This window comes from Natrix helvetica, assembly GCF_964273705.1.
Source record: "Natrix helvetica genome assembly, chromosome: 1".
In the NCBI taxonomy this organism is placed as follows: Eukaryota; Metazoa; Chordata; class Lepidosauria; order Squamata; family Natricidae; genus Natrix; species Natrix helvetica.
The window spans coordinates 334,208,101-334,496,458 of NC_138548.1; the positions used below are offsets into that span (position 1 = coordinate 334,208,101).

The 288,358-nt window shown below is 40.8% G+C and overlaps 2 protein-coding genes across 4 annotated transcripts; both read right to left on the reverse strand.

Moving 5' to 3' along the window:
• Positions 1-31,034: 31,034 nt before the first annotated feature.
• Positions 31,035-40,459, reverse strand: SNTN (sentan, cilia apical structure protein). The gene is made up of 4 exons (XM_081939963.1): positions 40,269-40,459; positions 36,263-36,297; positions 33,305-33,444; positions 31,035-31,910 (listed from the first exon to the last, which is right to left on the reverse strand). The coding sequence occupies exons 1-4, from the start codon at positions 40,364-40,366 to the stop codon at positions 31,752-31,754; spliced, it is 432 nt and encodes a 143-aa protein (XP_081796089.1). The 5' UTR covers positions 40,367-40,459; the 3' UTR covers positions 31,035-31,751.
• Positions 40,460-53,788: 13,329 nt separating this feature from the next.
• SYNPR (synaptoporin) lies at positions 53,789-235,712 on the reverse strand. Of its 3 annotated transcripts, none has more exons than XM_081939931.1 (7): positions 235,292-235,712; positions 235,061-235,126; positions 88,670-88,794; positions 68,243-68,438; positions 59,805-59,996; positions 58,795-58,960; positions 53,789-53,997 (listed from the first exon to the last, which is right to left on the reverse strand). In XM_081939931.1, the coding sequence occupies exons 1-7, from the start codon at positions 235,307-235,309 to the stop codon at positions 53,993-53,995; spliced, it is 768 nt and encodes a 255-aa protein (XP_081796057.1). In that variant the 5' UTR covers positions 235,310-235,712; the 3' UTR covers positions 53,789-53,992. The 3 variants fall into 3 exon arrangements, with proteins under 3 accessions (XP_081796057.1, XP_081796055.1, XP_081796056.1); XM_081939929.1 differs by having other exon boundaries at positions 53,789-54,594; positions 58,336-58,960; positions 235,292-235,679; XM_081939930.1 differs by lacking the exons at positions 235,061-235,126; positions 235,292-235,712 and adding an exon at positions 127,173-127,256 and having other exon boundaries at positions 53,789-54,594; positions 58,336-58,960.
• Between the last annotated feature and the right edge of the window lie 52,646 nt (positions 235,713-288,358).

Sequence of the window (288,358 nt, forward strand, 5' to 3'; positions counted from 1 at the left end):
GGGTAAGGATACTGTAAATTCTCCATTCCTTCCTCACTCCAGGGTAAGGATACTGTAAAATCTCCATTCCTTCCTCACTCCAGGGTAAGGATACTGTAAAATCTCCATTCCTTCCTCACTCCAGGGTAAGGATACTGTAAAATCTCCATTCCTTCCTCACTCCAGGGTAAGGATACTGTAAAATCTCCTTTGCCTCCCCACTTCAGGGGAAGGTTACTGCAAAATCCCCATCCCCTCCTCACTCCAGGGTAAGGATACTGTAAAATCTTCATTCCTTCCCCACTCCAGGGGAAGGTTACTGCAAATTCCTCATTCTCTCCCCACTTCAGGGTAAGGATACTTAAAATCTCCATTCCTGCCCTACTCCAGGGTAAGGATACTGTAAATTCTCTATTCCTTCCTCACTCCAGGGTAAGGATACTGTAAAATCTTCATTCCTTCCCCACTCCAGGGTAAGGATACTGTAAATTCTCCATTCCTTCCTCACTCCAGGGTAAGGATACTGTAAATTCTCCATTCCTTCCTCACTCCAAGGTAAGGATACTGTAAATTCTCCATTCCTTCCTCACTCCAGGGTAAGGATACTGTAAAATCTCCATTCCTTCCTCACTCCAGGGTAAGGATACTGTAAATTCTCCATTCCTTCCTCACTCCAGGGTAAGGATACTGTAAAATCTCCATTCCTTCCTCACTCCAGGGTAAGGATACTGTAAAATCTCCATTCCTTCCTCACTCCAGGGTAAGGATACTGTAAATTCTCCATTCCTTCCTCACTCCAGGGTAAGGATACTGTAAAATCTCCATTCCTTCCTCACTCCAGGGTAAGGATACTGTAAAATCTCCTTTGCCTCCCCACTTCAGGGGAAGGTTACTGCAAAATCCCCATCCCCTCCTCACTCCAGGGTAAGGATACTGTAAAATCTTCATTCCTTCCCCACTCCAGGGGAAGGTTACTGCAAATTCCTCATTCTCTCCCCACTTCAGGGTAAGGATACTTAAAATCTCCATTCCTGCCCTACTCCAGGGTAAGGATACTGTAAATTCTCTATTCCTTCCTCACTCCAGGGTAAGGATACTGTAAAATCTTCATTCCTTCCCCACTCCAGGGTAAGGATACTGTAAATTCTCCATTCCTTCCTCACTCCAGGGTAAGGATACTGTAAAATCTTCATTCCTTCCCCACTCCAGGGTAAGGATACTGTAAATTCTCCATTCCTTCCTCACTCCAGGGTAAGGATACTGTAAAATCTTCATTCCTTCCCCACTCCAGGGTAAGGATACTGTAAATTCTCCATTCCTTCCTCACTCCAGGGTAAGGATACTATAAAATCTCCTTTGCCTCCCCACTTCAGGGGAAGGTTACTGCAAAATCCCCATCCCCTCCTCACTCCAGGGTAAGGATACTGTAAAATCTTCATTCCTTCCCCACTCCAGGGGAAGGTTACTGCAAAATCCCCATTCCCACCCCACTCCAGGAAAAGGATACTGTAAAATCTCCATTCCTTCCTCACTCCAGGGGAAGGTTACTGCAAATTCCTCATTCTCTCCCCACTTCAGGGTAAGGATACTTAAAATCTCCATTCCTGCCCTACTCCAGGGTAAGGATACTGTAAATTCTCTATTCCTTCCTCACTCCAGGGTAAGGATACTGTAAAATCTTCATTCCTTCCCCACTCCAGGGTAAGGATACTGTAAATTCTCCATTCCTTCCTCACTCCAGGGTAAGGATACTGTAAAATCTTCATTCCTTCCCCACTCCAGGGTAAGGATACTGTAAATTCTCCATTCCTTCCTCACTCCAGGGTAAGGATACTGTAAAATCTTCATTCCTTCCCCACTCCAGGGTAAGGATACTGTAAATTCTCCATTCCTTCCTCACTCCAGGGTAAGGATACTGTAAAATCTCCTTTGCCTCCCCACTTCAGGGGAAGGTTACTGCAAAATCCCCATCCCCTCCTCACTCCAGGGTAAGGATACTGTAAAATCTTCATTCCTTCCCCACTCCAGGGGAAGGTTACTGCAAAATCCCCATTCCCACCCCACTCCAGGAAAAGGATACTGTAAAATCTCCATTCCTTCCTCACTCCAGAGTAAGGATACTGTAAAATCTCCTTTGCCTCCCACTCTAGGGGAAGGTTACTGCAAAATCCCCATTCCCACCCCACTCCAGGAAAAGGATACTGTAAAATCTCCATTCCTTCCTCACTCCAGAGTAAGGATACTGTAAAATCTCCTTTGCCTCCTACTCTAGGGGAAGGTTACTGCAAAATCCCCATTCCCACCCCACTCCAGAAAAAGGATACTGTAAAATCTCCATTCCTTCCTCACTCCAGGGGAAGGTTACTGCAAAATACCCATTTCCTCCTGATCAGCTGGGACTTGGGAGGCAGAGAATAGATGAGGGTGAGGCCAGTCAGAGGTGGCATTTACTGGTTCTCTGAACTACTCAAAATTTCTGCTACTGGTTCTCCAGTACTGAATACCACCCTTGGTCCCCACCTCCCTTGAATAGGCAATGTGATTTACATAAGAATGCCTCTGCGGACTGCTCAAAAAGTGCAGTTGGTGCAGGATGCAGCATCCTTCATTCTGTGCAGGTGATAGTCAGCAGTCTCACATAATGCTAGCATTAGCTTTTAATAGGTTTCCAAGAATAATTCTAAGTGTTGGTGTCAGTCTAAAAAGCTGGAACAAAAATTGACAGCTAGGTCTGTAGTTAAAAAGAAGAGCCCCCTTCCACCTACAACTCACTTTGTACAAAGTACAGAATATGGAGATTTGATAGAGGAGGATTACTTTTTTTATAATCAAATAAATTGAATGCGATCCTTTGGCACTATGTCTGTCATAGCATGTTTCTGTATATTATTGATATGTGAAGTCTACTCAGAAAAGGGAAGATGTCCTTCTAGATTTCCTGTTCCGGTTTTCAAGGAAATAAAATGCAAAATAAAAATGAAAACTGAAGCCTCTGAAGTTCCTTCCCCAGAACTGTCTATTGGCAAGCATTCATTATACTTCTCATTTCATGTCTAAACTCATACATTGTTCTTCTTAAGAGCAACTTGAGACGCATCTCAAGAGGACTGTAAGAGAAATGGAACTGTGGGTTGGCATCTGTGGGGATTGTGAAAACAATGTGTAAATTATACCAAGCTACATTATCAGCCAAATAAAGCAAACCAAAGGTGAGATTTTTGATTCTCTTTTTGAGATGACTTTTAGACAAATACATTAATTAATTGATTGATTGATTGATGATATTTGCATACTTTTCAACAGTGGTGGGATTCTAAAATGTTAGCAACTGGTTCTCTGCCTGGTTGCTGGGTGGGCGTGGCCATGGTGGGTGTGGCCTATTTAGCCTCCTGCACCATGGCGGAGGGGGGAGTGTTTTCACCCTCCCCAAGCTCTGAAGGTTTCCCAGAGCCTCAGGAGGGCAAAAACGGCCTTCCCCGGACTCCAGAGGCCTTCTGAAAGCCCAAAACAGGCCCGGTTCCAGACATCTGGTACTTCTGGTAGGCCTGTTTTTGCCTTCCAGAGGCATCCCCAAGCCTCCAGGAGGGCAAAAACGGTCTCCCCTGAGCTCTGAAAGCTGGAAACAGGCCCATTTCCAGACTTCCAGAGGCCCAATTTTTGCCCTCCACGTGGCTCCTGTACTTACCTGGCATCCAAAACAGGCTTTGTGGAGATTCCTGGGAGGGGAGGGGCAGGATGGGAGGGGTGGGGCAGGGTGGGCAGGGCCAGTAGGTTCTTCCAACTACTGGTTTGCTCGAACCGGTGCAAACCAGCTGAATCCCACCACTGCCTTTCAACCTTTCAACCTTTCAACTTTCAATATAGCTGAGCAGCTCCCACCAAAAGTTAAAAAAACATAGGAAATTATATTAAAACTATAAAAGTAAACAGATGAAAACACCAAAAATAACAAAGACCTGGAGCCAAATTAACTTCCTATGTGCAATTATCTAATCTTATCCCAGTGCTTGGAAGAAAACCCAGATCTTCAAAGCTTGGAGTTAGGAGGCCTGCTGAATTTAAAGGGCCAGAGTATTCTATAGGGCACCATGGAAAAGACAGGCTTCCTAGCTCCCATCAAATGGCAATATTTAAAGGAAGAAACTAGGACCATGCCCAACCTATCTGACTTGATAGATGGATAGATGTTCCTAAGGAAAGGCAGTCCCACAGATAGCCTGGACCTGTGCCATGTAGGGCTTTAGTAGTAATGACCACCACCATTGAAAAATCAAGAGACTCAAAAGTCCCTTCATTGCACAATCCCAAGAAAAGTTCAAATTTCAAAATCACAGAAACCTATAAAAATCCATGTGCTCATCAAACCAATTTGTCAACTGTCCCAGAAGCAGAGGTGGTATTCAGCAGGTTCTGACCAGTTCTGGAGAACTGATAGTGGAAATGTTGAGTAGTTTGGAGAACAGGTAAATATACCATTGGCCCCACCCCCACCTATTCTCTGACTCCCAAGTCCCAGCTGATCGGGAGGGAATGGGGATTTTGCAGTATCTGTTAGATCTGGGCAACGAGAGACAGACTGCGGACACGTAGTGACTTAACAGCTCTTTATTAGTAGTAGTAGTGATCCAGCTTGCTCTGTGGTCGGAGGGTTCTCCTTTTATAGGGATCGGGTACGCCCCTCGACCAATCAGAACGATACCTGTTTCCCGCTGTAGCAGCGGACCAGAGGGGAGACTTACTGCGATATATGCTAATATCTAACACCCCTCCCCTCCTAGATGGAACGTTGCGGTAGGTAACATAGTCTTTTAGGTATGTGGGTGTTTGTCTTGCTCGGGAGGAGCGTCGTAGTTCGGGCTGGTTAGAAGTGGTTGCAGGATCGGGTGCTTTTCCTGTTTCACGTTCGGGAGGTTTTGTGCCTTCGTTGCTAAGGCGTTCTGGAGTCTGCTCGGTTGCGTTGTCTGGGGTTTGCTCTGCTTCGTGCGTGTTTCCTTGTTCCAAGCTTGGTTCGCAGGTGTCGTAGTTTTCTATGATGGGGCTCTCGCGTGGCTGACTTTCTGTAGGCAGGGAAATCTCGTCTTTGTTTCGAAGGTCTGAATGTGCTAGGCGACCCCGAAGTTGATCGATGTGCCTTTTCCAGTTTCGCCCATCTTCTAGTTCTAGCAAATACGATCGTGGACCCGTGATGCCAATGACCTTTGCCGGCATCCACAATGTTCCCCCTGCATAGTTGTGGGCGTATACGGAATCCCCTATGCTAAAAGACCGAATTTTGCTTGTGGAGTCTGGGGGAGCTGTGGCAGAGTAATTAGGGTGAAGACGGTCCAGGTGAGACCGTAGACGGCGGCCCATGAGTAGTTCAACGGGACTCCTACCCGTCGTTGCGCTTGGGGTAATATGCTGAATTAAGAGGTAATGGTCAATGCGTGTTTGCCAATCACCTGGACCCATCCTAGCGAGGGCCTCTTTTGCGAATCGCACCATTCTCTCCGCCTGTCCGTTTGATGCCGGATGGAATGGCGCGACGAGGGCATGCCGAATTCCCTGACCTGCTAAAAATGTTTCGAAATGCATGGCCGTGAATTGGGGCCCGTTATCGGAGACTAGGAGGTCGGGCAGGCCATGAGTGGCGAAAAGTCGCCGTAGAACCTTAATGACTGCCTCTGCCGTGGTTGAAGTCATTAGGACTACATCTAGCCATTTTGAGTATGCATCCACAACTATAAGGAAAGTCTGACCTTGGAATGGCCCTGCGAAATCGATGTGTATTCGCGACCAGGGTGCTTTAGGTTTCTCCCATTCTGTTGCGGGCGCTTCCGGGGGTGCTGGTCTCGATTCCTGGCATGGGTCGCAAGTGGCCACCCACTCCTCTATTTCTTTGTCCATGTTTGGCCACCAAACGTAACTTCTTGCTAACGCCTTCATTCTAACAATCCCCGGATGACCCACATGTAAAGCCTCTAATACATTCCTACGTAAAACATACGGAATAACAACTCGATCCCCCCACAATAAACAACCTTGTAACACTGAGAGTTCGTCCCGTTTTGACCAAAACATTTTGAATTCCGGGCCCACATTTCCTTTTGGCCACCCCCTCCAAACCCAAGTTTGAACTTGCTTTATTACATTGTCTTTAGAGGAGAACCTTGCAACGTCGTATGAAGAAACCGGTCCCGAGTCCAAACAGTCAATGAGTAATACCGGTACTTCTGGAGTGGGGTCTGGCAGAATGTCAGGTAATGGGCAACGGCTGAGTGCGTCTGCGTGTCCGAGAGTGGAGCCCGGTCGATGAATCAATTTGTATGAATACGCAGCTAGGAAAACAGTCCACCTGGTCATGCGTGGAGAAAGGGAGACCGGGGTGGGGCGGTTTCCCGCCAAAAGTCCCAACAACGGTTTGTGATCTGTAATTAGTTCAAAATCGCGGCCGTAGAGGTATTCGTGGAAACGCTTTACTCCAGCTACAGCAGCCAGTGCTTCCCGGTCCATTTGGCTGTAATTCCTTTCGGCCGATGAAAGAGTTCTGGAGTAGAAGGCGATGGGTGCTTCTTTTCCGTCGGGCATCCTGTGGCTGAGGACTGCTCCAACTCCGAAGGGTGATGCGTCGCAGGTCAATACCAGCGGTAGGGTCTGGCTGTATTGGACAAGCAGTGAGTCAGTGGTGAGCAGGCGCTTTACCCCGGCAAAAGCTGCAGCTTCGGCTCGTCCCCATTTCCATGGTGCGTTCCTCTGGAGTAGACGGTGTAGTGGCTCAGCAACGGTCGCCTTTTGCCTCAGAAAAACGCTGTAGAAATTAAGTAATCCGAGGAAAGCCTGCAACTCGGTCTGATTTCGTGGTGTGGGGGCGTCCTGGATCGCCTTAATTTTCTTTGAAGTGGGGTGTATTCCCTGACCATCGATTCTATAACCCAGGAATTCTACGCTAGGCACGTTGATTTGGCATTTTTCCTTTTTAAGGCGGAGACCCTTTTCTCTGATTCTGGCCAAAACAGTTCTGACTCTTTTATTTAATTGCTCCTCGTTTGCAGCGGACACCAAGATGTCGTCAAAATAGGGGACGACTCCCGGTATCCCTTGCAAAAGTCGTTCCATGACGCTCTGGAACAATCCTGGGGCAATGCTCACGCCGAATTGTAGCCGGTTGCATTTGAATGCTCCTCTATGCGTCACTATAGTTTGGGCCTCCGCTGTGGCGCTATCAACTGGCAGTTGCTGGTAAGCTTGTGCCATGTCTAACTTAGCAAATACCTTTCCTGGCCCCAACGAGTGCAATAAGTGCTGTACTACAGGCACAGGATATGCGCTCTGTTGTAGCGCGACATTAATTGTGCATTTATAGTCCGCGCAGATGCGGACTGATCCGTCTGGTTTGACTGGGGTCACGATGGGTGTTTCCCAACGCGCGTGATCCACCGGCTCAAGGATTCCTTGCTCTACTAACTTATCTATTTCCTTATCTATTTTTGGGCGGAGTGCAAAAGGCACTCGTCTCGGTTTAAGTCGGATCGGCGCCACTTTGGGGTCTAAATTGAATGATATTGGTTTACCCACATACTTACCAAGACCGGGGCTGAACACGTCCTCGAACTCCTTAAAAATCTGATCAGCGCTGCTGTTTCTCACGGCGTTGATTCCGGTGACTTCTAACCCCAAGGCTTCAAACCAATCAAGCCCCAGAAGGTTCTGTAATGGTGCGCTGGCGATGGTCACGGGCAGCTGTGCTTCGATGTCCTTGAAACGGATGTGGAATGTGCCTTGGCCCACGATGGGGACTTGGTTCCCCTGGTAGTCGCGCAGTAGGACGTCTGGAGCGCGGAGTTGGCTCTTTCTGAGGCTAGGGATAGCCTGTTTCATGGATGCCCATGAAATAATCGTCAGGGTTGATCCAGTGTCAACTTCTAGCTCGCAGGGTGAGCCCTCCAAGAGGACTGTGACTCTCAGCCTTTTTGGTCGCTTAGGGCGGACCTGATGTATTGTGGTGAGATACGTTCGCAACTCCTCTCTCTGGGTCAACTCTATCTCATCGTCTACATCCTGAAAATACTCTCGTTGAGCGTCTTGATAGAACGCTCTTTCAGCTCTTTGTGTGTATTCTCTCTGGGGATACGCTCGCTCAGCTCCTTGTGAGTAATCTCTCTGGGGATACGCTCGCTCAGCTCTTTGGGAATTTTCTCTCTGGGTATACACTTGTGGATTTCTCTCTGGGCGCCCTTTCTGATTCCGCCAAGCCCCTGGGTTGGGCTTCTGTTGGCGGTACATAGATGGCTGCCATGAGGCAGGGACTCCGCTCCAGCACACTCGTGCGATGTGCCCAAGTTTGTTGCAGTGCGAACAAACAACGTTCCTGAACCTACAAGTAGACCTGGGGTGATTCCCTCCGCAACTTGCGCAGGGCAGCAAATGGGATCCGGGTCTCCCCCCAGGCCTCATGTGACTGCTCCGCATCCTGTGACTGTCCTCGAACTCGGGATTCTCGTAGTCGGGGCTTGTGTCCTCGTAGTGTACTCTGGTTTGCCTCGGTGCTGGCTGGTTTACGTTGGCCCCTCGTTGTATGGTCACCGATGAGTTCTCTGCTGACTCTGACGCTCTTGCTTCGTTCAGCGCTATCTGTAGGGTTAAATTCGGGTTTGCCAACAGCTTCTTTTGTAGAGAAATGTCTCTTAACCCACAGATGAGCTGCGCTAAGATGTGCTCGTCCAGATCCCTGTACTCGCAGTGAGTTGCTGCCTTTCGTAGGGCTGCAACGTATTGATTGATGGATTCTCCTGCCTTCTGGTTCCTCATGTTGAATTCCTTGCGGCAGACATGGCGGGAAGGTTTTGGCGCGTAATGAGTTTGCAGGGCCTGTTGCAACGCCGTCCACGATACTGCCTGTATTGGAGTAGGCGCGGTGAGGTCTCTGGCCGTATTGAAAACTTCCTTTCCACAGTAGCCGAGGAAGATGTTTTTCTTCCTCGCGTCGGTGATCCCCGTGTATTCGTTCGCTTCGAGGAAACACTCGAAACGAATCATGAAGGCTTCCCATTCGTCGTTTGCTGGGTCGAAAGGAGCGGGGGGAGCATGCATCGCCATCTTCTCTGTTTGAATTTGCCGCGCTGCGGTGATCTGAGATGGCTGCCGGAATTTCTGCCGAATTCCTGGGCTGGATCAAATCCGGAGATTCTGGAGGTAGCGTTCTTCGTCCTATCTGCCCCTCGATCCCACCTTCGTCGCCAATGTTAGATCTGGGCAACGAGAGACAGACTGCGGACACGTAGTGACTTAACAGCTCTTTATTAGTAGTAGTAGTGATCCAGCTTGCTCTGTGGTCGGAGGGTTCTCCTTTTATAGGGATCGGGTACGCCCCTCGACCAATCAGAACGATACCTGTTTCCCGCTGTAGCAGCGGACCAGAGGGGAGACTTACTGCGATATATGCTAATATCTAACAGTATCCTTCCCCTGGAATGGGGTAGGAATGGAAGTTTTACAGTATCCTTCCCCTGGAGTGGGGAGGGAATAGGGATTTTACAGTAACCTTCCCCTGGAGTGGGGAAGGAATGGAAATTTTACAATATCCTTCCCGTGCCACACCCACTAAGCCACTCCAGGCCCACCAAGCCACACCCACAGAACCAGTAGTAAAAAAAATTGAATCCCACCACTGCCCAGAACTCCATGTTGTTAGTGGTTCTGCTCATCAATAAACAGAGTCCTTCTTTCCAATCATCCTCCACTTCCAGTACCTTTCTCCCGAATTGGAACCGGACTGGATTTTTCTTCCAACAATGGGGTATCCTAGGACCCCCAATTCATGCGGACTAGTTTTATTTTCTGGGTGGTCTTCAAAGGCAGCCCCATGCAGAGTGGATTGGACTGCAGTATTCTTCTCTGTTTTGAAGTTGGGGGGGGGAACCCTCCGTAAACTTTAGAAAGTGGCAAGTGGCAAGCTCTCTTTTAAATCATTCCAGGACAACTCTCGAGAAAGCCTTGCCACTAAGTGAAAGAGAGTGATATGTAACTGATGCCCCTTTTGTTATTACACAGTCAGCAACTTCTACAGCATGCGGCTTCGTCACAGTTTATTTCCTGATACCAAGCTATTTTCAGCCTAATGTATAATGTTTGCTTTCAAACTATGCTCTTTCTGCTCCCTGCTTCTTGAAATAATCCCCATGGGTGGGTGCGATTGTTGTGTTTCGATCCCAAGCAACTCTTCTCTCTTACTGAGCCAAAAAAAAAAGGGGGGGGGAAGAGTGTTCAGAATCACTCAACCTCCTGGCTGTTAGCCAGAGTCAGGGCTTTGTTCATCAGATCCAAAGGGGAGCCAGTAGCAAAACGACTTGAATATAATGCAAAAGGAAGGGAACACTCTTGCAATTGAGTGGCAGTGGCAGTGGGCCAGCCAGCTCTCATTAAAGGACAGCCTTGAATACCTCTGTTTATTTGCTTGTTAACTTGAGCATAAAATTGGACAAACATATTGCTTAATTGGGCAAAAAGAAGAAAGTTCCAATCTGGGGAAAGATTATCAGTAAAAGTGCCCTAATTGGATTTTAACTTTTGGAGGTTTCAGCCGTTTGCATGGCAATCAACAACGTTCTCTGAGCTGCACTAAAAGGCACATTTTTTTAAAAAAGGGACGCGATGGCTCAGTGGCTAGGATGCTGAGGTTGTCAATCAGAAAGGACAGCAGTTCGAATCCCTAGCGCCGCGTAATGGAGTGAGCTCACATTACTTGCCCCAGCTTCTGCCAACCTAGCAGTTTGAAAGCATGTAAAAATGCAAGAGGAAAAAATTGGGACCCCTTTGGTTGGAAGGTAACAGCGTTCCATGTGCCTTCAGCATTTAGTCATGCCGGCCACATGACCACGGAGACGTCTTCGGACAGCGCTGGCTCTTCGGCTTTGAAACGGAGATGAGCACCGCCCCCTAGAGTCAGGAACGACTAGCACATAAGTGCCAGGGGAACCTTTACCTTTACCTTATGCCTTTTATAAGATAAGATAAGATAAGATAAGATAACCTTTGTTGTCATTCTGGCACACATTAAAAAGGAAACTCTGTTGCCTGCTCTTAAAAGTGTACACCTACACAACACACAGACACACATAGGTATATACCTATACATACCTATGTATATACCTACACCCTAACATATAAATCAGTGACGTGCGGTGAGGTTTATGGCTGGTGAGGCTGGTGACATCATTGGGAAGGCGGGGAATGGGACCACATGTGCTGGAGGCTGAGGCTGCCTCATCCTCCAGCACACGTGATCCCATTCCCCACCTTCCTGAGCGCGCTCTGCTGGCTCGCGCTCCGCAATCCCCAACAGCAGCTGCTTTTCAGTGCTTTTCTGTGCATCTGGCGTTTAGGACATCCGGCTATCTATCTAAACGCCAGACGCACAGAAAAGCACTGAAAAGCACTTCGCCTCCAAGCCACTTCGTCTTGATGATGTTGCCGACGTCGCTGCTGGGCGCGGCCGGACGGAGGTAACCAGAGTGGCGGCAAGGGGTCTGGGCGGACGAAAGAGCGAGCGAGCGATGGAGGATCAGGCAGCCTGATCCTCGGTTGCTCGTCCGCCGGACTGCCTCGGCGCCACTCTGGCTACCTCCGTCCATCCTTGCATGGCAGCTGCGGCGACGTCATCAAGCCCCTGCCACTTCTGGACATCTATTGCAGTTGCGAGGAGCGCGCAAAGTACAGCAGAGGCAGGAAGGTTATTGGCGCTTCCGAGAACCCTCCTGCCTCCGCCGGTTGCCCACCTGGCACAGCCCCGCGTGCGCTCCTCCTCCTCCCTCCTCTCCCTCTTATATATATGAAACTCCCTCGTGGATATTATTATTATATATTATTATTTCATGATGAGAGGTGAGGCTCTGCCTCCCCTGCCTCCTCTGACCCCACATCCCTGATATAAATACATATAAATATTATATATGTATATATAAAATTTCCTTAGACAAGAGGACTAAGATGCATTTAATCATATGTTTTCCTTAATCTGGTTGATCATGATGCTCTTGAATTATAGGGTGGAGGAGAGCAAAGTTAATTACTATAAAAGTTCTAATACCTATTTTATCATCGGGGATTTCATATGTTAGAGTGACCTGTTCATATACTGAGCTGTGGTTTAGCATAATGGGCATATTATGAGTTGGCATTAGCTCAAATAAAATTTGAGCCCCCATATTTCTTCCTGCAGTTGGGAACTAGAGAGGAAAGCCTGCGCTTTCCATTTCCCCTTAAAGGAAACTTCTTGTTGCATCTGAACATGGGCTGCTGAATTATTGGTTAATTGTGAATCAAACCAGTTTAATCATTCATCTTTCATTGGGACTTAGTTTGTTTTTAAATTTATCATAATGGGAGGGAAGAATCTAATCTAAATTTAGACTCAGTGAGAATCTGAAATTCAAGAAGTCTGACAACAATCAATTTGGAAAGTTCTCCTAGCCATGAAGCAAAGAGAGGGGAGGACAAGAGGGGAGGGAGGGGAGATGGAAAGCTGATCATTAGTGAGAGGGATAAAGCCAGTCAATTTGGTCTTATTCCTGATGAAACAGATTGAATAAAACTCCGGTTTTGCACAATCTGCAAACATCACCACTACCTGCAGGTATCGTATCACACTTCCTTAAATGTTTAATAGGATTCATGGTATGATTTTATTTACATTTACTTCATTTCTTGATTTGTGATATATCTTCTCTCCCTCCCTCCCTCCCCCTCCCCCTCTCTCCCTCCTCTCCTCTCTTCTCCTCTCACACAGACACATACCAAACAGTGGCAATTTAGTTGATTGGATTGGTAGCATCTGGAAATATCTGATTTGGAAATATGCCAGTGGGAAGGTATTCTGCTTGAAAGAGCTGGTCCAAGCCTCAAGGGAAACAGAAGGTTAAGTGTGTATTAATAAATCTGATTTCAGCATATTAAAGAAGAATTTGAAGACAGAAATTGGCAGCAATTGGTTCCAGGCACAGGACCAAAGTTAATTCATTTGCACACTTCCCATTACTGTTGAAGGCTCAGTGCTAGGTGGGTGAATGCAGGTAAATCCTTGGGTGGGTGGACACAACTCAAAATGGCAACTGCAATCATCGGATTGAAGCCCCAGTTTTGTGTTGTGTATCATACATGCAAAAAAAGTTCAGGTTTCAATTTTGGGGTCACCATTTTGATTGTTTTAACCCCCCCTCCCCTGCAGCTGCCTCTGTATAGGTGGAGAAGATACTTCTAGTCATCTAATTCAATTCCCTTGTAGGAAGTTATCACCCAGCCCTCTCCCAGAAAAATGAAATATCCTAGGAAATATTGAAAAGGCAGAATATTATATTTTCCTGAATGTGAAAAAGGGAGAAACACATTTTAAACACAAAGTAAATTCCTGCAGCTTCCGGCCCATCCCCACTTTGTCAATGGGCCATTAGGAAGGCCAAGCTAGTCCACTTTACATAATAAAGAGTTCTCCTCTTCAGCTCCAGAGTGATGGGATTAAGGCAGGATAATATTGCCTTTTACTCAACTGACCACATGGCATCTGAGAACTCAACCAAACCTGGATTCAAAACTCAGCCTAAAGGGTTGCCCTTGCCCGGGCCCATCGGAGTCTGGCAACCAATCGGAATACATTTCTTACACAGGAACAGGAAACAGATAGGTGGGGCAGAACAGATTATAAAAAGCCCTGCAAGCCCTTCTTCACTCTTCTCTGCTCTTCTCTTCCCTTCTCTTCTTCTCCACCAACACTGAAGCATGTGATCACCTTTTCTGTTCAGGACTCAAGCCATGCGGTCCCGTCCACCATTAAAACCATCTTTCCAAGCAGCCTCCATGTCTCCAGTGTCTTTTTCCCTACTTGGAGCCAAACCCAGAAGGACATTTCTTCCAACACCCTGATTGACATAAGATCCACTAGAGCATTTATGAAGATGATCATCATGTGTCTCTTTGAAAACTCATCACCTCTTGTTCAGCCAGCTGACAGCTTCTAGTCAGAAATTTCCTTTTGGTATACATTCAGAACTTGCTTCCATTGGTACAAAAGAGTGTTGGAATAAATGTCCTTCTGGGTTCAGCTCCAAGTGGGGGAAAAGACACTGGAAACATGGAGGCTGCTTGGAAAGATGGTTTTAATGGTGGACAGGATCACATGCTTCCAGATGTTGGGTGAAGAAGAAGAAAAATACCAAGATGCTGAAAGTTCCTGGTTTTATGCCCTCTTTGGCCTTTGGTCTTGAGCTTGTATTCTGATTGGTGGCAAACTCCCATGGGGCCATGCAGGGGAAATTCTGCAGGCTGCGAGTCCATTTTTGGTTGAGCATTGCTTTTTCCCAGGTGCCCTGTGGTGAGATGGGTAAAGGGCTAATATTATCATGCCTTAATCCCATCAGCCTGGAGCTGAAGAGGGGAGATCTTTGTTATGTAAGAATAGCCTGGCCCAGGCTTTTTAATGGTCCATTGAAAAAGGTGGGGGCTATTAAGAGTGAATCTGCTTCCTGCTTAAAAACATGTTTCTCCAATTCTGATCCAGGGAAATATAATATTCTGCCTTTTCAATATTTCCCAGGACATTTCATTTTTCTAGGAGCGGGGTGGGTTTTAACTTCCTACAAGAGAATAGACCCACCCCTTCTTTTGCGGAGCAACCTTTCAGATATTTGTTTTTTTTCTGAAGGCTAAACATACCCAGATCCTTCAACTATTACATTTCAAACCTTTTACTACTCTTTTAGTCCTTTTCAAAACTTTACACTGTCCATTTTGAATTCTAGTGGTGCCTAGAAGTGGGCACAGTAATTCAAAACGGGGTCTCGCCAGGGCATACTAAAATGCAACAATGGCTTTTTGTGATCTGGAGTTTGCATTGTTGCTAATGCGTCTTTAGATAAGTCCCTCCCCCCGCCCTCTAGTTAGACTAGCTATTTACTTCCTGACCCAATTGAAGGTGCCGGCACTAATAGCTTTAAACGCTGAATGATTTTAGAAGATCCCTAAAGACTATTCTCTTAGTAGTCTGCACTGGATAATTTTATAGAACTGCTTGTTTTGAATTTTTCTGGGTGGTCTAATAACATAAATGTTTTAAACATATTTTTCACAATTTGTGTTGTTGTTGTGGTGTGGATGACATGCCACTTTGCAAGATAAGAGACCCCGAAAGCACGCAATCTAATAAAACAAATACAATAAAAATCCTGAAGGATGGTGCTCAAGAGAAAACAGACTGAACAATTTTCCTCCATTTTTCTATTTGTGTGTCTGTAACTCTTTGGGGCATAAAGTGTGTTGAATAGGCAATTGCTATTTACACAGAACAATGTTTGAGTCCCTGTTCACCTAATATTGTAATTGAATGGTAAATTGTCCCCGTTTAATTTTAACATGTTACTGGTTAATCTTTGGGCCTTTGATATCCTCATGTAGAAAAATTAGCACATATGATTAATGAGTAAGTACACCACTTACTTACACAGATGTTGAGCTTGTCGATCAGAAAGGTCGGCAGTTCAGAGGTTCGAATCCTTAGCGCTGCATAACGGAGTGAACTCCCGTTACTTGTCCCAGCTTCTGCCAGCCTAGCAGTTCGAAAGCATGTAAAAATGCAAGTAGAAAAATAGGAACCACCTTTGGTGGGAAGGTAACAGTGTTCCGTGTGCCTTCAGCATTTAGTCATGCCGGCCACATGACTATGGAGATGTTTTCGGACAGCGTTGGCTCTTCGGCTTTGAAACGGAGATGAGAGTCCTGTCCCCTAGAGTTGGGAATGACTAGCACATAGGTGCGAGAGGAACCTTTATCTTTTTACACCACTTTGCCATTTCAAACCTCAACCTCTGGATTTCAAATATACTGCAAAAGAGAAACCTCACCTGTTCAATAAAGAGTCTTCTTCTGAATGTTTAGTAAACACCAGCCAAGTGATCTGATGCCTGCAATAAACCAACCTACACACCACACTTTCTTTGGAAGGTAGGAAAATGCATATTTTGAAACAGAAGGTTTTTTTTTAAGGGGGAGAAACGTTGGTATCACCTTGCACCAGTAATTATGCAGTGATTCACTTCTTTCCTTCAGTGCACAACTCTGAGCTCCTTCTGTGAAGATTGCAACACAACCCACACTTTGTTTTGGAGACATAGGCAATAATGCTCAACACAATATCATTGTTCTTGCTGCTTTCCTCCCTCTTCATGGGGTTTCTTTATGAACATCAAGCATAGTTAGGAACAGGGACGTGGGAAGCCTAGCAGGATGCAATGGGAAGAAATATGGAACTCGCAACTATATATTCAGTAATGTAAAATCTTTCTCCTTGAAAACAGCATGACAGTTTGATTTCCTAAAGAGTCATAGTTTCTCCAATCATTAAATCCGAAAACATCATAACTGTGTTCCCCCACCCCCACCCCAAGAATCCTTAGATAGAAAATAAAATCAGCTAGTTTCGGGACGAACATTTGATAATAGATGAAGTTTTTGAAAGCTGCTAAGCCTTCCATGGTAACAGATGATGTGGTATAATTATATTGTCTTGCTTTCTTAAATAGCATTCTATAAAGTACAGCAGGAGGAGAAAACTCACACAATGTCCTATCATGTTTGTATTATTAGAATATTCTTAGACTGTTAGATATAAAAGTCATCATGATGAAGGACGATGCAATCAGTATCCTGGGCTGGATGACCTTAGGTGTTAGGACATTTCTTCTAATGTTTCTCTTGGTTCCAGGAGTGTTGAAAACAATATCAAAACAGAAACAAAAACCAATTGTAATGCGGGTGGTTTTATGGCATAATTGATGAGAAGGACTGGGATAGAAATATCTGATGTCCTTCTGTTCGGTGCATGATATATAGAACTTTATATTCCTATGTAATGGTTAAATATGTAATTCAAAATTAAGCAAGCATTTATTTTGGTTGATCAAGGATTATATTTTAGTGTACTTTGTTTTTTCCTGCCCTTTATGGAACACCTGTGTAGCATGGAATGATCTTTCTCATTATCAACTTGGGGACTAGATATATTTTTTTTAAATGATCTTATTGCCAGCTGACAGAGAGGCTCCTCATCCTTGCTTCTTTATTATTATATTTTAACATTTATTGTTGTATGATTGGTCCTTCTTGATAATCATGGTCAGAACTATATCCCATCTTTACAATATTTTGAACCAATTTTCTTTCAGATTGTGGTTTTCTGTAAATTTTATTTCTTTTCCCCCCTCCACACTTATTCTTTGAAGTTATGCATTCATTTATAAATCAGTTTTTTGACTTTGATTTTTCCATGCCATGCTTTAGTAAGAATTTACAGATTCATACTAATAAATGATCTTGGTTTCAAATTCTGTCATTTTTCTCTAGAGATTGCTTTTGATTTTTCCAGTTATTTGCAGATAGATTAACTAGGGTAGATTCCTATCTTTATTAAGCAATTTGTGCTTTAGTCTATTTCTTGGGCCCAAATGTATCATGTTGGCATATGGGATTGGATCTCTTTTATTATCATTGTTCTCAAAAAGAGAAGCATTTATGAGTGATGTTAGTGGTGAAATTGATGGACTTCTACCTTTCAAGGGATTCCAAATTTTTAATAAACCTTTTCTTATACCTTCACATACTTCAGATTCTTGTCTTCTTTTGTTTATACTATAAAAATGTATAAAATCCACTGGCTAAACCTGCTCCTTCTGTAATTGATATTCTGCTATTAGGAAATTTTATCCATTCTATTTGATATACAGTTTGCTTTTTGCAAATGTCTAATATTAGGAAAAGCCTAAAAGCATTAATCCACTTCTCTCTTTTGAGTCTTGCAAAATTTTGAACATATTTTTTTCCGGATCCCTATAAATCTCTTAATAACACTTTGCCAATTGGGAAGATCTTTGTCTAATTTTGAATTGGTGCTATTTAAAATAGGAAATTTATATTGGAAAATATATTTATATTAATCATCTAGATATAGAATGTAGAAGGTTTTCTATCAGGGTTTGGATTCTAGCAGTACGTCATTCAGCAAAATGAATATGACTAAATATATTTTTCAATTATTGTTTTTGCCTTGTTCTAGATGTGAGGGCACTGCAAATATAGGGACAAGTGATTAAGATGCTAGCAACTGAACCGAAATAGACATTTGGTTTTCACCTTTTTACATCATTTCTGGCATTTTAATATGTCTTACGTACACCTCTAAATTTGAAGAGAACAACCTTGCTGAATTATTGCTCCTTGGGAAAAAACAATGCCTTCATTATCGAAGGAGATGTAGAAATTTGCAATACCTTTGTGTTTTCTGTAGAAATCAATAATTGCAAATGATTGTTTTGTGACTATTTACTAATTACTTTTTAAAATTTGGACAGGCTATTAATTGAAATGCCAATATTTGACAGATCCAGTATCAGCCTTACTTTGAAATTATTTCGGTAATTAAAAGTTGGCATGAGCATCTTGCCTTAAACTGCGACCAAAATACATCACAGTGCAATTAGGCTTTTGCACATGAGCTACAATATTGGATGCAAGTATGGTGACCTTCCCCCTCACAAAAATATTAAAATCAGAGTAAAGAAAGGTCTCTTTTATTTCATTTCTTTCCTGAACAAGGGAGAATGATTGAAAAGAAGAAGCTGGGTGCCCAATTTTGTGTGTGTGTGTGTGTGTGTGTGTGTGTGTGTGTGATGGCAAAGGACTTGGAATGCCCAAATATGGGAGGGAGCATACTGCCAGGTGCTTTGTCATAACACTTCATTATTTCCTTGGCTCAGCTGATAAGGGAAGAGAGCTTGTGGCTTAGTGGCTAATACAACTGCCTAACATGTAAAAACAGCCCAGGTTCGAATCCCAGTAAGGGTATGGCTAGCTGATGAGAGCTAAATAGCTTGAAATAGATCTATACTAGTTTCCCTTTATTTATTTATTTATCAGTACAAATGCACACACATACATACATATACATATACACACACACAAATTTTTGTCTCATTTTATAACAATAATTTCTCTAATCAAGTGTATTGGTTCCATGAAAATCTGTTTCCCCTCAATCAGAGGAATTCCAGGTGGCATCAAACAGTGTTAAAAACTGATTGTTATACATGCCTGGAGGCGTGGTGGCTTAAAAGATTCCAGAGAAAATCTATACTCCAGCAATTTGAGTCCTATGAATGTGTGAGGGAGTCAGCTCCTGTCACTCGCTCTGGCTCCTGCCAACCTATCAGTTTGAAAGCATGCAAATGCAAGTAGATAAATAGGTACCACTTTGGTGGGAAGGTAACATCATTCCATGTTTTTTTTTTGCACTGCAGTTTGATGTCATGCTGGCCATAGGTCCACAGAAATGTCTTCAGACAGTGCTTGCTCAATAGTTTAAAGAAACAGAGATGAGTAAAACCTGCAGGAATTGCTTTACCTATACATACCTGAGATGTTTGAAATTGTTGTTTTTCACTGAAAGAAACAATATGTACAAAGGGTAGGAAAAATGACAAATTCAGTATGATTTTAGAAATATTGTAGTATATTGTTCAATATTCTTAAGAATTATAAACCTAGCCATAGGGTGCTTTTCCCCCCAAGGTTTTCTTGAAACAAAAGGATCTTTGGACCACTGTCTTTTTATATCTATTCTTTGCTAAGATGCTTGTGAAAAACCTCCATCATTTTTACATGTATTTCAAGGGGGACCCAATGGTGCTATGCAAATATAGATGTACATTAATTACAAAAATCTACATATTGGTTCATTATTTCAAATACTGATTATCAAGTGACCTTAATGCAAGTTGAAAATGAATTTGAACTGCCACATGATTTATGGACCAAGTTTATAGGCAAGCAATGAAACGGAGTCACTTGACAGTGAGATGGGTGGCATCTAAATTTAATTAATAAATACATTGTCAACAGATCAATGGGTTTTCCATTCTACCTCCATGGCTTCTGAGGATAATATTGTTCAATGCCTGTGGAAAACCTCAGATTAGGGGCAGCACAATCATTCTTGTTCAGTTCACTACTCTACGTGTTCAGATTTGTTGCTAACTAGAATTCTTGGATAAATTAGGTCAAACTCAATTGAATGAAAGGACTTATAATCTAACTTCATTGGCATCCTTTGGCATTCATGCAAACCTCTGGAGACATACAGTACTACAGTTCGAATAAGTCTATAACTAATCAGGCTTATTGTCAATGCATGGCCAGGTATAGGAGGCTGAAAAGAATTATAGTTTTTAATAGAATCTGGCCACTAGGTGGAGCATCCTTTACACCTAGTTGCAATCTGTTACCACTTACATATCTGCTTCTCTTTTTATGACCCTATAATCTGCTTATATATCTGAAAAGAAAAAATCCAAATAATTATTCTCTGTCAATGGCTGTGAACTTCTGGATGCACATAGTTGGCTATTGTGACATGGACAACACTGAAAAAAATAAGTGTTTGGACCTCCTGATGTTCTTATGGAGAGAATGTAGAATAAAGCCTTTTGTAATGTGTCTAACCATTCTGGCCAATTGAGAATTTAGATCACAACGTTGATTAAAATAAGAACCACTAAAGTGTGAGATTCTCTGCCATAATTTGAATGCCTCTTTTGGATTGTCATATGTTCAGTGTGGTGGAAGAAAAAGCCAATGGATGTCATAAGAATCAACCCAAAGTAGCATTACAACTTGGTATTTTCTCTTAGACTGATGTAAGACTTCCCTTTCCGCCCTCACAGTGCAATTTATTGCTTTTTTAAAAAAGAGATAATTCAGTAACATTATTTCGGTTCCTAATCTTCTTGGTTTTGGACCATGAAGAGAAGTGACTGTCTGTAGAAGCTTTCCTAGCGCAGTTGTTTGATAGGCGAATGAACAGAGTTCATGAATAATTAGTGTCCTCAGAAACGTTCTCTACAATGCAGGATGGCTTCCATTATGTCGAAGCATTATGTCGTGCCTCAGAGGCAGGAACTGGTCTTCAGCCTGAGATGATCCTTATGATATTCCAAGCTGGAGTTCAACCTTAACCTCTTTCCCCCTCATTTGTCAACCACACTGAGAATCCACAGGGCAGAAACGGTGACAGATGAAATACGGTATTGATGAGCTGGGTAATGCATGCATGGAAGCAAGGGAGAGAGGCAATGATCTATTGGAGGCTGAGATTGGCAGACACAATGGAATGGATGCTACCCTGTTGTGCGATAAAGCTGTCTGCTCCTTAATGCTATACGGCCCTAACAAATGATGTGTGCATAATAGCTTTCAAAGGAGTCTTCGGTGACATGCTAGATTTGTGCATGATAACACCAAGTTTGGCAGATTTTTTTTAAATACATCCCCTGGTAAGTTGGCTCCTTTTCAATCCCCACCCCCTCCATTAAATTTCAATGTTATACTCCCAAAGAGACACTTGCCAGTCCCCTTAGTTACGCTGTTGTGTATGCAGGCCATCTTTCCTCAAATGTGACTGCTTCTTCCTAGCATGTCGCTAGAGGACGACAAGGCTTTTTATATCATTTAAAAATATAATTGAAAGCTCCATCCAAGTTGTAGTTCATACCCCATTTTCCCGAAAATAAGACCTCCCCAGAGAATAAGCCGAATTGGGCTTTTGAGTGCATGTGCTAAAATAAGCCCTCCCCCAAAAATAAGCCCTCCATGAAAATATTACAACACAGCATCAGCCATGAGGTGACCATGCTCACTGCCTCCTACACCTCAAAAATAATAAGACCTCCCCAAAAATAAGGTCAAGTGCTTATTTTGGGAGTCAAAAGAAAATAAGACCCTGTCTTATTGTCGGGAAAACACAGTAGTAACCTAATTATCAACATAAAGAGTCCAGGTATTTTGCATAATTAGACAGAAGATCTAAGTTTTAGAATTTTTTGGATATTATTTTCTTATATCACACACAGCTTACTGACAACCTCCATACTCTTGAATGTGAACTGCCTACAGGTATCTGTAAAGGCCAAGAAAGAATAAAAGAGGTGTTACATATTGACAGACAGTATGGAAGGTTCCACCAAGGTCCTCCGAGCTGGCGGGAAAATACTCAAAGATGATCGGCCGAACCATTTGACAGCTCCCTATAAAAGGGCTGCTGTCAAACAGAGCGGCGCTGGATTGTATATAGTTGAAACCAATAAAGAGCTGTTGTTTGCTGTTAAGCCTGAGTCCGCCTCATCCATTCACCTGAACAGGATGGTTCTGTGAAACATGTTTTGGAGATACTATCCATCTGTACTGGATTGCTTAGCTATTTCGCAATCAAATCACAGCCATTGATGTTGAGGGAAGCCATCCCTCCTAGAGGAATGAAATATTTAAAAAGGCAGAATATTATATTTTCCAAAGTAGAAACATGTTTTTAAAGACAGAAAGCAGCTCCCTGCCCCAGCAGATATTTGGTGCCCATTAAGAAAGACTGGGCCATCCTATCTACAAAACAAAAGACCACCAGCCTCAGGGTGATGGGATTAGCCCTCACTCAGAATCCAAACCAGGACAAAACCATTAAGACACACTAGTCTCTTCATTACATCATCATCCTCCAAGCTTCAACCAAACCTGGGAGCTCAGACAAACATGACCCTACATGGCCCCATAGAAATCTGACAACAGCCAATAGAATGCATCTTCTTGCACAGGAACAGGAAGCTCAAGTTCAAAGCCCAAGAGAAGGTATAAAAGTCCCCCAATTTCAACTCCATGTGGCCAGCTGCACCAGGACCATGTGCTTGGTGGTTCTGTTCATCATTAAACCCTCTTTCCAATCAGCCTCCATGTTTCCAGTGTCTTTCTCCCAGCTTGGAACTGAACCAGATGGATATTTCTTCCAACAGTGCCTTACATTTTTTTTATTTTTTTAATAATAGTTTTTATTGTTTTTGTCTTTTCATCACATAATACAATCTTTATATCAACAGTTTGTACAATGTTACATTGTCGTATCTATCTATGTTTTCCTCTCTTTACCATATATTACGTCATTATGTCATCTTATCTATACATTTTTATGATATTTTACATATTTACCTACTTTTATATACAGTTCTATATTTATTTATGTATATTGTTTTCGGCTTAATTATTTTTCTTATTTTCCAACCATTCATACCACTTATTCCAAATTTCATAGTGTTCCGATTCTTCTTTGTCCTTTAATTTTAGGGTTAATTTGTCCATCTCTGCACAATCCAAGGTTTTTTTTATCACTAATTCGTCCGGCGGTACATTATTTTGCTTCCAGCATTGAGCAAAAGGTATTCTAGCTGTGGTTAATATATGTGTTAGTAGATATTTAATTTTTTTTTTGTATAGTTCCCTTTGATTATTCCTAGTAAGAAGGTTTCGGGTTTATACTTTATTTGTTCCCCCGTAATTTCTTGTGCCCACTTCCAAATTCTTTTCCAATATTTTTGCGATTCCCGGCAGGTCCACCACATGTGATAGAAGGTCCCTTCTTCTTTTTTACATTTCCAACAGGTCGGTTTCAGAGTGTCTTACATTTTTGTGTTCCTCTCTTTCTCTTCCATTTACAGTGCTTGGATCAATATCAGGCTCTACTTCTCAGCCCTGTTTAAGATACAAAGGGAGATTATAAAAAACAAGGACTTATCCATCATTTTCCTATGGTCCAATATTCTTTTTTGTGAGGCCTACTATGTTACCTCACTGCCCTCTGTTTTATGATAAAAAAAGATCTCTAAACCAGTTTTTCTCAACCTTGGTAACTTTTAAGATGGGTGGATTTCAATTCCCAGAATACCCCAGGCAGCATGTTTTAACAGTTTTTTTTAAAATCGTGTTTCTTGTTTGGGAAAGTACAATAATTAGAGGCACCTTGCACAAGAAAGATTCAAGATCGGGGTTCAGTGAAATTAGTTTCCTACGTATTTTGTGAACTACAGGTTCAACAAATCCTTGCTACTTGGTTGGGTTGAAAGGAGTTTTTGTTCCAAGAATCCGAAGGCAGTCATGAGGCTGTCAGCACCTCTTCCAGATCCAATTCCTGGCACCTCCAAGAATCATTGGGAAAGACTCTAATCTGATATATTTGAATGATTGCCAATTAGTAAACTTTTTCCAGTTGCATGTTTGATGTGTGATGATTCTCTTGGATGTTGTGTAAACTTGTGTTTTGTTTTGCATTTTGTACATTCCTTTGTTATGTACAGTTATGTTGCTTTACTATCTTTACTATTTGGACTACAATCTGTTAATTTGACTAGAAAGAACAGTTTGCCACCTACAGCGAAATTTTTTTGCATTTATATCTAGAGCATTCATCACGGTTGCATATTGGATGCTAATCGTCTTATTTCTATTATATAGAAAGTATTTCCCCCCCACATACACAGTGTTTCTTTCTTGTCATTTGGTACCAGTTGTGATTTGGGATGACTGTGCTTATGATCTTACTTCAGTTTCTTTTGCTTACCGCCTGTAAAGAGTATAAATGCGAGGATTGGACACAAAGTTAATTTTTTCATCACCCTCGTAACTGCAAACAGTCGTTGTATGAGGTAGTCGCTAAATGAGGCCCATCTGTACATAAGAAAATATGCTTGTCCACTCTAACAATCTTTTGAACAGCCCTTTTGGATAAACATCTATCAATGGCATCGCTATGCAGTCTCTCGCTACCTTTATGACACATTTATTTTTAAAATTCTGTTGGGATCTTCTTCAACCCACCTGTTCTGGAAACTCTACATCATCTCACTGCTATGCAGGAAGCTAATTAGCCTTAGGGGGGAAATCTGCATGCTTTGTAGATGGCTCTTTGTAGACTTATTATGTCTTCTCATTTGTTTTCCCTTGCTCTGCACAATTATGTATGCAGAGTCAATCCTACATTGTGCTTCTGTGCACACAGCTCAGTAAAATTCCAAATGTTGCTAAGTCAGAGCCTGCACAGTTGTGAAAATGGGCACCACCTCCATGATGAATCAAGCTTTTCTCTCGGGATACACAAGATACAATCTACTGTATGTTCCATTGGATCGTTGTTTCAGATATATTTCCTTACCTAAACAGAATTATCATGGGTGGGCAATAAAACAGGGGGTGGGTGAGTGACTTTCCTTACAGGACGTTAGCAGGGAGCATCAGAAGCCTTGCCTTGCCTTGCCGCCCCCTCCCCTTCCTGTAGGAAAGGGGCTATTTCTAGGTGGAAGATGGAACAAGGCACTGCGAGACTGGCTGGGAAACTGTCACAGAACATTGAATACAAAGATACACGACCATAGCAGCAGCCTAGCAATATAGCGGCAGCCAGTAACCCTGAAGCAGACACAACTTTCTCAAATTTCATTCCCTCAGGAGTTGTGGGTTGCAGATTTTGGATACATTCCGCAAATTAGCCTATTTGGTTCAAAGACTGTAGCCCTGTGATGCATCATTTTGCTCAGCCAAAGGTTAAAGAGAGTTTGAGTAGTATACAGATATTCTGGAGCTGTCAAGAAGTGTATAAATAGCCATGAAATTTCCATTAATGTCCAAACATCTGAAATTGCTGAAAAATATAGACATTAATATCCTTTCAAACGATGTGCTGATCTTGCATATTTTAGTCTGCTGGGATGAACTCTGGAGCTTTTCTTGAAGGTTATCATGTAACCGAACCCTCTTCCACTGCCGTGATGCTTGTATTCGAAGGGGAAGTTGCAGACAACCCTGCCCTATCCTGATCTGTCGCATATTATGCCCCTCATGGACACATATTATGCCCCTCACCTTTAACAGCTGGTGGCAGGCCTGAATGCTGTAAACTTTTGGATGTGAAGTACTGATATTGATTTGTTGAGTGCAGGATATAAATCCCACAAACAGCCCAGGTATCTGGGAAGGTACAAAGTACCAGCAGTCACATAAACTGGACACAGAGTCTTCTCATTCTTTGGCCAGTTGGAGCAGCAAGAATATTCTTTGCCAATCCTGACTTTCTAAAAGTAGCAAAATGTTCTTCTAAAAGTGAAAGGCTCTGTTCATAAGTCACTGTTCTCACCTGAGCGCGTTTCTAAGTGCTAATCTGTACCAGAGGTGGGTTTCAAAATTTTTTAGAACCTCTTCTGTAGGTGTGGCCTGCTTTGTGGGAGTGGCTTGTCAGCCATGTGACCAGGTGGGAGTGGCTTGCTAGCCATGTGACTGAGTAGGAGTGGCTTGCCAGCCATGTGACCAGGTGGGAGTGGCCAACTTGTAAAATGTGGTGAAACTCACTTAATAACGCTCTTGCTTAGCAACCAAAATGTTGGCTCAGAAACTCTGGCATTTGACGCACGCAAGTCTTAAAGCTGTCAAGTTACAAGATCCTTGCACCCCTAAACCTTTAGGAAAAAAAAAAAACCCAGGGGTGTTCGAACTTGACAGCTTTAAGACTTGTGGACTTCAACTCCCAGAATTCCTCCTCTCGCTCTTCATCTTGATGATGTGCGGACGGGCGGGGGGAGGGAGCTGGAACCGGTTCTAAACGGCACTGTAGATATGTGGAACCTCTTCTATAGAAGAGGTTACAACTGGCAGGAACCCACCCCTGATCTGTACTCATCCTAGCCTCTTTGCTCTCTTGTTTTAAGGGATGTTTTTTTAAAAAGCTAATTAAACAGTATGGGTAAATGACTCTGGGCAGTTGCTGCTCGCTCTTCTTGCCAGATTCCTTGCAAGCTCTGTGACATCCATTGATAATTGCCTGGAGAAGCTGTGCTGCAAACAGGTAGTTCTAAAGGCAAGGTTTTGCAATGCAGATTGTTTACTGTGACACTTGTTCATGATGGATTGAGATTGAGGACGGCAGGTGGCCAGCTTCTCCTCCTTTCATGTCACCTGCTTTTCTGAGACAACTTCAGGTTCTGTGCCAGGAAAAAAAAAACCTCAAGCAAAAAGCAAACATTTAAGTACTGTACATGCCTGAACTTGTAGTTGTTTTGTGGCAGAAATATTCGCCATCCATATGTGGAACAAAAGAAGTCAACTTATTCTGATCCTGTACAATTCAGCCATGAGAGAGCAGCAGTGGTGGGTTCCAGATTCTATTCCAACCGGCCCCGGAGTCACCCACATGCTCGCGTGCAGCGTGTGCGCACATACACGCTGTGTGCGCATTCATTGTAGCATCAAATGATGCTTCTGCAAGCCTCCGTGATACTCCAGCTGCTCGGTGGAGCGTCACGCAGGCGTCATACACACCATGCACATGCACAGAAGTGCCACTTCATAAAAGGCCAGATTGTGCCCAGGTTTTTTTTATTTAATTTGCACCATTAAATAAATCTTCAGTTTGTATTACTAGATGAATGAAATCGACAGCAAACCTAATAGGCTTCTTGGCAACAGTCTGGGGACCCATAGTTGCTTCTAGCTATCACGCCTCTTTCCTTATATTTTTTTATTAGAGTTTATTATGGTATAAAGTGCAAATGGAAATAAAGAACAGGAAGGAAAGGGGGAAAGCAATGCAAGGTAAAAAGAAAAAGAAGGAAAAGCAGGGACTTTGAACTTTTTTTGATGTAGAATACAATATGCAATTGCACTTCAATTTTTCTTTACATTTCTAATAGATACAATGCATTTCTTTTACAACAAACTTAATCCAGTAACCAAAACTTAAAATCGAATTTGCATTTTTTTTCCTGTTAAAAGCAGAAGCAGTTTCCGAGTAGAAACAAAATTGGATAAATTCTTCTCTTTAATTAAAATAGTTTTGCCATCATGGCCTCCATCTTTCCTGATTATTAAGAAACTTCATAGCTGCTGAGTTAAAAATTGTTCATGGCGGTACAAATAATTACCGTATTTCTCAATTTGTATGAAACGTCACACAGTCATTGGGATCTGATAGTAAGGAAGGCAGCAGGTTGTGGTTAAATCTGGCCATTACATGCAGTCTTCCATGCAATTGTCTCTACCAGGCATGAAATCCTGGTATCTTCACTACCGGTTCGGAACTGGGAGTGCGCACGCTTGCTTCGCTCATCCGTGGTGCTTCTGCACAGGAGCACAACCTTCTGTGTAGGCGCAGAGTGTCCATGATGACATCTGGGCAGGTGGCCAGAGCCTCCCGCCACCGCCACTACCAGTTCGCCCACAGAATACCACCTCTGGTCTCTACTACAGGTAGGCAAAAGGTTGAAATGTTGTAACCACAGAAAGTTCCATTCTGTTTGGAACAGATGTTTTGAAGTTGGGATGTTTTGTGTACCATTTTGTATTTTGTCTGTATTTGTCTGTATTCTGTCCCTATGACAATAAGGCAATGCTAAGAGTATGTTCTCATAATGATTATAGTTTCCATTTTTTCCTGATTGCTCAGGGATTTGGGTTATAGCAATAGCACTTGGACTTACTGTATATTCATAGTGCTCCACAGTTCTCTCTAAGCGGTTTACAGAGTCAGTCTATTGGCCCCAGCAATCCGGGTCCCCATTTTACCCACCTCAGAAGGATGGAAGGCTGAGTCAACCTTGAGCCTGGTGAGATTCGGTCTGCCAAATTGCAGGCAGCTAGTAGTCAGCAGAAGTAGAATGCAGTCCTGCACTCTAACCACTGTGCCACCACAGCTCTAATCTGATGGTTGCAAGTCAGTGGCTTTCAATTGACAGGTTGGGAAAAGAATAGCTAGATGCCAAGGTATGTGTGGTGGTATCCATTATCCAGGAATTTTTGGAGACAGGTTGGGAAAATATGAAAGGTAATGCCTTGGATCGACACATTTTTCACCCCAGGAAGAGATGGCTATTAGACTCCCAATGTGCAGCATAAATGAGAACGACAGGTTGCTGCAGCACAACGATTCTCATGTCAAAGAGCTAAATCTTTCCCTTAAACGTATCTATTTTCCTCCTTCATTAGCACCAAAGGTCACTGGGGAACCGGCTAATTTTCTTCTATTCGCCTTTCTTCTTTCTCAAAGAAAATAAATGTGTTCCAAGGCTAAAGGACCACCCATCCGCCCCCTCTTCTCAAGCAAGAGAGGGAAAATGAAGGGATTGGAAGCCCTGATACCTTCACAAATGTTAGGAACATGTTTGCAATTAAGTATTAGAAATATTTTTCTTTTAAAATATAGCAGTTGCAAAACATTTTTTAGCTTCATACCTGCTCTTTAGGAGCTACGTGAATCAGAGGTGGGCTCCTACCGGTTCAGCCAAGTAGGTAGTAACTCGGCCTGCCACGCCCCAGAACTGGTTCTATCGGACAACGGCTGCTCAGTGCAGGTCTGCATAGTTTTGTGCATTGTTCTCACCTACCCTCCAGAATAATGAAACGTTTTGGGAAATATTAAAAAGGCAGAATATTATATTTCCCTAAAGGAGAAATGGAGAAACATACTCTTAAAGACAGAAAGCAGACTCAGTCTTTCTTAATAGCCTCCAGCAGATATTTTGTGCCCATTCAGAAAGATTGGGCCAGCCTATTCAGAAACCAGCCCCAGTGTTTCCCTGCCCCAAGCAGAAACTGAGGAGGCCACTTTCACAAATACAGATTTGGTAATCTGTTAGAATGGGTAATGAAAGGCACAAAAGGCTAAGATAACAGCAGCTCTTTATTTGGTCAAGTACAGGCATCCACTGAGTGAGAGGTCTGGCAGCTCCCATTTTAAAGGGGAGCTCTCCAGCGCTTCAGCCAATCAGGTCTCTCTCTGTTTCCACCTGAAAAGAGAGGACCTGACTGGAAACTACTATTGTCCTTGCAACAACTAGAGGGGGGAGTATCTAACATAATCCATTCAGAAAGACTGGGTCAAGACAGAAACTCAGATAAGCAACAAACAAAAAGTTGACAAAATTACCTCAGACAAGCACCTAGGACTTGCATTTCCTTTTTTGCCTATAGAGCCCACTATGACATCTACATAACCCCTACATGACTCCCATGGGAATCTGACAACATTCAATAGAATATTAAAGGACATATTTTTGCACAGGAACAGGAAGCTCAAATACAAAACCCAAAGAAGGCATAAACCCCATTCCACTCTCAACTCAATTATGTCAGCTACACCAGAACCATAAGCATTGGTGGTTCTGTTCATCATTAAACCATCTTTCCAATCAGACTTCATGTTTCCTATGTCTTTCTCCCAGTTGGGAACTGAACCAGATGGATTTTTCTTACAATAGCTTGCTAGAGCTTAATTCAGAGTAAATGTACTTTGGAATGTCATGGCTAAAAGCAAAGCGACCATAAACTTCCTTTGGAGTTGAACATTTGATCTTTGATTAAAATTGATACAGAATTGAAATATGCATCTTTTATCTATGCTCGCTTGCTCAAAAAGGAATCAATCAAGAAGAATCAAGTTCATTAAGATAGAATTTCTCAGGTTTTTTTTAAAAAAGAAATAGTTTTATTATTTTATTGATGTTTTAATTACAATAGATTAATGGAGCTTGTGATATTCAAATCAAAGTCACTAGGAATAAATAGTATAAGCTTCCTTTAAATTTAGACATATAAGCCAGTGTTGAATATCAGCCTCCCAATCCTGAAAGTTTCCTAAAGTTAGTTAAAATTACTGTAGGTAAAATTCCTTAACAAGCCAGTGTGAAATTCATTCAGCATAGCTATCAAGGGTATTGAACAATTATACTTCACTAGCATGAATTTAGGCCTTTCCAGGTTGAAATTCCTGGCTTGATCTATAAGTTAAGGCAAAATAATCATGCACTTCATCAGGTATCTTCTCTATAGTTATTTCTTGTAGTCACTGGGTGTGGATCAGTGGTGGGATTCAATTTTTTTTACTACCGTTTCTGTGGGCATGGCTTGGTGGGCATGGCAGGGGAAGGATACTGCAAAATCTCCAATCCCACCACACTCGAGGGGAAGGTTACTGCAAAATCCCCATTCCCTCCCAATCAGCTGGGACTCAGGAGGCAGAGAATAGATGGGGGCAGGTCCAATCAGAGGTGGTATTTACCAGTTCTCCGAACTACTCAAAATTTCCGCTACTGGTTCTTCAGAACTGGTCAGAACCTGCTGAAAACCACCTCTGATGTGGACAACTAACCTATTTTTGTACCTTTGTTGTCTAAAGAGCTCCTTGGTCTATAACAGTGATGGTGAACCTTTTCGGCACCAAGTATCCAAACTGGAACATGCATGTCCCTGTGCGTGCGCCGGAGTGGTGGAAACTCAAAGTCCAGCTGGCCAGCATGCACAGCTGGTCTTTGGGTTTGCGGGATGTGCATACATGCCAGCCAGCTGGCCTTCGTGTGCACCGGAGCACTGGAAACCCAAAGAACATCTGGCTGGTGCGCGCATAACAGTTTTTTGGCTGTTTTGGGAGGTGTTTTCAGGGTGGTTTTGGGGGGCATTTTCAGGGTGGTTTTGGGCTGAAAATGGACCATTTTGGCACTGGTGTTTGGGCCATTTCCCAGGCCATTTTCAGCCTGAAAAACAGCCAAGAAACAATCAATGAACAACTGGGAAAACAGCCTGGTTATTGACAATTTTCAGGCTGTTTTCAGGCCATTTATTGGGCTGTTTTCCAGCACTCCAGTGCCCGCAAAGACCAGCATGCATGCTGAAAAACAGAAGAGCAACTGGTGACAGCATACGTACCCACAGTGAGGGCTCTGCGTGCCACCTCTGGTGCGCATGCCATAGGTTTGCCATCATGGGTCTATAATGTTGATTTATTGATAGATATTAATAATGTCCCAAATAATTCCACCTGGAATAGCAATGTTCCCTAAAGCACTTGCTTTAAACATTTAACTTCCCCCTTTCCCAACCCAGTTTGTTTACTTGTTCGTTCTTAATCATTTAGATTTCTGTGCATTTTGAATCTCTTGCCGCAGATCAGACATCAAGGTGAGGCTAATCACGTGAACCATAAAATCTTCAAAATCGATTTTGTCATTCTTGTTCTCATCAAGAGCAGACATCATTTCCTGGTACTTTGGTTTGGTTTCTTGACCCTGTGAAGGGAAGTGAATAGTTTTTTTTTTAAATAGCAAAATATGGACATGACTTTCATCATTCTTATTAATGAAAGGAATCCACCCACAAAATGTGTTTTTAAGGATAACACTGAGTGGTGGCTTAGTGGCTAAGACACTGAGCTTGTCGAACAGAAGGTCAGCAGTTCAGCAGTTCGAATCCCTAGTGCCGCGTAATGGAGTGAGCTCCCATTATTTGTCCAAGCTTCTGCCAACCTAGCAGTTCGAAAGCATGTAAAATTGCAAGTAGAAAAATTGGGACCACGTTTGGTGGGAAGGTAACAGCGTTCCGTGCACCTTCGGCATTTAGTCATGCCGGCCACATGACCACGGAGACGTCTTCGGACAGCGGTGGCTGTTTGGCTTTGAAATGGAGATGACCACCGCCCCCTAGAGTCGGGAACGACTAGCAGGCATGTGCGGGGGAACCTTTACCTTTTACTTTTACAAAAATTAAGATTCTGGTTGGAGGAGCTTGGCCATATTTCCTCATAGCTCACTAAACAAGATAAAAGTAAACAATTGCACACTCAGAGAAAACCTTTGCATGCCATAATGAAACCTCAAAGCCATTAATTTAACATTATTTCATCAGAACTCCCAGGTTCAGAAAAAGAAAGAACCTCATATCAAATTTTAGTTTCCAAACTAAAAATTCCTGAGTCATTGTTAGTTTCCAAACTGAAAATTCCTGAGTTATTGTTAGTTTCCAAACTGAAAATTCCTGAGTCATTGTTAGTTTCCAAACTGAAAATTCCTGAGTTATTGTTAGTTTCCAAACTGAAAATTCCTGAGTCATTGTTAGTTTCCAAACTGAAAATTCCTGAGTTATTGTTAGTTTCCAAACTGAAAATTCCTGAGTTATTGTTAGTTTCCAAACTGAAAATTCCTGAGTTATTGTTAGTTTCCAAACTGAAAATTCCTGAGTCATTGTTAGTTTCCCAATTGAAAATTCCTGATTTGAAGAAAAGGGGACACGTAATTATATTTTCTGATTTGTTTGTAGACAATGTGAGACAAAAGCTGCTCGGCTAAATGTGAGTCCTTCTCCTGACTGGGACAGTTGCTCTCCAGCATCAATTTCTAGAAGGTCCCCTCTCTTTGAGGAAGGAGAAGAAAGAGAAGTTCTTGGCTTGTGGTTAAGACAGATAATCATCTGCTTAGCTCCCCTCACTTCGCTTTCTCTGACCTGAATAGTCCCACATCCTCACTGGACTTGCAGGTATGTATGAAATCTCTCTTCTTCTGTGATGCTTAAAAGGATGTTTTATACAGGATCTCTACTCATCTGAAGGTTCTATAAAATTTCGGAGAGTGATCCTTTCCACACATCATTGTTAGAAGTTGTAATGGAATAAGGGCTCTAGTCTTACCTGTATAAAATTCATAAACTGAATTAGGAGCAGCTTCTTAGCTTCACATTTGCTGAGTTTGCCCTCAGCATCTGCTGCATTATCATAAACCAAGGCTGCTGTAGCCACAGCTTTTTCTAGATCGGAGCTTTTTCCTAGACCTGAGAAACAAAAATATATGGAAGATGACAAATCAATAGAAGTCTACAGCAGTGAATACAGCACTGATACGGTGACAGGGAGGAAGAAGTTAAGAGAGAGCAGATTCCAGCAACAATGACTTGTTGTAGTGATATCTTGTAATTTCATGATATAATAATTGTTTAATTTTGTGAACATTTCTAAACTCTGGGAGTTTACATATACATAAAACTAGATTTTAGACTTCACCGTTTTGAATTGCCTCATTATTGGTGAATATCACTCACTGACACTGGCAAATTATAGTGATAAATCTTATCCTCCCTTCTAGTCCATGTATAAGTAGGGTATTCTCCAAGTTGGAAGATGAGATTGGATGCTAAGATCAGGGAAATTTGAAGAGAAGTTAGTGAGTTAGTGGAATTACAGAAGGGTGTAAACAGAAGTGGTATTCTGCTGGTTCTGACCGGTTTGCCCAAACTGGTAACAGAAATCTCAGGTAGCCATGGCCACCCACCCTGGGTCTACGGCATCCCATTTAGGCCTTTTTTAAAGGTAAAATGCATGCACAGAAGGCACGCATGGTCACATTTGCGAACCGGTAGGCAAGGTAAGTGAATACCACCCCAGGGTCTAACGATTACGGATAAGACCTGGCTACTGAAAAGAATGCAAGTGCCTGGCTCCATCTGAAGCCCTAGAGATTGCTAAAGAAAGGCTCACAGCATTGGGTACCAAGCTAAGGAGATACACTAGAGAAGCAGAAGCCAAGAAGGCAAATGTCCTGTTCCCCAAGCAACCATCAAAGGTGTACTCCCAATTGCAATGCAACATTAGAGTAACAGCAAAGCCACCAAGATTAGAAACTGAACAGTGCTGGAAGAACATATGGGAGAAAGAGAAGACACATAATACCAGTGGAAAGTAACTGCAACACCCGAGGGCAGACCACAGCAATCTCTAAAACAAGAATCAATCACCATCACAGTAGCAAACATCCAAAAGCAGAACATGAAATGTTGGACAACACCTTATCCAGGCACAATCCACATCTACAGGCTAAAGAAACCAGCAGCAGTGCAAGAATGCCTTGCCACATATTTGAACCAGCTGGTAGCAGCAGGTTCCCACCCAAACTGGCTAACATAAGTGTTGATCATGAAGGATTCTCACAAGGAACAGCGCTGTCCAACCACTGGCCAATATCCTGTCTCCCCACAACATGGAAAGTCCCGTCAAGCATCACAGCTGCCAAGATGTAGGATCATATGGGCCACTACATGAACACAACTCTGAAGGGCATTGGAAATAACGCCAGAGGCTCAAGACACCCATAGTACAACAGTCACCCAAGACTCAAAGTCTAAAGTCTAGATAAACAGATCTGGGCACCGTTTGAATTGACTACAGGAAAGCCTAGGATTCAATACCGAAAACATGGAACAGTGAATGGCGCTTTATAAAATCAACTAAGGATCTTCCTCAAGAACTCAATGGGACTGTGGAAGACAACTCAACTCAAGGCAACTCACTCAAGGGGCCATCAAGTGCAGCATATACCAAGGTAATGCACAGTCCCTAATGTTGTTTTCCATACGCTTGAACCCCCACTCTCAGATAATTACAAGAACTGGATATGGATACAAGTTCAAAAATGGAACTACCATAGTCACCACCTCTGCATGGATGACATCAATCTGTATGTTAAGAGTGAATGAGGCATTGACTTGCTGATTTACAGTGTGAGAACATTGGGATGTCATTCAGACTGTAGAAGTCTGACCAGATGGTAGTCAACAAAGGGAAGGTAGTTATGACTGATGTGATGCAGCACCAGAGAACCACACAGCAGACATACAGACCAGTTGACGTTTGTCCATCACGTTCGAAGAGGACTTTGACATCTAACAGGTTGTGGGCTGCCCACAATGTGTCCACAGGTGGCTGGTAAGGCCTATATGGGCATGAACTGTTCTGCCACATGTCAGGCAGACATGTGTGGGCACCATTGTTGCAGCATTTGCAGCTCTGGCTTTGCAGAATGCTTGCTTCTCTTGTGCTATGGTTATTCGTCTGTCCTCAGATGTCTGGCAGCCTTGTAACAGACCAGTTACAAGTACCTTGGCATCCCAGAGTCACATGGGAATCACAATGAGGAGGCAAGGAAGACAGCAACATCCAAATATCACCAAAGGATAAGAGCCAGCTCAATGGGAAGAACAAGATCCATGCTATAAACAGATATGCCCTGCCAATCATCAGATATTCTGCCATTATAGTGAGCTGACCAGAGCAGGATTTGGAAACTACTAATGTGAAGACCCAGAAGCTCCTCACAATATATAGAGGTTTCCACCCCAATATCCAGAAAATGTACATCACACAGAAAGAGAGCAGCAAAAGTCTGGTAAGTGTCAAAGTGATTCTTCTGGATAAAACCCAAAGCATCCAGGAGTACATCAGTATGGTGGCACCCAAAGTTGAGCTGCTGAGGAAGCAACAGACATGGGGGAAAGTCTAAGAGAGGAAGTGCTATGACAAGACAAGACTAATAACAGTGACATACGGCTTGGCAATGAAGTTCTTATAGTAAGCTAATTGCACTCCTGCCATGGATTTCGGGAGAAGCTGTTCTCAGTAGTGACTGCATTGCTCAGCATTATACAGGAAAAAGTTTGCAGGAAGAAATAAAATCCCCACAATAATTGATGGAACCTTTCATTCTGGAAGAGCAACGATGTACGCTTTGCATAGAGGGTGACCAATGTAATTCCTAGGTTTAATGGTGTCACCTAACCAAAGATGGACAGAGGAGAAAAATAGCATAGATCACCTTACCTTTTATAGAAGCCAACTGCTTGGAAATTGGAATGCTGAAAATTAAGCAGAGAGAGCTTGATTCACATATCTCACCATTAAATTTTGTTACAATTTGTTTTTTAAATTACTTTCTTTCACGAGGCATGAACATCATATTAATTACAGTAGGTTTTCAAAATTTCTTATAAATAAAAAAAGTGCCTTGAATCTTTGGTGGGGAGAAATGATAATAAACAAATCCAAAATACTAGTTCAGGAAATTTCATTCCATTGCATTGAAAAATGCAAGTTTCCCCACTTACTTTACAATGCAAGCATCTGTTTTGGTAATTTGTGAGTTTTATCTAGCATTCCGGCTTCAGCAAAGGCAGGGGTGTCAAACTCGCAGCCCGTGGGCCAGAAGCATCACGCACTGGCCACACCCATCCTCGGTTTAATGAAGGAGGAAAAAGTCACGATACATCATGTGACGACAATGTGATGCCGCGTGTTTGACACCTCTGAGTTAAGGCCTGAATGATTTATTTGGGCAGGTTCTTTTTCTCAACCAAACGTATTTCTGACAACAATTTCACAAATTCTCTGTGCATGTGGAGAAAATCTCTGTGTAGTGTTTTGCTGAGTATTGTGGAATTTTGCAATAAATAGCAGTTCATGAAAATGGACCTGGTCTCCTTCTCCAGGACAGCTGGGAGAATTTTGGAAACCTTTGCCTCTACTTAAGATATCATGGCTTAGTGCAGGGGTGTCAAACTCTTGTTGTCATGGCGGCATCATGTGACATATCAGGACTTTCCCCTCCTTCGCCAAACTGGGCGTGGCCAGTGCATGACACACCTGGCCTGCGGGCTGGGAGTTTGACAGACCTGGTTTAGTGGGATAGCCAGTTCCAGGCAACCTATCATTAGGGCTAATCCTACAATTAACAGAACCAAGTGCTGAATAGAGAGCAACTTAACTTTCTCCTGAGCCACAGGTCAGATTGACCTGCAATTTCAGTGTCTCTTTTGAAGAGCTCATCAAAGATGCTCTGGCTACCTGGTTTTTTGTTTTTGTTTTTTACTGTAAATCAAAGTATTCTATGGAGCAGCTGCTCCCTCTGATGCCTTCCAGGGTGACTACCATTGCAGTAAGACTATGACGGGCTCTTGAGAACATGTTTGTATGCTCTTGGGAACATGTATGTATGAGCTGCGGTGGCACAGTGGTTAGAATGCAGTACTGCAGGCTACTTCTGCTGACTGCCAGCTGCCAGCATTTCGGCAGTTTGAATCTCACTCAGGCTCAAGGTTGACTCAGCCTTCCATCCTTCCGAGGTGGGTAAAATGAGGACCCAGATTGTTGGGGGCAATAGGCTGACTCTGTAAACTGCTTAGAGAGGGCTGTAAAAGCATTGTGAAGCAGTATATAAATGTAAGTGCTATTGCTATTTATCAGATACAGAGTTTTGTTCTGAAGACCCCATAGAATCACAGGGCCAGGCCTATTTGCCAGGGTGGGAGATAGTAGTACAACACAAATTAAATATAAGGAGGGGAAAATGACCAAGAAACATAGAAACCTGGTAGGCAAGCAAACCTATCTTCTTCTGGTTGAATGAAACAAATGCCTCATAAAGTATGAAAGTAGGTTTTTAAAACTAACCATAGTTAGGGTTAACCATTGTTTTGGATTCAGAGTTAAAGCTAAATTGAGATTCGTCGAAATCAAATTAGAAGCTTCTAGTTCAGGGGTGTCAAACCCACAGCATCACATTGTCATCACGTGACATATCCTGACTTTCCCCCACTTTGCTAAACTGGGGGTGGGGGTGGCCAGCCCTTGAAGCATCTGGTCCTTGGGCTGCGAGTTTCACACCCTTGTTCCAGTTCCTTCTTGTCAGCATGCCCGAGGACAAAGACCAAGTGAAGGTTCAATCTTGTATTGATGGATCACACTTATCTTTTCACTTTCTGATTGGTATTTGTTCTTTACTATGAAAAAAGGAAAAATTGTCCTTTGATTGCCACATCATACATTGTCTACAACTGCAATATGGTTTGAAGGTAGGACCGAACTTCCATAATCCCATTTTTGCAGCCCCTGGATCTCCTAAGTTCATATTCCAAAATTCATCAATCAATCATTTAGATTTTCATTTCTTGATTTAAAGAAAAAAAAATACAAACTCAGTCAGGAACTGGGTATGTTTAGCTTAAGAGAAAGAAGGACTAGGGGAGACATGATAGCAGTGTTCCAATATCTCAGGGGTTGCCACAAAGAAGAGGGAGTCAAACTATTTTCCAAAGCACCTGAGGGCAGTACAAGCAATGGGTGGAAACTAATCAAGGAGAGAAGCAACCTAGAACTGAGGAGAAATTTCCTGACACTTAGAACAATTAATCAGTGGAACAATTTGCCTCCAGAAGTTGTGAATGGTCCAATACTGGACATTTTAAAGAAGATGTTGGATAACCATTTGTCTGAAGTGGTGTAGGGTTTCCTGCCTAAGCAGGGGGTTGGACTAGAAGACCTTCAAGATCCCTTCCAGCTCTGTTGTTCTATAGGTGCCTTAAACCTCTGCTACAGTTAACATCCCAATTGTGTATTCAAAACTCTTCCCTCCCCTAAAAGCCCTAAAAAGAATGTGGAAAATTTCAGCCCAACCCTTCTACTTGATGGCATTGTATTATCATCAGATAGAAGTTTATCCCTTGGAGACATAAACAAATTAGTTACATAGGTGAGAGGAGTGATACATGTTTTGGACAAGACCCAGTTTGAGTGAATGCAGCCAACAAAATGCTTCCTCTTTTATGTCTCCTTGGGAATTTCCCCCCCAACTTATCTTCTTTAACAGTGAATAAAAATGATCTGGTTGATCATCAGGTAGCTGTGTGGTTCTAGTCTGCAGTTCAGCAAGACCACACATACTAGATCAGCTCAAATTTCAAATTTCAAAAGCGAGTAAGGGTTACAAACGTTAAAAAAATGTTTTAAAAAGCTGAAGGATATTTAATTTCTTTTTAAAAAGCTGACAGGTATTTAAAGTATAATTAGTTGGGACAAATTCTTAATAACCAGAGCAGGTTTGCAGTAGGGCCAACTATTTAAAGTGTTGGTGAGCTCTCCTTTGTTGGGTGTGTTCAAACAGAAGCTGAAATCTCCCTGCTGGAGTTACTTAAATATGGAATTTCTTTACTGCACAGGGAGTAGAACCCCTAAGGGGGAGGAAGCAGAGGTCGGTTGCTCCCAGTTCAGCCCAGATTGGGCGAACTGGTAGTAGCGGTGGTGGGAGGCTCCGCCCATCTACCCGGACGCATATGCACATGCACAGAAGCTTCTGTGCATGCACAAAAGCATTGCGCGCACCCAAAACGTTAGTAAAAAAATTGGCAACCCACCACTGGGAGGAAACTTCCAACTTCTTTTCTTTTCGATTTTTATCCCAGGCAGTGGTGGGTTACTAACCGGTTTACTTCCAGTTCACTGAGAGAAGGCATTTTGTGTGCGCACAAAAATTTTGCTTCGCTTGCGCCTGCCACACATTGCATGTGCAATTTATTGAAAACTGTTCTGCACATGCTCTGAAACATGCCAGCGACGGGAGAAGAGACAAGGGAACCGGTTCAGGGGTGTGGCAGGCCTGCGTCACTGCCAGTTCCAGCAACCCAGGCTGGAAAACCACTACCGGTTCTACCGAAATGGTCTGAACTGGGAGCAACCCATCTCTGATCCCAGGTGTATTACTTTAGAAGTCACTCAAGACAGAGAATGTACTTAATATTCTCCCCCACCTCCTATTTTCTCCACAATAACAACCCTGTGAGGTGGGTCACCCAGCAATTGGGGCTCATGCCTACTTTTACGATAATAAATACTTTTAGGCTAAATTACTAGAAACTCGTAAACATCCATCCACACATTCTGAAAGCTTGGTTCTTTTCTCTCCTTCAAAAAAACACACAATGAACTTACAAATCAAATGGAGGAAGCACACGAAGTTCCCAGAGAGGGGGGAAAATCGCACTTGATTCTCACTTACCGTTTGAGTGGTTTCTTGGAACCTTTGGTTGAAGAAACATCATTTGAATGGTCTAGAGAATAGGAGGTCGTCTTAGTGCTGGAGCTGCAGCCACACATCCTTTCCAGTGGCTTGGCTACTACTGCTTACGATCTCTAGGCAACTGAAGGACTGGCAAACTGGCAAACAGAAACCTTTGTGCTGGGAAGGCAGCACAGTCACGGAAATGTTTCCTGCTCATTGGGTTTCTGTAATTAAATCAGCCAGTAAATAAATCTGTGTAACACCCAAGACTTAAGATGTTTATACGTCATGCACAAAGTGCCTTTTCAAACACGCTTTTTGCATGGCGCAGGCATATTTCTGAATATTCATTCAGGATTTTAAGTGCAGGAGGAAATGGAATCCACTGCATGACACACAATATAACTAATGCATCTGCATTGCATTTCCTATCTGGAAATTCATTATATCCTAAAGACGCTTGCCCGGCAAGAAGTCCATTAACTTTAAGAACTTTTGTTTGTTGGTGCTTCAAGTCAGTTTTGACTTCGGGCACATAGCTACAAGACCATGTAGTTTTCTTAGCAACATTTTCAGAAGTGGTTTCCCTTTGCCAAGAGATTGGACTGCCATTTGTCAGAAATGGTGTAAGGTCTCCTTCCTAGTGGCAGGTTGGATTAGATGACCTACAAGGTCCCTTCCAACTCTGTTAATCTGTAATCTGCCTTCTTTCTGAGAGAGAGTGGTTGGCCCAATGTTACCCAGCTTTCTACTCTGGTACCTTAAGATACATACATACATACATACATACATACATACATACATACATACATACATACATACATACATACATACATATCCATACACACAGACAGGCGAATGATAACTTTCTTTTCACTATTGTATGCCTAGCTAAAATATCGGCTACATTGATGGCTTTCACTGCCATTCATTGGATGGCTGCAAATCGCACAGTTAGAACGCACATTGTGCAAAGAAGTAATTTCTACTATAGATCTGAATCTCCTTGCATTTAGTTTTACTGGCAATCTTGAATTTGAACATTAAACACAAATTAAAAATGGCCTCTGGTTTCATTTTCCACATCATAAGTAGGTTGTATAAACAGTGTGTATTTATTTATAATAGATTTATATGGCTGCTCATGTCAAATAGGTACTCTAACCAGCTAATTAGGCAGGCAGCAGGCAAGCAGGCAGGCAGACAGACAGGTAGGCAGAGACAGACAGACAGGCAGGAGGCAAGCAGAGACAGGTAGACAGAAATATAAGACATACACGCAAATACCAAATAAAAAGATAGCCGTCAATAATCACAATTTTTTTGCCTATATACTGCTTTCATCTCCCTTTATTCCTGCTGCTGAATTTTGTTAATAAAATTGGAGAGGAACATTGTTGTTTTTTTTGCAGAAGATGGACAATTTTGCTTGGTTCTGTTTGGGGTTGATATTACTGAGATCTGAGTATCTATCAGGTTTTATTTGTCAGCTTAGTTTGCAACTTCATTTTTTTTTGTTTAAAAAATATGTCAACTGCAACAATTTAGCTTTAACTGACTAGTTCACTGAAGCATCGCAGTCGGTGATCTCAGTATCTTGGACAAAACTTGACTGCAAAAAAAGCCTAATTGAGAATTACCATCTTTCAAGCAACAGAAGAGATTATTAATGATATGGAGAATTATTTGCATTTAATTAAGCTTAATGTTTGCCCAGCTCACTTCTTTATCCTGCATCTGCTTAGTTTGTGGAGTGCGATGCTGGGCATGACATTTGAAATCATATGATAATTTTGTCTGGTAAGGCCAGTAAACACTCAGTTCCATCCAGTCGCCCTGACTGTAGCCCAATTTAAGGGATAACGGTCCTAAGAAGGGAAGCTTTTATCAGAGACATATTAAAGTTTGTAGACATTTAGCATATCTCACTTGTTTCATTTACTTTGGTTAAATTAACCATTTAGTTGTGTCCAGCTCTTGGCAACTTTATAGGCAAGTGCTTTCCATGCTGTCCTGTCAAGCAGAGAATCCTTTCAATTGTTATAAATATCAATTATATTTAGCATCTTTCTTTCTCTCTTCTTTCCTCCCAGAATTACTGGGATTCAGGTGGCATATAAATTTGTTATTTATAAAATTATATTATTTATAAAACTATTATTATACACCATGTGATATTATATGATAATATAATTATACATGCATATGTATGTATGTATGTATGTATGTATGTATGTATGTATGTATGTATGTATATAGTACATATAGCAATAGCACTTAGACTTACATACTGCTTCACAGTGCTTTACAACCCTCTCTAAGTGGTTTGCACAGTCAGCCTATTGCCCCAACAATTTGGGTTCTCATTTTACCCACCTGGGAAGGATGGAAGGCTGAGTCAACCTTGAGTCTGGTGAGATTCGATCTGCCAAATTGCAGGCAGCTGGCAAACAGCTGAAGTAGCATGTAGTACTGCACTCTTAACAACTGCTCCACCATGGCTCTTGCATGTGTGTGTGAGTAGATGGATGGATGGATGGATGGATGGATGGATGGATGGATGGATAGATAGATAGATAGAACACTATACTATATAACAGTGATGGTGAAACTTGGGTGCCAAAAGCACACATACATGCACCATTGTGCGTGCTCACATGGCCACCCCCATAATTTAATGCCCACTGCTCCATGCCCACTGTGCATGCATGTGTGGACCCCCCCAGATTTCTTGAGCCTGGGGAGGGTGAAAACAGCTTCCCCCACCCCCCGGAGGCCCTCTGGAGGCCGAAAATGGTACGCTTTTCAATTTTGGGTGGGTCAAGGAAGCCTCCGGAGGGCGAAAAATGGCTGAAAACCAAGGCCGAAAATCAGCTGACAGAGCAACGCCTTGCGTGCCCTCAGAAATGGCTCCAAGTGCCACCTGTGGCACACTTGCCATGGGTTTGCCACCACGGCTATATAATAGATGCTATATTTATAAAATTAGAGCCACCTTTGGCAAGGTGGACAGCATACAGGTTTGACAAACAAACAAACAAACAAATAAGAAGATATCTACGAATCTATCATCTTTATTTAACATTGCTGAAAGTTGGGTCACTCTCAGGACTGGGTCTGCAAGTTGCTCCAGATGTCAGAGCAGATACAAATGTTGACAACTTTCATTTCCCCCCAATTTTCTTGGACTATTTATTTTTTTGCAGATTCTAGGAAATTATGGTGCCCCCCCCTTCATTTTAGTGCTGATCTTTCTACACATCACCTCCCATGCTGTAATTGTTCTTAGATTTCTGGTGCCTTCTTTAGGGAAAGCCTATGGAAAAAAAGATAGCGTATAATTGCAGTGTCACTGCCAACACGCTTGTAGTCCGTGTTCATTACCCCTTCAATTAATACCCAGAAATTATATAGAAATGGAGCTGCTCTCAGCTTGAAAACAAGAGAAGGTTTTGTCATTAAGGGTGAGAGGTGGATTTCCCCTCCCCATTTGAATCCTATAACAAAGCACACAGAGCTTTATATCTGAGTTGGAGTTATATGACATGCGACTAAGGAGGCTGAGTCATTCTCAAAATCCAAGTTATACTCTCAGCTGAGAAATGACCTCTCAGTGTTGCATGGCAATTCAGAATAACAGAAAAACAGAGCTGGAAGGGATCTTGGAGATCTTCCAGTCCAACCCCCTGCTCAGGCAGAAAATCCTATATCATTTCAGACAAACGGTTGTCCAATCTCTTCTTAAAAACCCACGACTTCTGGAGGCAAGTTGTTCCACTGAGTAATTGTTCTAATTGTCATGGATTTTCTCCTTATTTCTAGGTTGGTTCTCTCCTTGAGTAGTTTCCATCCATTGCTTCTTGTCTTGCCTTCTGGTGCTTTGGAGAATAGCTTGACTCCTTCTTTTTCGTGGCAACCTCTTAGATATTGGAACACTGTTGTCGTGCCACCCCCAGTCCTTCTTTTCATTAAACAAGACATACCCAATTCCTGCAACCGTTCTTCATGTGTTTTAGCCTCCAGTCCCCTAATCATCTTTGTTGCTCTTCTCTGCACTCTTTCTAGAGTCCCAACATCTTTTTTATATTGTGGCAACCAAAACTGGATGCCGTATTCCAAGTGTGGCCTTACCAAGGCATTACAGGTAGTCTGCACCTTGCAACAGTTCATTTGGTGATTGTTAAAAGTTATAATGGAACTGAAAAAGGTGGCTTATGACTGTTTGTTACATGCCCATTGCACATCCCCATGGTCACTTGATCAAAATTCAGATGCTTGGGAACTGTTCATAGTAATGATGGTTGAAGTCCCAGAGTAATCCCCTTTTGTGACCTTCTGACAGGCAAAGTCAATGGGGAAGCCAAATTCACTTAACAACTGGGTTACTAAGTTAACAACTGCAGTGTTTCACTTAAGAACTGTCATAGGAAAAGCCATAAAATGTGGCAAAATTCACTTAACAAATGTCTCATTTAGCAAAAATGAGCTGTAAGTTATGGCTGTAAGTTGAGGACTTTCTGTAAAGTGGTCCTTATACTTCATGTGATCTTGTTTCTATCCCTCTGTTTCTATACAGCCTAGGGCTGCACTGACTTTTTTTGGCAGCGGCAGCACACTGAAGGCTCTTGAATCCACTCTTGAAACTTATGAGACTAAGAGCTGTCATTTGTGATATAATATAGTCAGAGCAAATGCCAACCAAACTGGTTAAATATTTGCAAAAGGTATAGCAAAGCTATGTGAACCCAATCCAAGTAGATCAAATTAGAAAACCAAAGCTAGCAGGTCAAATTGTACAGTCCCTTCCCCCCCTTTGTCTCCATAAGGATTAGGGAAGGTTGTCTGTGATGTTTTCTCAGGTTACAATTCTGCCCTGGACTCGGGTTTCTTTTTTCTGACCATTGTCTTGGTAGTAGCTCTTCCTCCTGTCCCTCAAGATCATACTTCCTTCTTGTTACATTAGCTTATTTGCTAATGGTGTATCTTGCCATTCTTGTATTCAGAAACTGTGAGACAACTCCCTGTGCACATGTTAGTTATGGGGAGGCCATGTGGTTGTGTTCGATGGGCAAATGTAGGTTTATGGAAGGGTGATGGCGAACCTTTTTGGCACTAAGTGCCCTAACCATAATGTGTGTGCATATGCGTGCACCGGAGTGCCGGAAACCCGAAGATCAGCTGCCTGGCATGCACATGCCTGTTTTTGGCCATTTGTTGGCCATTTCAGGCCATTTGCAGGCCATTTTTGGGCAACTTTTGGCCTGAAAATAGCCCGAAAACAGACTCTGGTTTTTGGCTATTTTTCAAGTCATTTTTCAGGCTGTTTTCAGGTGGTTTTCTGGGTGCTCCGGCACCCGCAAAGACCAGCACTGGAAACCAGAAGAGCAGCTGGTCTGCATGCCACCTCTGGCATATGTGCCATAGGTTCACCATCATGAGAATTGACCGCCTGGCCATTGTTTTTAATGGAAAAATAATGAAGCCTTCAATGGCATCTACTGTATGTCTTTTGGGCCCAACTTTGTAAAGAGAAATCATGTTGTAAGTAGGCTTTAAAAAGAGAAGAAAAATACTTAAAACATGATTTGAAAATAGTGGGGATAGCAATCTGAGACAGCTCTCTGAATCCCGATTACTGTCTTGCTTTGGGTTTCAGTCACACAAACAGACATGGTCTCCTAGGAGATTATCAGTTTTACTTCAAGAGTTAGTAATGAAGCAAAGGAATGTAAACAAGAGAAGCAGGGTTAGCTTTGAGCTAAGAAGAAGCAGAAGAAGCATCCAAAGCCAGTCCAGGATTCCCAGACCAGACTTGCCAGCCAGTCCAGAGGTTCAATGTTTCTTCACAAACAGGAACATCACCTCAAAAGCATATTGTTTCCAGTAAAGAGAGCACAGTCAGAGGTGCTTTCAAATAAGGCTATCATTAATCGGGATATTTACTCCCTTGTTTGATGAGAAGCCTAATAGGCCTTGCTTTCATGAGCTGCAGTGGCACAGTGGTTAGAGTGCAGTACTGCAGGCTACTTCTGCTGACTGCCGGGTGCCTGCAATTTGGCAGTTCAAATCTCACCAGGCTGAAGGTTGACTCAGCCTTCCATGATCCTTCCGAGGTGGGTAAAATGAGGAACCAAATTGTTGGGGGCAATATGCTGATTCTATAACCTGCTTAGAGAGGGTTGTAAAGCAATATGAAGCAGTATATAAGTCTAAGTGTTATTGCTGTTCTAGTATCTTGTCTACTTGTTGGAATTACTGGAGTTCCTTGGGAATTTAGTTAAAAGGCCTTACATGGGCCTTTTACATTCTGCGGGCCAAGCAAAGAAACATACATTTTTAATAATATGTTTATGCAGTTGTGGCTGCTCAGTTGATTTTCTTGATCCACCTCTGCAGAAACCCCTGTTGTTTGAGAGTGGAAGTTTAATCGAGAGAAGTTGAATAAAAGAACCAATTTTTACTAACAACACATGGAAAAAATTATTGTATGAGATTATTTTCTTGCACCACGTTCAGCAACACTTTTAATGTTTTCTAATAAATAGCACCACATTCTTCCGTGACATTTTAAAGGTTAAAATAGTTGAGGTATGAATGGCTTCAAAAGAAATTACTTGCTTTGAAAAGGAGAATGATTTCCTCCTGTAACAAATTAGCGAGGTATTTTATTTTGATTTTCTTTAGCAGGTGATTGGATTTAAACAAGCAGCTTTATTAAAATATTTTCTCTTTGCCTAGAGGCATTTTGTAGGAAAATAAATGAACATATAAAGTATTCAAAATATCCAATAAAGAAGTAGTGAAAAATCAGTCTATTAGGTGGAAAGGAGAAGTTGAAGATATAAAAGTATATCACAAATGAGGGAAAATATTTACTTAAAATGCCAAATACCAAATATAGATGTAGAAAGATGGGACAATCACTTGCCAACTTTAGAAATTGTGCAGCAAGCACAGGGTGATAAGAAAAGGAATACCAAGTTCTTTGTTGAAAAAGGAGTGATTGTAAATTATGGGACCTATGTTAGGATCAGAAGGAAAACAACAATTTACTGTAGGGCAAACTAAGTTAGCATAAAAATTGTTTAAGGTATTGAGAGAATATTGTATGGAAATTATGAATAGGGACATTTAATTGCTTTTCAGCAATACTTACTTGTTTTATTTATTTTCAACATTTCTACTGAAAAGTCACGTTTCAAACATTTTTCAAAAACTGATCTTGCAGGAGCTGGCTAGATCAAAGGTTGCAGGGGAGAAGATATATTCCAGAAGGTCAAGGCATCAATAGAGAACCTTGTTCAACATGGTCTTCCATTTGATGGAATTGAGATTACCTAACAGATGATGTAAATAGAAACTATTGTAATTCCTTGGGAATTTAGTTCAAAGCAACAGGTGATAAGGGTCCCTACAAAACTGACCACAAAGAAGAACATGAGCTGTGGTGATTTTTTTTTTTTTTTTAGCGTATGGCACGTGTTAGCCAGGGATCACCGGAGCGGCTTCCTCTGTGAAAAGGCGGTGTTATCTTACCTGTGGGATGCTTGAATGCCAGTAGGCCAGGGGTGTCCAAACTTGGGAACTTTAAGACTTGTGGACTTCAACTCCCAGAATTCTGGGAGTTGAAGTCCACAAGTCTTAAAGTTCCCAAGTTTGGACACCCCTGCAGTAGGCAATAGGGGGAGGCTCCTTTCCTGTCCCTATGTGGTTTATTCACTCCAGAGAATCGAGCCACCAATCTCAGCATAGTGCAGGCTCAGCATCTTACTGTGTGAGCCACCGAGGCCCCCTATGGGATACTTCTGAGATGCTTTTTCATATTCCCACTTCTTCTGTAGGCCAAGATATCCCTTATCTGACTATTGCCTTGGTTGCAGCTCTTTTTTCTCCCAGAATACACCCACAGATCATTAGAGGAGGGCAGGGCTTTCTGTTTTACTGTCTATATTTAAAATTCTTTGTCTTAATGTTAATTTAGCTTGATCCAATCCTAACGGACTCAAACCTTCTCTTTGGCCCATTCCCAACCCATCGTGTGTCTGTTCTTGCCAAATTCTATTATTACACTGTAATCCCTTCTCTTAGCAGTTGCCAAATAGAGCTTTTACTGCTTCCCATAGCTCAGAGCAATGCTTTTCAAACTTGGCAACTTTAAGTGTGCTGGCTGGGGAATTCTGGGAATTGAAGTCCACGCAGCTAAAAATTGCCAAGGTTGAGAAATACTGGCTTGGAGCCTTGCCATATCTAAACATGATCCTGCATTGCAACTTTAGTTAATTGGAGTGTTTGGAGTTTAAAGGATAATAGACATATCTGCAATTACAATTATATTGATTCCAAAATTGACACCATGGAGTAAAGCTAGACCTTAAAACTGATTTTTTTTTATAAAAAAACCTGTTGTATGAAGGATTAATGGGATGATAAAATGAGTTTTTATGTTTTATCTTAATAATTTCTTTTTTGCCACCCACTGGCTGTATTTACAATTACAGCATCTGCTGACATTTTGATTTGGAACAGATGCTTTAGAAACATCTAATTAGTATAAGTGGTCACTAAAACCTATGAGACTAAAAAGCCCGCCCTTAGTTTTTATAAATACTCACAATAAATAAATCAGCTTGACATGTAACTTTTAAAGAAAGTATAGAGCAAAGAATTGGAGCTCTCTTTTTCTTAAACAATAATGAATTGTCTTAACATTTGTATCAAAAATTCCAAAAGATCCTTGACTACAGCTTTTTAAAAAAACACTATTTTGGACTTATTGAACTATTTTTATTCCTTTATTCAGTTTCTTGGCCAGACTGCAGTATAGATATGGGAGGGCAATGAATATTTCATTTCTCTTGGGGAAATTCATTCTCGGACTTGTTTGTTTGATCTATAACCCACTTTTTCTCCAGAAACTGAATGCAGCTTACATAGGGGTGAAATCCAGCAAGTTCTGACAGGTTCTGGAGAACTGGTAGCAGAAATTTTGAGTAGTTCAGAGAACCGGCAAATGCCACCTCTGGCTGGCCCCATAGTGGGGTGGGAATGGAGATTTTGCAGTATCCTTCCCCTGGAGTGGGGTGGGAATGGAGATTTTGCAGTATCCTTCCCCTGGAGTGGGGTGGGAATGGAGATTTTGCAGTATCTTTCCCATGCCTCAACCACCAAGCCACACCCACAGAACCAGTAATAAAAAAATTGAATTTTACCCCTGCATAGGGCTTGTCTTTTACTTTGTCCCCCACACTACACACCTGTGAGACAAGTTGGGCTGAGCAATAACTTAGGACGTATTACATAATAAAATCCCATAGATGAGATTATGTAGGCCTTTGAACACATTTCAAGGTAAATGTGAACCAGAACGAATGAAGGGAGGTTCGAGAATAGTAATTTTACAACTGCTGTGCCTTGATTATGAGACTTGGACAAGTTTAGCTTTATTTATTCATTGGCATATAAGCTACTTTTCTCCCAAAGCAACTCTCTTTCATGTGATCTTCACAAAATACACCCTGGGATTGCACTGGTAGTGACTAGTTCAAAGTCACTCAGTGAGGTTCTGAGGACAGATTTGAACTTGATAGTTTTCAAGTCTGGCCTGATATCAGAATCCCTTGTGTCCAGCAGAGGTGGGTTCCTATCAGTTCAGACTGGTTCGGCCGAGTAGGTAGTAACTCGGCTGCCCACGGACCTGAACCGGTTCTGTTGTTGGCAGTGCCATCTTGATTTTTGGTTCTGAGCAGGCGCAGAAAAATTTCCATTGCAGAAATTTAATTTTTTTACATTTTCTAACATTCTGCACATGCGCAGACCTTTTTAGGTGTAAATGCGCATGTGTGAGGAGTGCACATTTGGTGTGTGTGAGCAAAATGAGCACGCACAAGCAAAGAAATTTGCGCACCGAACCAGCAGTAATGCCGGTAGCAACTCTGGTGTCCAGGCTGACTCTCTATATACTAATGTGTTCTGACCCCCCCCCCCCGCTCTGGTATACCAAGACACTCCGACACAAAGTCTCTTCGAGATGTTTATTGACATACAGGTTCAACCTTGGCAGCAATCCAGCCTGCCAAGGTCAAGATAGCACTCTGGGCAGCAATCCAGCTACAGCGACACCCCTTGGCAGCAATCCAGCTACCAAGCTCCAGATAATCACCTTAGCAGCACTCCTGCCTGCCAAGGTCCAGGGAACAGATTGGCAGCAATCCAGGTAAAACCCTTTGGCAGCAATCTAGCCTGCCAAAGTACGACACAGATCTGAGCTTCTCCAACTCCAATGATCAGTTGATTCCTACAAAGGGTGTGTCCACAAGCAGTCCCTTTATAGTCTGGAGAGGAGTCTAATGATCAGCAGCTGACAGCAATTACCTCCTGTAATTGCTCAATTGCTCCTTACGCCAGGTAGCACGCCGGTAACGAGCATCTAATAGCTCACTGCTGATGTCTGACTGACTGTCCTGTGACTCCTCCCCACTGCTCCAAGGCATGACATCAGGAGCCCCCTTCCTTTGGCTTTCACCACTGCTCCATGCCTCAGGCGCCTCCTGGTGGCCAACCAGCCTCTCTGCGCCCTGCTCAGAGTCGGAACCCTGTCCAGGGTCCTCCACATCCTCCTGAGCCGACTCAGAGGGACCCTCGCTGTCGGAGTCTGGTGGCAACTCCAACAGCTCCTGCTGGGCCACAACACTAATGTGAATCTATGTATACTAGGATAGTAGCCACATTGACTCCATTGGTCTGACTCTGAAGGGCTTTCCCATGACCTTCTAATGCCCTGAATGAAAAATGATGTTTTCCTCCCCTCTCCAATAATATGCTATTTTTTACCTCGGGAAACAGCAACCTGGGATATTCGGATGTTTTAGACAACAACTCCATAAACCCCGACCAACAGAGATTATGGCTATTGTTATCAAAAGCATCTCGAAAATAACCAGTTATAAGAGAGGCAGTTTGATCTAGTGTTTCAGGCAGCGTGCTACAAACTGGGAGACCATGAGTTCTAGTCCCACTTAGGCATGACTTTGGATCAGTCACTCTCTCTCAGCCCAAGACACCTCACAGTGTTGTTGTTGTAGGGAAAACAGGAGAAGGAGGAGGGTGTGTTGGATATGTTCACCACCTTGAGTTATTTGTAAAAATCACAATGTAAATAAATAAGTAAGTAAATAAATAAATACTCCTGCTAGAAGAAAAAACTTTTTGAACCAACTGTAGTGATACCCACTTTATATATACAAAGGATGGATATGTGTGTGTGTGTGTGTGTGTGTGTTTTATTTGTGTTGATAAATAAATAAAGGGAGACTAGTATAGATCTATTTCAAGCTATTTAGCTCTCATCAGCTAGCCATACCCTTACTGGGATTCGAACCTGGGCTGTATTACATATTAGGCAGATGTATTAGCCACTAAGCCACAGGCTCTCCTCCTTATCAGCTGAGCCAGGGAAATAGGTATGCATTTGTGTTACAACCCCTAGCATGCCCAAATAAAAGATCTATACTAGTCTCCCTTTACTTATTTATCAGCACAAATACAACACAAATATAAAAAGGCAACATTAAAAATATGGTTTTCTGCCTGGATGGTCTCCTGCAGTGAGCCGATAGATAGAAAGGGGGAGTAGTGAGTTCCCTCCCATATTTGGGCATACCAGGGGTTGTAACACAAATACATACATACATACATACATACATACATACATACATACATACATACATGTGTGTGTGTGTGTGTGTTGTATTTGTGCTGATAAATAAATAAAGAGAGACTAGTATAGATCTATTTCAAGCTATTTAGCTCTCATCAGCTAGCCATACCATTACTGGGATTTGAACCTGGGCTGTATTACATATTAGGCAGATGTGTTAGCCACTAAGCCATAGGCTCTCCTCCTTATCAGCTGAGCCAGGGAAATAGGTATGTATTTATATATATCTTGTGTCACAACCCTTGGTATGCCCAAATATGGGAGGGAGCATACTGCTTCCTTTTTCTCTCTATCGGCTTACCCTAGGAGCCACCCAGGCAGAAAGCCATTTTTTTATGTTGCCTTGTTACATTTGTGTTGCATTTGTGCTGATAAATAAATAAAGGGAGACTAGTATAGATCTATTTCAAGCTATTTAGCTCTCATCAGTTAGCCCTTCCTGGGAATTGAACCTGGGCTGTATTACATATTAGGCAGATGTATTAACCACTAAGCCACACACTCTCCTCCTTTATCAGCTAAGCCACCTAATTCCCTGGCTTAGGTAATAAAGGAGGAGAGCCTATGGCTTAGTGGCTAATGCACTAAGGGTACTGTTAGACGTAAAGGTACGGCTAACTGATGAGAGCTAAATAGCTTGAAATAGATCTATACTAGTTTCCCTTTATTTATTTATCAGCACAAATGCATTCTGAATCTCCCATCTTGCCTAAGTGGATCCAACAGAAGATACTGATTTACCACTAATTTTTAGTAAGGCCTATTTTTTTTAAAAAAAATGTGCTTGCCAGTTTTGAGGCCCTTTTTTATCTGCTGACTGAAACAGGATACATTCACCAACTTTCTCTGAGTAGAGGTAGAAGGTTGCTTTAGTTTAGAATTCTGTAACAACACCATAATGCTTCAAACTATTTTTGTATGCAACACACTTTATTTATTGAGATCAAATAATTATTCCACAATATTAATTTATTCACGGAGCAGCCGTACATTGGTTACAACAATCATATAACTGACTACGTTGCTTTATGCTAAATGATGCTTTGAACATGTACAGGTTATACAATTATATTATAGACAGAAACACTTTTGTTTAGAAATGCAGATGTTCCGGTTTTATAGTATATTCTCCTGTAGGCTGCAAATAGAGTAAGAAAAAACGAGCCTTGTTTATGTACAGACTCTAGCGTGTATGCAAAATTGGCAGTTCTTAATTGTTTCTTACTCCAGGTATGAGCTGCTCAGTCTGATAAATGTATGGCAAGGTAGAGATCCCCTTATTCCTTACAACAGATGCCACTATCACTGAACAGAGATACACATCGAAACTGTAGAATCCTTAATGCTCTCTGAGATTGGTTGTTTCCTTGCAGACGTTTCATTACCCAGCTAGGTAACATCACCAGTGCTAGAAGGAAGTGGAGTTTGCTTTCACTTTATATACGAGTGACATCTAGACTGGTTGGCTAACAAATGTTTTGTTCAATTTGTAAGATAGCTTCCTTCAAAAAACAGTCAAGGACCTATCTCACAACAATAAAGGCAAAGTTCAGTCTGCTTTATGACAGATGTATTTTTAGCACTGGAACTCCATGTTACTTATCTGGGATCTGTCTGTAGCTGGAATACAGAGAAGATAAAGCTTAGCGAGACTTAGCAAAAGTTTGATTCTCTTCTCTTGCCATTGATTCTGATCTCTTTCATTCAATTGTTGGAAATAATGTTTTCCCTTGTAATTTTTATATATAGTTTGAGACCAACTGGATCGCTAAGTTAATCATGCTCCCTGCTTAGACATGTCTTTTTCATTGTTAAAATTCTACTTCTGACACTGTTTTTTTTATTTAGAGGTAGCACCAAATTCAACAGTCAGCAGAATGTCTGATCTGAATAGAAGTCGAGAAATAAAAAAAATTCCTCAACAGTGATGACAAGATAGGACAAACTTTTCTGTAATGTTTTGCAATAGCTGTATTGTGTAGTTGTGTCAGTATCTGCACCTCTGTTATTCTAATAAAATAAATAAATACTTTTGTAAAGATGTAAGCACAGTTACTTGGTCCTTATATTATATCCATATGGAATCACACAACTTCAACATAAATATGGCTCTAGGAACAAATACTGAACTTAATAGGCAGAAAACAGTCGAACAGTTATATATTTCAAAATTTCCTTTCAAGGAAAAATATTTTTGTTAGATACACAATTCAGATTTGGGGTAATTGATCCAACTTTACAGAATAAATAAATTAGTCATATATACATTATCTAAAATGTTATATTAGCAAAACAATTAAATACGAATGGAGAAAAGTTCCATGTTCACAGTCATAATATTCAGTGGTTTAAAGTAGGTGATTTCATGCAGCTAGATGCCCGACTAACATTCTAATGAAGAAGAATATCAAATAAATATTTTAATCCGTAAAAAATATTGAATGGTATAAACTAGCAGTCAGATAGCAATGGAGAAAATATAGGAGATATAATGCATGCTTTGTGCTACATAGATTAATCTTCAGAAATCATAGGAAACTTATCTTGCCTCATCAAAATGCAGAAGAAAAGCTAATGTTAATTCAATTAGATTATGCATACTTTAACCTAATATGCATACTTTAATCCCCACCTAGGACTTATGGCCTTCTACCATCAGTATCCAGGCCCTGGCTCCCTATATCCCTCTGCATTTCCCTTTCCTCCTGGACTCAGTGCTGTATGCAGCACCTATTTTAACATCTTTGTAAAGTAATTTTAATATCTGTAGCACCCTCAATTCGATCTGAGGCCCTGCTAAACCATGGTTTATTTTTACTCTAGGGTAGACCTGATTTTATTGCGGGAGTCCCCCCTCTCGCAAATATGGCCCTCTGCCCTTTCAAGGGCCCACCTTGATGACGGATGTATTAATCCAGAGAGGTGGAAGAAGAGGAGGCTCCGGGGGTTTTTGTGTAAATGTTTTTTAAAGGTTTTAAAGGGATCCAGGGCGGGGGGTGGGTCTAGCCAGACCAGGAATAGGAGTAGAGCCAGACGAACAGGTGGGGCTGAGGAGGAAGGGAGCGGAGCGGGGGAGGGGAGTCAGTATAACGTTCCTTTAGAGGGTTCCTATATTCCAACGGTCGCAGGAAGGGGTAGATGCGAGGACAGAAGAAGATCCTGCAGTCGGTTGGGAGACAGGGGGCGTTGGTTACGCCCGGTCGTTTGTACCAACCCCCGCATCCTAGGTGGTCAGGGTTTACAGAGCCGTGGCATGAGACTGATGTTATGTAACGCAAGGTCCGTTGTTAATAAGGCCCCCCTCATCCATGATCTGGTTTCTGAGGGGGAGCCGGACCTTGCAGGGATCACGGAAACCTGGTTGGGCCACGAGGGGGGTGTGCCCCTCGTGGAAATTTGCCCATCAGGATACCGTGTATTCCATCAGCCTCATGCCCGGGGTAGGGGTGGTGGGGTAGCGGTCATTATACGGGAAGCCTTGACACCGAGAGAATTCATCGTACCTCAGATATCCAGATGTGAGACTCTAGGTGTGAGATGGGGCCCAGGGAGTCAGATGGGCCTGCTGATTGCATACTTGGCTCCTCGCTATGCTTCAGCGGCCCTGCCTGAGCTCCTCGAGGTGATTGCGGAGGTGGCAGTTGAGACCCCTAGACTATTAGTCATGGGGGACTTCAACTTGCCATCGACGGGTGAATCATCCGAGGTCGCTCAGGAGTTCATGGCTTCCATGACAGCCTTGGACCTGACCCAAATAATTCAGGGCCCCACACACGAAGGAGGACACATGCTGGACCTTGTTTTTATCTCTGGTCGATGGAAGAGTGATCTGGGAATAGGGGATCAGGTGATCACTCCCCTGTCATGGTCAGATCACTCGCTTCTCCGGCTGGACTTCCCTGACGCCACCCCCCATCGCGGGGAGGCGGAACCAGAGGATCTTAGATGGTTCCGCCCCAGGCGACTGATGGAACCAGATAGGTTCCAGACGGAGCTTGGGCCACCTCCTGTTGCCCTGACCCGCTCCCGGACGGAGGACCTGGCGGCTGCATGGAACAGTGCGGCGGCCGGGGCCTTGGACCGGGTAGCGCCCTTGCGGCCTCTCCGGTCGCAGCGAACCACCCTGGCCCCTTGGTTTTCCGAGGAGCTGAGGGTGATGAAGCGCCACAAGAGACGCCTAGAGAGCAGATGGAGATCCTCTCAGGCCGAATCTGACTGAACACAGGTAAGAGCCCATTTACGGACCTACCTTGTGGCACTAAGGGTGGCTAAACGTCGATATTATGCCACCCTTATTGCGTCTGCAGAAAACCGCCCTGCCGCCCTGTTTCGGGTGACCCGCTCCCTCCTATCACAGAGGTCGTGGGAAGCCCCTTTACAGGGGAGGGCAGAGGAATTTGGGGAATATCTGCAGGACAAAATCGCCCAGATCCGGAGTGAATGGGTCCCCTTCAGTGATCGTGAGGAGACACCGGAGGCGAGTCTTGAGGTACCTATCTGGGAGGAGTTTGACTCTGTTGCCGCCGAGGATATGGACAGGCTACGTGGGCGACTGCGGGCCACCACATGTTTATTGGACCCGTGTCCCTCCTGGCTTGTACTGGCAACCTGGGAGGTTACACGTGACTGGCTCCTGGGTCTGGTGAACGCCTCGCTGGAGGAGGGGTTCCTGCCAGCCTCCTTGAAGGAGGCGGTGGTGAGGCCCCTACTTAAGAGGCCTTCCCTAGACCCAGTTGAGTTAGCCAATTATCGTCCTGTCTCCAACCTTCCCTTCTTAGCGAAGGTTGTCGAGAGTGTGGTGGCGCAGCAGTTCCCTCGACACCTGGAGGAAATTACTTATCTAGACCCGCGCCAGTCCGGTTTCCACAGCACAGAGACGGCTTTGGTCGCGTTGGTGGATGATCTCTGGAGGGCGAAAGATGGGGGCTGTTCCTCCATCTTAGTCCTGTTAGACCTCTCAGCGGCCTTCAATACCATCGACCATGGTATCCTGTTGCGTCGGCTGGAGGGGATGGGGGTGAGGGGCACCGTTTTGCGGTGGTTCTCCTCCTTCCTCTCCGGTCAGACGCAATGTGTGTTGGTGGGAGAGCAGAGATCGACCCTGAGGCCGCTCACGTGTGGAGTGCCACAGGGGTCGGTCCTCTCCCCTCTCCTGTTCAACACATACATGAAACCGCTGGGTGAGATCATTCGAGGATTCGGGGTTGAGTGCCATCTGTATGCAGATGACACTCAGTTATACATTTCTACCCCGAACCACCCCGATGAAGCCGTCGAGGTGATGTCCCGGTGTCTGGAAGCCGTGGGGTCTGGATGGGCGACAACAGACTCAGACTCAACCCTTCCAAGACGGAGTGGCTGTGGCTACCGGCGCCCCGCTTTAGCCAATGTGTTCCATCTCTGGCCATTGGGGGGGTACAACTGCCCCCGGTGGATAGGGTACGCAATTTGGGCATCCTCCTAGATTCCCGGCTGTCGCTAGATGATCATGTGACGGCCGTGGCTAGGGGGGCGTTCCATCAGGTTCGCCTGATGCGCCAATTGCGTCCCTTACTGGAGCGGGACGCCCTTTGCACAGTCACTCATGCCCTAGTGACTTCTCGCCTTGATTACTGTAACGCTCTCTACATGGGGCTCCCCTTGAGATGCACCCGAAGGCTCCAGCTGGTCCAGAATGCAGCCGCGCGGGTTATTATGGGGAGTACTAAGTACTCCCATGTAACACCTCTCCTGCGCGAGCTGCACTGGCTACCTGTGGCCTTTCGGGTGCGTTTCAAGGTGTTGATTGTCATCTTCAAAGCGCTCCATGGCTCGGGACCTAGTTATTTGCGGGATCGCATTCTACCCCATACATCCCTGCGACCAATCCGCTCTCACAGAGAGGGCCTCCTCCGGGTACCATCCGCTAAACAGTGCGGGTGGGCGGTGCCTAGGAGTAGGGCCTTCTCTGTGATGGGCCCAACCCTCTGGAACGACCTCCCCCCCGATATTAGAACCACCTCTGATCTCCGCTCCTTCCGCAAGAAACTCAAGACCCACCTGTTTCGAGTAGCAGGTCTGGCTTAATTACAACCATAATCGTAACTGCATTTAACATCTATTCAAACCTTCCTGGATGGCTTTTTAAATTTTATATTGGGGTTTTAACGGGTTTTTAAATTGTTCTTAATATTTAATTGGTTTTGGGATTTTATAACAGACCGTGTGTGTGAGTTGTTTATGTTTCATGTCTTATGTCTTTTGTCATTTTTATTGTTTTGATTACGAATGGTCTGTACACCGCCCCGAGTCCCTACAGGGAGAGGGGGCGGTCTATAAATTAAATAAACTATAAACTATAACTATAACCTACAGACTGAAGGCTACAAAACATTCTAACCATACATGTACAAAACTACTGTAAGGGTATTTATACCATACGTATAACAATTAGTTACTTCATTTCACCACTGTGATGAACGCATCCCCCTCCTCACTGTCGTCACCATCATCATCACCTACTGGGGGGGGAACTTCATCATTCACAAACAAACAAGAGCCACAACCCACCTCCAGCAGTTCATATTCATAGACCTTGGATTAGTTGAAACTCATCATCACGTTAATCTACAAACACTCAGAAATGTGCTATCATCACCATGTTTGAGCTTTCTACAAATGATCAGCGTTAAGGGCTCTCCGAACTCTGCAGTGGCTACATTTGATTAGTAAATGAAGTTGGGACACTCTGTTGTTGCTGGCCAAATTCATCAACTTGGCCATAATTAGTTTGTTGCCCAAAATTGCCTTCCTGTTGGTTATACCCACCACTCGACCCATAGCTATCTTGATTGTAGCCACCTTGGTTATAGCTGCTGGACTGTTTCTCGAGGGTGTCTTGAGGATATCTTGAACCCGAAGAATGCCAACCAGTCTCCTTAAAAACAAACCAGATATTTCCTGCCCAGAGAACAAAGTTCAAGAATCCAAAGACCTAAACAAAAAGCAAGCAAGACATTAAATTTCATTTAGGTTTCTCTCTCTCTCTCTCTCTCTCTCTTTCTCTCTCTCTCTCTCTCTCCCTCCCTCCCTCTCCCTCCCTCCCTCCCTCCCTCTTGATTATTCACATGATTGTGATTCTTCTTTAAAAAAAATGTCTAAAGCCAACTTATTAATTCAAGGTATTTTTGCCCAGAGAACCTTCCAAAGATGTGGTTAAAGCAAATATTAATCTGTCACTCCTGTAGTAAGGTAGAGATAGAAAATATAAATGAACAATAATAAATGGAAAACAGTTTACAGCTTTCATTTAGTAAGCAAGCTACAAAAAACTAATTGAAAGAAGAGTTTCATTCTTTGATGTTGGATCTGTGGCTTCACGATGTTGTTACCGGAGGCAGTCAATCATTTATTTTTTCCCCTAAAGTAATGTTTTTTGGAGTGCCATAATATTAGCTATTTATGGATTCATATGATTAAAAGGCCTTTTTTCTCCAAATTCTCCGTAATATCTGAAGAAATTTATTTCATATTCATACAACTAGGATAAATACACTTTGATTGTTAAATACAGCCAGAATGCTCAATTATTATCTTTTTAAATGCTCCTAATTGCTTACACTATGTGTATTTAAAGAATCAGTGGCACATGCCATCATTATCTTACACTCATGCTGTTATTATTTTATTATCCTTTGAAGAATCAATGAATTAGGTTAAATATGGTGGATTCCAACTGAAGTATGAGAAAAGATAAATGCTGAGTGATTCTGTAGGGCACGTATCGTTTTATTTTAGACCCCTCATTTTTTTTTTTACGAAATAAAAGGAATACTCACAACTGAAGTATTAAGACTTGACATAACAGGGCTGTACACAGGCAAGCATTTGTTGGATTGTTGTTTGCAAGCTGACATCAGTAAGAGGACTTCATCTGGGTCAGTGGCAACCTTGACATCAGACAGACCTTTAGCCCAAGCAGAAGAACCCACAAGCCACATGAAGGAGAACACCACTGTCACAACGAAATCCTACAAAACCCAAATCGAACATTGCAAGTTCATGTTTGACAGGCAGAGAAAAACATGGAAAGACATTGGCGCAATATGAATGAATGCAAAAGGTCAGAAGGTTAGAATAATCTCAGAATGCATTTGTATTTTCCTACTTATAAAAAGTTGTACATGATGTGGAAGCACAATAGTTCAATTCTCAGCTCAATAATCTTCAGGAAAAAAAGGGTGTTATTTGCCAGATGGTTATAAACGATCTCATAGTCTCATAGAAGATCAGTCAAGAGAAGTGATGGGTGAAACAATCTCTCCCACTCAAAAGAGATGGACTTCTATCCTTAACATGACATGGATGGGGTAAAGAGATACAAGAATTTTAATTTCAATATGACTATAAATAGGCCTTGCATGTGATACCAAGCAGACTTCTTTGTCTTTCTTCCTCTTTTACCACTTCCGGTGTTGAGGGAGGTACAAGTTTTGGTTCTTGCATTTCCGGCAGCCTCAACCATTGTTATTTGATGCTTCCTATAGTAGTAGTATGTCTTTGATGTTGTCTCTCTGTCTTCTTCTGGGCCTGCCTCATGCTCCTGGGCAGCCTTCTTTTTTTCTATATGCCTTGCATGGTACAGAACAGCGGTTCTCAACCTGTGGGTCGCGACACCTTTGGGGGATTGAATGACCTTTTCACAGGGGTCGCTAAGACCATCAGAACTCTAAACTTTAAACTCTACTTCACGCTCCTCGAAACCCCCCGTGGATGGGCTCCGGAGTCATCGCCAGCCGCACAGAGTGTCGCCGTGGTTCCACGCTGTGGAAAACATAGGTGCGCAGGCACACCCCATACAATTACAACCTCGGAAACTTCATAATGGTGGGGAAGTGTTCTCACTCTGACAAAGCGCTGCCTTGTTTTTCACAGCCACCTTGTTTCCAATTGGGGGGAGGGAGAAATCCTCTGCATGGATCGCCCCAATTGGAAACGAGGTGGCTGTGAAAGATGTGTGGGGTCTGGAGCCCATCCGTGCTGCTGAGGACAGGCACTAGACGGGATGCCGGGGGTGCTGGGAGCCGGGCTGCACATGGAGGAGCTGATCGCCGGGGCACCCTGAAGCAGCACCAGCCAGCATGTCTGGCAAGAAGAGCCCCAGAGGCAAAGGCGGCAGCGCCGCACCCTCCTCCACCCTGCCCATCGCCCAGCAAAGCGCTGCCACTGCTGCTTCGTCGGGCAGGCCGGGCAGGGGGTAGGCGCGGCCTCATTTCTAATTGGGGGGGGGAGAAATCCTCTGCATGGATCCCCCCAATTGGAAACGAGATGGCTGTGAAAGATGTGTGGGGTCCGGAGCCCATCCATGGGGAAGGGGTCCCCCTCGCGTTCCTCCTCTTCCCAGATGGGCTCGGGAGTCATCCCCAGCCACGCAGAGCCTTGCCGTGGCTCCACGCCATTGAATACATAGGCGGGTGGCATGTGTACACCCTGTAAATTACAGCCTCAGAGACTTTCCCCCAGGGAAAAACACTGCTGCCAGGTACTTTTAACCTGTGATTAAAGGTTACCACAGTATGTGTGTCTGTGTATGTGAGAGAGACAGACACACACATGCACACAGAGTGACAGAGATGGGGGGGAGGGGAGAGACAGAGAGACACACAGACAGAGAGAGAGGCACAGAGAGAGACAGAAAGAGAAAGACACACACACACAGAGTGAGTGATTAAGTGAGTGAGTGAGTGAGTGAGTGAGTGAGAGACAGACAGACAGACAGACACACACACACACACACACACAGAGTGAGAGAGATGGGGGAGGGAGTGGAGAGACAGAAACACAGACAGACAGAGAGAGGCACAGAGAGAGAGAGACAGACACACACACACATTCACAGACAGAAAGACAGACAAGACACACACACAGATGGAGAGGGAGAAACAGACAGAGAGAGACAAAGAGAGAGAGAGAGAGAGAGATGCAGAGTGAATGATTAAGTGAGTGAGTGAGAGACAGACAGGCAGACAGACAGACACACACACACTCACCAGAGTGACAGAGATGGGGGAGGGAGGAGAGAGGCAGAGAGATACAGAGGGGGAGGGAGGGAGAGAGAGACAAAGAGCCACACAGAGAGAGACAGACAGACAGACAGAGAGACAGAAAGAGAGAGAGAAAGAGAAAGATATATTCTCTTAATATATAGAAATATTAAGAAATATTTCACAATATATAATTACATATTGTTTTTGTGATTAATCACTATGCTTTAATTATGTTCAATTTGTAAAAATGAAAATACATCCTGCATATCAGTTATTTTACACTATGATTCATAACAGCAGCAAAGTTACAGTTATAGAGTAGCAATGAAAATTATTTATGGTTGGGGGTCACCACGACATGAGGAACTGTATTAAAGGGTCACGGCATTAAGAAGGTTGAGAATCACTGGTATAGAACCTAAAGCAATCGAGAGCTGCCTCTCAAAGTCCAGTCCCATGTCCACATCAAAAGAGGTGGTAACAGGACAAGGTAAGGGACTCTTAAGATTGGGCGAAGCATGGCCTTTTGCCACAGGACCGCTATGGCAGCCATGAAGGCCATCCTGAGTCACCTTGAAACGGCCTGGCTAAAGGGCCTCTGGTGAAGTTGTGACAGGCCCAGAAAGCTGCAAATGGAGAACATATTGCTACAGAAATTACAAGGAAACACACAGCAGACACTGGATTCTTTTTTCATCATGGCTTATTTAGCTTGTCTACAATAAATTTACTGATCAGAAGCTTTCTACCCTTGAATTTCTTGTATCCAGTCCAGCTTGCCAGGAGAAGCCTGATTCCTCCTTAAGTTTGGGTGGTGATTCCCTTAGGATAGTATGTGGAGCACCTTCTCTAATCTGGTGCTAGAACTGATAAGGGTACAACTCTTGACATTCCTAAGAGTCTTTGGTCAAGACCTCTGGAGAGTCATAACTTGACAAACACTTCTATGGCCAAAATGGGAGATGTGAACCTCCACCTGCGTTTACCAAGAGAAAGAAATATTGGAAGTTGCCTTATCCGGAGACTGAGCTTTGGTTCCATCTAAAGAACATAGGACATACTGATTGGTAAGCTGCTTTCCACTCAGTGACATCAAAGTATTTCCCTCCCAACCCTATATGGAAAATAGGTTTGGAACATCTGGATAGCAGCTATAAGATTAGACTTCAATGGAGGAGGGCAGTGGTGGCGAACCCTTTTGGCACCGAGTGCCCAAAGTGCACCCCAAAACCCACTTATTTATCTCAAAGTGCCAACAATTTAACCTGAATAATGAAGTTTTACTACCTAAAATAATGATAAACTAGGCAGATTTCAGCTAATTGTTCTAAGAAAAATGTGACTCCCCCCCCTTTTCCCCCCTGTTTTTGAAATATTACGTTTAGTAACAACAAAAAATGTAACAACAAAAGTAGTAACAACAAAAAATGTTTGCAATGGCATTTTTCTTTTCCCCCTTTCACCATCCCTACCTCCCTCCTTCCCTCTTTCTCTTCCCCTCCCTCTATCTGTTTCTCTTCCCACCTCTCTCTCCTTCTCTCACTTTATCACCCTCCGTTTATCTTTCCCTCCCTTCTCTCTTTCTCTTCCCCCTCTTTCTCTCTTCTCCTGCTTCCTCCTTTCTCTCTCTTTCCTTTCCACCTCTCTCTCTCTCTCTCTCTCTTTCTCTTCCCTCCTTTCTCTCTCTTCCCCCTCCTCTCTTTTTCCCTCCCTCCTTCTCTCTCTCTCTCTCTGTTTCACCCTCTTTTTCTCTTTCCCTCCCACCCCCTCTCTTTCTATTTCTCCCCTGCATAGTCTCAGCTCACTCTTGCCTCCTGGATGCCATCCGAGAGGCGAAAGCCAGCTGAGAAGCCTCCGTTCTTCCTCCTTACCTTATCCCTTCCCACACTTATCCCCCCCCCCACACCAATCCTTTCCCAGTTGCTTTGTCCTGCTCATTTCAGGAGGAGCACGTGTGGCGACAAAGAAGCGTGATTTAAAGAGACAGGCGAGCCGGTGAGGGGGAAGGAAATGGCAAAGAAGAGGTGGCAGCAACAGCGGCGGCAAGAGCCCCGGCACACACCTCTCCTCACCTGCCACAGCTGCCAGGGTTTCTCCTTTGTCATGGGCTCCAGGAGGAGGAGGAACGGCCCCGTCCTCTCCCATGGGGAAGCTAAATTTCACTGTGCTCCTGTTCAAGGCAGCAACATCAAATGTACCACGACAAGGAGGAAGGCTGTTTCACGTGGCTTTTTAGTCCCACAAATGACAGCTAGAAACACGCTGGAGTTGGGCTGGGGGCGATGGCATGCGTGCTCAGAGAGAGGGCTCTACGCGTCACCTCTGGCACACATGCCATAGATTCACCATCACGGGAGTAGGAGGACAAAGATGCCAGTGGGATCCTTTTTCCTACTTTAATGCTGTGCAAAATCTAGCATATTTGATCGCTTTCAATGGTAAATTTTAATGGATTTTTCTTTTCTCATGGTCCAGCTGCATCCAGGCTACTTTGAAATTTTACCTTTATTTTTTATTTTTGCCAGCCACACTAAATCAAGTCCCACTAAATTTGCTTCTATGCCATTTTCAGGGAATCATCCTGTTCTTGACCAGATGGCAGAGAGACAGAGTTCTGAGCCTCTTTACCTGATTTCATTCTGAGATTCCATTAAGTTGCCAAAAAAAAGAGAAATTCTTGGAAAACTACCATGGATAATGAGTTTGCACCCCATATACTCCCTGTTAATCCCTATATCTAGATTAGAGCAAAGACAGACACCACTCAGTTCAATTAGCAAGAAAAATGTAGCTTGATTTTTAATGATTGCACATCAAAAATAGTTAACTGTCTAATAAAGAATAAAAATTGGACAAAACAAAAGGACACAGAACTTTCCAATGCCACAGGAAATAATACTGTGGATAATTGACAGGGTTGCACCCAAAGGGAGTGACTTTTGCTAATTTCTGCTGTAACCATATAATGTTCATAATAAATGACAGCCAGCCACACAGGGCTGGAAAGTAGGACATCAGGCGATACCTCTACTCTAACCATGAAAGAAGCAATTTGTTGGTCTGGGATGAAGTATCCAACGAACATCCTAAGTGTTGTCACCCAAGACACCAACTTACTTGTTTAGTAAGGGATTTCTCAACCTTGGTAATTTTAAGACATGTGGACCTCAACTCCCAGAATTCCCCAGTCTGGTTGGGAAATTCTGGGAGTTGAGGTCCACATGTCTTAAACTTGCCAAGGTTCAGAAACACTGCACCAACTCTCAAAGGTCAGTGCTGTGTAGCAGAGGTGGGTTGGGCCAGTTCGGTCAAACCGATAGTGGTATTTTTGCCTGGATTGCAGAACCAGCAGCAACCAAGGTTTGCCATGTTTCCTCCCCGCCGCTGATGTTGCCGCCATGTTGTTTTTTAGTGATTGCGCATGCGCAGTTCACTGTAAATTGTTTTGTGCATGCATGAGGAACAATTTACAGTGAACAGCATGTTTGTGCCTGTTGCACGCATGTTACGAACCGATAGTAAAACCGGCAGCAACCCATCACTGTTGTCTAGTCCAACGGTGCAATATATATTATATTATATTGCATTCAATTTTGAATTTTATCCTAGATTCAATTTAGTCAATGTTTCCATATTTTGACAAAGACAAAAACACCCCCCCCCCCAAAAAAAAATAATCTGGCACATTAATTTTTTTCCCTAAGAAAAATCCCTAAGGGTGGCCGGAAGTGTAATGCTAATGCTTATGGAAGATGTGGAATCAAAACTGTAGAGGCATTTTTGCATTTTAGAGTGGAGCATGAAGGCTAATTAAGTGCATTTGCATTTAGGCTTTCTTTCATTCAAGAAAGCATTCAGATGAAAAATCACCTTGTTGCAATCAGTAGTATTATATTTCTGTATGTGCCGGTAAAGTGGAGGGCAAATGTTGTTTTGGGGTTTTGGATGCCAAAAAATGTGGCCCTGATTTGAGAGGTGAAGGACAGCCTCAGTTGAAGCCCAAAGACTAGATTTCTTTTGGGTGGGGGACAGTGGTGGGATTTGAAATGTTTTACTAATGGTTCTGTGGACGTGGCTTGGTGGGCGTGGTGTGGCTTGGTGGGCATGGCTTGGTGGGAGTAGCAAGGGAAGATTACTGCAAAATCCCCATATCCTCCCTCCCCACAGCTGGGACTTGGGAGGCAGAGAATTAATGGGAGCAGGGCCAGACAGAGGTGGTATTTACTGGTTCTCTGAACTACTCGAAATTTCCGTTACCAGTTCAACAGAACTGGACAGAACCTGCTGAATATCACTTCTGATGGGGGAGTTGAGTACATGTTCCCATTTATGACATGACTTACTCTTGAGTTTCTTAGAGCTGGGTGAACTGCCTAAATAACCTCCCATTTATAGCATGATTAGCAGTGCAGACTTCCCTCAGAGACTACAAAAACATAAAGGTGATTTTTTTTACAAGGCAGGATAACTCATCCAATTATTTGTGCAGATTGCAGGCAATGAAAATGTCACCATTACAGCTTTTATAGTTTACTGCAACTGTATATTTCCTATTTGTGGATTAGAAATGATGACAGAAGGATAAAAATGCAGTGATGTTAAAATTCTCTCACAACAGAATTATTTCTCCTGATTGGAATGGAATCACAGCAACGGAAAAGAGCAGAAGAACATTGGTTTGAGGTTAGTTGCCATGCATGATATAGAAATGCCTTTCACATATTAAATAGTAGAAGATTCAAATAAACTTGCAACAATTACTTGTAAAGCTAAAGATCCTGGAGTTGGTAGGAGAGGTTCGGTTCCTACCGGTTCAGACCGGTTTGGCTGAGTAGGTAATAACTCGGCCTGCCATGCCCCTGAACCGGTTCTCTCGGCAGCGCCATAAGCGCCGCCATCTTATTTTTGCATCTGCACATGCACAGAAGCATTTTTAGTACTGCAGATGTGCACCTTGCACGCATGCGCATGCATCCTTGACTGAACTGGCAGTAGCAGCAGTCGGAACCCACCCATGGTTGGTAGCTACAGAGCTTCTTGGAATGAAGTTTTTATACACAGTTATAGATACTCATTGCCCTTTTTAGATAATAATTGGAGAGCCAATGTACATCTGCACACCCAATAATACAATACCAGACAAACAGACAAAACTTCAGATTAATTTTAAGATATTTGAGCTATCTCATTCGTAGTTGTCTTTGTGTGTTTATAACGCTGTTGGTCAAAGTTATATACAATTATTCTTTGTTGCCTAAACCAAAATGTCAGCACACATTTTCGATTCTATAACCCTTATAAATGCATTTGAGATAAGGCAATTCTGTAACAATAAATACAATCGTGTCCGTTTTGACCATGTCCCTTCAGCTGTTTTCTTTCAGATTTCCGTAATGAGGTCTGTTATTAAGCCTTGCTTTTAAACAAAACTTAGTCAGCAAACTTTAAAGCTTTCATATTTCTTTATACCATTCTGGCTGATCCCTATGAAAAGGTTACCCAGTTGTGCATTTTGTTTTTCAATGGAACAACCTAAAAAAAAATTACTTCCTTTTTAAAAGCTAAAGATATTTAACATACACAGTATATTTTTATGAGGACTAATTCTCAGATTTGGGACAAAGCAGATTATAATCTAAGAAAATCAGTAGCACATTTTTTTTTAAAAAAAATCAGTAAATCTTAAAAAAAACATTCCAAATATATAGAAAAAATTATGTCTCTTCAGGATCTATGGATGAAGATTTAAAGAAGATAAGATGTTGTATCACCCCCTTAAAGTCTCCCATAGTATTTGTAATATCTGTAGAAAGGGATAAATAGCAGTATTTACTCTTCTTGAATGTTCATAACTAAGGTCCAAAAAATCAGTGTATCTACATGAACTGATGTCAGCATAGACACAATAATCACTAATGACAGTTCTGATTTTTTTTTTGTCAACAATAATGTCTACTTGGTTTATCTTGTCAACATCATTGGGCAAACTTTGTTTGCCTTCAAACTATTTCTGTAGGATTCTCAATAACAGTCTCCAAATAACACCAATCAACACCAAATAACCCTCTAAATAACACTATTCAATAAGTGTAAAATCTAAGTAGGAAATAGAAAAACCTGTATATATCAGATAACAATAGAATTCAAATGAATCCAATGGGAGAGATAACTTAGACAGATGCATCAATTACGAGGACAAAGGTGTTAGCATTGGTTGAACACATACTTACAATCAAAGGACCCCTGTTGTTTTCACGGTATTTGTTCTGGAAGAAAATGTAAACTACTGTGGCTGCCAAGGAATAGAGGAAGGCAAAGACAGCAATAGTCACAAAGAATTCCGCAGAAGAGGAAAAGTCGCCTATTAGTGAAAGTTTTTCTCGTCTGCCTTCACAGGTGGGAGCATCAAAATTAACCTGGTACAACCTAACATGGAGAACAAGAAGAAAGTGAATTGGAATCAGAAAACAGTTCAATCCTCTGGAAATCAATCAATCAGAATAGAACTGGAAGGGATCTTGGAGGTCTTCTAGTCTTCTGATCAAGCAGGAGACCCTATACCATTTCAGACAAGTGGCTGTCCACTAGTCTCTTCTTAAAAACCTCCAGTGATGGAGCAACCACAACTTCTGTGTCACTGCGTTTATTTGGTTTGCCAGCTGTACCTGCATTCTGAGTTATACGGTAGAATGAACTGTTTCTTATCAGAAATGATTTACTGCGCAGGTCATTACATCACATAACTTCTTCTTTAACCCATAAAAGCCTACCCCTGGTAGTGCCTCCTAACCTCTTTGGCCACCATGGACTGGTTCCGTGGAGAGTTTTTCCACGGACCAGAGAGGGCATGGTTTCACATTCTGCCTATATTTCATGGATAGGGCTTCGCTTGTTTGCACAGCCCAGTTTCTGGCATTCGGTGGCCCATTACTGGTCAACGAACCAATTGGCATGCCAATTAGACAGTTTGGGGTGAAATGTTTTCTGACAATATCTATTTAGATATCATCCTTGGACTAAACCAGATAGGTGTAGAAGACGTCAACTGGTGCCTAAACATTATAACTGGTGCTTACATTTATATGATATTAGATTACATTATTTATATTTAGTTTCATTTTTGTGTTGACAACCTCAAAGTAGTCAGGATTGGGCTAGGTTACATATTTTGTAAAATGGACACAAACAAATAGGTACCTACATAGGTGATACTTAAACCCTGGGTAACTTGTTCTCCTGTCAAGCTACTATGGCTGCTTTTTCAAACATTGCATGGGAGACTGCTTTTCTGTAATTTGAATCCATCTTATCACATCTTGCACTCTGAAATGATAGATTATGGTATCTGTGTGATAGTCTCAAAGGCTTCTGAGCCAAAGATATTTTTCTCTATAACAATAGCACTAAGACTTATATACCGCCTTACAATGCTTTACCGCCCTCTGTAAGTGGTTTACAGAGTCAGCATATTGCTCCCAACAATCTGGGTCCTCATTTTACCGACCTAGGAAGGATTGAATGCTGAGACAACCTTGAGCTGGTAAGAATCGAACTGTCAAACTGCTGGCAGCTGGCAGTCATCAGTAGCAGCCTGCATACTGCATTCTAACCACTGCACCACCATGGCTATGTTGCATTTGTGTTCTGTCTTGCACTTATGCGCTTGCATTAGACAATATACCGAAATATGCGATTGGCGCATGTTGCTATGCATGGCATCATTGCCATTGGTTAGGGATATCAATCACCAGATGTGCTACAAGCTTTAGGGATTTTTTTGGGAGAGAATTTAGGATTGTTTACATTTTTAAAGAACCATCCCACTCTTTTCTACAGTAAGTGCAAGCAAGCAAAAGAGTGTTACCGCTGATACTTTATTAAGACCTAGATTCAAAGACACCATCTACTTCAGAGATGGTATTCAGCCGGTTCTCTCTGGTTTGGATGAACCAGTAGCGACGGCTGTGGGAGGCTACACCTACCTGCCCTGACGTAATGTGCAGCCTTCTGTGTGCATGCTTACACTTGCGAACCGGTAGGGAAGGTATATCCCCACTGTAAATCAGTGAACCCCCACCGATCTACATACTACTAAAACCCTTGTGTTTGCAACCTTCAACTGTGCAAAAGAGTACACTGCAGGGCAGTGATGGCTAACCTTTTTGTCGAGGTGTGCCAAAAGCCTGGGGAGTATGGGGGAATGGTGTTGCGCACGTGCATGCCCACACCCATAATGCAATGTCCTCCCCCCATGTATGCGTGCACCCCCCCACCCCCATGCATGTGTGCAGGCCTCACTGAAACTTCTGGACTTCCAGTTTGCACATTGGGCTGTTTTTCGCTCTCCAGAGGTTTCAGGGAAGCGTCTAAAGGGCAACCCAGAAATTAGTTCTCGAACCTCCGGTGGGCCCTGTTGGACTGTTTTTTCCCTAGCCAGGCTTCAGGGAAGCCTCCTGAAGCCTGGGGAGGGCGAAATATGGCCCAGCACACAAACCGGAAATTCAGGAATGGACTTCTTGGTTACCCATTGGGCCGTTTTTCTCCCTCCGGTGGCTTCAGGAGGCTTCGCTTCCCTGAAGCCTCTGGAGAGCGAAAAACAGCCCAACATGCAAAGTGGAAATTAATTGCGCATTGGGCAGTTTTTTGCCCTTTGGAGGCTTCAGGGAAGCCTGCGGAGGATGAAAAATGGCCAAAAATCAAGGCCAAAATTCAGGTGGCCAGCGCACACATGAGTGTGTGCAAGGCGTTGCCCTCAGAAATGGCCATAGGTTCGCCATCATGGCTGTAGGGCAACAATTTTGAACCAAGATATCTCAAATGGGCTAAGATACAGAAGGCATCTAAAATCCAGAATCTATGACTCCTCTGGAATTACAATGTGGAAAAATTTATAAAAGGTTTTATGAAATAAAAATGATACTAAAACATTTATGACGTAATACAAAATGTCATAAAATATATTCTGTGGTCAGCTCCTGATGTTTGGCTGTGCTATGCAGTTCCCCGTGGATTATTTTCCAAGACAGAAACACCTCTGAAGGTCTCCCTGAATTTTCAAGAACTTTGCCACAGAGGACAGTGCGTTAAAAGACCCGTTGTTATTGAAGGCATCCAGGAATCTGGTAAAGACGTATCTCTGAAACAAGGACCCAATGGGACATGGGTTGTGTAGTTCTCAAAACCACTATAGCTGAATTAAACAAAACTCTTAATGGCTTGTATAAGGTATGAAACCAGCCAGAAAATTTCCCTAACTGACCATTATTCCTCCATAAAAGCAAGAAACAAGAATTCAGTAGGATAAGACTTACCAAATTAGCCACAAACACAATTCACCAAAGGTATTTATTTTCTGTATCTACTCATATTTCAGTTAAAATTCATTTAGTTCTCATGTCCCTCTGTATCTCTAAATATTTGTGTGTGTGTGTGTACACACATGTTTAAATGTCTATATTTGAACTCAATGTACCATTTTTTATCATATCAAAAATACCTTTGTCATTTATTACCTAATGTTATTATAAACAGATTATTTGCACAGATGATTTTTTTGATTGATTTAAGGAATTATTTTATTTGCTACATCATTTATTGCTTTCCACTACTGTGCTTTGTTGTCAATCATCTTGAGGGTGCCACGGCAATTGAAGAAATGAAGTGCAGAGATGATGGATGGATGGATTATATACCATCAATTCATTGTTGACTCTTTGCGACCACACAGACAACACAGAGTTGCAATTAAAAAGTAGCACCTCCAGAATTACTTTGATGGCTGCTATTACTATTCTCCCTTATCTTCTTCCTTCCCTAAGCAAATTGTCCGTCCGTGAAGATTCTTGGCTTTTTAAAACCACTGAAGTCTTAGAAATGAAGGAGCAGATGAAGAATAAAAGAGAGAGTCACCCAGCACTTTGGTGACACAAATTACCAAAAAGGAGCTGAAGCAATAGTAGCTCTGAATCATCTAGGGAACATTTTTAGCATCAAGAGTAAGTACCGTGTCATTCTAAAAGTCACAGGAAATTGCTGCTCTGACTATATAATTTTCTGCTGACATAAAGACTTGTTAAATAGGACTGCTTCCTCCATATGCAACCCTGTGTAGTTTTTTTGCCATCACCTCGCTATTAAAATCCACGTGAAATTTCAAACAGCTGTCACTCCAACCACTTTATGAATTTGAGTTGGTTATTAGTCTGCTATTCTGAGTTGGTTCAATTCGCTGTTTTGTTCTCCACAATAGCTACTGAGTTGAAGGTGGCAAATGTGTAAATTGACACATAGCTTTATTCAGAAAGTTGAAAAAAGCCTTTGAGAGAAGTGATTGAAGTTACTTGACTATAATGTATGTGCCACTCAATCTAACAAAAGCAAGCAATGCACCGTCAAAAAGAAACCAATGTCCCTAACAAAACAGAGCAACAGCCGCAACATCTAATTCGCAGCTGGATGATCCCTCTCACCACCAATCTGCTCCCAAGACTCTCTGAAAAGCCAGGTTTTGATGGCTTGCTAAAATATAAAAATAAAAATGAATTAACTTAATCTCAGGAGGAATTGTCTTCCAAAGAACATGGATTATCTCTGTAGTCTGTGAAGAAGTGCTTTAGGAGACAGGACCCAGATAAAGCCCCTTCCCTAATTTTACTTTGTGGGCAGAAGCTGAAATGAAAAAGTTGTCCCACCTATATCCAGGTGTTAAGCCATGTCAGACTTTTAAGGTGGCAACCAGCACCTTGAACTATTTCAGGAAGGAAACTGGTAACCAGTGCAGCTCTCACAATATAGGTATGTGTCAATCCTAATGTAGTTAGCAAATCCAAAGAAACAAAAATGATACAGTTTCAGGAAAGTATCTTTCATATTTGTCTGGGGTAAAAATAATAATCTTGAAAATTGTAAGACTAAAGTTCCAGCCCTCCTCTTCCTCCTCCCCATATTTGGAGAGCTTTTTGGATCACTGAATGCCAATTTGCAAAGTCAACTGCCTCTCCAGGGTGTAGGTCTGAGACTTGCATATCTTTGTTGTTGGTGTCTTGCCATCTCTGTTTTGGATGCCCACGAGGTCGCTGGCCAATGACTTCTGGTTGGTAGGCAGTCTTCGCAACGGTGGAAGATGCTGCTCTCAGGACATGTCCATACCAGTGGAGCTGGCCTTCTCCCGCCTTCTCCCATCTTCTCTATAATTGGGGCCACACCAAAAAGTGGTTGAATGGTGTCATTTGTGATGTGGCCAAGAAGGGAGATGAACATCCAAGCCTCAATTATAGTGGGCTAATTAAGATGGAGTCTCCTTGAAACAGATTCTTTCCATACCTTTTATATCTGGACTTCATTGTCTCTCCTTGGGTAACTAAATGTGTCATCTCCTGCCTTTCTACTATTTCTCACAGTGTTACATGGGAAAACATAGAAGATTCCATCACTAGAAGAACTAGCACTGATGCTGTTACCTAGTATGGGCAGTAGTGGTGCAGTGGTTAGAATGCAGTACTGCAGTGCTACGTCTGCTGCCTGCCGGCTGCCTGCAATTTGGCAGTTTGAATCTCACCAGGCTCAAGGTTGACTCAGCCTTCCACCCTTCCAAGGTCGGTAAAATGAAAACCCAGATTGTTGGGGGCAATAGGCTGACTCTGTAAACCGCTTAGAGAGGACTATAAAGCACTATATACTGTATAAGTCTATGTGCTTTTGCTATTGCTGGTAATGAAACATCTGCAGGGGAAAAAAAAACCAAGCTCAGAGAGCAGCAAGGACTCCTCACTAGATGAAATGCTGCATCTGGATGGGTTGAACCTTCCATGGGATCTTGTTTATTTATTTAATTTATATGCCACCGATCTCACTCTGCAAAGTGACTCTTCAAGGATAACCCCATGTAGAGCACTCTGCAAATAACTTCCACTTTATGACTTCGAAACAAGGAGTCATAAAAGGCATGGGTGATCATGAGAATAACCTCCCTATCAAGGAATGGCAATAACTTGCACACTGGCTAAAGATGTAGAAAAGCCTTCCTAGCTGTAGCTGCCAAGTAGGAATGAGAGAGAGGGGGGGGGAGAGAGGGAGAGATGAGGAGGGAGGGAGGGGGAGAGAGAGAGGAGGCAGAGAGAGATGGGGAGGGAGGCAGGGAGAGAAGGAGAGATGGGGAGAGAGAGGGGAGAGAGGGAGGAAGAGGGAGAGAGATGGGGAGGGAGGGAGGGAGGGAGGGAGAGAGGAGAGAGAGAAGCAAAGTTACAAAAAGTTCTACATGGGATGTGGGAACCCTGTCCTGAGCCATATATAGCATATCCTTGATATTGGAAAGCATCCAAGCATGTAGCTAATATAGCTTGCTGAGCCTGTTCATCCCAACCCAGTCTGTAACAACTCCAGGCAGCAAGTTAAAGCTTCCACAACATCTCCTGTTCAGCATAAGGCTGAAATATATACCTGAGAATCATCAACATACTGATAATTACCTGACCTTGTGTGGCAAGATGACCTCACTCAGCAGTTTCATAGAGTTATTAAATAAGAAAGAAATGGTAAACCCTGTAGACTTCATAACAAAGAAGTTGAGGGCATGACCTCTCTCTTCCTACTACCACCGATTGCAACCACCTCTTCAGGAAAGAGAAGAACCACTGTAAATCAATGCCTCCCATTCTCAGCTCTCAAAGGTGATCTGGTAAAGTACCACTGACATAGCTAAAATACCACTGAGCGGTCCAACAAAACCACGGCAGTTGTATTTCCACTTTCCATGTCTTACCACAGGTCTCTTACCATAAAGAGCAATCTAGAAGGTCATAGTAAAATCAACTGACTTTGGAGGATGGCATTTGCTCCTTGTTTATATACAGTATAAGCCTTGCAAGTGTTAATGATGCCCCCCCCCCCCCGTAGTTCCTTGATTAGAGTTTTCTGTTTTCTGCTTGATTGTTTATTTGATGTCAATCCTTGCTTATCTGGTGGGAGAGAATGTGTTTTGATCTTTTTGCTTCCTTCTTAGCTTTTTATTGTCTCTTTTGAATGGTGTGTAAATGTGGTTTATCTTTATATGTCTATTGATGGCTGGTTTGTCTGAATGCCAAGCTTCCAAGAATTCCCTAGCATTTTTGGATATAGCTGAACCTAGGAGGCTTACAATTTCCCAGTTAAAACTATAGTTGAGTCTGCCCATGTCCTGGGAGATTAAGGAGTTTTCATCATATCTTCCAACTGGTAGTTGCTATTTATGGATTGCTAGTCTTCTTCCTTACTAATTAGCTCAAACCTAGCACTGAATCCCACTGTTCATAATTTATAGCAAATTGTGTCTCCAATGAGGTCTGTGAGGTAATAGAAAGCTTCACAAGGAAATAACGTATGAAGATAAATGCAAGCAGCTGTTGATACTGTGCTACTTTCCTCTTCAACCTGAAACTTTTCTTTTCCAGAGGTAATTGGACAATTTCCATAATCCCCAGCCAGCATGGCAAATGCCATATTAGATGGAAATTATAAGGGAGGAAGCCCAACTCATCTGGAAGGCATACATCTGGGGAAAGCTATTTGGTCACATCTGTTTGATCTGAAAATATTGCCAGACCATCAATGAATCAATGAATTCCAACTCATCCTCTTCTTTTCCCACAGTTCTACCAGGGAGCTGCACCTAAGGTTGCTATTTATAGTTCTATTGCATTTTCCCCTCTGGTTTTTAGTAGAATTTAAAAATGTATTTAGTGTGCTAGGTCTCTTAGGAACCAATTTAAAAAATAATTATTGGATAAATACATCTCATTGAACAAAGTGCATTTTCCTTCAAATAGTCGTAGAATTACATTACACTTCATTGCATCTTCTGATATTATCCAATATCATAGCAGTGATGAACTTTCTTCAAAATTCCCTACTCATTATCCTTCTGGACGTACTGGATTACAGAAATCAGAAATGTCTTGGTTTTTTTTCAGAAGATATTTCCTACTGGCAGTCAAGTTGTGCTAGCAGAGTCTTCCTGCTATCAAGCGCTATCAAAATTACCCATTAAGCCACCGGCGGGCAAGTCATTTTCACACACACACCCCATCTGCCTCCTCCAGTCCCAGCATGTAACAGACAAAGATTACATAATTGTTACAGCCAGGGGGGCTGGAGAGGAATCGAAAGAACTATCTGTTACTCAAATGTTTCAAGAATTGATGAGGGGGCAGAATGACTTGAAAAAAGAAATGACAGAGCTTAAAGAAGAACTCAGAGAATTTAAACAACATATCGCAGAAAATAAACAAAGGATTTTGGTATTAGAGGAGGGAGCGGCTGAGCTGGGGGGAGAAATTAAAACAATACGGAAGGGAAATGTAGACTTGGAAAACTTTTTGGCAAAAATAGAATTTGAAACAATGTCCTTTTTTCTTAGATTCCAGAACCTACCAGAGACAGAAACTGAAGACCTTAAGGATATCATGAGTACAATATTAGCAGACTATATTAAGAGAGACAAAAATCAGTTGTGGTGGGATATGGATCTAGTCTATAGGATAAATTCAGCATATGCTAGAAGTCATTATGTTCCACAGGAGGTACATGTTAAATTTCTCAGGAGGACCAAAGGGACGAAGTACTTGGGACCCAAAGGGAAAGACCATTGAAATACAAAGATGAAGAAATCACCATTCTTAAGCAGATTCCAAAAAAGATAAGAGAGAGAAGGAGGAAGTACACCTTCTTATCAAAGAAATTATATAATAAAGGAATCTGGTTTAGATGGTTATTGCCAGAAGGAATGTTGATCTTTTGGGAGGGAAACAGGATTAGAATCAACACAGTACAGGAGGCTGAAGCCTTCATCAAAAAGAATTCTCTCCTCCTAGAGGACGAACCTAGCGAAGGTGGGGGGAGGGACAGGATGGTGCAGGATAAAAGGGAGGGGGGGCTGAAGGCTCCTCTGGGGACAGGGAGGAAGAAGCAATATCGAAAAGGCTCAGATCACAAAAAAATTTTTTTGAAATAAATAGCAATTGGTGATACTCCAGAAAGTGACAAAGGAAAATGAATGAACACATGGTTAACATTATAGAATAAGATCTTGTTTTCTGCTTATCTTTTGTATTTGTTTTTAAGATTGTAAAAACTGTGAGTGCTGGATGGGTTACTAACACCAGCGTGGGAGCTGCCAAAATTTTTTGTATATCTACTTACCTTTCCCCATATATGTGTAAAAACCAATAAAAAAATTTGGCAACAAAATTACCCATGTTTTCATGAATTAAAAACCTTTCGTTTTATATCAGAAGAACATGAATTGACTAAAGTTAGTCTGAATGTATCCATCAAGATTGTGTTTTGTATACGCTCAGGTATTCCCCTGTTTCTACTTCTATTTGTAGATATCCTACTAACAGTTGACCCTTTGTTCTTCTTGTATAGAAATGGCAAGTCCCTGGGTGGACCAGCAATAGATGGTAGTGTGTGTTTGTGTGTGTGTGTGTATGTGTGTAGATGACATTTCATATCAATAAATTTCTCTGTTACATTTGGACTTTATTCTGTGTACAGAAGGAGAAAGTCCATTTTCCCTATAAAGTTATCCTACCCTGTTTCCCCAAAAATAAGACTTCCCCAGATAATAAGACAATTGGGCTTTTGAGCACATGTGCTAAAATAAGCCCTCCCCCAAAATATTGTAACACAGCAGCAGCCATGAGGTGACCACACTCACCGCCTCCTGCATCTCAAAAATAATAAGACCTCCCCAAAAATAAGGCCAAATGCCTACTTCAGGAGTCAAAAGAAAATAAGACCCTGTCTTATTTTTCAGGGAAACATGGTACTTGAGTTCAGTTTTAAAAGATGTGAGTTCTCAGCAGTAAGCTTTTTCACAGACTACAGGGAGAGATGGGCTGTATCCAATTAGGTGGCCAAAGACTAGTTATCAGAAGCAAATACTTATTTAGCTATTATAGCAATAGCACTTAGTCTTATGTATCACTTCACAGTGCTTTACAGTCCTCTCTAAGTGGTTTACAGAGTCAGCATATTGCCCCAAACAATCTGGGTCATCATTTTACAGATCTCAGAAGGATGGAAGGCTGAGTCAACCTTGAGCTGGTTAGGATCAAATTCCTGACAGTGTGCAGAGTCAGCCTGCAATATCACATTCTAACCACTGCGCCACCACAGCTCCTATTATGACAACAAATACTGTAATAATGCTAAACTAATACTTAATATGAATGCTTCACAAAATGGCACAGATATGCTCTGTGATATCTTGATATGACCAACCACTGTGGAAGAGGGAAAGGGATTTCCCAGGAACATCTTCAAGATTCCAAACTCTCTGGTTCCCTCAAATTGCAACAAGGGAGAAAATATATTAATACCAAATCATTCCACCCTGTGGAAAAATGATGTGTCCAGTTCTCACTCCCTTTGGCTGACTTTGAAAAAACTAAACAGAATTCTAGGAAGTACCAGGACTGTAAACGAAATTTAGAGATAAAAATACATTCTGAAAGGAGGCAATGGAAACTCACTTCAATGTAGTTGGCAGGGGAAAAAAATACTACCTGTGAATAGAAACAGAATAACAGAGTTGGAAGGGACCTTGGAGGTCTTCTAGTCAAACCCCCTGCTTAGGCAGGAAACTCTACACTACTTCAGACAAATGGTTATCCAGTATCTTCTTAGAAGCTTCCAGTATTGGAACATTCACAACTTCTGGAGGCAAGCTGTTCCACTGATTAATTGTTCTAACTGTCAGGAAATTTCTCCTTAGTTCTAAGTTGCTTCTCTCCTTGATTAGTTTCCACTCATTGCTTCTTGTCCTGCTCTCAGGTGCTTTGGAGAATAGATTGACCTCCTCTTCTTTGTGGCAGCCCCTGAGATATTGGAACACTGCTATCATGCCATTCCTAGTCCTTCTTTTCAGATAGATAGATAGATAGATAGATAGATAGATAGATAGATAGATAGATACGACTTCATGAGTCAAGCTCAACACTAAGACTTTACCTAAACTTTTATTTCAGTTACATGTGCTGGTTACCAATATTTGTTGATGGAAATTCCTCACCCTTGCAGGTATGAAATAATTATTTAGGTCTAGTTCTCTCTGTCACGATGTTAAAAAGTTTGCTAGGCCTGAACTGAATGAATTGACACTCAAGAGTTAAACTAAGAAAGAGTTATTGCGCAGGTCATAAAAGTTCTTATCTGAAAGTGATTTATTGCGCACGCGTTACACATTCCAAATTTTTTTTTTTGTCCGGCTGCCAAGCAGAACTGGCAGACGGAGCTTTCATTATCAAAATGTAACAATTAGTTTATTTTACTTTTATTTACTTTTATTAAAGTTTGTTTATTAATTAGAATACTTCTTAAAGACTTATTTCTTTTTTTTTAATATCTCAAAAGATATGCAGAAGGGAATCAGCCTCGGTCCATAGACCTCATTTTCTACAGGGTGTTTTTCCCCTTGCTTATCTGGGAGTCAGGAGAGAATTATAAAGCCTGGGTCAGTGAAATTGCGCTCTTGCTTCGAAGAGAAGGCACACATTCCATGGTTTTTAATCCTCCTCCTCAACCCTGGACACCTGCAATGAGAGACCTCGAAAACAGAGCAATCACGACTTTGCTCATGTCAATGGAAATTGAGATCCAAGGTATCTTTCCACCTGATGCAACTGCCCAAGAAATTTGGGCTATTTTGGAAGATTGCTACAGGCCCGTTTCAATTGAATCTTCATGTTTGCTCATGTCTGAGTTCCATGGTTCGAAGTTGAAACCTGGTGAACGAATTGGTGGACATTTGACCAAACTGAAAAGAATGAGAAGTGAATTGAGACAAAATGGCCATGTAATTGATGATATCCAAATGATTAGCATCATCATTAACTCATTGAATTATGAATGGAAAGATGCTGTTGCAAAGATTAACTACGTGCCTATTGCTCAACGCACAGTTAACCACGTTTGCAGACTTTTAGTGGAAGACGAAGCTATCAGGTTAGCTACACCACATCTGCAACGACCTCCAGCGTCAAAGGCTCCAGCCAGACGTCCCTTCCGAGGAAGAGGCTACGCTCCAAGGATGCCAAAATGCTACACCTGCAACCGTGTGGGACATGACACCCGGGATTGTCCCCAACGAGTTCCAGCTCCCGCCACGTACCAGCCCAAAGGAACAGATTCCAGAGGCAGAGGTAGAGGCGGAAGACAAGGTCGTCGTGGTCCAAGGCGTGATTCACAAGCTCCACTTGTGACACTGGCCATAACCAACGTTCCACAACCTGATCCAAAGTTCGACAGACGTCTTTTGTGGACTTTAGATAGTGGAGCAGCTGTGCACGTTACCCACAGAAGGGAACTTTTCACAGAGATGGGCGAACCAGAGCCCGAGTATCGAGAACTGTATTCCTTCACCAACCACACTTGCAAGGTTATGGGAAAAGGAACTGTTTACATTGAAGAGCTCGATACACACATCCCTGATGTTTATTACATACCTTCAGCAACCAGTAATTTGCTTAGTCAAAGTCACTTATCTAGAGATTTAAAGTTCCAGGTTCACCACCTCGAAAAAGCAAGTTACTTAGTTAAAGATGGAGATATTGTTGCTGAAACCATGCTGATTGGTGGTGTTTATTACTTAAAGCCAAAGCCTAAAGGGCAAGCACAAGCAAGTATGCAAACTCCAAAAAGGCACAACGCAGACCCAGAGAGAGTTGTCCCAGAGAGAGAAAACGTTACTGTGCCAAAGGCTCCTAAAGCCAACAAACAGAGAAAACAGAAACAGGTTGCTCAAAGCAAGCCTGAGGGTCCTCATGAAACTGTAAATGTTGAGAATTCACTAACTGGTAAACTTTTGCATTCCAGGTGTATTCACAAGTGGCACAGAAGATTGGGGCATGCCAGTTTCCGTGTTCTTAGAAAGATGCCGGAGTTCGCAAAAGGTTTGGATCTAAAGGGGTGTAAGGTGTTTTTGGATTGTGCGGTTTGCAAAAAGGCTAAATCCAAGGCGGCTGCAATTCCCAAACACGCTACACGCCGGTCAACACGCATTTTTGATTTGGTACACACTGACATAGTGGGTCCTTTCCCACCAACACTTGGTGGCAGAAAGTATTTTTTAACAATTGTAGATAATCATTCTAGATATGGATTTGTATATCCTATGAGAGAGAAATCTGAGACCTTTCAGATCTTTAAAGACTTTGCAGCTTTTGTTTCTACACAATACCAAGTTCGCATCGCCAGAATCCAGAGTGACCGTGGTGCAGAATTCATGTCTCAGCGTTTCCAGGACTGGATGCGTAAGAATGGAATTCTTCATCAGACATCTGCTCCATATACACCGGCTCATAACGGAGTCGTAGAAAGAAGACAAGGGGTTCTACAAACCATGATGCGTTGTCTTCTAGAAGATGCCAATCTCAGTAACGCATACTGGGGTGAAGCAATCAAATATGCAAATTACATTGTCAACCGTACTTGGAGCAGTGTAATCAGTCAAACTCCTTTCTACATGCTGTATGGCTACAAGCCCGATCTCAAAAACCTCCATATTTTTGGTTCATATGCTATGGTGAACACTCCCTTAAGTCAAAGAAGAAAGGGAGGTATAGTAGCAAAGAGACTAAGATTTATGGGTATTGATGATAATTCAAAATGGTACAAATTCATTGATACTAAACATGTGATTGTCATTTCACAATCTGCTAATTTTGAGGAAGACATTGACTGGTCCAGGATTCATTCCAATGATCCTGAAGTTTATTTTCCTAGAGATGGTGTTCCAGATGCCACGCAGCCTGATAACAATTTGCAGGCAGATACTCCTTCTACCAGTTCTTCACAACCTGATGTTCCGTCTTCGCAAGCCGCGGATGCTGATGCTAGCGACGAACGTGAGGACGAGGATGATGATGATGAAGAAGAAGAAGACTGGTCTGTTGCTCCTAGACGCTCCAAGAGGGCCACAAAAGGAATCCCTCCACAACGTTATTCATGGCAACTGACAAAAACACCAGTACCTTTGATTTGCAACGTTACTCTTCCTCCAGAGACATTCACACAAATCAAACAGCTTCCTGATTCAGAACAAGACAAGTGGTATGATGCAATGCAGGATGAAATGGACAGTTTAAAGAAACTTAATGTATTCACACCTGCAAAACCTCCAGCAAACAAGAAAGTCATTGGCACCCGATGGGTCTACAGAATCAAGAAGAAACCAAATGGTGAGTCTTTATACAAAGCCAGACTTGTAGCTCAGGGTTTCGCTCAACGTTATCCTGAGGACTACACAAACACTTACTCACCAACAGTCAGAACTGAAAGTGTAAAAATTGCCTTAACCACTGCAACTATTCTTGGTTTAGAAGTTTTTCAATTTGATGTGGACACAGCTTATCTACATGCAGACCTAGATGAAGAGATCTACGTGAGAAGCCCTCCAGGATTCCGAAAGCAAGAAGGGGATACCTGGTTCCTGAACAAAAGTCTTTATGGTCTGAAACAGTCAGGTTTAATGTGGTATTTATGTCTTACTGACAAACTAAATTCAATGGGCTTTATTAAGTCCGAAACTGATGAATGCGTGTTCACAAAAAGATCTAACAATGCATATGAGATAATTCTTGTTTATGTTGATGATATTGTTTATATTGGTCCAAATAAGAAAATGAATGAGATTTTTGCTAAAAGTTTGCAGAGATACTTCACACTAAAATCTTTAGGACACATTAGCACTTATTTAGGTGTTCAAATTGAAAAGACACAGAAGGGGTTTAGTCTTTCACAAGAAGAGAAAATTGACCACATTCTACATCATTGCAACATGAAAGATGCTAGCACAACAAAGACACCCATGCAAACAGATTTTCACAACTTAACACATGAACCAAGTCCTGAGTTCGAGGATCAAACACTTTATCGTTCAGTCATTGGTTCACTATTATACATTAGTAGTTGGACCAGACCTGACATCGCACTTAGTGTTAATCTTTTATCACGACACGTAGGTAAGGCAACACAATTTCATTGGTCATGCATTAAGAAGTTATTGAAATACCTAAAACACACTAAACACATGAAGTTATTGCTAGAACCAACACACGCTGATCAACCAAAGTTGATTTGTTTTGCTGATTCCGACTGGGCGAGCGACAAGAAGTCACGCAAAAGCACTTCTGGTTACATGATGTTCCTAAATGGTTGTCCTGTTTACTGGCAAGTGAGAAAACAGAGTTTTGTTTCATGTTCATCTACTGAAGCTGAATATGCTTGTGTTTCAGATGCTTGTAATTCTCTAACGTGGTTTGATGCTTTGATCACAGATATCTGGACACGTCCGATTCGACCAATCACCGTGATGGAAGATAATGTATCTGTGGTTTATATTTCTGAGTCACATTTTACAGGTTCTAGGTCCAGACACATTGACATTCGTTATCAAAACACAAAGCAATTAGTTAAGCAAGGTTTTGTTAAATTGCAATATGTTTCTACACATGATCAGATCGCAGACATGCTTAACAAACCACTTGCCGCAAATCAACACGAGTATCTGCAAAAGAAGATGTGCCTTAATTGATGATTTGATGACGTCAGCCCAGACTAGCAAAAGAAGGGGTGTCACGATGTTAAAAAGTTTGCTAGGCCTGAACTGAATGAATTGACACTCAAGAGTTAAACTAAGAAAGAGTTATTGCGCAGGTCATAAAAGTTCTTATCTGAAAGTGATTTATTGCGCATGCGTTACACATTCCAAAAAAAAATTTTTTTTTGTCCGGCTGCCAAGCAGAACTGGCAGACGGAGCTTTCATTATCAAAATGTAACAATTAGTTTATTTTACTTTTATTTACTTTTATTAAAGTTTGTTTATTAATTAGAATACTTCTTAAAGACTTATTTCTTTTTTTTAAATATCTCAAAAGATATGCGGAAGGAAATCAGCCTCGGTCCATAGACCTCATTTTCTACAGGGTGTTTTTCCCCTGACACTCTCCTCCTACATTTCAAAACAATGCAATTGAATGCTTTCTTCTGGATAATGCCTTTATTAATTTATTAATGTCACATTAGCCTTCTTCAAGTGTTCCCTTCAAAGCATAAAGACTTGGAAATGGGCGGAGAAGTTTGCATATTCGTCCTGAGTAAAACATCAAGGGTATCAGTTCATGAAGAGAGTTTTATTTGTCTTCAGCCCTGGAGTCGACCATCCACATAAATGCTTGGAAGTCAGAGAGATAGGGAATAGCCCCACATTTACCTAGCTTCAAAGTATCATGGTTTTAGATGAATCCCTAAAGAGAGAGATTTCAAACCAGGTTTCAAAAATGTTCGGCTATGGGTGGTTGGATGCACTGTTTTATCAATGTCAAAACAAAATTTCCTCGGAGATCAGTCTATTTGCCAAATTACTGGTGTTGCTGTCCCTTCATTTTTCAAACAAAAAAAAATGGAGTTGGGCCAAGCAATGCTGATATTGTTAGGTCCCATGAGTCAGTCAACTAATTGCCTAAATTTTATATCAAGGAAATGTTAGAAAATAATCTTATACATTTGGCTGCTTTCCTATTGTTGGGAGAAATGTCTTTCTGGGTTCAGTTCCAAGTGGGAAGAAAGACACTGGAAACATGGAGGCTGATTGGAAAGATGGCTTAATGGTGGACAGGACCACATGGTTTAAGGTCCTGGGCAATTGAGCACATGGGTGTGAGAGAGATTTATACCCTCTCTTGGGCCCTGCCTTGGAACTTCCTGTTCCTGTGTAAGGACAGATATTCTGATAGGTTGTCAGATTCCTATGGGGCCATGCAGGGGTAACTTTGTAGGTTGTCTTAATCCCAGGCTTGATTGAATCTTATTGGGTGATGAGGTAATGAAGCTATCAAGTCCTGAGGGTGGAGGTCTTAATCCCATCACTCTGGAGCTGAAGTGGGGGGGGGGGCAGGGAGCTGCTTTAAAAACATGTTTCTCCTTTTCTCATCCAGGGAAATATAATATTCTGCCTTTTTCATATTCCCTAGAATATTTCATTCTTCTAGGAGATGAGTAGGTGCTAACTTTCTTACACTAGCTATCCATAAACAGTACAATTAATGGTGCTCTATAATACTTGATTTTTTAAAAAATAGCAATGAAGAATTAAATAGTAGCTCCAGTTTCCTAACAGGCCAGTCATACTAGAGGAAGAGAAAGAATAAAAAGTGTATCACTCTTCCCCCATTCCAAATTAGGAACTGTGTTTAAGAGAAATAGAGAAGATAATCCTTTAATTATGTGAAAAGCTTTTCAAAGCATCTCTTCCTTGTTACAAAAGCCCTGAAGGAATATGAGGGATTTAAGTGGGACATCTATATACTTCGTAATAAAAAATATTCCATAGAAGTCAGTAACAAAAAAATGTTTTGCTTGAGTGAAGTCCAGAGAAGATTTACTGGATCCCATTAATTTATTGTTCTACTTAAGAATTGTAGATAGGAATCCATTTCCCATTGGTTATTACTTATACCTTCTCCTATAGTCCTCAATTTTCTGTTTAGCTCAATATAACTGTGCATCTGTGCTCAATAATGCATCAGTAGACTTGGAGATCTAAAGCATTGCTGGCTAATTATATTAAAAAGTCTCACTAGGTTGGCCAGCAAGGAATAGGTCAATGCTTTCATGATTGTCTTCCACAATGCCATGTCACTTCATGGGCCCAACAATGCCATTTTTAAAAAATTAATTTGAGTGTTTTTGTGCATACGTTTGCCTTAAGCTGTTCGGCCTTATTTGAAATTGTCAAGCTGAGGTTGAAAATGAATTGAGGGAAGAGATGAATGTTGCATCCTGTTGTGCAGAATCTGTAAGAAGGACCCTTCTGAATCTACATTACTCTTCCTTTGGCATTTTCAACTGCTCAGTTGCCCTTTCCTATTCAATGTGACCTAATATGAGAAAGCAGAACCAAAGCCATAAGCATACTTGTTAGGTAGCAAAATGATAGGCATTTGTGAAACCTGTCGTAATTTAATACTGATCCATAAAAATCTTAATATTTTACGAGGGCTGACCTCTCCTGCCAAATGTCAATGAAGCCACCAACCAATCAAACACAATAATCCTGAGTTTATGACCGCAATTTAAAATGTGAATCTGTATCCAGATGAGAACATTTCGTTTCTTGTATCAGAAGAGAGAGAGGGAGGGCTATGTTTTTGCTAATAGATGTGACTCTTTTTTGCTAGGTTGAGAAGTTTAATAGGTTTGGGATGGTAATTGCAGAACTCTCGTTTCACCCCTAAGTATCTGCTCTGCCTTCAACAGAGTTGTCTGCAGCATCTATGCCACTGTGCTGCAAGTTTTATCCATTTTGTATGGATTGTTATTAATAATGGGCATTTATCTCAGCATTTAGTCATGCTGGCCACATGACCACAGAGATGTTTTCTGACAGCACTGGCTCTTCGGCTTTGAAACAGAGATGAGTCGGGAATGACTAGCATATATGTGCAAGGGGAACCTTTACCTTTATGGGCATTGTGACATCACACATTCCTACAAAAGAGTTGGAGCTTTCAGTGCAAAAATGATGCCAATTTCATTAGATTAAAAAAAAAGATTTTTTTTCTGCAGGAGAGCTAGTTCCATGTTGGAAGTACATGAGTACCTGTTGCAAGAAAAGTTTCTCTCTTTGTTTCTTTGAGTGATGGAATATGGGTTTGTGAAAATAATGGAAATATGGAACTGGTTTTGTCTTTCCTGATAAACATATCCTTTGTTGAGTTGCCCCTTCCTGGGATATTCATTAATAAAATCGACAAATTTGTGGCTGTAATCAGTGGTGGGATTCAAATAATTTAACAACCCGTTCTCTGTCCTAATGATCAGCTAAGTAGGTGTGGCCAATTCAATGTCAGTCACGTCAATGGGCGCTTTGCCTTAGCTGTTACAATGTAAACTGAGATGCAGTTTCTGTAAACAGGGCAATAAAGATTAGGCTAGAAACAACACCTGAATGTTTCCTTCCTGCCTTCCTTACAGGATTAGCCCTGTAAAGTGGGAAAAAAGAAAATGAGATTTCTTCCAACAACCAGTTTTCCAAACTGTTTAGAAAGTTAACAACCAGTTCCGAATAGGTGCGAACTGACTGAATCCCACCCCTGGCTGTTATTATTTATTGTATCTCAAAACAAGCAGCATGTCTTCAAATGAATTTATACAGAAGTTTTTTTTCTTCAAAACCGCACTCTACATTAAACTATAGATGGCTATAGATTGGCTGATTCATTTATTCACATTTTAGCTTAAAAAACTCGGTGTCAAAAATCTATCATTTTTTTTCAAATTTAGGTTCAGTTTAACTTGCTTCTGTGATAATCTGAGTTTTTAAAAGATGATTTCATAAAAATATACATATTTTTCAGCATATACATATTTTCCTTTTAATAGTCACATTTTGTATGCAGTTTAGCCGGTGTTCGTAATGTCTATATATTCCTTTTACTCATAGACACAATGTGTGTGCATTTTCTCTGAATTATTAATCTTTTAAAGGTTACCTTACTTCTCCCTTTTCTTGCTGAGTTATTTAACCATAGTATGCAGGCAGCAGGATGTGATTGTTCTCACAATAATAAAACACACAGACACACACACACACAATCCTGAAACACTCACCCATACAAACACCAACACATAGACCCACTATGAATTTGCAGAGCATGTCTACCATAAATATCCCTACCAAAAATTCATGAGTTTGCTAACTGCTCAGATGCAATTAGTGAATATCACTACTATCCAATAAAAACACAAGTGGAATTTAAAAGCAAAACAGCAAATGGATAACTTATGGAAAGAGGATTTTTATGGAGACTTGGTAGTACTCTTTTAAAAAAGCAATTCTGTGAATTAATTCTATGCTATTAATTCTGTTGCAAGGTATTGAGTCTCTTCTCTTCAGATATTTCATTATAGTTTGAAACATGGAAGAGAGCTTATAATTATCCTTAGAATATCTATCCTGCCCCATTTTATGTTGAAACTGCCAATAGAGGTATTATGTGTTACAACCAGTGGGTTTAAAATATTTATTGCTTTGGCACAATTCTACTTCACTTGGGATTATCCTATGAACTAGGCCTACAATATATATTAGTAGTCACATTAGAGTGAAAAAACTATATATTCTAGGATTCTGTTTATTTCAGTCTTTATAAACTGAACCCATGAATCTTTTTTTAAAAATTAGCACTCTCAAAAGGATTGAGCAGGAAAGTGGATTTAATTGCTTTTGCGTGTAATCCTAAACCAGTGGTAGATATTTTCTTGGCAAAGACTGAATTATAAGAACATACTGTGGAGTAATTACAAATGGCTGCCATGATGGACATTACCAATTACAAAACATCAATGTATCTAAATATAACCATATTTATTTCTGAAATGTCAGGAAATAGTCATTATGTATAGGGTCACCATACTGTATGGCAAAAATCTAGCTAACCACCAGATGGCACCAAAATTATCTTTTAAAAAATCTCTTTGCTGCCATCTATTGGTTGACCGTGCTTTTTCAGCCTAGATACAAGAATCCTACAATGTAAGTAGGTCACGGAAACCTTTTCTGCTGTCTCCTACAATTTAAATTTTGATGTGCTGGTGTCAAAGAATGACAATGTCTTACCTGAAGGGATAGGCAAAGGCTATGTCAATGCTGCGGTCGCTCTGTGTCCTGTTTGCGCAGTCCACGCTGAGCCGCAGTCCTCCAGAATAGCCACCACATGTTGCAAATGCAAAGACTGCAAAAAGCTGTGAAAAGATAACAATTCAGCAAAGTGAATTCAGCACTTGTACATAGTTATGACAACAGAAGCAGCAGTGCAGTGGTGGGTTCCGGATCCTGTTGCAACCGGTACAGTTGTAACGGGGCCCGGCGTCCTCCACATGAACTTGCTCGGCATGCGTGCACACACACGCAGTGCGTGCTTGCATCTAACCATCCAGCGACGCCTCCGAAAGCTTCTGCGACACTCCAGCTGCTCGGCGAAGTGTCACGCAGGCGCTGTATCTGTAATGCCCATGCGCGGAAGCACCGAAGGATTTAAAGACAGATAAGGAGCACGGGCAAGTGGGCGAGCCTTCCGGAGCACCGTACCGGAACGGTACCCAGTGCTCCCGGCAGGCTCCGATACGCCCATACCGGGGCGTACCGCCTGCAACCCACTACTGCAACAGTAAGTCTCAGAGGAGGAAATGAACAGGTTCTTAATGGGAATAAGAATAAAAAAACAGTAAAAGAATTTCAAGAAATAAAGTAAAAAAAATAAAAGAGAAAACTGTTTTCAGTAATACATTGATTATTATTTCTAGTTTCTTCAAAGTGACAAACAAGAATGTGAAATTCTAGTAAGAACTGGCTCAGTCTGGCCGGAGGCAAAATTGCCTCAAAAGTTGCACTTTAATAAACTGCAAACTCATTATAATGCAACCCCACCCCCACACCTACTGAATATTCAATTGGTCATTAACAAGAACATTCTAAGAATATTATGGGAAGCTTTGAACATAATCCATATATAGTTGCTGGGCATGCTCTCTAGATACTTGTTGACTTAAATTGTGCTAGCCCAGTGATGGCTAACCTTTTCTGGACTGAGTGCCCAAAGTGCGGGCGGAAATGCACATGTGCATGCCAAAACCCCCAAAATGCAATGTGGGCACAACCCCCGTGCATGCGCCCCCCCAGTGCACGTATGTGTGGCCCCCTGCATGCCCCTGAGCATGCGTGCATGTCCTCCACATGCGCATACCCCTGTATGTGCCCCACTTTTTGTGCATGCACTTCCAGAGACCCGATGACCATCTGGCTGGTGGGAGGCACACATTCATGTACGGTAGAGCTGAACAGGGGTGCCATAGGTTTGCCATCACGGTGCTAGCCAATTGAAGAACAGATTCCAAAGCCATTATATTTGAATTTTATTTAAAGCTTTTTCTCCTTTTGCTAAGGTTCTTTCCATCTAGTACCTGTGGGAGCCTATCCTTTACTTATGCATAAATGAGTATTAATCTACCTTCTGGCTCAAATACTATTTTGTCAAAGGGGACACCAGGCTAAAGAACCTTGTTGCTGTTTACAGCTAGCGTTCTCACTGTAGTTTAGGCTTACTTTTCTTGCTAACTTTTGTCTTATGCCAATTTTATATCAGGAGGCTATGATTTGGTCTTGCAGATCAGTTTGAGATTTCCAAATCACATCTGGAAGTGTCAAATCGGATTAATGTCAATTACTGTCTTAGGTTACCTGTAATTGTGAACCAGGAGCTTGCAGGTAATAATAATGCTAAAGCAGATTTATTGGCAGAAAGACACTTCTGTATTTCTTTCGGTATATAATCTTTCCTGAGGGTTTATGCTAATGAACAAAAGCCTCCCTCCCCCAAAAGGTCCAAGAAGTTAAGCTGATTTTGTCAAATTATTTTCTTTGCTGGTTTCACCCTTCGTTTATTGAACCGCTGGTCTTCATGGGCTAAATCTCATTAAACTCTCTTCTTAAGTATGCTAACTCCTGTAACATAACATGTATTTTTTTAAAAAAATATATCATATGCCATATTTGGGAAATCAGACACCACTGATGTGTGTTTTTAATCAGGAGATAGGAGACATGTTTTTACAAGCTACCTCAGAATGAGTCATTTAGTGTTGCAGCAAGCTAAGAAAAGTAATTTTGTTATACACGATTAGTATCATTACATTAAAAAAAAGGAGTGCAGAATGTGATTTCAAATCAAGTTAAATTGCCTGTTCACACAAACCACTTTTTAAAACAAATTCTGTTGATGACTGGATTTTAGCACTCCCCCCACCCCTGCATATCATATACGCCATATCTATGATCATCTTTTTAAAAGCAATTTTTCAAGTTTACAGCACATTCTATCTGCATCTGTTTAGAAGTTCTGTTTCGTGTCTAAAAGTGAAAGGCAACCATTAACCAGCAGAAACAGAATCATAATTAGATTTATTGATTAACATATTGTTGTGTTGTTTTACAAGGAATCCTAATGTATTTTCCTTTCTGAAAACATTCCCTTGCATTACAGATTCATTCTGCCAGCAGCAGAAACTCATTTTTTCATTTATCAAACAGAAGTTACTGAGGCTTACTCACACTTGGCCCTTCTAGATATGTTACATATTAATTTTCTGATTTCCTAATCATCTTAATTAGAATTAAAGTCAAATGGTTATCAAATATGGGAATTAAACCCAACATGTTTTGGATTTTTTTAGGTTTGGACAACCTGAAACTACTCCACTTATAGTCCAGTGGTGGGTTCTGGATCCTGTCGCAACTGGTACGCTGTGACGGGGCCGGGTGTCCTTGTCAGGCACATGCGCTGCGCACGCATGAGCATACCACTGCCCTGTGACACCCAGCTGCTCGGTGGAAGCCGCGCAGGGGCCGCACACTGTGTGCAGGTGCGCAATTGGCCCATTCGCATCAAAAAGTGGTAAGGAACGCGGCGGGCCAAATGAGCCACCATTCCAGTACGGTGGCCACGGCTCCCAGCTACCAATGGTATGCCTGTACCGGGCAGTACCGCCCGGAACCCACCACTGCTATGGTCTGACTTAAGCAAAGTACACAAAATTATCTTCTAAAACGTCCTACCTGTCAATGACTACTTCAGCTTCAACCTCAATAATACACGGGAAAACAATAGATACAAACTCAAGATAAACCACTCCAAACTTGATTGCAGAAAATAGGACTTCAGCAACAGAGTGGTCAACGCTTGGAATCCTCTACCCGACTCTGTTGTTGCATCCTCAAACCCTCCCAGCTTCAGCCTTAAACTGTCTACCATGGACCTCACCCCATTCCTAAGAAGTTCTTAAAGGGGTTGTGTATAAGTGCACCAGCGTGCCTACCGTCCCTGTCCTATTGTCTGTAATTATTTGTACTCATTTCCTTTGTTCATGCCCATGTTTATACCTATACCTGTTATCTTGTGTATGTTTGACAAACTAACTAACTAAATAAAAATGAATGTCTGAAGGATCCCAATTTCAGAAAGGGTGGACTGAAGAGGTAAAGAAATAAATATAATGAAGCCAACAAGGGCAGGCCACAGTAGCTGAACTCTTCATTTTTTAAATATAAAGGTAGTCTTTGACTTACGACCACAACTGAGTCCAAAATTTCAGTTGCTAATCAAAACAGCTGTTAAGTGAGGCTTGCCCCATTTCATGACCTTTCTTGCCACAGTTGTTACATGAATCACTCCAGTTGTTAAGTTAGTAACATGGTTGTTAAGTGCATCAGCTTCCCCATTGACTTTGCTTGTCTGTAGGTCACAAAAGGGGATCACATAACTCTGGGACACTGCAACCGTCATAAATGTGAGTCAAATGTGCCAAGTGTCTGAATTTTGATCACATGATCATTAGGATGCTGCAATAGTCGTAAGTGTGAAAAATGATCACAAGTCACTATTTAAGTGCCGTTGTAATTTTGAATGGTCACTAAGTGAACTGTTGTAAATTGATGACTACCTGTGATTGAATATAAAATGTAGAATTCCTTTCAATATTTGGTCACTATGCAAATACTACTTTTATATCGATAGTGTCATTCTGTAAGGCATGACATGGGGTGGACACATCATATTCCTTAATTGTATGTTTTGTCCATATACCTGAATGCCATACCAATTTCATATGCTCAGCAAGCAGCCTCCTCACTCATATTGTATGGAAACCTATGGTATTCACAAATGCCACTCCTTCCTTCCTTCCTTCCTTCCTTCCTTCCTTCCTTCCTTCCTTCCTTCCTTCCTTTCCATCCATCCATCCATCCATCCATCCATCCATCCATCCATCCATCCATCCATCCATCCATCCCATCTACAAAGACCAACTATCTCTATTACTGCTTGTTAGATTTGATAATGGATAGGCACACACAGGCTTAATGGTAACAACAGCTCTTTATTAAGTACAACAAGTGAGAACAATCCAGCGAAGGTTGAGTCTGACAGCAGCCCTTTTATAGGGAGCTGTCAGACCCTTCGACCAATAGGATTAAACCTCTGTTCCCACCGGAACAGAAGACCTTGGTGGAAACCACTGAAGTTAGAGCAAGTATCTAACACTGCTATTTCTACATTTTACTCTGAGTATATCAAAAAGAAAAAAAGTAAAACAGGAACAGTTATGCTTTGCAAGCAAATAACTTTATTTCTCTATAAATAGTATTTATTTATTTGTATCCCTCTGTTATTATTTTTAGAATTAACTTAAGGTGATAAACAGATCAATCACACCTTCCTCTTCCTCCTCCTCCTCCTCCTATTTTCCACACAAGAACAACCCTGTGAGGTGAGTTGGGCTGAGAGAGAGTGAGTGGTCCAAGGTCATCCAACTGGCTTTCATGGCTAAGGCAGGACTTGAACTCACAGTCTCTAGCTGTTAAGGCACCTTAAACCAGTGCTCCCCAACCTTTTTATCGCCGCGGACCGGTAAATGTTTGATAACTTTTCCGTGGCCCGCTTGTTTTGATTTAATAATTTTAATTTAATTGTATTTAAACATGCCTTCAAAATAAAATACAGCTACACCAAAAAATGAATATAAAGTGATTTATTTTATTTAACTCACTAGAATGCCAAATCAATGAGAACCCTGAGCTTGTTTCTTTGCAACGAGATGGTTCCATCTGGGGGTAATAGGAGACAATGACACCCGAAGTGTGTTGCTTATGTCCAGTTTATTCCGTTGTTTTGTTTTGGTTGCTGTCACTGGAGAAAACCCCGCTTCACACAGATAGGTTGTCGGAAATGGCAATAGGGATTTAAGTGCTGTGGTGGCAATCTCAGGGTATTCCGCCATGACTTTAATCCAGAACACCGGCAGAGTTGTTGTCTCGAACGTAGTTGCCAGCGTGCCCCTTTCAATACAGAGATGCCAGCGTGCCCCTTTCAACACAGAGATGGCAGCATGCCCCTTTCAATACAGAGATGCCACAGCATTCCCTCTTTCAATACAGAGATCATCGCGCTATAGTGCTGAGTCTCCTCAATATCAGAGAACCCCCGCCCCCCCCCCTCCGTGCACTTATGCCTGAACCCACACAAACACATTCGGCCCAGGAGTTGTTGACCTAAATAAGTGCAATAGGCCTGGGTGAATGAGAGGGCATTCTAATAAAACCACTGCTGCTCCTCTTTCCGTTTGATAGTGCTGAGTCCCCCCCCCACCTCCGTGCACTTATCTTACGGCAGCTTCTCTTCAGTCCCCGCGTCTCCGACCTCGAGTCCTCAGTCCTCCCGTGGCACCTCCTCCTCGGCCAATGGCGTGAGGTTTGCCTTTCGGCCAATGGCGTGAGGTTTGCCTTTCGGCCAATCAGGAAGCGGGAGGACCCGCTCCCTGATTGGCCAGGAGGAGCATCAGTGTAACAATAGCGAATTTTCATTCGCTATTGTCACACAATGGGCGGGCTTGGGAGGGCGCAATGCTCTGCGCCTCGGCCGCCCGCCACAGTGAAATGATTTGAAGTTCCTCGGGCGGCCCGGTGCCGATTGATCCACGGACCGGCACCGGTCCGCGGCCCGGGGGTTGGGGAACAAGGCCTTAAACCACTAAACCAAACTGGCTTTCCCGTGTTGCTACTGTTTCCCTCCCATGGTCTAAAGGGGAGACTCATAGTTATTTGAGAAAAAGGAATGCTTTGTTTTCATTGTCAGGAACAATATAGCAAATTTGATATTTTTCAGTCAATTATCCTTTGCAAACCACCCAGTCACCCAGGTTTTGATTGACAGAACATGCAAACAAGATGTGCTTCCTGTGGTTGGAGACTAGAGTGTTAGAAATATTTAAAAAGGAGAACAAAGTTGGATTGTATAGCCTAGAAAAAGAAGCAGAAGAACGATCTGTCTGCCAGTCCAATAATTTAATTGCTAATAGTCTTCAAACCACCAAAATGATACCTTGATACATGGCCATTACCAGATAAAATATATAGAAATTAAACTGACTGTATTACTGATGCAACAAGATGCAAAAATCTCATTCATAACAGCAAAGATGGGGCCAGGAGCTGACTGTATATCAGATTATGAACTGCTCATGTGCAAATTCCAAATCAAGATAAAATGGAAGAAATAAGCCAACTACAGTTTCCATGTTACAGTCTTGAGCAAATACTATTTTTAAGGAGAACATCAAGAATCACTCTGAAATCTTGAAGCACGTGGATAGCAGAGGAGGCATGGGATGAAATCCAAATGTTAAAGATGAATGTGGAAATAGATCACCAAAGATCAAAAACAAGAAAAAACTAAACTGGGTGTAAAAACAAATGGTAGAAATTGCCAAGGAAAAAAGAGAAGCCAAAGCCGAGAGAAATAAATACCTCAGGAAGGAACATAACAACGAATAACCTTACAAGAGTATGTATATATATATATACAGTATATCCAAACTCAGAAGGAGCATCCAACATCAGATTGGTGCGTTAATGGATCCCAATGGACTGACAGTAGTAATTGATTCAAACCAAGATGGAAGGAATATATTGAATTCTGGGGAATAGAGAACTCATAATCCCATTTGGAGACAGGCAACAAAGTGTCTTCTTTGGCAACGTAGAACAACAGGACTACAGGAATGACTACACTTTCAACCAAAATAATGCAAGGGCACCAAAGTTAGCAAAGTACAATGCAATATAATACAAACTCATGGATTTTATACAGTAACTCCAGAAATATTGATAAATGATAAAGGAAAGTCATTAAATAATACTATGAATTTTTTCAGGCAGAATGCAACATCTGATATGTGTTGCCCTTACTAGGGCTACTCCAACACTTTACATTCTTTTCTATCAATGGGACTATAGATCAGTGGCCCCCAGCCTTTTGGGCACCAGTGACTGGTTCTGTGGAGAAAGGTTTTTCTGTGGACCAGAAGGGATGTGATTTCATGAGCTGCCTGCATCCTGTGGATGGGGTTTCGCTTTTTTTGTGCAGCCCATTTTCTGCCACGCTGCGGCCCAGTGGGCGTCCATGGACTATGGACTGCTATAGATTACCATATTCTTCGGAGTATAAGACGCACCCTTTTCCCTCAAAAAAGAGGCTGAAAATCTGGGTGCATCTTATACACTGAATACAGCATTTTTTGCCTCCCGGATTCCCGCCCCCTTCACCAAAATGGCCGTGCAGAGCTTGTGGAAGGCTTTCAGAGTGCTCCTGCGGGCTGGGGAGGGCAGAAATAAGCGAAAAACAGGCTGTTTTTTCCCCTCAGCTTTGCCTCCCCCCAGCCCCCAGGAGCACTCTATAAGTCTTCTAAAGGCCATGCATGCAATTTTTTTTGACAAAAATGGCCCTGTTTTTGCAAAAATGGGCCCATTTTTTGCTCATTTTTTGGGGGGGGCCACCCCGCAGGAGAAGTGTACAAGCCTCTTAAAGGCTATTCATGTCTTTAAAAAAAACGGGCCCATTTTTGCAAAAAATGAGCCATTTTTGGGAGGTTTGCAGAGTGCAAAAAAAATTTAAAAAAATTTGCCTCAGTGTTAGATACCTTGGTGCGTCTTATACTCCCACGCGTCTTATACTCCGAAAAATACAGTACCTGATCAGATATGCTAACACCATGTACGATAGATGGGCTCTAATCCACCCTACTTAGATATACTAATGCCATGTAAGGTAGATGGGCTCAATTGTGTGTCCTATGGGAAGACTTAAGGATGAGTTGGAGACAGAGAATCCTGGAGAAAAAGTTTGTGTGGTTGCTAGGAGTCAACGTCAACTTGAGGGACCTCCATTAAAACATTATTGCAATAATAATTTTTAAAAACCTAGTGAAAACACATCAGCTTTACTTATTATTTTCTATACAAAAACTTGGCAAATTTGAATGTCAGACATTCAGATTAATTTCATTCATAAAGAGTCTTGTGACACTGTGAAAACTAACCATTTTATTATGACAACTTTCACTGCAGTGAGACCAAGGATACTGCTCATTCCTTTTAGGTCATGTACTTTGTTGGATTGATTATGTGCTGTCAAGTTGGTGTTTGCTCTTAGTGACCACATAGATATTCTCCTTGACAATCTGCCCCTAACTTGGTCCTTTAGGTCCTCAGAAGGTGCACCCATCACCATTTTAACTGAGTCATCTATCTTACCGCTGCCTGTCCTCTTCTTCTCCTTTCTGTCACCTAAAAACTCAGAGAAAGGACTAGAAAACAAATTGGCATCATAGCATATCTGTACATTTTCTATATATTTACATGTTCTTCTGCTACAATTTTCATTTTGTTTTATCTTTTATGTATCTGTATTGTTTTTGACACACTTGGAAGATGTATCACATTGTGTCCCTCAAGATTACAGTCTATTGAATTCTACTTTTCAGGTCTATTCAATTATGTATTCAAGGGGGCCGTGCCAATTATAGTCCTACAAAGCTAAAAGACCCAAGATTACATGCACCAAAACTGCAACACAGATTTCACTTCAAACCTTGCATTCTATCCAAACTCCACCTTTAGAATCTCTATTTTTACAGGAACTTGGGAAGTTGTCATCTTTCATTTTTTCAAGTTATTTCTGTCTTGCATAGGAAAAGGTCTTTCCTATCATTCTCTTTCAGTCACAGAGTTTGGACTTCTTTTTCTTCAGTGTAACATTTTTATTGGGTTATAAAATAAAATAAGATACAAAATATGAAAGTAAATAGGAAAATGGTGGGGAGGAAGAGGGAGAAGAGAAGTGAGGGAGGATAAGAAGAAAAAGAAACGTTGACTTCTCTCTGTTGCAGTAAAATAAGGCATTAACATCGAATCACAACTTTCTGTTTTTTTTTTATAATGATATGAACAAGCCATTTCTATAAAGATCTAATCGGTAAAACCCAAAATCAAAGTTTGGACTTCTATTTCTTGAACTGTCATTCAAGTCCATGGCAAAGGATGGGTTGGCCCTTACCTCTACCACAGATATAACAAAGGACATAAATGAGCAGAGACTGAAAGTGATTGTGAACATTGTACACTTAATTTAAAAAATACACCAGTCAAAATTAAAAATAACTATTAGCTCCTTTGTAGGCAATATCAGTAATCTAACAGTTTTGTTCTACATGGGATGGTAGGTATATAATTCTAATGTATGAGAACAATACTGTAATCAGACTGAAATTCTTGTTGATTTGTTAATGATTAAAAAAATATGCTCCAAGGACTGATACTGTAGGACTAATTGGTAGGCTAAAAAGCCTATACAAATAGCAGTGAATCTCAGTATGAATTTTGTTGTTGTATATTCAACTGGAGCTGTAGTTTCTGATACTGTGTTATGAATAAAAGACCCCTGACAAGTAGAGGAGACTCGGCTATTTCCTCCCACAAAAAAGAAATTCCTCCTCAGGAATGAATTCAGTTGAACTAGAGAGCAGCAGCGTCAATTGATAATAATAAATGGTTTAGTTTAAATGGTTAGGCAAAACCATTGCATTTTTTGGGAGATGGGAAATGCAAGTGGGCATACACATTTTGTTTGCCGAATAAAACTCCCATAGGTTTAAATAAGAACGAATACACAAAACTTTGTAGTCCTTATTCACCATGAACTAATCTGGAGGTGCTCCCCAATACAGCTGGGCTGGGACATCTGAAAGGACACATTTTCCTGCACATTCCTAAATGAATCTAAAGTTCCTTGAAACTCCTACTCAAACTGCCCTGCCATTCAGAGGCATGGTGAGCAGCTTCTAAAGAGTAGGTCTTTTCAGTGATGCCTCCTCACAAAAGGACACATTGGATCCCAAATTTGCTCTTTCCAGGGTTTGACATGAGCGTTTTTTTAAAAAGAAGAGAATATTTGTAGCCCAGAGATCAACTATGGAGTCCTTGGTGCTCGATTATTTTCTTACAAATGTTTCATTAACCAATTAGGTAACGTCTTCAGTGCTACTGCTACCAAGTCTAAGCAATTTTTATCCTTTTAGGCTGTGTAGGTTTGGATGGGGTGGAATCTGCCCCAACCCAACCCCAGCAAGTAGGAGTGGTACTGGAACCTCTCCCTGGTTCTGGTGAAATATAATCTGTGACTCTTGCAGGGGTTGCTCTCCCTCGGATAGAACTTGTACACAATTTGGGGGCTTTCCTGCACTTGTAGCTCTGGCTTGAACAGGATTTCATGCCTGATGGACTCATCTTACGTGTTAATTGTGCCCGTTCCTGTCCCTGAGGGTATCTGCCTGTGTCACCAGGTCAGAAAGATGGGCATGTTTCAAGTTCCTTATGTTCAATGTTACCATCAACTAAGGCAGTTTGCCTTCTAACACAGCCGTTTCCCCCTGAGACCTGGCAGGCATTCAAAAAAGGTTGAAGTCTTGGTTGCTCCTAGATTTCTCCTTTACTGGAGCCCAGTAAAGTTCTTTGGAGATGTGTTAGCCTTTTGAGGTAATCAAAATAAGTAGTTTGCCCAGACATACTTTATGGTAAGCTTACAGAATCTTGCAACTCTGAAAGTACATCTCTCACCTTCATAATCCAAGAAACTAGAAATGAGACGTTTGCCACACCCCCATTCCTTCTTCAGAAGGTCAGCTGCCTCTTATCTGACCAGTGTCTAGTCCATGACTCTTCTTCCTGTTTCCCAAGATCATCCCCAGATATCAATATAGGATATGGAGGGGAATGTGCTATATTTATGACTAAAGATTGCATTTAACATTTTCTCCATCTGTCTTTAAAAGACTAAGTCAATGGACTATTTTGTAGCTTGATAAAATTATTGGCTCCATTATTAGACTTCCAATGTTTATCTTATTTATCAAATTTAAAAACTATCCTTCATAGCCTCCTCTGGGCAGTGTACAAAGAAACGTCAGGTCAACATTCAGTTTGATTTATGCTATGTAGCATTTTGATGGCATTACAATTTTTATTTTTGTACAAACGATAGAAACAACAAAATAAATTGGTTTCTATCAAGCCACTAATATGATGCTAGAACTGATTTGGCATTCTTGTATAGTAGGCCAAAATTGAAGTGCATTAGTGATTTAAGAGAACATGCCATGGTTCAAAATATATAGATTTATCTACTTGTTAAAATCAGGCAAATTTATGCAGAAAATATCCATAGCTTCTAATATTTTGGCTCCCTGGGCCTGTATGTGAGAATGTGAAATGGGAGATTATCCTATATTTGTCTGCAATATTATTACTGGAATGATGTCATAAAAACTTGCCTATCAGTGTAAATAACATCAAGCTGAAAGGACCAACACCCAGTCAATAAATGGTTGTTTCTTTAAGTCTATAGTAAAATTTTAAGTAAGCAGGTTAATGATTAAGGAAAGAAGGATTGATCATAATAGGGCCATTTAAACATTCAGAAAGTTTTGTTTTGTTTAGAAAAACAAATATATTCAAGTAATTATATAATCTTTGATGTAATTATTGATGTAATATAATATTTGATTTAATATTTATTGCTTGGCTTTAGTAGACCAAAAATTCATCCTGTCTAGTATCTCTTGTTAAATTTGCTGATAGTAAACTTGAAAAAGTGTACAATCATCAGTTAGCCGAGTTCTTCAACAGTCACCCAAAAAGGTAATTAAAGGTAGATTAGACACTGCTGAATGAAGACTATTTTAGCATTAACTTAATTTCTATTTAAAATATGTCAGTTACAGTATCTTAAGCAATGCACTCCCAAAGATGCTTTTCAAAAGGCAACTGGGCTTTCCAAGAAAGTCCAGTTGCCTTTTGAAAAGGCATCTTTGGGACAACCATGACCTGGATGATTGAGAATCTCCATAAACACTAAGCATTGCAGATATCCAGAAAACTTTTGCACCGCCTTTCTCAGAGAAAATACCCAATACTGCAAGCTGGGCTCCTTAATTGCTGATGATGTGCATTGATCAACTTAGCAATACATCTACAATATATAATTGGATTGAGGATTTTTGCTAATGCATCATTCTGACCACTGGAAAAGAAACAAAGAGGAGGCTGAAGAGAAAAATATAAATGGATTGCTCTTCCTATGGTATAATTGAAGTTGTTTCTTTATTTTAAATCAGAGGTCTCAAAACTCAAATGACCATAAGGGCTGCATGAGGACCAGTTCATTTTCCTGATGGCTGCAACTGTGAAGCTTTTTTGGACCGTATAGAAACATAAGTCTATAGCAGGGGTCCCCAACCCCCGGTCTCTGGCATGCCAGAAACTGGGCTGCATAAACAGGAATGCCTCATCTGCGGGATGCAGGCAGAACATGAAACCACACACCCTCTGGTCCACGGAAAAACTTCTCTCCACAGAACTGGTATCCAGAAGGTTGGAGGGCCACTGATCTATAGCATGGGTGTCAAACTCGTGGCATCATATTGCCATCACATGACATTTCATGATGTTTTCCACTTTTGCAGAGCTGGTGTGGGTGTAGCTTGCGCGTGACTTAACTAGCCCAGGGACCGCCAGTTTGACATACCTGATCTATAGTGAGTAAAAAATAAATAAATGAAATGCTATTCCCTACAGAATAAGAGAACCCCCCCCCCCCCACCCTATGCCTGAAGAGAAAAGTTTCTAATCAGGGTGTGCTATCTGTTCTAATATATGCCAGTGGAACATGGACACTAACCTCACAATTGATACAAAAGGTATGGATGATGCCAAGAGCCAGAGAAAGATACATGCTCGGCATTACAAGATAGAAAAACCTGCACATAGTTTAGAGAACAAACAAAAAACCCTATATGATATTATCAAGAGAGTAAAAGAATTGAAATGGAAATGCGCTGGTCACATAGTAAGAACCACCAATGGCAGGTGAACCAAGGTAGTTATAGAATGGATCCCACTTGATTAAAAAGCATCCACAAAAGAGACCTCAAACAAGATGGATCAAAGGCATCAGCAAATATTGAGGGTCCAATTGGCAAAAGGAAGCTCAGGACCGTATAGGTTGGAAACAGGTTGAAGAGGCCTTCATCCTACAGTGGACAGACAATGGCTAAAATGATGATGGTGATCCTGTATCACATGAATACCATGAAACAGTCCACACTAATGACTAATTATGGTTGGACTAATTATGGTTGGTATATATATATATATATATATATATATATATATATATATGTATGTATGTATGTATGTATGTATGTATGTATGTATGTATGTATGTATGTATGTATGTATGTGTATATATATATATATATATATATATATATATATATATATATATATATATATATATATATATATATATATATATATATATATATATATATATATATATACATACCGTATTTTTCGCCCTATAAGACGCACTTTTTTACTCCAAAAAAGAGGGTAAAAATCTGAGTGCATCTTATTAGCCGAATGTAGCCACCTGGGTCCACTGTTCCCTCTAAGGCCGTGATGGCGAACAAGCAGCACGCGGAGCCATTTCTGAGGGCACGCGAGGCATTGCCCTGTCAGCTCCAGTGCGCATGCACCCACTGGCCAGCTGATTTTGGATAGTTTTTTTTAAAATCTCCGGATGATTCCCTGAAGCCTCCAAAGGGCGAAAAACAGCCCAATGCAAAGAGAGCTGCCGGAACGGGGAAAGACAAGCGGCAAGGAAAGAGGCTTCTTTCACTCGTGCTGGCTGCTCTGTTCCCCCCTCCCCCCTGCTACTAAAAAGGATTCTGCCCGATCGTAGAATCCACAGGGAAATGAGAGAGCTGCCAGCAAGGGGGGGGGGGGAAGACAAGCGGCAAGGAAAGAAGAAAAGAGGATTCTTTCACTCAACGTGGCTGCTGTTGCCCTTTTCTCCATTTCAGTGCTAGGGCATCGAGGTTGCCCCACCCACCATCGCCCAGGTCCTCGCTTCTCCCAAACATTTCTTTGCCTACCTGATTTCCAGCTCCATCACGTTTCTTGCCATCGTGTGCAGAGAAACAAAGTTTGTGGGACTAAAACAAAACTTCAATCAATTACAACTTGGGGAGGGGGAAGAGATCTCGCAAAGTTGGAATTGATTGATTGAAAGGAGGTTTTTTTAGTCCCACAAACTTTGTTTTCCTGCATGCTTCAATGCCAGAGTTCCTGACCCAACATTTTGGTTACTAAGCAGGAGCATTGTTAAGTGATACTATATAACACTTTTAATTAAGCGGGTACCTTGAATAAACATAACTTTGAGTTTCAAATAATACTGATTTTGTTGTTGTCTTAGGTGACATCTGTGAAAAAAATTCAGGTGCTGCTCAGGCATAAAAATGTGACGCTCAAATAATATACTTTTCTGCTCACACTGAAAAAAATTAGAGGGAACATTGCCTGGATCATCTAAAAATGGGGGACATAAAATTGTTCTTAAACTGCTGTTAACTTTATACAGTTGATATAAAATATTTTACTACAGTATTTGGTTCAGAATCTTTTTTTTCTAGATTTTCCTCCTTTAAAATTGGGTGCGTCTTATATTCCGGAGCGTCTTATAGGGCGAAAAATACGGTGTATACACACACACACACACACACACACACACACACACTGTATGTGTGTGTGTGTATTTATAGAAAGACGGCAGCTCTCTATCTCTCTATCTCTATCTATCTCTATCTGTATCTCTCTCTCTAGCTCTCTATTTCGCTATCTCTCTATTTCTCTCTCTCTCTATCTATCTATCTATCTATCTATCTATCTATCTATCTATCTATCTATCTGTATCTCTCTCTCTCTCTATGTCTCTAGCTCTCTATTTCGCTATCTCTCTATTTCTCTCTATATATATCATCTATCTATCTATCTATCTATCTATCTATCTATCTATCTATCTATCTATCATCTATCTATCTATCTATCTATCATCTATCATCTATCTATCTATCTAATGAGTGGCCCTTAAAAGGGAACAGTAAGGAAGATTAAGTCATTGATAGTGCAGAAGAGACTCCCCCCCTCATTTTACCACAACTGGATCTGGGCTGTTGCAATGAATCCTTCCCATGCTTGAGATGCTCCAAGGAAGGGAAGCAATAAGGCCACAAAGCCTTGACATTGCTATAGCAGCAACCATTTTAGCCTATCACCTTGTGAGTTTGATGCAGCTGGGAAGTGTATTCCCTCCCAGCTATTTTAGATGCACTCAGCTTCCCCTCCCTTTGTTGAATAATGAAGATCACTGTGGCTAATAGCAGTGGGAAAGAACCATCTTTGTCAAGATCAGTGGGAGGGAGGATTTCTGTGGGCATATGCAACTTGCCTCTTGGGACAAAACCCAACATTATTGCTGAAATTAATATGCTAATGAATAGCAGAAAGAGTCTCAATTGTAAATTTATTGGGATTAGGGTCGATTTGCCAGTGGCACGCTAAAGAATGATGCTAAAGATGATGCTAAAGAAACAAATAACTATTTTAAGAGATTATCATTAACTTCAATGACAGGAATTGAACGGTGTATGCTTTGGTTACAGGAAATAAGTTTAGTAAAAAGAAAAGTTCTGCAGCACAAGCTTTCCCCTCGTAGCTCCAAAGATATTAAAAATTCTGTTTCTTACAGAAGTCCATTATATGCCCTGTTTCCTGTTGGTGATGCTGTCCACTGTCACTCTGCCTCCTAACTGCAATAAGAGTGATAGGGAAATGAAAGGTATTTTGGGATCCTTCTCATATCATCTGTAGCTTCTGACATTTTACAGGAAGATGCTGCTGTAATTTTTATTACAGCATCTAATATTAAGAAGAGTTCTTAAAATTTCCCAGTCTGGTGCCCTTTATATGTATTTGAAATTCATTTCTCATCTACAATGATCATGACGAAGAAGGATTATGGAAACTGGTCCAACACATCTGGAGGGCATCAGATTGGACAAGACTGATATAGATCAGTGTTTTTCAAATTTAGCAACTTTAAGATGTGTGGCTGGGGAATTCTGAGAACTGAAATCCACATATTTTAAAAGCTGCCAAGCTTGAAAAAACATCGGTTTAAATTAAGGGATGGTCATATGCAGTATTAATGGGTGATTTATTACTTATAATTTATGTAAATTTATTTTGCCCAACTCCAGTGGACGCTTGGTGATGCACAAAACTAAAAAAGACACAAAAATGGTCAAACATATTAAATTAACAGGCAGCCCAAACTGAAATGGCCTAATAACAACCTCCACAAAACAAAACAGGGGCTATTAAGCAAATCAAGGAGAGAAGCAACTTAGAACTAAGGAGAAATTTCCAGACAGTTAGAACAATTAATCAGTGGAACAACTTGCCTCCAGAAGTTGTGAATGCTCCAACACTGGAAGTTTTAAATAAGATGTTGGATAACCATTTGTCTGAAGTGGTGTAGGATTTCCTGCCTAAGCAGGGGGTTGGATTAGAAGTCCTCCAAGGTCCCTTCCAACTCTGTTATTCTCTTCTCTTCTCTTCTCTTCTCTTCTATTCTGTTCTATTCTATTCTATTCTATTCTATTCTATTGTTATATTATATATAGCAAACATCAACCCCAGATTAACAATCTATAGGACTTTACACTGAAGATAGGAGAAAGGTTTTAGTAGTATGGGGACATTTACATTTAAAAGATCCCAGGTTCAGTCCCAGGGATGATGATTGATGATGATGATGATGATGATGATGATGATGATGATGATGATAATGATGATGATGATCCTTTTGTCCTGTTTTTATATACATATAAACTCAGGTTGATAAACATTTCTCAGTATGCATGTTTGGTGGGTTTCCTGTCTGAACTCCTGGAGATGTAAGTAGCACTAAAATAGATTGAAACAATAAGACATTTCTATTCAGGTCCTGGTACAAATGAGACCTTGTATTAATAGTTTTAAGAAAAATAATTCTGACTTTTCTCTTTTTTTCTTTAATATGGTTATTTTCTGAACAAAATAGCTCAGCAGGAACATTCAGTTACAGTATGCATTATGCCGTGCTACAGTCCAAGAACATTGTTATGTATAATTATCTGTTTATTTTGGGAGCTTAAGATTCCTTGAACTTACACTAGAGAGGTAATCTAAAGCCACTTAGTCTGTGTGAAGGTTAAAGCTTTAGAAAGGCAATTTGTAGGTTACATAAGGCAAGCAAACAAAGAGACCTGGCAACCTGTGGGTTTTTTTCTCTCTCTTAAAGTATTCTTCCAAATCTCCTTTAACAGCAGAGGCTCTAATTTAGTACTTCATGTTGTAAGTTGAAAACCACTTAATATCAAATTTAAACTGATGGATGATGGCATGAGCATTGTAAGTATTTTTTTTATTTAAAGTTTTTTTAAAATGAACACAGACAAAAAAAAAACACAAAAACATCTTCCATTACAAATTGTAGAAAGTGTGACAGTTGGTTACAAAAACTTCTGTGCATCCCTTCCATAGTCATCACCTATAATTCATATGGAATCACATATTTTTAAATCAAGTATGTAGTATTTATATACATTGCTTTCATCATACCTCAGCCTACATTTGACTGTAATTGTTTTTACCTCTTTTATATGAAATATTCCAATTTAAAGCAAAACCACATAATGGCATTCCATTAACTCCTCCCAACATCCTACAATAAAATTGCATCTTTATAACATGTTCTAAATAAAAAATGGATTCTGTTTAATTTCTAAACTTCCTTTCATAGTCTCTATTTGCAATTTATATAGAATTTCCTCTTAACACACCAATACATATATATGCATTATTATCATTATCAATCATTTATTTAACTATAAGCATTATCATTTCATTTTATACATGATACTCTAAATTTAACTAAATTTTACTTAATTTTTATTATCAGCTTTCATTACATCAACCTGTGTCTTTCCAGTAATAGTGCAGTCTTATGTCTTTGCCATTTGTTGCATTAGCATTCTGATTAATTTCTTGATAAGTATTATATAGACTCCTCTTCGCAAGTTATTGTTCATTTCTTTTCTTATGTAAACGCAAAATCCTCCATTTGCTTCTTCAGTCAGCTTATCTTTAGTTATCACTCATGCTTCTGATAAAGTTTTGCTCCTTACTTTCATCATTTTTTCTCTCTTTTCTTCTTCTGTACTTTGAAGTCTGGGATAGAGTTCCAGTCCATCTATCTCCCCTTTCCATATTCCACTCTTTTCATTTCTAGCCAGGCTCAGTTTACTATCAATATCAACAGTTTTCTTGTTTCTTTGATTACTTTTCCCTTCAATTTTTAGAACTCTGTCCTCCACTTTTTCCATTTGATAAACATCTTCAATTTTTCCATCAAATTTTACTGTGCTGTGTTCTATATTCTCCAATCTCTTCTCATTTTTTTCTGTTACTGTTAAGATCTTTTGAATTCCAAACATAATCATTTGCAATGTTAAGGTTTCTTTTTCTTGTTGTGCCATTTTCCTATTTGTAAACACTGCCACTATAACATTTGAAGCTTTTTGTTAGATTTGAAGTGAGTTCATTTATAATCTTTCAAAGTCAAGGTCTCTCCTTTTCCACTCCAGCTATTGAAAGAACTCCCAAAGAGCACCTGTATAAACAACCCATGCTCTTCCCACTATCACTCACAGTAAACAAGCTGAGAGACCTTGAAGTGTAGAACAAATGATCAAAGGGAAAAAAACAATATTTCCAGCCTCCAGTTTCCAAGTGGCAGTGTTACTTCCTTTCCTTCTATTGTTACAGACCTCTTTGTATTCCTTTTAATATCTTCTTTATAATCCAAACTTACAGAGAAAATAAAAAAAACTTCTTAAATGGAGAAAAAAACTATCCAGTTCAGCATTGTAAAAATAAAGGAAAAAATTCTTAATCCATTGGTATATAAAAAGAAATAAAAAGTAGAAGAAAAACTAATCCATTCAGTTTAAAAAATAGGAAATATTTGCAAAAGTTCCATCCATGAAAAAAGACTTTTAAAAAAAGGATAACACACTGCCTAACGTAGTTTAATTTCACCGCTTACTTTCTTCTGTTTTCAAATTTAATTTAACTTTTATTTCTTTGGGTAATCTCTTGCCTAATAATAACATTTCCTCACCAAACAGCACACTTTCTCTTTCCACTTTCCTCCCGTTCTGGAGCTGTCCCAACTTTAGCAGCTTCTATTGCCAGCAAGAAGAGGTTCTCCTGGATCAATCAGGGACTTTGTGATGTCCCTGAGATCAGCAGGACATACTCTTCCCTATCACCATCTTTTTGGGACGGTTTAGGTCCAAAAGGACCATCCAGTGGCAAAAGTATTGACTGCAGTCTTGGAGGTCCAAGATCGCACGTCGTCTCATTGCGACGTCAGCTCATCCTTCCTGTGCAAGTATTTTTTAAGAGAGCAACCATCCTGTTCTTACTAGCATAATTGTTCAATTCCAGAGAGACAATTTCCCATCTTTTCTTTTGAAGAACATTGTTATCTACTTCAACAACCATTGATTAGTTTTTTTAAAAAAAACTATCCTCGCTCTCCAACACACCATTTAGTTTAACCACATAATGGAATACTGATCTTCTCCCTCATTATATTTTAATAGAAATTGAATAGAACCCAATTGTATTCTAACCTAAAGGACTGCAATATTTGCTGAATTTTTGTGTGGGTAGTGAATAACATTTCTTTCTGGTGTATAAAGCTTGGAAAGCCGATATCTTTTCCTGCAAATTCACAATTGGAGCCAACTAAGATTGTTATTAAGCTGGTGGCCAGATCTTACAACTTCCGTAATGCCTCATAATCCACTCTTCCTAATCATCTACAGCACAGGGGTCAAACTCATGGCATCATGTAGCCATCCCGTGATGTATCATGATGTTTTTCCCCTTCACGGAGCTGGGTTGGGCATGGCCCATGCGCAATGCAAACAGCCCATGGACCGCCAGTTTGACATCCCTGATCTACAAGTAGCCTTTGATGTATAATCACAATTGACCCCAAAATTTCCATTGCTAGACAAAATAGTTGTTAAGTGAACTGTCCCCCATTTTATGATCTTCCTTGTCACAGTTGTTAAGTGAACCACTGCAGTTGTTATATTAGTAACACGGCTGTTAAGTGAATCTGGTTTCCCTGCTAACTTTGTCAGAATATTGCAAAAGGTGTGTTGTGGCTGATCGGCCGCTGGCCCCTCCAGCAGCTGCATCAGATGAGGAGATGGTGTGGGCCAGCATCAAGGCAGCCTGAGAGCACCGAGGGGGAAGAGTGAATGGGGCTGTCATAGAGAGAGAGAAAGAGGAGGAGCCTGGACTGTCCATCAGCCCTCAGATGGAGAATCAACAGCCCCCAGGTCTGGAGGTGGCTGATGAGGAAGAGTAGGAACAGCGCCTTATACGCAAATGTTCAGAAGGCAGAGGAGAGGAGAGCAATGGAAAAATATGGGCCGGTCCTTGGGATAGAAGAACCACCGATGCTAACAAAATCCCACCCTAGCTCTGTGGATAAAAGGCAGGGAACGGGTCAGAACAAGGTGATTACATGATGCCGGGACATTGCAACCATGATAAATGAATTGGGGTGAAGATATTATTAAGATACTGTTGCCTGCACCCCACCACCTGAGAACTACGTGCAGCCTATTGACAATCAAAATAGCTGCTTTTGTTTTGAGATCATTCAACAGGTTGTACATCACTCTGGATAAGCACTACAATTTTCAATGCTTAGAAATAGCTGGTGGTAAAATAATTTCATTTGTGTCACTGCCAATATGATGCTTCCATAATCAATATGACCTAAGGAACTTGCTGAATATTTACAATGCAATATGTGAAAAATAAATGCATTCACGTGAATATTATATCAACCTTGGATTCTTATTAAAATACACTATGAATCTAAATTGTTAGATGAATGAGCTTGGAATAACGTCACGACAAGTTCAGTATTGTGGAGACATTCCTATATCAAATATACTACTAATCAAAATTTAAGAAATAGACAGTAGATAATCAAAGGCAAATGATCTGATGCTACTTAGCTGCCATAAATGATTGATCTTCTCCAGATTATATTAATTTTCACATCCTCTAGAGACAGAAGTAATATATGTAGTCTTCAACGTTAATTTTATTCAAGACCATTTAGTTCTAGTAATGTATATAACAAGAAACAACAAGTTTTTCCAAAAGAGAATATGGAAGAATAATTTGTAGGTAAAACACTAGAAGACAGCCAATTAAATATCCGCTAACAATGTGCGGCAGCAGCCAAAAAAGCCAATGCAATCCTAAATTGCATTAACAGAGTGGTTCAATCAAGATCAAGTGAGGTACTAATACCACTCTATAAAGCCTTAGTAAGACCACACCTAGAATACTGCAGTTTTGGTCACCACACTATAAAAAAGATGTTGAAATTCTAGAAAGAGTGCAGAGAAGAGCAACAAAGATGATTAGGGGACATAAGGCTAAAACATAGGAAGAACGGTTGCAGGAACTGGGCATGACTAGTCTAGTGAAGAGAAGGACCAGGGGAGACATGATAGCAGTGTTCCAATATTTGAGGGGCCTGTCACAGAGAGGAGGAGGTCAACCAGTTTTTCTAAAGCCAAACAAGGAATAATGGATGGAAGCTGACCAAGGAGAGATTCAACCTAGAAATAAGGAGGGATGTTCTAACAGTCAGAACAATCAACCAATGGAACAGTTTGCCTTTGGAAGTTGTGGGAGCTTCATCACTGGAGGCTTTCAAGAAGAGACTGAACTGCTATCTGTCAGAAATGTTGTAGGGTCTCCTGCTTGGGTGGGAGATGACCTACAAGGTCCCTTCCAACTCTGTTAATCTATTACTAAATTCCTTGAGTCGACACAATCAAATTTCGGTTTCTGGACCTTGCAACTTCCATGATTAACTAACTTCTGGGAAAGGGATATACTTGCTGACCCACTCTTTTAATAGATCGGGCAGGCTTCCTTTCTTTCAGACTTCAGCAGAGCACCTTTTAAAAAAGTTTTCATTCAAGTCTACAAACTTGAAATCTCCTGGTGATTTCTGCCCAAATAATAAAAAAAGCCCTGATCCTATTTAGCTTCCAAGGATGGGCTCTGCAGGACATGATTAAAAAAGAAGTCAAGATGGCAATTGCAATGGTATCCATGAAAGCTCCACCTGTGCGTGTATCATGTGTGTGATATACAAAAACTGCACTTGAACTTTAATTGCATAATTACAGCCTCCATCTTGGTCTTCTTTTTCTAACTACACCTGCGGACATCCCAATGTAGTTTTCCAATGTAGTTTCTTTCCCAAACAAAGAAAACAAAAGCCTAACACTCCCACATGCTACACATCAGAAAATACAGAGAACAAAAAGTATTAGAAAACATAGGATTTTAGCAAGGAAATGTGACAGTGCCATTATCTGTAGGGGAGACTAAAAAAGGAAGCACAGAAACAATCATAAAAAAGGAAAATATTTCATAATTGCAGCTGATGATATAACATACTTATTATTGCAGTGTTTCCATCATGTTATCTAAACTGCTCCTTGAAAATCTTCAATCAATCCACATTAATTTTGAATTAAAAAAACCTTCATTATCACCATAATTGAGATACTGTGCCAGTAAATATTATAGTCTATTTTAATAACTTCCCATTAGTTTTATGAAAGAACTGCCGTTGTGAGTTTGATACAAATTTCCTTATGTTTTTTTCCCCTTATTTGTATTCCTCTGTGCAATAAATTTGGTATCATCTTTCTGATCCACCATCTCTCTCTCTGATATTTTTCTATACCTGTAATAAGAAATGGGAGATTAGCATAGCTTCTATTTTCCAACCTGTAAAAATTCTATGAAAGATGATTCCTTGTAATCAATCAATCAATCAGAATAGAGTGGAAGGAACGTTGGAGGTCTTCTAGTCCAACACCATACCAGGAGTGTCAAACTCAATTTCACTGAGGGCTGCATCAGCATTGTGGTTGCCCTTGGAGGTGTGTGGCTGGGGGGGCATGGTTGGGTGCATGCTTGACCCCTGCCATCAAACCTCATTCCCCAGCAAGTCTGCCCCCACATCCACTCACGAAGTCCCCAGCAAATGGGAAAGGCAGGGAGCCCCCGGTCCCAAGAGGCAGCTGGGACTCTGCAGACTACACAGTACACATGGATCCAAGCCCCATGACCACCCTGCTGATGCTCCAAGAAGCAGGCGTTGGCATGCAATCGAGCCTGCCAGATGTGCTGGGCAACCACACAGCCTGCCAAATGCACCAGGTACCTGCGCAGCCACCTGCTCTGTCCCAGCTGCGGTGGTCATGAGCAAAGACAGATGGTAGAATTGCAGTGAGGCAACCCCTGTGGGTTAGGTCCCCTCCCTCAAACCTCATCCTCCAGTGAGCATGCTTCGTGATGGCCCCGGTAACAGGAAGGGTGGAGAGCAGGCCACACACATGCTCACTGCCTCCTGTGCATGCACCCAGGGAGCAGGGCAGAGGTAGCCCTTTGAAGGCTCCAGGGCGGCTGTTCGGATCCAAGGCTGGCCATGTTCTGGCCTGGATGGCCGCCATCAGATTGTACATTGGCACCTGTCTGGCCTGAGTCAGAACAAGGCACCGTGGGTCAATTCTTTGCTGCTTCCAGGACAGCCCCGTGCGCCAGATCTCCGGCCCATGGACCTTGAGTTTGACACCCCTACCCTATACCATTTCAGATCCTGTAGGTGACTGTCCAGTCTCTTCTTAAAAACCTCCAGTGATGATGCACCTACAACTTCTGAAATCAAGCTGTAAGCTGTTCCACTGGTTAATTGTTTTCAAGAAAGTTTCTTTTTAATTTCAGGTTGCTTCTCTCCTTGATTAGCTTCCATCCATTGTTTCTTGCTTTGGCTTCTTGTGCTTTAGAAAATAAGTTGATCCCCTCTTCTTGGTGGTAACCCCTCAAATGCTGGAATACTGCTATCATGTCACCCCTAGTCCTTCTTTTCTCTAGACTAGCCGGTTCTTCATAGTTTTAGTCTCCAGGCCTTTAATCAACTTATTAGCTCAAAGATCTAAAGCCAACTAGAGTGCACACTGATGGTAAGAAAATTAGACAAGACATTTCACATATCCCTCAGCCCTCTCGTGACCAAAATAAATGTATGAACGACACATCTCTTCCATGAGCATTTAGCTCTTTTTTTTGCCTTCCCTTGAAGAACATTTTGGAAGCAATTTCTTTTCTATCAAACTGAAAGTAGTTGCAGAAGAAATCTAAACCGCTACATCAATTAATTCATCAAAGGTCTGCCTCATATGCTCATGTAGCTATCAGATTTGCTGTAGCAAATACTGGAAGAGGATAGGAGGTAAGGAACTGTTATTGCATTTTTTCTTTCTTTCAGTAAAATGTTTTCAGGATTACTGTTCAAAGAATTATTATGTTACAAGAAAAGAAATCCATACAGATTCTACTTAAGTAGGGTAGAGCAGCAAACTACCGGAACCTGATATGTTCTAATATGCTCTTCAAGATCTTTCCTGAAGAATTACATTAATTTTTTATTCTTAGCATTTAAAGAGCACCCCTATGGAGCAAACTCTTAACCAGAAAAGGCTCTGAGAAGACAAAGCTAGTGGTGTTGCTCACCAAAGGAGAGAAAGAGCTTCTCTCAGAACAGCAATGATAGGGCTTAGCATTCAGTCCTAATATATTGCTACTCAGGACAGACTCCTTCTCTGCTTTTGAAAACTGACACATACAGTATATGACAATATTCTTAGCCTTGCGCCCTCAAGTAGGTACCATGGAGCATTAATACCAAGGGTGGGATTCTACTATTTTGGGTGAACCGGTAGCTCCGATGATTAGCCGGGAGCAAACCGGTTCACCCCAACGATCACATGGGCCCACCCACCTGAGCTATTTTCCTACCTTTATCTTCTCAGCCGATTCTCGTAGAAGAGCAGATTGCCGCGCGAATCAGCTGTGTTACACCTACAAGGATACCTGGAAGTGAAGATTTCTTAAAGCTGTGCACGTGTGCACAGTGTGGATTAGGTGCGGGCCTGCGCAAATCGCATAATCACCAAACTGGTTGTTAAACTGGGAGGATCCCACCACTGATTAATACCGATAGAAAATTTATAGCAATTACAAACCCATCTAACTAGATCCATCCTTTCATATTCCCTTGAAATCACACCATCAAGATGCTGAACCACCTATTGGGATTTCTGGGAGTTACAATTCCAGTGCATTTAGATAGTGGCAGATTGATAATTCCCTGTCTCCCTGTTTCCTTTTGGGATCTTCCTGCAAATAACTCCTTTAATGGCTGCCAGACTTTGCTCTGTTTCTCTCTGTCTCTCCCTCCCTCTCTCCATATATATACACACACACAAGCACACCTCACCTAAAGAATAATTACTTCCATAAATACTCAATACATTCTGTAAACCCTTTTAAAAACCACAAATAATAGATTTCTGCAGCCCAATGCTTTCAGCTCACCTATCCATGAAAAATAAATAAATAAACAGTAACCGTAGAGAGCTTCCTGCTGCAAGAGAAGCCAAGAGGGCAACAAGCTGCATTCTAGCCACTGGTTACAAGGTACAAGTATCCCTTTTTTTGTGAAATATTATCCCAGTAATCATTTCATAAGATTCCCCACCACATTTGGAATCCCTGATGCAGATGGAAAACGAAGTCACAAAAAAATCAACAGTCTAAGCCTAGAATCTTTCTTCCAGGCCTTCTAACCAGAAGTGGTATTCAGCCAGTTCTGAACGATTCTGGAGAACCGGTGGCAGAAATTTTGAATAGTTTGGAGAACCGGCAAATAGGCTGGCCCTGCCCCTGCTGCCTCCCAGCTGATTTTCTTTTGTTGCCCTGAACAGGAGAATGGAGCTGGAAAGCAGGTTAGTGGGGTGGGAAGGGAATGGGGATTTTGTATCCTTCCCCTGCCATGCCAATAAAACCAAACCCACAAAGCCACACTCACAGAATCGGTAGTAAAACAATTTGAATCTCACCACTGCTTCTAACCAATTTTCCTTAGTGGCTTAGTGGATAACAGGTAAATGCCTCTTTTCCTGGAGATCCTATTGAAAGTTTCTAAGTAGAGTAGATAATGTAGGATTTAGATGGACAAACATATAAAATGGACACCTTAAATCAAGGGTCCCCAATCCCTGGTCCATGGCCTGTTGGGAACTAGGCTGCGCAAGTGGCAGGTGAACACACAAAGATCTATTTGCACATGTGTGAGATTAGGTTGTGCACACGAAACCATCCGTTCCCCCCCCCCCCCCGCCAACATCACTGTTACTCCACAGAGTTGGAAAGTTTGGGGACTGCTGCCTTAAATGTATTTTTTGTGCAAGGCAGTGGGATGCCTTTGCCCAATTTCTCTATGATATCAATATATTTCTCAAATGGGCTGATCCCACATTGCACATCTGATCTAGAGTGGCTCAAAACCAAATGTGTATCTTTGCATTATACATCTCATTCATTCATTCCTCATTCTAATTTGTTCAAATATTAGACTTTTGGAGTAATAATCCTCACAGGATTATTAGAGGATAAAATGGGGAAATGTGACTGCCATTCTGAGCAATGTGAAGACAATGACAATATAATATATGCACATAGCATGGAAATTACTGTACAGTATAATGTTTTCAAAATATAAGAGCTGTTATATGTCTATTTCTTTCTGCCGTACAGGTAATATAAAGAATTTAAGAAAACTTATCTTTCCATTAGCATTAATCCAGATTCAGGAGATCTGGTGTTGTTATGTGCTAAACCCCAAGGGTTCCCGCATAATCCTGGTGTGGAGGAAGAAATGTGACAGTCATTTTTATATTGCTAGTACAATGAAAAGAACAAAGGTAGGAGAAAAACACTCCCACCCACTTTCACGATGTGGTTTGCAGACTGCAATTCTGAACCTAGGACCTTGAGAAATAATTTGGAAAACCCTCAGTGCCATAGTATATCATAATCTAGATCAATGTAAAATTCGAGAAACAAATAAGAATAGTTAGAATTATATGCAGAGACGGTAGTAATTCAAGTAGTGTACACTGTTAATGGAAGGGAGTATACATAACTGCGTGTGGAGTCCTTGGTGCCTTGAGAACAACAGTTATAAGTATTTGTTGGGTGAAGTGCCTTCTCCTCAGAGAAAGAGTTTGTAAATACAATTATTAAAAGGTTTTGAAAAATATTACTTTCTGGATTAATCAGCAATAGGGTGACTTAGATTTCGTGGCTCAGTAGCTAAGATGCTGAGCTTGTCATTCAGAAAGGTTGGCAGTTTGGCGGTTCTAATCCCTAGCACCGCGTAACGGAGTGAGCTCCCGTTACTTGTCCCAGTTTCTGCCAACCTAGCAGTTCGAAAGCTTGTAAAAAATGCAAGTAGAAAAAATAGGAACCACCTTTGGTGGGAAAGTAACAGCGCTCTGTGCGCCTTCGACGTTTAGTCATGCCAGCCACATGACCATGGAGACATCTTCGGGACAGCACTGGCTCTTCGGCTTTGAAATGGAGATGAGCACCTGCTCCTAGAGTCGGGAACAACTAACACATATGTGTGAGGGGAATTTTTACCTTTACCTTTACTAGGGTGACTTGGAACATGAATTTTAGAAAGTTTAACAATGGATAAAGTCTCAGATAACTTGGAACTATAATTTTATTTTTTGGAAAGAATTCCTCTTGGGAGAAAGTGGCATTGTTTAAGCTCTTTACTAGCTAGAATAAGATAATGGGGCTTTAAAATTTGGGCACTAGAGGGATCTAGAGAATAACAAAACAACAAAATGAAATATTCTAACAGTGAGCTGTTTAATGGAAAATTATGAAAAAAATATGAAAGTTTACAACCAGAGGCCTTTGAGACTCTTGGAAAGGACTGATAAATGGCCAGTTAAGGATGCAATGGAAGAAGAACAAGATACATTGAATACATTTGAAATCATGTGAATATGGTTATCAATATGACAAGTTATGAGAATGATGCAGAAAAGGATCGACAAGACTTTCAAATGAAACAAGATGATGCTTCAGTGCCTGAAGGAGATATACAACTATTAAACAGAGTAGCTTAGAGAATTGAAACGATATGAGAGATGTTTAGAATTCTATTGGAGGAAGGCAAAGAGTGAGGCTGAATGAGCACAGATAAGAGCCTCTCTTAGGACCTACCCTGTAGTAATAAGGGTGATGAAGGATAATTAGTTGACTTCTTATTCCTTCAGCAGGCAGCCTTGTTTTGGGTACTCAGGTCCCACATGGGTAAGGAGTCCCTGTGAGGAATATTCTTGGCATGTATTAGATAAAGTCATTCAACTTTGCTGGGGATTAGACTCTGGATGGGCAGATCTTTGGAGTGATGAAGACATACATGATCCTGGTTATCTGGGAGATGTTCAAGATGGCTACTCTTGAGAAGATGGCCAGCCAGCTACGGTCTGAATCTATGCCCCTCATGGCTGAATCAACTCAACACTGGCAAGGCAGAGTTGCATTGGCCACCAGGGCCCAATGAAATGTCATCTTTGACTCTGGATGGAGTGGCACTTCCTGGACTGAACTGGGGTGCAATTTGTGGGTCCTCTTGGACTCACAGTTCCTGCTCAAGGAGGGGAGCTTGCACAGATTGTGACATTTACTGGCCCAAGAGGCCTAGTTCACAGACACTCATGCCTTGGTCACCTCCAGCGGTGGGTTTCTCATTTTGTTACCACTGGTTCGTCTCATGCGCATGCGCCAAGCCTTCTGCGCATGTGCTTTGCTGATGTCACACGAGCCTTCCACACATGCACCCAGCCTCAAAAACGTGCCTAAATACGATGGCATACAGCCAGGGTAGGTAGGTGGGCCCACTCATAATTTCCGCTACCAGTTTGGGCGAACCAGTCCAAACCAGCTGAATACCACCTCTGGCCACCTCCCCTTTGGATTACTGCAATGCGCTCTCCTTGTGGCTGCTCTTGAAACCCACCTGGAAGCTTCAACTGTTCCAGAATGCTGCGGTGTATAAAAGGAAAGATGCCCCTGAGTTTGTTCATATAACACCTGTTGTGCAACTTGTACTGGCTTCCTTTTTATTTCCAGGTGCAACTCAAGGTGCAGGTTATCACTTATAAAGCCCTATATGGCACAGGGCCACATTATCTGCAGGACCACCTTTCCCTAAGGACATCTATCCCTCCTACCAGATCAGATAGGGTGGGCACACTCCTATGTCCCTTTCCTTAAACATTGCCTACTTATGGGCAGCTAGGAAGTAGGCAAATATTCTATAGCATCTCCATCTCCTCCCCCTATGGAATATTTGGTCCCTGAAGTTTGGCAGGCCAACTACTCTTCCAAAAATTACCGAAGATCTGTTTTTTCTGCCAAATGCTAGGATGAGGTGTCTTTTAATGTGTTTGGTTTTTATAGTTTTAATATGATTTTTATGTCGCTTTAAATTTTGATTGGGTGCCTCCAAGCGCCTGTTATGAGAAGGGCAGCTATGTCAATGTGTTAAATAAATAAATGAACCAAAAAGGAGAGATGCTTTTTTATTTTGTATTTTTACTGGATATGTGGAAGAAGTCTGTTAAAGCTTTCAACGACTTTATGACCAAAACAAAAAGAGTTTCTCTTCCTAGATTTACAAAACAGACTTGCTAAACTTCTGAGAAATCTTCGGGGGAAAGATTAAAAAAAGATGGCAAGAAATCAAACTAAGCTGTCAGATTCTGCTTGGAGGGGTTATGAGTTAAGATCATTAAAAGAATAGGGAAGGAACACAAGCCTGCCTTATTTAATCAATGTTAGTAATTAGTTGTATTTGACAATTATTACTGGACTTTGTAGATAAGGAATGAACGACAAGGATTTTGGATTTTTTTTTTTAGTTAAAAGAAGAGATATGGGTTGAAAAGAGTTTATTTTATAACTTAAGCGATGGCAATAAATTTACTTAAATTGTGTATAGTTCCTTGGGCTGAAGTGGGAAATAACTTTTTTCTTTCTTTTTTTATACTATTTTTGTAATTTGTACAGCTTTTATTGTTTTTACTGCCATCTCTAATGAAATTATTTTGAAAAAAAGAAATGACCATATTTTTCAGAGTATAAGGCGCACCGGAGTATAAAACACGCCAAAGTTTTGAAGAGGCAAATTTTTTAAAAAAGGTTTTGCATTCTGCAAACCTCCCCAAAACGGCTCGCTTTTTGCGAAAACGGGGCCGTTTCCCCCCCCCCAAAGGCATGAATAGCCTTTAGGGAGCTTGCAGAGTGTTCCGGGGAGGGGGAGAATACCCAGACAACATGATGTTTATTAAACACTAATAAATGTAAACAATGGAAAATTAATAAAATTTATATAAAAATAATAAGTAAGCAAACCAACTTCTTTTTGAGTTGCCTTGACTCAAAACAAAGTGAGTAAGAAATCCCCATTTCACTAATTTACAAAACCCATGTCTCTTTTGAGCTTCCTGATTACTGAATTATCTAAAGGAAGTGGAGAGAATCACTTCAATTCCTTTCCCTCTCCTCATTCATTTACTGTCTTGTTTGAAAACATGAGATATCAAGCAATACCATTACATTTTGATGCATAACATTCCACTACAAATCAACATGCAATCTTAGATTTGTTGGAGAAGATGTAATTTTCCTTCAGTTACTAGCAGTGACTATTATGTCCTGTGCTTCTATAACCATATTACATGTAATCATGACATATATGATAAGGCTGACTCATAATTTTATATATGGTAGCAAGCTGAAACTATTCTCATGATAGCTTAGTTTCTTCCAGTCCATCAATATATTTGTTAGTTCTTTTGAATCTAATCTAATAAAATGAAATTCAATGGTGAAAAGAGTAAGGTTCTACATTTAGGCAACAAAAACAGAATGCACAGGTACAGTATAGGTGGTACCGTGCTCAATAGTAGTAACTGTGAAAGGGATCTTGGAGTTCTAGTGGACAACCATTTAAATATGAGCCAGCAGTGTGCAGCAGCTGCCAAAAAAGCCAACACAGTTCTAGGCTGCATCAACAGAGGGATAGAATCAAGATCACGTGAAGTGTTAATACCACTTTATAATGCCTTGGTAAGGCCACACTTGAAATACTGCATTCAGTTCTGGTCGCCACGATGTAGAAAAGATGTGGAGACTCTAGAAAGAGTGCAGAGAAGAGCAACAAAGATGATTAGGGGACTGGAGACTAAAACATATGAAGAACGGTTGCAGGAACTAGGTATGTCTAGCTTAAGAGAAAGAAGGACTAGGGGAGACATGAAAGCAGTGTTCCAATATCTCAGGGGTTGCCACAAAGAAGAGGGAGTCAAGCTATTCTCCAAGGCACCTGAGGACAGAACAAGAAGCAATGGGTGGAAACTAATCAAGGAGAGAAGCAACTTAGAACTGTGGAGAAACTTCCTGACAGTTAGAACAATTAATCAGTGGAACAGCTTGCCTCCAGAAGTTGTGAATGCCCCAACACTGGAAGTCTTTAAGAAGATGTTGGATAGCCATTTGTCTGGAATGGTATAGGGTTTCCTGCCTAGGCAGGGGGTTGGACTAGAAGACCTCCAAGGTCCCTTCCAACTCTACTATTGTATTGTATTGTATTGAACTTTTTTTTTCCAGAGGGAAAAGAGAGTCAGTTTTGTTTAAGAGAAGGGAAAAAACCCAAACAAAATACAGCTTCCCCGATGAACAAAAATTAAAATGTATAAACTTGGCAGTGTTTCATGAAAAGGATAGTGGGGATGAAATTGGATGCAATCCAAACACCAACAATAAACTATGCATTCAAATCACAGCATACTACTCTAAAGAGGTCATTTCCCTTCAGCTACTAGAAGTGAGTGGTATGATCTGTGCCATAACATATTAAATATAGTCATGACGTGTCTGATAAGGCCGATAAGGCTGACTGATTATCATATGCTCATATGGTACTACACAAACCGTAGTTTAGCAGCTAGTTCCATTCATCCACTTCACCTGAAAACTAATACATCGCAATATGGTGTAGCCCAGGGCTGTCAAACTCCCGGCATGCGGGCCGGATGAGTCAAGCACTGGCCACGCCCATGCCCAGTTTAGCAAAGAGGGAAAAAAGTCCCAATGCGTCATGTGACACCACGGTGACGAGGTGAGTTTGACACTCCTGGTCTAGCATGATGTTTTAACCTAGCTAAAGCAGCACATTAGTTGCCTTTTAGTACATATGAGGATTCTGTGTATTTGATGTTAATGCAGAATAAAAAGTTGTGTCATCACACAAGGCATTATATTTGCTGATTGCTGCGCGAGAACTCTCTGAAAGGTAGAAAGTAACGGTAACTTCACTGAAAACATTCTCCACCTCGATACTTAGTAGAAATGATTGTATAATAATGCCCTTGCGAGCTATAATTGTATTACTATTCTACAGGTAATATAAATGATTGATTAAATAACTCACTATCGCAGGCTGCTTTCCTACATGGCTCCTTTCCAATCAGTACTAATGCTCTTCCCCAATCAGTAATGTAAATGAGTATAATGTTTAATCAACTTTCATCTCCAATCCTGAGTGCTGAAAGTATCAAACTCCTTTTCTGTGGTTTAAAAGATGAAAATTTTTTAATAGCGGCGGTGCTTATATATAAAAAACAGCACTGTCCATAAGCAGTCTTCCCTGAAAGCAGAGAATAAATTCCCATTTCACACAGAATCTATAATTAACTTCACTGGAAAGTGGGTATGTAGTTCAACTGGGCAATTTCACTCCGAAAAATACTGGAACTGTGTGATCAGCCACCATCATTTTTACTTAATGTGCCTGATAAGCAGCTCACACTCATGACATTTCTGGAGTTCTCCCCAGTATATTATTCAGACACCCTGCCCTCTATTTAAAGCTTTACCCTGACCGAGGAGTAGATTTGGGCACTTCCTTTCCAGCTCTCTAATATCCCCAAATATGGGCTGCATTCACGCGATACACTAGATACTACTTTTTATGCATAAAGAACTTGGTTTGGTTCTAGCAATTACTAGGCAATCTGCATTACACAGCTATCAGCTACATTTGAATCGCAAGTAACTCCTATTATTCCTATTTTTAAAATGTAAAAAAAAAAAAAGCAAAGTGATTCTTGGTTTGAACCTTTTTTTGGGGTGTGATAGCCTGGATTTTCACGTTTTTTTTCCCCTCATACAAGTGAGGAAACAAGCACAAAATTTTGCCATTTCACAAATCACGAGGGTCTGGGTCTATGGAGATTCTCAGTCATCCAGATCATGGACTTTGTGGTCTTCGAAAGAGTGGCCTGTGTCTTCTCCACACCAAGAATAAAACACCCAGACAGAAACTGAGCAACGTGGTGTATGCAGTACAATGCAGTGAGCCATGTGCAGATCTGTACATTGGGGAAACAACCACTTCATAAACACAACATAGGAGAACAAACACATCAGAACTAGATTCAGCAGCCCATCTGCATTTAAAAGACACAGGCCCCTCTTTTGAAGACAACAAAGTCCATTTTTTGGACAGAGAGGATCGCTGGTTTGAAAGAGGGGTCAAAGAGGCCATCTATGTCCACATTGAACAGCCCTCTCTCAACAGAGACATCAACTATCTCCAATCTAAAACATTGTCCTTTCAACAGTTCCAAGAAGGCTCCACACCAATTTACACCACTCAGGTAACCCTGATGACACAGTTAAACCTCCAGGTGACCTTAATGATCTGATCCGCTAAAAGGATGCAAATGTCTAGCTGTCTGCAAGGAGTATAAATCCTTCCATTCCCCACCATCCTGTCAGAGCTGAAGAAGTTGGATGAGAAGTGAAACATCTTTAAAGAAAAACCAGAACGTCCAGTTGCCTCTTGAAAAAAAAAGCACCTACAGGACATGAGGCTCTGTGTTCCTATTGGTTCCCGATTCTTTCATAGTTCCAATAAAATACAATATTTTTAGAAATCAAAAGTTGGTAGTTTTCAATAGAGCCCAAAGCACAGGTGATTTTGATTCAGAGCATATCAATTATCGTCCAGTCTCCAACCTTCCTTTCTTAGCGAAGGTTGTAGAGAGTGTGGTGGTACAGCAGTTCCCACGTCACCTGGAGGAAAATGATTATCTAGACCCGCGCCAGTCCGGCTTCCGTCCCGGGCACAGCACCGAGACGGCCTTGGTCGCATTGGTTGATGATCTCTGGAGGGCCAGAGATAGGGGTTGTTCCTCTATCCTGGTCCTATTAGATCTCTCGGCGGCGTTCGATACCATCGACCATGGTATCCTGTTGCACCGGCTAGAGGGGTTGGGAGTCAGGGGCACCGTTTTACGGTGGTTTGGCTCCTACCTCTCTGACCGGACGCAACGTGTGTTGGCAGGGGAACAGAGATCGACCCGGAGGCCACTCACATGTGGAGTGCCACAGGGATCGGTGCTCTCGCCTCTCCTGTTCAACACATACATGAAACCGCTGGGCGAGATCATCCGTGGTTTTGGGGTGGGATATCATCTGTATGCTGATGATACTCAGCTATACATTTCCACCCCGAACCACCCCAATGAGGCCGTCGAAATGATGTCCCGGTGTTTGGAGGCCGTACGGGTCTGGATGGATGGCAACCGACTAAAACTCAACCCTTCCAAGACGGAGTGGCTGTGGCTTCCGGCCTCCCGGTTCAACCAGGTGCTTCCATCTCTGGCCATCGGGGGCGTGCAACTAGCCCCCATGGAACAGGTGCGCAATTTGGGCGTCCTCCTAGATGCCCGGCTGTCCATGGATGACCATGTAACAGCCGTGGCAAGGGGGGCGTTCCATCAGGTCCGCCTGATGCGCCAATTGCGCCCCTTATTGGACCGGGATGCCCTACGCACAGTCACCCATGCGCTAGTGACGTCTCGCCTGGACTACTGCAATGCTCTCTACATGGGGCTTCCCTTGAGATGCACTCGGAGACTGCAGTTGGTCCAGAACGCGGCCGCGCGGGTGATTATGGGGAGGACTAGATACTCCCCTGTAACACCTCTCCTGCGCGAGCTGCACTGGCTTCCTGTGGTCTACCGAGTGCGTTTCAAGGTTTTGATTATGATCTTTAAAGCGCTTCATGGCACAGGGCCTAGTTACATGCAGGATCGCATCCTGCCCCACACATCCCTGCGACCAATTCGCTCACACAGAGAGGGACTTCTCCGGGTGCCGTCCGCCAAACAGTGTCGGGGGGCGACACCCAGGAGCAGAGCCTTCTCTGTGATGGGCCCAGCCCTGTGGAATGACCTCCCCCGTGACATCAGGATTACTTCCGACCTCCGCTCCTTCCGTGTACAGCTGAAGACCCACCTCTTTCAATTATCTGGCCTGGCTCAACCGTAATTTTTCTCACTCCTCCTGACTGTCTTTTTAAATTTTAAATTTTAATTGTACATTGGGTCTTTTATAATTGGGGTATTTTAATGGGGATTTTAACTGTCTAAATGTTGTAATTGGTTACCTCCTCCGTGCATGTGTGTCTCTGTATTTTTGTATGTTTATGTGTTTGTACACATGTTTCTATGTTCTATATGCCCATTGTACGCCGCCCCGAGTCCTGCCTGGAAAGGGAGCGGCTAATAAATTCAAATTTATTATTATTATTATTATTCATATGAGAAGCCCAAACTGAATGCAGTCCCTGACATCTCATCCTGCAATCCACCACATACATAGGCAGTGCTTAGTGCTTTACACTCTCTGAGTGGTTTACAAATATCAGCATATTTTCCCCAACAATCTGGCTCCTCATTTTACTGACCTCAGAAGGATGGAATGCTGAGTCTACCTTGAGTTGGTCAGGATTGAACTCCTGGCAGTGAGCAGAGTTAGCTTGCAATACTGCATTCTAACTATTGTGCCACCACAGCTCCTCTATGTACTACTCAAGTTTGATATATGACTTTTCTGGTTTTATGTAAATCCAAACTCCCTTGAATTGGGCAACTCTAGGTATCTATATGGATATGCCCCTATTTTTCTCTTGGCAATAATGGTTTGCCATTACCATCTTCCAGAGTTTTAAAATTCCCATTCAGTTTATAACTTTAAGATTTCCCCGTGGTCCCCTTTTCAAATACTAATGAAGAGCAACTTCCCGCAGCTGTTTTTGGAACCAGTTACTTGGTCAGATGGTATCACTTGCTATGCCTGCTGATTTGATAATGCTGTTGACATACACCTTGATCAGTTAGGCAGATACAGGGTAATACCTGTTGCCTTTGAAACAACTGTGTGATATTGTCAGAGAAGCTCTGCGCCAGTGGTATTCTTCTATTGTACCCTGTACAGCAGGTCAATTAGTCAATTAATTATATCTGATTTTTTTCATTTTATTGAGAATTAAAAGTTGTATCAATTGCAAGAAGTGGGGGTACAATCCAGTCACTGTAACAATTCTGTGGCAAACAATTCTCTTTTCCCTGGATTTACTTCGTTGAATACACCCAGCTCAGATCTAATATATTTTTAAGCTTACTAACACAAAAAATAAAAAATAAAAAAATGGAAGGGGAAATCTAAATACATTTCCAAATTAGCGTATCAGGTTTTAAAAATTATGTTTCTTCTCTCCCACCCCCGTGAAAAAAATATCTTTGAGGGGTGCACCTATTTCTCATATACAGACCCAATTTATAGGTCATATTAAGGCACTAAAGATCTCCAGCTAGTGTTTATATATCTTAGTCTTTCTATCTTCTACATACATCTGTTTTTCTTTTTTTATTTCAGAAGATTTGTCTGTACATTCCATGATTGACAAGCAAGGCATATTTATATGGATTGAAGTCAGCAGTTCATAGCCCATTCTTTTCTACATACAGTACTTGCATTCAGTTTAGGATTCTGGCATAAAACCTCTACAGGTAATGTTTTTTTAAAAATGCAAAGTTGTTTACCTTTAATTGTTGATCAAAGCTTAAACATGCATTCTCTAAAATATGCAGCATATTTATACTTTGGATTACTACGGTAAATTACTACTAAAATACTAATAATTTTGCTTATCTTTAGACAATTTACAAGGCATGCTCAGGTTTTCTTATTACTATATGCTTTCCAATAAATGAATTTTACGTGAATATATTTGGACCAGCAAAACATATTTGAATTTATTTAGGTTCAGGTGGGAGAGAAATAATTTTAAAAAGATTTTGAAAAATGCAACTGAACAGTTTTAATTATTCTACCTACTTTGAAAGAATTTCCTCAGGAAATTACAACAGTATACTTGCCTATTATTTTCTATTTATCCAATTATATTGACAAGACAAAGAATTGTTTGCTAGATATTGGTTGACCACTGAACATTCTTAATGGATTTCTAAGAGATAAAAGCCCATAATTGCTATAGGCTATTAATGGACCTTTTGTAATTTTCAAACTTTGCAACTTCAAGAAGACTTAAAAGCAAGTGTACTGTATAGTACATTTCTTAATTGAATAAGACAAGGTCAAAAATTCTAGTAGGTATATTTTCTCCTGTCAAAATACAGAAGTCTTCTCTGAGTTACTGTATGATTTCATAATTGTATACAATATTATTTTCCTATTGTAAAATAAAATGGACATCCTGTGCTGTTCTATATAATATATTTTAGCTATTTTGCATGCATTTATTTTTAAACATTACATAAAATAAAGAATGCCTTCAACAGGACAAGGTTAATATTCTTAAAAGTTAAGAACAAAATAAACCTCTGCTTTGGAGATAAAGCTTGTAGTTAATACACATCATATGCCAAACTAACAGTTTTGTTAAAAGGAGATAGGATTTATTAAATAAAACAAATAAGAAACAGCCTCTGTATTACCAATTTTTCTTGTCGTATCTTTCAAAGATCTGCATTTTAAAAACCACCCCAAAACCAAAGATTTGGGGACCAGTAGGGTGTAATGTGGGTAAATATATTGGTCAGTGTTCCATTTGATCAATTTTATATTATTTCTTTCTGCAATTTCCTAACTGGGGAATAAGTTCACCCAATTAATTATACACATACATACACACACACACACAATATATTGTCATAAGCGTCAAGGAAACTAAACAATGGAGGCAGTTAACACAATTCCACGCACATGCAACAGAAGTACCGTATAGTACTTTACAATCCTCAAAGAACACCTTAGAAAAATACATTTTACAGTTACAGCTGCTGAAGGAACAATGTTAACTTACCGGAGCAAATATCACCATACACATTTACAAACGGTTTTACAATCCAACTTCCTTCATCTGAAAGGAGAAAAAGATTGGCTCATGCTAAAAATAAAAGCACCCCAAAAGCTTCTCAACACACAGTGTAGCTCTTTGTCACTGATTTAATGAAGCAACTACAAGGAGGGTAAGAAGCATCAGTGCTCTGAGAAAGAAGAGGTGATATACCAATCAGGCAACAGCTACGGTCTTATTTGCTGGGGAGAGGTGATGGTGGGGTGGTGGGGGAGAGAATTGGTCTCACATTATTAGACAATAACTACACGTAGTCTGTGGACAGGAGCCGAATACTTTCCTCCTTCAAGAGAAAATACGGACTGCTTTTCTAATGTGTACTTAACTGCTGCCAGTAAAAGTAGCAGAAGAGAAAGGCAAGACTCATTACTCTGGGAATGCACTAACTTTGATTTGTGGAACACGCTTCTTATTAAGTCTGAGCAGCGATCACTCTCATCCTTCTGCTGAACCCCTGCAGAGACTGTGGAGGGCCGGCAGGGGAAAACCTGCATTGTCTTCATGGGATTACAAGCTCACATGAAACTTGTCCTCAAGAAGCCATAGCAAGGTGGACAACTGGTGGTAGGTCTTCATTCTGTTGCCAAACCTAAAGATACACCACATAAAATGCTAGCACTGCATAGAATCCATAATATAGATTTTGTTCTTTCCTGACTGGTTTTTTCTTTCTTTCTTGGTTCCTCTCACTGGGAGAAGGATACAATGGAACTGGTAAAAGCACAGAAGATGGCAAGCAAAATGATTGGAGCGGTTCATATCCACTACATACATTCTAACACTTTAGATTAGCAAACACCAGTGAGCACCAAAACTCAGTTCCTATTGGAAAAGTAGAGTCAAACAATAAGCTGCTTGGAAGATTTAGGAACACAAGAAAGCACTTCTGCACAACAAATAATTTTCCACGGAATTCATTACCAGCAGATAGCCACTAACTGGGATGAATTTAGGGATGAGAACAGTATTGGAAAGGCTATTCATCTTAAAGAGTTTGTGTTTCTCTCTGTTTGGTGTGCCCTACTTCTAAAGAGAACCAGGTTGGTGTAGTGGTTAAAGTGCTGATCTAGAAATCAGGAGACACTCACACCTTTGGCGTGTAAGTCAGCTGGGTGACTTTGGGCCAGTCACTCTCTCTCAGCTCAACTCACCTCACAGGGTTGTTAACAGAAGGAAGAAGCCTTATGCATGTTTGCCGCCTTGAATTAATTATAAACTAATAAAGGTGGGTTAAGAAAAATCACATACATACATACATACATACATACATACATACATACATACATACATACCAGATACAGGGAACGCTAGTGAGAAAGTGTATAATACATGGGTTATTAATGCACTTGGTTGTCCCTAATGCACTTGGTTGGCCAGTATGCAAAACAAAATGTTGGATTATAATTATGAATTTGAGCAAACAGGACTATTCTTATGTTCCTCTTTTTCCCTTCTTTGTATAGAACCAGAAATTTAGAAAGACTATTTTAAGATAGACAATTTAATGTACAATGCAGCTAATTAATGATATCACTTTTACAAACCCTCTTTCTATCATAAATAGGCCCTGTTTTACTTGTCTATTGTCCACCTTATAGCTGAACGGGGATAATCTCTCTAAAGTTCCAAAAAGGGAATGCTATTTTTCCTGGGTGCTCTATAGCAGGGGTGTCAAACTCGTGTCATCATGGCAGTGTCACGTGACCAGTAGTGGGTTTCCAAATCTTTTCCTACCAGTTCTATGAGAATGTGCTTCATGCGCACACGCAGCACTCAAAGGCCGCCCTCGGTGTCAGCGCTGGTGAGCTGAGCTGTTTTTTAGCTCAGCTGAGGCGCGGCAATTCGCTCTGCCATGTGAATCAGCTGAGCTTTAAAAAAAGGGAATATAGGACAGGGAATGGCGGGGGCAGGACTGGGACCAGCCAGAGGTGGTATTTGTCGATTTTCTGAACTACTCAAAATTTCCACTGCCAGTACGCCAGAACGGGTCCGAACCGGCTGAATACCACCTCTGCACATGATATATCAGGACTCCCCCCCCCATTCATTAAACTAGGTGTGGGTGTGGCCAGCATGTGACTAACCAACGTGAGCTAGGAGTTTGACAGCTCTGCTCTATAGAGTTTAATTTCATTATATTTTGGTGATGATGGTTTTTATATTACCAGTCTCCCCCATCGATCCAGCTCCATCTTCAATGAAACAGATATGGTTTGGACACTTAATTTTGTACTGTGTAAAATGCTGAGTAGACACCCACCCACAAATGTATGCTTTGAAGAGAGGGAAAGTTGGGATAGACAAAAGACTGAGGTGGGCATGAACCAAACTAGGAAGATAACACCTGTAAAATTATGACTTTCAACCACAAAATATAGAACGGCAAGTGTGTTGTAGTTCTGAAGAAGCATTTTTTTTTAAAGAATTGTTTATGCCTGGGCATGGATATAGATGCATTAGAAAAAAATTCATAATTTTAATTATGTATTGCTTATGTTGCCCTACCTATTTACACCATTCCTATGATTTCCTAGTCTGCAATGTGGACCAATGGAGAAAGTTAGTATGAGTTTTAGGTGATATATTAAGTAGTTATATCAGTCTCTTTCAAAGTTTCAGTCCCTTGTAAAGCAATGTTTATGTGCTTATCATGGTTTCATGCCCATCCAGAAAAATGTATTATTTCATGGAGGTGGCTTAGTTTCCTATGAACCCAGGAGATTTCTGTGCACAATTCAAACTGCTGGATTTAAACCTGTAAAAGTCCTGCATGGCTTGATGACCCTCAAGACCATTTGTTTCATCCACATTCAATCAATGTGCAGATGCCCTTTATAAATGGGACAAAATACCACCACTGAATTGTGACTGTGGCAGTGGTGGGTTCCTACCGGTTTGGCCTGGGTTGTTGGGACCGGCAGCGACCCAGGCCTGCCACGCCCGTGAACTGGTTCTCCGGGCGGCGCCATAGGCACAGCCATCTTGTTTTTTGCTTCTGCACATGCACAGACCAATTTTTATTGCTCTGCACATGTGCGCGCAGTGTGCATCAAGGGTGGCGCCCGTGGCACATCCACAAGCAAATTAGCAGTAGAGACTGCCAGAACCCACCCCTGGACTATGAGACCGAAAAAAGTACCCAACCCATACAGACAGAGTGTCAAAACAGAGCCAATAATGGAGATTTCGCTGGTTTCCTGGCTGTGACTTTATATTCTATGTTTCTTATTTCACCCTTGTGTTCCTTTTTACTGAAGTACAGTGGTACCTCAGTACCCATCAGTAATTTGGTCTGGAAGAGGCAAGGAATACTAAAACCAATGAGTACTGAGGAAACCACATGACTTACCATGTGATCTGCTATTCTGGCTGGAAGAAATAGCGAGTCATGACGCTTCCTTGTGCGTCAGCTACTGGGAGAAAGACAAGTGCTAGGACAAGATTTCTGCTTCAAAACATGCGGAATACCGAATTCGACGAGTTTTGAAGTAGTCGAGTGCCAAGATATGACCGTATGATCTGAAAGTGCCATATGATAAAATGAAAAAATAAATCTGCGCTCAATTCATCTGAAGCAAGCCACAGGTAGTCTCCAACCCCAATGGAGCTCAAAATTTATGTTCTTGAAACATTCATTAAGTGCGTTTTGCCCCATTTTATATTTCTTGCCATAGTTGTTAAGTGAATCTGGCTTTCCCGTTGATTTTGCTTCTCAAAAGGTGATCACAGGACTTGGGACACAGCAATGGTCATAAAGTATGAACCAGTTGCCAAGCATCTCGAATTTTGATCACATGATCATGGGGTGACTACAAAGGTCGTAAGTGTGAAAAATGGCCGTTATAACTTTGAACTGTCACTAAACGAACTGTTATAAGTCGAGGACTAATTGAATATGAGGAAAAATGTTGATGGTCCCCTACTCTAGCAAAATAATAATAATAATAATAATAATAATAATTTAAATTTATTAGCCGCTCCCTTTCCGAAAAGGACTCCGAAATGGAGGTGGTCAAGGCTAGAAAAAATCCTTCTCCATGGTGGCCCCCTTTTATGGAATAGATTTTTACAGGAAGTTTGGCTTGACCCTCTCTGCTGGCTTTCCAGAATTTGACAAAAATGGAGCTGTTTTGGAAGGCTTTTAATTAAGTAATATAAAAATGGATTTGCTAATTGTTACTGGAATACTCCTGTGATTTTAATGGGTTTTTAAATGGATTTTCTCTTTTAACCTATATTGTTTTTATTTTATTTCTGTACACCACCAAGTGTCTTAAGATTGTAGCATCTAAAAATCTAATACATATTTTAAAAATCCATAGGATTTTATTGAATCAAAAGCAGTTCGGTGCACTCTTTTTCCCTCTTCATCCTACTAAGTAAATCTAGAGGATTTGAATGTGGAGAAACAGATGGTTTTTAATGAAAGCAGATATTTTCCAGTCTTATTTTATATCAAAGCCAAAGAAATCCAAACACAATCTCAAAATAAACTTAATAAATGCCATGCTTTAAAAAAATGAATCAGATGACTCAAGCCCCAGGGAGGCTGTATTTAATATTGTTGAATGACCACACCAAGAAACCAATACTTGGCTTGCCACATCTAGGCTTAAATAAGAAAATTAAAAGTCTGAAGTAGAGGGAGGGCAAGCCCCAAATTACAATCTGTTGCATCATAAAAAGAAATAAGTTGTGTTCTGAATTTGCAAAACAAGTCTTAACTCATGAAACAATGAGTCCTTTCCCCAATGGAAGGCATAACATTGAACAAGATTGGATACAAAGGTTAGATTTTCTTTCATAGGAATCTGATTTCCCTGGAAGAGGGACCAATATTTTGAAGCTATTCAGGAGACCTGAAAATATGGATTTTCACAATCTCAGCCCTACAATGTAGTTCAAGGAGAGACAGGAAAGCCACATTTAAGCATATTTGTGAACTGTCCAGTTGGGTTTCTCGTATGCAGAGTGATCTTGGTTCCCATGCATTCTGCTATAGGTAATAATGGGGCCTCACAGAATTGTTTCTTCATTTCTAACACTGTCAGGGGACTGTAAATAGGAACCAGTGCTAAAAAGCATCAACCCATTTGGCTTCTATTTGTATCAGCTCTCTTAGAGCCCCTTAATCTAATTTCCATATACACACTGAAATGATTTGCGGGTGCAGCCTACATTTGATTAATAAGATCATGGTTACAAGAAGAACAATTATGTTTGGAAGATTACTTAGCTCTTCAGAGGTACAAGAGCCAAGGAATATATCTCTTCCTAATTATTCTTGGAATAAATTTCAACTTTTTGTGGGGTAGGGAGAGTGTCTCTCATCCACTGTAAAATAGAAATAACAGGCTATATGGATTGTACTAGAGCAGGGGTGTCCAAACTTGGGAACTTTAAGACTTGTGGACTTCAACAGCATGGCTGGCTGGGGAATTCTGGGAGTTGAAGTCCACAAGTCTTAAAGTTCCCAAGTTTGGACACCCCTGTACTAGAGAGAAAGAAAAGCTAATTTTCATTCTAAGAAGATCTCAAAAAGGCTAGTGTTTATTTGTGTGTTTGTGTGCTTTCAAGTCCGTTTTTGATTCCTGGCAATAGCATGGAAAGGTCCCTGCAGTTTTCTTTGAAAGGTTTTTCAGAAGTGGTTTGCCATTGCCTCCTCCCTAGGAGTGACCAAGGTCACCCAGCTAGCTTTGTGCCTAAAACAGGATTAGAACTCCCAGACTCCCAGTTTCTAGACTGGTGCCTTAACCACTACAGCAAACTGTCTCTCAGTTAGTAAAGCAAAATTTTAACATGGAAGCCTAAGTGTATCCAACAAGAAAATGGGGAAATATGGAGGGGGAAAAAAGAGATTTACCATTACAAAAAACAAATAGAAAAATCCCACTGTAAGAGTTTAAGGAATAACTTTATTTATTTATTTGTTTGTTTGCTCATTTGTTTATTTATCAATTAATCAAATGCATTTGCTGCCCATCTTACAGATCAGGCAACTCTGTTACTATTGTTATTTCCAGTTTTATCCTTTCAGAAATGTCGCTTCAAAGTCCCTAGAAGAGTTTCCTCTGACTCTGTAACAATACAGCAACACTATATTTGGCTCGAAGCACGCTGAAAAGATAACCTTATGGTCAGTTAACTAGACAGCCTTCCAACAAACTAATTTTGTTTTCTCCACCTTTCTTGAATGTAAAGGTTCAAATCTACCATGATGTAAAGGACTGATATTAAATTATAGAATGTAGGAAGAAGACAGTGGTGAGATTCAAATAATTTAACAACAGGTTCGGCCAGTGTCAGGTAGACTGTCGTGGGAGGTGTGGCCCATCCCCGTCCTCCAGCTCTGCCTCACATGCAGGACGAGTCTCCTATGATGGCCAACCTGCCCCTGGGCAAACCGCTTGTTAAATTACACCCTCCTCCACTATCAAAGTGGATCCTGGGCACTGCGCTGCAATGGAGAAACAGGCAATGGAGTGGCCAGCACGAGGGATGGAGAAGGAGCAGGGAGAAGAAAGAGGGAAAGCGGCCTTCTCCTTCCCTTGTGGCCAGCCTCTCCATTGCCTGTTTCTCCATTGCAGCACAGCGCCCAAGATCCATTTTGATAGAGGATGTGTGTGTGGGGGGGGGGGTGTTGGTAATTTAACAACCTGTTCATTTGAACCAGTGTGAACCGGCTGAATCCCATCACTGGAAGAAGAGCAGTTTCATTTGTCCAATCCAGATTAATCTACAGATTATTCTCCTAAAATTTTAAAACAGGAATCAGGCAGCTCTAGCTATAATTTTCAATCACTTTCAGTGATTGCTGTGATCATACAATGAAGTACCAATGGAAAACTTAATTATTTAACTGATATCTGCCTAGGTAAATGTATGTTCTTCCTTAAAAAAGAAAAGATCTCCAATTACTACCTGGTTGAAGCTGCTATGAATCCACACAATACATCTCTCTGAACATAATGGGATTTTTAAAATAACCATGAATAAAGCAGCACCACGAACCTTTGATTTATTCATCAAATTTGTAAGAACAAAGTAGTGATCTTGTTCCGGTTTCAATTATTCTCCACACCTCCTCCCCAGCTGAATGGCTGCAGGGTGCTGCAGTTGGACTGTCTTTGAACACCTTACAAAAACTTCAATTCAGGACACAGCTGGAGGATTGTTACATAAGATGTACAGGCAACAGGTACATGAAGAGGCATCATAAAAGGCTGAGGGTTTTTCTGAGGCTGACAGCCGCATCTCAGTCATAGAAAATAAAGCATCTGGTGCTCAAAATATAATCCTGATTACTTTTAAATTGGGCTTGGAAAAAGAATAGTTTAGGTGTCCAATCTTGGCAACTTTAAGACTTGTGGACTTCAACTCCCAGAGTTCCCCAGCCGGGAGTTGAAGTTCACAAGTCTTAAAGGTTGTCAAAGTTGGACATCTCTGGTTTAAACCTTAAGGAGCCAGGAAATTGTCTGAATTGGAAAAAGGCAATTACTTGGTTTGAGAGGGAGCACTGTTTTCTCCTTGTGCTCTTGATGTTGTGTAAGAACAAAACACCCTGTTGGATAACATCAGATAGACCTTCATCCCATCTCTTACAGTGATCAACCATGGCCGTGGAAAGCATAAATGAGATATTTTCCTCAGAAACTGTCAAGGTACCAGCTGGACCAATTCATCTTCTTTAGAGCCTAGCCAGGCCAAAAAAACTGGCAAGTCAGAAATCACAGAACAAGTTCCAGTACCAGCAGGGAAAGACTGATTACAGACTCCTCTATTCTTCATTCTCATGGAGAAGTCTCAGATCAAGAAGATGTTCCCCTGATCTCAGCAACATTGGTAGCAATGGAGAAAAGCCAGGAATTAGCCATCTAAAGAAGTGGTCACTGGCAGCGAAAAGCTTTTCAACAGCTGAAGCTTTTCAGAATTGGCTGTAGCAAGTCAAAGCTGCTTAGCTGGAGGGGAAAAAATCACAACTGTCTTACTTTGAAGCTGCCTATCTTGCATCTGTCTTTGTGATTTCTCTACTTGGACCTCTTGAACCTGGATGCAGATTATGGAGTGCAACTGAAATCAAAGACTAAGGCTGATTTATAGCTTTGTGGCCAGATAGGGTAATAAAGGACTTGTATGCATCGCTGAATAATTTAAAAAGCAAGTTCTACTGTTTAAATATTGTTTGAGGCATTTCATTTGTCTTTAATCTTCCACTATTCTGTTAGCTTTTTCCTAGCACAGAAGGGGGACATTTTCTTTCTACCCACATTATACATAATTTAATGTATTTTCATCATGATGCGCACTCATCTTGCCTTCAGAAAAACAACACAAAAAAACCCCCAAAAACAAAACCCCACTCACTAAACAAGCTTCAATGGTTGTTAACTACTAATAGGTTAACTACTAATAGTTAATAATAGGGAAGTTGCTTAAAATAATTGTATTTATTTTAAATGCTCACTAACCTCCCTTATCAAACATTTTTGATAATCTCAGTTTCTCATGTTCAAACCGTACCTCTGGATCTACCAAGTCTTGAACAACCTGAGTTTTAGGGATGTAACCCTAGGCTTGGCTTGGCAATGTATATGTCACCGTGAAAGACCGAAATTGGTGAATGTCGACATTTACCGGTGAATGTTGGTGAATGTCTACATTCACCGGTGAATGTCGACACATACCAATTTCGGTCTTTCACGGTGCCATATATATAACGAGTCAGCGTAACGCTTTACTTTTGCTTTTCAATTCGCGGTCCTGGAAACTACTCGTTCTAACCACGCAGGATCGCAGGTTTTTTAAAAAAAGAAGTCCGCAAATAGAAGACGCTTAAAAGGAAGCGAGGAGCAGAGGTGTCGAGAGGATAAGGGTATTAGGGTAAGGGTGTCGAGAGGATAAGGGTATTTAGCAAATATTTCGGACATACACCAAGCGACTATGTGAATGTCGACATTCACCGGTGAATGTCGACATTCACCAGATTTCGGACTTTCACAGTAACATATATAAGCTATGATTATTTTACTGTTACTTTAAATGCTTAAGATATGTAATTGGTTTATTACGTCAAGCAGCCATAAGAGGGAGCCAGAATGGCTGTTAGCTCTCTGTTTTGTTAGACGCTGGTCGGTGTATTGTGAGGTATTGTGGTTTGCTACTGTTAGCTATATTTTGTGTGTTACACTGACTATTTTGATAACTGAATTACTGAACCGTGTATGACTGTTAATCAGACTCTGAATACCTCTATATTTCTACATAGTAAACTACTATATTTTATAGTATTCAGTGTCTCTGTATGCTGGTTTGTGCATGTTATTCCATATCAGTCTCATTATGCTTCTCTGCATACTCACCCTTCTAACGGGGAGCTTCATTACTTAACACTGAGATTTCTAAATCTGCCTTGACCTTCATCATCCTTTTGGTGGAAGCCTAATATTTGGTTCAATCCATAATCTATAATTGAACTATACAGCTTAGGCCCATTCAGTTACATTCTGCTATTTAAAATATAACAAAAGTGGTAGCTTTGGCTTTTTCACATATAGGTACCTTTAGGTTTATTGTTTTTTGTGGAATCCTCTACTATAAGCAGTTACCCTATTGCAGTGATGGTGAACCTTTTAAACACCGAGTGCCCAAACTGTGCACACGTATTCCCAAAGTAAAAGGCGCATGTGCAGACATGCACAAATGTGCGCATGCACAGACATGTGCATGCACATACGCAGATATACACGCATGTGCAGCAGAGACCCATCTGGCCGGCGGGAGGCAGAGCATCCCAACATCAGCAGTGCGGCAAGAGGTAAGACCTTTTTCTTTCGTGAGCTTCTGTTTTGTTGTTTGCAGGGAAACAGAAGCTCACGAAAGAAACACCATGGAGATCTGATCTGGGGTGACAACGTGTGTGCCAACAGAGAGGGCTCTGTGTGCCACCTCTGGCACGCATGCCATAGGTTCGCCATCACGGCCCTATTGAATTCCCAGGCACTAGAATAGTCTCTGACTTGCAGCCATTCATTTGGCGATCGTTCAAAGTAACAACAACATTGAAAAAAATTATTTACAACTGGTCTTTGCACTGAATGACCATCACAGCATCCTGACAGTCAGGTGATCAAAATTTGGGCATTTGATAACCAGCATGTATCTGATGGTTGCCGTCTCCCTGGGTCATGTGACTACCATCTTCAACCTTCCGTGCTAAACAAGAAAAGTCAATGAGCCAGATTCCGTGTCAACGGTCCGACTAATGAACCCAACAAACGTAGATACTTTCAGGAACGTTGAAATCCCAAAAGCAAAACTTTATTTCTGCACCAAAGAATGCAAAACTGGCTCTACCTTTTCCCGTGCAATCTTGCATAGTTAAAGAATAGATTTCTCCACTCCTCTCACTAGACAGGTCACATTGGTTATGTCTTATGTCTTGTCTTATGTCCGATACCTGAAGAAGTGTCCTTGCTGGGTGCTTGGCTCTCATGGTTGAAATCTGGAGCCTCCGCATTCCATCTTCTCCTTCCGTTTTCCCTCCCCCCCCCAGTTCTTTGACAAGTTGAGAAGCAATAATATTCACAGGATGCATAAGTGAATTCAATCTTAACTGTTCTGACCCATCTCCTCAAACACGACAATCCCTCTGTAATCAATCAATGATTGCTTTATTAAGAGGGCCAGCAGCCCTGGCAAAAAGTCTCTCTCCCACAGCATGCGAACAAGTCTGTCTGGCAGGGAGATGAATAGTTGCCTGCCGCATCTATTCATCTCCGCCCCCTGCTTTTTATCCCCAGAACTAGGGTGGGGCTTCACTAGCAGTGGCTGGACCTTCCATCCCCAAGGATCGGCCTACAGATTTCCACTGCTCTCCTCTCTTCTACCTTCTGCACATTCGCGCATCAGGCACTGGACCCAGCTGTTCCTCCTCCTCCTCCTCAGCCACCTCTAGACCTGGGGGTTGTTGACTCTCCATCTGAGGGCTGACAGATGGCCCAGGATCCGCCTCTCTCTCTCTCTGCCAGCTCCATTCCCTCTTCCCTCTTGGAGCTCTCAGGTTGCCTTGATGCTGACCCTGCCTCCCACGCCTTCTCCTCCTCCTCATCTTATGTGTCTGCTGGAGGGGCCAGTGGCCGACAGGCCACAACATTGACATTGGGTTAATGACTGCATGATTCACTTAACAACTACAGTGATTCTCTCAACAGTGGCAAAAAGGTTGCAAAATCAGGCATGACTCACTTATCAACCACTTGCTTAGTAATGGAAATTGTAGCCTCAGCTGTGGCCATAAATTGTGGTTTACCAGTCTTGGAATTTTCCTGCTTTATATTCAAACTTGTAAAGATTTTTAAAAAAGCACTTGCAGTATGCTTACCTTCAGTCCCAAAATGCCAGAATGCCTTTGCTTAAATACTCCTTAGGGCCAAACTGATAAATATTTCTATTTATTTCAGAGCTCCAAAATTAATTTAAACCAAAACACATCTGGAAGCATTTGTCTCTCCTTCTGAAAATAGCATGTTGCTTAATGAACAGATACCCATTCATGTCTAAGTGAAGGTACTCAGGAACATGTGCATCAATCCAGCATTCCCTGCTGTGGTTTGCAATGTTGCCAGGACTCACACATTTGTGTGAGAGTTTCAGAGGCAGGATTTTGACATGCCAAATGGAACAAACACCCCCTCCTGCCATCCAATTTTAAACTTCATTTCTCCAAGGGCAATATTTTGCATGTTTTCTTAGATTTCAGCAAAATTACTCATGATTTACCAAGTATCAGCTGGAGTGGGGGGAAAATCAGTAACACAGTGAGAATAAATCTAATGCTTCATTTTTCTTTGGAGCTTTTGCAATCATGATCACTTTGGTGACCTCCAGCTTTTATGCGTAGTTGCACAAAGTTTGGGGAAGTTTGGGAAGATGAATGGCAATAGCATTTAGGCTTATACAAGTCTAGCTGTCAGAATACAGCAACATATGTTTTCTGCAAAAAATTGCAACAGGATTTAGACTTACATACTGCCCCATCGCACTTTACAGCATGCTCAGGGTGGTTTACAATAGAGAAGCTTTAGTTGCATATTGCCCCCAACAATCTGGGTCCTCAGGTTATTGACTTTGGAAGGATAGAAGGTTGAGTCAACCTTAAGCCATGTCCGGATCGAACTCAAGACTGTGGGCAGAGTTTTAGGTAAAACTCTGCAATAGTTAAAGGTAAAGGTTCCCCTCACACATGTATGCTAGTCGTTCCTAACTCATCTCCAATTCAAAGCCGAAGAGCAAACACTGTCCGAAGACGTCTCCGTGGTCATGTGGCCGGCATGACTAAACACTGAAGGCATACAGAATGCTGTTACCTTCCCACCAAAGGTGGTTCCTATTTTTCTACTTGCATTTTTTACGTGCTTTTGAACTGCTAGGTTGGCAGAAGCTGGGACAAGTAACAGGAGCTCACTCTGTTACGCAGCACTAGGGATTCGAACTGCCGATCTTTCTGATCGACAAGCTCAGCATCTTACCAACGGAGCCATCACGTCCCTTTGCCTGCAATACTGCAGGTAAATATGGAACTTTAACGACTGTGCCATCAGGGTTCAAAAGAAGAATTTGTACAATTATATGTAGGCCTAGAAGAACATAGCATGATTCTAAATGCAAGATTTAAAATCCTTAGGAACAAAATTCCTATGTCTGAGTTAATATTGTTAGCTTCTACATGATCATGTACCTAGGCAATTAGATTGTTATCTGTCATTTCAATTTTCTTTACAGAATAAAACACCTCTGAGTAAAGAAAAGCCAACATCATCCAAGAGTCTTTCCCTGCCTGAAGCTCCTGGTGAGCTCATCTCTCAACATTCCCAACCAGCATGATCAATGGTCAAGGTTGTAACCATCCTGAGCCTGAGAAAAACTATTTTAGTGGCTAGGATAGCTAGTACACACACAAGTCTTAAGCTTTATTTTATCATCTGCAACTTCAATAAACTGAATTGAAGGTAGCTACTATTGTTGTGCATAGATGGGCATACGTCATACCTTAACACACATTGAATCACTGACCAATGAATGAAAATCAATGGACACAACTTGTTAGCAATGAGCATGGCATGACATTCCAGGAAGATTGTTATAGACCAGCGATGGTTAACCTTTTTGGCACTTAGTGCCAAAACTGGAGCGTGCACATGCGCCGGAATCCAGAAGAGAGCAGCTGTTCTCTTCTGGGTTCTGGTGTGCCAGCTGGTCTCGAAGACCAGCTGGCTAGCACGCATGCATATGCCAGAATCCAGAAGAGAGCAATACCTGTCTGGCACGCATGCACACAATGGAACCCGGAAGAGCAGCTAGCGATGGCGTGCATGCCCGCAGGGAGGGCTCTGCCTGCCACCTCTGGCATGTGTGCCATAGGTTCGCCATCACAGTTATAGACACATAATCTTCCTAATTTTGATCTATTATCAAAGTAGCATTGAAGTTTGAGAATGTTAGAATTCTGTTCAGTGCACCTTACTCACTACTAAGAAATAACTTAGGGTTTTACATGCACAGCTATATTTTCATATGTCACCATTCTATTTTTCTGAATAACTCTGTTTATTCATTACTCACTGAGGTTTGAAAGCCATTTCCCTCTGGCTTTTCCCCATATGCAACTGATATTGTTTGGAGCTAATTGTTGATTGCGTGAGTAGCATTGTTTCTTGGACTTATCCATGAGTGCAAGCCTGATCCAAGCACTGCTTGAGTTGCAAAAGATAAAATATGCAGAGGCATATTCCTTTAATTTAAGCCTTACCTGTTCTGCGAGATATGAATTAACTTACATTGCTCCCTCTAATAGCAAATTCAGACAGTGAATAAGGCAACAAAATGAGGCCACCAAAAGGCAAGAGGTAGGAGTTTGCAAGCCTGAGGAACTCTGAAGAGTTATGCCAAGCATAAAAACCTATTTTATAGTAACAGGGGTGCTCTTCACCTGAAAGAACCAAGCACAGCAAACACTGAATTGAGAAACAATGGAATACTGGGGTTCAGCATTCTACAGCAACAGGTTGTAAAATGCTGTATCTAACTGGCAAACAATCAGCATAAACATTTCTGCTTGGGAGGATGTGAGGTTTATATTCCCAGACATCTATCATCCTTTCCAACACTGTTCGCTTCTATTACCAGCAAAAGAAACTCCAGGGATGTTGGGACAATAGTTGGAGAATTCTGGGAATTAAAATCACAACACTAAATGGATAAATTTTGATATACTTGAACATTTAGGCAAAAAGCAGCTACCTCTAACAATTGGCTTCCATCAGCTGACCCTTTAGGAAATAACATATTTTCATATCCCTATTGTTCACTACTGTATTGCTAAAAGGAATATCTATCTAACGGAAGAGAATATTTGTAGCTCTGGGTTGAACTGTGAAATCCTTGGTGCTCTCTGAGTTTGGTTGTTTGCTTGTAGAAACCTCATTATCCAACTAGGTAACATCATCAGTATTAGCGAGTATGGTGTTTCCTCTCTTAATCTCACGACATATGGATAGACTAAGCCCGTGATGGTGAATTTATGGCACACGTCCCACAGGTGGCACACCGAGCCATTTGTCAGGGCACACGAGGCATTGCCACGTCAGACCGGTCTTCATTTTAGGCTATTTTTCACCCCCCAGTGTGACTTCCGGGTTGCCCATAGGGCTGTTTTCCATCCTCCGGAAGCTTTAGGGAAGCCTCCTGAAGCCTCCGGAGGGTCTCCAAGGGGGCATGCATAGAATTATGGGAGTGGGCATGCCTGCGCACAATCCCCCCTGTGCTTCCTCCACTTTTGGCGTGCAATGGGAAAAAGGTTAGCCATCACTGGGCTAAGCCATAGTTTCAATTGGAAAATGAAGCATCTTACTAAGCCAAATCAAAAAATACTAGGAAATTTCTGGGAGCTTGGCATTTGGACTAATCAGCCATCAATAGACACACAGAGATAAACCATATTTACACATCATTCAAAACAAAAAGAGATTATAAAAAAGCTAAGAAGTAAACAAAAATTTTAGAACACATTCTCACCAGCAACCAACAACTAGAAAAGCAGGGATTTAATACCAAACAATGTAATAGAAAGCAATCAAGGAATAACCAAGGAGAAAATCACTCCCCCACCAACTCAGGCAAGGCAAGCTATTGCATACAAACAGAAACAAACTACACATTCACTACTGGTAATACCAGTGGTGGGTTTCATAATGACTCTAGAGCAAGTTTGGCTCCATTCACAAGCAGGGAATCATCCAAACCCTTTTAGAAACACAATGCTCATATTGCACAACCCCCAAAACTTCAAAAATGTAAAACCATATAACATATAACCAATTTGTTCTTTCCTGCACCTTTTCAATTTAAAGTTATTAAGACTTGTGGACTTCAACTCCCAGAATTCCACAGCCAGGCATGCTGAGTTCCAATTTAAAGCGACAGCATTTGTTTTTCTCCTTTGTGAAAGAAGTTTCCTTTTTTCTTTTTCTTCTCCCTTCCCCCCTTCCTCCCTTTCTCCCTCCCTCACCCCTCTCTCAAACACACAAACACACAAAGAAGTTGGATTGGATTATCTCTCCTACCACCTTCCCTCTCTCACTCACTCTCTCTCAAAAACACACACACAGCTTCACTGATTACAAGTTGGATTGGATATCTTTTCCAATGGCTTGAAAGCGGCTCCTCTGCCATCCACCCGCTGCCTACCCCAAACACCTCCCCCATTGCAAATGCAGCCTGCTGTCTGGGTGGGAAATGCCTGGAACGCAATAAAGCCCACCCACTCACCTCCTGCTGGCAGGCTGGGGTGAGAGGAGAGGCAAAGAAGCTGGAGGGGAGCCGATCCGAGCCTTCTGAAAGAAAGGGGCTAGGGGAAAGTGTGTGTGCTACAGCATGGCTCTTTGCCTGGCTTCCTGCCTCCTCCTGTAGTCGTCGCAGTGCTTGCTTGTGCTCTCCCTCCACAAGTGTAGTTTGATTGCAGGCAGAGCCACGTTGCCTTTTCAAACTTGTAATCAGTGAAGCTGGGCTGGATTTTTACATAGCTTTATTCAGCTCTGTGTGTGTGTGGGAGAAATGGATGGGGGCCTGAGGAGGAAGTCACTACACTTGGGGAGGGAGAGCATGAGTGAGCACTGAGGAGACCATAGGAGGAGGCAGGAAGCCAGGCAAAGAGCCATGCTGTAGCACACGCACTTTCCTTGGATGGGCTATGTAAAAATCCAGTCCAGCTTCACTGATTATAGGCTCTGCCTGCAATCAAACTACACTTGGGGAGGGAGAGCAGAAGCGAGGGTCCTTCCCTCCAGCCTTTGGCTAAAGCCCCGCACCAGGAGAATGAAGTTTGAATTCCTCCCCCTCCCTCCAACACACATGTACCTTTTCCAGCTGCTTCAGAGAGGGCTTCAATGCTGCTCTTAACTTGGGTCCTCTGAAGAAGCCCTTCCTTCCTTCCACCGCTGGAACAGGTTCTAACCGGCACAGTAGATTTGTGGAACCTCTTCTACTGAACTGGTTAGAACCGGCAGGAACCCACCCCTGGGTAGTACTGATGACATTATAGGTAATGACATGTCTGCAAACAAACGACTAAGGTCCAAATGATGTACTCTGCTATAGGATGTGGAAGTTGATTTGCTACTGGATCAGATACAAGGCTTTATTAATTAATCTGCAATGCTTTAAGCAATTTAGGGCCAACATTTCAGAAAGAAACATTCACCATTTCTCTGTTATTCCCTTCCAGGTTACTTGCCAATGAAGATGTTCCTAGCTCAGTGATGGTTAACCTTTTTGGCACTGAATGCTGAAACTTGAGTGTGCATGTGTGGGCGTGTGGTCGCTGGAACCCACATGAAAGCAGCTGGCTGGTGGGCAATATACAATTCACAACCTATCTGCCCTTCAACCTTCTTAATTTCTACAAACAATTCCTGTCTGAATTTTTCTCAAGCGCCAAAGATTAAACTATATTGTCAATTATACAGAAATAGTGAACATGGGTGGGAAGGATGGCATCAGAAGTGGGTTCCTACCGGTTTGGCCCGGTTTGGCTAAGTAGCTGGTAACTCGGTCTGTCATGCCCCTGAACCGGTTCTATTGGTGGCAGTATCATCTTGATTTTCGCTTCTGCGCATGCGCAGAATAATCTCCATTGCAGAAATGTACTTTCCCACCCTTTTCTAATGTTGTGCGCATGCGCAGACCTTTTTAGATGCAAATGCGCACATGTGTGCATTTGGTCTGTGCATGAGTGAAGTGAGCATGCACACACAAAGATTTTTGCGTGCCGAACTGGCAGTAATGTCGTCAGCAACCCACCCCTGGATGACATGTGATATGTTTCTTTTGGGTGTTTTTTTTATGAAGGAGTAAAAATCATTTCATTACCCTCAGCGGTACGTAAGTGTTCAGCTAGGCAGCAAGGACAAATTATTATTTAGTTCATTAGTTATTAGAGTACTAATCACCTTCCTCTCTGCTTCCGATGCAAGAATTATGTTTCTCTTTCTAAACTTACTGTGTTAGCTTTAGACAAAAAGCTGTCAATCAGAATCCTTAAGTTGTTCTCTGGGGGAGAATTTTTAGGGAATTCTTCTTGTAATTGCCAGTTGCAGTGATAGTAATATTAAGGATTAACTGCAAACCCTGTTAAAATCAATGCATTAATTGTATAGGATCAGTGTAGTTAATTCTCTGGTTTGTTTGCCTTTTAAAAAAAAAGTAAACCACAAATGACCATTTTTTATTTCTTTCCCTAGAGCACAATGGGAGGCTCAAGCACTCATGATGTTAGCCTGGTTGTGAAATATACCTGCAATTAACCAACCACGTCGTTTTGCAATATTTGAATACTGTACAACCCAGTGACATGCGGTGAGGTTTATGGCTGGTGAGGCTGGTGACATCATCAGGAAGGCGGGGAATGGGACCACCTGTGCAGGAGGCTGAGGCAGCCTCAGCCTCCTGCACACGTGGTCCCATTCCCTGCCTTCCTGAGTCAACATGAAGGGGACCGCGGAGTGAGAGCTGCGGGACCGCAGAGCGTGCTCCGCAGTCCCCTTCATGTTGACTCAGGAAGGCGGGGAATGGGGCCACGTGTGAGAGCTGCGGGACCGCAGAGCGTGCTCCGCAGTCCCCTTCATGTTGACTCAGGAAGGCAGGGAATCGGACCACGTGTGCCTTTTCTCTTTTTTCCATTTCATAATGAGAGCGGTGAGGCTCTGCCTCCCCTGCCTCCCCTGACCGCACGTCCCTGGTACAACCTTTGCCTGGTGAGAAAGACAATGCTTGTAACAGACTGAAATAATAGAAATAAATGTGAAAAATGCAGCATGAATATCCATGAATATGAGGGGCAGTTGTTACACTTCTAAATATTAGCATTGGGACTAAATATATGAATATTGAGATTTCATTTAGTAATCACGATATGAGCCATTACTAGCATTGCAGATTCTGTAAAAAAAAAATATGGTGCAATTTTTCAGGTGGCAGCTTTCAATAATATAAATATGGATTCAGTTATGCTTCCATAATTGCCTCCTAGTTTTCATGCTTCCCAGAGGTCCCTTGGGTTTCTGGTTTTTGTTTTTTAGCCTTCCCCCAGTAATAATAGCTATAAAACAAAAAGTTTTTCAAGTAAAAGATCAATTAACATAGTTATTTCACGGAACAGTTTAACTATCTCAACATTTGCATAAAGATCTTTGATAACAGGATTCCAGCATTCTTTGTAAATTCTTCTCTGCTCCTTAAAGGTATTTCACAGCGGGAGATATTTACATGTCGACAAACCTCCAGCAAAGAACTACCGTATAAGACACACCTTTTTTCCTCAAAAAGGAGGCTGAAAATCTGGGTGCGTCATACACCAAATACAGCATTTCTTTGCCTCCCGAAGCCCCGCCCCTTCACCAAAATGGCTGTGCATACCCTTATGGAAGCTTTCAGAGTTCCTGGGGGCTGGGGAGGGCAGAAATGAGCAAATAATTTTTTTGCCCCCCCAGCCCCCAGCAGCACTCTATAAGCCTCCATAAGGCTATGCATACAATTTTTTTTTACAAGAAGCGGGACTGTTTTTGCGAAAAATGGGCCATTTTTCGCTTGTTTCCCCCCCCCCCCCAGGAGCACTCTGCAAGCCCCCCCAAGGCTACTCATGCCTTTTATTTGAAAAAAACGGGCCCATTTTTGCAAAAAAGGGCCGTTTGGGGGAATTTGCAGAGTGCAAAAAGTTTTTTTTCCCCTTTTGGAATGCTCTTTAACTGATTGATGAGAATTACATTGATCAAGTGCTGTGCCAGCAGAAAGGAAGTCTTAGGTGCTCCAGATGGTCAACGATTTCCTTCTCCAGCACATGGATAAATACACCTGGAAACATCTACCTACCTACCTACCTACTCTCTCTCCTTACCTACCTACTGTATTTCTCTCTCTTCCTCTACCTACCATCCAACCTACTCTCTCTCTCTCCCTACCTACATACTATATTTCTCTCTCTCTCTCTCTCCCTCCCTCCCTCTACCTACCAACCTACCTACTCTCTCTCTCTCCCTACCTATCTACTGTATTTCTCTATCTCTTTCTATTTCTCTCTCTATCCCTCTACCTACCTACCTACCTACCTACCTACCTACCTACCTACCCTCTTTCTCTCCCCCTACCTACTGTATCTCTCTCCCTCTCTCTCTCTCCCTTTATCTACCTACCTATCTACCTACCTACCTACCTACCTACCTACCTACCTACCTAACTACTCTCTCTCTCTCCCCCTACCTACCTACTGTATTTTTCTCTCTTTCTCTCACTCTCTATCCCTCTATCTACCTACCTACTTTTTTTTTTAAAAAAGCCTCTTCAAAACCTTGGTGCGTCTTATACTCCAGTGCGTCTTATACTTCAGTGCATCTTATACTCTGAAAAATACAGTATTCTTTTTGCACGAATGCCTACAAAAGCTTGTCCTGTTCACCCCCAGGGTCAGATACAGTAAGCTCTACAGGCAGACAGAAAATGGAAAACATCTGAAGAATGACATGTCTAATGATTATGGATGCTCACCTTAGACTAAATAAATACCAGCACACCTTCTCAGTTCAGCCCTGGGCTACAGATATTCTCTTATTGGGAACTCCTTCAATGCATAGAAAGAACTGAGATTCTGCTGAAATTCCAACTGGAAATATCCAACTTTATTACCTCCTAATTTCCCTTACAACCTCTCCCATTGCTTGGACAATTTTCAGGGAGAACAAGACACTGTAAGTGGAAGGTGGAATCCTGAAGTTCAAATTCATTAGCTAAATAAAGATCTGTATAGAAAATGCCTGTATCCTTAGTTTGTTTTGAACTGCCTAGATAAGTAGAACAAAGTTGTTTGTTCTACTGTGTAATTGATGATGAACTGCTTTCTGCTACAATTTTCCATCAGAACGTTGGGTAGTTATTAAACCAAATACAAGCGAGCAAGCAACCAACCAACCAAAGAACAACCCGCTATAATAACTTGTATTTAAATCTCTCTTTTTTTTATAACCACCAGGCTGCTTAAGAAAAGACCATAATCCTGAATTGCTGCTGCTCTCTGGTGGCCACATAAAGAAAATAAATGTTTTGAATGAAGAGAACAGAAAAATCATCATGGCTTCAAGATGTGAATGTAGGAGCGAGCAATTTACTCAAAGCTCATCAGACAAGAAAGGGAAGGGAACGTAAATCAGAATCTCTGGACATAAAGCATGCCTGAGTAGATTTACTTCCTGCAAGAACATGTAGAAGAATAGCCAGAGAGCCAAGCAAGATTTGTCAGTCAAATCTTGTCAGAGTTTCAGGTTTTTTAAATGAACAGAAGCCATAATACATCTGACAGTTGTTTTCACCAAGGAAATTTGGACAGAACTGCCTCTTTAAATAAGACTGCGGCCAGCTGTTTTTTTTTTTTAAGTTAGAACAGAAACACTTGTTTGGCAAGAAGCTTCATTAAGCATCATTGTTCTTGTCTCTGCTCCATTTGCTGAATTCAGGCTGTGTTTCATCACTGGTGCTTCCTGGGTTACATCACCCTTAAGTAATTCATGACTAGGTGTCTCCTAAAGCTGCCTTTCCACTGATGTAGCTGGAGCAGCTTCTGACTTGACATATCCATGTAGATACCAGGAATCAAGTAGGACTCGAAGGCACATATACATGGTGTTATTCTCTCTTCCTCAAGCTTTATCTCCCCCCCCCCCCAAGTTTTTTTTAAAAATTTTTTACAAACATATCAATGCATGAACAGTTTGGAACCTGGGTATCATGCATTCTAATGCAAATAAGACTAGTAAAATTAATCATAGTTATTACATTCAGTCAGCTTATATATTTCTAATAATAATACACATTTGTATTAAGTTGCAGACTGTCATTATTCAATTATTCCATATTTTCTCTTGTTATTGTTTCTATTTTATTGTATAAAATGTATACACTTATTTCCCCGCTTTCTTGTTTCCATCTCTTATTCTAACTTTTAATCATATTACCATTTATTAAAAAATATATTTTCTTTCTATCCTACCTAACTTCTAGTCATGTCACCTAAAAAAGGAAAGAGAGAAAAAGAAAAGCAATTCAGAACAACAACAACCACGAAAAGTCATCTATCCATCGTCTCTTGCCCGCTTCAATACTTTAATTGGTAGGCTTTTTTTTTTACTTGCCTCCCATATTCTTCTCTTGGATCTTTATCTATGTCTGTATCTGCTTCTTGGCTCCAACTTTATCTTGATGCTTCTCTGGTCATTTTGACTTTTTGATGAGAAATGGTTCTGAGAGGAGTACGGAAGAGGCAAGGGAAGAAGGAAAAAGAAAGGAGAGGAGGAAGGAAAAAAGTAGAGAAGGGAGGGAGGGCAACAAGTAGGAAAAATAGGGTGGTGATAACAAAAAATAGGTGTATAGGATGGTAAGCAAAGCAACCAAGAATGTATATTTTAATCTATGGAAAAATAAACATGTAAAAGTGATAAAGATAAATAAGAATAATAACTATGTGAATGTATACCTGTAATGGTATGTAAGAGAATAAAAATAAAAAATAAACTTTTTATAGAAAAAGAAATGGTTCTGAGACAAAGGACTCCAAATAAGAGATGGGCTGCATCTCACAAGAGCTGAAATAACGTGTTTGGAAAGCACATAGCAAAGCTGATATGGAAGGACTTTAAATTGATCCTATGTGGGGGGGAGGGGGGAGAGAAGAGAAGGGTCTGTGGATGTTATCTTGGAAACTCTATGCTCTTTTTTCTTTGGTAGTACAGCTAGATTGCCAAAGGATCAGAAAAGCAAAGGATATATTTTTTTTAATCATAAAAAGAGGGAGTGGGCTTGTGAAGGAAAAAAAATGAAACTTTGCTCTTGGTTTTGTTGATTAGAAAGATTTGGCATTATAGAAATGGCTAGTTATATATTAATATGTAAAAGCAAAAAGTTGAGGCTGGAGTGTGTTTATCTTTTACTGTGCTAGGAAGAGTTGAAAGTCAATGGGCATTGACTTTACTTTCTTTTTCTGTTCCCCTTTGTATTTCACATCCCTCTTTCCCCTTTCCCTCCTTTAATTTCCTATTTTTTTCAAAGCTTTAAAGATGTAAGGTAGCTTTTCCCTCAAATTGTTGGGAGATTATATGATGGCACATTAGCATAGATTGACACCTGGTTTTGTTGTTGTTAATGTTTTAATGCTATCTAACAAAAAGAATTTCAATGGTGAAAAGAGTAAGGTTCTACATTTAGACAAGAAAAACAAAATCCATAGGTGCAGTATAGATGGTACCTTGCTCAATAATAGTAACTGTGAGAGGGATCTTGGAGCTTTAGTGGACAATCATTTAAATATGAGCCAGCAGTGTGTAGCAGCTGCCAAAAAACCCAACACAGTTCTAGGCTGCATAAGCAGAGGGATAGAATCAAGATCACATGAAGTGTTAATACCATGTTATAATGCCTTGGTAAGGCCACACTTGGAATACTGTATCCAGTTTTGGTTGCCACGATGTAAAAAAGATGTGGAGACTTTAGAAAGAGTGCAGAGAAGAGCAACAAAGATGATTAGGGGACTGGAGGCTAAAACATATGAAGAACAGTTGCAGGAACTGGGCATGTCTAGTTTAATGCAAAGAAGGACTAGGGGAGACATGATAGCAGTGTTCCAATATCTCAGGGGTTGTCACAAATAAGAGGGAGCCAAGCTATTCTCCAAAGCACCTGAGAGTAGAACAAGAAGCAATGGGTGGAAACTAATCAAGGAGAGAAGCAACTTAGAATTAAGGAGAAATTTCCTGACAGTTAGAACAATTAATCGGTGGAACAACTTGCCTCCAGAAGTTGTGAATGCTCCAACACTGGAAGTTTTTAAGAAGATGTTGGATAACCATTTGTCTGAAGCAGTGTAGAGTTTCCTGGCTAGGCAGGGGGTTGGACTAGAAGACCTCCAAGGTCTCTTCCAACTCCGCTATTCTATTCTATTCTAAGAATACATCATGCCAAACTAATCTAATAACCACACCAAATGAATATATTTTTATGGTTTTGTGTCAAGCTATAAATTTCAAGTGCTGCACTACAGATCTTAATTCTACACTCTGTGTTCTTCAAGACAAGACTTGGATAAAAGTTTATTAAATATAATTATCAAAGAATTGTATCTGCAGGCCCTCCTGTGTCTTCTCGGTGTTGGCGCCTTTTTATGGACAGTTTACCCTTGAACATCAGAACTGTCAACTCTGTTGAGTTTCTGTAGAGCTATTAAAACATCTTGAGGGGAATACTAAGATTTGACCTGCCGATTGGTGGATAATCGTTGCATTTCACTTAGAGCTTATGAGACTATAGCAGCCTAGAAAATGTTAGTAAATAAATACAAATACACTATTTGTAGTAGTGACTTTCTATATTGGACATGGATTGTTTGTGTCCAATGGAAGTGGAGTCAAGGAGGTGAGTACATTATAGGATGGCTCTTTGAATTAACCTAACATATATGCATGCATGCCATACATTAGGTTCAGGAGTTGGATTGAAACATTTTAGTAACCTGTTCTCTGCCTGGTGGCTGGGTAGGCATGACCATGGGGGCATGGCCTAGTCGGCTTCCTGTACCATGGTGGTGGTGGGGGCATTTTTGCCATTCCCAGGCTCCAGAGGCTTTTTTCGAACCTCCGTGAGGGCAAAAACAGCCTCCCCTGTGCTCTGGAGGCTCAAAACAAGCCCATTTCCGGACTTCCGGTAGGCCCATTTTCTGCCCTCCCAGAGCCTTGCGTGGACCCTGCACTTACCTGGCATGATGAGCGTGGAGACTCCTGGGAAAGGCGGGGCGGGATGGGTGGGGTCAGCCGCTCCTTGTAACTATCGGTTCGGCGAACCAGATTAAAATTAACATCCGGTTCGCCCGAACCAGTTGAATCCCACCACCTGATTAGCTTACTTGGTTAGGTCTTGATAAACTGTTCCAACAAGCACATTGCTTCAGCATGCTGTATGACTACACTACTTGTGGTTTATGCAATACACCATGGTTCAGAACACTTGTCGTGCACAAGGAACCAGAATGATACCATGAGCTATCAAAGTTAATTACTGCATGCCTACTTACAAGAATCTCACCGGATCGACTGCATTTTCTTGGGAACCACTAGGTAAGGGTTTCAGGGATTCTGGAGAAGGTAAGATATACATTCCTTCCTACTGTGCAAGTATTTCTCAGTGTTCCAAATAACATCCAAAATTAAATCAGAGTCCAAAGCAAAGTATTGCTCAAAGTTCCAATTTATTAAGAGAGTCATGTTGGCACATCTGTGAAAACCTGAATCTGAAAGTTTCCCGGGTTTTCCCACCCAGTTGAAAGCTCAAGATCTTACCCCCACACCCACAAGTCCATCACATGGTCCAATCTTCCACTGCCATGCTGGCAGTTCTACCCATCTAGTTCCGGTCAGATGCAGAGGTGGAAAGACAAAGGATGACCTTGGCTTCTAGAAAGGAATTTTATTTTGGCAACATCACATTCTACTCCTTACTATTCCCCCTCCCAATTCCCCACTAATAAAACAGCATAGTAAAATAAGAGAGTGTGTGACAGGTCAAAGATCCAGAAAGGAATATGACTGCCGGCCTGACAGTATTCTAACCTTGTCCCGTCCCGTCCCCCTCACAGATCCCTCCATTCTAGCTGGAGAGTGCACCACATCACATCCTCAAAATGTGAACCCACTCTATTGTGGGAGTTGAAAAACTTTTCTATAGAAATTCAAACACAGTGGCTTAATGTATTCTGTCACAAGGACCAGGAATGCCTCTATTGTCCCATATAGTTATAATCTAACTTGGTTGTCATATGAGGCCTTCCTTGATGTCTCTCTATCATCTGAGCCACTCTAGTGGAATGGGGAGGGTGATGCAACTTTTAATGCTATGTTGTGAAACCCTTTGGTTTGACTTGGTTAATACAAGATAGTCCTCATTTGGACTGGTTCAGTGCTCTCTTGCAGTGTGTCACTTACTTTGCACCTATGTTTGCCTTTTGCTCCCAATCCAGCGAGAAATCTCCGGATTCTAGTAACACATTAAATGGAACCCTGCAAACTTGAAATTTAAACAGAAATCTGTGTTATTCCTCAATGGCCCAGAGACCAGGACCTTCAAAAGAAGAGCCAATATTTTCCAGATACCTGCACATATTCTACTGATACTGACATACATTTGGTTTGCACTTCCCAGCATGCCTTTACTTTTGCTATCACTGAAGCATTATGCTGGTTCTTTGTTGTGCCTTTGAGGCTTTGTTTCACTGTAATTTTTCTGGTAAAAGATCAGCCTTTGCTTCTCCTCAAATACAATTAATATGTCATTCACATTGTACTTTGGACCAGAATAAAAAGACTTGCGATAGCTACTCCAAAAAGAAAGGAAAAGAACATGCCCCCTCCCAACACATTATAATCACCATAATTATTGCTCCCCTTGAGGGAACACTGAACTTCTTTGCTATGGCAACTACATCTACCAAGCTGTTTAATTCAGGGAATTTGTAAATGTACCCAATTACTTTGAAAAACACTTGACTGCCCACCAGTGTCCACTGGAAATGGGATCAAACATGTGAGAACAGAACGGGATGGCTCACCGAACTAAAGCAAGCCAGTAATAATGTGAAGGTTAAAGAGGACTGCATTTTAACAAATTTAACAAATGTTAAATTTGATTTTTAATAATTGTGGTTCTGTAATGGTACATATGTTGCATGGTCAAAATTTTATGGACACAATAAATAATTATTTGCAGGTTTTTATATCCTGTTCTCCATTTATAATTTTAATAAACACTGTACCAATTAGATGGACTAGCCTGGGGCCTCCAAATGGACAATGAAATAGGACTATGACAATCTTTTGGAGGAGTGACTGGTCCTTATCTCTCACAAGTTTGGTGTTATTATTTTAAGGGCCTTCTAAAATACATTGTACATACAGCTGCCTGCACAGAAGCCACTTTGCCAGTGTGTCAAAATTTACACAAGGTAATTGTGATGTCAGGATCCAATCTTTTGTACATGTGTGTAATATCAATGCCCATAGATAATGGGATTTGCCTGCCATGACATTTTGACATATTGTGGTATTGTGCAGTCTGAATGGCATCATTAAAGTTAATTTTATAGGATTTTGGGGTTTTAAATGCTGTACATTTTAAATTATTTACTTAGCAGTACAGTTCTGTATATCTTTTTATCCTCCTCTTATTTATGTATTTATCTACTTAATATTTTAATTGTTTATTATGCTGTATTTTGATATGGACTGTACACCGCCCCGAGTCCCTTTCGGGAGAGGGGGCAGTCTATAAGCGCTAAGAAATAAATAAATAAATCACAATTCTGACACTGCCTTAAAACTCACTCTTGCCATGATTGAATGACTCACACACTACAAAAAGATATAAAGTGCTTTTTAAAAAAAGTTTTGGCTCATGATTAGACCAAATGTATATAATCTGAGGCCATAAGGCCATAATACATAGTACACACCAGTGACGTGCGGTGAGGTTTATGACTGGTGAGGCACTGACACAGTGCTGAGTTTCAAATATTTTTAGACTTGTGGACTTCAACTCCCAGAATTCCACAGCCAGGCATGCTCAGTTCCAATTTAAAGCGACAGCATTTGTTTTTCTCCTTTGCTCCTTCTTTCTTTTTCTTTTTCTTCTCCTTCCCCTCCTTCCTCCCTCTCTCCCTTCCTCCCCCTCTCTCAAACACACACACACACACACACACACACACACACACACACACAGAAGTTGGATTGGACTCTCTCTCCTACCCCTTCCCTCTTCACTCACTCTCAAACAAACCCCCCCCCCACACAAAAGTTGGATTGGATATCTTTTCCAGTGGCTTGAAAGCAGCTCCTCTGCCACCACCACCCCCATTCCCCTGCTGCCTTTCCCAAACACCTCCACCATTGCAAATGCAGCCTGCTGTCTGGGTGGGAAATGCCTGGAACGCAATAAAGCCCACCCACTCACCTCCTGCTGGCAGCCTGGGGTGAGAGGAGAGGCAAAGAAGCCGGAGGGGAGCCGAGCCGAGCCTTCCAAAAGAAAGAGGCTGGGGGGAAGTGTGTGTACTACAGCATGGCTCTTTGCCTGGCTTCCTGCCTCCTCCTGTGGTCTCCTCAGTGCTCGCTTGTGCTCTCCCTCCCCAAGTGTAGTTTGATTGCAGGTGGAGCCACGTTGCCTTTTCAAACTTGTAATCAGTGAAGCTGGGCTAGATTTTTATATAGTTTTATCCAGCTGTGTGTGTGTGAGAGAGAAATGAATGGGGACCTGGGGAGGAATTCACTACACTTGGGGAGGGAGAACACCAGTGAGGTTAAGCAGAGTCATCCACGGTGAGGCAGCAACTAGCTCAGCTTTTTCCTTTTACTTTTTTTTTTCATGATGAGAGTGGTGAGGCTGTGCCTCACTTGCCTCACCTGACTGCACGTCACTAGTACACACATAGTTTCTGAATGTCTGAGTTTTGGCCCTTAAAGCATCTCTAACAGCTGCTACCACATTGAAATGTTTAATGTGACTGCATTTAACTAACTGAACTTAATTTTGATTAAATTTAATTGTACATTTAATTATTATTTTTTGCTTAGGTACCAACTGTGAGAGTGTGGCCTTGGAGATGCCCCCTAAATATACCCTCAGCTTGAAAAAATAATAACAAGCACACTGTTTCGGCATGTTGCATGAAACTCATTGCTTGTGGTTTATGCAGCGCACCATGATTAAGCACATCACAAATACTGGAAACGTGGACTGAGTCTCTTGTGGAGCTTGATAAGCTTTTCCATAGAGCCACTTGGAACAGTTTTGAAAAGCTTTCCCTACGTTTCTCTTCTATATATTTTAAATCTGTTATAGGTCATCTTTGACTCTTAACCACATTTTGGTGTGGCACCAATTATAGAGAAGATGAGAGAAGGCTGGTTCCACTGGTATGGGCATGCCCTGAGAGCAGCACCTTCCACCGTTGCCAAGATTGCCTCCCAACTAGAAGTCAGTGGCCGGCGACCTTGCGAGCGGCCAAAACAGAGATGGCAAGACACATCAACAAAGATATGTAAGCCACGGGCCTGCGCCCTGGAAAAGAAGCTGACTATGCAAAGTGGTGTTCAATGATCTGAAAAGCAGACCCTGCAGGAATACACTACTACTACTACTACTAGTAGTAGTAGTAGTAGTAGGTGGTGGTGGTGGTGGTGGTGATGGCGGAAGAGGAAAGGTCATTCTTGACTTACAACTGTAATGGTGCTTGGAATTTCTGTTGTGAAGTCATGACATTCATAAGTTGAGGCATGCAACTAGACCTTATTTTATGACTGGCTATGAGAAGGGCTCAAGACCTTAGTCAAAGTGAATCCACCATCATGTGAGTAGGGGAGAACTGGCCTCCATAAACTGAACAAATTATTTGAGTAAGTAAAACCAAGAAGCTAGAGTATATATGCAAATTTGTTTATTTAGCTTGTATATGTATATTTACCTATCATCTACCTGCCAGTTCTGTTTAAGGCCTGCAGACTATTTATAGTCTACAAGCTTTAAGATGATCATTATTTCTATGAATAATGTAATGTTTTATTTGTTTCTGGCCACTCAATTAACTCACTAGCATAGGTATTGCTCACTACATTATTTTACAACTTTGCAAAGCTATTACACTATTCAGGTTGAAAAAAAACTGTTTTGTCACTTGTGTAGATTACTTAACCTCTCAGGAGGTCTTGTTACAGTGCGCATAAAGATTAAATAAATTTCCATAGAAGTGAAATTACAAGTACCTTCTTACAATGTTTTTTTTTTAACATGAGGACTATAAATACCACAACTTCACATGATACTACTATTTATATAAGTGTAGCTTTTAAACATACTGAGCAGTGGTGGGATTCATTTTTTTTTTACTACCGGTTCTGTGGGTGTGGCTTGGTGGGCATGGCACGGGTAGGATACTGTAAAATCCCCATTTCCTCCCGATCACCTCTGATACTGAAGGATTAAGGTCCACATGGATTCTGCTTCTGTTATTGCCCAAATTACATTAATATTTGAAGATTGGGGTTTTCAATCTCACAGATCATTCCAGAGATGGTATTCAGCAGGATCTGACCAGTTCTGGACAACCGGAACTGAATTTTGAGTAGCTTGGAGAACTGGTAAATACCACCTCTGACTGGCCCTGCCCCCATTTATTTTCTGCCTCCCAAGTCCCAGCTGATCTGGAGGAAATGGGGATTTTTCTGGAGGAAGGGGGACCTTCCCCTAGAGTGGGGTGGGAATGGAGATTTTATAGTATCCTTCCCCTGCCATGCCCACAAATCCACACCCACAAAGTCACGCCCACAGAACCAGTAGTAAAACAAATTGACCCCACCACTGGATCATACCCTTAGTGACGGTATTCCATGCGAGCTTCTGGATAAACTTTGAAATATTTTAAACATATTTTAGTCCATGTTAATATTAATATTTATTATTTTATTATTTTAATCTTTCATCTTGTTTTTACTTGGCTGTAAGCTGCCTAAAGTTGCCCCTTGGTGAGATGGGAGGCATAGAATTAAATAAATAAATTAATAATATTGGCTTTCAAGGCAATGGTAGGACTAGAACTCACTGGATTCAACTTTCTAGCCTGGTTGCTTAATCACTAGACAAAATTATAGTTTTATTCAGTGGAGGCTAAGGAAGGTATCCCAGAATATGCTGAACATTTTGTGTCCTTGAAAAGTTCTGCCAACTTTGTAGAACCTCAAGGTTTCATAACTCTGTTCTCATTGTTTTCTGCAACAGATTAAAGCAGCTACTTTCTGGAATTTTCGATTGTATGTGAAACTGTTTAAGCAGTGTATTCATTTCTTTGCTTTTTGAAATATGTTGGGGGGGGGAATCAAAGCTGTACTAAACCCCTTACAATGGGCGAACACTTTTCTTTCTTTGTTGAACATAGTATCATAAGGCTTCTAGTCCACCGAACTCCTAAAGACAGGAGACCTTACACCATACTGGAGGAATAGTTTCCCGGTCTGTTTTTGAGAAACTTCAGTGATGAAGCACCCACAATTGTGGGAGGCAAGCTATTCCACTGATTGTTCTTACTTACTGTCAGAAAATTTCTCATTATTTTTAGGCCACGTTTTTGAGAATAAGTCAATTATCTCTTCTCTGTGACAGCTCCTAAAGTACTGGGAGATAGTTATCTTATTTCCCCCTAATCCTTCATGAAGCAAGACATAACTAGATCCTTCAACCCATTCTTCATATGAAACTCTTAACTGCACTGGAAACCCCAGTTCTTATGTGTGTAGCTGTTTCCAGAAGTCATAATTTTAGTCTGTGGCAAAAAATTGTTTCTTTTTCATTTTTTAAAAAATCTATACATAAGCACACTTAGGATAGTACATCTGAGACGTAAAGACAATTAAAGTCTCTATGTTTCTACAAAAACCAAAATGGTTTCAGCATAATTTACCCTTTCATATTGTTTCACCTGATATAAATTATGGAATGAAAATATTTATGTTAAAACAAGCAGCATTTTTGTAGTTTTAAGTCACTGTAGCTGCTAATCTAAGGGACTAAAAATAGCATAAGGCAGGAAAGTTTCAACAAATAATTAGATGTCTACTTAAATTTGGCCAAAGCTTAAAATACCACTAGTCCTTTTGATGCTGTACTACGTGCATAATATTCTCACACAGCTCAAGGAAGTAAGCAGAAGAAATTTGGGGGAAAGCATCAAAAATGAACAGAGAAATGTTTGTTAAAAGCAAACAAAAATTAATATAAGATTCAGAGCAAAAAAGTCAAATATTAGTATACTATCAGAGGTTGATTTATTTCTTTGTTTTCTTTAAAACATCAAACATAAAGTCACATTTTTCATTATGGCCTTTGGTCCAGAAAGCACAACAAAATACATTGATCTGTAATTATTTTTAAAATGCAATAAAATTACATAAAACACTTTATTAAAGTAATTGCAGTACAAATAGAAGAGTCAAGCACCAAAACCTGTGCTGATTAAGAGTTACTAAAGTAAGCAAATGGTACCACTCAGGGACGTGCGGTCAGGGGAGGCAGGGGAGGCAGAGCCTCACCGCTCTCATCATGAAAATAAAAAAAAAGGGAAAAGGGAAAAGGCGCTGAGGAGCCTTCTGCACACGTGGTCCGGGAATGTGTGCAGGAGGCTCCTCTAGCCTCCCTCCTGCACATGTGGTCCCATTCCCCACCTTCCTGAGTCAACATGAAGGGGACCGCGGCGCGTGAGCCGTGGTCCCGTGGAGCGCACTCTGTGGTCCCCTTCATGTTGACTCAGGAGTCAGGAAGGAGGGGAATGGGACCACGTGTGCAGGAGGCTGAGGCAACTTAAGCCTCCTCCACACGTGGTCCCATTTCCTGCCTTCCTGAGTCAACATGAAGGGGACTGCGGCTCGCGCTGATGACGTCACCAGCCTCACCAGCCATAAACCTCACTGCACGTCACTGGTACCACTTATTCACCTGTAACTTCCCAGGAGAGGGGGGGGGTGGTATGAATCTAGGAAAGGAAAGGGAAAATCTGGGAAAGAAGGGAAGGGAAGGAAAGAAAAGGACTTCTCACTTGGGAAAATGGAGGGGAGGGAAGGAAAAGAAGAAGTATCACAGAGCCAGTCCTAGATCACAGCATTCTTCCAAGACAGCCAAACAGCAAAAAAAAATGGATGAATTTTTTTCTACAGAAGAAAACAGTATATAAATTAACTCCATTTCCAATCGCTAATAATTTTGAGGATCATGAATGGGACTTACAAGCAGAAATAGAAAAAAATAATAATGACTGGGGCTTCTGTTTCTCTCAGAGAGAATTTAGAGATGGGTCCAAACAACTCCAGCCCTCCCAATCATTGGTCGGTCCATTCCAATTGCTCTCCAGTTTCTACTAAAGAAAATGAGCCCCAATGGCGCAGTGGTTACCTTTCTGATCAACAAGCTCAGTGTCTTACTCACTGAGCCACTGCATCCCTACACACCTACATACATGTTAAATACTTAGCAACTGAACTTCAGATGAAATCATTTGAGAGTGGGAAAAAAAGCAGACCTAGAATAGAGGGATCTAGCTGGTATTTTTTTATTGAATTGGAATCAGGATGGGCATACTTCGGAGAGACAATTTTATAATAATTTGTAATAAATTGCTCAGAATTTGCTGTTGTGTCTGGATGGCCATTCTACAAATATCTTTAGAGATGGCTGCCATCTCCTCCTGTCACCCAATAGAGCCCATCTCTCTGCACATTTTCACATGATTTGATTCTATCTCAGAACATAATTTGCAATGATTAGGCTCCATAAGATTACACATTGATTGCAACTTAGTCATCAGCAGGAGAACAGCCTGTTCCTTGGCCTCCAACCTCAGCCTATGTTGAAGTCATAATAGTTTTTTCCCCCCAGTTGGATATCATGAATCTCAGCTGCAAAGGCAGCTCCATCTTGAGATTTCAGCATCAGCAGGTCTTCTTCTATGGAGAAGGGAACTGGAAATATTCTCATCTACCAGAGAAGATGGTTCTGTTTCTTTATCTTCTGCTTAATGAGGCAGAATTGGTTCATGGAAGAGCTATGGGTTTTGAAAAGAGTTAAGAGACATCTAGGGCACCACTGGAGGAAGACAAAGGATGACACTGACTGGACACAACTTACAGCTCTCGTTAAGACCTATCTTGTGGTGATAACAATGATAATGACATCTTGCCTGTCAATGACTTCTTCAGCGTCAACCACAATAATACATGGGCAAACAATCGATACAAACTCAAGGCTCCTCCCATCCTGCTTACAAACTTTTTGAACTGCTGCCTTCTGGCAGAAGATACAGAACAATTAAAACTCGGATCACACAGCTTATGAATAGTTTTTATCCCAGAGCTATAATTGCACTCAACAATGAACTAAAGGGCTACCATCAGTGAGCTGTTGAACAGCATTACTTGGTCTGTTGTGTGGATGCTTGGGTGGTTTAGGGGTGGGGAATTTTTGGTGACTGGGTGTGTGCATGGGGATTGTCACGTGTATTGGGCCGGGTCTCTGGGTGTTATGTAAATTTCATTGTATGTGTATACTGTGTATATATTCTGTATGCAATGACAATAAAGTATTCTTCTTCTTAGATGTCTGGAGCCTCAAGTTCCAGTAGTTTTAACATCACTAGTTCTTGATGAGGTTGGACAACCCCAGATAGACCCAGTGTACAACTTGGGGGTTTTTTGGACTCACATCTCCTGCTCAAGGAGCAGTGGCAATAGTCACTAGAAGAGCCTATGCACAACTCCATCTTGTGTGCTAGTTGTGTCTTTTCTTGGATAGGGAGTCCATGTACTCACTCATTCACTGATCACTTATGCTTAGATTATTGCTACGTGCTCTAAATTGGATTAACCTTGAAATGATTTTAGAAGCTACAACTGGTACAGAATGCAGTGGCACGAACAGTTCATTGCTTTCAATTCACTTCTATTTGTTTCTAATAGCTTGCCTGATATCATCAGGAACCTTTTATTCCCGCCTCTAAGGCTCAGGCTTCAAGTTTCACTAGTTTTCATTAGTTATATAAATGTGAAATTTGCAAAACAGGTGTGAACTACATTGCAATACTGATATTTATCCAACTGGACATGAAGAGATATCTCTAATTTGGCAGAATTTATTTTATGAATTTCTAAAGCTATTTTTTTTTCTGTAGCTAAGCAAAGGAAATTCCAAAATCAGACATGTACAACTTCTGTTATTATGACTCTACCTCTATGGAATAGTCTATTTTCAAAGCATATATGCCCTCTGCTGGTATAAGGTAATAGCTAAAGTATCAATCTGTGTTTAACAAAAATAACCCATTTAGCTCAAAGGAAGGCATCTCTCAATTAAGATGCTACTCTTCTGTCTAAGAGTAGACAGAAAGATTATGAACACGGGTCAAAATCCTGTGTGACACCTACTTCCCACAACTTGTTCATAACTGTGAACTCCAGCTGAAACCAAGTCCTAATGATTCACCCATCCCCAGCCAATAATGTGTGCATGAATGTATGTCTTTATGAATATACATACACATACCCACAAGGACACATTTATTGTGGACTGACAACAAAACAAAGTCACAGATCATATCATAGAACAAATCAATCCAGATTATCTTAATTCACAAACAGCCTTGTGACACTGTGAAAATTAACAATTTTATTACAGAATCTTTCTTTTGCTGCCGTGAGATCAAAGACGCTGCTCATTCCTTTTGTTTAAGTCATGAATTTTATCTCTGTGTGTGTCTCCTTCCCTGAAGCTATACGCTTCTCCCATATGTTAATATTAATTAAATAGCTATTGATTAAAGTTGTGTGTAAAATAAGATAATCACCCTGATAATATGAATGCCCCATCAGCAAATGCCACTCTCAAACACAGAAGCACACAGGTATAAGGCAGAGGTGGGTTTCTGCTGGTTTGCCACAGATCGGGTGAACCAGTAGTGGTGGTGGCAGGAGGCTCCGCCCATCCGGCCGGATGCGTCTGCGCAGAAGCGTTGTGCGAGCATGCACGCCCGAGCGAACTGGTAGTAAAATAAATTGAAACCCACCACTGGTATAAGGGTCCATGAATGTACACACACACGTACACACACACACGTACACACACACACACACACACACACACACACACACACACACGCACACACCCCTTGTCTCTTACAGCAGAAACACCAGAAGGGAAAACACAAAACAGGATTGAAATTGGATATGGGAAATCTGAGATGTTATTACTAGATTATTAAACAAGCTAATAATCTATCCTAACTGAACAGAAATAATTATGCGTTCTGTAGCTTATTTTCAATGTTAAGATGACATTTGTAGGCAAGATGCCGGTAGTACAACTATTAAAGTATCCCTAAAATTCCAACAAATGGGAAAAATATAGCAATATATTGCAATAGCACTTAAAGGAGTTATATACCACTTCATAGTGCTTTATAGCTCTCTCTAAGCAGTTTACAGATTCAGAATATTGCCGCCAGCAACAATCTGGGTCCTCATTTACCCAAGAATGGAAGGGTGAGTCAACCTTGAGCCAGTAAGCATCGAACTGCCATCTGCAGAATTAGCCTGCAATACTGCATTCTAACCATTGCACCACCACAGGTCTTTAAAAATGACATAGCTCTAATTTCCAATTAATATTATTTTGCTTCTGCTCCATCTGTCTACGGAGGTCTCAATCATCCAGATTGTCCCTTTTGAAAAAGATTTTGCTTTTTGGAAAAATATACGTTTGAGTTCTGGTCCATCTGATATTATTTTTTTCCCTAATATTTTTCTCCTGATTTAAGAGTTCCAGAGGACTCAAAAGATGCTCTCCCTTTTATATCATTATGGTTTGAATAAGTTTTGTGCAAGGCCAGCCCTTTTATTATCTACAAAGATAGGATTCGGTTTAGGTCAGGTGCATCTCAGATTTCAATTAGCCTATCCTGTACTTTTCCATAGTTACTATCATATATTGATTAAAATATGGAACCATGCCCATTCTGATATATTTTTACTGTTCTTTCTTCCTCCTTCTCCTTGATTTTGATGATATAGCAAGACTATAGAGGCCCTGTTATCATCACCTGCCTAGGCTAATCGGTTAATTCAGTTAATCACAATAAATCCCAAATCCCATCCTGCAGAAATGCCTACAATTATCATTAAAGCAGCCTTTAGAATTCTTCTGATGCTAACCATCATTCTTAAAGATGGGACATGGATATCAAAGGCAAGGAGTAGTGAGCTGGCCTAGAGGTGGAGCTCTCACTTCACAATCAGGAAGCTGTGAGTTCAATCCTAGTTAGAGGCAGATATTTCTCTCTCTTGGGCACACTGAGAATATATCTGCCAAACAACACTCTGCCTTGATGACAGGAAGGGTATTCGGCCATTGAACACTCTGCTAGCTCCATTCAGTTGCCTAGACTCCACCCTGCAAGGGATTACGGGGTCGTTGAATGAAGATGATATTGAAGCAAAGAGTGCCAGCTATAGCAGGTTTCTATCCTTACCACAATACTTCTGCCGACTGCCGGCTGATTGCAATTTGGCCGTTCGAATCTCACCAGGCTCAAGGTTGACTCAGCCTTCCACCCTTCCGAAGTCGGTAAAATGATGACCCGAATTGTTGGGGACAGTATGATGACTCTGTAAACCTCTTAGAGAGGGCTATAAAGTGTTGTGAAGCACTATATAAGTCTAAGTGCTATTGCTATTATAGCCCCAAAATACAGGATTGCTGTGCCTTCCTCTTTTGGTTGTGTGAAGCAAAGGATAGAGTCTATGACAAGTTGTGGGGGCATATACCATTCTATTGGCCAACAGAAGGGAAATTCAGGAGGAACAGCCAAAAGACCATCACATCTGCTTCCTGGTAGCTGCTGCATTGAATAACTTTTAAGAAAAGACTGGGCAGCTACCCATCTGAAATGGTATAGGGCAGGCCCAGGGACCGGATCCAGCCAGTGGTGTACTTACTGTAGATCTGGCCCCCGGGGCCGTTCTGGAAACATTAAAGGATGGTCCCACATTGCTTCTGCCAGCAAAAATAGGCTCCCGAGCTCCGTTTTCACTGGCAGAGGGTTGCAGGAGGCCGTGGCGGCCAAAAATGGAGCTTGGGAGCCTGTTTTTGCTGGCAGAGTGCTCAGGCCACCACAGGCGCCCCCGACAGGAGTGATGTCGAGCTGGCCATGCCCACCCTGGGCACACCATGGAACTTCTCTCTCACCAGACTGTATGAGTGTGAGCGATTAGCTTAACAACTGCAGCCATGATTGATGTCATAGCTTCATGTGATATTTCACCTTACACCTGTGTCACTTAGCAGTGGAGTTGATTGGTAAGGGAGATCTACCTGTAACAGAGCTGGCCCTGCCCAACACTCATTTCAAGCCAGCAATGAGGACTTTATATTTATTTTATAGTGCAGTCACGTATGTATTGCTTTAACCAACAAAGTAGCAAAACAAGTCACAATTATTTGAGAGAAAGCATGTTTTTAACCCAGCCAGCCATTATGCTTTTTAAATCAATTATACATAATCATGTATACTCTTCTTACTTAAAGTGTTTGCAAATGAGGCAGGAACCAAGTGAATATGAGCAGCAGAAAATAAAACTGTCCTAATGACCAAACATCTGCACAATGTACCTAAAATTGAAATTTAGGGCTTTCTTTTACTTGATGACCAAGTACGCAATTATGGGGCTGAGCTGATTTCCAGCTCCAGACTGTGGCGTGCTAGTTTCAATAGCAAAAGCTTTCCTTGCTTGGAAGGTTTTCAATGTCTGGATGCACCATTATAGACAAGTGCAGCACATTAAAACTATGCCATTTGTCCTAAGCAACAGGAACAATGCCTTGTGTATGAGTCACATGATCCTTTCAAGAGATGATATGGAATAAATATCAGGCATTGAAAGCAAGCCTTTTAGGGGAAAGAACTCAGTTAAAACAGAGAAAATTAGCTATAATAAGGGGTCTCCCCAGTGGTGTGATTCAACCGGTCTAACAACTGGTTTGCAGAGCATGTGCTTTGCACGTGCTCAGTGGGTTAAAACTTACCTTCTACTGCAGCTGAGGCACGACAAAAGAACTGAGGTGTGGAAATCAGCTCTGCCGTGCCTATCAGCTGGGCAAAAAAGCAAGGAAATATAGATGAGAATAGCCCAGGGGCGGGTGGGTGGGCGGGACCACCTGAAGGTCGGAGTGAACCGGTTCGCTCTCAGCTGATCTTCGGAGCTACCGGTTGGTCCAAACCAAGCCAAACCTGTAGAATCCCACCCCTGTGTCTCCCTGTGCCTCCCTCCACCTGAATCAAAATTCTAATGCAGAACTTGTAGAAATCATTCAGACAGCTTAGCATCATGAGAAAAGGAATGAAGACACATTACTTACATGTTCTTCTTTCAGTTTCAACCATACCCAATGTAAGAAGTATAAATTACACACACATATACAACCGTAACATAACAGCTCATCTAATTACAGGTGACCCTCAATTTACAACCATTCGTTTAGTGACTATTCGAAGGTACATCAGAACTGGAAAATGCTAGCCCTCTCTAAGTGGTTTACAGAGTCAGCCTATTGGCCCCAACAATCTGGGTCCTCATTTTACCCACCTCGGAAGGATGGGAGGCTGAGTCAACCTTGAGCCTGGTGGGATTCGAAGTGCCAAATTGCAAGCAACCGGCAGTCAGCAGAAGTAGCCTGCAGTATTGTATTCTAACCACTGCACCACCACGGCTCAATCACGGTCACATTACAATCACAATCATGGTCACATTATTAAGATTTGGGCACTTGGCAGCTGGCATGCATTTATGATGCATACAGCATTCCAGAGTCATTCGGTTGCCATTTGTGACTTTCCTGGTCAGCTTCCAACAAGCAAAGTTAATGGGGGAAGCTGGATTCACTTAATAACCACCCGATTCACTTAACAAAGCGATGATTCATTTAACAACCATGGGGAAAAAAAGGTTGTGAAATCGGGTGTGACCCAATTAAAAACTGCCTTGTTTTGCAATGGAAATTCTAGTGCCAATTGTGGTCATAAGTCAAGGACTACTTCTACTTAATCAACATAGTTGATTAAGAAAATAGGGATCCTTGGTGCTCTCTGAGCTTACTTGTTTTCTTGCAGATGTTTCATTACCCTAACTACCATATTTTTGGAGTATAAGACGCACCAGAGTATAAGACGCACCAAGGTTTGGAAGAGGCAAATTAAAAAAAAGTTTTTGCACTCTTCAAACCTCCCAAAAACGGTCCGTTTTTTGCAAAAACGGGCCTGTTGTTTTTTTTCCCCACAAAAGAGCATGAATAGCCCTTAGGAGGCTTGTAAAGTGTTCCGGGGGGGGGGGGCGCAAAAACAAGCAAAAAATGGCCCGTTTTTCGCAAAAACAGGCCAGTTTTTTGTCAAAAAAGGGCATTAGGAAGCTTATAGAGTGCTCCTGGAGGCTGGGGGGGGGGGAGAAATTGAGCCAAAACAGTCCATTTTCCGCTCATTTATGCCCTCCCCAGCCCCCAGGATCTCTCTGAAAGCCTCCTACAAGCTATGCACAGCCAACATTTTGCTTTCTGGAGCAGACAAACTTTATCATGTCAACTTTGGTTGCGGCATCCTTCTCTATTCTCTTAGTAGCTTTCAACCTCTATTGATCCCCATCAGCCACAAAATATATTAAAGATTTTGGATCAGTGTTTTTCTTTCATAGCCCAAATAGAATTAATTTGAAAATAAAAAAGGGAGAAAATAAGTACCGTATGTTGAAAGAAATGCAAATTCAGGATAAAACATTGCCTCCTAGAATTCAAGAAATTCAGGATATTACAATTGTGTTTCAGCAACAACAGCAACAAAAAGGGAAAAAAAACTTCTGTGAATTTATTATCTCTCAAAACAGGCATCAACATCAAAAACTGTTCTGCAGTATTTAATTGTCTCTAACTGCATACAGTATTCCCCTCATTAACTAGATGGAGCTGATCCCTTCCTATGAGAATTCAAGTAATCCTCTCCAATTAATCCCCTATATTAACTATGTTTTTAGAAACTGTAGGAAAGTAGTCCCAAAGATATTTTTTTCAAAAGGCAAGTGGACTTTGTTTTTCTTTGAAGATGTTTCACTTCCCAAGAAGCTTCTTCAGTTCTGACTAAATGATGGAGAACAGAAGGATTTATATTCCTTGCAGGCATCTGGTCATTAATGTTAAATCAGTTGCCTCTTGAAAAAGCACCTTTGGGACAACCATGACTTGGAAGAGATTATAATGTTTCTGCAGTTCTGTGCAACAAAAGTCAGGATTTTTATCAAAATTAAATAAAAAGTAATTTCAGCAAGGATAATAGTATACAGGTGAAACTTGAAAAATTAGAATATCATGCAAAAGTTCATTTATTTCAGTAATGCAACTTAAAAGGTGAAACTAATATATGGGATAGACTCATTACATGCAAAGCAAGATAGTTCAAGCCGTGATTTGTCATAATTATGATGATTATGGCTTACAACTCATGAAAACCTCAAATCCACATTCTCAGAAAATTAGAATATTGTGAAAAGGTGCAATATTCTAGGCTCAAAGTGTCCCACTCTAACCAGCTAATTAAGCCATAAGACCTGCAAAGGGTTCCTGAGCCTTTAAATGGTCTCTCAGTCTGGTTCAGTAGGAATCACAATCATGGGAAAGACGGCTGACCTGACAGTTGTGCAGAAAACCATCATTGACACCCTCCATAAGGAGGGAAAGCCTCAAAAGGTAATTGCAAAAGAAGTTGGATGTTCCCAAAGTGCTCTATCAAAGCACATTAATAGAAAGTTATGTGGAAGGGAAACGTGTGGAAGAAAAAGGTGCACAAGCAGCAGGGATGACCGCAGCCTGGAGAGGATTGTCAGGAAAAGGTCATTCAAAAGCGTTGGAGACTTTCACAAGGAGTCAAGAGCCACCACACACAGACAGATCCTGGACATGGGCTTCAAATGTCGTATTCCTCTTGTCAAGCCGCTCCTGAACAACAAACAATGTTAGAAGCGTCTTACCTGGGCTAAAGAAAAACAGACCTGGTCTGTTGCTCAGTGGTCCAAAGTCCTCTTTTCTGATGAGAGCAACTTTTGCATCTCATTTGGAAACCAAGGACCCAGAGTATGGAGGAAGAATGGAGAGGCACACACTGAAAGATGCTTGAAGTCCAGTGTGAAGTTTCCACAGTCTGTGTTGATTTGTGGAGCCATGTCATCTGCTGGTGTTGGTCCACTGTGCTTCATTCAGTCCAGGGTCAACACAGCCATCTACCAGGAGATTTTGGAGCACTTCATGCTTCCTTCCGCAGACAAGCTTTATGGGGATGCTGACTTCATTTTCCAGCAAGACTTGGCACCTGCCCACACTGCCAAAAACACCAAAACCTGGTTCAATGACCATGGGATTACTGTGCTTGATTGGCCAGCAAACTCGCCTGACCTGAACTCCATAGAAAATCTATGGGGCATTGCCAAGAGAAAGATGGGAGACATGAGACTGAACAATGCAGAAGAGCTGAAGGCCGCTATTGAAGCATCCTGGTCTTCCATAACACCTCAGCAGTGTCACAGGCAGATAGCTTCCATGCCACACCGCATTGAGGCAGTAATTGCTGCAAAAGGGGCCCAAATCAAGTACTGAGTACCTATGTATGCTTATACTTTTCAGAGGTCCGATATTGTTCTATGTACAATCCTTGTTTTATTGATTGCATGTAATATTCCAATTTTCTGAGTTTGTGGAATTTTAGGCTTTCATGAGCTGTAAGCCATAATCATCACAATTATGACAAATCACAGCTTGAATTATCTTGCTTTGCATATAATGAGTCTATCTCATATATTAGTTTCACCTTTTAAGTTGCATTACTGAAATAAATAAACTTTTGCATGATATTGTAAATTTTCAAGTTTCACCTGTATGTGGTCTCATTTTCTCCATCTTTTTGTACACTCAAAATGTATTTATTTTTTTAAATTTCTACGATTGTCCATCTCAATCAAAAACTCTATTCTCCCAAAATTGCTTTTCCATTTGCAGCCATCCAGGTGAGTATTTCAATTAATTTTGAAAACGGCGGTATTTGCTATCAATCTACCACAGATTGATAAACTGCAGGTTTAATATAGTCCATGTATATGGCAGCTATAGTACGTTTGATAAACAAACCTTGGAGTAAAATTGGAGAAGAAAAATCTACATAAATCTATGATGGTTATAAGAGGGATTTTGAGTTTAAACATGGTGAAAACAGGAATAGATTGGTAGTCTTTTTCACCTTTCTACCTTTCCTTTTCCCAAAATTACAATCTTCCATAGCTGCCTTTCAGTAAAAGGAAAAGAAAAAGAGGGGAATATTTACTATGAATTTCATACCATTTTCTCTCACTGCATCAGGCAGAAACCATGCCATTTTCAAAAGTGGTGAAAGGAGTACAGTATAATGTAGCCATCTGCTGCCTAAATGAATCCCCAGTAGTTATTTTCACTGGCATGCAGTTAGAAATTCATTAATGTTAAAATGTGGTATTTCATTTGAATTTTAACAGGTTCCCATATAAACGTAGAGGACAAGGTAGCACTACCAAGAGAGCATGCTAGTTCACATTGTAATAAACTAAAATAGATTCACTGAAGTACAAAGGCTTAGAAAACAAGAAAATGTTCAATTGTGTATCCTAATACTTATGATTCTATTTCAAAAGGGTTTTTTTTATGCAAGGTACTCAGAGTTTGTAGAATCAATCCCACAACTCTTTAAAGGACTTTTGTATATTCTTGGAATCATACAACTGTCCTCTGTGGCTCCACATCAACATTATTATTTATTGATTAAATTTCATTGATACAGTGGCTCTGGGTGGTTTACAATATAATCTAAAATAAAAAAGTTCTACAAAACAATTAGAATTAGAAAAATCGAATAGAAAAGCTTTAAAAAAAAAGATTATGGGTGACCTGGAAATGGGGATCTTTTCTACTTGGCCAGCCACTTGCAATGTAGCAAGCCCCAGGCCAAGAGGCAGAAGCAAGTTTTTAGACTCTTATAGAAGGCCAGGAATTTGGGAGTCAACCTCATCTCCAGTGGGAAAATATTCCAGAAGACAGAGGTCACAGTGCTAATGATGAGTATCATCGGCATATTGATGTTAGCTCATCCCATGCTGTTGTGTGTTCTCTCTGCTCCTTTTTAACATCTATGTGAAACCTACACAAAACCAAATGAAACAAACAAAATGTTTAAAAGTTATGTTATTTATGTAGACCAAGCACATCTAAATTATATTAAAGTAACCAAAATATATTTACAAGGCATGTCACAACCTTTGAATGCCCCTAATGTTTGGAAATTGAAAGTTGAAAAATTTGACACGCCCTCCGCAGCATGCCACAAAGGAGCACTAGACCTCTTGCTCCCTATCAACACCGTTTGGGACCAGCCAAAATTCTTTGGCCAATGTGATCTGAAGTAGATCCTTTCTGCTGGAATCAGTGGGGCGAATGGTCCCAGGAACAAACCCTCCTGCAGTAAATTACTGCTGGACCCAACTACAAGTTAGATTTAAAAGACTTAGACTTAGATTAACTTCATTGTCACTTTGAATGTATACTAATTGACATACATTAAAATGAAATTTCATCGCATGCAGCTCTCAACAGTCCCCACCTCTAATATACAGTACATAAACATGACAAAATAAATACCTACCTACCTACCTACCTACATACATACATACATACATAATTATTATTCATATAGCCACATATATTATGACATAGAGAAACAACACAGTCTAGTTCAGATGTATACATTTACATGGTGAGAAAAACAAATCTTGTGAGGTTACCAGATGGATGGCCTAGGGAACAAAGCTGTTACAGAACCTGGTAGTCCTGCTAGAAATACTTTGAAACCTCTCACAGAGTGGAGCAATAGAAACAGACCATAAAGTGGGTGTGTGGGGTCTCTAACAATGCTTTGAGCTCTAAGCAAATAGCGCTTATAAGCAATATCCTGAATGACAGGAAGCGAGCTTCCTATAATCTTCTTGGCTGTCCTTACCACTTTCTGTATGGACTTTCTATCTCAGGCACTGCAACCACCAAACCTAACAGTGATGCAGTTTGCTAAAATGCTCTCAGTTGTGCCCGTTATCCTCCTGGAGACTTTTACTAACAAGGATCTAATAAACAAGTAGTTGCACTTAGAGTCAGGTCCAACAGGGTCAAAATACTCCCAGATAACTGGGATAAGATGTAATAAATAATATGTCTGAAGGAACTACTCCATGCTTGGATCCCAACTGAGAATGAATTCAAGCAATTCTATCCATTGGCTGTTCAATAAATTCCTCTGCACAGCCGTGAAATGTTCATCTGAGCCCTCCTTCCCAAGGAGGGACTGGGTGACGTTAACAGAGCAGTGGATGCAAAAGTACGGAACATTATAATTCTTGCCACCATGAGGGAGGCCTAGTATCAGCACAAACCTGTGATTGGTCTGATTAATTCTTTGTAGTGCTGCTCTAGCTGTTTCTTGGCTCTTTTTAATACCTTAAACTCCTCTGTGAACCACAGGGAGTGTCGGAAATGATGGGTCAAGAGAGGGCGCAGAGACACAATCCTGTCCAGGACTTCGGCTTCCTTGCAACTCTATGATTGTGCAGCAGAGCCTACAGGACTTCCTCTAACTTCCTCTGGAACATGAGTGGATCCATCAGTCACCAAGGGCAGACCATTCAAATGGGTTTGGCCTCCCAGCAGAGGGAGAGGATGTTGGAAAATCTCCTTATGTACTGGAGTCCATATTATGGTTTCTTCCAGAGGTGGGTTGCTACTGGAGCAAACCGGTAGTGGAAATGGCGACTGGGTCACCGAACCGGTAGGGACGGCAGGCTCGCCACGGACCCAAACCTGTTCCCCAGTCGCCACGGCATCTTTTTTTTTTTGACATTTTAACATTCTGTGCATGCGCAGACCTATTTAAAGGCAACTGCACATGCACCTGTGACCGAAGCGAGTGTGCACATGCAAATCGTGCAAGCACCAAACCGGCAGTAATGCCAGCAGAAACCTACCCCTGGTTTCTTCCTATGTTAGGTTTTAGATATACCTGGAAAAAACAAAATTTGCTTATTTTCTAAAGTTTTTTTTTTAATTCATCTTTAAAATCACGCTATGAACATTACTTAATAGTCTGGGTCAAAAAGTCAGTCAGAACTTGGAAGATTTAAAATATAAATATCTAGAGAAGCAAACTGATATTTATTTTCAGCTGACTTTAAAGTGAAATAATGTGGATGTCACTCCAAAGGGCCAGTAAGGAAACAGAAATAGAAATAAATTAGAGGAATTAAGAAAATTGCAAGGTGCTAAATGCAATATTAACCAGATGACACAAGGAGAAAACATCCATCTCTCTCTCTATATCTATCTATCTATCTCTCTATATATCTATCTCTCTATCTCTCTATCTATCTATCTATCTATCTATCTATCTATCTATCTATCTATCTATCTATCTCTATCTATTTATCTCTCTCTCTCTCTCTCTCTCTCCCTCTATCTATCTATCTATCTATCTATCTATCATCTATTATTATTATTATTATTATTATTATTATTATTATTATTATTATTATTATTATTTCTTAGATTTTTAGACCGCCCCTCTCCCAAAAAGGGACTCGGGGCGGTGTACAGTCAATACAAATAAAACCAGTCATAATGATAAAATACATTTAAGATACATTTGGAGGGGGAGATAGGCTGTACTAAGAAATAAATATATTCTAATCCTAAAAACATCACAATTAAAACCCCAAACCCAATTAAAATAAAATAAATCCCCGGGAGGTAAAACTAAGAAAGTGCCAGGCCAGCTGATTGAAATAGGTGAGTCTTTAACTTTTGCCGGAAGGAACGGAGGTCGGTGGTAGTTCGAATGTCCGGGGGGAGGTCATTCCAGAGGGTTGGGCCCATCACAGAGAAGGATCTACTCCTAGGTGTCGCCCGCTGGCATTGCCTAGCAGACGGCACCAGGATAGGTCGCAGGGACGTGTGTGGTAGGATGCGATCCTGCAGATAACTAGGTCTATCTATCTATCTATCTATCTATCTATCTATCTATCTATCTATCATCTATCTATCTATCTATCTATCTATCTATCTATCTATCATCTATCTATCTATCTATCTATCTATCTATCTATCTATCTATCTATCTATCTATCTATCATCTATCTATCTATCTATCTATCTATCCAACCTATGAAGCCACAGGGGAAAGGACATGAAGGAGGAATATAGCTCAGTAATATTCTCCAGGATTCCTGAACATAAGATTTGGGCGGACCAACAGTAAGTTTTTCAATACTTTGCAATGAAAAAAATCATCTCGACATAGGGATTTAAATAAGTAAATTGATACCCCTTTACAGGGGTGGCTTCCTACCGGTTCGACCCAGTTCGGCTGAATAGGTAGTAATTTGGCTGCCCACGCCTCCTAACCGGTTCTATTGGCGGCAGCATAGGCACCACCATCTTGTTTGCTTCTGCACATTAGCAGAAACATTTTTTTTGCTACTGCGCATGTGCACACCTGAAGCACGCCCCTGAGTGAACTGGCAGTGAAAGAATCCGGAACCCACCCCTGCCCCTTTACAATATTTTTGTGAGTTATGCAATTCTTATTTAAAGGTGAAGAATACCTCAGAGCATGCAAACACAGATATGACATTCCCACTTGTGACTCTTTAAGCCAAATCTGTATTTTCAAGGATAGTATTGCAACTATGGGATGGCCATGCCTAGTTAAATCTATGCTTTATCTTTCTTCTTTCATATATCTTTATGATTTTGGTTTATGGAAAGAACTATCCATTTTTAATGTCCAGTGTATTTCCAATTCCAATGCATGCGAGTGTGGGTGAGGAGCTACAAATATTCTTCTTTATTGGTAGACATAAACAATAATATTTCCTTTATTACTTCCTTTACTTATTTTAACCCAGATATACCTTATATTATTGTAGTATAAAAGAAAAGGAGGGAAAGGAGGAGGAGGAAGGAACATTCACTGCCTTGAGTTACTTATAAAAATAATAAAAGCAGGATAAAAAAACAGTTATAAATAAATTAATACGTCCATTAACTTTTATTTATCAGAAAAAGTTAATATTCTCAGCACAATGTGCACACAAGTTTTAACTTGTTTGCTGAAGTTTGCTGAAGTTTATTTATAGGCATCATTCAATGAGGTTTTAGCTACATGTATTGGAGGGAGAGGTGATGGCTCAGTAGTTAAGAAGCTGAGCTTGTCAGCTGGAGAGCTGACAGCCCGGGTTGGAGATCTGAGGGCCGCATGACAAGCGGACTCCCATTCTTGCCCCAGCTCCTGCCCATCTAGCAGTTCGAAAGCATAAAAATGCGAGTACATAAATAGGTACCACTTTGGTGGGAAAGTAATAGTGTTCCGTGTTTTGCTGCATGCTCTCCATTGAGTGTGGCATATAGTCATGCTGGCCACAAGACTGGAGTAACATCTTCGGGCAATGCTGGCACCCTTGGCTAAGAAATGAAACTGAACACTGCCCCCCTAGAGTCAGACACAAGTAGCTGGGGGAAACCTTTACCTTTACCTTTATTAAGTTGTATTTGCCTTCCTCATTAAAAGTCAACCTCATCATAACCCCTATCCTAATATGATAGAATATCTAACACAGAGGAGTAAGATCATTACAGAAAAGATTCCTCAGCCAAAGGATGGGGAAATGCAAGAAAAAGAGACAGAGTAACTCTTCTTTAATTGTGCTAGGTTTAAATAAATCTTTAGCACAACTTCAGTGTTCTGTTACATTATTCTGCTAGCTATAAAGATCATTCCAGTAATCCAAGTGGTTCCTATTTTCTGAGTTTGTCTGCCTCAAAAGGGCTTACTGCCTAATAATACTGAAGACTATGAATTTTAGAAGACAATTTTCTGACTTTCTCATTGGGTGTTTTAATTATTTCCATTACTGCAAGATTCTCATTTCCTTCCACAGTGTATAAGTCTTTAACTGAGATCATTATTTCAAGCTTTTTATCTCATACCCTCACAGATTTCATTTTAAATCCTCCTGATCAAGCTCATTATCTTTCAGACAAATTCATTTTACCAGTGCTTATGATAGAATCCAACTTGTTCATTATGTGGATAACTCATGACTATGATTCTAGAAATTGTAGATGAGTATGGAAATAACCTTTGAAAGGGAATGCAAGAATGATTAAGTAAACATAAACTTAGCCCCAGGAAAGAAGTATGGAAAAGAAAATCAAGATAACCCTGCCTTGATTCTCTTTGGCATAACATGAGGCAGACAGAAATTCTGTCATCCTTTCAAGATTTACAACAATAAAACAGAGTTCTAGTAGTCTTTGTGGCATTTTTTTTTGATCTGACCCACTTCAAAGGTTGATGGAAATCAAGTATTATCTATGACTGCCATTTGCAAGTTAGCCATCAACTAAACTATCCTCTCTCTTTCCAAATTGCTTTCAGTGTCTGGAAGGGTGGATAAGAGTTCCCAGATTGGTCAGTGTCCTTCTACCAGGCTCCAAGAACCAAGATTGACATGTAGAGTTTATTCTGAGTAGTTTATTTATTGCTGTTCACCGCTAGACAGAATCTTGCCAGACTAAAACAATTATCTGCATAACTAGAGATATATTCTGTGAATTTCTAGAGAGCGGGTGTCTTAGCCCTCGTATTGCCTACTACCAGACTTCCCAAGCTCTGCTTGCTATCTGGGAAGCAGTCCTTCCCTCTTGGGACTCCAAACTACATTCTACCACACATTCAAATATTTTCAGAAATCATGGTGAGAAACTCCCAGATCAATGAAAGACAATATATTTCACAACCTGAAGAGTCTGGTTAGTGTATGTTTGTTCCTTGGAATAGGAACTACCATGTTTTTTTCTCTCTTTGTCATCTTTGCATTTCCACTGCTCTGAGTTCTGCTGTAAGACATTTTCTTTTTTCCCCTAGCTAAAATCTTAGAACTTGTTTCTTCTGTGAGGGTTCCAAAACAATTTCTGAGTTCCATTAGAAAAGGGAACTCAGATATTTTTCATGATGCTTGGTTTGGTTGTCATTTTCATGTTCCTGCTTGATTTTCAACTTTATGGTTATGGTTTCTTCTGTCGAGGATTTTCAACTTTATGGTGATTGGGTTTTTCTGTTATTGTGCTCTAATATCCGCGTTTCTCTGAAAATAAGACCCATTTGGGGGAGGGGCTCCAAAATTAGCAGGGCTTATTTTTGGGAAAACACAATTGGAAGGTGATAAGCCTGGCTGGGCATCCTTTCTCCCCAGCGCTCACACAAGAGGCGGCAAGCGCGTGAGGATCAATGGTATCTGGCAGCAGATGCAGTCCGCTGGTGCCTTGGTCAGTGCACTCTGGAGCTGCACAGCCTGTGCAGCGCAGGTGAGTTGATTCCCTGTCCAAACAGCAGATGAAGGCAGAGGCACAGGGGGAGGCTGGTGATCTGGACGCACTACACAGGCAAGTCGAGAGACATGAAAATGAGCCTCCTGCAGCTGCCCAACTCTCAGCTTTCCCGCAGTCTGTGTGGTGTATTCAGATCACATGCCTCCCTCCGCCTCTTCGTCTGACTGCTGCTTGGACAGATAATCAACTCACCTGTGCTGTGTGGGCTATGGCTGCTGCCGGATACCATCGGCCTGTGCACACTTATCGTCACCACCTCCTATGGTGGTCACACCCACCCTCCTTCACTTATTTTCAGGGTAGGTATTTTCATGGAAACACAGTAAATCATAACTTTCCTACAAGTTATTTCCCCATTCTTGTTATGAAGAAAGAGAGTCATGTTGATTCTTAATCATTTTGTTTTCTTAACGTATAAGTAGTACAAATGTTCTTTTTCTTGCCGTTTCCTTCTCAATCTGACAGGGTAGTTGTTCAATTAGAGAGAAAATTTGAGTGATGGTTTTATTTGTTCGATTTCCATCATATCTTTATCTCAGTAGCTTAAGGTAGGATACATAACTCTGTTTTTTCCACTTTGTCACACAACTTTATTGCCAAATTCATGTCAGGTACCCTTGTTGATGGATTATGAACTCACCCTCTGGAACCAAATTGCCTTAGAGTCCTCCTGGGGAATCTGCAGTTTTGCCCAGGAGAAGTTTTGTTTATTCTGTCACCCAAAATAAACAAATAAGCATGCAATGTGTCTGTATGCATGTAATTTATTCATCTTTACGTTTTCTGCTTATATTTTTTGCAAGTTCCAATTTCTCACAAGAAACAAAATATCATATGGGAGTTTTAAAAAGGCAACAAAAATAAATATATTGTAGACGTGTTTCCTTATCTGCATATTTTGCGTAAACAGAAAATAAACAGAAAATATTTAGACAAGAGTTTTGCATGGAATATTTCTGTCTCCCCAATTGCCAATTGCATTAGCATAAACTAGAGAATCTGTACATAAAATCATAATAGATTTTATGGCATACTTTTCTAACTAAGATTTATGCTAGCCATAATGAGCATATTATATTGGTTGGGGGAGGGGATTTTATAACCATTGGCTTCTGCAAGAAGACTATTATCTGGTCTGCTTGATCCAAATGACTCAGCAACAGCTTTTCTTAGTTTATTTTATTTTTAAAACCGTCACTTGTATGTAGCCTTACTTCTTTTGAGTTATGTAGAAAAGAATATAGATTGGAGATATGACCTTCTCTTAAATATACAAATTAAGACTTAAATTCAAATTCACAACTGAGATACTGAAGGAATAAGTGTTCTTTATTCTGCAGTCTTTGTAATTCACATAATTCTTCTCCAAGCACATTAATATTTTAATATAAATCATTTATGGCATAATTCTATTCATTTATAGCTTTAATTTCAGTGCCACCTGATTATTTAGTTCCTGGATGGCTTGAATATCTTATTTTTGTCTCTGGTAAATAGTCACATGTCTTTCCTTAGTTGATTCAACCTTTTTATTGTTCCCATCATTTGAAAATATGAAAGGAAAGTCAACAGGCAGTGAAATCTGTAGACCAAGCAGAGCCAGATCATTTTTTGTCCCAGGCACTCAAAAACATCTAACAGATGCCACAGTATCTATGTGACAGTCTCAATTAAATAGGGCTTACAGTATGTCCTGGTAAATTGGGCATTTAGTTGCAGCCTAGTACAAAACTATCATTAAAATTTTGTAATTTTTATTTTGCTTCAGCAAACAGCAGCATTGTTAACTTGAGAATTATATCTTTAATCATTTCAGCCACATGATCTTCCACTTACAATAATACAATAGTAGAGTTGGAAGGGACCTTGGAGGTCTTCTAGTCCAACCCCCTGCCTAGGCAGGAAACCCTATACCGTTTCAGACAAATAGCTTTCCAACATCTTCTTAAAGACTTCCAGGGTTGGGGCATTCACAACTTCTGGTGGCAAGCTGTTCCACTGATTAATTGTTCTAACTGATACTTGTGCAATAAAGAATTGTTATTATTACATATAATAATGGCCATCGAAACAACAAGGCTATGGATGAAGCATGTAACAGTGATACCATTGTCATCGGGGCACTTGGCACCATGTCCAAGAATTTTACAAGATACATCAACAAATTGCAACTTCCTGCAATAACACCAGCGGAACTGCAAAAAACTGCGCTACTCGGAACATCTTATATTTTAAGAAGGTACTTGGTTGATACCTAGGACGCCGGCAGCAATGGTATTTGTAATGCATAATAATAATAATAATAATAATAATAATAATAATAATAATAATAATAATAATAATAATAATAATAATAATAAATACTAAAAACTAAAAATAAAATAATAAAAACTCCGCCGTTGCCGGTCCCAAACTCCGCCGTTGCCGGTCCCAAGCCCGGATGAGAAAGGAGGAGGGTTGAGGTCAGGTTGGCAACCTGGCCCCATAAAAAAACCCGCTAACCCATATAACATGGTGAAAGAAACAAATAAAAATTCTATACCGCATCGGTCGTCGCGCGGGTTAACAAGGGCCGCGGCGGATGTTGAGGTCCCTGGACATCCGTCGACAAGTGGGCTACAAGTGGACCAGCCAACAAAACGACAAAAATATAGTGCCGATGAAAACCGTGCCATAATGGCCTGTTATTACAACTCAGAGCCTGGGAAAAGAGGTTATTTAAAGCGAATGTATGAATTATGGAAACAACAACATCCAGATTCAAATGTTAATGAACAACGACTTGCAGATCAAAGGCGATTTATTACACGGAATAAAGTGTTTAGTGAAGTTGAACTTGAGGAAATTCAAGCAAATTGCAAAACTGAGAAAACAACATCACAAGCAGAAATAACTGATACTCAAGACACACCTAAAGGCATTGTAGTAGAACTCCCAGAAGAAGCTGTCGGGGAGGAAATAACAACACTATCACCAGAACCAGTTATCACTGAACCAACTGATGAACTAACTCAGAAACAAAAAGAATTGAAGGACAAGATCATGGAGCATTTTCTGCTTAATAAGGAACGGCAACGTTTACCATCATTAAAAACTGTGCCTAAGAAAATTTTGGCCCCTATCATGAAAATGGTTAATGCAGTGCTTTCAACAATTGAATCGGGATCCATCTTGGAAACGAACCAGTTAATGTACAGCGCAGCCGCAATAGTCACTAATGAACTAGGCATTAAAATCAAAGCACCTAGTTACACAACAGAAAAAGCATCAAAGCCAAAGTGGAAAATCCGATTGGAACAAAAAGTTAAAAAATTAAGGGCAGATGCTAGCAATTTGAAGAACATGCATGAGCAACGACTTAGAAACAACAAAATTATAGATCAGCTAATCAGAAGGTATAGATTGGATACAAGAAACATCAATGAAGCTGTAGAGATTGTAAAACAGCAGATAACAGCAACAGCTAGGAAAATTGAAAGATATGAGGCACGAATCATCCAGTATAAACAAAATCAGCAATTTCGATCAGACCAACGGCGTTTTTATCAAAGTCTTAATGTGAATGATGACACCAAAAGTCAAAAACCAGAAAAGCAGGCCACAGTTAAATTCTGGAAAGAATTATGGGAAAATGCAAAGGACTACAATAAGGAAGAAAAATGGATACATGACTTTGAGAAAAGCATTGGCAACAAACAAATGCAAGTATTAGAAATAACAACTGAGATGGTCAAAAATCGAGTAAAAAAAGTAAAGAATTGGACATCACCTGGAAAGGACCAATTACATGGTTTCTGGCTCAAATATCTGACCAGTTTACATGCAATATTGGCCAGGCAACTGAATGAGATTTTACAAAATGGCCAAATTGATGAATGGTTGACAACTGGAAAAACATACTTGATTCAGAAAGATGCAACTAAAGGAACAATACCTGAAAACTACAGACCAATAACATGCTTGCCAACAACCTTCAAATTACTCACAGGCATTATTGCAGATAACATTATGGATTATTTGGAAACAAACAACATCTTGCCAGTAGAGCAGAAAGGCAACAAAAGAAGGAGCAGGGGCACAAAAGATCAGCTCCTAATTGATAAAATGATATTAGAAAATTGTAAGAACAGAAAAACGAACTTGAATATGGTCTGGATTGATTACAAAAAGGCATTTGACTCATTGCCGCATAGTTGGATCATAAAATGCTTAGAAACAACTGGCATTAGCAAAAATATTACATCCTTTACTGAAAAGGCGATGAAACAATGGAGAACTGAGTTGGCAGTAGGGAATGAGAACTACGGAATGGTTAATATCAAGCGAGGAATTTTCCAGGGTGATTCACTTTCACCTCTTCTCTTCATCATCGCGATGATCCCACTATCAGTAATCTTAAAAAAAATGAAATTAGGCTACCAAACAGCCAAAGAAGCCGAAAAAATTTCGCATTTATTATATATGGATGATTTGAAACTCTATGGAAAGTCAGAAATAGAAATCCAATCATTGACAAACACAGTCCGAGTATTCAGCACCGATATTTCAATGAAGTTTGGCATGGAAAAATGTGCCACTGTATCCATAAAAAGAGGCAAAATCACTGCGTGTGAGGGAATTGAAATGCCCAATGGCCAACTAATTAAATGCAACGAAAATGAAGCCTACAAATACTTAGGCATTCTGCAGTTGGATAACATCAAGCATGGAGAAGTAAAAAATATTGTCAGGAGAGAGTACACCAACAGAGTTAGGAAAATTTTGAAATCTAAATTGAATGGTGGAAATACAATCAAGGCCATAAACACCTGGGCAATACCAGTTATAAGATACACAGCTGGTATAGTTAACTGGACACAAGCTGATTTGGACATTTTAGACCGAAAAACCAGGAAACTAATGACAATGCACTACAGTTTACATCCACGTGGTGATATTGATAGACTATACCTACCCCGGAAATCAGGTGGCAGAGGATTATTACAAGTGAAGCAAATAGTTGAAGAAGAAAAACATGCACTGGCTGATTATTTAAAAGAAAGTCAAGAACATCTATTAATCGAAGTAAAGAACAAAAATCTATTGAAGGCCCAACAGACGAAACAAGAATACAAAAAAGATGTGATAAAATTAAGAATGGAGAGTTGGCAGAACAAAGCATTGCATGGCCAATTTCTGGAAAAAATAAAAGATAAAGTGGACAGTGAAAAAACTTGGTTATGGTTAACAGCAGGTACATTAAAGAAAGAAACAGAGTCACTAATCCTGGCTGCGCAAGAACAAGCTATCCGCACAAATGCCATTAAGACCAAAATCGAAAAATCCTCTGATGATGCCAAATGTAGACTTTGCAAAGAGGCTGATGAAACTGTTGACCACATACTCAGCTGCTGTAAAAAAATCGGGCAGACTGACTATAAAATGCGGCACAATTCAGTGGCACAAATGATCCACTGGAATTTGTGCAAAAATTATAACATTAAAAAAGCAACAAACTGGTGGGAACATAAGCCTGAAAAAGTCGTCGAGGGTCAGATGGTCAAGATCTTGTGGGATTTTCGCATACAAACGGATAAAATACTGGCGCATAATACACCAGACATCACACTGGTTGAGAAAAATAAGGTTACAATCATAGACATCGCAATACCAGGTGATAGCAGGATCGCCGAGAAGGAATATGAAAAAATCGCAAAATACCAGGACTTAAAAATTGAAACTCAACGATTATGGCACAAACCAGCAGTGGTAATTCCAGTGGTAATCGGCACACTGGGTGCTATTCCAAAAGCACTGGAATTACATTTAAAACAGTTAAAAATGGACAAAATCACCATCAGTCAAATGCAAAAGGCCGCACTGCTTGGATCCGCACACATATTACGAAAATACGTTACGACGTCCTAGGCCCCTGGGTGGGGCCCGACTAGTAATCAATGCCAAATCCGGCGAAACAACTGGCCGCTGTGATACAATTCTGTTGATGCAATAATAATAATAATAATAATAATAATAATAATAATAATAATAATAATAATAATAATAATAATAATAATAATAATAATAATAATAATAATAATAATAATAATAATAATAATAATAATATCACATTTAATATGTGAATGCAGCAAAATTGCCAAAAACTGATTACAAAGCTAGACATAACCGAGTTGCTAAATTAATCCACTGGTCATTATGTAGAAATATGACTTACCTGTATCCAAAATATCATGGAAGCACAAAGTGGAAAAAGTAACCGAAAATGAGCAGGTGAAGATTTTGTGGGACTTTCGAATACAGACGGATAGTCATTTGGAACAGAGGAGGAGGATTTGGGTGATGGTTAAAAGACCTATTTCAACTAAGAATTTCATAGGATAGCTTTTTCTTAAAATTGTGGGGTCCCTCTAAACCACCATTTATGCCCCTTTATACAAATTATATCCAATTTCCCACTGAATGAATTAGCAACTGTGTTAACTTACCAGATTTTTTTTTATGGGGTCACACAAGAAAAAAAAATCTATTGTCATATTACTTGCGGGTGCAAGAAAAATGTGTTCTGTTGATGCTGTGATAGCAAGTTACAAAGCTGCTTGCCCAAAGCCATTGGTTTAGCACAGCTGGCTGAAAGATCCTGAGAACCAGATTTTGACAAGAGGCTGTGATTAGAGATGTGTGTCAGTATGCAGAAACAATTATTCAGCTGAGTGACAAATGTTGCTCCCCTTTGTAAAACAGTTGTAAAACAACTTTAAAGTCTACCCAGATACTGACAACTATTATGTTTCTTTAGGGATGCAGTGGCTCAGTGGCTAAGACGCTGAGCTTGTCGATCAGAAAGGTCGGCAGTTCAGTGGTTCGAAAACCTAGCACCGCATAATGGAGTGAGTTCCTGTTACTTGACCCAGCTTCTGCCAACCTAGCAGTTTGAAAGCACATAAAAATGCAAGTAAAAAAATAGGATCCACCTTTGGTGGGAAGGTAACAGTGTTCCATGCACCTTCAGTGTTTAGTCATGGTGGCCACATGACCACGGAGATGTCTTTGGATAGCGCTGGCTCTTCGGCTTTGAAACGGAGATGAGCACCCCCCCTCCTAGAGTCGGGAACAACTAGCACATATGTGCGAGGGGAACCTTTACCTTTACTATGTTTCTTTAATGGCATAATAAGGAACACTTGATATAGTCCAATACAATGGTTGTAAGTGTGAGGACAGGCCATAGGTTACTTTTAAGCACCTCTTAATTTGAAGTGTTATTAAACGCAAGGTGGTAAATCAAGGACTAACTGTATATCAGCCCCATCCCTTCCTCTGCTGTTCCACTCCAAACCTATTTATTATCCATCTTTTTCTGCCTGCTGGTTATATAGTTTTCTTTCTCCCATTTTCTTCTTAGTCCTTTCTCTCCCCAAATCTATCTGTTATACACAGAGTGGCTTTTCAATCTCCTTTTTCTTTCTTTCTTTCTTTCTTTCTTTCTTTCTTTCTTTCTTTCTTTCTTTCTTTCTTTCTTTCTTTCTTTCTTTCTTTCTTTCTTTCTTTCTTTCTTTCTTTAACATTTGACAAAAGCTAAGATGTATTTACCAATATCCTGCCCTCTGGCTCATTTATCCAAAGCACACATTCTGTCTATGACAAAACGAGGTCTTATTGGGTACAGATTTGCTCTTTTTACAGTAAACTGCAGTGTGCATATTCTATTCCTCACAGGGCCCAGAGATTGCTGTTCTCCCCATACTTCTTATATCCTATTTCATCACTTGAATGATCTTTCCCCAAGTAGCACTCTTAACTTTCTTCATTCCCAATTCCCATTCCCCATTGTTCCTGCACTGATACCATGTGGATGTTTTTTTATGTATTCGATGCCATTCCCTCAACACTGTTTATTGTTTTAAAAGCTTATTTTCTCATCGAAAGTTATTTCCCTTGTGACTGCTACTTTCCCCTTCATTGCCATTTTGTACTTCCATTGTTTTGTTCCCCAGTAAAATCCAACCCTATTCTCTGATGCATGAGTGATTACCTCACCATTTTTGTAGTCCATATTTACCCTGGGGTGAACGATTTTTAAATCCTGTTCAGTTAAAAAAATATCTTCTTCTCCTGCTAATATCTTTTGGGATGTCCTTGGATAATACTGTATCTCATACTTAGCTTTGACTTAAATTTTGAAAGGAAAATACAATTAATGGGGAGAATAAATAAAAAATAAATGAATACAAATCTGATTTAGAACAACATGCAAGTGAAAAATTAACTGGTAGCAATTTACCTGAAGGGAACATTAACGGGATAATCTGGGGCTAAGATTCAAATTAATTTATTGGATGGACTAAAATAGCAAATTAATTCACTTTTCTCAAGTGAAAGTTAAATTTTAATTGTTATCTTCTCTAAGTTTACATCTGTGCATATAAATTAGCATGCTAATATTCTTCAGCCTTGAATTGGTTTGAAAACCTTCCTATATTAATTATTCTTGGAGCAAACCCAAAGAATTATGATTATATTCTGCATCATTTAAATTGCTTAACAAGACTCCTGCTTTTTATTATGTTTTCTGCATTTAAAGTTTAAAAAAAGATAAAGTCTTTATAAAGTTGTGATTTTTAACACAGTTAACACTTATAAGAAACATTGCTTTTTCAATTCTGTTACATTGCTTTTCTCTGAAAATTCATCTGCAGATCTATATTTGTAAGGGAATCAGTGCATGTATTACAATTTTCTTATGTACAATAAAGTTCAAAAATGTGGAAATTAATTCAAGACAATAAACTGTTTGAAAAAGTAGCTATAGAAACTTTGTAGAATATATATCTATTTGTATACACATTTATTTAGGGCAAATTAAAAATAAATCATTAACTGGAGTTTCTAAACAGGCTAACACATTTTTAGCACTTTAAAAACATCTAAGACAAAGGGTTTAATGCTTGGACATAATTAATATTTCTATTTGCCCTCATAATAAAATCGTGACAAAAATGTAGCTTCTTAAGTAAAATGCATTATTGCTTTGCTTTTGAAAACTCTATTCCAATTACAGAAGTAAACAGTAATTCAATTTGTATTTTACTAGATCTTGTTTTCGATAATTTCAAATCGATAATGTTCTTTGTTCTGGGGATTTGGGGAAAGCATTGTTCTTGAAATACAGCATCGACTTTCCCATTATATCTATGTTTTCATACTGTAATCTTTATCCTTAGATTACTTTATTCAGTCCTGAAACAGAGTCAGCAGCAAAATACATATCCTAAGAGAGTGAGGAGACCCTCATCCATTATCTCTTAATGGATTCATACATGGAAAGCAAGTTAATGAATCAGAATTTGTTTCAGGTATGAGGAACTCATTTTTCAGATTTTTAAAACACCATGTAGGGAACTAAGTGCCTCAGGATATACAAGAATATAAAGAACAAGCATACATTAAACTAATAAGAACCTTACATATTGCCGACAGCAATAGCATTTAAGACTTATATACTGCTTCACATTGCTTTACAGCCCCCTCTGAGCGGTTTACAGAATCAGCATATTGCCCCCAACAATCTGGGACCCCATTTTACCCACCTTGGAAGGATGGAAGGATGAGTCAATCTTGAGCTGGTGAGATAGCCTCAAACTATTACATTTAGGCTTTAAAAAGCAGGTGCATTTTCAATATCTCAAAATTACATTTGGTGAAAATGTTCACTAGATATCAGATAATCTTGGATAGGTAACAAGTAATAGTACTCCAAAACATGTGTAACAGACTAGATTATATAGTTTTCTTTTAAAATATAAAATGGAGGAAGAGACGGTAAAGGAGACAATGATTAGCTGGGGAAGAAATCTTGGCCATAATATAGAGTTAGAAAAATGGGATAAACTATGGGAAAGAAATTATAAATTTACGATGGCAGTAGCTTATAAAGACAATCTCTATAAAATGTTTTAGAGATGGCATTTGCCTCCAGCGAGATTGGCCAAAATGTACCCAAATTTATCCCCCAAATGTTGGAGATGCAGCCACAAACTTGGAACATTCTATCATATGTGGTGGACGTGCCCCATCACAAAGAAGTACTGGTGCAAAATTTGGAAATGGTTGGAAGAAATTACTAAGCAAAAAATAGAACTCAAACCAGAAGCATTCTTATTAGGACTATTAGACCAAAAAATGGATAAACAATCTCAATACATAATCATACACATACTCACTGCAGCCAGAATTGCTTTCACACAAAACTGGAAAAAATCAATACACCCTCAGATGAAACTATAATCAGGAAAATACTCGAATGCGGAGAAATGGATAAAATGACAATAGAACTAAACGAAAGAGAAGAATCGGACTTCTATAAAGTATGGAATAAAATGTATAAGTGGCTAGAAATCAGAAGCCAAAACAGAAAATAATGAATATAAATATATGGTGATACAAATAATGAATATTATTATAAGTGTTAATGTTATGTTTGCTACATCATAGGACAAGGTTAAAGCAATAGGAAGGCAATGCAGAAGGGAGAACTATAAAAGCTAAGCAGGAAAGCCAATATAGAAAGCTGCAAAATTACTGTATATTGTTATATATGTTCTGAGTTTTTTTTCTTCTTGTGTCTTCTTTACTGTTTTTAAAGATTAAAACATTCAATAAAAATTATTTTAAAAAAAACATGTGTAACAGAAAAAAAGTAGTCCTTGACTTAAGACCACAATTGAGCCCAGAGTTTATGTTTCTAAGTGAGAAATTTGTTAAGTGAGTTTTGCCCCATTTTATGACCTTTCTTGTGATAGTGTTAAGTGAATTACGGCAGTTGTTAACTTAGTAACATGAATGTTAAGTGAATGGCTTCCCCATTGACTTTGCTTGTCACAAAATCACAAAACCTTGGGACAGTGTACCCGTCATAAATACTGTACATGCCAGTTGCCAACATCCAAATAATTATCACCTGGCCGTGGGGGATGCTGCAATGGTTGTTAGTGTGAAACATTGTCATAGGTCACTTGTTTTAATACTGTTGTAACTTCAAATTACAAATAGTTGTTAAGTTGAAGCTCAATAGTTGTGAGCTTCAAAGCAAGAATCTGTACGCCATTATTCTGCAGTATAGCACCAAAAAGTCAGTTGTAACTGAGCTGGAGTGAAAACAGCAACAAACACATTTGTTAAGTAAAGTAATTCCTTAGTGCACTCTTGTTATAAAGAAAATACATATTTGCAATTCACAAATTGTATCTCTTTCCCAGGAACACACAAGCATCGGAGAAAATATTGCTTTAAAATATACAAACGCATTCGTTTAAAATACCTACAGTCCCCTATGCAGGTATTTTAACAAAAGGATCACAAGTTTGGATGTTTACTGTTGGTAAAAAAACAAAAAGATCAGAAAAGGCCACTTTTAAGACAGATTACTTTCTAGCTGTTTTGACAAAAATGAGGGCAGCTGATATTAACCAGAGCAGCATCTTGCTGTTATCTACAGCTCACTCAGGCTCATTAGAGAAACAAGATGATTTCCACAGAAATAAAGATGAAAGAGGAATTATTAGCAAAAATAGGTCAAGCCACAGTACATATAATTTGCTGAACCATCTTTTATAAGGCAGTATGTGGCCTGCCACTAGATGTCACTAGGTTCTTATTCAAATAAGTACCAGCCTAATAAAGAACCTTGAGTACCTTCTACAGCCCTACGATTAAGGGCAACTCTTGTTTTGCTAATAAAGTCACATTTTAAGATTAACAATTTTAAAGAGATTTAACCCATGCCATATATTTTAAGTGTGCTTCAGAGTATTTCTGCATACTGGCTCACTTATTTATAATCATTATTCAACAAAATTGTGTAAATTTTCAAGTCATTACATAGTTCCCTGTCTTCTTTTGACATTAGTTATGATTCCTGTCTCTCCATCCATATTTCTCCAACACTTTGTCCATTACCTGAATAATGAGATCTGTTGATCAATGGAATATGTTGCCTTGGAAAAGCTTTTGGAGGAAGCATACCTTAAAATGGGAACGGAGCTGCCGTCTTTCTGTAAGTCTTGGTGGGAAGGGATGGGGTGGTGGCTTTGTTTCAGTAAGTGGAATGATTGGTTGTGTGGTTGTATCATGATTGGTAGATTGGTGCTGATTGGTGCAGGTTGTGTGTGCATTGTTGTTTTGTATTTTAACGGCTTGGGTGGTGGGTGGTGTTCGTTTATTGGCTAGGGCTGGTTTCCAGATGTTTGGTAGGCGGGAGGTATCATCACGTTTGTTCATGCTATGGGGGTGTTTCTCTATTTCGATGGCTTCCATGATTATTCTCTTGTGGAGGTGTTCTGTTTTGGAGATTAACCTGGCTCCTTCAAAGTTGATTTCGTGTCCTGTAGCTTTAAGGTGCTGGAAAAGGGAAGAAGTTTTTTCTTTTTTTCTTACTGCATTTTTGTGTTCTGTGATGCGTGCATTTATTCTCCTGTTTGTTTGCCCTATGTATATTGCTGGGCAGATTTTGCATGGTATTTCGTAGACTCCTTGGTTTTCTAGCTGGATTTTGTCTTTGGGGTTTCTTAAGATGTTGGCTATTTTTTGGTCAGTGGTGAAGGCTGTCCTGATATTGTGCTTGTGGAGAATTTTGCTGATTTTATCTGTGGTGCCTTTGATGTAAGGGAGGAGGGCGATGCCATTTTCCTGTTCTGTATCTTGGTTTTTTGGGGGAGTCTCCTTTTGGATTAGGTTGGTGATTGTTTTTCTTTGGAATCCATTGGAGATTAATACATTTGTGAGTTTGTGTAATTCAGTTTTCAGGTGGTCTTTGTCGGCTAGGCGTTTGGTTCTGGAGATGAGGGTCTTGGCTACAGAGTTGATCTGTGCAGGGTGGTGATGGGATTGTGCATTTAAGTAGCGGTTGGTGTGTGTTTTTTTCTGGTAGATGGTGTGTCCTAGGGAGCCATTGGGTTTTTTGTAGATTAGGACATCCAGAAAGGGAAGTTGGTTGTTTGCTTCTATTTCCATGGTGAATTGTATTTTGGGGTGTAGGTTGTTGAAATGTGTGAGGAAGTTGTCCAGTTTTTCTTTTCCATGTGGCCAAATCACGAAAGTGTCATCAACATATCTAAGCCAGAGTTTGGGTTTGTGTTCAGATTTGTCTAAGGCATTGGTTTCAAAATGTTCCATGTATAAGTTTGCAATGACAGGAGAGAGGGGTGATCCCATGGGTGCTCCTTCTATCTGTTTGTATCTTTGTCCATTATGGATGAAATATGTGTTGGTTAGGCAGTGGTTGGTCAGGTCTAGGATGTGTTTAGGGGGGTTGTGTTTCTTCTGGATGGCTGTCAAGGCTTCTTTTATGGGCACCTGGGTGAAGAGGGATATGACGTCGAAACTCACAAGTAGGTCACTGGGTTGTAAGTTTTGTTTCTTTATTGTTTCTATGAAGTGGAGTGAGTTTTGTACGTTTGAGGTGATGGATTCTGCGTAGGGTTGGAGTTGTTTGGCGAGGAATTTGGCAAGGTTCTGGAGAGGTGAGCCTATGGAGCTGACTATGAGTCTGAGTCGTGTTCCTTCTTTGTGTATCTTGGGGAGTCCATAGAGTTTGGGGCATCTGGAAGATTTCTCTCTGGGGATGATTCTTTGCTGGATCTCTTCACTGATGGCAGAGGCTTTTATTTTGGATTTGGTGGTTTTTTCCAGGTAGGCGGTGGGGTCTGTGTTTATAGGTTTGTAAGCAGGGTCTTGGAGTAGGTTGGATAGTTTGGCTTGGTAGTCAGATGTGTTCATCACCACTGTGGCGTTTCCTTTGTCTGCTGGGAGAATGATTATGTTGTTGTCTTTCTTCAGGTTGGAGAGTGCTTTTTCTTCTTGTTGCTGTAAGTTGCTTCTGGGTGGAATGCTGGAGCAAAGGACGTTGCTGACTGCAAGTCTGATTTTATTGGCTTCATCTGCGTTGATTTTGATGAGTGTAGCTCATTTTTTGATGAGATCAGATTTTGATGAGTGTAGCAACGTCCTTTGCAAAATCTGCCCAGCAATATACATAGGGCAAACAAACAGGAGAATAAATGCACGCATCACAGAACACAAAAATGCAGTAAGAAAAAAAGAAAAAACTTCTTCCCTTTTCCAGCACCTTAAAGCTACAGGACATGAAATCAACTTTGAAGGAGCCAGGTTAATCTCCAAAACAGAACACCTCCACAAGAGAATAATCATGGAAGCCATCGAAATAGAGAAACACCCCCATAGCATGAACAAACTTGATGATACCTCCCACCTACCAAACATCTGGAAACCAGCCCTAGCCAACAAACGAACACCACCCACCACCCAAGCCGTTAAAATACAAAACAACAATGCACACACAACCTGCACCAATCAGCACCAATCTACCAATCATGATACAACCACACAACCAATCATTCCACTTACTGAAACAAAGCCACCACCCCATCCCCTCCCACCAAGACTTACAGAAAGACGGCAGCTCCGTTCCCATTTTAAGCCCACAGCTTGAAGATGGCAGGTGTGATCCTGCCGAAACGTTGCAAAGACAATCTCAACCTTACACGGGAAAAGACCCGAATACAACAAAACCAGCATATATATATATATATATATAAATGTTCAACCATTTATTGTGTCAACAAAGATTGCTTTCATATTGTCAGAATGAAATTGATGCTTTTGGAAAAACAAAATATATCTCCTACATCAGGGGTGTCCAAACTTGGCAACTTTAAGACTTGTGGACTTCAACTCCCAGAATTCCCCAGCCAGCTCTGGGAGTTGAAGTCCACAAGTCTTAAAGTTGCCAAGTTTGGACACCCCTGTCCTACATTATGGTGATCACGTATAAGAAATCACTGTATATACCCAAAACTAATTTGCCTTCAAAATGAAGTGATTTTCTTAGATTCACAGATAATATAATTGGGACAGATCTGTTATTTTAATATAATCTTTTGTTTGTGAGGAAGATAAAGGAATTATTTTATTTTATTTTATTTTATTAGTGCTTCTAGACCGCCCCCTCTCCCAAAAGGGACTCGGGGCAGTGTACAGTCCATATCAAAAACATCATAAATAAAATTTAAACAATTAAAATTATTAAATGGATAAATACATAAATAAGAGGAGGATAAAAATAGACAGAACTGTAATTGCTAAGTAAATAATTTAAAATATGCAGAATTTAAAACCCCAGTGTCCTATAAAATTAAGTCCCCTAGAAAACCAGTAGGAAATATATATCCCAGGAAGTAGACGTTAAAAATTATGCCAGGCCAGCCAGTCGGAACAGGTGTGTCTTCAGTTTCTGCCGGAAGGAGCGGAAGTCAGTGGTGGTTCTAATGTCGGGGGGAAGGTCATTCCAGAGGGTTGGGCCCATCACAGAGAAGGCCCTACTCCTTGGTGTCGCCCGCTGGCATTGCCTAGTGGACGGCACCAGGAGAAGTCCCTCCCTGTGAGAGCAAATTGGCCACAGGGATGTGTGTGGGAGGATGCGATCCCGCAGGTAACTAGGCCCTATGCCATGGAGCGCTTTAAAGATGGTGGTCAAAACCTTGAAACGCACCCGAAAGACCACAGGTAGCCAGTGCAGCTCGCGCAGGAGCGGTGTTACGTGGGAGTACCTAGTACTCCCCATGACTGCCCGCGCGGCTGCGTTCTGGACTAGCTGCAGTCTTCGTACGCGTCCCAAGGGAAGCCCCATGTAGAGAGCATTACAGTAGTCCAGGCGAGACGTCACCAGTGCATGAGTGACCGTGCGTAGGGCATCCCGGTCCAGAAGGGGGCACAATTGGCGCACCAGGCGAACCTGGTGGAACGCCCCCCTTGCCACGGCTGCCACATGGTCGTCCATTGACAGCCGGGCATAGAGGAGGACGCCCAAATTGTGTGCCCGTTCCACAGGGGGCAGTTGTTCGCCCCCTATGGCCAGCATTGGAGTCAGCTGACTGAACCGAGGTGCCGGTAGCCACAGCCACTCAGTCTTGGAGGGGTTGAGTTTGAGTCTGTTGTCCCCCATCCAGACCCCGACGGCTTCCAAACACCGGGACATCACTTCGACAGCCTCGCTGGGGTGATTTGGGGTTGAAACGTACAGCTGAGTATCATCAGCGTACAGATGGTATTCAACCCCAAAACCACGGATGATCTCCCCCAGCGGCTTCACATATGTGTTGAACAGGAGGGGTGAGAGGACCGACCCCTGCGGCACCCCACAAGTGAGTGACCTCAGGGTCGACCTCTGCCGCCCTGTCAACACACATTGCGACCGGTCGGAGAGGTAGGAGCCGAACCACCATAAAACGGTGCCTCCGACTCCCATCCCCTCCAGCCGGCGCAATAGGATACCATGGTCGATGGTATCAAAAGCCGCTGAGAGGTCTAATAGGACCAGGATAGAGGAACAACCTCTATCTCTGGCCCTCCAGAGATCATCAACCAGCGCGACCAAGGCTGTCTCTGTGCTGTGCCCGGGTCGGAAGCCGGACTGGCGTGGGTCTAGATATTCGGATTCGTCAAGGTGTCGTGGAAATTGCTGTGCCACCACATTCTCAACAACCTTCGCTAAAAAGGGAAGGTTGGAGACTGGAAGATAATTAGCTAGCTCCATTGGGTCCAGTGAAGGCCTCTTGAGTAAGGGCCCCACCACCGCCTCTTTCAAGGCAGTTGGTAAGAAGCCCTCACCCAATGAGGCGTTCACCAGGCCCAGAAGCCAGCCTCGTGTCACCTCCCAGGATGCCAGTACCAGCCAGGAGGGACACGGGTCCATTAAACATGTGGTGGGTCGCAGCCGTCCAGGCAACCTGTCCAAATCCTCGGGGGCAACAGAGTCAAACTCCTCCCAGAATGGTCTCACAAGACTCACTGTTGACGGCTCGTCCGGCCCACTGGAGGGGGCCCATCCGCTCCGGATCTGAGCGACTTTGTCCTGCAGATATTCCCCAAACTCCTCTGCTCTACCCTGCAAGGGTGCCCCCCGCGTCCCCTGTGACAGGAGAGAGCAGGTCACCCTAAACAGGGCGGCAGGGCGGTTATCCACGGACGCAATAAGAGCGGCACAATGTCTACGTTTGGCCGCTCTCAATGCCACAAGGTAGGTCCGTAAATAGGCTCTTACCTGTGTTCGATCAGACTTGGAGCGTGAGGATCTCCACCTGCTCTCTAGACGTCTCCTATGGCGCTTCATCACCCTCAGCTCCTCGGTGTACCAAGGAGCTCGGGTGAATCGCTGCCGCAGGAGAGGTCGCAAAGGCACAACCCGGTCCAAGGCCCCAGCCACCGCCGTATTCCAGGCGGCCACTAGGTCCTCCGACCGAGCGCGGGTCAGGGCTACAGGTAGTGGCCCAAGCTCCATCTGGAACCTATCCGGTTCCATCAGGTGCTTGGGGCGGTACCAGCTTGGACAGGCTGGCTCCGCCTCCTCGCGGTGGGGGGTAGCGGCAGGGAAGTCGAGCCGGAGACATGAGTGATCTGACCATGACAGGGGAGTAATAACTAAATCCCCTATTCCCAGATCACTCGTCCACTGTTCAGATACAAAAATAAGGTCCAGTGTGTGACCGCCCTCGTGTGTGGGGCCCTGAATTAATTGGGTCAGGCCCATGGCTGTCATGGAAGCCATGAACTCCCGAGCCACCTCAGATGCTGTTCCCGTCGACGGCAGGTTGAAGTCCCCCATGACCAAGAGCCTGGGGCTCTCAATCGCCGTCTCTGAGATCAGCTCGAGGAGCTCGGGCAGGGCCGCTGATGTATAGCGAGGAGCCAAGTATACAATCAGCAGGCCCAACTGCCTCCCTGGGCCCCATTTCACACCTAGGGATTCACAACCGGGTATCTGAGGAACAGTGAACTCTCTCGGTTCCAGACCATCCCGTATAACTACCGCCACCCCACCACCCTTACCCAGGGCCTGAGGCTGATGGAATGCACGGAAACCCGGTGGGCACATTTCCACGAGGGGTAAACCACCCTCGTGGCCCAACTAGGTCTCCGTTATCCCTGCAAGGTCCAGCTCCCCCTCGGAGATCAACTCGCTAATGAGGGGGGCCTTGTTGGTTACGGACCTTGCATTGCAAAGCATCAGCCGCAGGCCCTGGCTCTGCAGTTCCTGACCACCTAGGCTGCGGGGGTTGGTACAAACGATCGGGCGTAGCCAACAGCCACGGTCTCCCAACCAACCTTGTGCTCTTCTCTTGTCCTCGCATCCCCCCCTCCCCGCGACCGATGTAATAAAACAACCCTCTACTGGAATAATTTGTTCCCTCTCCCCCCCCCACCCCGCTCACTTCCCTCCTGGACTCACCTGTTCGTCTGGCGCTGGCTTCCCTCCCGGCCTGGTTAACCCACCCCCTCTCCCTGGAACCCCCTAAAAACAATGTATAACATTTGGCTAAAAATCCCCTCAGCTTCTGTTTCTTCCACCTCTCGGGGTTCACAAACCCGTCATCAAGGCAGGCCCTTGTAAGAGCCAAGGGCCATACCTGCGAGAGAGGGGCCTCCCGCAGGCGGAGCAGGTCTAACCTTGAATAAATTGATAGAATATTGAAGCCCAATTGGGTAAGGGTGCTGGTGGTAAAAGTCAATAGCCGGAAGGCTAAGGTCTTAATAGGGAGCTGGAGGCTTTAGTATCCAGATAGTACTTGGAAAGAAGGCGGGGGGGAAATGTTCAAATATTCCCAAATAGTGAAGCAAGGCAGAGATGTCATAAAAATGGGAGACAGTCTAAGGTGGTTGAAGATAGATATAATTACAGATGTGGGATCCTTAGTGGGTGGGGGGGGGCATTCTGGGCCCAGCTGTTCTTAATCTAGGCAGTCAATCAGGCCCATCCATAGCCCTGAAACGGTATTTTGCCCAAGCTGCTTATGAAAACTGGTAATGTATCTGCAGAAGTATGCCTGGGACAAAAAGCTTCAATTATCTCCGACAAGTGATGATTTAGTACTACACTTAAAGCAATATATTTAGCTTAAACATTGAAATTAGAGTCTGATATTTGACAAGTAAACCTTTTCAAGAAAAGGTCACACTTGCATAAATGTTCCATTGCAATACATATAAAACATTAATGCCACTGGGTCATTGGATGGCAGATCTAAGGTGGGGGGGAGAGGAAATGAGTTAAAGCCCAAAGTCAGATAATTATTCTGTGGAATAGAAAAATAAAATCCTATTTTAGCCTTAAGCATAATAGAAATAAATAAAAAAATAACATGCAAGTGATATTTTAGCTGGTATGTATTTTAGCACATAGAAAGCCTGCACACCCTAGGGGGAAAAAGTTTGACTTTTATTGTCTTATAAGAGCCTATAGTTTCATAGCTACTAAGAAGAGGATAAATAAAAGTGAAAACAGGTTTCAACTCATTTATTAAACTAAATTTGATAAAATTTGGAAATTTGTGGTAGATTCATTGGCTGAAGAAGTGAGGGCTCCGCTGGGGAAGCAAAGAGACATTACCACCCGGAATCAATTTGGAAGAGGAAACGTTTCAGATTAAACAGACTATATCTGTCATTTCTCAAGGGAAGGTAATCAGTCTGGTGAGATTCTTCTTCAGTGATAAAAAGTTGCTTAGGCCTATTCCAGAGGTGGGTTGATGCCAGTTCAGCTGGTTCAGCTGAACTGGTAGTGGCGGCATTGGGAGGCTCCGCCCACCTGCCCAGACGCTTCACGCAGAAGCATTGTGCATGCGTTCGTGCATGAGCGAACCGGTAGTAAACCGGTTAGCAACCCACCACTGGCCTATTCACAGGATTGTTCTGGTTGCTTGCACCTGACAATATTCAATTTAATTAAATCTATCCTGTTCATTCTCTGTAGGATAGAAATTTCACACAATAACTTCCGTCGTTCTCCTGCAATTTGTCAACTTCAAGATTTGTCAGTATGCTCTTCTTCTCGTGTGTATTGTGCCACTTTTTCCTGCCATATAAATTTCATTTGGAACATTCTCTGCTCTTTTTCTAATACAGAGCTCAAATCTGAAGTGTTACCTGCTTCACTAAATCTCTTTCATATACTGCTTTTTTTTGTAAAAAATGTTTTCAAAGCCAGTAGTTTTTTTTTAAACCACATCACTCACAAACTCCCAATCATCACCCCCTCAGTCCATGTCACATTGTTCGTTGTGCACTACATTTGGAAAACAACAGCCCTTGGCTCACGCTGTGGTGTTTCCATGTTACTAGAGATTAAGCAGCTAATGGACATTTAATTATTGTCATGAGCAATAACTAGGTGTTACTTAGATAAACACATTAAATCTATGTAAACTTTCAAGTGTATTAGACTAACATTAAGTTGATTTTCCTATCCATTTAATTGGCTATTAACCTTACTGTAAAGAAAAAATAGAGTATCAAATAAATGTATTTTAGAATAAAAGTAATATGTATTACCAAACACCAAAGATACTAATACCATAAATAAAATAGCCAAAGCAAAGAAAGCAGCATAAATGTTAGGAATAAATAAGAGCATGGTCGCAAAGGACTAAATATTAATATAAACATAATTTAAAGATTGGGAATCTCCATATGCATCAGTTGAACTAATATATTAATACATTAAAATAACCCCCTAAAAAGTATTCTCTAAAATGGTCTTGACAGTAAAAATGTAACAATGTACATTTTCCTCTTGACTAAGAGGAAAAAAGATAGTATAACAGAGAAGGTCCTTGTTTGTGTATCCTCCCTCTAAATTTACAATACAATACAATAGTAGAGTTGGAAGGGACCTTGGAGGTCTTCTAGTCCAACCCCCTGCCTAGGCAGGAAACCCTATACCGTTTCAGACAAATAGCTATCCAACATCTTCTTAAAGACTTCCAGTGTTGGGGCATTCACAACTTCTGGAGGCAAGCTGTTCCACTGATTAATTGTTCTCACTGTCAGGAAATTTCTCCTCAGTTCTAAGTTGCTTCTCTCCTTGATTAGTTTCCACCCATTGCTTCTTGTTCTACCCTCAGGTGCAAATTTGCTTTGCAAAAAGCATTCAAAGAAAGTTTCAACTGAAGAACTGGGTAACTTTATTTGGGAGTAGCAACCTTTAAGAATCAATAATCCTTAAGTATCCGAGTTCCATATCATGGATAGCTGTAAAGGCCAAAACTAACACTCTGAAGTAGCAATGAAACAGAAACCAATTAAGATGAAAAAGAACTACCAATGGATTAAGTTCAGTGACTGATTCAGTTCAATAGAGCTATCAATATGGAGTTCATCAAGAGCAAATATATTGGATATCTTGTTAGGTAGCTTCTTAATTCTATACAGTGGAATGAAAATGTTTAGAAAGCACAGCCTTATTTCTCTACATACCTGTAAGGCTTTCAATAGTCTTGAATGACCATTTATACTTAGGGCATTGGAAAAACAAATAATAATCTGGAGCTAAATGTATAGATATATCTCAGAAATGGTGTTTAAATGTAAGGATCCATGATTGGGATTCACAACTATAATTATATCAAAGGTTGCTCACTCCCTTTTCTGTTTAATATTATGTCACCAGAGACTCTCTTACTGAAATTACCAGAATAAGTCACACATTGATAGCAGCAATAGTATTCTAGGAAAACAGTACACTGTGGCTTTGCAGATGATATTATTCTGATGTTGCATAAGCCAAATGAAGATTTCCTTTTGGTCATAGAAGAATATTAACACATAATTTAAAAAAGAATTTTAAGAAAACCAAGGAATTTAAAATCAACACCATCTCCAAGTTAGAGAACAAATTAGGAGATAACTATTATGATTTAGCATAAACATAAAATATCATGGAGTTTTAATTTCACCAAATATTTTCAAACTATAAACATTAAACTATAATTAGTCCATGCATAAAATTAAAGGCTAAATTTAATGTGTCGTGACATTCATTAAACCTATCTCAGGGAAAATTGCATTCTTCTCCTTAACTAGGAAAATTCTAACTTCATGGTAAAAATGTTTATATTTGTATTCAAAAAGAAAACAAAAAACTATCTTAAAATTTTGAAAGGGGAATGGGGTTTTCCTAAATACAATGTTATAGTTTATGACTTTCCAAGGCCCTAACAGGTAAAATATCTTTTGAAGTCTTAATTCAGCATGATGGGCTGTGGGAGATATACATTCTAGGAGAAAGGAAATAAACGATTTGGTACTGATGTCCACTTTTGCCCAATCTTGAGTCCTCTAATGATGGCGACATGTGAGCCTCTGCATGTCAAATAAGGCCAGAGGGGGAAACTGGGTAGCCTTCAAATGTCCTTGCTGCCCAACTGAATCCTTACCCAGGTTCTTGAAATGTCCTCAGGTCTGCTGCTGAGGTTTCCTCATTTTGTAACATTTGATTATTTTAATTTCCATACTTTATATGCGGACTTAGGAAAAGCCATGGATCTTATGCTATTTCTCTAATTTTATTTTATTTTTAAAAATTAAAATACAAAACTCCATTTTAAGAGAAAAAAACACAAAACAAACATTATATCAAACTATTCTATCAAACTATTCTATCAAACTATTCAAACTATTCTCCAAAGCACCTGAGGGTAGAACAAGAAGCAATGGGTGGAAACTAATCATGGAGAGAAGCAACTTAGAACTGAGGAGAAATTTCCTGACAGTTAGAACAATTAATCAGTGGAACAGCTTGCCTCCAGAAGTTGTGAATGCCCCAACACTGGAAGTCTTTAAGAAGATGTTGGATATCTATTTGTCTGAAACGGTATAGGGTTTCCTGCCTAGGCAGGGAGTTGGACTAGAAGACCTCCAAGGTCCCTTCCAACTCTACTATTGTATTATTGTATTATTGTATTGTATTGTATTATTGTATTGTATTATTGTATTAAAATTGTGTATTGAAACCCCCGACTAACATGTAATATACATATTATCATCCTTAGTTGAATACCGATAAAATATATTACAGCAATATTAATTTTCCACCCCTTAGAAAAGTTTGTCCAGGCCCCCAAAATTTTAAACTACTAATTCTATTTGAAAATTATTAACCTGTTATCTATATATTAATGACAAAATAGTTAACAGGAAGAACAATCATAAAGAAAAGGCAAGCTTAAAGTTTAAAAACCCTCTATTAGCAAACTGTTATTGTAATCAACTCGTAGAAATTTTTCCATAGTTTCTTATCTATCCCAAATCTTCCCAAGAGTTAACACTGATTCATTCTGAATCAAATATCCACATTTGTTTCTTAATACCATCTCTTATCAATTTTTGTCTGGTTAAATAGAGTATGTCCATTCTCTAAGTTGATCTACTGTATCTTCCCAAAAAAGTGCAGTTGAAATTATTTTACATTTCAGATCATAGTTAAGTGTGATAAATCTCCTTAAATCCTCTTAAGGAAAACCAATTTATCATTTATTCAGTCAGTTTTCTGTTGTTGTAAAAGAATGCAGGCTTGAACTTCGGGGAGGGGTGTGCAATCAACTAGTTAATTCTAAGTCTGTAGGTCTATATTACTTTCACTCTCCAGAATATCTGCTACTTTCATGTCAAATTTCTTCTGTGAATCTCATTTATCCACCGTTACTTGGATCTAAATATTTTCCGCAGCCATTATCATTTCATTTTTTTAAAAATAGCTTACAACTAAGGATTGCATGTTACCCGGTGGTCTCTTTTTCAAATGCCAGCTACATTTCCTTGTCTGTAATCTGATACATCATTGCTCTATGTAACTAAGAAATGGTACATAAGAGACCTCCTCAAAGACCTTCTCAGAATAAAAAAAAACAGAGAACCAAAAAGATATTTTCTAGATATTTTGATCCAAATTTAAAAGAAATAATACAATATAAAATTAAAATAATAATAAAAAATTGCCTTCATTCACACAAAAAAGCTCCAAACTTTTTGCAAATTGATGAAATACAAAATACCTATAGTGAATGTCCAATATAAGTGTAAATCATGTGAAAACACCTTCACCAGCCAGGAACATTTTATAGAAATCTGTCCAATATAAATACCAGGAACCAAAGAATCGATCTTTTATCTTTTAGATCTCTTGTCCTATAAAGTTTGAGACATGAGATTAGAACAGAACAGAACAGAATAACAGAGTTGGAGGCCTTCTAGTCCGGGGTTTACCAACTTTTCAGAGCTCAGGGACCAATAAATTCATAATTTTAAATCCCATGGACCACTAATATGAATTTTTTTTAAAAGGTAAATAGTATTTAGTGTAATATAAAAAATGCAAATATTTTTTCCCGCGGACCACCAGTGACCGCTGTTCTAGTCCAACCTTCTGCTCAGGCAGGAAACCCTATACCAGTGATGGCGATCCTTTTCAGCACCAAGTGACGAAAAGGGAGCACTTCATGTGCACTCATCTGGGGCACGACCAGGAGGAGGAGCTGCCCAGAGGGCATGTGCGTGTCAGAAAATGTACTTCTGGTTTCCGGTCTGCACACGCGCACCAGCCAGCAAGTCTTCTGGTTACTGCCGCAAATGCACATGCGCCGATCAGCTGGCTGTGCGCATCCTCACACCAGAAAATGGAAGACCAGTTCTTACGGTTTTCGGCACTGCTGCATGCACAAAGGCCAGCTGATCATCACATGTGCATGCAGAAGAGGAAGGGGGATGCCATGCCTGCCAGGTGACATGGCTCCGCGTGACATTCCATATATCTCTTAAAAACGTCCAGTGTTGGAACCATGGTTTCCTTGAGAAAAAGCAAACATTATTCAAAACAACAAAATAAATCAAAGGAGATAGACAAAAAGCAACAGATAATCCAGCAGGGAGTGGTACCTATGTTAATAGGTACCTGTTAATAGGATGACCTTCCTATGGCTATTCTACCATCTCTAAAGTATAGGGTCTACCAATGGGACTCTATCCTGCACTATTCAGAGATAATAATACTATGTATCACAGGCAATGGCCTTTAATTGTGCCCATATGGTGCCTTTCTTCAGGAAAAGCAGCAGAAACAGCAGCTTCAGTTACATGTTTCCTTTATGTTCCGGGTCATCAAGTGGTCCTCCTTTGCCTGCTCTTTCCCCTGCTTAGGTCACAAACAAGCCATCATACATAGCCACCTTCCACTCATATCATATCATATTTAATATTGAAAATTATTTGGATGAACTCTTAACTGTGGTATCCAAAAAATGCCAAATCCATGAACCAATTTACTGTATTGGTAAGTAGATGGCTCCAGAGGTTAAAATTAAAATTAAATCAAAGCCTCTTTTTACAATTAATTCAACACAGATTTTTTTTAAAAAAATGCTTTAAAAATCAACTTAATGTTAACAATTTTTACCATTCTGCATTTTATTATTTCTTTCAAGTTATAAAAATATTGGAACACAAAATCATTTTGCTTCTAACTTAGGTGACATGCCTTGAAGCAGAAAATACAAGAGTCACAGTATATGTTGATATCTTAACATTTTAGTTGTGACCCTTACACAAGTATTTTTGTATTCAAAACACAGAGAGAAAAAATAAAGACACTGACATTTAACAGTTGTGATATTTGTCTACTTAATGTAGTCTATTCTAACTGTTTATTTAAATACAACTTGCACAACCACAAAATCAAAATATAAAATTATACTGCATTACAAAATATCTATAAATCAAAAAACCTAAGAAACACTAAGATTTATTCTTGTGACAAATATAATAAAGAGAAAAATAATTTAGGAACAAATGCAAATTATAAACCACGATATGGACCCACAACATGCCTCCCCACCAGGCATGGGTGAGATGAACCAATTCCAGTAGGATGAGACAGTCCCTCAAATAGCCTGGACACATGCCATCCAGGGCTTTAATACGCTATGGTAATACATAATTACCTTATTTTTTGATCTATAAGATGCACTCCCCCCAATAGTGGGTGGAATGTTTGTATGTCTTATAGAGCGAATGTTGCCAAAGCCCCCCCCCCCACCGGCCCCCACCTTTTGGCCACTGCCTCCCAGCAATTTGCCTCATTGCAGCAAACAGCAAACAGCCTGGTCAGCTTCAGCACAGCCTGATTTAGCATGAGCAGCTGATTGGCTGTTGGATTGGCCTCCTGGAATACCACTGATCAACTGTTACAGGCTATGGGGATTGCCGCTGCCCATCGCCGCCGTTGCCACCCATTGCTGCTGCCACCTATCACCGCCTCCACGTGCCTCATTTTCGGTCTCCTCGCACCCCATTTTTGGCCTCCGCAGATTCCATTTTCCCGAACAGTGGCGGCAGTGGTGGCGATCAGTGGCAGCAATCTCCGCTGCCTGGAATGGGCTGAAAACAGGATGTACAGAAGCCAAAAATGGGGGGGGGGCGCTGAGGTGGCGATAGGCAGCGGGGGTGATGGGTGGGGGTGATCCCCACAGCCTGGAACAGCAGTATTCCAGGAGACTGATCCAACCGCCAATCAGCTGCTCATGCTAAATCAGGCTGTGCTGAAGCTCACCCAGCTGTTTCCTCTTTGCTGCAAGGAGGCAAATTGCTGGGCGGCAGGGGCGGTGTTTTTTTCTTGTTTTCCTCCCCTAAGTGTGTCTTATGGTCCAGAGCATCTTATAGTGTGAAAACTACAGTACCAACACCTTGAATTGTACATAGAAGCAAACTAGCAGCCAGTGTGGCTCACTGTTACTTAGGCCATCCTTGGTGCCCTCAAAACTGTCTGTGCTGCCACACTCTGCTCCGGCTATCTTACTACTCTGTTTCTCTGAAAATAAGACCTTCCCAGATAATAAGCCCAATCGGGCTTTTGAGCGCATGTGCTAAATTAAGCCCTCTCCCCAAAATAAGCCCTCCCCGAAAATATTGCAACACAGCAGCAGCCCTGAGGTGACCACGCTCGCCGCCTCCTGCACCTCAAAAATAATAAGACCTCCCCCAAAATAAGGCCAAGTGCTTATTTCAGGGGTCAAAAGAAAGTAAGACCCAGTCTTATTTTCAGGAAAACACAATATCTTACCAAACTAATCCCCATCCCTCATTAAAAATATGTTCTGCCTCTAAAAGGGATGGCACAGTTTTGTGACAAGAGTGTTTATGGGAGCTATCTATGCTGTGTCAAACAAGCTACCATATTTTTTCCTGGAATGACATATAAACAAACCTGGCACATATGTACCATTTCACAGATTTTATATATAATAGATTTAATATGTCCATTACATCTCTGAAATTTATTTTATTTCTATGATCTCCATGGAAACAAGCTAATCATTTAACCATCTGGTAATCCTTCTCCAAAGTGCTTACCAGCTGCTATTGAGCATTTCATAATCAGGAGCACACTCCCTGCCATTCATACCAAAAAGGTACACACAGCTGCTTAGCTAACCATCTTCAGTTGTGTTTCTCATCATTGTCCTCCTTTAAGAATATATTGTTGGCAGAGATGATGATACGTCTTCCAGAGGGATGACTGTGCTGGTATGACATAGCACAAACAACCAAGTCTTAAGGTTTCTTAAGGAAAGCAAGCATAATCAAATTCAAGTCTGCACATCTACTCAGGAGCAAGGGCATCGAGGCGGAGTATATTTCACTTTTAGATAATTAAATACATAATCACTGGCATAAGTTTTTATGAAGTACATCAGAAATTTCTGAACTGATAGATAGGCAAGAGAGCAGTCATGTGGGGCTACATTTAGAAAGTTTGTCTTCAAAGTTTGACTGTGTTCACTGACCTGCCCAATGTTCTTTGATTTTAACCAGGAGAAAACCTTCAAGTGTTGGAGAAAGAGTGGTTCTCAATTTGAGTCGAAAACTTTTTGGAACAGCTGTACATGCATCAAATACTACTTCTGAAAGTGATATTTGAATTACTTTGGCTAACTACATTCATATTCTCAATCAGTCTTGTAACAAGATGTAGTGAGGGCTGAACACTAAATTGACTTGACTGCATGAGACATGAACTCAGACATGCATTCTTGATGCTTTGAAGAAGTAGAATAAACTTTGGTTTCCAAAAAAAGGGGGGGCTGATTGGAATAGTCCACCACGGTGATTCTCAAATGCCTCCAGAAAGCTCATGATATCTGTAGCTTCTTATTTTCCTCCAAATGCTTTTTAGAATAATTCTGAGCATAAAGTTACAATATGTTGTTATAGCTAACATATTGGGCTATTCTCCAACGTATTCAAACAAAAAGGAACAGATGAGTGCCTTTCAAAGATAGATCCAACCTAGAATTAAGGAGTAATTTCTGTCAATTAGAATAGTGCGTGGAATGACTTGCCTCTGGAAGTTGTAGGTGCTGGGTAACTAGAGGTCTTTAAGAAGAGTTTGGTCAGATATTTGTCTAGAATGGAATAGGTTTCCTGCCTGAGCAGGGAATTGGACCTAGATGATCTCGAAGATTCCTTCCAATTCTGTTCTTCTGTAATTCACCTTCTCTGACTTTTGCCTAAACTACTTTCAAAAATGTGTATATGAAGGCAGAAAAAAAAATCATGATTTAACTATGTGCTCTGTGCCCTTATGTCTTCCCATCGTTTAGTCTCACTGGATCACACAGTGCTCTACACTTACCAGAAAAAACTCTCTATCCACACCCTGTCTGCCTATCATCCATCCATCCATCCAACATTTGGTGAATATCTGGGTACATTTGTGTAAGTTTCTTGGCAATGATGTGCTTTGACTCTACCTTCTTTATGAGGTTTATTTCAACATCTCAGTGTAAGTACAGCCCTGGATTCATTTGGTGGATTCCTAATCAAGTAGTAACTAGATCCAATCCTGTTTAACTTTTACATTAATCCAGGTTGAGGTTGGCTAGATGCTATCATTTGTTCTTACATGGCATCCCAAAGACCATATATTAATGTCTTAGTCTTAATGGCTAGCTTATGACCAAAAGGCCTCAGGAAAGACTGTGTATACCTGTGTAAAAAATCCAAGATAGAAAAGGCCACACTTCAGATCATCTGAGCAAGTATCAGTACCTTGAATGTAGCTCAAAGACCAACCATTATTATGAAAGAAATCACTATGGATTGGTGCAAATTCAGTCATGTAGTAAAAAGTTTTTCCCAGTAAAATATAGGGTGTTAAATATTTCTGCAAACAAAACATAGTAAAATCATACTGAGTTACAACTCTCCCAATGATTACAGCTCTTCCCCTAAATAAGCCTGCCTCATCTGTTGCTGACATTTATTCTATATCCGGTCTTTATTATTTTTATAAATAACTTGAAGTGATGAATACCCATAATACTTTTTCTTCCTCCTATTTTCCTCACAAAAATCATCCTGTAAGGTGAGTTGCGCTGAGAATGCATGACTGCCCCAAAATCATTTTGTTGGCTTGGTGCCTAAGGTTGGACTAAACTCACCATCTCCTGGCTTCTAGCCTGGTGTCTTAACAACTGGATCAAACTGGTACTGATAACAAAAAAAATTTAAGCAGCCAGATTACATTAAGGGTTATGTACATGATGCACAATGAAATCAGTGTAGCTTCTGGTAGACCCTGTATAGGATCTTCCAAACATAGAAGCAGTTCATCAACACCATATTCTACAATTTGCAAAATAAGATTAGACTATCACACCAGATCACAGTAATTTTGTGTCTATTATGTCTCTGGAAGGATATTATAATCACACATAATAAAAGCAGAAATAATTCCAAGGTTATTAAGAGATCATTACAAACTCAACAATAATCATAACTCCTAGCAGAAGCATACAAAAAAGAACCTTGAGAAAAGAATAAAAACTTCCTAATACATAATAAACTCAAGCACACTGCCTAGGTGCAACTGTAAAATATGTTTTCATGTAGTCTGCACTCACAATGCAAAATACTTACATAAACGCAAATTGGTACTGTATGTAACTGATGTTGCTGTGTGTCTCAAACCAGAGGTGGAATTCAGCAGGTTCTGACCAGTTCTGGAGAACTGGCAGCTGAATTTTTGAGTAGTTCAGAGAACCAGTCAATGCCACCTCTGACTGGCCCCGCCTTCATCTACTCTCTGCCTCTTGAGTCCCAGCTGATCAGGAGAGAATGGGGATTTTGCAGTAACCTTCCCCTGGAGTGGACTGGGAATGGAGATTTTACAGTATCCTTCCCCTGCCATGCCCACCAAGCCACACCCACAGAACTGATAGTAAAAAAAATTGAATCCCACCACTATCTCAAACAACTCATATTCTAATACTTTTTTTACAGCCATCTCTGTAGTGAATCCTAACCTGAAGAATTTTTTTTACATTTCCAGAACTAACCTGGAATCATTTGGCCACCACCTGTCTAACTTTGATCAATTAGGAAAGTTGCAACATTTGCTCCCCAGCTGTCTTCTCGCAGTTCCCTGCACCAACCTTTGTTCTTTGTTTTTCCTTGAAGTTGTTTTGCTTCTCATCCAAGAATTTTCTTCAGTTCTGAGTCTTCAGTTCTGACAGTCAAAACTGAAGAATCTCCTTGGAGGAGAAGTGAGACGTCTTCAAGGAAAAAGAAAGAAAGCCCAGTTGCCTCTTGAAAAAGCATATTTTGGGACAACCATGACCCGGATGACTGGAAAATCTCCGTAGACCAATGGTGATCACATGACCCTGGAATGCTGCAATCTCATAAATCCATGCCAAGTGACTTTTGGATCACCTGAGCATGGGGATGCTGCAACAGTCATAAACATGAGGCCCTATTGTAAGTCACTTTTTTCAGAGTCATTTAATTTTGAATGGTCACTAAATGAATGGTTGAAATTTCAGGACTATCTGATACCTGTAGTGAACTCTTAACACTGCCATGTCTTTGATAGACCCAATTTGCATTTTGATTTCAGCGCATCTAAGAATGTGAAATGATGCTGATAACCCCCGGATCATCTCCTTCAATCCTTTGTCTTGCTTGGTAAAAGATTTTATGGAAGGAGTAAATTCCAACTGCTTCCAAGAATCTCTCAATGCTGCTTTAGTTCTTCAACATTCCACAACTATATCTGTTCTGAAAGCAGACACTGCTAAACCATTATCAACATTAACCTTTTCTGAACCCTGAAAATATCTTCGTTATTATTCTACTGTGCCAAGGCCTTTCTCCTGCACTTGTACAGAAACACTGATTACAGTGTCAGAATAGGAGCATGGCATCTCCCAGCATAGGAAATCATACAACTCAGAATTGCTTCTGTCATTCTAGACAAGCTAAGGCATTCTGCCTCAGGGAAGGAGAGAGGGGTTATATTTTTCAGAAACAGGCTATGGGAGAGTCACAGTGTTGTCTAACCCCTGCCTTATCAGTACCTTACGGTTAGTTTTGAAAAAGCTAAATGAAACAGCATCAAATTGCCATCAAGAAGCAGTCCCTGATTACTGCTTAGCCATTTGTTATTATTTATAGCAAACACACAGATGAGATAACTTTCCCAAACATATTTCCTGCAGCTGTATGTTTTCTAGCAGCACCAGAGATTTTCATTCTGAATTACAGAGAAAGAATAAAACAACGGGAGAATAGATTATCTGTAATTATGTTAAAGTTAGGGTCTAATATATGATGCCTACCTTTTGGATGTCTGCATTTGGCAGGACAGGTGCAATCAATTATTGCCTTTTCTTTGCAAAGTATCACTTTCAAGTATAAACTATAGGGACACAGAAAGATTGCCCCTCAGAAAAAGTTGGTGTGTATTACTAAATCTGAAAAAAAAAATGCCAGAATTTACAGATTACAACAAAACTATCTGTTTACAATTTTAAAAAAATCAGAATTTATTTCCACTTTTCAGCCTCATTTTGGTAACTGCTAAAGTGTAGTTTAAAATTGGAGAAAGAAACATCAATAACCTGTGCTATGTTGATAACATTTGTCTGACAGCTAAAAATGTACAAGACATGCAAGCTCTAACATTAAAAGTCAGGGAGCACAGTGAAAAAAACTGGCCAAAAATTAAATATAAAGGTGACAAAACTAATGACAAAAGGCACAACAATCAACCTTAGAGTTGACAATGAAGATGTTGAAATGGTGGATAGTGTCTGTCTTTTAGCATCAAGCACTAGCCAGTATCAAAAGATTTTTACTACCGGTTCTGTGGGCATGGCTTGGTGGGTGTGGCATGACTTGGTGGGCGTGGCGTGGTGGGCATGGCAGCAGAAGGATATTGTAAAATCTCCACTCACTCCTCACTCCAGGGGAAGGTTTCTGCAAAATCCCCATTTCCTCTCGATCAGCTGGGACTCAGGAGGCAGATAATAGATGGGGGCGGGGCCAGTCAGAGGTGGTATTTAACGGTTCTCCGAACTACTCAAAATTTCCGCTACCGGTTCTCCAGAGTTGGTCAGAACCTGCTGAATGCCACTTCTGGACAGTATAGTCTAGTAGAGAGTCAGTTTTGTCTCATGTTTAAGGCATCAGCCTAGAAACCAGGAAATGATGAGTTCCAGACTCACTTTAGCCATGAAAGCCATGTGGGTGACTTTGGGCCAGTCACTCTCTCTCAGCCCAATTAATCTCACAGGATTGTTGTTGTGAATATGGATACAATTGTATATATTTGTTTCCTTTGAAGAAATGAGAAACCTGCAATTGTTTAGAATATATTTTGAGGATGATCATATTAAGAAAAATAATTCCAATTGTTACTTTTTCATAGGAACTTTTATATTATAATCAGAATTTTGATTTTCTACATAATTGTTGAAATTCAAGAGTTGTGCCATCTTTTACATCAACCTAGATTTCTCTCATTGCTTTCAACTTAGCTTCAGAGCAGAATACAGTGGTACCTTGGTACTCAACTGCTTTGAAACTCATCAAATTTGGTACTCAACACATTTTGATGCAAAAAAAAAAAAATGCCCCGTACTCATCATTTGTTTGGTACTCAACATCCAAGATAGAACATGTTAATGTCAGCTGCCTTATTATTCACTACATTATTCCTTATGGGAAAAATTTGGTATTCAACATTTTTTGGACTCATCGCGCCTCCCAGAACCAATTAATGATGAATACCAACGTACCACTGAATGATTGTTGTAGTAGATTTCAGATACTAATTCCAGAAAAGCAAGTTGTATAAACAATCCTGAATTGAAAAGCACATATAGCATTATATTAAATCTCTCTGAAGCAAGAAAATATACTGAATGGCAAAATACTTTAACTTCTAAAAAAAACTAAAATGCATTTGCTACATTATCGCCTTATTACTGCAAACAAAGCTGAAAGGGCAGGTGGGTAGGCAAGTGTCCACTTCAAAAGTATTTAGTAATTACCCACAGTAAATAGGTTTGCTGCATTGAATGAGTCATGTATGCTTCATATATCATTTTGCTGAAAAATGCTTAAGTAAACTCTCATTCATCTCAGGAAAAGGTCATTAATTTTACATGTGAACATGACTATTTCATAAACAGCATCTCACAAATAGAATAGTTATTGCAAGGTAAATCAAACCTTAATTGACAGAAAAATACCACCTTTTGATAACAGAACTTTTACCTCAAATAAGTTTTCATGAAAACAGAGATTAGGGGGAGTTTATGGTAGCCCATACAATGGCTTTCAGGAACTTTCACATATATTATCAAGCTGAACAGCCATAAAACATAACAAGAAATCCTACTTTCAGAGAGTAGTGAAATGAATAAGCATTTTATGATATGTAACTGAATGTCTCAGCACTTAATAAAAAAGTGCTTAATTTAAAAAAAGCACTTAATAAAAAAACTAATGTGGTGGTCAAAAATAGAAACTTCCTTCTGAAACTGGCTTTTAATCCTGCAATCTTGAGCCCTATTACGAAAAAAGTTTCCCAGTAGAAGCATTTTATTTTAGGAGGGTTGCTTGATCATCTACAGCAGATGTGTCCAACTGTTGGCCCACAGGCCACATGTGGTGCTGGACAGCTGGTAATGTGGCCCCACAACAGAGGTGGGTTCCTGCTGGTTCTAACCGGTTCGGTAGAAGAGATTCATCAAATCTACCGTACCAGTTAGAAGAGGTTCCACCGGTGGACCCGGAAGTAAGTTCTGGAACGCCTGCCCTGGGCCTGTTGCTCTCTCGCCCCACCTGTTCCATCGCAGCTCACTCGCTCCCCCGCCTGTCTGCACTAAACTACCCCAGCCCGCCGCTCACTGATTGGCTGGAGTCAATTAAAGTCTTTAATTCTTAAGCTGGAGTTAAAGTCTTCCTTTCTGTATCTCTTTGTGCAGACTATTCATTGGTGCAAGGTGGTCAGTGGGTGACTTCAACAAACAAAAGGACAGTAATCTTCCTTTTCTATTATTTTGTGTGCTGGTTTCATCCTAATGCAGTGCATGTAATGAAAGAGTTCATTTCTGTGTCTTTTCTTTGTGCAGGCCATTCATTGGAGTCAGTGATATTGAAGACTGGCAAAGACAGTCATCTTCCTTCTGTAAGTAGCTCTTTTATTGTTTTGTGAACTTATTTTAATCTTATTTAAGCAATAAGCACACAAAATAATAAATTTCCGTTTTTATATCTTTTTGTAGATCATCCATTGGGGCAAAGAATTCAGTGACATCGCCTTGGCCACTCCCACCCGGTCACATGACTGCCAAGCAACTCCCATCCAGTCACATAACTGCCAAGCCACTCCCACCCGGTCACATGGCCGGCAAGCCACTCCCACCCGGTCACATGCCTGGCTAACCACTCCTACAAAGCAGGCCACACCTACCGAAGAGGTTCCAAATAATTTTGAAACACACAACTGCCCCACAAGATTGTAAACTTTTAAAATTATTGAGAGAGAGAGAGAGAGAGAGAGAGAGAGAGAGAGAGAGAGAGAGAGAGAGAGAGAGAGAGAGAGAGAGAGAGAGAGAGAGAGAATGTGTATATAAAAATACACACATTAACTATAGAATATAGTTTATATGTGGCCCAAGACAATTCCTCTTCAATGCTACAAACCACAATTGGGACCACAACTTCCATTGCTAAATGATAAATTGTTCGCATCCTCCATTGACTTTGCTTGCCGCAAGTCCTCTGAGAAGGTTGCAAATGGTTGCAACCATCATAAATACATGCTGGTTGTCAAGCTCCAAAATTTTGATCATGTAACCATGGGGATATGTGTGAGGACTAGCCATAAGTCACTTTTTAAAGTGCCTTCGTAACTTTAAACAGTTGTTAAGCAAATGGTCATATAGTCAAGGACTTATATCATATTACATACACTAAGCTCATATTCCCTACCTATGTCCTGCTTTAATATATTGTACTGTAGGAACTATAAATTCTTTTCGACAAGGCTGTGGTGGTTTGTTGGAGATGCAGTGAACCTTCAAAGCTTCTGTTGGCAGATTGGAACACACCACCATCTGTATTGTTTTTAAAATATATAGAACAAATTATAATTTCTTAATAAAGTTCTCACAATTTGGTAGAGCCAATAGAACAGGGGTGTCCAAACTTGGGAACTTTAAGACTTGAGGACTTCAACTCCCAGAATTCCCCAGCCAGCTGAAGTCCACAAGTCTTAAAGTTCCCAAGTTTGGACACCTCTGCAATAGAACATACAGTTGGTATCCACCCACCCCCACCAAGAAACCCTTTATGTTATTACCTGTTTTGCAAAGTCTCTTACCTCTCTAGAAGTACAAAATGGCCACCTTTCTTATATTTACTAAGAGATTCAAGTCTTAGAAAGATACTCTGCCATTTCTTCATTGCACATACTCTTCCTCAAGTAGCTCTAGTGTCAGGCCTGTAGTTATGTTCCTTTTAGGATCTTTGGCCTGCCACACTTTCTTAGAATTTTCTATGTGTTTCATTAGTGTAGTAGTTGGGAGGGGGGAATAGAAAGGAGTAGGATTTGTGGAATGTATTGTTGTCATTCTTTTATAGAAGCTCAAGGTCATCTTTTGTCTCCACACCTTGACACCTGACCAGAAGCAGAGGGGTGTAGATGCCAGCATGGAAGATGATGATTGGAACATGTGATGGATTTGTGGGTGTGGGGATAGATCATGAACTTTCAACTGGGTGGAATTCCAGGAAGAACGTTAGAGTTGGAATTCCATAGACGTGCTAACTTGCCTGTATGATTAAAAGGGAACTTTAAGGATGATTCTGCCTTGGCCTCTGATTGATTTCATACATGGTATTTAGAACGCCTAACATCTAGAGTGCTTCAGCACTACCGTGTTTCCCCAAAAATAAGAAAGGGTCTTATTTTCTTTCGACCCCCAGAAATAAGCACTTGGCCTTATTTTCAGGGAGGTCTTATTATTTTTGTGGTGCAGGATGCAGCGAGCATGGTCACCTCATGGCTGTTGCTGTGTTGCAATAATTTTGTGGAGGGCTTATTTTCATGAGAGGGCTTATTTTAGCGCATGTGCTTAAAAGCCCCATTGGGCTTATTATCTGGGGAGGTCTTATTTTCAGAGAAACAGAGTATTGCCTCCATCATGAGATGAAGTTTGTTGGCCTTGTTTCCTTGCATGTTTAGCTCGTTGAGGTTTTTCAGCAGCCTCCATTAGTCCTGAGTCGTCCACTAAATTATATTTTAAAAAAACAAACACAAGGGAAATACCAGATGTCTATAGAGATTCTCAGTCATCCAGATCATGGTTGTCCCAAAGGTGCTTTTTTAAAAGACAACTTTTGAAAAAGATTTTGCTTGAAGACATTTTGTCAGGCCTGCAGCTATGTCCCTTTTGGATCCTTGGCCTGCCACACTTCTATTCTACTATGTTGTTTCTATAGGAGGGGGGATAGTACGGAGTAGAATGTTGTGTAGACAAAATAAAATTCCTTTCTAGGTTGCCAAGATCATCCTTTGTCTTGGCACCTCTGCACCTTACTGGAACTGTATGGGTGGAAGTGATAGCATGGCAGTGGAAGATTGGAGCATGTGATGGCCTTGTGGGTGTAAAGGAAAGATCATGAACTTTAACTTGGGTGGGATAAACTGAGAAACTTCAGATTCAGGTTTTCCCAGATGTGCCAGCATGGCTGTCTTAATAAATTGGAACTTTGTGCAGTACTTTGCCTTGGACTCTGATTTAATTTTGGATGCTATCTGGAATGCTGACACATTTCACTTCTCACCCAAGAAGCTTCTTCAGTTCTGATTGAATGGATTCAGTCAGAACTGAAGAAACTTCTTGCATAAAAAACAAAATGTCTTCAAGCTAAAATAAAGAGAGTCCAGTTGCCTTTTGAAAAAGCACCTTTGGGACCAAGGAAATACTAGAGTTTTTTCTTCCTTATATGGTGTAACTATGACACGAAATATTATCTAGGGAAAACATTAGTAATTTAATTTAAAAGGAAATTTAAAGTAGTTTAAAGGGAAAACGTAGTAATACTTCTTCACATTTAAGACCTGAGCTATCTTGACTATTTTTATCTATTGTTTCTAGTTGAAAAAAAAGTTTAAATGATTAAAATAGAATCATCTATTTTTGTGCCACTGAAAAGACCAGTTAAATAAGAATGAATCTTGTTGCTGCCTGAAAGTCTAAATGTGTGCCAGAACTATGTGATTAAGGTCCATATGTTTCCTAGGTGATAAGCTTTTTCATGTTTTTCTCCAGAAGGTATTTAAAAGAGAGGAAAATAAGATTACTCTTCATCCTGAGAAAAGTTAAATGTACATTGCCTTTTTTTTCTCCAGTAATTTTGTGTAATAATTCAGCATGTGGATTCATCCACTGTGTGTCTTCCCAATGTAATGGAAGAATTTTTAGAAAAAGTTTTGAAAACTACTTTTTTATGATTCTATCAAAGGTGTTCTAGCATATATCTATAATATATGTATTTATCAGATTTTTTTTAAAAAAAATCCTGTTGTTTGTCCAGAAAAAAGAGTAGTGTTCTCATTCTTCACACCTACACATCAATAACTCTGGAAGAGTGTTTGGCTAAGATAGAATTGAACCTGGATTTGTTCAGTCAGTGACAATGACCTTAATCGGTATACCACACTGATTCTCCCATGTACAGGAAGTCTTCGACTTATGACTGTAGTTGGGACCAGAACTCCCATTACTAAGCAATTGGTCATTATGTGAGTCATACCCAGTTTTATAACCGTTCTTGCTGCACTCATTAAGCAAATCACTGCAGTCACTAAGAGAATCACATGATTGTTAAGCGAATCCAACTTCTCCCATTGAGTTTGCTTGTTGGAAGTCCCCTGGGAAAGTTACAAATGATGATCAGAGGACTCCAGGGTGGTGCAACTGTCTTAAATGCATCTGGCTTGCCAAGCAGCTAAACCTTGATTATGTAACTGTGGGGACACTGTGATGGTCGTAAGCATGAGAACTGGTCATAAGTCACTTTTTTACAATGCCGTGATAACTTTGAACAGTCATTAAACAAATAATCTTGTGAGCCAATTACTGCTCCATGTTGCGTTTTTTATAATCTGTGCAGCTAGATTATAATTTTGCTCCATTTTCTCCTGTTCATAGGATCGTTTTAATATAAAGGTGTGCTGGGATTGTACGTTTGATGGGCTGGTGGGGGAGTTATTTCAAAATTGTACAGACACAGTTAAGTTTTTAAAAAATACTTCTGCAAAGGGGTAAATATGCGCCGATTGCAAAAATCCTTTTTTTTTTAGATATGCCTATTCCATTAAGCAGATGCTACCACCTCTTCTTGAATGGAGATGGCCTCCATTCTCACTTTTAAATAAATAAATTTTAAAAAATGTAAATAAATGGCTGCAGTTTTCCCTTTTAAACCAAAGCCCTAGAGAGTTTTGAAGTGTCATGCTGGTCTTAAAAATATGACATGGAATAATGAAGAGAGGACGACCTTAATATAAATTTTTGGATGACTTAGGACAGTGATGGCGAACCTTTTTCTTAAAGCGTGCCAAAGTTCATTCCTGAACTTCCCGTTGGGCCATTGGGGCTCTTTTTCGCTCTCCCCAGTCTCCGGAGGCTTTCCTGAAGCCGGGGAGGGCAAAAACAGCCTCCCATGGCCCTCCAGAAGGGCGAAAAATCAACTGGCCAGTACGCGCATGTGTACCTGACCTGCCAGCTGGTGTGCCACCAAGTATGGCTCCGTGTGCCACCTGTGTCATGTGTGCCATAGGTTCGCCATCCCAGACTTAGGAGATCAAAGGCCAGAACTTGTACAAAAGGAAGCTGTTGAAAGAACTCAAAGATCTAAATGTGTCTTTGAAGGAAACAAAGGCCAACAAGCCTCATTTCATGATTGAGGCAATATGTACCAATAGTGCCAATAGTGTTGGGGAAGGGAAAGTCTTAGAAAGATATTATGCCATTTCTTCATTGCACATCCCCTTCCCCAAGACTTGAATTTCTTACTCAAATATAAGAAAAGTGGTCCTTTTTTAGTTCTCCTAGAGAGGTAAGAGACTTTGCAAAATAGGTAATAGCGTAAAGGATTTCAGGGGGGGGGGGGAGACCAACTGAATGTTCTATTGCCGTGATGGTAAATCTATGGCACACATACCAGAGGTGGCACTCTCTGTGGGCCCGCGCACCATCGGTAACTGTTCTTATGGTTTCCAGCACATGCATGTGTGTTGGTCAGCTGGTCTTTGCACACTCTAGAGCGCTGGAAACCTGATGTTCGGTCTTCCAGTGCTCCAGCTCGCACGAAGACCAGCTGGCTGGTGTGCATGCACATGGCAGAAACCCAAAGACCAGCTGGCTCTGCGCGCACATGCGCAGTGGCTAGCTAGTCTTTGGGTTTCCAGGACTCTGACACATGTGCACCTGCAGGCATGCACGCACATTCCGGTTTGGGCACTCAGTGCCGAAAAGGTTCACCATCCCTGTTCTATTGACTCTACCAAATTGTGAAAACTTTATTTAGAAATTACAGTTTATTCTATTTGCTTTAAAACTGATACAGATGTATGTGCCTAAATGCATCAAAGTAGCAAATTGAAAGAACAGTGTAATGACCACAAGTTCCTCAACTCGAAATAAATACAGCCACCTTCTTAATTTAAATGCACAGCTTTGTTTAGTTTCCTTGAAAGTCAAGGAAAGATTCATGGCTTCTTTAAAAGAGCTGAAAACAAATACAGCCAATGACCAGATCCAATGTATTTTTGCCTCCTTCTGATTCAAGTACTGCACAAGCTTACTGAATCGAAATATTAAAATATGAAAAGTTTACACATTTCTTACCAATTGTATCTTAATGGTTTTTATGCTGTTAGGAAAAATTTAATTACCGTAGCTACCATGATGATTTTTTTTAACCTTCTGAATTCCTGCATGTCAAGAAGTTAATGTATAATAAAACTTTATCATATGAAAGATTCCCAATAACTAGAAATGCTAGTTGCCTCTGATCCTATTGGTAGAGTCTATAATAATTAGTAGCAAATTGATAGTCCAGTCTATTGTCAAAAGAAGCATTTCATTTGGTAGCTGTCTCATGTCATTGTAGCTATATCCATGATATATTTCCTTAAATCTATCAAGTAACAGGATGACCTTATGTCCAAGTCTCATGTTTGCTAGTGTAAGTGATAGAGTTTCTCTATACCTTCATAATTGTATCAGCTTCTATCAATTTCCCCTTTATTCATTTTTGAAAAATAAGTCAAAACCCTGCTTTAACTGTTTCTCATCTGGTTATCCTTCCCTAACCCTTCTCCAGATCTAAAATAACCTTTCTTTAGAATGAATCAATCTACACATTACACAATATTAAAAACGTTTCCCTTCAGTCCAATGCTTCTTAAACGTTTTGATCGAATTACTCATTTTTCCAGTCCTGAGTAACGTTATTATCCCACACAAAGAAGCACACTATTTTGTTTTATCCAGGAATCTTGATAACAGTAGTCCCAAACTGAATCCTTGACTCACAAGCAAGCACTTTATTTAGTTATATTATTATAAAATTATACTTTAATAATGTATTATTTATTTATCAATATTTTATTACACTGTATTATTTGTTTGTTTGTTTATTAATTAATTACATTTATATGCCTCCCATCTCGCTCTTCAGTATGACTCTGGACAGCTATAAATAAATAAATATGAATATCAATTGGAGTTGCACATTCTACAAGCATATATTAGTTTTCACAACCAGACTTATGTAATTGGGCACTGAAGAAATACGATTTTATGTAGAATGCAATCAATAGATGTACATGAAGTTCCAATAAGGAGAATAGTTCCTTTAAATGCTGGAAAGCTTAATTCAAAAGCTTTCTACATTCAGAAATTATAGGGTTTTATAGAATGCATATATATATGGAAGTGACAAGAACGCATTAAATATTCTCTTGAGCCGAACTTGTATATTGGTGACTACGTAGACATCATTATGTTATTTTCTTGTTAGCAATGAGGGGGTGATTTGCCACTGACTTTTTCTGGCATGTTTTTGTAACTTCCCAATCTACAGTCTGAGAGTTTCTGGTGTTCTTTCATCCAAGTCCTAAGCAGATCTGGTCCTACTTATCCTTTTCAAGATTTGCCACCTTCTGTCAGAGATGTACACTGTAAAATAAAATTGTTAGAAAAATTATAACAGTATATATTTATATATGTATCCTTTTTCATAGATCTCTGGGTCTGTAACTATGCTGATCTCTCGCTATGGATGGGTGCTAGAATTCTTCCAAAACATAAACTAGAAATATTCTATCACTTCTACATTCCTAAGATAATCTAGCAAGAATTCCTGGGAAAATTTTGATTGATTGATTGATCACATTTATATAGCTTCCCATCTCACAAAAATCAACTCTAGGCAGAGTATTATTGCAACTAATTTTGTGAGTTTTAAATGGATTGGCAAAAGAAGATCTGATCGGGGAGGGATGTTACTAGCTGGGTTAAAAAAATATACAATTAGACAAAATGTAACACTTATTGGAACAGTGTCTTTTGTAGGATTCCCTAAATTCTTGAGCTAACCAGATATGTCCAGAGCAAGATCATGTCTCATACTAAGTCATTTTGATTGGACCTTCCCAATCAGAACCTAATTCCATGACAATCCATCCCATCTCCATGAGATGCCTAGAATATTTCACATAGCAGCCCTATAGATCTTCTTGTGCCCTTTCCCCCTATTTAATATAATTATTTAAGAGTTTTTAAAAGGAAGAGTAAAAACTAATGCAAATAAATATAAAGTAAGAAAAAGAAATAAATAAAAGAGAAAGCTATAAATGCAAGGAAAGAGAAAAAAAGTAAAAGAAAAAAAGAATAGAAAAAAGCTACAAATAGATTTCAATATTCTTTACAAGTTACAAGTACAATGATACATTTACCTTTTACTCTCTTCTTTCTATCTATTCTGTCTAATCATCAAAATCATAAATTGTAAGTTATAAGAGGTAGTGAAAAAGGTGACAATACACAAGATATGAAGGAGGGAGGGGCTGCGGCTCCACCTGAAGACAGGGTGGGGGGGATATATCAAAAAGACTCAGGTCACAAAAATAAATGTATTTGAAATATTATTGTAATTGTTGATATATTAGAAAGTGGCAAAAGAGATGATTGAACACATGGTTGATACAATGTATAACAAGACGCTGTTTCTGCTTATCTTTTATCTTTTGTTTTTTCTTTTCTGTAAAAGTTGTGAGATTTGGAGAGATTTCTACCTCTAGCACGATGGAGCTGCCAAAATTTTTGTATATCCACTTACCCTGTCCCATAAATGTTTAAAAACCAATAAAATTCTTTTTTTAAAAAATAAATAAATTGTAAGTTAATTTTTTTCTGTTTTATGCAAAAAACATCCACGAAAGGTTTCCAGACAGCAATAAATGTAGGTATTGTCTTTTCTCTGATCAACTAAGTCAATTTAGCCATGTTGAGAATGGTTTACTTATAACCTGAGTCATTGTGGAAGCCACAAACCAGGCTACTCCCAGGTGAGAGTTGCTATTGTAATATAAAATTGATATTGAAATCATTGTATTAGTTATCAGAAGGTTTCAATATTTTGTAGCAATAGTAATCCTTTTTGTTGAAAGGAAACTGCCAAATTTCAGACAAATAGTGTATATTTTTTTGTGAAGAGAAGAACTATTGATATATATATATTCCTAAATAAAACTGATTTTCATAGATTGTGGGGCAGTTATGCAGTACATGAATATGCCATTCTTCATAAAATAAATCAGAAGCTGTACTAGGTAAGGAATCTAACACAGCTCAGAAAAGAGGATTACACAATTTCTCACCCTGCAAGTGAAGCAACCAGTAAAAACTAAGTTGTTTTTCTATTCCCCAAGATACTATGTCTTAGAAACACTCCAGATCACAGATAATATCTGGTCAACATCCAGTTTCTACCATGTTAGTCAGCTTCACAATTTTCACATGAGATATAAAAGCAATACTCCTGTTTCACTGCTGAGTAACTGGCACTCAAGGACTCCAGCATTAGATCTTTGGAACTAAATCAAAATCTAGGATTCACTGTCAGCATCATATCTCTTTCAGGGGGGGGAAACAGCAAAAACTTGTTTAATTACTTTACAAATATTCTATGTGGGATTATAAGAGAAAACATTGGTTTGAAGAGTATCAATCCCTAATTAAAAATACAGATCAAATGACAGTCACTAGTTCTTTATGGAATTAAGAGTCAGGAAAAATATCTGTAATACACCAAAAGCCATATAATAGGTCAGGCTCCCTCCAGGTTTATTTGCTTACATGCAATCTTGGGTTTCATTCACATACATATGTTCAGTGAAGGTCAAATTCACTTAGGATTCTTGGTAGCACAGATTTCTTCCTCCCAGGAATATTATGTAGGTCACAATTATTTCTCCTCTGTTTCTTTCTCTGCTCTCTCACCTCAGGAATTTTGCCAAGCTTACAACATTTAGGCATTGCCTACTGTGAACCATGTTGAGTTTATGAATATAGGTAATCGTTTTAGTTCTTTTTGGGGTTGTTGCTTTAATCTCTACTTTAACCTTTTCTCCAAATTTTCCACTAATCTGTCCTTGGTAGCTCTACCTTAAACTAATAACGCATAATATTCATTTTTTTCTTCAAATCAAATGATTGACGGTACAATATTGAGACACGGCTGTTTAAATGTCTCTTATTTTAATAATTTAATTAATCTTTAAGCTCACTAAATATCAAATACATAATACTGTGCACTGGCTGAACATGATAAATGTTTAAATAATAGAGAGTTTACATATAAAAGGTTCAAAATCCTTCTAATACCACTAACACAATTTGCCCGGGGAACAATTCTGTTGAGTGGCATTTAGTGGCTAGCTGAATCTGTCTTATTTTCACAGGATGGAACAAAAAGATTCTTAAAACATTAACTTGATAAAAATTAGATGAAACAGAACATCACCACAAAAGCCAGTTAAGTTACTTTCTGCCTGATTTCATAACTTGACTAAAATATATATGAAGAATGCTGAGAAGAAACTTTCTTCTCAGACCCCATAAATTTTTTGGAAATGATTAATCTCTTAATGCGGGAAATCAAGGACAAAATATCCATTATAGTTCATAATAAAAGCACTAAAAGATTCATTTTGTCATGCTGTATTATGTAACAAGGCAACTGGGAAAAATATACAATTCTCAACAAAAATCCAGCAATGTCTTCAATAAATATTAAATTCAAAAATTTAATGGAGAGAAAATGAGGAGACTATCCTTTTCACCAAATGCCAGAAAATTTCACTTATTTACCTGAGTAATTGTGCCTATTCAAATACAATCCAGTTTTGGCCACTTATATACCATGCTTAGCCAACAGCACCTTAAAAACAAGGTTTTTTTTTTCATTTTATTATTATTAGACTTTTATCACACCTTTTTCATATAGAACTCAAAGCAGTGAACATACCTAATAGTCTCCAATTTCTAGGCCAGAGCCTTAGTTGCTACCCACAAAGGAATTCTCAACTAATGCAGTCGAGCTTTCCAAGTTACGGAATATCCTCCTGAGAGGAAATTATCTGGAACCATCTCTCCTACCCCCTTTACTTCTACACCAGGAGTGCCATCGCCATGACAGCATCAAGTGATATACAAGGACATTTTCTCCCTTCGCTAAACAGGGCATGGGAGTGACGCATCCAGCCCTTGGGCCGGGAGTTTGACAGCCCTGTTCTACACTCAGACTTTAGTATTTCAATTTCTATTACATCTTTAATTCCTTATTTATTTCTTGGCAATACTGAAGCTTGAACCTTGGATTTTTCTACATAAAATATCGGTTTGCGAAATAAGCTTGTGAGGGGTTTTTCCCCCTTGAAAATACCAGTCCACAATGTGCACAGTCACTGCTAATTCAGATGTAGTAGAACTAGAGCTGAATGCAATTAGCATATTGATCCCATCTAGCCTAGAAATATCAGACTATTTCCTATACCTTCATTCAAATGCTAAATAGTGCTGTATTGGGAACAAAACAGTGCCTCACGGTATTCTGTGACACAGCTGGTAGTATTCTGAGACTGGATCCAGAAGAGGAATAAAAGGATTGCACAATGTAATTCCTTCAGCTTCTCATTTGCAGAAAAGTCCCAGGATGATATTTCTCTACAGAACTGAACAGTGGAGAAGCATTGGGGTTTGTTTTTTTCCTTCCCAAAATGGAGTCAGTAATGAATTTATGATCAGAGTCAGTTTGGTTTAATAGTTCAGGCACCAGGCTAGAAACCAGGAGACCATACGTTTTAGTCCAGCCTTAGGAAAGCTGGCTGGGAGACTTTGGGCCACTCTTTCTCCCTCGGCCCAATTCAGCTCACAGGTTTGTTGTTGTGGGAAAAAAATAGAAGGAGGAAGGCGTATTAGGTATGTTTGTCACCTTGAATTATTTATAGAAATAATAATGGGGAAAATTAAATAAATAAATGAGAGTAAATACGTAAATCAGTGAATGAATAAATTCTCTCTTCTGTTCAGTCAAAACCAAGATGTCTTTTCCTAAACTTGCATTTTAGTTTTCTCCTGACTTGTTTCATTGCCCTCAGCTGAGATGTATACCAAGGATGGGAATGATTGTATTTTCCCACTTTCATTAATATCTCATTGGAAGATTTTTTTTTCTTTTTATGACCTTGTAATCCCTTGCTAAGGGATTGAGTTAAGGCAACTGAATGGAGCTGAGCATTTACTGGCTGGATGCCTTTCCTGATGCCTATGTGGAGTTTGCAGCAGATAATTTCTCTCTGTGCCTTGGGGGGAAAAAACCTCTGTCACTGCCCAGAATTGAATTCTCGCAATTGTGAGATAGGCGACTTCGCTCTAGGCTACACGCCACTCATACAATTGGAAGAACAAAATTAAATAATATGATTAAGGGATGGTGATAATGGTGTTATTGATTTTATCATTTTCACTGTGGATTATATAAGCCATCTCTCTAAACTGGTGCTTTCTGTATGTAATGGAGTGCATTCTCCAAAATTCAGAGCTAGTATGACTCAGTCTAATAGACAAAGTCTATTAAGAATTGTAGGAGTTTGATCTAACTGATTCAGAATGGGATGGGAAACTTGAGATATATCTGTCTGCCCCTTATAATAGATCAAATGTGGATATTGTTAAGTATAAAAAGGTAAAGCTTTCCCTTGCACTTATGTGCTAGTCATTCCTGACTCTAGAGGGCAGTGCTCATCTCCATTTCAAGCCGACGAGCCAGCACTGTCCAATGAGGGCTCCATGGTCATGTGGCTGGCATGACTAAACATCGAAGGCGCACAGAGCGCTGTTACCTTCCCACCAAAGGTGGTTCCTATTTTTCTACTTGCATTTTTACATACTTTCGAACTGCTAGGTTGGCAGAAGCTGGGACAAGTAACAGGAGCTCACTCCATTACACAGCGCTAGGGATTCGAACTGCCAAACTGCCAACCTTCTGATCGACAAGCTCAGCGTCTTAGCCACCAAGCCACCGCAACTCTTAGATTGTTAAGTATACAAGGTTGTAAATTTGTCAACTTTAAATATATATGCATATAATATTCATTTAGAAAATTTATATTGCCACCAAGTATTTAATTCAGCAAGGACAACGTTTAGGAACACCACTAATGAGAAAACTTAAACTTTGATCCCATTTGTTCAAAGTTATTTTTAAATTACAGTATATATTTATTTTCTTCTCTACAAGTCAATTCAGCTAATAGTGCTGAATTAAAATCTATATAAAATAACAAAACACAAAAAAAATTATAGCAGTATTGGGGCAGTGCATCCCATATCAATTTACAGAAGAATTGTCACCAAACACTTCCTAACTTTGGTTGAAAAACCATATTTCTGCTATGTGGAAAAAGAAAAGCATTTATAATATATTTTCTTTGAAGGACATTTCCAAATAAACATGTACCACTAAGGAAGGCTTGTCACTAGTGTCTACCATGGGCCTTCAATTAGTGAAAACATGCTTAGTAATATCTCTGATTTCAACCTGAATAATATTTATAGGCAGACAAGTTACCTTGTTTTTTAAACTTAAGACTATTTTAAAGTACTATACTGAATTTATTGTGAGTGCAATTAATAGAGTAGAGTAGTGGAATAGAATAGAATAGAATAGAATAAACAGAGTTGGAAGGGAACTTGGAGGTTGTCTAGTCCAACCCATTGTTTGGGCAGGAAACCCTGTACCATTTCAAACAAATGATTGTCCAATCTCTTCTTAAAAACTTCCAATGTTGGAGCATTAACAATTTCTGGAGGCAAATAATTCCAGTAATTAATTGTTCTGTCAGGAAATTTCTTCTTAGTTCTAGGTTGCTTCTCTCCTTGATTAGTTTCCACCCATTGTTTCTTGCCCTGCTCTCTGGTGCTTTGGAGAGTAGGTTGGCTCCCTTTTCTTTGTGGCAACCCCTGAGATATTGGAACACTGTTATCATGTCTCCTTCTAGTCCTTCTTTTCATTAAACTAGACATACCCAATTCCAGCAACTATTTTTTATACTGTATGTTTTACCCTTACCAGTCCCCTAATCATCTTTGTTGCTCTTCTTTGCACTCTTTCAAGAGTCTCAACATCTTTTTTTACATTGTGGCAACCAAAATTGGATGCAGTATTCCAAGTATGGCCTTACCAAGGCATTATAAGGTGGTATTAACACTTCACGTGATCTTGATTCTATCCCTCTGTTTATGCAGCCAAGAACTGTGTTGGTTTTTTGGCAGCTGCTGCACACTGCTGGCTCATATTTAAATGATTGTCCACTAGGATTCCAAGATCCCTCTCACAGTTACTATTATTGAACAAGGTACCACCTATACTGTACCTGTGCATTTTGTTTACAGATAGAACATTACTTTTTCACCATTGAATTTCATTTTGTTAGATAGCACCCAAAGTTCAACTCTGTCAAGATCTTTCTCTATCTTAAGCCTATCTTCTGGAATGTTGGCTATTCCTGCCAGCTTGGTGTCATCTAAAAATTTGATGAGTTCCCCATCTATCCCCTCGTCGAAATCATTGATGAAGATGTTGAAGAGTACTGGGCCTAATCATCCAATGAAAATGAAATAGGATTAAATGGAATGCTATGTTTTATCTGCTTGGGTTAAAAATCTAGCAGACATCTTTTGAACCAACTGTAGCTTCTGAATGCCTTTTCATTTTGATTAGTGTCTGATCATTTCTGGATATAGAAAAGGTCTTTGTAGAACTACGCAAAATGATTTTTTTTCTTCCTAGTATTTTCCTGCAAGTACAGGATCTGCTTATTTTCAGCTCAACTGAGTATTGATCCAGGCCCATGATGGGGAACCTATGGCACGCGTGCCACAGATGACATGTGGAGCCATTTCTTAGGGCACACGAGGCATTGCTCCAGTGCACATGCGGGTACTGGCCAGCTGATTTTGGCCTTCATTTTTAGTTGTTTTTCGCCCTCCGGAAGCTTCCCTGAAGCCTCCGGAAGGAGAAAAGTGGCCCAATGAGCAAACTGAAGGTTCGGGAACAAACTTCCCTGAAGCCACCAGAGGGTGAAAAACGGGTCCACCGTGCCATCACGTACCAAAAGCAGGAAGGAGGGCAGGATGGTTGCATGCATATGTGCAGGTGGGGCGCACGACCCCCTGCGCTCCCCCCGCTTTTGGCATGTGATGACAAAAAGGTTAGCCATCACTGTCATAGGCTGTGAGACAGATTGAATGGCCCAAAGTCAAGCAGTCAGTTTTCATGCCTTAGGTGGAATTAGAACTCACATTCTTCTGACTTTTAGACTGGTGCCATAACTGCTAGGCCAAGCTGGCTCTCATAACTGAACTAAATGATTGCCTTGCAGTAACATTTTTTTTTAATCTAGAGTGTCTACTTTCAACAAGGTTCATTGAACCGAGATATTTGGGTTTCTTCAATACAATTTTGATCAAATACTCCCATCATTTTCTCTGATGTATGCTGAAAGTTGTTGCCTGTTGGGTTTGATGATTGCCATAATGTGATTCAAAATGTCAGCTATACAGGTGAAACTCGAAAAATTAGAATATCGTGCAAAAGTTCATTTATTTCAGTAATGTAACTTAAAAGGTGAAACTAATATATGAGATAGACTCATTACATGCAAAGCAAGATATTCAAGCTGTGGTTTGTCATAATTATTATGATTATGGCTTACACCTCATGGAAACCCCAAATCCACAATCTCAGAAAATTAGAATATTGTGAAAAGGTGCAATATTCTAGGCTCAAAGTGTCCCACTCTAATCAGCTAATTAAGCCATAACACCTGCAAAGGGTTCCTGAGCCTTTAAATGGTCTCTCAGTCTGGTTCAGTAGGAATCACAATCATGGGAAATACTGCTGACCTGACAGTTGTGCAGAAAACCATCATTGACACCCTCCATAAGGAGGGAAAGCCTCAAAAGGTAATTGCAAAAGAAGTTGGATGTTCCCAAAGTGCTGTATCAAAGTACATTAATAGAAAGTTATGTGGAAGGGAAAAGAGTGGAAGAAAAAGGTGCACAAGCAGCAGGGATGACCGCAGCCTGGAGAGGATTGTCAGGAAAAGGCCATTCAAAAGTGTTGGGGACTTTCATCTCATTTGGAAACCAAGGACCCAGAGTATGGAGGAAGAATGGAGAGGCACACACAGCAAGATGCTTGAAGTCCAGTGTGAAGTTTTCACAGTCTATGTTGATTTGGGGAGCCATGTCATCTCTTGGTCCATTCTGCTTCATTACGTCCAGGGTCAATGCAGCCGTCTACCAGGAGATTTTGGAGCACTTCATGCTTCCTTCCACAGATGAGCTTTATGGGGATGCTGACTTCATTTTCCTGCAGGACTTGGCACCTGCCCACATTGCCAAAAGCACCAAAACCTGGTTCAATGACCGTGGGATTACTGTCCTTGATTGGCCAGCAAACTCACCTGACCTGAACTCCATAAAGAATCTATGGGGCATTGCCAAGAGAAAGATGAGAGATCTGAGACCAAACAATGCAGAAGAGCTGAAGGCCGCTATTGAAGCATCCTGGTCTTCCATAACACCTCAGCAGTGCCACAGGCTGATAGCTTCCATGCCACGCCGCACTGAGGCAGTAATTGCTGCAAAAAGGGTTCCAAACCAAGTACTGAGTACATATGCATGCTTATACTTTTCAGAGGTCCGATATTGTTCTATGTACAATCCTTGTTTTATTGATTACATGTAATATTCTGATTTTCTAAGATTGTGGATTTGGGGTTTTCATGAGCTGTAAGCCATAATCATCACAATTATGACAAATCACGACTTGAATATCTTGCTTTGCATGTAATGAGTCTATCCCATATATTAGTTTCACCTTTTAAGTTGCATTACTGAAATAAATGAACTTTTGCACGGTATTCTAATTTTTCACCTATAGATGGAAAGATAAATACAGTATGATAACCTTATCAGTATATTTAATTTTTCACCTATAGATGGAAAGATAAATACAGTATGATAACCTTATCAGTATATTTAATTTTTCACCTATAGATGGAAAGATAAATACAGTATGATAACCTTATCAGTATATTAATGAGTTTTTGGTTTCTCCCTTGGGATAAATGGATATGCATATTAAACATGAATAAAGAAAAAACAAAAAGAACAGAAAAAAAGCAGATTTTTTTTTTTAAAAAAATATCTTTCAGCTAGACTAAGGAAATCAACGTACTATGTAACTTAGTGTCTTTTGCCATTTAATTTAATCTTTTATTTCAAAGACAGCTACTGAAATCTGAAGTTACGTATCTGTCAGGCTTTGTTCAAATCATCAAAAAGCATTCAAAAATTAGGAAAACTGGATTTTTAAGGGTCACTGTGAAACAATAATAAACGAATTCTACACTTGGACACTTTTGGAGAATTAAACGCGATTGAATACAATGTGTCTTATTTTCTCATAAACAAGTAGAGGAAGCCAGTTTTAATAGGCTGGAAGGCATGCCTCTTACTTGGATACATTGCTGGCTTAATACTCATATTGTTTTGCTTTGTTTTGCCTTTGAACTTTGCTCTTCTGTTATATTGCATTTTCATTTAATAGGTTTTTTTTTTAAAAATCATAAGTTGCCCAGAGTTATTTGGTACGCAGGCCTATAGATATTTAAAATATTTATTTGTTTATTTATATGTTAATTTTTTATTCTGCCTTTATTACTTATTGGTATTTAAAGGTGGCAAGCGTGCCTAAGAAACCTTCCTCCTCTTATTTTCCCCATAACAACAACCCTGTAAAGTGGGGTTGCATAAAGATAGAGTGACTGGCCCAACCTCCCGCAGCCAGCTTTCATGCCTAAAACTGTACTAGAACTCACTGTCTCCTGGTTTCTAGGCCAGGACCTTAACCACTACACCATTAATTGTCAATTGGAATAATGAGGTAGAGGGACTATAACCCAAGCTGTAGTCAGCACAAAGCAGGGTGGGATACATATATCAGTAAACAATTTATAAACATGCAACTTTAATATGTGTATATTTATAAACTATATACCCTTACTTTATATACTAATATATTATGTATATTATAAGTAATTATTATTCTGGTTGGTCGCAGAATCAGCCAGACGTTTAACCTGGGTCTGACATTTTTATCCACCTATCAAGCCCTTCCCAAGAACCTGGGAATAATAATAATAATAATAATAATAATAATAATAGTAATAATAGTAATAGTAATAATAATAATAATAATAATAATAATAATAATAATAATAATAATAATAATAATAATAATAATAATAATAATAATAATAATACCTTCCCCCCGACATTAGAATGATTACGGATCTCCGCTCCTTCCGTCAGAAACTTAAAACCCACCTATTCCAGCTAGCCGGCTTGGCCAAATTCCACCTATCCCACCTCAGTCCTATTTCTAAATTTTTAGGATTGGTTTTAGGGTCTGTTTTTTAATTTTTATAAATTGTACAGGGGTTGTTTAATTTGATTTTTACCTATGTGTATGATTGTTTGTATGTTTTAAATTTATTCCTGTACACCGCCCCGAGTCCCTCCGGGGAGAGGGGGCAGTCTAGAAATTTAATAAATAATAATAATAATAATAATAATAATAATAATAATAATAATAATAATAATAATAATAATATTCCAAAGTATATGATAAAGAAAATGGATTTAGGTAAGTTGTAAGAAGGCAGATTTCTGTTGCGTGTTAGGGAAAACTCCATACATTAACAATAGCTAAACCTAGAAACAAATACTGAAAAAAGGGGAATTTTCCTTTGCTGTAGATCAGGGGTTTCAAACTGGATTTCTTTGAGGGCCTGATCAGCATTGTAGTTCTCCTCCATGGGCCAGCGGGGGTGGGGGAGATGGGATGGACACATCCTGTAGCACTTTGCTGGCCAAAAACGGACTTCAGGGATCATGTGAGGGGCCCCTCCACAGCCCATTTTGGCCAGTAAAGGCACCATGGGCCGGACTTTTGATATTTCAGGACCAGCCCCGAAGGCCCTTGGGCTGGATCTGGCCTATGGGCCTTGAGTTTGACACCCCTGCTGTAGATGTTCAAGATGAGGCTGGACAGCCCCCCCTCTCAAAGTACCTATTTGGATTCTGTTGCTGAGTAGGAATAGTTTGAAATCATCCCTTCCACCATTTGTGATCCTAATTTTCTATGGACAATTACAAGAGTAGTGCACTGGGGCAGGAGTAGTAGGGGCGTTAGTGAATTGCAGTCCCAGCACATCCCAAAAGCACCAGGTTGGGGGAAATGAACATAAAGTTACAGACAAGCCCCAAGGTAATCAGTACAGAGTTGACTATCATTGTTATTCCAAATGTTTCTCCTGTGATTAAAGCCCTCTGCCTAATTGGCACCTCTAATAGTCTCCTTTTTCTATTTTTAGTTTGCTTGTTCAGTTGCTTTTCAGAGATGTGTGTGATTTATTTATTTATTTTTAGCTTACGGTATACATAGCTAGGGAAGTCTACAATACGCTTTACCAAAAAGTAGTTCGGGCAGCCTAAAATTGTTAGCTCATTTTGTTCACACATACATGCTATTCATGGTGCCCCACAGGGGGCGAACTAGATTTGCAGCAGCCGGCTAGCAGGTAGATCTGGTGCCTGTTCCCGCTTCTGCTCGTAACTCAACTAGCGGTCCCACTAGAGCGATATCTATTTATCGTATTCATTCATATCTTATTCATGTCATGGGAGACCACTGGCACATCACGACATTCCTGGTTGAATTATCATATGCGTGACTTTGATAAGCACTTGCATTAACATAACCAGGGGTTGGCTGCTATTGGTTCTCCCAGGTTTGGGAGAACCTGTAGCTAATGTCCTCCAAATCTCACCAATGGTTGGCCCCCTCCCACCCCACCCAGCCCTTCCCAGGAGTCTCCACGTGGCCCATTTTGGATGCAGGGCCCACACAGAGGCTCCGGGAGGGGAAAAATGGGCCTCCAGTTCTAGGAGACCAGAAACTCCAGAGGACCTCCAGAGCCCGGGGGAGGACGTTTTCACCCTCCCAGAGGCTTCAGGAAAGCCTCCAGAGTCTGGGGAAAGCAAAAAAAACACACACACACGCTATGGTGCAGGAGACTGACTAGGCCATGCCCATCATGGCCATGCCCACATGTGGCTGAAATTTTTGAAGCCCACATAACTATGGAAAAATCTTGTCCCAAATTATCTACATATTTATTTGTCAAATTTAGAAACTACCCACCTCCCCCACAGAGAGACTCAGTGTGCCGTGTACAAATAAAATGTTAAAAACATAAAAAACTGAATATAAAATATTAAAATGGAGGCAAGGATAATTAAAATGCAATGTTAAAAATTAATTAAAGAGCAGGGGAAGGGCCTTGAGGGCACTAACCAGCCTCATGGCTGCATGCTCCTCTGTGAACTGAAAGCTAGATAGTGGGCCAGGTCTGTAGACACTTCTGAAAGGCCAGAGAGTGGGGATCTGCCTCACATCTCAGGGGAGAATCTCCAAAGGATGAGGACAGTGGTAGAAAAGGTTCCCTTCCTGGACCTGATAAGACAGGATTCTTTTCCTGAGGGGATCTGCAGCATATCTTCTCTGCCGGACAAGGTGGGATGGCCTGATGGGATGGGATGAACAAAGTTCTGTAGGTAATCTAGCTCCATGCCATATTGTGCCACTCACTACTCAACTCAGAATTTTTAGCCTTGGTTAAGGCCAAGAATAAATCCATATCAAAATTTCTTAAAGTTAAACATAATTAATTTTAATCATTTTAGCAAGAATGTTCATGAAAATCCCAATAGTTTTGGTGGTTATTCATGGCGATAATAATTTCATAATAAGTTCCCCAAATTCTAACCCGTTTTGCTTTATGTCTTTCCCTAAAATATTTTAAAACTATTCACCATTAAAATAATAGCCAAGCAGTAACTTGTAATAGTCAGATGTTGACTATCAGACTCAAGAATTAAATATCTGTTCTATCTGGAATAGAAACAGAAGGAACACTGAATAAGCATGTTGACATTGCACTTAGTACATTAGTAAATGCATATGGAATAGTAGGCTTTTAGGCACATGGAGAAGTAGAAACAAATAGCTGTATTAGTGTAAATGGCTGTTGGATATATTTTCAGGCAGCATGGCCATTGCGGGCATAGGGACTCTAATCTTCAAACACACACACACAATAAACGTCAGCCTAAATGTGCTGCAAAATCTAGGAAAAGTTCTACCATAATTTATATTGAAATACTGTTTGGAACCAGTCTATGAAGACCATTATTTGATATATATTGCTGCCCATCGCAAATACAAGGAATAATAAGATAAAACGTCATATACAGCAACTATAATTAAAAAAACAACAACCAGGGAACAATAAGCACAATCATGATGATGTAGGAGATGCCAAGGGAGGGGGTCCAATGCATTAGAAGTATCGAGTCCCTTCCCACCCACAAGAGATTTAAGTCCAGCCCACCTTGAATTCTGTTGACTTTTATCTACCACCAATTTGCTTTGACCATTAGTAGTTCAGATTCTTATAGAGAGTGTTAGCATGCAATAAAACTTACCTTTACTTGAACCTGTGCTTGATTTCCTGTGCTTGACAGATACCTGTTCAACCACACAATAAGGCCCCAGACTTGGTATAAACAAAATCAGGTCTTCAAGGCCTTATAAAAACCCAGCAGAGTCAGGGCAAGTCTAATCTCTGAGAGAAATGATGCTTTAGAGCAAGGGTCTCCAATCTTGGCAACTTTAAGACTTGTAGACTTTAACTCCCAGAATTCTTCAGCAGCTGACTGAGGAATTCTGGGAGAAGTCCACAAGTCTCAGTTGCCAAGGTTGGAGACCCTTGCTTTAGAGGATGGGTGCCATGACAGAAAACACTTCCTTCCTGGATCCTGCCAGATGAGAACCTGTAATACAGCAGCCCCCAACCTTTTGGGCATCATGACCAGTTCTGTGGAAGGCAGTTGTTTTGAAAACTGGGAGAATGTAGTTTCACACGCTGTCTGGATCCTGCATGTACACAGATGGTGCTTCACTTGCTTGCACAGCCTAGTTTCTTGTGCCCATTGGGGGCGCCTGCTGTAATAGATGGGATCCAGAGCATATGTATCAGGTGTAACACAATAGATAGATAAAACTTGGTTTTCTGGATTGATCAAGCCTCCAAAAACAATTGCACCATTATTTGTGAAAGATCTTTTGGCCCACTTTTCTACTTATTTTTCTTATTCTTCCAGCTGAACCTTCGGTGTGCTGTTTTAAAAAAAAAGCTTTTGAGTAGAAACATGCCAACAACCTCTCAGACTTTGTAGTATCCTTGAAACAGAGGTAATTACTACTATGTGGGATGCCAGTGTTTAGATTAATTCATCTTGAAGCAGCAATGTACATATCCTTCAAAGGCTATTTCAGTGGACCCGAAATATCAATTCATCCCTCAAGACGTTCCCAGCAAGTGGCAAATTGCTATCATGGAGCCTTTCATTCGAAGACACAACTTACTCAAATATTTTTTTAAATGAAATCCTCCACCACCATAAATATTTAAGCAAGAAGTACAATTCTTTTGGAGGGGATCAAAGGAATAGAAAAAGTCAAGTCAAAACGGTCGCCAACACATTTTCGTTGATTTTAGAAGCCTGGGGAAAATTGGTCCAAATATACGAGTTTTTTCCAATATGTTTAAAGGTAGGAGTAAAAAAAAAAGTTGTCTCTTTAAAGATCGCTTGCCTCATAAGTTTCTAGTGAACCAGTCAACACACATACTCTGTGTATATTACATAATTTCCTAGCTCAATGTGAAAAGGAATGTGATTAATCCTTTCTGACATGCTCTGAACTTTCCGTGCAGATAGGTTCTTCCTCCTCCTTCAGACATGCTGCAACTGATGTCATTTGACCTGCAGATACCTTCCTGAAAGCACTGACATTATTGTACTAATTATCCACCTTAATTTACAGCTGAAGCCCAGAGACTACTCTGCTAAATAAAAGAGGATAGTGAAGAGGAACATCTCAGGAAAATATTTCCGTTTGCATTTAAATTGCTGCATTCTCTCGATAAAGTGAGGAAATATATCAAATCAACACAGAGAAGCGAGGATATAAAATGCTATTCAGCTGGTAGAGGCAAATGAGGAATTCACAGTAGACAGTCTCTTCCCCATTCGTTTTATAGGCTGCCAGGGGAAGACATTAAACCAATTCAGAGTGGTAAATAGGTCTCTAGGAAGGGATAATTGTGGTAAATTATAGGGACATAACAGGATGCCTGAACCTGTTTTGCTCGGTTATTGTTTTGCCCTGTTCCTCCTCCTTTTGAAAGCCAGTTGCTAAGAAGATCATGTGCCCTATCAGGTGTTTAGAAAAGTCTCTCTCTCTCTCTCCCTCCCTCCCTCTCCCTCTCCCTCTCTCTCTCTCACACACACACTCTAAATTCTTATCAGGGGAAAAAAAGCATTGCCACTTTGCTTCTCTCCACTTTCTGTCTCTCTGCAAATGCTACCCGCAGAAACCAACCTAATTCCTACACAGGTAGTCCTCGACTTATAACAGTTTATTTAGTGACCCTTCGAAGTTACAATGGCACTGAACAGTGACTTATTACCATTTTTCACACTTAAAGACCACTGCTGCATCTCCGTAGTCCTCCAGTTCAAATTCAGACAGCAATGGACTCATGTAGATGATTGGTTGCGATGTCCCAGGGTTACGGGATTATCTTTTGCGACCTTTCGACCAGGAAAGTCAATGGGGAAGCTCAATTCATTTAACAACGGTGCTATTAACTTAACAACCGCAACTATTCACTCCACGCGCTATGGCAAGAAAGGTGGGTAAAATGGGGCAAGGTTCACTTCACAAGTGTCTCACTTAACAACAGAAATGTGGGACTCAAATTTTGATCGGAAACTGAGGACTACCCATAACTCCTTTAAGAGCGGCTCGAAGCAACGCCCCCACAATTGCCCAAAGGGCCACTTCCCACTCTGAGCACCTCACAGCCGATGGTCCCAGCTTCACCATGAACCCTTTCTCCATAACTGGGAATAAAAAGCCAAAGGCAAAAAAACCACTGAACGGCAACCAGCTTTACTCTGCTCAGCTACTCTGGGATGCCCAGGAAAGATGGATCCACCGCGCCATCTCTCCCAAACGCCCCCCCCTCTCTCTCTCTCTCACACACACACACCCCTCTCCTCTCTTGGCTTCTCCACCTATGACCAAGCTGTCCGACTTACCCACTCCAGCACCCTCAGGAAAGCCAGGGGCTCCTTCACCGCCCGAAAACTCCCCTTGGAGGCCAGCTGTGAGGAAAGGAAGAAAAAAAAAACCAGGCAAAGTCAGAGGATGCCCAGAGCCCGGGGGGTGGGGGGGAGGGAGGGGGAACCCAACCTTCGCGCGCCTGTGGCTAAGCCTTCCCGCGCGCGCGCCTTCTCCTCCTCTTCTTCCTCCTCCTCGGGCTCCTTTACCTGGTCGACGGTTTCCATGCCTGCCCGGCTCTCGGCGCGCAAACTTCAGCTCCCTCCGCTCCAAGGCACAGGCGACTGTGGCTGCGGCACCCGGCTGCGAAAAGCGTCCGGAAAGAAGGCGATAAAGCTCGTCGCCTGAGGCGAAGAGCCCCGGCTGGTTGGCGAGGCTGTTGCCGGAGAATTATCCACCGCCCGAGCCGAGCGCGCTGGGCGGAGGGAAAGAGAGGAGGGGGCGGGCTGCCCGCCTTTCGCGCCTTCGCCTTTGCTGCCTTCGTGTCAGCCGTGTGAGGGAGTCGGTCGAGCTGAGGGGCAGGCGCGGGTAACGGCGGGGCCTTAAGACCGCTTCTGCCCGGGCAACTCCAGCGCGTTCCCTCCGCTTTCTCTCTCTCCCCCCCCCCCCCGAATGGAGCCGACTACCTCGGGAAGTCCGAGGTTTTGAAGAGGCAGAAAGAGAGAAAGAAGCAGGCGGTCCTGGACACGACCACGCCGTAACAATTCCCGCGCAACGCCCCTGCCTGTGGCTATCACCAGCTGGTGGCAGGCCTGGCGCTGCCCCTGTTTAATACATCCCCCAAATTTACCCTCACTTTCCTCGTGAACTTTGAGAAGCGTAGAATTTACTCACTTTTATATGGTTACTTAGAAATCAGCCCTAGTTAGCTTTTGGGGACCGATGTGGATGCTTTCTTCTAATTGAACATCTGTGGAGATTCTCGAGTCATCCAGGTCAAAGTTGTCTCAAAGATGCTTTTTTTCTTCTTCAAAAGGTAGCTATGTTTTTTTCCCCCTTGAGTAGGAAGAAAACGTTTCACTTCTCATCCAAGACGCTTCATCAGTACTTCATCAGTATTCAGGCCATCAGAAATGATGAAGCGTCTTGGATGAGAAGAGGAACATTTTTCTTCTCCCTCAAGGAAAAAAAACCCATCCAGTTGCCTTCTGAAGAAAAAAAAATAGCACCTTTGAGGCACCTTCAGAATGTTTAATCTACAACTGATCACTATTGGGTCACTATCTGTGAGGACACTAAGAGTCGACACTGACTTGATGGCACATAACCATCCACCCATTAATCCATTAGACTCGTTTCTGTGTCACATATGTGGGTATAATAATTTTTTTCATGTTTAGGGTATATTGGAAATGGTGACCCTTGGAGAGCTGTATGCAATGGAATTTCATTTTAATGTATGCCGATTAGTGGACATTTAAAGTAACAACAAAGTTATTCTAAGTCTAAGGGAAACACAAGGGAAGGGGATTCATAAAGCATAGATAGTACTTGACTTACAAACATTCCTTTACAGTGATTGTTCAAAGTTACAATGGAACTGGAAACAAGCAACTTATGGCTAGTCATCACATGACCAACGCAGCATCCCCACTATCAGCATGTATTTACGATGGTTGCAACATCCCAGGGTGAAGTGATTACTATTTGCGACCTACCCAACATGCAAAATCAATGGGAGGAAGCTGGATTCGCTTAGCAACTGCATAAATCACTTAATGACGGTGAATAACCATGGCAAAAAGATGGTATAATTATGAGTCACTTAACTTGCTTAGCAATGGAAATACTGGTTCCAATCATAAATTGAGTGCTACATGTATGCTAAGCCAAAGCCAGTTGTAGTTTTTGGCTCCTCAATAAATGCAACAGGGTTGTCATAAATTGAATATCTAATTCACAGCAGATGCAACTACTTTACAGTACATTCAAAATGCAATGGAAGCTTATTACAACAAGCTACTGAGTATCTATGGAGATTCTCAGTATCCAGGTCATGGGCTGTCCCAAAGGTGAAAAAATGTATTTTTTCAAGAGGCAACTGGACTTTCTGGGTTTTCTTTGAAGATGTTTTGCTTCTTATTTCTTCAGAGATGAAGCAGCTTCTTGGATGAGAAGGAAAATGTCTTCAAAGAAAACCAGAAAGTCCAGTTGCCTCTTGAGAAAAGCACCTTTGGGAAAAAACCACTGAGTAATTAGCCAAGTCTGTCTCAGGAAAGACTTGAATAGCCCTCCCATACAAGCATAGACAAAAACAACAAACACCACTTCTGCTTGGTAATACAGTGAGAATGCAATGATGGTGAAGAAATCAGTCTTTTTGCTGTCCCTGGAACACAACCAGTCATTCAGATTTCTACTGGTTCAAATTCACATCAGATTTGTATCTTTACTGATTTGCTTGGTCATTTAGAATTGCTTAGTCAAGCAAAGAATGTTCAGGGCTCTTTGTAAATGGGAAGAATGTGCTAGAGTGACAGTGTCAACAGCCCTTATTACTTTACAATTCTACAGCAACGTTCTACTGTAGCTTAATAGAATTACTAGCTATTGCACCTGGAAAGCTTTCTAGAGAGTTGTAGGAATACCTTAGATTCCATAGCTTTGAGAATCTTAATTGAGGCTTTGTCTTTATAGCTCAGAAATAACCAGATATAACCTTATTGGGAAGGAATTGTCCATGACAATCATACCTTTAAGCAAGCATAGAATATTTGTAGACAGGCTTATCATAGATTACAAAACTTGAGTCAGACTTGAGTGGACAATCTTTCCAGAGCAGATAAATAACCTCTGTCAGCTAAGGCAAGAAAGTTGGGCAGCAGTATGAGTGTTAGACCAACAAGTTTTTGCTTCTGCTTCTGTGTTCAAAATCCAACATAATTTCCAAGAAGAATTAATGAGACCTTTGGTGAAACTTAAAATCTGATGGATATCTGCAACATCATCGATATTCCTGTCTATATATCCATTCAGTCACAGCTGGTCATCCCTTATTCAGGTATCCTCAGCACAAAATTTCTCTAACCTACAGAAAGCATTTACGGAAGAGCTATTGTAAGACACAATTTGGAATACACCATTTCCTTTTTCCAGCATGTCTCTGAGCAATAGTTTGGGTGGTGGTCGATCTTTCTATATGCTCTGGTTTGCTGGTCTATTCTAATTGTTCCTTGAGTTTTTTCCATGGTGTGTTGATATTTATTTAGTCTGAGATGTGTATCTGTGATCACAAGCCCTATCATTGTATTGATGATCTTATCTAATTTGGTGTGTTTCCATACATTGATGATATTATCTATTTTGGTGATGAAATGTCTGCAAGAAAACAACCAAGCTCAGAGAACACTAAGAAGCCCACAGAGATAAGTACTTTCAGACCTGCAAGATTCTGTTAATGTAACCTTACAATGAAGTAGAATTGTTCACCTGGCTGCATTTTCTGTCTGGTCTATCTTGCAAGGCTGATATAAGGGCATGAGTGACAATGGGCAGAGCTCCCCAATCCAGAAATGAACACAATTAACAAATAACCTGAAGTTGTACAAAGGCTTTCCTTGCTACAGCTTTCACCTGCTTTTAGTATAAAAGACTTGGGGGAATTTTGAAGGTTTAAAGGAGCGTTTTTTAAATATGTTTTCAGAATTAGTTTTTGAGAAGATAATGAAATTCTTCAACTAAAGTTCCACATCTAAGCCCCAAAAAAACCCCTACTTAGCAGCAAGGAAGTCAACATTTCTTTCAAGCATTTCATTTTTAACTACTATAATAAGTAACTGTTTACAGTGGGTAATCATTCATGAAATGCATCAAAATTATCAAATGTTTTTTAGTCTATTTAAAAATAGCACCATTGATCATATAATCTGCTAATCTGTTACCATTTTTTTACATTCTTTAATTTAATAATATATAAGTTCAATATTTCTTCATAGGAATAAAGCATGAAGAATAACATTATGTTCAGAATTGTTCAGAACTTCACTGTGCCAATAATTCTTCTATCTCACTTATATTTGTTTATATAGGAAACAATGGGTCAGACATACTCCCATGGATTTTTAAGTGGAAAGAATCAAGCATTGTAAAACTTGCAGTTTACCATGAATTAGTACATGTAGCTGAAATTTCTGTAAAGAAAGCCTAAATGTGATAGAATACCAGGTAAAAAATTCAACTTGATCTGAATTTCTACAGTAATCCAGGATAGCTTCCCAAAATAACAGGTGCTTTCCAGTGCTCTTAAGAAAGAGCTCCTTATTTAAATTATTTGTATGAAAGTTTAGGGTTAAGTCAAGTCAGTGGGATTATTATTATTGTGAAAAAGCACAATAATAAGATGATTCCATTTTTATGTCACTTACGTCCTAACATCTCTTCCTCCGCCTCCTTTCTCAGCCCTTTCAAGCACTGATGCATAATGTAGACCACTGAGACTTTAATCAGCTATATCAGAATTAATTCCTTTATCATTTCTATATACCCCTTGTTTAGTAATGCACAATCACACCAAGCATGAATCAAACACAGTGCCACATCTACAGCATCAGAAAGAGGTGACACCAAAACCAGAGTTGCAAATTTTAGCTATTTGTGTTCTGTTATTTGACAAACGTTGATTTGTCTCTCAAACGTTGATTTGGGTCACAACTTGACACATAGGACAGTCAATTATGGGCAAGAATTGCTACCAGGCCAAAGTGATGTAGCAGCACAAATACAACGGAAATAAAGCAAAGTCAAGATAATAACTGAATTTGATTTATGAAAAGAATGATCCAAATTGGACTTTGTCACTCACCGAAATCCTGCTTCGAACTTTTCCCCATCAAACCAAGTAAAATGCATGCATTAAATTGAAAGTAAATGCTTTTCAAGAGTCTCAGAGAGGATAAATAGTTGTCAATTCTTAACCTTAGGTGAATGTCTAGTTAAGGCAACTGCGCTGAAGAATTATTATTCAAAATTGATCAAGTGATTTCATCTCATTATTTTTCTGCCTTGTTCCTTATTACATTTATTGCATTCTTTATTGTATTCTTAGTGAAATTTAATTCTGTTTGAGATGCAAACCATAAACTAATATAAGCCTTAATACATAGAAGAAAAGTGGAAAAAATGGCTCTACATCCATTTTTTACAGTAAGTCTTGTTATAAATGGGTATGTAATGATAATCATAGGGAATTGAAAATACAGTGTGCCCTCCAAGTGAGTAGCTATAAGACTTGTCACAACTCTGCCAGTCATTGGGGAAATTGGAAAAAAAATCATATTTTTTTTGGTAGAGCAAATTTTGTTGCAGATAGCATGGATCTTTATGCCTTATGAAATTATTAAAGAGAAAGCAAGGCAGGAAAAATATTTTCCAGGGGCACAGTTCTTTGCATTTTGTTAATCTTTTGGGGAACTTAAATGGTGATAGTGCTTCATACAGATTTTCTGATTTTTGGGGGAGTGCATACATAGCACCTTTCAAAGTATATTAAATTGTAGAGTAGTTAAAAAATGAAATGCTTGAAAGAAATGTTGAGTGAAGAGGAAGAAATACTGAAATGATTTTTTGAATTAAAAACTCATGGCAAAGATAGAAATAGTTGTGCTTTTGGCTGAAATTCACTATATATTAAATATTTGAGTCAAAACTATTAGAAGAAGCAGATTGAAATTATCATATTTTCTTGGCACATATATAAGAGTCATCACATTGATATGTTTTAGTCAGCAATAACTAATAGTGGAATAATGTTGTGTGGCAAAAATCAACTGAAAATAATTGCTATTTGTTTTCCAAGCTTGTTAATTTTTTCACCTCTATAACACAAGCCAAAAGCTGCCCCACTATTACTGTAGATACAAATATGAATAGAGAAAGTTAATCAATGGTATCTATTTCTCTTATTTTCAACAATGTAAGCAGAATCACCAGAACTGAAGAACTATTTTGTTTTGTCAGTTTTTCCTACTATTTTCACTTTTATTTCCATTTTTTCTCTCATTGCGTGCAAGATGTACTACTGTGCCCATTATGATGAATGACAGAAAACCATATGGCTCTTCCATAGTGACTCAAACTTATGCCAAATTTAATAAAACACTTTGGCTTATCTTACACCATATTTTATTTTCAAGCAGTTTGCCTAAAGTCTGGCTATAAGTATGTCAACACCATGTGCTTTAGAAAAAAAAATGTGTGTGTGAGAGAGAGAGACTTTCTTTCTGCCTCCACCCAAATATCAACAGTAATAAGGTAAGTGGGCAGATAGAGAGGTATTGGAAGTGGGATTCATATGTGAGATGAACAGTACTCACCTTGTGTTTGGATGTGCTGCCAAATCGAAGCAGTTCTACATTGTGGTTGTGATTAGTTGAATTTTATTTTCATCAACTAGTATTATATTATATGCACCTTGTTTAGTTTATCAATGGCAGAAGATCAAATGAAAACTAGGTGCATTTATTAGTATATTATCAGAGCATTAATACAGATAAATACTTCAACATTTCAGTAGCATATATTTCCCTCAAATATGCATCCATACTTGCCCCATATGACATTTATTGACTCAGTCCCAGGGGTTGGATCTTACCAGTGTAACAACCTGTTCGCTGTGCACGCGACTGCGTACACAATTACCCATTACTCAGACAAACAGCTGATTACATAGCAGGGATGGCAGCAATCGCCTGTGTGCATGTTGTATGTGTGTGTGCCATTTTCTGTTTCCCAATAAAAACAGTTATGTAGCAGGGGCAGCAGTGGTGGGTTGCAGGCGGTATGCCATGGTACAGTGCTCTGGAGGGCCCACCTGCCTGCCCGTGGTCCTTACCTGTCTTTAAACTCTTTGACGCTTCCGTGCATGTGCACGGTGCGTACAGCGCCTGCATGATTCTCTGCCGAGCAGCTGGTGCATTGCGGAGGCTCATGGAGGCATCACTGGAGGGTAGAATGCATGTGTACGCTATGCGTGTGTGCACACGTACTACGCGAGTTCATGTGGAGGACCCCGGGCCCCGTTGCAACCGTACTGGTTGCAACGGGATCCGGAACCCACCACTGAGGGGCAGGCAGGTGGGCCCAAACTGGTTCAGCCTCCACTGCTTACCAGAACTACCAGTTCACCTGAACTGGTCCAAACCGGTAGAATCCTATCCTGGACCAAGATGCTTCTTGCACTACTGTGATTTCAAAACTTCCTTTGCCTCTTTCATAGTGATATATGACTTAGTTCAACCTCAGTCAAACATTGGAAATCTGATTTGAATCCAACATGGTGATACTTTTGTTGCAGTTGTAGGCACAAATTTTATGTTGATTTTGAGAAAGCCCGTTAATCCATTTTGTCCAAGATCAAAAGATGCCCCAGGGACTCCTAGGTACTGCCAGATCCTTCATGAGTTGTGACAAGGATTGGAGATGGCCCTCTACTTCAAGTTAAAGAAAGGCAAGATCAAAGCCAAAGTCTTTGGGGTCTTATGAGATGAATTGTTTGGGCCCTAGTAATTAAGCTATCATTCATTCTACAGCATTTGAAGCATTTAGGTTTAAACTGATCTGTCAGTTTAAAAAACGCATTTAAAAGATCAAAACAGATCACTCTTGCTTTGCTTGACAATTTCTTCCTGCTCAAATAAACACATTTGTCAATACTTTGACACTGTTATAATAACAAACAGCAGTACACCTTGCTGATAACTACAGTTTGCTTTATTTTACTTTGGATGAAATATTATATTCCAATCTTTCCCACTGTTATTGCCCTAATTAATTTTCATAGGTAAATATGGCAGGTAGCTGAAGCCAACTCTTATTGGAAGGATCATGACCTCAGAAGGATCTTTCCATTTAAGGATACTAGAAATATCCTCTTATATTTTCCCACTATTCCTTTCCTTTACTCTACAGTACTTCCTAGTTTTTCCACTTTTCCTCATTGACATGAATTTTAGATTGTAAATCCCACTGATTTTTCCCCAAGTAGAAAAATGGACAGAATAATGCCATAAAAATGATTCTTCTGAAAGGAGCACTAAAACAAAAACTCACGGACAAAAAGAAGGAAGTAAGCTAATAAATATGCATTGAGTGTGAATGTCTTAAAGGCAGATGATTTGTGTGAGCTCATATATAGCCTCATGCATTCATATGTTGCTAATCTGAAAGATATTTAGATAAACAGATCTAGCAAAAGCAGGAAATAGATGGATATCATGGAACTGATTGAAAAATCAATCTCTTTATGATTGATTTATAAACATAAAGACTTTGATTTTATGAAGAAGTCTTTTATGAAGAAAAAGACTTTTATGAAGTCTTTCTTGGTGTCTGTTATTGATTATGTATCAATTATGTATAATGAAATAATTGATTTCATTTCATAATGATTCTCATGACAGGCAAACTACAGACAGATTAGTTGTTAAAACATCAGTCTAGCTGTGTTGAGACTCTTAGAATAACACCTTTCTTAAGAAATAACGTCTCACGTTCAGCACCATAGACAGTTCTCTTCAGTATTCACATGCACAAAGTATTCCCATTTTTTTCCTATGCTGGTTGAAAGTTCAGAAAAGGTAGAACAAGAAACAAGCTAAATTTAGGTTATAAGTGAAAGTGGATTTCATTGATATGTTGTGGCTTGGTGAATTGTTAGTTTACATTATTATGAACAAAATTATGACCAATTCAGTAAAAAAAAGAAAAGAAACAATTTTAAAACTTCAGCATTGTAATATAATAGATCTGGGGCGTTAAACTCAATTTCATTGAAAACCTCATCAGGGTTGTGTTTGATCTCAGGGGGGGGCAGGGAGGGTGTCAGGGCACCTGTGGTGACTTGAGTGCTCTGCCGGTGAAAACGGGCTCCCAAGTTCCATTTTCAGCTGCGACGGACTCCTGCTGTCCTCCTAAGCTCCATTTTCACTGACAGAGGCATTGTGGGCTGGTCCTTTGCTGTTTCTAGAGCAGCCCTGCAGGCCAGATCCTGCCTTGAATTTGACACCCCTGTAATAGATAATATATTGAATTATTAAATAGTTAGTATAAGTATTCCAATTTTCTTCACCAAGTGCTCCACCATTTTTCTTTTCTTTTCCTGTTCTAGAGAGAGAAGCCTGGCAAAGGGCATTGAAAACTCCAACCGTATTGAAAAAGTTCAGCATCCTCACTCAAGGCAAAATAGTTGGACAAGAGGCTACTAACCTTACGCCATGTTAATTGAGCTTCAGATTCAAATTACTTTGGAGGATCATCACTTTGATTCAGGTTTCACCTAAACCTAACAAAAGCAAATTAATTGAATTTGTGGCTTGCCTGACTGTCCAATGGAGAGTCATCTATTTTCTTTCTTTCTATTTTTTTAAATGTGATGATTTTGTTCTATTGGCTATGTAATTTTCACCCTAACCCTAACCAGTGCATTTTAAAAAAGAAGGTCTTATTATCCAGGAGTTGGCAATAATGTTAATGTGAAAACAAAATTGGGCAGTGAAATCCCTGCCCCCATTGGCATTTATCATACGCATCACACAAACAAATAAAAAAGGTTTGATCAACCATTTTTAAAAACTTGTTGACTCATCTACCTACCCATGCATCCTCCACATGCACCTTGATAAAGAGGTTGAGACAAAGTAGATGTTGGCACATCAGCTGGCTTTGGTGATTTTGAAAAAGGTAAGTATGGCCAGTCTGTATTAGAGACCATCCAAAAGGTCCAGGTTTATAAATTACAGTGGGAAATAAAACAGAAACATGGATACATTAAGAGTCAAGATCAACTCTAGGAAATCTTTAAAGTTGCATAAAATATTAGATGACTAATTAGTTTCAGCTATGAATAACCTAAAGAAATTTGATTTTATTTGTATCCCATTCTTTTTCCAGGAGCTCAAGAGAGTGCATATGGCAAGTGGGTTCAGAATATACCACAACCACAAGACAACAACGCTACGGAGCTTAAAATTAGGTCATGTTTCTCTTTTATACTAAGACAGTTTCACTGAAAATCCAATAAGCATCAAACTGCAATCTGTTACTTGTATGAAATTAATTTGTTATGAAGGAGTACTTTTTCTAATATTACATGATGGTATTTTTCTGTTGTTGCTTTTACAAGCATCGGAATAAACAAGCAACTAAATAATGCAGTGTCATCAGGTACTGGTAAATGGTTGTGCTCAAATTAACTTCTCATAAAACTAACAGAGATAATTGGCCTGCTTACCTAAATCTTTAAAATTCTAAAGACTGCGATAATTGCAGTACTGTGGAATTATTAATTCCTAAAACGGATTAGAGGGTAGTAAGAGATATTGGCTGCAAACTAATTTTACAGAAATTAATTTGAGCATACCCTTGCTGAAATTACCCAAGAATCAGCAATAAAGCTGTAAATTGACTATGAATATAGAGGTTATAAAACTACCATGCAGAAGATGTCACCCTCCCTTCCTCAAGGTCTTTTGACTTTCACAGCTCATTTTTTTTGCTGATTTTTTAAAACTTTTTTTTAACTTAATTTTTAATTTTTTCCCCATCTTATCTCCAAACTTTGCATTAATAGTCTTTCAGCCCAATTTTCTGTATAACCTTTCTTCAATGCAGTTTTCTATTGTTTGCTCCTGGTGCGTGATTCTGCTATCACTACTCTTGTTTCTTTTTGTTTTTATTGTCTAGTATTCACATTTTAGCTAGAGAAAGAGGGGGGGAGAGAAAGGGAGAGGGAGAGGGGGAGAGAGAGGCAGGCAGATGATAAATAGATGGGGCACATGAGTAGTGCAGTGGCCTAGAAATGGAGCTCTCGCCTCACAGTCAGGAGGTTGTGAATTCGATCCTAGGTAGAGGCAGATATTTCTCTCTCTGAGCACACTTTATATCTGCTGGGAAAAAAAACCTCCGCATTGGCGACAAGAAGGGAATCCGGCCATTAAACATTCTGCTTCATTCAGTTGCCCAGACTCCACCCTGCAAGGGATTGGGGGTTGTTACAATGAAGATAATGATGGTGATAAAAATGGGGTACAATGGCTCAGAGATTTAAAATGCTGGAAAGCTGACAGTCTAGATTCAAAGCCTGAGTGCATTCTGTTTAGACAACCCTGTCTCCCTTGGCTAGGAAAACTGAGATGAGAACTGCCCCCTAGAGTCAGACACAACTGGACAGTTACTTTTTTATGTACCTGGGATAGGCAGATATTCTTTAATAATATTAAAGGTATTGTCACAGAATGTAAGTTGCTGCAAGAACATGTCAGACAGGAGGAAATTTCCTCAGACATGAGGAAATGACTGAGATGATGGAATTGTTTGAGTTCAGGATGATGACTGGAGAAACACAAGTTCAAGTCGCCACATAACTTTGAACTTCACTGGGCCAATTTTTCAGCCCCTTTGACTGAAATGTGTTGAGGGTTAACTTAGAAAGGAACTGTTACAAATATTTCCATGAATTCTTGGATGAAACATACAACAAATGCGATAAATAAACAATCTAGGTTTTTTTCAAATATGAGGAAATTACTGGCACCTTCTGGATCTAGTATTATATATCGTTTGACAGAGAAATAAATGTTGGAGCAAATGTGTTATTGGCAATTATATTGAGGGGCAAATTTATATTTAAAAGTAGCTTTACTACTTTCCTCTATAGGCTTTTTGGAACTGCAGTTGATAGGAAGGAAACAATTAATTCTCCCATTCCTGGTTATAAGTCTGACAAAATTTGGACCTTCTGTGAAGTCATTAGCCTCTATTTTTGTTTAGGAAAAAGCCACTAAATCCTTTTGCAGGATTTGTTTTAATGTGAATATCATCTGGAAAGTGAATAATTATATTTTTTTATCCCTGTCCCAGAGTCTTGTAACAAGTAGAGAAGTGAGAGAAATTGCTTACCTAAAATATTAAAGCCAGATAACATCGATTGATTGATTGATTGACTGACTGATTGGTTGATTTGGTGGCTCTATTTACTATTAGGCCGGTCATAGCCCTGTTTTGCTCACAGCAATCCTGATGAAAATTAAATCTCTCTAGGTACTGTTAAATTGTTTTAAGTCTGTTAACCTAATTGCTAACAACCTATTTAGGATAGTATCAAAATTGATCCAAAGTACCTCTAAAGTGACTACTGTACAGGTAAGGATATTGGGGTGGGGGGTGGGGGGAAGGAATCCAATTTGAGATTATCCAAAGCTTTAATTACAGATTAAGAGATCCAATTTAATGGTCTAGTAGAAGAATAATTCCAAAAAGGAAAGGACAACATAATAAAAGCTAAAATAATAAATAAATCCAGCTGTGACCTTGATAGGTCACCGAGATCATGCTTTCTCATTATGTTTTTCCTGTTAAAAATACTGTTAGATAATTTTATTTAAATAACTGTTCAAAATTCAGATGAAATATTCAAGGGCCTTATGAGAAGTGTCACCTGGGATTAAAGATTATACAGCACAATGTAGAATGTAGAAGAGTTTCTTGTTGCAAAAATATACCGAGTAAATATATTTCCCAAGAAACCACTACCTTCAAGACATGATTTAGCAATCAAGTGTTTTGACTGTAGCTCTTATCACTGTTTCCAAAATGGAATTGCATAATTAAATTATTATTGGCACTGTAATCAGAGGTACACATTTAATGAATATTCAAGGTTGCAATAAAGTGTTAAGGAATGAGAAGGAAGTATGCTTTCTGTAGATGCTGCTGCTTTTCTCCCATCTTTTTTTTTTTAATTATGTAAAGCAGGGATGTCAAACTCGATTTCATTGAGGGCCGCATCAGGGTTGTGTTTGACCTCGGGGGTCCATGGTGAGCATGGGCAGAGTGGGCATGGGCAGCTAAATGTTCACTCGTGTTGGGGGCACCTTTGGTGCCTCGAGTGCTCTGCCAGCGAAAACAGGCTCCCAAGCTCCATTTTCAGCTGTGACGGGCTCCTGCAACATCTGCCAGTGAAAACAGAGCCTGGGAGGGCAGCATTCAGCCCTCATGAGCTCCGCTTTCAACTGCAATGGCCTCTGTTTTTGCTGGCAGAGGTACTGCGGGTTTGTCCTTTGCTGTTTCCAGGGTGGCCCTGTGGGCCAGATCTAAGCACCCCAAGGGCTGGAACTGACCCCCGGGCCTTGAGTCTGATGCCCCTGATGTAAAGGGATACCCAGGAGATACAGCCACAGATTTGCCACTAATCAAATTCAGTAAGTCAATCAGTGTTTCTCACGATATGGGGAAAATAGACACATATAGAAATTAAAGTGAACATTTATATACGAAGGCATCTGAAATTATTGTTTGAGCCAGAATACACTTCTCAGCAATAAATTCCAGTTTGCAGAATTGATGCCCTGTATCTCTAGGGCCTTAGTTCAGTTATCACTCAAGGCAAGGTCAGCACGCATGACAAGGATCTTGCTTGCTTTAATTCCATAGCATGGAATACAGAGCTTTATAATAAACCAAGTGAAAAATGTTGATCTTGAAAATGACTGCTGCAAATTTTGAAAGTCAGATGAACGAAGGACAAGTTAGATCTTTATAGGATAGTGGAAGAATGCATTATGGAAGCAATAGCACATTCTTTTTTAAAATTTTGATCTGGGGAAATATTTTTTTAAAAGTCTCTCTTCCAGCCTTCAGAATGAAACAGCTCCATTCCACGGGAGGAAGGTGGTTGTGTTGCAGTGTTCACAGCTCAATTACTTCAACAGTGGAAGGGAAAAAAACAGATCTTTTTAAAATGTACACAAGCATGATATGAAAGCAGTAACGGAACTAAATCTTATTATTATTATTTAACAAATTCTTACTTAAAATAGGGCTTTGGTAGCTCCATCTTGCCACGTTTCTCTCTTGTTTGAAATCTCTTCAATGTAGTTCAAGCAATTTGTTATCTGATTAGCTTGATGAAGCCTGGCAAAGTTATTTGAACTGTAAATTTTCCACAGGCGAAACAAAATACAAACACAGGAGCAGCTTCCTGTGCCTGCCAAAACAATGATCCTTGGAATACAAATAAGAGAAAGCCATGCTGACAGCAAGGGCTATTTTTAATATCCCAGTGCTGGCTTAGAGGCAACATGCCTTCAAATGGACTACATCTGTATTCAGTAAAAACCTCTCCCCTCTCCCAAAATGGAGTTCTTGTCTTCAAGAAAGGCTGATAATTCCAACTAAGCAGGAACATGTATGGAAATGATATGTGCCTATAGCCAGTTCAGCCTCAGGCTGGTTGTTTACTTGACTGAGAAACTAGAAAGGACAAAATCCCAACCAATTCAGAAACTGAAAAGATGCCGAAGAGAAGGAAGTATCTCTCCTGGCAACATCCAATGATCTTAATGCCTTCTAGGTCCAACTAGTGGGAAGTTTTCTAGCATTTAAGCAAATCTGTGTGATTTGCATCATAACACACATCATTTCTCCCTTAAGGGTAGAAATAACGCTTGGACAACCCAAACCAGAGATTCACGTTAATGTTGATAGTGTTAAGCTATCCATAAAGAGGGAAAAATTTTGCCCAATCTTATTTTCATCAGCAATTGCATAGCTTCTCGGTTGATTTCAGGCAATATTTAACATGAAGCACATACCAGGGACTGTTATTTAAATATTCTCGTGTTATGGCATCGGTGCATTGGGAAATTATTTTAGGAGTATGCTTTAATATCAAGGTACCAGGCCTGGAAATATTTTGCAACATAGCCTTTTAGGAAAAATGATTTCTGAATGACCTAAAATGTTACTGTCCATACATGGAAGTGTAAGGAAGATAAATGAATGTATATACAGGGAAGTCATGTGTAGACTTTATAGGAAATTATATGGAGGAATTGTGAGTGGGTGTTGCTTGTGCATATACTTGGACTGACAAGTGTATTTCTATAACCTGAACCTGGAACCGGATGTACTTTAGGACCCAAGAAGCTGGATGTTGCTAGAAATAAACATTTTTGCCTTTGCAGCAAAACATCTCAAACTAATAACAAAAATTAGTCCAATTGCCATAATTCAACGTTCAAACATATTTGCCTGGATGACTGAGAATCTACATTGACATAATGCAACATATTGGGGGGGTGGGGGGGTTAGGAGTCCGTACATTCCAATGATTCTTTGCCTAACTAGCTTGCTCTGAATGATGAAGCTGTGATGAGCAGTGAACCTTCTCAAACTAACAACAAAAAGTAGTTCAGTTGCCATGATTCAACCTCCAAACACCTTTGCCTGTTTGACTGAGAATCTACATTGACATTTTGCTAGAAGTAACTACTCAGTGATGCATAAACATCTGAAAGGGGCTGAAAGCTTAAATATTAGGAAAAAGGTAAATCAGCATAGTCCTAATCTGTTTAGTCAGAAATGAGTGCTAGTGTATTTTTTGCATACTAACTGTGTTTTGAGTTGCATCTGTTATTTGTTCATCTATACATTAGGACAAATAGAAATGCTTGTGAGATTTTATTTCTTACTAGTTGAAAACCCGATGTTGCCCGGGCATTTATTTATAGAGGGAAAATATCCGGACCAAATGTAATTTCTAATGTTGGATTTTCCCCCTAACCAGAGGGAGCCCCCTTGTGGAGTACTGTGAAGCTGTTACCATGGCAACTCCACTGCACTGCACAATAGAATCCAGTTTATGGCAGTACACTAGAAGCCAGTTTAAGGCACAACATGCTGTATCTTAACATTATATATTCTGACCATCCAGGCAGAAAACCATATTTTTATTTTTAATGTTGCCTTTGCTATGTTTGTCTTGGCGTATTCAGATCTTTTCCCATGTAAGATTGAGAGTATCTTGGCGCCATTTTGACGAGGTCCCACTTGCTATCTTCAGGCTGGTGTCTTCAGCTTCGTGCTTGTGCGAGCAAAGCTTGATCAGAGCTGCTGTCTTTCTATAAATATTGGGGGGGTGGAGTGCTGGCTTTGTTGTTATAGGTGGATTGGTTGGCTGTGTTGTAACATCTTGATTAGTTGATGGAGTTGATGTTTGCAGATTAGTCGTCTGTTTCGTAACATCCTGTGTGGCTGAGGTACTGGCTGTGTGCCTATTGCTCTTTTGTGTTGTAACGACCTGGGTAATGGACTGTGTGATGACATCCTGAGCTCTATTGTAGTGATATCCAGAGTCCTGTGCTGCAACCTCCTGGGGGATTGGCTGTGTTGTAACATCCTGAGCCTTTGCGTTGTAACCTCCTGAGTTCTGTGATGTAATGTCCTGAGCAGATGGCTGAGGTGTAACATCCCAGGCTTTAGTTTGGCTCCGAGTTTGTGGCCTGGCCATGTGTTCATGGTGTGTGTCAGTTTGCTTTGTGTGGGGCCGGAGGGGGGTGCAGCAGTTGGTGATGCCAATGTGGTTTGGCTTCTGGATGGTGGTTGCATTTGGTCTATGGGATGGGTTTGGATTTGAGTCTGGTGAGCGTGATTAGTGGTTGCGTCCTGTGTTGTTCTGGGTCCGATGTTGGTTTTCATGGCTGAGACTTGTTTGTTGACTAGGGCTAGTTTCCAGATGTCTAATAGGCAGGAGGTATCATCACATTTATTCATGTTGTGGGGGTGCTTCTCTATTTTGATGGCTTCCATAATTAATCTCTTGTTGAAGTGTTCAGTTTTGGAGATTAATTTGGTTATTTCAAAATTAATTTCATGTCCTGTTGCTTTAAGGTGCTAGAAGTGGGAGGAAATTTTTTCTTTTTTTTTGACTGCATTCTTGTGTTCTGCGATACGTGCATTTATTATCCTATTAGTTTGTCCAATGTATGTGGCTGGGCAGATTTTGCATGGTATTTCATAGACTCCTTGGTTTTCTAGCTGGATCTTGTCTTTGGGATTTCTTAAGATGTTGGCTATTTTTTGGTCAGTGTTGAAGGCTGTCTTGATATTGTGTTTGTGGAGAATTTTGCTGATTTTATCTGTGGTGCCTTTGATGTAAGGGAGGAGGGTGATGCCGTTGTCCTGTTCTGTGTCTTGGTTCTTGGGGGGTGTCTCCTTTTGGATTAGGTTGGTAATTGTGTTTCTTTGGAATCCGTTCAAAATTAATATGTTTGTGAGAGTGTGCAATTCAGTTTTCAGGTGGTCTTTGTCGGCTAGGCATTTGGTTCTGGAGATGAGGGTCTTGGCTACGGAGTTGATCTGTGCAGGGTGGTGATGGGATTGTGCGTTTAAGTAGCGGTTGATGTGTGTGTTTTTTCCAGTAGATGGTGTGTCCTAGGGAGCCATTGGTTTTTTTTGTAGATTCCCTTCCAGAAAGGGAAGTTGGTTGTTTGCTTCTATTTCCATAGTGAATTGTATTTTGGGGTGTAGGCTGTTGAGATGTGTGAGGAAGTTGTCCAGTTTTTCTTTCCCATGTGGCCAAGTTACAAAAGTGTCATCAACATATCTAATCCAGAGCTTGGGTTTGTGTTCAGATTTATCTAAGGCATTGGTTTCAAAATGTTCCATCGCATATTTGCAATGACAGGTGAGAGGGGTGATCCCATGGGTGCTCCTTCTATCTGTTTGTATCTTTGTCCATTGTGGATGAAGTATGTGTTGGTTAGGCAGTGGTTGGTGAGATCTAGAATGTGCTTAGGGAGGTTGTATTTGTTTTGGATAGCTGTCAAGGCTTCTTTAATAGGCACTTGGGTGAAGAGGGAAATGACATCGAAGCTCATGAGTAGGTTGCTGGGTTGTAGGTTTTGTTTCTTTATTGTTTCTATGAAGTGGAGTGAGTTATGTATTTGTGAGGTGATGGATTCTGTATAAGGCTGAAGTTGTTTGGCAAGAAATTTGGCAAGATTCTGTGGAGGTGAGCCTATGGAGCTGACTATGGGTCTGAGTGGTGTTCCTTATTTGTGTATATTGGGAAGCCATAGAGCTTGGGGTATCTGGATGATTTCTCTCTGTGGATGATTCTTTGCTGGATCTCTTCATTGATGGGAGAGGCTTTTATTTTGGATTTGGTGGTTTTTTCCAGGTAGGTGGTGGGGTCTGTGTTTAGAGGTTTGTAAGTGGGATCTTGGAGTAGGTTGGATAGTTTGGCTTGGTAGTCAGAAGTGTTCATCACCACAGTGGCATTACCTTTGTCTGCTGGGAGAATGATTATGTTGTTGTCTTTCCTCAAATTGGTGAATGCTTTTTGTTCTTCTTTATGTAAGTTGCTTCTGTGTGGATTGTGGAGCAGAGGACGTTGGTGACTTCAAGTCGGATTTTATTGGTTTCATCTGGGTTGATTTTGGTTAGGGTAGCTTCAACTCCGCATATGATGTTTTCAGTGGGGATGCATTTGGGAGCGACTGCAAAGTTGAATCCTTTGGAAAGGACATTGGTTTCTGCTATGGTGAGGGTCCTGTCTGATATCTTATGTACTGTTTGTTTCATGAGTTGCTGTGGAGGGGGGTTGGGCTTCTGGTGTTTTTCTAGTCTGTGGAGTTTGTTGGTGTGTGTGTGTGTGTGTCTTATGGGCGGTTTCTGTTTCGGTTCTCCAGAGGGCTAGTTCTTTGGATTTGTCCCAAAGTGCTGGGTGGATTTTGTTACTGAGTTTGAGGTTAAGAGTGAGTAGGTCCCTGTTGGTTTGGTCTAGTAGAAATCTTTTCCTGTGGAGTTCTTTTCAGGATCCTTTTGGCAGCTGAGGTTTTAGAATGGAATTTTAGTTGGAAGCATGTGAGGATCACATTTTTGTCTCGGCAGTTGTGTAGGAATGTGATGTCACATAAGATGGTGGCTCTTCAGACTTTGAGTTTCTTGTAGGTCCTGGTCAGCAGGAAGGTTTCCTCCCCATAGAGGTAAGATATTTGTTTTCGTAGATTTTCACGGGTACAGGTATGCAGGTTTTGGCATATTCGGGTCTTTTCCCATGTAAGATTGAGAGTATCTTGGCGATACTTCAACGAGGTCCCACTCGTCATCTTCAGCCTGACGAGTGGGCTCTCTTCCTTATCAGCTTATCAGCTAGGCCAGGGAAATAGGTATGTATTTGTGTTACAAACCCTGGTATCAATCTTATAAGGGAAAAGACCTGACAACGCCAAAACCTGCATACCTGTACCTGTGAAAATCTATGAAAATGGGTATATGTGTGTTTGTGTGTGTGTGTGTGTGTGTGTTGTATTTGTGCTGATAAATAAATAAAGGGAGACTAGTATAGATCTATTTCAAGCTATTTAGCTCTCATCAGCTAGCCATACCCTTACTGGGAATCGAACCAGGGCTGTATTGCATATTAGGCCACAGGCTCTCTTCCTTATCAGCTAGGCCAGGGAAATAGGTATGTATTTGTGTTACAACCTCTGGTATGCCCAAATATGGGAGGGAGCTCACTACTCCCCCTTTCAACCATATTTTTATTTTTAATGTTGCCTTTTTATATTTGTGTTGTATTTGTGCTGATAAATAAATAAATAAAGGGAGACTAGTATAGATCTATTTGAAGCTATTTAGCTCTCATCAGCTAGCCATACCCTTACTGGGAATCGAACCAGGGCTGTATTGCATATTAGGCCGATGTAATTGCATACCAGGGGTTGTAACACAAATATATATAATGTATTTATATAATAAATATATATATAATGTAACACAAATATAAAATGTGTGTGTGTGTGTGTGTGTGTGTTATATATATATATATATATATATATATATATATATATATATATATATATATATATATATATATATATATATATATATATATATATATATCCTAGTCTCCCTTTATTTATTTATCAGTACAAATACAACACAAATATAAAAGGCAACATTAAAAATAAAAATATGGTTTTCTGCCTGCATGGTCTTCTGTGATGAAGCCGAAGGACAGAAAGAGGGAGTGTGACCTTCCTCCCATATTTAGGCATACTAGGGGTTGTAACACAAATATATACTTATTTCCCTGGCTCAACTGATAAGGAAGAGAACCCGTGGCTTAGTGGTTAAGACTCCTGCCTAAGATATATACACCCCGGGTTCTAATCCCAGTAAGGGTATGGCTAGCTGATGAGAGCTAATTAGCTTGAAATAGATCTATCCTAGTCTCCCTTTATTTATTTATCAGTACAAATACAACATATATATATATGTGTGTGTGTGTGTGTGTGTGTGTGTGTGTGTGTGTGTGTGTGTTGTATTTGTGCTGATAAATATAAAAAGGCAACATTAAAAATAAAAATATGGTTTTCTGCCTGGATGGTTTTCTGTAATGAGCCAAAGGACAGAAAGAGGGAGTAGTGAGCTTCCTCCCATATTTGGGCATACCAGGGGTTGTAACACAAATACACACACACACACACACACACTTATATATATACATACATACATATACATACACACATACACACATACATACATACACACATACACACATACACACATACATACATACACACACATACACATACACATATACATACATACACACATACACATACAAATATACATATACATATACATATACATACAGGGGAAAAAAGAATGATTTCAATACAGGATATTCTATCTTAGACGTCAAAATAACTTTGTAAAAAAATAGTTAAATATTTCCTCATGAAACAGATTTCTTGAAATATCAATGTTGCCTTAAGTTAAAAATGGCTGGTGTCGCATACTGTAGAAATATAATCTCACCATTGCTTTCTGGCCTTTTAGGAACAGCTGGCATTTAATCAAATGTCAAAACTTTCTGGACATTATTATTATATTCAGAATTTTCTCTAGTATTGGAGGGAGGGAAATATCAAATGCAGATGCCACGAAAAGGGATAGATTTGTCTGTTCTGATGATATTAAATTATATTTAATCTAATATATAAATTTAATCTAATATACAAATAAATTTAATCTAATATACAAAGATGATGAGGGGACTGGAGACTAAAACATATGAAGAATGGTTGCAGGAACTGGGTATGTTTAGCTTAAGAGAAAGAAGGACTAGGGGAGACATGATAGCATTGTTCCAATATCTCAGGGGTTGCCACAAAGAAGAGGGAGTCAAACTAAAGGTATGATCTGACCAGGATAGCGGGGTATAATGACAGATTCCCAACTAAATCACATAGAATGTATGTGAAATAGGCATGTGTAAATATATCTAGATTGATGTGACATGATAGCAGTGTTCCAATATCTCAGGGACTGCCACCAAGAAGAGGGAGTCAAGCTGTTCTCCAAAGCACCTGAGGGTAGAACAAGAAGCAATGGGTGGAAACTAATCAAGGAGAGAAGCAACTTAAAACTGAGGAGAAATTTCCTGACAGTTAGAACAATTAATCAGTGGAACAGCTTGCCTCCAGAAGTTGTGAATGCTCCAACACTGGAAGTCTTTAAGAAGTTGTTGGATAGCTATTTGTCTGAAACGGTATAGGGTTTCCTGCCTAGGCAGAGGGTTGGACTAGAAGACCTCCAAGGTCCCTTCCAACTCTACTATTGTATTGTATTGTATATGTTTTAGATTTAATTTAATATATGCAATTCATTGCAGAAAGGGAAGTAGGGTATTCATAAGATATTCTACTTCACTTGCCAATTATCTTTATTTTAGTTGAGTTTAAGTTATTTAAAATTTAGGTTTTTTTAATTTCACTTTAATAATAACTCCAGATTGTCATGTGACTTGACTTAATAGGATTGTGGGAAAATTTACTTGTATTTCTTTGACTGCATTGTCCTTTCTAATATCTAATGTTTAGATCCTTCATTTACTATCATCCATTTTGTATTAATGAAATTAGTTGCAATTTTCTTGAACCCTTTCCCTCAACTGAATATGTTTTGAAGTATTGGGATAACTATTGACAACTTTCCAGATCTTTGGCACAGGGTCAATAAAGAGATATTACAGATTTTTTTTTTGAAGATTACCAATTTCACATCTGAGGTCTTATGTACAGAAATTGGATGTCATTTGGAACCTGTGACTTTTTAGTTTTAAAATTATCAGAAAGGTATAGTACAGTGATGGCGAACCACTGGAAAGGGAGTGCGCACATGCTCGTCTGGGCCGCAACCCAGAAGAGGAGCTGCCCAGGGGGGGCATGCACACGCCTGAAAATGAACTTCCAGTTTCCAAAGTCTTCCGGTTACTAGCACACATATGCCAATCAACTGGCCAGTGTGAATGGCCATGCCTGAAAACAGAAGACCAGCTCCTCCAGTTTCCGGCAACTGCAGCATACACAAAGCTCAGCTGATCGTCAAGTGTGCATGAGTGACAGAAACCCAGGAATGGACGATGCCACGAGTGCCATGCAAACATGACTCCATGTGCCACTTTGGGCACATGTGCCATAGGTTCACCATCACGGGTTTAGTAGACATGAGGTTTTGTAAGGCAAGGATCTTTGAATGGCATGACATAGAATCATTCTACAAAAGACAGCAGGGCTAAGACAGAAAAATGCCATTTGATTTAATTCAACTTAAATGAAAACATGATTAAAATTTAATAAAGCAAAATAGTACGGTAACATTTGATGCATTTAATAGCTTTCCCCTTTTGTCACATAAACCCATTCCAATTTGTCGGTAAATTTTAGACAGATTTTGAGGGTTATATGCAATTTTACTCTTGGCAGTTCTATTTTCTCAGGTAAATACAGGTGCTAAGAATTAATTTATTTTTCTCAGCGATATCTTTATGCCTCCTTTTAGTATTCCTTTAACTGTTTGTTATCCAATAATCCAATTATTTGCTAACTCATTTGCTGCTGCTGATATATTCCTGAAATGAAAGAAGAGCACGTTATTTGAGAGAAGGTCCATTTCAAATCTTTTGATTTAAAGCTACAGGACAAGAAAAAGTAAGAACAAAGTTCGTGAAGCTGCCCACTGAGCAATTTGTTATCCAGATTACAATGAGATATTATGAATAAAAGTTTAATATAATGATCACTGTAATTTATATCACACGGTATCCTGTTTCCCTGAAAATAAGATCTCCCAGGATAATAAGCCCAATCGGGCTTTTGAGTGCAATCACTAAAATAAGCCCCTCTTCCAAAAATAAGCCCTCCCTGAAAATATTGCAATACAGCAGCAGCCATGAGGTGACCATGTTTGCTACCTCCTGCAGCTCAAAAATAATAAGACCTCCCCAAAAATAAGACCAAGTGCTTATTTTGGGGGTCAGAAGAAAATAAGACCCTGTCTTATTTTCGGGGAAACATGGTGTTTAGAATAGAATAGAATAGCAGAATTGGAAGGGACCTTGGAGGTCTTCTAGTCCAACCCCCTGCCTAGGCAGGAAACCCTATACCATTCCAGACAAATTGGCTATCCAACATCTTCTTAAAGACTTCTAGTGTTGGAGCATTCACAACTTCTGGAGGCAAGTTGTTCCACTGATTAATTGTTTTAACTGTCAGAAAATTTCTCCTCAGTTCTAAGTTGTTTCTCTCCTTGATTAGTTTCCACCCATTGCTTCTTCTTCTACCCTCAGGTGCTTTGGAGAACAGCTTGACTCCCTCTTTTTGGTGGCAGTCCCTGAGATATTGGAACACTGCTATCATGTCACATCAATCTAGATATATTTACACATGCCTATTTCACATACATTCTATGTGATTTAGTTGGGAATCTGTCATTATACCCCTCTATCCTGGTCAGATCACACCTTTTGTGATGAAATACCATGGTGATGTTACTCACATTTACCTCTCCTTGCTGGGTGACCCAAGTGATGTTGTCACTGCCCTCTTGAGATGGGGGGTCTGGATGGGGGATAACAGACTTTAACTGAAATCTGGTAAGACTGAATGGGTGAAAGGACCTCTGGATTCTGGAAGTTTAACATCTTTAGTTAAACAGAGCCAGTATGCAATTCAGAGATTCTCGGAGACTCAGGTAGCAGTTATGAATAGGAGACCCTTTGTATAACTTTGTGTTGTGTACCAGTTTCATCCTTTCCTGGATCGGGAGTCCCTGCAGTCAGTCACTCAAGACCTGGTCATCTCACAGCTGAACCCCAAAGGAGGACTGGCATCTTGGAGGTGGTTAATTAGGTGGACCCCACCCATGTACACTTGGCTCTCTTCCTCTCCATCTTGATCAATGGTCCTTATTTATTGTGTCATTGTTTTATATATTATTTTTTATTGAATGACTACGTCGGGGTAAGGACGATTTAACAGCTGACCAGCTGAGGAGGAGTCAGCAGGGTTACTGCCCTTTAAGAAGCTGTATTTATAAGGGAGGCCATGTCTGGGCGTTTCTCTCTCCTCGTGTGTTTCCAACTCGTGTATTATCTTCATAGTAGTTCTCTGTGTAGAGTTGGAGATGGATTATTTGCCTAGCTGTGCCTAGAACATGTGTGTGTGTGTGTTTGCATGCATGTATTTGTGTTACAACCCCTGGTATACCCAAATATGGGAGGGAGCTCACTACTCCCCCTTTCTGTCCTTTGGCTCATTACAGAAGACCACCCAGGCAGAAAACCATATTTTTATTTTTAATGTTGCCTTTGCTATGTTTGTGTTGTATTTGTGCTGATAAATAAATAAAGGGAGACTAGTATAGATCTATTTCAAGCTATTTAGCTCTCATCAGCTAGCCATACCCTTACTGGGTTACAGTGACGTGCGGTGAGGTTTATGACTGGTGAGGCACTGACACAGTGCTGGGTTTCAAATATTTTTAGACTTGTGGACTTCAACTCCCAGAATTCCACAGCCAGGCATGCTCAGTTCCAATTTAAAGTGACAGCATTTGTTTTTCTCCTTTGCTCCTTCTTTCTTTTTTCTTTTTCTTCTCCTTCCCCTCCTTCCTCCCTCTCTCCCTTCCTCCCCCTCTCTCAAACACACACACACACACACACACACACACAGAAGTTGGATTGGACTATCTCTCCTACCCCTTCCCTCTCTCACTCACTCTCAAACAAACCCCCACACACACAAAAGTTGGGTTGGATATCTTTTCCAGTGGCTTGAAAGCAGCTCCTCTGCCATCCCCCACCCCCATTCCCCTGCTGCCTTTCCCAAACACCTCCACCATTGCAAATGCAGCCTGCTGTCTGGGTGGGAAATGCCTGGAACACAATAAAGCCACAATAAAACCTCCTGCTGGCAGGCTGGGGTGAGAGGAGAGGCAGAGAAGCCGGAGGGGAGCCGAGCTGAGCCTTCCAAAAGAAAGAAGCTGGGGGGAAGTGTGTGTACTTCAGCATGGCTCTTTGCCTGGCTTCCTGCCTCCTCCTGTGGTTTCCTCAGTGCTCGCTTGTGCTCTCCCTCCCCAAGTGTAGTTTGATTGCAGGTGGAGCCACGTTGCCTTTTCAAACTTGTAATCAGTGAAGCTGGGCTAGATTTTTATATAGTTTTATCCAGCTGTGTGTGTGAGAGAGAGAAATGAATGGGGGCCTGGGGAGGAAGTCACTACACTTGGGGAGGGAGAGCACCAGTGAGGTTAAGCAGAGTCATCCACGGTGAGGCAGCAACTAGCTCAGCTTTTTCCTTTTACTTTTTTTTTCAAGATGAGAGTGGTGAGGCTCTGCCTCACTTGCCTCACCTGACTGCACGTCACTGCTGGGTTATAACACAAATACATACCTATTTCCCTGGCTCAGCTGATAAGGAGGAGGGCCTGTGGCTTAGTGGCTAAGACACCTGACTAATATGTAATACAGCCCAGGTTTAAATCCCAGTAAGGGATTATATATATATATATATATATATATATATATATATATATGTGTGTGTGTGTGTGTGTGTGTGTGTGTGTGTGTGTGTGTGTGTGTGTGTGTGTATGTATGTATGTATGTATGTATGTATATACTTAAATGCACAATCCCATCACCACCCTGCACACATCAACTCTGTAGCCAAGACCCTCATCTCCAGAACCAAATGCCTAGCCGACAAAGACCACCTGGAAACCGAATTACACAAACTCACAAATGTATTAATCTCCAATGGATTCCAAAGAAAAACAATCACCAACCTAATCCAAAAGGAGACTCCCCAAAAAAAACAAGACACAGAACAGGACAATGGCATCGCCCTCCTCCCTTATATCAAAGGCACCACAGACAAAATCAGCAAAATTCTCCACAAGCACAATATCAGGACAGCCTTCACCACTGACCAAAAAATAGCCAACATCTTAAGAAACCCCAAAGACAAAATCCTGCTAGAAAACCAAGGAGTCTACAAAATACCATGCAAAATCTGCCCAGCAATATACATAGGACAAACAAACAGAAGGATAAATGCACGCATCACAGAACACAAGAACGCAGTAAGAAAAAAAGAAAAAACTTCCTCCCTTTTCCAGCACCTTAAAGCTACAGGACATGAAATCAACTTTGAAGGAGCCAGGTTAATCTCCAACACAGAACACCTCCACAAGAGAATAATCATGGAAGCCATCGAAATAGAGAAACACCCCCACAACATGAACAAACGTGATGATACCTCCCGCCTACCAAACATCTGGAAACCAGCCCTAGCCAACAAACACCACCCACCACCCAAGCCGTTAAAATACAAAACAACAATGCACACACAGCCTGCACCAATCAGCACCAATCTACCAATCATGATACAACCACACAACCAATCATTCCACTTACTGAAACAAAGCCAGCACCCCATCCCCACCCACCAAGATTTACAGAAAGACGGCAGCTCCGATCACATTTTAAGCCCACAGCTTGAAGATGGCAGGTGAGATCCTGCCGAAACGTTGCAAAGACAATCTCAACCTTACACGGGAAAAGACCCGAATACAACAAAACCAGCATTATATATATATATATATATATATATATATATATATATATATATATATATATATATATATATATATATATATATATATATATATATATATATATATATATATATATATATATATATATATATATATATATATATATATATATATATATATATATATATATATATATATATATATATATATATATATATATATATATATATGCTGGTTTTATCCCTTTATTTATTTATCAGTACAAATACAACATATATATATATGTGTGTGTGTGTGTGTGTGTGTGTGTGTGTGTGTGTGTGTATGTATGTATGTATGTATGTATGTATATACTTAAATGCACAATCCCATCACCACCCTGCACACATCAACTCTGTAGCCAAGACCCTCATCTCCAGAACCAAATGCCTAGCCGACAAAGACCACCTGGAAACCGAATTACACAAACTCACAAATGTATTAATCTCCAATGGATTCCAAAGAAAAACAATCACCAACCTAATCCAAAAGGAGACTCCCCCCAAAAAACAAGACACAGAACAGGACAATGGCATCGCCCTCCTCCCTTATATCAAAGGCACCACAGACAAAATCAGCAAAATTCTCCACAAGCACAATATCAGGACAGCCTTCACCACTGACCAAAAAATAGCCAACATCTTAAGAAACCCCAAAGACAAAATCCTGCTAGAAAACCAAGGAGTCTACAAAATACCATGCAAAATCTGCCCAGCAATATACATAGGACAAACAAACAGAAGGATAAATGCACGCATCACAGAACACAAGAACGCAGTAAGAAAAAAAGAAAAAACTTCCTCCCTTTTCCAGCACCTTAAAGCTACAGGACATGAAATCAACTTTGAAGGAGCCAGGTTAATCTCCAACACAGAACACCTCCACAAGAGAATAATCATGGAAGCCATCGAAATAGAGAAACACCCCCACAACATGAACAAACGTGATGATACCTCCCGCCTACCAAACATCTGGAAACCAGCCCTAGCCAACAAACACCACCCACCACCCAAGCCGTTAAAATACAAAACAACAATGCACACACAGCCTGCACCAATCAGCACCAATCTACCAATCATGATACAACCACACAACCAATCATTCCACTTACTGAAACAAAGCCAGCACCCCATCCCCACCCACCAAGATTTACAGAAAGACGGCAGCTCCGATCACATTTTAAGCCCACAGCTTGAAGATGGCAGGTGAGATCCTGCCGAAACGTTGCAAAGACAATCTCAACCTTACACGGGAAAAGACCCGAATACAACAAAACCAGCAATATATATATATATATATATATATATATATATATATATATATATATATATATATATATATATATATATATATATATATATATATATATATATATATATATATATATATATATATATATATATATATATATATATATATATATATATATATGCTGGTTTTATCCCTTTATTTATTTATCAGTACAAATACAACATATATATATATATATATATATATATATATATATATATATATATATATGTGTGTGTGTGTGTGTGTGTGTGTGTGTGTGTGTGTGTGTGTGTGTGTGTGTGTATGCATATATATATGTGGGTGTATATTTGTGTGAGGGTGTGTCTCTGTGTGTGTGTGTGTGTGTGTGTGTGTATGCTGGTCTTGTTGTATTCAGATCTTTTCCCATGTAAGTGCGCGCGCGCACACACACACACACACACACACACACACACACATATATATATATATATGTTTTCATAGATTTTCACAGATGTAGATGTGCTGGTCTTGTTGTATTTGGGTGTTTTCCTGTGTAAGATTTCCCAATCTTACATGGGAAAAGATCTGAATACAACAAGACCAGCATACACACACACACACACACACACACACACACACAGACACCCACACACAAATATACACCCACATATATATATGCATACACACACACACACACACACACACAAATATACACCCACATATATATATGCACACACACACACACACACACACACACACATATCCTGTATGCCTAGTATATAGAAGTCTTGTATATAAACCACTGTTAGAAAGACAAAACCTCTGTGTCCTGTATTTTGCTCCTAGGTTGTATCAAAATAGTAGTCACGCTGTGCACACTCTGACAGACTGCAAGCCACCTAGAGTCGCCTTGGTGTGGTGGGTTGCAAATAAGTTAAATAAATAAATAAATCTGCAAAGGTTAAGGATGTTCTGGTTTGGTCTATCCTATCATTTAGACATGACAAACAAAGAAGTGAGCTGTTGATGCTGCTAATAATTGGCTGATGAGATTTTGATAGGTTACTCTTTTCAGTCTGAAATACATAAATTTATTTCTATGTTTAACCAACACACCTTGACTAACCTCATAGAAATGTTCAAGCAAGCTGTGGATAGTGAAAATTTCAACCCAATTATTAGCAGTGAGTTTTTCTTTTATAATGATGATTTTTCCCTGCAGGAGAAGAGAGAAAAAGAAGCAGAGTCAATGTCATGGATAAAATTCAAGCCCAAACTTAATGTTTATGCTCTATTTATTTGACTGGTTCAGAGATTTTGATGAAACTCCTCGAGAAGGTGGATGAAGTAATAAAATAATGAGGTTGAGGGAAGCAAGAAGAACTGTATGTATTCAAACTGTATTCCCCTCCAGCAATTTTACTTTTTTTTATTTATTGCAAATCATATATGAAGAAATAGAAGGTTTATTTATAATGACCCAGGTGGCACAGTGGTTAGAAGTACTGCAGGCTAACTCTGCCCACTGCTACCAGTTTGATCCTGACCAGCTCAAGGTTGACTCAGCCTTCCATCCTTCTGAGGTCAGTAAAATGAGGATCCAGATTGTTGGAGGAAATATGCTGATTCTGTAAACTGCTTAGAGAGGGTTGTCAAGCCATATATAAGTCTAAGTGTTGTTGTTATTTATCATCCAGTCCTTCAATTTCTTTAGCCACCCATCTCCAGCAAGTGAGACTCTATGTGATGACCTGGGGCATGGCATGAAAGCAACACAGCCAGAGAACAGGTCTAACTCCCCTTTATTGCTCCAACTTTCCCCCCAGACGTCCCCATGTTTATTACAAGTCCTGGAGCAAAGCTCTCACATGCACCTTCAGAAGCCTCTGGCTGTGAGTAGTCCAGTAAGCCAGGTTAGCCAAACAGTAACCAGAGCAAGAAGTTCAATAAAGCAGGCAAACTTGGCAAGCCTCATGAGACAAAGCACAGTAATCTCCAGGAGTTGGCAAGTGCACACGAGGCTCCACAGAGTCAACGCTTGTTCCCGACAAATGCCCCTCCCACCAGCACCTCCTCACATCTCAGTCCCCAGGCATGCTTTGTGAAGGGGGCCACTCTCCTCCCTTGTAGCTGGCTCAGTCTGCGTTGGTCTCGCCTTCTCTCTTCTCTCGGTGCTCTAGGAAACGGTGGAGTAATCACACCATTCTCCAAGGCTTGCATGCCTTGGAGGACAGTATGAGGCAGACTTTCATAGTGGCAACAGTGGCTTTAGGTCAGTGTTTCTCAAACTTGGCGACTTTAAGTCCTGTGGACTTCAACTCCCAGAATCCCCCAGCCAGCATAGCTGGCTGGGGAATTCTGGGAGTTGAAGTCCACAGGACTTAAAGTCGCCAAGTTTGAGAAACACTGCTTTAGGTTGAAGTTGGGGGCCCAGCTTCAGGGCCACCATGAAGTGTTGCTTTTCAGGGTGGTCTACATATACGTGTGTGTGTGTTTTGGGGGAGGACTGTTTCTCTTTTGTTGGAGACATACCAGCAGAGCAGTGGTGGGTTTCAAATTATTTTAGAACCTCTTCTGTAGGTGTGGCCTGCTTTGTGGGAGTGGTTTGCTGGCCATGGGACCGGGTGGGAGTGGCTTGCCAGCCATGTGACTGGGTGGGCGTGGCCAACTTGTAAAATGTGATGAAACTCACTTAACAACGCTCTTGCTTAGCAACCAAAATGTTGGCTCAGAAACTCTGGCATTGAAGTGTGCAAGTCTTAAAGCTGTCAAGTTACAAGATCCTTGCACCTCTAACCTTTTATGGAAAAAAATCCCAGGGGTGTTCAAACTTGACAGCTTTAAGACTTGTGGATTTCAACTCCCAGAATTCCTCCTCTCGCTCTTCATCTTGATGATGGGTGGACGGGCAGGGGGAGGGAGCTGGAACCGGTTCTAAACGGCACTGTAGATTTATGGAACCTCTTCTATAGAAGAGGTTAGAACTGGCAGGAACCCACCCCTGCAGCAGAGTCAAATTAGGCTTTTTCCTATTGTTTGACACACTGAGCTCAAACGGTTCTCCATCACTGCCCTAGGTTGTTAGGTAGATTCTATCCTTAGGTCCTACTTATCTAACACACGAATTCATTGTCTTCCATACCAAGGAAAAAGATAAATGTTGAATATTTCACTGCCCAAGACTATTAGGCAGTGATAGCCGAGTCCATCATACATTTGTCAAAACTAGAGAAGCCGCTTAAATAGAGAAAAGTAAAGCAATAGAGTATGATCCCCATAGCATCTATGGCCATGATGGCGAACCTATGGCACGCGTGCCAGAGGTGGCATGCAGAGCTCTCTCTGTGGGCATACATCCCATCACCAGGTGCTCTTCATGGGTGCAGGAGCACTGGAAAACAGCCCGAAAAATGGCCAAAAGAAGACCGTTTTCTGGGCCATTTGTGGGCTGTTTTTGGGACCATTTTCAAGCCATTTTTGGGGCCAAAAACAGCCCCAAAACAGCCTGAAAAATGGCCTGAAAATGCCCCCCCAAATGGGCAAAAAGCTGGCATGCAGGTACTGGCCTGCTGGTCTTTGTGTTTCTGGTACTCCGGCACATGTGCATCCATGTGCGTTCTGGTTTGGGCACTCGGTGCTGAAAAGGTTCACCATCACTGATCTATGGTATATGAAGTTTAACTTACACCTGTCATTTTAATTTCCTTAAACAATATTTCAAACTGCCTGGTGTAGCACCAATGTAATGTAGGACGTTAAAATAGTAGTTAACGATCCACTGTATTTTTCGGACTATAAAACGCACCTAGCTTTTGGGAAGGAAAACAAGAAAAAAATTCTACCTCTGCCTCCCAGCAATTTGCCTCCTTGCAGAAAACAGCAAACAGTCTGGTCAGCTTCAGCACAGCCTGATTTAGCACAAGCAGCTGATTGGGGGTTGGATCTGTCTCCCGGAATATCACTTATTAGCTGTTCCAGGCTGCAGGGATCACCACCGCTCATCGCCACCATTGCCGTCCATCGCTGCTGCTACCTATCGCCACTTCCATGTGCCCCATTTTCAGCTTCTGCACATTCTGTTTTTGGCCAATTCCAGGTAGCAGGGATCACTGCCACTGCCACCTATCCCTGCCACCTGGAAATGGTTGAAAATGGGGTGTGTGGAAGCCAACAATGGAATGCGTGAAGGCCCAAAATGGTGTGCATGGAGTTGGTGATAGGTGGCAGCGGCGATGGGCAGTGGCGATCCCTCAGCCTGGAACACTGATAGATGGTATTCCGGGAGGCAGATGCAACCGCCAATCAGCTGCTGGTGTTAAATCAGGTTGTGCTGAAGCTGACCAGGCTGTTTGCTGTTTTCTGCAAGGAGGCAAATTGCTGGGAGGCAGAGGCCGAAGTGTGGAGGCTGGCGGGTAGGCAGGCCTTCGGCAACATTTGCTCTATAAGCCATTTCCACCCACTTTTGGGTGGGTGGGGAGTACATCTTATACATCGAAAAATACAATAGTTGTTTTATGGAAACACTGGATCCAAATTTTTTCAGACTTTCTCAAGAAAAGAGGAAATGTTTAATTCAAAATAAAATAACTAGTCTGCCAATGAAATATTAAAAAATAGAAATGGAAGTTGTTAAATTTCATGGAAGACCTCAAGCTTCTTTTATGTTTATAGTGGAACCCATCTAGAATGTCCTTCAACAAGTTGTCCTTTTTTCTTGTTTAAGCTGACCCTTGATTGTAGTGTTGAATTCTGATGAGTCAAATCAAAGCCCAGCAATTGATTTAAGATACCACGTTTCTTATGTCAAGTATGTGTTGGGGACTTTTTGCTCATCTCTGATTTACCAATCTCATTTTAAAACTTACAGGCTTCAGAATTGTTCTTTATTGTCCAATTTCATAACTTCTTTTTTTTCTCCCCTAAGCAACACCATTCCTCCCACTCCAAAATTACGTGGAAGATGCAATCAGCAGGGTGCCAGCTAATCACATTTCAGATGGGCTGCTACATTTGCTTGAAATAGCAGCATCTATTTTGGGGTAGATTCTTTTTTCTTACACAGGTACATAACTAAGAGTACATCAGGGAGAAGCTAATTAACTTATTCTAATCATTAGAAAGGTGTCACGAAGGTCAAACTATTCTCATGTCTATGGCAGCAAAAATAGCTGTAAATATTTTTTATCACATTGTTACTAATTACATAGAATTTCTTTTTCAATGTCTCAAAGGTCTAGGTGAAAAATATGAAAGCCTTTTTATGTTTTGACATTCCTGGAACAATACATATTTTAAAATTGTTTTTATTGTTTTAAAATGCTTTTATTGTTTTATTTGTAGAATATATTTTTTTAATTGTAAGAGTTATTGATTGAGATGAGCTGTTGTAGAAACTGACTAAATAAATATTCTTTCCATCTATAAAATTATGTTTTGTTGTTATGATCCCAGGGTTACCCTGAATCAGTACCAGGTCAAAGTTTGCCTAATTAATCAACTTTTAAAATGTGTAGTAATCTTTCTGTCGGGATGTTACTCTCTGGTGAACTCCTGTAGAACAAAAGTTCAAGGTTTTAGAGCTAATTTAATTTCTAGAAATTTCTGCTTCTAAATAGTTGGAGAGAAGACTGAAGTTGATGGAATCTGGACATCGTAGCAGAGGACTCTTTAATCATTCCATGTCCATCTCCATGGATAAGATTATAAAAAGTGGACACTATATGCTGCACATCACCAAATAGCTATATGGGGTGTATCTTTGTTCCAGCACTATATTAGTCACTAGCTGAATACCCATGCTTCGTGACAAAACTATGTGATCAGGCAATGCTGGAAAAATCTGGTTCACTCGTTCAATCCGTTGGCTCAGTGGTGGCCAGTGATTGAAACACATAAGGGAATATCACTCCCGCCGTCTTGAATCCAGAAGCAGTTCCATAGGTGGAAAGCGTAGACATTTTGGTGAGATACTGATGTTTAGTACTGTAAGGAGCCCCAGACCACTCCTGAATGAAGGAGTGGAACATTTGCCAGTTTGAACTGAGGTAACAGAATGAGAGGCAACTGGCAGTTGGAACAGAGTTCTTTTCAAGTGGGGAGGGGAAGTAGAACTCCTTACAATCAGAGTGCGTTAATTACTGTATAAGAAATACTAATGATCATTTCAAAAAAATCCTATCTTAATGAGCACCTAGAAGCCAAGAGGAACATATGTGCCAAATTTCAAGTTTGTAGGCTTTACGGTTCTGGAGATTTCATGATGAGTGAGTGGTATTTGGCTTTTATATGTATAGATTAGTCATGATGGATATGTATTACTTCTGGTCATAGAGCAATGGACCTTTTAGGATCAATTCTTGAAGAATATGAATGTCTTGGATGCCACAAGTTTGGTGCATGTAATACTTCTGCTGTCAATTCGCGAAGCATTCCTGACCTGCTCTTGAGTTGCCATAGGCAGGGGGATGGAGAACTGAGCCTCGCAGCTGCAGTGAGGAAATTGCACTTCAGTCAAAACAAAAGCACATTCCAGCCATCTCCACATCAAGGCCATCTCCATGGAGACCCACAGTGGCCGGAGGGAGGGACTTCTACAACCCAAGAAATTGCTTCATTGGAGAATGTGATTGATGACACACCTTGGGGGGAGGGGGAAAACAGGGTCAGAGCTGGGGCGTGAATCAAGTGAGGTCAGAGTTGGCTTCACTTTGTCCCTGCCAACATGAAGTTCCTAATAAATAACTGGATTTCTTTTGAAGCTTGGCTCGAGACTCATGATTTAATTAGGGCATCGGTTGGAACCCTGACATCTGCTGCATGAGCTCATTGATTGCTGATTTGCTTCTGGGACCAGTTCAAGGTGTTGGTTATGACCTTTAAAGTCCTACATGGTCTTTAAAGGTTATCTGCAGAACCATTTTTGCCCCATCACATTACTTTATTTTAAGACTACATTAACAGAATCTTGTAAATCTGAAAATACAAATCTCCTGCCATCTCCTTTGTAGCCTGAGAATGTAAGGGTGTTCCTTCTGAGTTTGTTTCTCCACACACTTTCCAGCTGTGGGCTATGGCCTTTCTTATCTGACCATTCCTAGGCAGCATCTCCCTCCCCCACCCACACCAAAGTCATTCCTACATGCCATTACCTAGCCCACCAGTTCTGACAGTGGATTCTTCTCTTAAATTAAACTGCTGAAATCAGCTGGTAGTTTGGGATGGGATGGATGGCAAAGTAAGAGGAGGAATAGTTGTTTTGTGTGTGAAAATGTTTAATGATGAGTTCTGCTGCTGAAAAGCAATTCCTGGGCTGAACAAAGCTAGCTAGCTTTGTTCTTCAATTCTTCATCAATCTTTCTGACCTACTCTTTTGTCCTTGGGATCTAATTGGTGAACTTAATAAATAACTAGGTAGAGGTAGATGGATAGTTCAGAAATGTGAATAAACAAACAAATAAATAACTATAACAAGTCTTACATCTATGCATATTGGAATAGGAGAGGCAGAAGGGAAGGTGCACATATTTGTTTTTATTTGTTTTTAGAGAATTTTTAAAACTGTGTTTTAGGATGAATTATGAAGAAACCGAATGACATTTAAAATATATTAAGTATCTATCCTGTTGTCTCAAAGATGTTTTCCTTCTATAAATGGCAATTTCCAGTATTTTGTTCCTTTGTAAATCTCATTTTACTCTACGAGGTGCCCCCCCCCGCCCTGCGCTTGCTTTCAGTCACGATGTGCAGTCACACAATGTCTTGGTCTACAAAATCGATGTATAATGCCACTGAATAGAGTTGTCTCTTCCCACTGCCTCTCTAGAAAAGCATTAAACAATCAAAAGCTGCACTCCGGGTAGTCATTTCCGTTTTCTACCTATCTATCCTTATTGTCTCCTACCTTGCTGCATTCTGTGTTGTGACCACTTGGTGGGGCTAAATGGCTTATTCTTAGACTGGAAAAGGAAAACTGCATTTAGTTTTATGCCAAAACACAGGATTATATATTTTGAGCCAAGCAGAGAACTAAAAAACGAATATAAATACAAACCATACATTCCAAGACCAAACCAAACGCCACATAAAATAACAGAGATTATCATTTTAAACAAAATAAAAACCTCTTTAGGTCAATATTTCTCAAACTTGGCAACTTTTAAAAATAGGTGGATTTCAACCTCCAGACTTCCCCAGCCGGCTTGCTGATATCGATATATGTTCACTTTATGCAAACAACTGTTCCTTTGTTTTGGAAATGTTTCTTATTTGAATTAGTAAAACAATCAGGGGTGGGCTGCTACGGGTTCGCTCGGGTTTGTGAGAACCTGTAGCTAACATTATGGCCTGTTTGGAGAACTTCCAAATCCCACCTCTGGATGGCCCCTCTCACCCTGCCCCACCCCTCCCAGGAGTCTCCACACGGCCCCTTTGGGATGCAAGGTAAGTGCTGGACCCATGTGGAGGCTCGGGAAGAGGAAAAAATAGGCCTCCTGGAAGCTGCAGGCCTTGGGGGAAGCAGTTTACGCCCTCCCAGAGGTTCGAGGAAAGCCTCCGGAGCCTGGGGAAGGCAAAAACGCCCACCTTCCACCGTGGTGCAGGAGGCCAATTAGGCCACGCCCACCATGGCCACGCCCATCCAGCAACCGGGCAGAGAACCTGTTGCTAAAACCTTTGAAGCCCACCCGTGAAAACGATCCCATGTAATAGATAGCAACATAAAAATGAAGACGTGCATTGAAAAATGTACAGGATTTCAACTTATGAAATTAGGGCAGAGGAGAACATTTTTTTTAAAAAAGTGGGGTGGCTGGGTGGGTCAGTTTCAATTTATGTCAGCGAGATGTCAAAAGAAGAAGAAAAAACTTAATGCTTTAAGGAATCTTTTTTATTAGCCCTTAGATAGGCTAAAAATACATTTTTTTATTTGGGCATATTGAGCATATTGCTAGCCAAAGCTTTGTTCACACAGTGTGTTATTTCAGGGGTAAATAGGCCATGGATTTCTGCAGTACAATTTGCTGGCTTCACATGACATATTGAACCTTAAACTGACTAAAGCTAACTCTCAATTTACAATCAGCTGCTTAGCAACCATTTGAAGTTAGGACAGACCCCTCCCCCCTCAAAATGAGATTTACAACCCAGATTCAAAGTTCACATGTCTGGGTCCCTCTCAGTCACGTGACTTCATTTTAGGCACTTGGTCCATGGTCATGTGACTGCCATTTACGATGTCTTTTTCCAGAAACCAGTGTTCTGTTTTTGTAGCAAACGATGCCCCATAGCAAACAATAATTTTGTGTAATGACCAGGGCTTAATGATCATCACATTCACTTCACAACACCTGCATTTGCTTAATGAATGGTCACTATGATGACCCATTTTATTACCATCATGACTTAAAATTGCAGGCTCAGTTACGGTCATAAGCCAAAGACCACCTATATACAAGCTGGCTTCACACGTTATTGCCATTTCAATGTCTGGTCTGCATGAAATGACATCTCACTCGTCTGCATTCTTTCTGTTCTTCCCATTGAGACCAATGGAGATTTGGTAATATAGGAAGCCGTGCATTTAAAACTCCAGTAGTACTCTGTTTACTCCAACAGAGTAAAGATGCCCTTATTGACAACTGACAAAAGTGCCTAGCTACGCTATGTTCATTGAATTCCAACTAAAATATATTTCTGGGTTTTGATCAGAGAACAAAGGTCTTCTTTTTGGAAAGCAGGGATTAATCGTCTTCTTATTTTCTCATATTCAGAGAGAGACCTCTAGGAATTGAAAAACCCTTTAGTTTTGCTGATCTTGCTTTTTTTATTTTTCTAAGCTTACAGTACCAGGATGAATGGTTTGAAGATTGTTTTGCTGACATGATTGTTCAAGAATATATAATGATCAAAGTCCCTTAAACCAGTTGTATCTACTGGATTCCTTTTAGCTAATGTAGCTAAATGTGGTCAGGTTGCTCTTCTGTCTTGAAAAGAAGAGGGGAGGAGGGGAGAGGGGAGGAAGGGACGGCAGAGGAGAGGTGAGGAAGGGAGGAAGAGGAGAGATGAGGAAAGGAGGGAAGAGGAAGGTGAGGAAGGGAGGGGAGAGGTAAGAAAGGGAGAGGAAAGGTGAGGAAGGGAGGGGAGAGCTGATGAAGGGACAGGAGAGGAGAGATGAGAAAGGGAGGGAAGAGGAGAGGAGGGGAGGGGTGAGGAAGGGAGGGAAGAGGAGAGGTGAGGAAGGGAAGGGAAGAGGAGGGCGGGGGGAGAGGTGAGGAAGGGAGGACAGAGGAGAGGTGGGGAAGGGAGGGCAGAGAAGAGGTAAGGAAGTGTGGAAGAGGAGAGGTGAGGAAGTGAGGAAGAGGAGAAGTGAGGAAGGGAGAGAAGAGGAGGGCAGAGGAGAGGGGAGGAAGGGAGGGGAGGAGAGGAGAGGGGAGGAAGGGAGGAAGAGGAGAGGTGAAGAAGGGAGAGAAGAGGAGGGCAGGGGAGAGGAGAGATGAGGAAAGGAGGTAAGAGGAGAGGTGAGGAAGGGAGGGGAGAGGTGAAGAAGGGACAGGAGAGGAGATGTGAGGAAGGGAGGGGAGAGGTGATGAAGGGACAGGAGAGGAGAGGTGAGAAAGGGAGGGAAGAGGATAGTAGGGGAGGGGAGAGGTGAGGAAGGGAGGGGAGAGGAGAGGATTGGAGAGGAGGGAAGAGGAGAGGTGAGGAAGAAAGGGAGGGAGTGGAGAGGGGGAGGGCAAAGGAGAGGGGAGGGGAAGGGAGGAATTACTGAGGTGCTATGTGCCAGGGAGGGGAAGGAAGATGGGACAAGTGAGGTAGGGTGAGGTGAGGAGAGACAAGGAGAAGCAAGGAATTACTAGTGCTATGCTATTTGAAATTGAGAGAAGGAAGGAGGGAGAGGGAGGGAAGTGGAGAGGATAGGAGAGGTATCACTCAGAGGGTATGCAATGGGGTGAGCTCCCATTCTTGCTCCCCCCTCCTGCCAACCTAGTAGTTCGAAAGCATACAAATGCAAGTAGATAAATAGATACCACTTCGGTGGGAAGGTCTGTCTTGGCATATAGTCATGCTGTCACATAACTATAGAAGTGTCTTCAGAAATGCTGTCTCCATCCCCTAGGAAAGGGAGATGACCACAGCCTCTTAAAGTCGGACATGACTGGACAGGGGAAAACCTTTAAAACAAGTAATTCCTTGTTTTATATTCTAAAAATGAAAGGATCATAGCTTTTCAACCATGGAATAAAAAATGAAATAGTGGCATTCTTCCTTGTCTTCTCTTTCTACCCATCTACTGTATGAAGCTCTCGTCTCCCAAAATGCTTTTGGTTATAAGAGCTAGCTGTAAATAACACATCTTCGGATTTAAATCATCCATTCCCACAATCTATGTGGTGATGAATATCATGTTAAGTTTTATAAAAGAAAATGGGACATCCCTAAATTTCAAGAGGAATGAACGAAAAACTCTTTGTAGTAGCAGCAACTGAGAACTACTGCAACTGGCATGTCTAGAAAGACAAGTTTTAGAAATCCAATAAGTTAAATGTAAAGGTTCCCCTCCCACATATGTGTTAGTCATTCCCAACTCTAGGGGGCGGTGCTCATCTTTGTTTCAAAGCCAAAGAGCCAGTGCTGTCCGAAGACATTCTCCGTGGTCATGTGGCTGGCATGACTAAATGCCGAAGGCGCACAGAATGGTGTTACCTTCCTACCAAAGGTGGTTCCTATTTTTCTACTTGCATTTTTATGTGGTTTAAAACTGCTAGGTTGGCAGAAGCTGTGACAAGTAACGTGAGCTCACTCCATTACACAGTGTCAGGGATTCGAACCATCGAACTGCCGACCTTTCTGATCAACAAGCTCAGCATCTTAGCCACTGAGCCACCGAGCCACTGCATCCCTTAGAAATCCAATAAGGCATCATAAATATGTGTGACCATAACCTGATGCAATCTAGAAAGAAAAAAACCCTGGATGGATATATGGCTAAATTCTGGAGTAAACTCCGCTCCCTTCTAGATTGAGATTCACTAACCGGAAAGGAAATTATCAGAGGTTTTTGAATTACAATATTCCTAGGCAAATGAAATAAAAAGGTAAGTCCACTCTGACTTAAACAGAATGACAAATTTACAACACTTTTTGCGGGGAGGGAATCACATCCAAACTTTCAGGATCAGTAAATAATCAGACTGCTCTGAGTCTTTGATCTTACATTACATACGCTCAAAGCCTCTCTGTGCACACAGACACTGTGCCGCTCTTATTGCATCCACAGATAACCGCCCTGCCGCCCTGTTTCGGGTGACCCGCTCCCTCCTATCACAGAGGCCGTGGGAAGCCCCTTTACAGGGTAGAGCAGAGGAGTTTGGGGAATATCTGCAGGATAAAATTGCTCAGATCCGGAGTGGATGGGCCCCCGTCAGTGGCCCAGGGGAGACGTCGGAAGCAAGTCTTGAGGCACCACACTGGGAGGAGTTTGACTTTGTTGCCCCTGAGGATTTGGACAGGTTACGTGGGCGACTGTGAGCCACTACATGTTTATTGGACCCGTGTCCCTCTTGGCTTGTACTGGCATCCTGGGAGGTCACACGAGGCTGGCTCCTGGGTCTTGTGAACGCTTCACTGGAGGAGGGGTCCTTGCCGGTCGCCTTGAAAGAGGCGGTGGTGAGGCCCCTACTCAAGAGGCCTTCCCTGGACCCGGTGGAGCTAGCTAATTATCATCCCGTCTCCAACCTTCCCTTTTTAGCGAAGGTTGTAGAGAGTGTGGTGGCACAACAGTTCCCACGTCACCTGGAAGAGGCCGACTATCTAGACCCACGCCAGTCCGGCTTCCGGCCAGGTCACAGCACGGAGACGGCCTTGGTCGCGTTGGTGGATGATCTCTGGAGGGCCAGAGATAGGGGTTGTTCCTCTATCCTGGTCCTATTAGATCTATCAGCGGCCTTCGATACCATCGACCATGGTATCCTATTGCTCCGGCTGGAGGGGCTGGGAGTAGGGGGCACCGTTTTGCGGTGGTTCTGCTCCTACCTCTCCGACCGGACGCAATGTGTGTTGGCAGGGGAGCAGAGGTCAACCCTGAGGTCACTCACTTGTGGGGTGCCGCAGGGGTCGGTCCTCTCGCCCCTCCTGTTCAACACATACATGAAGCCGCTGGGTGAGATCATCCGTGGTTTTGGGGTTGGATACCATCTGTACGCTGATGACACACAGCTGTACATTTCCACCCCAAACCACCCCAACGAGGCCGTCGAAATGATGTCCCGGTGCTTGGAAGCCGTTTGGGTCTGGATGGGGGACAACAGACTCAGACTCAACCCCTCCAAGACTGAGTGGCTGTGGCTTCCGGCGCCCTGGTTCAACCAGTGGATTCCATCGCTGGCCATAGGGGGCGAACAACTGCCCCTTGTGGAACGGCCGCGCAATTTGGGCGTCCTCCTTGATGCCCGGCTGTCGATGGATGACCATGTGACAGCCGTGGCAAGGGGGGCGTTCCACCAGGTTCGCCTGGTGCGCCAATTGCGCCCCCTATTGGATCGGGACGCCTTACGCACGGTCACTCATGCGCTGGTGACGTCTCGCCTGGACTACTGCAATGCTCTCTACATGGGGATCCCCTTGAGATGCACCCGAAGACTACAGCTAGTTCAGAATGCGGCCGCGCGGGCCATCATGGGAGGGACAAGATACTCCCATATAACACCACTCCTGCGCGAGCTGCACTGGCTGCCTGTGGTTTTTCGGGTGCGTTTCAAGGTGTTGGTTACTATCTTCAAAGCGCTCTATGGCACGGGACCTAGTTACCTGCGGGATCGCATCTCACCTCATACATCCCTGCGACCAATCCGCTCTCACAGGGAGGGACTCCTCCGGGTGCCGTCCACTAAGAAGTGTCAACGGGCGGCGCCCAGGAACAGAGCCTTCTCTGTGATGGGCCCAACCCTCTGGAATGACCTCCCCCCCGATATTAGAACTACCACAGACCTCCGCTCCTTCCGACAGAAGCTTAAGACCCACCTGTTCTAGTTAGCTGGCTTAACCGATTCATAGTCCCATTTACCTCCTGGCAAACATCTTATTGGGCAGTTTTTAAGGGTATTTTAATGTTTATTTGTATTTTATTTTACATATTGTACAGTCTACATCCTACCTCCTCCGCGTACCTATTTGTATATTTGTATATTGAATGTATATCTATATTTTGTATTATACTGTTTTAACATGACTGTACACCGCCCCGAGTCCTGTTTAGGAAAGGGCGCGGTTTAAAAATTTAATTAAATAAATAAATAAATAAAATCTCTACACAATTTTTGCCACAATTTTTCCACAAGGTTAAATCCCATTTTTGATGAATCTTATTGTTGTTTTTTATTTGTTCATACTTGAATGCAATCCATTTCCTCTCCAATATCCACCTGTATTTGTGTATTCTTTTATTTGAAACAGACTTTTGCAGTGCAATAATTTCCATGGATTTCAGAAAGCTGTTTGCATGCAACTCTGGCAACGACCCTGTTCGGATCATAAGTTACAATCAAGTTATTTCCAATTAAGTATACACGACTCCCCACTGCTTATAAAGTTTCACTCCGCACCTCATTTGTTTAGTTCGAATGAGTATTCTGATTTATGAACCACGATGCCAGGCTCTTATTGCATCTTTCTGATTAAAAGAAACTAATTTAAAAGAAATTAAAATAGTGCATGTCTCCTGCCATAATTATTCACTATTTGGTTGTCTAATATGCACATACAGCCAGGGGTGGGCTGCTATGGGTTCGCCCGGGTTCGGGAGAACCCATAGCTAACATTATGGCCGGTTTGGAGAACCTCCAAATCCCACCCGTGGCTGGCCTTGCCCACCCTGCCCCACCCCTCCCACACCACCACTGTCCTCCCAGGAGTCTCCACACGGTCCATTTTGGATGTGAGGTAAGTGTAGGTCCCGTGTGGAGGCTCGAGGAGGGGAAAAACGGGCCTCCGGAGAGCCTCTAGAGCCCATGGGAGGAAGTTTTGCCCTCCCAGAGGCTTGAGAAAAGCCTCCGGAGCCTGGGGGAAGGCAAAAACTCCACCTCCTGCCATAGTGCAGGTGGCCAACTAGGCCACGCCCACCCCACAACCAGGCCGAGGGCCCATTGGTGAAATTTTTGAAGCCCACCCCTGCATGCATCTATAAAAATGCCTAACATGCAAGATCATCTTTAAAAAGAAGTCAAAGTAAAAAGTCTTGGCATCAGGATCAAGGAGAACTGCTATCAATGCTATTTAAACAATTTGGCTGTCCATGTCAGTCCGTGTGAGATGTATAATAGTGCCGTTTTGCAGAACAGAAGCTTGTCATTAAAACACGGTCAGCTGGATAAATCTTACATCGATATGCTTGTCTTCACCTTAGCCTGTATTCTAAACTGATAGATGGAGACTAATCAAGGAGAGAAGCAACCTAGAAGTAAGGAAAAATATCCTAACAGTGAGAGCAATCAACAGTGGAATGTCTTGCCTTCAGAAGGTGTGGGTCACTGGAGGCTTTTAAGAAGAAATGGGGTAGCCACTTGTCTGAAAGGGTATAGGTCTGCTGCTCAAGAAGAGGGTTGGATTAGATGACCTTCAAGGTCCCTCCAACTCCGTTATTCTGTCTTCTAATATGTACAAGATTAGTTTCTGATAGAATGCAGTATCATTCACAGTTTAATCAGACCTTCCAACTTCTCATGAAAAAAAAAAAGAAGATCTTGAAGTTGGAAGGTCTGATTGAACTTCTTTTTTTTAGTCCCACAAACTTCTTTTGTTTCCCTGCACGTGGCGGCAGAGAAATGCAATGGAGTCGGAAAGCAGATTAGTGAAGGAATGCTTTGGGGGAGCGAGGGGAGCTGGGCAGTGATGTGCCAAGCTCTCCAGCTCTGCGGTGACAGACACATGATGGAGCTGAAAAACAGGTGGCAAGGCAAACCCTTTAAAGGCTCTAGGCATTAAAATGGGCCCGTCTCTCTCCAGCAGCTGCCCAGGTCCGCCGGGGGGGGGGGGTGTGTGCATGGCTCAAATGCAGTAGCATTCTGGTTCTGGCGGGGAAGAGGGAGTTGACACAGGTGCTGCAGGTAGGGCACTTGCTCGCTTCAGCACCCTCTCAAACCCTCCGGGGCTCCCCTGGCACTTCGGCCCTGGGATGCTGCCTCCTTGCTCACCTCTTGGGTGGGCCGGGCCAGGAAGGTATTCCCCCCCCTTAGCATCCCTGTGGCAAAGGTCTCCTACTCCACTTGGAAGGGTGTTGGTCTGGCCACTCCTGCCTTGGCACCCTTCTCACCACCACTGAGCAGAGTCACCCTGTGGTTGCAGAAGGCAGCCTGGCATGGGAAGGATACAAGCACCCTCTGCCCAAACTCTCTCATACTGGTAGTTGTTCTGCCCCAATCGTCTGAGGTTGGCCCAATAGCTGCCGCACTATGAAGCTCGGTGTCTCCACCCCATGTGCAGGCCATGTCCTTCTGTTTATATTGATGCTGTTCTGCCCCAGTGCACTCGCCATCTGCTGTACATGGGAAAAATAAGACCTCCCCCAAAAATAAGCCCTAGTACTTATTTTGGAGCCCAAGAACCAGGCTTATTTTTGGGGAAATATGGTAGTTATCCAATCTGAGACATCGCTCCAGTTTGAAAGATGGGATTTCTCTACCTTGAGGTAGATAGTCCTGTAAGTGTTTCAAAGATAAGAGGGAGTTTAATTTGGAGTGCTACTCAAAGAAGGGAGATAATTTCACTGAAAATGTAGCAAATTGAAGTACTTTAAGAGTTTTGCACAGGTACCTTCTGTTTTGATGGCCTCCAAATAGCTCATTGGGTTCACATATTAAGCTAAGCCAAGCCATTAGTCATAGCCCACAAACCTCAATATCTGGAATCATTCATAGCACTAAACTAAAGCTGAACTACATTATAATGCAATATAAGAAAGGAACTCCAAATAAGAAGTGAGAAAAGTACCAGAGGTGGGGTGTTGCCGGTTCGTGCCGGTTTGGGCGAACCGGTAATTCCGACCAGCAGCCGGGCCCACCTACCCACCACGGTGCTATCCTGTCCTATATAATCACTGTGTTTGATGCCGTGCGCATGCATGGAAGGCACACACTCAACATTTTCGGTTCTGGATGAACCGGTTGTTACATTATGTGATGCCCACCTCTGAAAAGCACCCATTCTTTCTTCAGCAGCATTTTGTCTTTCTGACATTCTCTTCTCTCTTCTCTTCTCTCTAAAATGTCAACAGTTTGCATCTGGCCCAAAGGTGGAACAGTAATCTTGTACTGAGAGTGAATTATTTTGTTTGTGTTCTTACTGCACTGCTTGTACCTATTCCAGAGTAATGATGAAGTCCATTTACAGATGCTCATCCAATTCCTTTTTCTTCTTTTCCATGCATAGACCACCGTATGGCCAAAAGCCAGGAGAGAATGTGCAGATAAAAGTCACCTGACAATGAAACGGGGACATATTAATTAGATGGATGATAGATAGATAGATAGATAGATAGATAGATAGATAGATAGATAGATAGAGCTTAACTCTGGAATGCCTTGAGCAATTTCAACCAAGAATGGTACACAGATGACTTACGGTCTGGAAACAAATACTGTGGGGGTAAGACATACCTAACACCTCTTGGGGGGGGGAGTGTTCTGTTAAGATACAGCCTGTTGTGCCGTAAAATGGCTTCTACTGTGCAGTGCAGTAGAATTGCCATGGTAATGGCTTCACAGTACTCCACAAGGGGGGTCCCTCTGGTAAGGGGGAAAATCCAATATTAGAAATTACGTTTGGTCCAGACATTTTCCCCTTATAAAGGAATACCCGGGCAATGTGGGGTTATCATCTAGTAAATAAATAAAAATATCAACAAAGATAGCCTGGTAAAAGCATATACCTATTATTTAGGAAGGCATGAAGGATAGATTATATTTGAGTATCAAAAAACTTTTTAAAACAATTGGAGTGAATAGAAATAGCATGCCTTCACATTTCATGGTCTAGTAATATTGGGGTCAATCTTGAAGAAAAGGTTCTGTATTCTCTCTTCTGATGCTTTAACGATAAATTGACCTACAACTCAAAGTGAAGCAACATTTAGATCAGGCATTCTGAGGTTCCTTCCTGAAAAAAACTGCTGCAGAGCAAATATCTTTAATAATAAGTTGGAACATTATGAAAGCTGTAAGCAGGAGTGTGTATTTGAACATAGCTAAAGGGGACAAACTGCAATAAGTTTAGAGATTAAACATTTATGGATAAAATATGACAATACAGGATCAGTTAATACATATAGGCAGTCAGAAAAAAATTAACTTAAAAGCATTATTAAAAATCAATGAGATTGAAAAAAACAATGTTTTGATTTTAATATTTTAAATTATTTAATAATTTGTTTTTAAAAGAAAACATTATAAATGTAATAATACCAATTACATGGCTACTTGAAAAAAAAATATTTGATTTTCAAATGTTTAGGAGTTAATGCTATTAAAATATTAATATGTCACAGTTTGTAGTGATCCAGCCAACACACAAGCAAATAATTCAGCAGGATTCATTATACAGAAAAAAACTTCTTTATTTACAATAATATAAATCATGATGCAGGTATACAATACCCATGCAGCTCTTGCAACGTGGTAGAGAAGAGAAGAAGTAGCAAGTACACCAGGGGTGGGTTCCTATACCAGTCGGTACCTTTTCACAGCGTGTGCGCTTTTGAATTTGAGCTTGTATTCTGATTGGTTGTCAGACTCCCATGGAGCCATGCAGGGGCAACTCTGTAGGCTGTCCTGAGTTCCAAGCTTGGTTGAGCCTTTGCTGGGTGATGATGTAATGAAAGGGCTTTGGGATTCCTATAATGGCTCTGCCTGAAGTAGGTAGATCTCTGTTATGTAGAATAGACTGGCTCAGGCTTTAATGGCCCATTGACAAAGGTGTGGGGACTAAGTTTCTGCCTCCCTTTAAGGGGAGATATTCTGTCCTTTTAATATTTCCTAAAATATTTCATTTTTCTAGGAGAGGGGTGGGTGTTAACATCCTATACTACCTTTTGCTATCAGAAGCAAATCACCCCCTACTGTTCCTGCTTGCCCTTTATTTTTCATTGGGGGAGGGGGGATGGAAAACGAGGTGATGAAGATTTCAGAGGGGAGTGCAGGCTGGCAGAAACTTTTGCCTCCTTTAAGCTGGGCTGGCTTTGCAAAACATCCAGGCTCGTGGTGAATTGTCCCTGTGGTGAGTTAGCCGTGGTGAGGTTTTCTGCAGCTAGGTGGCAGCAACGAGTTGTCCCATTCGATTTCCACAATCCTTATAGATCAGGGGTCTCCAATCTTGGGAACTTTAAGACTTGTGGACTTCAAGTCCCAGAATTCCTCAGTCAGCTTTGCCAGCTGAGGAACTCTGGGAGTTGAAGTCCACAAGTCTTAAAGTTCCCAAGGTTGGAGACCCCTGCTATAGATGACAATTTCTGAGAAAGGGATTCAAAACGAGGTCATCCTACTTGATCTTTCGGTGTAAGCAAATATCTTATACTATTCAACAGGACAACCATCAAGACTGAAATGATTTTATAGATTCAACAGATTTCACGATTCTCTGAAATAACAGTGTAACTAGATAGGGGTGTTCTATAACGTGGCTCAGGTTACAATTCTGCACCTGTATAGCTGAATTATTGAGAAGATGGGTGCAGAGTTATGCAGCTTAATTATGTTATGTCTCCATAAGTGTTCATCACAGCTTCCTCCGCTGCGTCTCAGTTTTGAACCACTTTTGATCTTCAGTATCATCATTACATTGGATTGTTTTGTCTCTATGCTTCCTCTGTCTTTTTAATGTTCATGCTTTCTCAGGGTAATGATACAGTTTTCTTCTTCATGAAAGATATCATTCAAAACGTCTATTTTCTTCTATCTTCTCCTCACCTCATAATTTATAAATTTCAATTTTCATATCTTTTATACTTTCAAAATATTTCTCATCGTTTCCCCTAACCTGAATTTTCACTTTTCTCTGTAATTCTCTGCTATTTTTGTTGTTTGTTTCAAATGTCAAGAGCAAAGATATGTGGTTTTCTGTACTTCAGTGCCTGGCACTTACTTCTTAGACTGTTTTATTGGAAGGAACTATTTCATTCAATATAGCAATAGTTTTTTCTTTTAGAGAAAATTTCTCTCAAATTATACTTAAGAAATCACTTTTTGCTTCTGTAAAGTACCGGTGCATATATTTCAAGAAAAGCGATATATGGTTTGTACATACTACAATTCAAATGGAAGTTTCTTTCTCGGGGGAAGAATTAAAGACTCATATTATATGCACAATCTTGACAAAGGTCTCTTAGTCAAAAGAGAAAATCCATGTACAACATTAAAGCTTTTGTATAAATTCCTGATCTGCTTTCACTGAACTTCTGTAGTGATTTAGGGCTTTACAAGAGCATCAGATTCTCAAACGGTGGCTGAATAAATTGTTCCTTCCTTGCTAAACACTACAGAAATGAAACTGCAGGGCATAATGGGTTGATCAAAAACTAGGGATGCTATGACAACTGTGTTCCAGTGCTTGAGGGGGCTATCACAGAGAGTAAAGGGTCAACCTATTGTCCAAAACACTTGAGGGAAGGACAAGAAGTATAACGCATGGATGATAATTAAAAAGAGAGGTTTAGCATAGAACTAAGGAGAAATTTCCTGAACAACTAATCAGTGGAATGATTTGCCTCCAGAAATTATGGTTGCTCCATCAATGGAGGTCTTCAAGAATAGACTGGACAGGCACTTGTGTGGAATGGTATTAGATCCCCGTCTTGAACAGGCAGTAGGACTAGAAGACCTCCAATGTCAACTCCAATTCTATTATTCTATATTCTATGCAGGAGACAACTGCTAAGAAAGAAAATATCTGGAAGGTGAAGTTTCAAAGGTTATTTGAACCATCCTGTTATAACCTAACTCAGTGGTCCCTAATCTTTGCGGCTTGGTGGCCCAGCTGGGGAGGGGGGGGAAGGGGAACTGGGTTGCATGACTAGGAGGCCAGCATGGGTGTGCATGGACACAACTCTTGCACGAGTGGCAGGCCAGCGCGCACACGTCTGAGTGACCACTAGCCTGCTGCTTGCACAAGTTGAGCTGCACACATGTGTACATACTCTGGCCAGCCACCCGCATGGCCCGGGGGGGGGAGAACTACTATAATAGTGAGTAGAATGGAATCTACGGCGAGGAAAACAAATAAAAACCACCCAATAGCAGAAGCTCCCTGAGCAGTTGACAAAAAAGCATAAGTTCGAATAAAAACAATAAAAGCAAATGAAAGGCAAAATAAAATGAATTGGGGAGCTTCAAGACTAAAGCATTATGAATTAAAATACAATTAGGAGACCATTTAAAAGTCTAGGAAAATGTGGAAAAAAATCTTCATCGTTGCCAAAATGGTACTATAGTGGGGGCCGGCTCAACTTCTTTGGAAAAGGAATTCCATGAATGGGATGTTTCTGCAGGAAAAGCCTTCCTTTGTAGAGGCCCACCTCATCTCCCTTAGGTGAGCTTGATGCTGAAAGCACATGAAGATACCATGTCATCAAAGGGAGGGCCCCACTCCATTGTTTGCATGGTAAATAATCACCTTGTCATAAAGAATGAACATTGCTGACAATAAGCCAGTACTACAAATCAGACATTGCACATTCTTCCCATGTGGTCATTTTCAAGCCTTTCCTTCATTTGCTTGGCCTGATTAAAAAAACTGGTAATAAATTGGTCCAGAGGAGGCAGAGTAAGATAGGTTTTTTTGGGTGGGGGGTAATGAATATGAACTAGCATAGGTGGTGCACCTTGTGTTCCTTGGATTAATCAGTGCCACCTGTCAGGAACCAGGAAACATGCTTTCTCTGCTATGGCAGTGCCCACCCTTTGGTAGGAGAGTCTTCCCAACATGTATGAGGCCTCACCCTGTTGGCATTCTGAAAAGCCCTACAATGGATGTGCTTTGATCTATGTTTTTGTATAGAGCAGGGGTATCAAACTCGATTTCATTGAAGGTTGTGTTTTACCTCAGGGGGGCGCATGGGGCAGGGGTGGGTTCCGGCTGCCATTACTACCGTTTTGCTAGTAAATTTTTTTGCAACTTTTAGTAAATCAGTAGTAAAATAGTAGTAAAATAGTAGTAGTAGTAGTAGTAGTAGTAGTAGTAGTAGTAGTAGTAGTAAAAAAATTGCATTTTTAAAATGAAGATTGTTTTGCTCGTGTGCATTTCAGCCATGACGGCCATTTCAGCCAGCTCCTGCAGCCCTCTGCCAGCAAAAATGGAGCTCGGGGGGGGGGGATGCACACAGCCTCCCCAAGCTCTGTTTTCACTGGCAGAGGCACCGCGGGCCGGTCCTTTGCTGTTTCTAGGGCCATCCCGCAGGCCAGATCTAAGCACCCCACAGGCTGGATCCGGTCTGTGCACCTTGAGTTTGACACCCCTGATATAGAGCAACGGTTTAGTCTTGTTTCTATATTGTGTTTGTATTGTATTATATTGTGAGGTGCCCCAGGTCTGGAATTAGACAGTGCCTAAACTGAATTAAATCAATAGACAAGCAGACAGACAATGACAATAAAGAAACAGTTTAGGCAAAAAAAAAAAAAAAATCAGGCAAAGCTGATCTGTTTCAGTAGATTTTTTTTTCATAATTTTTGTAACATTACAATGTATGAATTAAGTTGACAGCCATGTAAACAAAAGATAATCAGAGAGAAAATTAAGGAACCAAACTTTTAATTCTTTGTCCTTCCCTCTAACATGTTTTTGTCTTTGCTGGAATTGCTGTTGTTGTTTTAATTGATGTCCTCCTGCCTACATTCCAACGGGTGTGAGAGAAATGGTTAAAAAAGGAGGAAAATAATTCAGGTGCTGCTAGAGTTCATTAATAGCTCTGCAGCTAATACTTCTTTTCTCAAATGCCCTTTAAAACCCGTGTATTTTAGATGATTAATTGAGCTGACATTTGTCATTAATTTTGCAATTGCTTTCCTTGGTTATTAACGCCACTATAGAGACATCATTTATGAATTCCTTATGATCAATTTGCATTGTTTTTGTTGTTATTGTTTAGAAGCGGAATTTAACCTGAAAAACAACCTGGAACACAGCTCTAACTTTTAAAAAAAAATCTAAAACTGTAGCAACTAAATTATCTGTTGTTGCCATAATATGATAGCAATAGCACTTATATACCACTTCACTGTACTTTACAGCCCTCTCTAAGTGGTTTACAAAGTCAACATATTGTCCCCAATAATCCTCATTTTACCAAACTTGGAATGAGGGAAGCCTGAGTCAACCTTGAGCCTGGTGAGATTTGAATTGCCAAATTGCAGGCAGCCGGCAGTCAATGATACTCAAAGCTACACAACTTCAGGAAAAGTTGATGTCTCCGATCATTTTCACAGGGTAACCAGAGAGTCTGTTATGATGAGTGGAATCCTTATTTCTACTCTTTCTCTCCAGAATGTGTTAATTTACATACCAGTTATCATTTCCTATATTTTGTTCTCTTAGAGAGGCTTTCAAAAATGTTCTATTTGTAAGATCTATATTAACATGAGAAAATATTGTATTTATCTGTAAATATTGTTATAACTTAAATGAGTATATAATTCACAGAATAGCAATCTGTATAATTAGAAACTATGTTAATATGAGTGGTATTGATACGGAAATACTGTAACGAGTGGAAATGTGTGTTTTTAATGTTGAAATATGTTTAATAAAAATATTTTTTTAAAAAAACAAAAATATTCTGTTCCTACTGCATTATGTCCTTGCGAGTAACCCTTGTTAATTCCACTTTGTATCACAGTTATTATATCTCTTCCCTTCCCTTATTATATCCCTTCCAACTCTGTTATTCTGCTATTCTTTTATTTCATACTTCCTTCAATCCCTAACAAGAATGGTGAGGGCATGTGTGTGCACGCCAGGGGTGGGTTTCAAATTTTTTTACTACCTAATCTGTGGGTGTGGCCTATTTTGTGGGCCTGGCTTGGCAGTCATGTGACTGGGTGGGTATGGCCAACTTGATGTCACTCACCAGGAGATGTCATGGATTGAGTAAAATGTGGTGAAGCTCACTTAACAACGCTCTTGCTTAGCAACCAAAATTTTGGGCTCAATTGTAGTCATAAGTCAAGGACTACCTCTGCCTTTCTATGCATGGCAGCCTTGTCCTAGTAAACTCCTTCTCCTTTCTGGCAATTTTTCTCTCTCTTAGAGGCACCAAAATAATCCAGACAATGTAAGGTTTCCTGCTGCAGCAGGGGGTTGGACTAGATCAGCGATGGCGAACCTTTTTTGGCTCGCATGCCACAAGTAGGGGGAGCGCAGGGGGGATTGTGTGTGGGCATGCCGCATCCATAATGCAATGCGCTACCCCCCCAGTGTGCATGCACGCACAATGCGCAACCCCCCCATTTTTACATGCTTTTTTTGCCCTCCCCAGGCTCCAGAGGAAAGAGCCTCCCCCACCCCCAGAGGCCCTCCGGAGGCTTCAGGGACCATCCAGAGGCTTCCCTGAAGCCTTCAGAACGCTTAAAACGACCCTCCGAGCAAACCGGAAGTCACTTCCAGTTTGCTCGGAGGGTCGTTTTAAGCGCTCCGAAGGCATCAGGGAAGCCTCCAGACGGTCCCTGAAGCCTTCGGAATGCTTAAAATGACCCTCCGAACAAAGCAGAATTCAATTCCGGTTTGCTCGGAGGGTTGTTTTAAGCGTTCCGAAGGATTCAGGGAAGCCTCCGGACGGTCCCTGAAGCCTCCGGAGGGCCTTCGGGGTGAGCGGAGGAGGCTCTTTTCGCCCTCCCCAGGCTCCTATAAAGCCTCTGGAGCCTGGGGAGGGCGAAAAATGGCTTTTAAAAAGGTGAACTCAGCTGGCCAGTGCGCGTGTGCCATAGATTCGCCATCACTGGACTAGATGACCTCTGAGTAGCCTTCTAGTTGTAAATTGCTATGCTGTTTTCTTTCTTTCTTTCTTTCTTTCTTTCTTTCTTTCTTTCTTTCTTTCTTTCTTTCTTTCTTTCTTTCTTTCTTTCTCCCTTCCCTCTGTGGGAAGCACCCCCCCCAATAAAATATTACTCCCAGAAATGTTCATTCCACATTCCTGCCAGATAGAGATAATGAGATAATGAGCCTATAGAAAGTTTGGCTCCATTCATAAGCAGAGAATCATCCAAAACCTTTTAGAAGCACAAATCCCATATTGTACAAACCCCAAAACTTCAAAAACATAGAACCATATAAGA

Coding starts and splice junctions, on each gene's coding strand:
- SNTN (XM_081939963.1), bottom strand. CDS start 40,366: ATGTGTGGCTGCAGCTCCAGCACTAAGACGACCTCCTATTCTCTAGAC. Junction 33,445..36,262: donor GCAGTTGGCTTCTATAAAAG/GTAAGGTGATCT, acceptor TTTGTTTCTCAG/GTCTAGGAAAAAGCTCCGAT. Junction 31,911..33,304: donor AGTTTATGAATTTTATACAG/GTAAGACTAGAG, acceptor TTCCCTTCACAG/GGTCAAGAAACCAAACCAAA.
- SYNPR (XM_081939929.1), bottom strand. Junction 88,795..235,060: donor TCCTGAGGGTGCTGGAGTGG/GTAAGTCGGACA, acceptor ATCTTTTCACAG/CTTTTTGCAGTCTTTGCATT. Junction 68,439..88,669: donor GCCTTTGCCTATCCCTTCAG/GTAAGACATTGT, acceptor TCTCCATGTTAG/GTTGTACCAGGTTAATTTTG.